The sequence below is a fragment of the Crassostrea angulata genome, chromosome 7 (genome assembly GCF_025612915.1).
Source record: "Crassostrea angulata isolate pt1a10 chromosome 7, ASM2561291v2, whole genome shotgun sequence".
In the NCBI taxonomy this organism is placed as follows: Eukaryota; Metazoa; Mollusca; class Bivalvia; order Ostreida; family Ostreidae; genus Magallana; species Magallana angulata.
Window position 1 is genome coordinate 34,054,139 of NC_069117.1, and position 255,386 is coordinate 34,309,524.

Sequence of the window (255,386 nt, forward strand, 5' to 3'; positions counted from 1 at the left end):
TGAAGCAAACAACTAGTAGCTGGGGGTGGCAGATGAGGAAACAAAGCTTAAGATATTTAACAGAGTTTTCCAAAGGAAATATTTGGGGAATCGTTTCCAAAATGATGTTGCAAGTTATATTTTCTCAAGTTGAATGTTTCTTTTTGGTAGATGCACAAAGTAATTGAATTGAATTAAATTAAAGTGAATAAATTACGTAATTTTGTTAAGATGTTCTTGATGGCTTGAAATATGCGAAAACCAATAGATTGACACTGAGCACTGAAAGTCTATTGTTTGTATTAGATTGGATTGCCTGTCTTTCATTCTAAACGCTGCCGCTTACTGAGTTATGACCAATGTTATTCAGGTGAGCGATGTGGCTACTGGGCCTCTTGTTTCTTCCGTTGATCAAAGGTTCCCACTCGCAGATGCTGGAACATTTGATCTACTTAACAGATTTCCACAGGTGGCAGGTGACCAGGGTAATAGGGAACATCTTAAATTTAATCAGTGATTAAAGTGAGAATGGGATAAAGGTATACAAAAATATGCTTTTTTTGGTGATCATGCGAGTTATGAAGGTAGCGATCATTGCAGACAAAAATTGATTAACCCGCTAACGCGGGTTATGTATTTTTTCTGCAATGTCGCCACCTTCATATCCCGCATGAATCATCAAAGAAAGCATTTTATTGTTTAAACGGAGGGAGTATATTTGGACAATAAAATGCTTTCTTTGGTGATTCATTTGAAATATGAAGGTAACGACACTGTAGAAAAAATACAGCGGGCTATGTAAATTTTTTCTGCAACGATCGCTACCTTCATAACTCGTATGAATCATCAAAGAAAGCATTTTATTATTTATATTAACATCTTTCTTTTAGCTAATTAATAAATTGATTATGAAAAGTAAGTAAAATTCACTAAATTACTGTTAATGTACATGTAAATAAGTACGTTAGCTAGAAGAAACAGCCAAATCGTCTCCTGTGAGACTTTGAGTTTGACATCATCTTGATTATTTCGTGCAGTTTGTGATTTTTCTTAGGTCTCTGTATGTCTCGACCAATCGATAAAGAGGGCGTGCCAATTTCAGTCCTGTCAGTTTCTTGTCAGCTTCAGCCGCTTTAATCGATAAACGGGGCGTGTAGATTTCTGTCTGGCTGTTTCTATAGAGCTATGAATTAACTATGTATTCGTAAGAAATAGAGGGAATAATACTTGATAGATGTAAATATTTGTGTATATTGGACAGTGAGGGAGTTTTAAAAAAAAACAAAAACAAACAAAACATTACCAGACTTTCCCCTTTTTAATAAAAGCCATCAACACCAGGTGTGTGTTTATCAGGTCCTTGTTGGCTGTACGATGTATATACTTCAAAGGATGAAAGCCATTCAACACTCACTTCAGATTCAGATTTTTTTTAATGACCAAGAACTTAAGTTGTTAAAAATAGAACATATTTTGAAATAACACCTACTTGACTGAAGATATATCAGTACTAGAAAGGTGAATTGTTGCCATTATATCAAAGCTATCCATTCCAGTTTATAATGAAACATCAAAGATTTAATCTGACGATTTTCTCGGATCTAGTTTTATATACACAAAATGTTCAATGACATCTTTATGATTGCAATCATTACATTATAACGCGCATTTTACAAAAAATCAAATCGATGACATTAAGGTCTATTCCCGAAAGAAGCAAATTTGTTGTAATGTTACAAATTGTAAATTTTGTATTAACACTCAGGAAATTCCAAATTTACGATATGACTTATGAATAAAAAGTGTTTCTTTATAAAACAATTTACTACCTTTCACGTCGAAAATGGTTTAGACTGTTTTAGTTCTAACTTTTGCTGGTCTAATTTGAAATAAAAGTTCATAGCAGATAAATAATTGTAAAATTCTGTCGATAATTATTTTCAATATTCTGTAAAATGCAGCTCTCAGAGAGAGAGAGAGAGAGAGAGAGAGAGAGAGAGAGAGAGAGAGAGAGAGACAGAGAGAGAGAGAGAGAGACAGAGAGAGAGGGGTGAATCACAATTACAATCACAAAATTATAAATCCTTGCTGTTGAAGTTCGTGATAATACTGACGGAATAGTCAGCAAATACTTCTTTCGTGCATCCGTTCGCTTTATTCACGAGGGTAGGACTAATGTACTAACAGAGCTATGATATAATTCTGTGCTTAAATTGTTAAATCGAACTAAAACTTATAAACTTTATACAGGGTCTCATAGAGAAGAGATATAAATTAATGGTGATGCCTCTTTATTTTCCGAAAAGAAGCTTGAAACCCACAACGTTTTGGGTTTGTCATTACACATTCACTGTGTTTTATGTGATCTAATTTCTATGGTGTTCCGATGGGGCCACTTCGACCTTCGCACTTTCGCCTTTAGGTCGAGATGCGAGAGTGCGAAGTTGCGACGGCGAAAGTGCGAAGGTGCGACGGCGAAGGAGCGAAAGTGCGAAGATGCGACGGCGAAAGTGCGAAGTTGCGAAGGCGAAGAAGCGATACTACTATCGTACCTTCGCCATCGCAACTTCGCACTCTCGCCTTCGCATCTTCGCACTTTCGCCTTCGCCTTTTTATATTTGTGGAGCTCTCTATCGTTTAAAGACAATTTTAGCTGTATAAAAGGACATCTAAGGCAGACGATTAACTTTTTAGAATTTATTTTCAACAGCCTGCGCAGATCCATAACTTTTTCTAGGGGGGGGGGGGGGGTGGATAATTATGTTCCGAGACATATTTTGGAGATTTTATTATATATAATTAATAAAATTAAATTTTCCGGGGGAATGAAATCCGGACCCTCTCCCCCTTTACTGCATGTGTGAAGTTATTTATATTGAATTCTCCGGGGGGGGGGGGGGGACCCCCTCTCCCCCTTTAGATCCATACATCAGCAAGCAGTGTCGCATAATGAAATTAAAATGTTACTGTGTTTGATCCACGGTAAACAGACAGCTGGTAAGTGACAGGAGTCTGGAAGTGCATATGTATGCATTATGGCGGACATTACATTTTTTATAATGTATATAATGATTAGGCATAGCCAGCACTGGTAAACACATATATATATATGTCACATATACACATTAAAATATTTATAAACATTCATAGTAAGCACAATGGCCTAGCGCATGCGTACCAATGATATCATGGATTAATCGGAAAACCTTGGCGAGTACGGTGCCTGCATCAAATTTTATGTAATCGACCGAGACTTTCTGAATGCTACCAAAAAGGCGAAGGCGAAAGTGCGAAGATGCGAAGGCGAGAGTGCGAAGTTGCGACGGCGAAGGAGCGATAGTAGTATCGCTCCTTCGCCGTCGCACCTTCGCACTTTCGCCGTCGCACCTTCGCGCTTCGCCGTCGCATCTTCGCACTTTCGCTCCTTCGCCGTCGCACTCTCGCACTTTCGCCTTCGCAACTTCGCACTCTCGCATCTTCGACCTAAAGGCGAAAGTGCGAAGTTCGAAGTGGCCCCATCGGAACACCATAAATTTCCCTGTCTTACGGCCCCAAGACTGTTTACAAAGAGGTTAAAATTTTCTTCCGGGTTCGGATTTGTCAGTTGCGATGCACTACATTTGGATTTATATCTCTCTGTTATAACTCCTCTAGATTTTCATTAATTGATCAACCTACTGCTGTTACCCGTTTCACACTACCGTGAATTTTAACAAGACTTTGTTGTTGTTGTTTTTTTTTTAATGAAACTGGATATACAAGTTCACTCGGCATTTAACAGGGGTAAGTACACAAGTTTGTCTCTGTGTTTTTATCAGTCTCGCTTGCTAACGACATGTCATTCGGAAAGACAACTGATGTAATCAAATCGAAAGAGACGGCTCTCAAAATGAATTTTGATTTGTTCCATATATATTCTCAAACTTGTTAAATATACTAGCTTACATGTATCACATGACTTCTTCCTAATACTTAAATGACCTACATAACAATCGCCGTATGGGATATGAATATTCAAAGTTTGTTGTAGACATTTAACACGGGTTTATCAGCTAACCCCTTCCATTTGTTTCAATCGAATGTGGTATGACGTTGACAATCGATCAAACGGGAGTGGGTGGGTGGGTGTCAGGTATGTGCATTCCCACCCCCCTTTTCATATTGATATTCTTATATATGTTGAATAGGAAGTACTTCTGAGGCTAATTTTTATCTTTGATGTCTATTTTATTTTATTTTATCGTGATAAAAGTGAAGTACAAGATGACTGGAAGACTGTCGGATTTCCTAGCAACTGATAAATCCGTCGTTGTGTAGATGTTCAAGTACATCTATATATGTCTTATAATATACAATTATTTAATGCTTGAGCAGTCAATAGACCAGAATATTTTTCCCGAGGTGCAGGGAACAGCTCAGGATGATCTATTGCCCGAGGCCAACGGCCGAGGGCAATAGATCATACTGAGCTGTTCCCTGCACCAAGGGGAAAAAATCTTGTCTATTGACTGTTCAAGCATTAAATAATTGTTTTATTACCTAATTCCTTATTTAGTTTTCGGGGTTTACAATTTGCATATTGCAGATGGTTTTCGTGCCATTATGCAATATACTCAGATTTTTTTTTCATCTTTTACATGCACAAAACCTGTTGCATGCATTACAACATCTCAATTTAGTAATAGTTTACACAAAGAAGGGGGAGTCTTCAACCCATTAGATTTGAAATAGTCTTTTACCTTATATAAAGCTTTAAAACTGTTGATTTTTTGATACTCCATTTTGATAACATTAATTTGGTTTCACCAAGTACTAAAACAGCGTCTATGTAAAGGAATATACATTCCCTGAGAACTATCGAAAGGATGTAACATCAACATACCCACGTTCTGAAATACGTTGCCGGTCCAATAGATCGCAGTCTATTGACCGGCGGTCCAATAGATCGAATTCTATTGACCGGCGGTCTAATAGATCGCAGTCTATTGACCGGCAGTTCAAAATAGACGCAAATATTTAATTTGTAATAAAACAACAAAATCCATTTGATTAGGTAATAATATATATAGTCACTTGAATACAAAGGATCAATGAAAATGGAAAACTTCTGTATTTCGTTTGCAGTTTTTTATTATTGAGGTTTCTCGAGAGGTTTTTCTTTGCCCTGAATGACAGAATGACACAACCATGATTTGTTTATTTCCTATTTTAAGTTTACACAAATGGAACGTAAGAATATATATAGGAGTACTTGAATGAATCTGCTAACCAAACTATATGTATGAGTCTTTCTTGTAGACTAATTTATTTAATAAAATGTATGTAATATAGTCATAAAAAGAACCAGATTTTATGAAGGTGGTCTTATGTAATACCGTAAAAAGAAGGCCCCAAAAGGTACCGAAATATATAAAAAAAATCACCCGTGGTTAAGATCAACTGTATTAATCATATTATACAGTTTATGAAGGGATATACAAACACCGTTCAAACCCCTTCTGTTAACACTCGAGCCTGGTCATATCTATTACATATTTTTCATAAATGCAGTGCATTAAATTCAAGGACACTCCTATTTCAATGGAGGAACAGATAGTACTTGTCGTCCCGGCATACGTATTTCGTAAAATAAGGAAACTGACATTGCTTCCTTCCGACCAATTGACAGGGCCAGCAAAATAATTGTGAGGGACTCATTATCTACAGTCGCAATGGTTAACATACCACTCGCGATGTGTACATAATCATTTATATATAGTGTCAAATTCTAATAATCATACTTTTTGAAACAAGACGTACATTTAACATACCGGTAGATCAGATCGTATCGTATGGTTTTAGCGATATCAATTACATGTACATGTATACGTGGTATTGAATTGTCTGTGTCTTAAATTATAGACATCAGTCTGACCTAAAGGAATCGTCATCGGTTTTTCCCATTACATTGCTATATTTATTTCCAACGGCATCAAACATCCTGTCATGTCTAGAATATATAATATAGTGAACATCATAATGCATATAGATAAATTATAGTCATGTAATGAAAATCAGTAACTGAAACAAGAAGGTATACTAAAAGCGGCTGATTTCAATGCTTATATAATGAAAATTCATTAAACATTGAAATACTACCTCTTCGGTACTTATAAAAGTAGAACTATTTTTTTATATTTTGGGTGCGTACTAAAAATACAATGAATTTATTTAGGAATGTTATGGAATGTACTATCACTTTTATTTTCATAAGATTAATTATGTTATAAATTATATCCTCAATCCTTTTAGAGGGTCTAAATCTGTATTGCCTATTTCCAATCTATTTGTGTTTACCAAATATGTTTATCAAATTGAAAAACATCATCAGGAAATTCATGTCGATTAATCTTGACCTTTATACCTATTTTTGCAGAGTCATGTTCTGAACTATGGCAGCCCTAGCGATGAGTGGAGCACCTCCGCCATTACCCAGCAGGGACGGGCGACCTCCCTCCAACACCCTCCCCCGTAGGGCCTCGGCACACGCTCCCTCCCGTACACAATCACAGATCTCGTCCCCCAGGCATCGTCGACCGTCTGAAGATGAACTCCCTCCCCCACCCCCACGGAGCAGAAATGACCCCCTCCCACCGGTTCCCCCATCGATTCAAAGTTTGCCCCGACAGGACGATTTGCCGCCACCCCCACCCAGGGGTAAACAAGACCCGCTTCCGCCCCCACCCCCGTCCATTGGGACTCTGCCCCATCCTAGGGGAAACCAACAGAAACAAAGTTCTCAATATACATCACAAACTTTACCCAGAAACGCTCGAAGTGACACAAATCTTCAGTCCACAGCAGAGAAGGCGGCCCCGCGACTCCCACCCCGGCGGAACGCGTCCCTCCACGGCGGTCACGCCCCTAGTGTGCATAACCACGTGACAAATGGCTCCATCCCACAACGCATATTAGAGAATTTTGGTATGTACTTTGTTTTAGAGACCTTTATGTTTATAGAGAAAAATCGAATTATTGTAAACAGATATAATAATTTACCTTTTTAGCTCACCTGAGCTGAAAGCTCAAGTGAACTTTTCTGATCACTTTTTGTTCGTCGCCCGTCTTTCCGTCTGTCTGTCTGTCCGTCCGTCCGTCCGTCCGTCCGTCTGTAAACTTTTCACATTTTAAACTTCTTCTCTAAAACCGCTTCGCCAATTTCAACCAAATTTGGCACAAAGCATCCCTATAGAAAGGTGATTATAAATTGCAGAAATGAAAGACCGATCTTCATTTAAAACGGAGAAAACCTCGAAACCGTAGAAAAAGGGGGTGCATTTTAAAAAATCTTCTTCTCAAGAACTATTGAGTCAAATTCAACGTAATTTTGCAAAAATAATCCATATGGAAAGGAAAACATAAATTGCAAAAATTATTGGCGAACTCTGTTTCAATTTTGAGTAATTAACGAAAATAAAAAATAAAGAGATAATCGCTGTCAATCAGTTTATAAATTCGGGTTTCGAAAACGAAAGTTCATTCTGTAAGGCAGCCAAGTTTGAATGTTGACGCATGGCAAACGAGTCAAACTGACAAAGATGTATTTGCTTGTTGTGCAACAGTTTACATGCAAAGGGATACTTGAAACGTGCTAAATATATTTGGGCCAATTTCGTGAAGTCAATTGAGATTCAATCTTTCGACCTTTTCACTCATGACCGTGGTTTTACGTTGTTTTGAATTTCGTTTATGCTTTTTAACTTGAGAGGAAATATTGCCTGTATTTTGGGATTTTTATGTATCGAATCAAATATAGACTTCGGTAAATCAGGCAGTTAATATTTAACCTGCGCAAAATTTGCATAATCTGATGCACAAACAGCATATCATATTATAAATACTATACATTTTATTGGTAATTCGGTATGATCTCTACGTTATGGTTGATTATAATGCAACGTGTTTTGTTAAGATGCTCTGCATTTTCAGTCTAAACGGAGATTGTTTTTGCTGTTAGAAATATATAGGTATATGTATATTATGAAAAATAAATTGTGCTCTTTCTTTGTTTTAGTGTATGTTTCTTCTGTTTTAATTGTTTATTTACAATTTTCTTTTTACTATTCATTTTCAGCTGAGTCAAGTTTCGAATTATAAGCAAGATACAGAGCTTTGGTCCCAGAACTGAGGCCATGCTTTTGTTCATTCTGAATAGGAAATACCAAATTTAAAAATCTTAAGTTGAATGTAATTAACTCTTGTGAACAAAATATTGACTCAAACCAAGCAGAATTGTGAGTTCTGTATCTCGCTTATAATTCTACGATTGACGCTGAAATTTTGATTTATCACTAGAAATGTCTCTAAATAAAAATTAAAAGGATGATATACTATAACAACTTTTTGGGGCCCTCTTCTTATACGATGACTCTACACCAACTTTGATTGTTTTTCAGACACAATTAAATTAAAATTACCTCTTTAAAACAGTTTAAAATATTACTGTTACGGGGATAAATCTATTATCGCTATTCTTAAGAAAAAATTACAGCGGAAAATCATCTTGATTTGTAGCCATTTTTTAACGTTATTCTTTAACATATTACATGACAACATTTTTCATTCGAGTGTATTCATCGATCAAGTGAGTAAGGTTATAAAACGTAGCACGAGTTCACGCCTAGTAAACAACAATCGTTTATAATGTGGAAGACCAATTAAATATTTGAATGTTTTTAATTTGAGCACATTGAGGTACAATTTTCCTCTTTCACATATAGGAATCTTTTTTAATAAAATACAATAACTAGCTAGTACAATGTAGTTGAAGATGAATATGTACCTTTGTGCATATGCACATATATAATTTGATCGTTTTATAAAGTGAGGGGGCAGAACTAAAATATAGAGAATTGGAAGTTAAGAGTGTACCCCTACCAAAATTTTGTTTTCTATCTTGCATAGGATCTAATTTTTGGTAAAAATGGTATTTCATAAGGGTATAATGTCATAGATTAAGTGTAGGAAAATAAGTGTAAAATTTGGATACAGTTTATTTTATGGTATTTTTTTTCTACCGATGCACAATATCCTTTGAACACCCATATAAAGCCATTGTTGCTCAGGTGAGCGATGTGGCCCTATGGGCCTCTTGTTTTACGATACTAATATTTGTACATTACTACATACTGCTTATTTTTACGATCAATTTGAACTCTTTCTTTCATAAAATTTTAAGCGATGGTTTCCTCTGAAGGTAATAATTATAAGTCAGCTTGAAAGCTTAAAACAAAACGCAAAAAGCAGCTTTAATTCTTGGTTAAAAGATGCAAAATCTTTTAAGGGGAAACTTACAACTTTCTTGTGTTTGTGATCAACATGCACTAGCTTTGTTGCAGCCTATAAATGAATACCCCTTTTATGCGCTTTTAAAGAAAAGGACGAAATATGATAAGGGCCTAAAATGGCCCCCTTAAATGAACATCATCATTTTACTATCATTCTTTGTTTTCTTAGTACAGATATGTATGTGATGTGTTAACATAATATTCATTTTGGTTCAAGTGCCCACAATTTAGAAATACGACATTGTAAAGACAACCTTTTCCCGCCATTTTTGCATTTTTAGCGTAAAACAGCTTGTTTTCAAGCAGTTTTTCCTTCCGAAAACATAGAGCGCATTCTTGAACAAATAAAATATTTTAATCAGAGATGTATCTAGCCAAGACTAATATGTGACAAAAAAGTTTTCCTTGTTCAAGCATGCGCTCTATATTTCCCATTCGTAAATAGATAAGAAAAATGTCAATTTTTGGCTGATTTTGATTGAATTATAGAAATGGCGTCACTTCTGACGTCATATACTGCCAGTGAGTGCAAATAAATCAAATAAATAGATGAAAAATATATTTTATATCAACTCTTCTAAAAAATTAGTTAACATTCTATTGTATCCGAAACACTTAAAAAATGGCGAATTATGGGGGCCAAATTTAACTTTTATCATATATAGTTCTTTCGAATAATTTTTATCGCCAGCAATAACGTATAGAAGTACATTGTATTTCTTTTTCATTTAAAGTCATTTTCCTTGGAGGGGAGTGGGTTTTTACTGTCTTTTGTATTTATGATATATTTTTTTAAAAGATTTAATATGTTATTGTCCTCCGTGAATAAAATTCCACCGTGTTTGCTTTTCACCCACTGTCTTTGCCTTTATTTCTATGTAGCTTTAGCCAATTTTTTGTGTATACTGTGTGTTGCATGCATTTGATTGAGGGAAATATTAATTTCAACTCTTAATTTGTAATGTTGTGTATATGGTGCCTCTAACACAACCAAAATTCAATATTTTGATCGCTGTTTTGACCCATAATTCACATTTTACATAAAACTTTGATATCGGTTTTGAAAAAATGCACTCAATAAATCTTTTGAAAATAAGCATAATGTAAGCGCTGAATCTGATATCTGAACGTGCAGTCTTGTTTCTTTGACCTGGGGACAGGGAAAATAACACAGATTAAATTCTGATTAAATAATTAGAAAATTAGTCTGAATATTGTGAGGTGATCAAATTCCTTTATTGTATATATCAATCTCTCGTATCACGTGCTTGAGTCTTTACTTTAATATTTCAGATCTCGAGTCCCGGTTTCCGTTCCACGATGTTAACGAGCTTCCCCCACCCCCAGAATTCAAAGACGTCAAGAAGAAGTATTCCAGCCAGGGTAACAATATATAGTTTTTATACCTAACTCAGAAAAAAAAGACTAGCAGTGAGTCATACTTGTGTTTCATGACGCCCATTCCAACATTGATTTACAAATCATAGCACTATAAACGATTTTTTTTCACGGTGAAACTGTGCAGAACTGTAGCTCTACAAGAAATTCGGGTTGACAGGCCGTAGAGCTACTGTTCCATCCGTACAAAAAACTGTGTATTAGTTGCGCAGAGCTACAGTTCTGCAGCTAGGTGAAACATTAAAGGTAAATCATAATTTAGTGATAACTCATACGAAATATACTGCCTGGGATACCATGCTTTCATTGCAGGCAGAATCTACTGATTTACAATAGCATTATACATACAATGTAGGTACACCGATCTATATTTGGTCTTTAGATCAACCATTTGATGCATGGTGATTTTTAATTCCATATTTCCCACTAAAAACCGATAAAATTCATTTGTTTACAATGCAAAAAACGACCCTTCATTTTGTGTTGACTTAAGACCACTGATGAATAATGTACTGTATAAAAACCACGTAGCTGTCCGACTTTCTACATTCTGTGAACGATTTGTCTCTTTTTTGCCCTATCTTTCACATATTTAAGGAATAAGGAATCATTCTTTGAGTATTATGAGGTGATAATTTCGAAGGGCTAATGATAGATTTGACCACGCTCCGAGCGAAATTATCACCTCATAATATTCAAAGAATGATTCCTTATTACTTTTATTTATATTATTTCCAATTTGCACACTTTAAAACATTATTTTAAAACGCGGCGCAGCCAATACCGTTTTCGATTAAGCTTACAGCTATAAGTTTTATAAAGTTATTGGGTTTATGGTTCAAAATTGAGTTGTATTATTTGTTATCACAGATATAAAGTTATTAACTGACAGCACGATTTCTTAACAATGTCAATGTCAAGGCTAAGAAACTTGCGAAGAACGTAACAATTGAATAGCCTCGACATTGTGAATACTATGTGCAAAGATTTATATTTTACCGTTAAAGGCGACCTTTTTATATTCTTTTAACACATTTCATTTTCTGAATCATCTTAGAACATAAAATGACCAGATTTGAATCAATCCATCTTTTGCTGTTTCATTATAGCACTTTTAACATAACCATATCAATAAAATAAAATGAATCGTATTTGAGACACGGACGTTTGTTTTGCTTCCATGTACGATGTTCATTGCAGTTGCTGAATATGAAAATTTCCGTTGCTTTATTCATGTCAATGCAGTTAAACTTTTTTCAGTTAAAAATAAAAAAAATGAACAAAATGCAAATGAGGACGATCTATTTCCCTATGTATTACATAATTTGACAAATTTTACAAAACTCGCGGAAATTTTTTTTTATTTATCCAATTATATAACTATTCATTTGTACCTGTATAATTTTGAATTTTTTTACAGAATTTGAAAGGCACAGAAGAAGAGGTGCCCCAAATCCCAACAACTGAACTTGATCCTAACCGAGAACAGACATTCATTCTCTTCACCCATGTTGACAGGAAAAACAGTTACACTGCAAAACATGTGATCAGATTTAAAACGAAAGTGAAAATCACATGTACAGCCATTAGTATGTCAATTTTATACGGAGTTTAGCATTGTGTAAAAACAGTTGTAAAAATGTGACGTGGTTTTATATTTTATTTTATGTTAAGAATGGCTCAAAAGGTATGTGCTTCTCAAATTATTATGTTGTAGAATTACGCTATGCTTGACATTACAAGTTTACTACGTACGAGCTGTGAGTATCAGTGCGTTACTAAACTAAACAATGCTGATTTGAATGTAATTTGGTATTTTTCCCTTTTATGACAATATTTAATAAATTAAAAACTATATTCAGAAGGTCAAATACCTCAGTTTTACTTGGTATTGTTACGTGAAAAAAAAATGAATTTGACCCTAATTCATTTTGGTTGTAAAATACGATGACAGAATCTTCACTACATGGCAAATATTAGAAATGATTGAGTTTAAATATGACGAATTTAGGCTTCAGCAGGTATTAAATCACTTACGTAATCAAATAGTGTTTTTGTAAAGTCATAACTAATGTTATGTAGTAAAATTTCAAAGTTCAGGGAAAAAACCTTTATTTGATCATAATTGACACAAAATTTGAATTTGATAGAAGTATTAGTTATTGTACATGTATATATATAAACAAATTACTGGTATGATAACCATACACACGCGCGCGCATATACACAAGAATGAATAAAATCACATTTTCACAACATATTATTCTTGGGCAATTTTCACTTGCTACTTCCCCGAGCCCGAATTCTGTCGAAGTCGACAATATTCCTGAAGCCTGTAAAGACAAAAATATGCTCTATATTCCTTGAATTAAGACACACATCGTTTTCAATATTATTACCTTTTAGTCTTTTGAAAATAAAGCCCAATGCTTCCCCTGTTTTGGGGATTTGATTCCTATACATGTATTTACCTGAGTGCATTTATCTTAATGAATCCTCCTGCATCTGTTGGCTCATAATCGCCTTGTACATCCATGCTATCAACGAAAACCAATTAAGGAATTAGGAATCATTCTTTGAGTATATATTATGAGGTGATTAAATACGGTCAAAATTTATGATAGATTTTTTCATCTCCGACCGTATTTGACGCCTCATAATATTAAATTTATGAAAGTTTCAACAGTTGTGCGATTTAATATTTGAATAGTCGTTGATGCAATGTATTGGACTATACAATAAAAATCGAATTGTAATGTATAGAACAGTGAACACTGCTGTAAACATATTATATTGTGTGTATCAAATGCATTTAATTATAAATATGTCGGACAGGGATGCAGTTTTAGCGGAGAATCTGATATTCAGCAACGATTCAGGTCTTTTCCCTACGAAAGCCCATTTTCTTAGGTAAAAAAAATTCTGATATTCAGCAACGATTTAGGTCTTTTCCCTACGAAAGCCCATTTTCTTATGTAAAAAATTTATTTATCGTGAACAAACGTGAAACTTTGGCAAATAAATGGGAAACTTTCGCGAATTAAACCGTAACCTTGGCGACTTAACGCAAAACTTTCGCGAATAAACCCGTAATTTTCGCGACTAAATGCGAAAATTTTGCAATATAACGCGTAATTTTTGCGAATTAACGCGAAACTTTAGTGTTGTTTCATACAAGAACCATGAATTAGAACAATGAGTGAAAAAACACAATTTCCGTTTTACTTTGATTTGTAAATATGAAGCGAATTAAAATAATATTATGTACTGTTATAATAATAAGAAATATAATGTTAAAGAATTAAACCAGTGACCATATAATTTGTGTTTATTCATAGCCAATTTTAAAAAAAGATTAAAGGATATTTAAACTGATAATGTTGGAAATGCGCTTAATGTCACCGTATCGTAAACAAAATGCAAAAGTTTCGCGTTTATTAGCGACAATTTTGCGTTTCTTTGCAAAATTTATGCGTTAAATAGCGAAAGTTACGTGTTTATTCGCAACATTTTTCGTGTTTTTTTGCAAAAATCACGAGTTATATCGCGAAAGCTACGCGTTTATTCGCAAAAGAAATAATTATAACTTAAGAAAATGAGCTCAATGGGCTTTCATATTTCCACGATTTAAATGCAATAAAACAAAAATGTTTTATATTAAACTGCTTTCAATCGAAAGACAATCTGAGCAACTTCTATTTCGTTTTATTACTTGTATCATTTGTTAAGTTTTCTAACCATAAAATTCACCCGCCATATTGGTTTCAGTGCTGCACCTAACAACACATGCCCCTGACTCGGTGTAGAAAAATGTATAATTCACAACAGCGTACACGGTGTACACAAGCGCGCCCATATATTCCATTGTCTGACCTGACGAGCTCTGCATTGTACAACGACAGCGGCGACTCTCGCCCCAAGATGTACACTCCTCCTTTATACAGCTTGACAGTGACGCTACCAGTCACGTGGTCCTGGCTCTTCTGGATACAGGAGCGTGTAAACTCGCACTCAGGACTAAACCAAAACCCTGTTGAATATTTAATATTGACATAAATAAAATGGTACATGTATGTATTTACACATAACACTCTGGAAGATCTTAGCAAAATATATGGGTCACTTAGGTCAGGAATTGATATAAGAAGTCATATATATATACACTGGCATATAGAAGGCGCTGTAGCCGAATTTAAAGCAAAATGGTATACTGTATACAGGGAAATATTCGCCCCTGTTTTATTTTTGCCCTTTCACCCTAGCTGTCAGCGGGTGAATTATTCCAATGTCCAATTATCTCTCTGTTTCTGGTCGAATTCAAGACGGGCGAAATTGTATGCAAGTGAAGAAGGGCGAAAAATACACGGGGCGAAAATAACCCTGTATACAGTAATTTTGAATTGTGTCTGCGAAGAATATCTCCTTATTAGAGATGTCGGATCTCTCATAAGAAGATTAAATGAAATTAGATTTCACTACCTTTCAAATTCATGATCAGTACCTTTGTAAACTTGTTCTGAAAAGGTGATATCCAGATTTCGTTTTATCTTCCGTACTTCCTGAAGTATACAAGAGGTCCATATAATAGCAAACAAAAATTCAGGTAAATCAATTTAGTACATTTTTTTCATTTCCTGTAAAACTGATCATTCATTGAACTGACCTTGTCGAGTGTGAAGAGTTCGATGTCGACATGGGCCGCCAAAAGGATGGTTCCCCCGGGGGTCTCGTATAAACCTACAATATTATAGGTGGTGGAGCATGAGTATTATATATATACAGTCTTGCTGGCTGCTGTACATTACTAGGACTCAAGCATACATATGTTACAGTCATAATACAGTAAATACAGTCATACTAAAGATAACGAAAGATTTCTTAAGGAATGCAATGTACGAGTATATCATGCGACTTTGGTTCTAGTCATGGTACTGTACATATATACACATGTTTATGAAATTTATATATATACAGTTATATGCCGATTTATGAATACATGTACAGTAAAACACGCTTATAACGAAGTCCCAGGGACGGACAATTTTACTTCGTTATAAGCGTAATTCGCTATATCCGTCAAGTTTACAACATGAAATAAAGTCACGGGGAATGAAAATCACTTCGCTGTAAGCGTCAATTCATTATAAGCGTGTTCGCTATAACCGTGTTTTACTGTATATTGATATAGCTTACCTCTCGATTTCATTCCAATAAATCGGTTTTCTACAATATCAATTCGCCCTATGGCATGCTTTCCTCTTTTAGAAAAAAAAGAATATGTATACATGCAGATATAGTAATAGTTCTTCGACTTTCTCGATGCATTGATTTATATCTTGCTGGACGACTCACCCTAGTTCATTCATGTAAGAGAAAATTCCCAGGGGGTCAGTCTTTGTGGTGTTGTCCCCCAGATTCTTAACACTAACAGGCAAACCTGAAAATAAAACGCCAAAATTTATTTCAGTCCTTCCCCTCTCTCTCTCTCTCTCTCTCTCTCTCTCTCTCTCTCTCTCTCTCTCTCTCTCTCTCTCTCTCTCTCTGTATAGTACCACTTTTGAATGAAATGACAATTTTCTCAGCTTGCTCGGGAGCTTGCTCTGGGTCCACGGTCATTTGGTAGATCCCGGGAGGGGCGTGGGTCGCTGGGTCCTCCAGTACCCCCGACTCGTAACTAAATGAAGAAAATTCGGATACAAACCCAAAGTACTGCAAATGCTGAAACGTGCAAACTACAGACACGTTTATCAATATGTAACAAAAACTGAATTACACGGTAATCTAATGAAGTCCAAGATGGAGGGGGGGGGGTAACTTGGGCTAACTTAAATGTTACAATTTTGTGTTTTTAAGATTTAGAAACATTTGAGCATCAATGGTTTGCCCCCTAGACATACAGGGGTATCACATTGATGTGACAGAAAAGTGAGCCTACGTTCAGACATTTATTCATATTCCTGTGTTGTACAGGACACATGTGTTTATCAACTCTATCGACGACTTTACTAGATTACTACACCGTTCATACCACTGGCTCCAAGCCCTTAACCTTCCTTACGATACAAATGGGCCATCCAGATATAGAGCTGTCTAAACAACTTCATTTCCCCTGTGTTCTTTATTGGGAGCACTTAGAAATATTAAGACTTGACATACGATCGCGTACTGGCCTCATATAGTGGTGATGTGCCTCACTAGGAAATACTAACTTGCACTTTAATATTATTTGTTTTTTTATAAAAGAAAATTAAAATGTATAAATTTTGCTAGATGCTTAGATAACTGCAGACATAGTGGTGCTTCATTTCTGTTGCAGATATGTTACTGATTTGCCAATAAACCAAAATGTAATGCGCTAAAATTTATCAAATATACAGACCATATACAGTATATTTGTTTTGTATTCATAAATCAATGATAGAAATACAATTAAAAAACATTATCTCATTCTCTTGGTCAGTATATAAGCTTTTTTTCTGCAAAGAATAAAACCACGCAACTGGGTGAAGGTTTGCAGAATTTTAAGTGAAAGATGTAATATTAAAAATAACATTTGTAAAAATAAAGAACTAAAATAGGGGAAAAGGAAATTGCTTGATAGGAAGTCACAGCTAAAGACTTTATTTAAGATTTGTTAGTTCGAGGTCAAAAAATAGTTGAAATTGTTTGCCAAAAAGTGTATCAAGCATAAATTTTATTGTAGTTATAAACGAGTCTTGTGAATACCTTATGTGCATCAAGTTGGCGTCCATACTCCATGGAGCTTTGGGGGTCACAGGCAAATCAATCCCATGCTCCTACAAAACCCTGACTTATGAATCAAACAGTCATTACATTAATTAATTTGTTAGGCATTCACTCTTTTGGTTTAAATGACGTTCATTCGTGCATACATGCATATTCATGAAAAAATTTTGTTGTTGTGAATGAAAATTTTATAGGTTGGGGCAAAATACCATGCACACAATTTTAATTATTTTTAAGAGGGGGGGGGGGTTGTTCAGCGACTAAAACAAACCTACCTGTGCATATTTGAATAAATCAGCGCGACCTTGGAAACGTTTGTAAAACTCGGGCAGCCTCCATGGTGAAATGACCTGATAAAATTAATGTTAGCTTGATTGCAGTTTTTAGAAATGCCTGTAATGTAAATCCAACAATTTACTGGAATTAACTTAGACTACCTTGATAGTTGGGTGCAAAGCATAAGCCCCCAGTTCAAACCGGATCTGGTCATTGCCCTTGCCCGTGGCACCGTGGGCTACAAACTGCGCCTTCTCCCCCACCGCAACCTTGATCATGGCCCTGAAAATACATGTATGCTAAAACATTTTGGAAATGTCTTTTTAAGGAGGAATGGAAGGTCATGACCATTTTTAGACTGTATTAACCTCCTGTATATGCATGAAGAGCTTTGTGTAAAGATGTAGAAATATTTTAAACTTTCAAATCTAAAATATCTGGGATTTTTTTTCTTTAATGATTTTAAAATACAAATGTAGTTTATAGCCCAAAATATCATGTTTAAAATTTCTGAGGTAGATCTGATGGTTAGTTTATTGACCACCCATCCTCTTCAATACATAGTACATGTATATGTTACTAACTTTATACAGCCTATAAGAGAGAGATTCCCGCATACTTTTTTTTAATTTTTAACCAAGTAAAACCCTAAAGTGATAGGAGGGGCACCTCAAAACATAATTTATGGACTTTTGTTCATTCTAGTTAATTAACGTAGTTTAGGCATAAAGGTACCGGTATCTATGAACATTAGAATATTACTTTAAAAAAGGAAACAGTAAACTTAAGACAGACTGTAGTATTCAAAATGGACATTTTAATTTTTTACCTCGCAATGCACGGTCTGGCCAGGGCGGTGCCCAGTAGATACCTATCCTCGTAGGCTGCGTTAGCCTGTATGCCAGGCCAGATGAATTCCTCCACGAATTCAGATTTCACATCAGGAATTATCATCTGAACAAACGTATATAACAGTAAAATGTATAAATTAAAATAAGTACCGGTATTTCTACTTGAACTCAAGGTAGACAATTTCAGCAGCAGCTATTTTGTCTAAAGTTCAAGCACTTTAATTGAATCAATATTTCTTGAAATAAAACCATTTTTCTTGTAATTAATTCAAAAATCGATTTATCTATCATTCAATATTTACCTTCTTGGCGCCAAGTTTTAATGCCTTTTCTTTTGCAGCATCGAAATCATCATCCTGTCCAATGTTAGCCTGTGTGAAAATTCATCATAAACCTTCTAGACTTGATACATTTTCATGTTTCATTAGTATCAATTCAGCCTTCAGCCTCTAGTATGAAAATAAACTGCTTACGCAGAATGCGATGACGTCATATCCCTGTTCTATGAGCCAGACGAGAATGCAGGACGTATCCAACCCTCCACTGTACGCAAGCACGACCCTCTTGGATTCGGACATGGTGCTCTAGTGTAGTTTATCTATTCACAAAGGTGCATTAAAGATATGATCCTCTCTGTTTCTTCACGAATTCGAACAATCTCTCAGAACCTTGTCTCTAGACGCATCACTTGTGATAAACAGAACTTCTAGTCTAGAATATGAATAATCTATATGTCCAAGTTACGATACGATAGACAGGAACACACTAAATGCAAAGCCACGGTAATAGTTTATTATGTTGTCCAGAAACTGCAAAATCCTTTAAGTTTTAGAAAAGCATAGTATACAGACATAGTCACTGTGACCCTTTATCAGCTGTGGCAAGGTATGCAGTATTACATGTACATACGCTGTATATCCGTTCGCTCCGTCAAATAAACAAGCGTGTCAGGGCAGCTGGCGACAGTCAGAGGCAGATTGTGTGAACTGTTTTTTTTCTAAACATTCTCGATATAGTCCTTCGCGAGGCAAAATCTTAATCCATAATCGATTTCAGAAAAAATTGCAATGAGGAATCGAGATTTGCGATAGTGCAAATAACCCAAGCAAATTTTCACATTATAAGCAAATTAAGCTATGTGTGTGTGTGTGTGTGTGTGTGTGTGTGTGTGTGTGTGTGTGTGTGTGTGTGTGTGTGTGTGTGTGAGTGAGAGAGAGAGAGAGAGAGAGAGAGAGAGAGAGAGAATCAGTCAGTCAGTCTTACCTTTCCGATGCCAGGTATTGAAGTGCTTCACAAATCGAGTTGTGATCCGAACAGCCGACGTCGCGATTAACAGCCCGTCGTAATTTACAGAATCGATATCATATTGGAATTACGGAACCCAAAGAGCAAATTGTGGACCAGATTTGTATGTTCAACGGAACTTAAAAACCTAATCAGCAGCAAGAACAAATACCAGATATAATTTCTCCAGCAGCCCTCTTGTTTGGTCTACGCTTGATAACTAATTCAATTTCTCGATGACGTCGAAGATCTGTCAGGTTACGTGATTCCGAAGTTCTGCAATTTTATGTGGTCTTGTAAAAAGAGCACTTCATCAATAAAAGAGATCAACATATCTCTGTATCTCTGTCTCATTCAAACCTGGGAATAAAGTGAAATACATGCATTATCATTTAATTATCATTCAAAGGTGACCCATTCAATAGATTGAAAGACTCTAAGTCAAATGACTTCAACAATGGTGTTGTTAAAGATGCTCTTATTTACTTCCATTTTCCGTTGTTGCTTGTTTTCACAGTGTTGTACAACACACAAAGTTTGTTTACTTTATGTAACTTCTTGTTAGGTAAAACTAGAAATGTATATAGACTTTCAACAGGCGGCAATTTATATATAACTTTTAAGTATGCATGCCGACGTGATGTGGCACAGACTCTCGCATAAATCACTGGTGTACTGACTAAATACCAGAATTAACCAAGCTGTACGATAATCTCAAAGCAATGTGTCCGTGCATGAATTCAAGGTATCACACCGGTAATTGTTTTCACTATATAGCACTATAGAGGGGAAAAAATTCCTAAAAATCAGTTTGTATTCCTCATGACAAAATATTCGGAGGAAATGTTATTTGTTACCTATCTCATCAGCTAACACCATAAAAAGGGCAAGCGATACTGCATTTTCTCAAAATATCTAGCTCCAAACAGGTCTACCCTCAAAACCACGTGTTTTCCATTTGTATGTAAACAGACTGCACACTCTGCTGCATGTGCCCTGAAAGAAGTAGTCCCTGTGAAAAAAGATCATCACCTAACAAAATACATGAAATATCCTACTCAGTGGTACAAAAAATTTTAAAACTGAGTAAAGGAAAATGTAAAAATGCAGTCAAGGAAAAAAATAATTCTAAAGTATATATAGAACTACAAGGTAATCTTCATCGTTTATACGTGTGCTTACAAAAGTATAAAAATAATGTTTATATTGTTATTTTACACTCTGTTCATGATCAGTCTCTGTTAGACTACAATTAAACGGTTGATCGCCAATATAGTTATCTACAGTGAACTTAACTGTTATGTACTTGCGGAAGTTGCCTTAAATGAACATCGAAAGAGATACCGGGTATATATAGAAAAAATGCTCTCTTGAGTGTTTCTTGTGCAAAGAATGAAAAGAGGGTTTTTAAAAAAAAAATGAGGATAGGGGTGGGTTAAGCATGTAAAATCTTTGTCAAGAAAATGTTTGTTACCAAGTTCCAACCCAGTATGCATAACCTTTCTTGATTTTTTATTATTTCTTTGATAACTTGGACACAGGCGTCTGACGTTATGAATATTTCTTTTAATAATAGAATTATTCCATGTACTTTTAATATAACAGTATACAGTGGATGATTTTATTATCAAAAGAAATAGAGATGTATTTTTAACGTCAGGAGCCTGTGATCTTTGCTGGCTTACAGTACAACCATAAGCTGTTGACAGTACGCTGTTGACAATTCAACAATAAAATGCAAAGAAAGCATCTCATTATTTATATCAACATCTTTCTTTTAACTTATTAATAAATTGATTACGAAAAGTAAGTAAAATTTAATTAATGTTTATGTGCATAAGTACGTTAGCTAAAAGAAACAGCCAAATCGTCTCCTATGAGACTGAGAGTCTGACATCATCATGATGACTATTTCGTGCAGTCCGTGATATTTCTTTGGTCGCTGTAGGTTTTGACCAATCGATAAACAGGGCGTGTCAATTTCAGTCCTGTTACTTTCTCGTCAGTTTTAGCCGCTGTAGATTTCGACCAATCGATAAACAGGGCGTGTCAATTTCAGTCTTGTCACTTTCTCGTCAGTTTCAGCCGCTGTAGATTTCGACCAATCGATAAACGCGGCGTGTAGATTTCAGTCTGGCTGTTTCTATATGCTATGAACAGCGACAGCTGTAGTAATGGCACCAAACAGTTGGACATCGGACATGGAAATCCAAATTCAATAATAATCGGTCGCTAAAGCAAGTTATGGATTTATTTTTGCAATGTCCGGATATCCAGTGTGAACCCCAGAAGAAAAGATTTTATATATTTTCCATTTATGGAAGACATTTCTTAATTTTCCTTATCCACATAGGACGCGTCCTGATCGATTACACGACTTACGTACTTTGTAACTATGAATAATTTAAGGAAGCTGAGTGGTTAATTATACACCTTTCAGATCTATCTCCAAATAACGTGTTTTTTTCTAAGTCTAATACCATTACCTCATAATAAAAAATCAAACTATATTAACTTCGAATTTTTTAAATCATTACCAGTTCCTAATATAGATAACGACTAACTGAAGGGCTGTAGCCAAGTATGAAGATTGGGCCCTAACTTAGCCATCCTTCTTTAACATTGATTTTTTAACCACAAAGAAAGCATTTAAATGTAGTTGCAAACAATTTACTGGCCATATTTAATGTGAATGTTTATGTCCCTATCATGCTTTTTCGTGCCTTATGCACTTTGCTTGGTGAATCCCAAGCTTAAAAAAACTGACTTAGTTAATATACAATATACAACGCCATCTTGGGTGTCTTTTCCTGTAGTTCGCAATGGGTATAGCTTCAGTATACTGACCAGCAGGTCCCTAGTTTGAATAAGTCGGAAACTTTCGTTTCATGAATAGAGATAGCTGAATTTTCCTTAAAATCTAAACCTTTTTTCTATCAGTATCAAATTGATCGCATGCTAGAATTCCAGGTATGCAAGGAATGTAGAAGTTAGGGCTTGTATGCAAAACTTTTCCCAAAGGTGTCAAGGACCCCCAAAAGGGTTGAATGGTCAAAGCCGTTTTAAAACTATATTAAAGTCCTTAAAACACAGAGTTTTGTATGAAAATAAAGGAAAATATAAAATTTTTATCTTAAATACATGTACTTTGGAATTTTTTTTCATTGAATAGTTTCAATGAAGGCTAAAGGAATCATGTCTAAAATTTTAAGGCAGATTTTACCAAAAATTCAAAACTTAGGTGGATGACTTTAGATTTCATTGCGCGTGTTTTTGAGCTATCTAGTAAAATACAGTTTAATTATAACTTTTAAGATTTTTTTCGATTCCATTTTTGAAATTGGACACAATACTCGAGTACTATTAAGATTTTTTTCGATTCCATTTTTGAAATTGGACACAATACTCGAGTACTATCGAGTACTATCGTTGTTCCGTAAGTGAGCATCGCCACAGTACTTTTATGACGTTATGATAAAATGAAGCTTTGTAGGGGTACGTATAAATAAGAAATAACATTAAAGAAACATAGGTAATTTAAAGATTACAGAGATCACCAAGACGAGGAAACAACTTTATGAGAGGTCCTGTAACACAAAAAGCGGTGCAGACAAATTGAATAGCGCGCGTTAGCGGTGCAGACAAATTGAATAGCGCGCGTTAGCGGTGCAGACAAATTGAATACCGCGCGTTAGCGGTGCAGACAAAATAATTTGTCTGCGCTTGGTGTGTTACAGGACCGACGACATCCAAAAAATAAGCATTCAGTGTTTATATTTTCATACTGATGTCTATTTGTATGAAATATTGTATCGCCGCGCTATAAGGCCATTATTTGCGCTCTTAGTCAGGGATATGAAACAGTCATATTAACATGCTAGTAAGTTAAATCAACTATGCAAGTTGTAATAAGCAAGTACTTTTATTTACATGAACGTGATCTGCTCCAAAAAACTTAACCTCATCTAGCATCTGAAAGCTTTGGCTTAGATTTAGCATCCAAGCCTGTGGAGTGCATCAGTGTCACAAGATGCATCATCTATCCGAATTTGGTAAAGATTAAGCCCACAATTACTATGATTCATCTATCAAAGGGCACCGGCTCCAAAAAAAACTTTAATCTGCTAAAAAAACCTTTCCCCTCATCCAGCACCCGAAACCTATGGCTCAGATTCAGCATTCAAGTCTATTAAATGCGTCAGTATCATAAGATGCAACATCCACGAAAGTTTGGTGAAGATAGAAAATGGAATAACTCAGCTATGGTTATCAAAGTGCATCTGCTCCAAAAACTTTAAACCTCCCTAAAAACCTTAACCTCCACCAGCATCTGAAATTCATGGTCCCGTGCATATTCAGCATCCAAGTCTTTTTAAGTTCACATCAAGTAAGTCCAGATGCACTATGCAAGTTTGGTGAAGATAGGACAAGTAATAGTAATAACTTGGATACAGAACCTGCTCCAAAAACTTTAACGAAGTCTGGATGCCGATGCTGGGAGAATCTATTGAACCAATCTACATTTGTAATACTCCAAATATATATAGCAAAATTTTGTGCATTTTTGATATTTTGAGTACGGTTTACATATAAGACAGAAACTGGTATTACTTATCACATGTTACAATTTAAGCAAAATCGCTATTGCAGTATTTTTCTGCAGAAAATGACAACTTCCTATATATTTCTATAGAAAATGTACCTGTATTATTATATCGCCCCTAAAAAGAACCGCAAGGTAAATTTTCTTGAAACTTCACAAATATATTAAATTTGATGTATATTACATATGGTTTAAAAATAAAAAAGCTTTCCTAAGGTAGTTTTTATGCAAAAATAACCCGACTTGGGTTACTTAATTTTACAAGTTGTCAGTGGTAAACTGGTTCACAGTGACTGATTTTTAGTCTATATAGAGTTGGTTTAAAGTAAATACATGTACTGGTATAAAAGGCTTGACTTCTTGTGAAGAAGTATGGTTGACACTAAAACACTGGCTTACAATGGTGGCACATGTGTTACATAGTGTGTCAGTGTAAATCAAATAAAACTGTAAAAAGTTTGATGATTTGGTTTTAATAATTTAATTGATTTACAGATATACAATAAAGTTTTCATCATTTAAAACAATTTTTGAAAAGCAATTTTTGTTCATCAGATAAATGAACATATTTGTCAACATCTAATATTTAACACGGTACACACTTGCCTTTATACAAAAATAAAAAAAATGTCAATACTCTCAATATCATAAAGTATGTGTCCATGAACACATACACACTATCTGAGCTGGTAGCAAATCAAACAACATGAAAGCATGAGTGGAACACAATGTTATTGTTTGAATTCACCAGTCATCTTCATCACTGCTGTCTTCGTCATCTCTACCTTTGATGGTTTTGGATGTTTTACTGAACCCTAGGATTCCCCCCTTCTTTTTCTCCCCAAACTCTGGTGGGTTCACCAGGTCTCCCTGGTAGTTGATTGCCCCTGCACGTCCCAATCTCCATTCCATCATCTCCGTGGGGAAATCATCCACCCCGCCTAGCTCATCAAAGCCCACTATATAGTCTGTTGTCTTGCCATCAATGGCAATACATAGTGTAGGTAAGACAACAATTCGGAGTCTCTCTACTAAAAACGGACATTTCTCTGCATTGATCTTCACGAACTTGGTCTCCACGTTCTTGGGTGCCAGAATTTCTAAGTGTTTGTCAATAATTTTACACCTGAATGTACTATCCCTGTAAAAATGACACACAAGTTTCTTGCTTCTTTTGCTCTCCTCAAAGAAATCCTTTTCTGATGCAATTTCATAATATTTACCATGACCCTTGGCCATCAGTTCTTGCTTCTGTTTCTGGGCATTCTTCATGGCATCTAGCCTCCTTTGGCGAAGTTTTTCGTAATCATCATCTTCCATACGGTCTAACTTTTCAATCTCTGCATCCAGTTGCTGTTCCACAACCCTTGTTGCTTCAAGAAGATGCTGTTCCAAGGCATTTTGTGCCATTTTATTTTTTCAAATCCTAAGATTGAAAATAATATTTTAGTAATTTGTCGAGTGTTGTCATACAAACTTATGTAGAACTGAAGAAGGCATAATCTGTTGTCAGATACATAAATAACATATTATAATTATATGTTATTTATGTCTGATCTGCTGTTGTCAATGAAAATTAAGACACATTTTAAATATTAGCAATACTGTACTGTAGCCTATATAGCAATCAATGTTTTGAACATTTGGAATAAGCCTATCTACAGCAGCGTACATTCATATCAGTGAAATATTGTTTGACAAATGACAGAGGAATTTCTGGTTATAACAATAGAAAATTGAAGAATTCGCCAAAACAGATTTAAATGAATCAATAGAGTGAATACACATTATTCATTCCATACCTTTTCCTGTTTGGCTTTTTTACAGAGTATACGTAAAATATTAATATGCGACCAACTGAGACACAAGAATTCGTTCCGTTATATTTCTTATCAAATGTCGGAATAAAAACTAATACGTCATTGGGCAATCACACACACTTCCGGGAAAATTGACTAATCAAAACTCACTTAACATACACACATATCTCGTGGCTACAATAAACAAAAGCACGTTGAAATGCGTCCAAACAAGAACATGTGTCTTCACTGTTGACACTGTTGTCAAGACAGTGACCTCTTTTATATGTAGAATACATGGCCGAGAAAAATCTAGAAAACGTTTGCGTAGAAATAAAAAAAAAAAATGCTTTGAAAAAAAATAGTCCGAAATACTTTACGTTTTCTCGATCTTGGCCTTTTATTAGTGTTAAACGATTTTGATATTTTACTTTCCAGGAAAGTAAAATATCAAAACCGTTAACAAGGTTTAACAGTTATTACAGTGGCGTAGCTGCCGTTAGGCACTTAAGGCACGTGCCTACACATGATTTTAAGACAAAAAATTAAAAATGTTAAAATGTCACATTTAAAAAAAAAATATAAAAAAAAAGCCAAAGCAAATATCTTTCTTTTTCCTATTTTAAAACTCTGATTGTTTGAGGTCACAAATATGTGACATCGATGATGCTAATTATTGCGCAGTCAATCCGGCAGTGAAAAACATGTCGGGCAATAGCAAGAACACTGGATGAAATGTTTAAAATCATATTCATAGATCGAGGCATATTGCGATCTCAACTATCATTGACAAATTTGCGGCTAATAAAAATCGACGCCTTAAAATAACTTCGTGTAACATAATGTACGACTTAAAAAAAAAAAACAAAGCAATATATCTGTTTTCTTATTATTATCAAAATTTAAAGTAACCATTACAACTGTTTTTGAATCATGACATTCAATTACAAAGTCTTAATGTTTTCCCTTTATCGCAAATCTTACACGGGTGTATTCGCTGCGAGTGATAAACTGATGCGTTGAGTGACGACACTATCGGGATTGCGAGTTGCAGTTATATAAACAAGCATTTTCATTGGCCGTTTTAGTACCCGCCCACCCATACCTGCTGACGTGGTATTTGTGTCGTTTCTGCAATTGACTAAGAGTTCTCACAATAATCGCATCTTCTTTTTTGGTGTAAACAATTGTCAAAAACACGCTGTTAAAACAGGTTCAATCCCCAATTCATTTTTAAATATAATACATACTTCATCGAAAAATTCAGATCCTTTTAGCTGTTAAACGCATCAATTTAAGATGAAGCTATATTTATTTTGTTGTAGCTTATTCCAAAGAATTCACAACAGATACTGACAATAAATATTACATAGCCTATGTTGCATTTTGTTGAAATTTGACTGATTAATATGACACACTTAGAACTACAAGTGTGCATGTGTTTTCAAACACCAAAAAATTGAATTTTACGGCATGTAAACGTGTTCAATTTTGTGCTGATCTGTGATCAACATTATTTTGTAACTCACTTAGTCTGTATAAATATTCATTTTATTATATGTTTTTCGATATTCATCACACAATATTTACTTCTGATGTTGACACTGACACGCTAATCGACCTCGGATTGTATTATTCACGTGCAGATCGAGTCGCCATTTTACAGTTTTCAATGTATATAAACAAACCACACGTCTTCATTTTGCGGAGCTGTTGACGATGTTTCAAAGATTTCAGTACATATTTATTGTAAATAAAACAGTGAAGACATATGCTGTAAACCGTCTAATGGATTTCACGGCGTGTCCACCCGTGGATCTACATTTTGCAACAAGTTTTTTATGAGGAAAAACAGTTCAACTCATGCGATTTTCCATATACAGTATATGGTTCATTATGAACGCTAACGTAAAATTTATTTGTTCACTAAACAGTTTCTGGCGATTTTTTTTCACAATGAACTGAATGACATTATTCGTAAGCGAAGTACAATCTTATTCTGTGACTGATAATCTATATGCGCCGATCCCTGCTTTTAGGGAACTTTTTCTTTTTCTCTTCATTAATATTTTACACATGTACGTGAACATCTCCCCGTTTGTTATCAAATAACTCTGTACGTAAATTTTAACTTGCTAGTACAACTTTATGAGATGTTTTCTTTCTCCGGCATATCTTTCCACGTGTTAGCATCATGTTCTCAACATGCATTTGATAAATGGGCGGGTCCATATAAATGCACCAATCAGAATCTTTATTTCAAATCACAATTGAAATACACACCGATTAGAAAGTGTCATCACTCAACGCAATGCTACATCGGTCGTAGCGAATACTTTCATGTAAGATTTGCGATAATAGTAAACTAAACTATAGAGACAGATAATAGCTTTAGTGTAAGAAGATGGGTGGATAAGGCGTGTAAAATATCTATGCACGGACGGAAAAGATACCAAAAAATTTAAATATCAATAAGTCTGATATTTTAAAAAAAAAAATTTAAAACAATAAATATTTAACATATCGTCGGTTTTTAAGCTTTAAATATGTTCAATACTTGGAATATGTTGACTCAAACAGGCGTATACGTATATCAAAACTTCCAATAGTGTCATTTTTTTTTTACAACTTCAAGGTCTTTTTTATTATAATTATAGTGAGTCTCTGCTCCATATTTTTCTCATACTCATAGACTAATTAAAGTTTTATGAAAAAAACAAACCGATTTCAATCAACAAAAACCTGGAGAGATGACCCACTAAACAATAAAAATACCATTTTGTATCTCAACAATTGAACGTTTGAAAAAAATAATTCAAGTCCGTAAATTCGTGGCCAAAGTTCAAGGCACGCGTAATATTTAAACAATCTACTTTGTTGTGTATGAAATGGCTCAGAAGTTAGAGCACCAGACATTAGCTAACCTTCTATAAGTAGGGTTTTTATGTTGTGGGTTCGATTCCACCAAAATTTAAAGTAATATCGCTATCGCTTGTTAAACATAATAAAAACTGAATTTATTTAGAAATTGTGCTTTTGCAAACTTGTATTATGATAAATTTGAATTGATTTAATTGATAAAATAAATTCAAAATTGTATTTTACGAAGAAACCGAATGGGTATTTGCCTTATCTTATTTCCCCGTTTCTTCCCGCCATTCACTTTGATAACGCTTAAAAAAAGACTGCTGGTGAAAACAATGTTGGATTGTATTAATAAATGTTTTTTGCCTTTTTACTACGAAAAAAATCTTTAAAAAAAACTCAAAATTTTATGTACGAAAAGTGCCTAAAATTTGTTCCTGTGTGTTCTATAAAACATGAAATTCAATTTCTGTCGGGGGGCTTCGCCCCCCTGAACCCCCTACCAGGGCGCTGCCCTGGACCCGCTCGGGGGCCTTCGGCGGCCCCCAGACCCCTCGCCGTATTTATTGCCTATACTTCGTTCTAGCTCTAGCTACGCCACTGGTTAAAAGAGCCAGGAAAACGTCAACGAAATACATGTATCTGATCTTTTCCTGTTTTTTTTAAAAAGTAAAATATCAAAATCGTTAAAGAAAAGCCAGGAAAACGTCATATATTTCGGACTATATACATGTATAGGGCCTATTGAGAGCGTAAAAATGATCTTTACGTGATATAGTAAATTACATTATACTGGGTGAACACTTAGAAGTTTTGTTGAGCGCAAAATTCATCTTTAACTTGTCTGAATAACGGCTAGCAACCCCATAAAATGACCTTTTTTAATCCAGCAATTTTATTATAAATCTAGTAATATGATTAGTAATAATGATTATATTGTTGTAATTTCCATTTGGGTTGTCATTTGTGTGATTCGACACGCCCAAATTAAGTCATATTAAAAAAAAATAAACCCTTCAAGATTAACGATAACCTTCCCTGATACATATATAACAAGTGAAAAGCTGTCAATGTGACAGCAAACCTGGTTTACTTTTATGTGAACTGAATCCATAATCCATGTCAACCTGATCCCGTGAAATGGAGTACCCTACATGCAATATTTTGCCAAAAAAGGACTAAGTTCAAAAGCTGGTATTTTTTTCATAAATAATCAGAAATCAAAATCATAGCACTAGCACACCTCTGATATATGTACAATTAATCTGCAAAAGAACAACTTCCTATCTTGAAAACTGTAGGAGGAGTTATCTGTACAATGAGGGTACCCTATATGCAATATTTTGCCAAAAAATGACTAAGTTCAAACACTGGTATTTTTTTTGGATAAATTACTAGTAATCAAAATCCTAGCAATATGCACACCTCTGATATATGTACAATTGATCTGCAAAAGAACAACTTCCTTTCTTGAAAACTGTAGGAGGAGTTATCCGTACAATAAGGGTACCCTTTTGGCAGCCGCCCACCCACCTGCCATTTTCACCATTTTAATAACTGGATTTTTCCACTGGAAAACCTGGTTAAAAATCTAAAAAGTGCATTTAATCTAAATTTATTGGCATAATGTATGTTTTACGCAAATTCATTTTCGACAACAACATGTAAAACATGTCAGTCATCAAATTGTTATACATGTATACCTAAACTGGATTTTAGAGACTTAATCAATCTTTGGCCCTTTACCAGTTTACCATCAAGCACTTTGTATGTGATGTATGAGCCAGTTAGGGACAAATGAACAAAGATGAATGACTAGAAAACTTTAAAATGATATGGAATCTTGTTCTCTTGTCCTTGTTGGAGAATACAGGTCTGGTATGACCTTGACCTTTTATCTAAAAACTTGGTTCAAGGTCACAGCACAGCACTCTGTGGGTAAATTAAAAACAAACTTTTGCCGAAAAGATAAAAAATATGCTCTGGACAAGTAATGCCAGACTGCTAGATGGGCTAACTGACTAAAGGAATATTTATCACTTTAGGTATGTAGCCCACAAACCAATGCCCTAGTTATTACTGAGCAAAACATTTGTAAGTATAGAGTCAAACTTTCAATTACAAGCATCTTGGTCTAATTAATGTTCAGCAGCATAAAATGTATATAAATTACAACTTCTGTACTCTTGTGCTGACTGTGCTTTTTGGAATAGGAGGCCCAGCAAAAAGAATATTTTTAAAATTTGCATTGTAAAGATTTATTATAATGTATATCCTAATCAAGTCTGATTGAGTAATGGCAAGGCTGCTCTCCAGCCTTGCCGGAGTTTTACAGCGAGTTTGTGTACAATGTCCAGATACCGAGGGTCTGAAGCCAAATTGTGATGGTCTTCTGAATCTGTGACTTGAGAATACAGTTCTCTGGCATACACATTATTCCAGTTGACGGTAAAATTATTTGGGTAAAACTGAATCCACTCTGTGTATCTGTGACTGTCAGTTCTGATGGAGTACCCCATGACTCTACTGTCCACTGCTCGTGGCTGGTCACTGTCTGCCTCAGGCTGTAGACTTGGACGAGGGTATTGACTAAACACAGCAGATTTCCAGTTCTTAATAACAGTATGAGGTGATGTAGCATTTTTTATCAAAGGCACAAAACTACAGCCCTCTGTACAGATCGTAATGTTAAAAGACGTCTGTGGACAGGTCTTCAGAATTGGAAGTCCCGCAAGTTCCACAAGAGATGGGAAAATGTCCACAAGTTCAACGAGACCATCCGAGATCTTGTATTGGTTGTATTTGACCATAGTTCTATCCGGCCAGTCTTTATCTGAGGAAGAATATTTCAGAGTACCAGAAAGAGGTTTCCCAGTCACTCCTGGAACAGACACTAACAAAGGCACCCTAGTGGTCACTTCAAAGTTACTGAATTTGGACCATTCCTGATTTTCACCAAGGGCCCAACCTGCATAAAGAATTTTAATTGACACAAATGCATTTATATAGAATAAAAGCAGAGAATTCACAATGAGGATTGAGTTTGACGTTATACACATGCTGTTATACTTATTCACTTATACCATGATCTCCCGTCAATAAAGTGATGGTGTTTCCAGACAAGCCTTTCTTTTCTAATGCAGCAAACACTTCCCCCAGAAGATTATCTACATAGCTAACAGAGGCATAGTAACTCTGAATCATCAGTTTCTGAAACACAAATTTTGAACTCTTTTAGCAGAGCGCATCTCAGTATTTTTAATAATGAGACCAATTAGTACATAAAAGTTAAAAACTCAAACAAGTGAAAAGCTGTCAATGAGACAGCAAACCGGGTTTTCTTTTATGTGAACTGTATCCATAATCCATGTCAACTCGTATCCAGTGAAATGGAGTACGTACCCTATATGCAATATTTTGCCAAAAAATTACGAAGTTCAAAAGCTGGTATTTTTTTCATAAATTATCAGAAATCAAAATCCTAGCAATATGCACACCTCTGATATATGTACAATTGTTCTGCAAAAGAACAACTTCCTATCTTGAGAATTGTAGGAGGAATTATCCGTACAATGATATATGCAATATTTGGCTAAAATATGACTAAGTTCAAAAGCTGGTATTTTTTTGATAAATTATTGGAAATCCAAATCCTAGCAATATGCACACCTCTGATATATGTACAATTGTTCTGCAAAAGAACAACTTCCTATCTTGAGAATTGTAGGAGGAGTTATCCGTACAATGAGGGTACCCTATATGCAATATTTTGCCAAAAAATGACTAAGTTCAAAAGCTGGTATTTTTTTCATAAATTATCGGAAATCAAAATCCTAGCAATTGCACACCTCTGATATATGTACAATTGATCTGCAAAAGAACAACTTCTTATCTTGAAAACTGTAGGAGAAGTTATCCGTACAATGAGGCCTTTTGGCAGCTGCCCGCCTGCCATTTTCACCATTTTAATAACTGGATTTTTCCGTTGGAAAACCCGGTTAAAAAAAAATGTTAAAAATTACAAGGCATATTAATGAGAAATTTTTACTCTGAAAATTTCATCATCATTCATAAGTTATATTAAAAATATAATAATCATTTTAAATCTATACAAAACTTCAACAAGCATTCTGAGAGTATTGCATAAGCAATACACGTCCCCTACCGGTTGGGTTTGTGGAAATTGTGAAAACAATGCACTGTTATGCAGAATATCGAACCCGAACATTAAAAAATTGGAATATAAAAAATTAATTTTCTCGAAAATATGTCAACCAGACGCTACAAAAGTGTAAACTTGATCTGTAGTTTGACATTTTGAAGCTGTTCAGCAAATTTCATATTATTCCTCAAACGCATAAAGAAACAAGAGGCCCATGGGCCACATCGCTCACCTGAGGAACAATGGGTATTATAAAGTCAGCTTAATGAAGTCATAATACAAACAATCTGGACAATGTACAATAATACATGTAGATCCTGTAAAAATAAAATCCATTTTTCCCCCTGGATATTCTTATGTTTATAATCATTAGTCCCTTTTCTAACAGGATGATTTTATAGTCATATCACATGTTGAGTATTGCAGTCCTCAAAAAGATCCTTTACAATTGTTAATATATGGGATATTAAGCTACATCAAACTCTGAACCTTCTTGTGAGGCCGAAGAATTGTCCTGGAGCCAAAGTCTTAACAATTATAAAGAATCATCTGGCTGATTAGTTTCTGAGAAGAAGATTTTTAAAGATTTACTCTATATATTCCTTTGTAAAACTTTAACACCCCTCCCCCAATGTGGCCTCACCCTACCCACAGGGATCATGAATTTCATAACTTTGAATTTACACTGCCTGAGGATGCTTCCACATGAGTTTCAGCTTTCCTGGCTGATTAGTTTCTGAGAAGAAGATTTTAAAAGATTTACTCTATATATTCCTATGTAAAACTTCGACCCCCCCCCCCCATTGTGGCCCCACCCTACCCCCGGGGGTCATGAATTTCACAACTTTGAATCTACACTACCTGAGGATGCTTCAACACAAGTTTCAGCTTTCCTGGGTGATTAGTTTCTGAGAAGAAGATTTTAAAAGATTTACTCTATATATTTCTATGTAAAACTTTAACACCCCCCCCCCCCGAATGTGGCCTCAACCTACCCCAGGGATCATGATTTTCACAACTTTGAATCTACACTGCCTGAGGATGCTTCCACACAAGTTTCAGCTTGCCTGGCTGATTAGTTTCTAAGAAGAAGAATTTTAAAGATTTACTCTATATATTCCTATGTAAAACTTCGACCCTCCATTGTGCCCCACCCTACCCTCAGGGATCATGATTTTCACAACTTTGAATCTGCACTACCTGAGGATGCTTCCACATAAGTTTCAGCTTTCCTGGCTGATTAGTTTCTGAGAAGAAGATTTTAAAGATTCACTCTATATATAAATTCCTATGTAAAACTTCGACCCCCCCATTGTGGCCCCACCCTACCCCTGGGGGTCATGATTTTCACAACTTTGAATCTACACTACTTGAGGATGCTTCCACACAAGTTTCAGCTTTCCTGGCTGATTAGTTTCTGAGAAGAAGATTTTTAAAGATTTACTCTATATATTCCTATGTAAAACTTCGACCCCCCCCCCCCCCATTGTGGCCCCACCCTACCCCCGGGGGTCATGAATTTCACAACTTTGAATCTACACTACCTGAGGATGCTTCAACACAAGTTTCAGCTTTCCTGGCTGATTAGTTTCTGAGAAGAAGATTTTAAAAGATTTACTCTATATATTTCTATGTAAAACTTTAACACCCCCCCCCCCCCCCCCCGAATGTGGCCTCAACCTACCCCAGGGATCATGATTTTCACAACTTTGAATCTACACTGCCTGAGGATGCTTCCACACAAGTTTCAGCTTGCCTGGCTGATTAGTTTCTAAGAAGAAGAATTTTAAAGATTTACTCTATATATTCCTATGTAAAACTTCGACCCTCCATTGTGCCCCACCCTACCCTCAGGGATCATGATTTTCACAACTTTGAATCTGCACTACCTGAGGATGCTTCCACATAAGTTTCAGCTTTCCTGGCTGATTAGTTTCTGAGAAGAAGATTTTAAAGATTCACTCTATATATAAATTCCTATGTAAAACTTCGACCCCCCATTGTGGCCCCACCCTACCCCTGGGGGTCATGATTTTCACAACTTTGAATCTACACTACTTGAGGATGCTTCCACACAAGTTTCAGCTTTCCTGGCTGATTAGTTTCTGAGAAGAAGATTTTTAAAGATTTACTCTATATATTCCTATGTAAAACTTCGACCCCCCATTGTGGCCCCAGCCTACCCCTGGGGGTCATGAATTTCACAACTTTGAATCTACACTACCTGAGAATGCTTCCACGCAAGTCTCAGCTTTCCTGGCTGATTAGTTTCTGAGAAGAAGATTTTTAAAGATTTACTCTATATATTCCTATGTAAAACTTCGACCCCCCATTGTGGCCCCATTCACATCCAGGGGTCATGAATTTCACAACTTTGAATCTACACTACCTGAGGATGCTTCCACATGAGTTTCAGCTTTCCTGGCTGATAAATTTCTGAGAAGAAGATTTTTAAAGATTTACTCTATATATTCCTATGTAAAACTTCGACCCCCCATTGTGGCCCCGCCCTACCCCTGGGGGTCATGATTTTCACAACTTTGAATCTATACTACCTGAGGATGCTTCCACACAAGTTTCAGCTTTCCTGGCTGATTAGTTTCTGAGAAGAAGATTTTAAAAGATTTACTCTATATATTCCTATGTAAAACTTCGACCCCCCATTGTGGCCCCAGCCTACCCCTGGGGGTCATGAATTTCACAACTTTGAATCTGCACTACCTGAGGATGCTTCCACTCAAGTTTCAGCTTTCCTGGCTGATTAGTTTCTGAGAAGAAGATTTTAAAAGATTTACTCTATATATTCCTATGTAAAACTTTGACCCTTCATTGTGGCCCCACCCTACCCCCGGGGGTCATGAATTTCACAACTTTGAATCTACACTACCTGAGGATGCTTCCACACAAGTTTCAGCTTTCTTGGCTTTCTGGTTCTTGAGAAGAAGATTTTTGAAAATTTCTCGAAATTTTTCATTAATTTCTAATTATCTCCCCGTGAAAACAAGTGTGGCCCTTAATTTTCACAACTTTGAATCCCCTTTGCCTAAGGATGATTTGTGCCAAGTTTGGTTGAAATTGGCCTAGTAGTTCTTGAGAAGATGTTGAAAATGTGAAAAGTTTACGGACAGACGGACAGACAGACAGACGGACAGACAGACAGACGGACAACAGACAAAATGTGATCAGAATAGCTCACTTGAGCTTTCAGCTCAGGTGAGCTAAAAAAGTGTGGAAAACTGAAGTGGGACAGACAGACGGACGGACGGACAGACAGACGGACTGACGGACGCAGAGGAAAGCTATAGTCCCCTCCGGTGAAAACCGGTAGGGGACTAATAATAATTTTCTTATCAAGAACTTCAATATTACAATTTGTAACATACTTGTCTGCCAAAAGGCCCTTATATATTGAAGATGCTTAATTTTAACATGTAAATAACAATAACAATTGTGGAACTGGTATATGACCATTCAATAATCATGTGGAAGTTGTCAGTTATCTGAAAGTGCTCTGAAACAGGACCATATAGAAAATCTTTGGTTACCTGAAAGTGCTCTGGAATAGGACCAAATGGAAAGCTGACATTGAGACTCTTGACGTCGTCTCTTTCTCTCAGGTCTGTCCAGGGATTCCAGGCTACAGATGGTAATCCCCGAGGTTTGGTATGAAACTTTGCAAGCTTGATTTCATCAAGAGGATAGAGCTCTGAGAAAAAAAAACCCCAACAGAATTACCCTGAGTTAAGTATCAATTAGAAAGGATTAATTCAGATAATCAATAAAATCAACTCCCGTCAGCTCATCAGAACATGTACTTTGATTCTTAACATTGTTAATTTAATACCTACTCAGATACTCCTGAGGAAATTTAAATGGGATATGTGGTTTGTGGTAACCCAATGCCAGAAAAAATGGCTGACTTTCATTGGACAGTTTTTCAATAAACTTCACAGCATGCTGGGTAGACTGGATATCTGGCAGGGTGTGCTCTGGTTGAGTGGACACATTGACTGGACAAACAACATTCATTTGTAGCTTGCCTCCTGCGCCAGGACAAACCTATCATAACAAAGCTAGTGAAACTTTGCTACCATCAGCAGCTAATTAAAGGTCTTTGTTTATAACTTTTGGAAGTGTAATAGTACCAATAATTAACTGAGTACAACGTACAATTCACTGACCTTTTTCATTTTGTACTGCTGAGTGGACGGTAAGTAGGGGGGCACTGACCAGCTGTAGGGATAATCTGTTGTCTTTCCAGAAACTATTCCTGTAGATCATCATTTATCACAGTGAAATCAATTATTGAATTCAATCCTATTTGATTATCTGTGATGAGCATTGCTCTTATTAATAAAAAAAAAGTCTGTTTATCATAGCTAGTGTTATATCAGCAAAGCCTCCAGTATTCTATATTCAGACGTTGGGACCAATCTTTTATATTTACATTTTCCAGTGTCTTTGCCTGTGATAACACTACGTATTGATTTTGTACTATAAAATCCATAACTTCAAATGACGTATAATTGAGGCGCCAGCGGGGTTTGCTTATTTATATTTAAATATCATTTAATCGTATAATGGCATAAAATTATATAAATATAAGTAATAAGGAATCATTCTTTGAATATTATGAGGTGATAATTACTGTCGGGGCGTGATCAAATCCAATAAAGCCTGAACAAAAAATGGTACTGGGCCACTTCCAACTGGAGGTGCCATTCGCAGATTGATTTAAAATATTTGTGAGTCAAATCAAATGTTTAAATTTTAACTCAAATTTAATAAATAATAATAACAACCGTAACTATAATTCATGGAATCCACAATTTACTACATAATTAATATATAAAATTATTTTTATGGGTTCATATATCCCTTAAACAGAACATATTTTATCGAACTGTCAAGATTTGTTTTGCAATTTAAAATTCCGCAAGAATGTAGAGTCTATTACCAATCTTTATCAGTGTGATTATTAAAATTTGAAGTAGAATTCTATTTTTAGCAATATTGGTGAACTACATTTATATTATATAAATCAAAAATTGAGCAGAGAATGCTGCTTCCTGATGGAGGCTACATAATGTCTCATTTCCATGACTTTTCCTGGCAAGTAAAATGTCAAAACCATTAAAATAAGCCAGTATGCACAAAAACGTTAGATAATTTAGACTAGGATCAGGGTAGAATAAACTTTTCAGTATTTAGTAATGTAGATAAAAGGGGGAACGAAAAACTAATCACATACAGAAAGAAAATAAAGCTGGATTTGAAATTGAACCTAATAATTCTTCTGCAATAGTCAGGAGTACATGAACTTAGTACTGCTAAGCTACCACACTGTTGCACAATGTATCACAACATGACTCCCTTGTAATCCGTGTATTACCTGGGTGAAATATTTTCCCAAAGGACTCTGTGTGATAGCCATGCTCCTTAAAATACTGTGGAAGTGTTGTGTAGTTGCCAGCCGACTTTCGCCAGTAATAATGTACATCCCAAAGTTTTGTGGTGTCTGGCCGACGACTTGTTAAAAAGGAGGTCCTGCTGGGTCCACATAGAGCTTGCTAGTCAAACAAAATATCAGTACATGTATATTAAATTCAGTCTTGTTGAAGAATTGTAGAAAGCATTTTAAATGCCATACTAAATAAATGAAAACCATATGGAAAAGTTTTTTTGGGGTTGATTTAATTTATTGCAATAACTATAAGTTGACATATGAGAATTCAAACTAATTAAATGCTCAAAACTATATTCTTTAAATTCCCTTCATGACTTTTAAAGTGCTTTCTGATTGGCTGAAAATATTTAATTCATTTTATATCTTATAGAGAGTTGTCTAAATCACAATAAAGTAACATCAAAAACGTATCAACTCGCCTGTGGTTAAGCACAATTTATTGTCATATTCATGGTTTATAAAGTGTAAATTGCCCAAATTCAGTTTTATATTATAACACATATAAATTAATTGGTAGCTATTTTTACTCCTTAAGAAAATTTCAGAGTAAAGTCTACCTGTGTGTATGCCCTGTTAAAGACTACCGAGTTCCTAGCCAAGTTATCCATGTTCGGAGCAATAATCAACTGGTTTCCATAACTCCTCATAATAGGCCGAAAATCGTCCAATACGATGAATAATATATTTGGTCTTCCTGCAATACCGAATATCACTAAATAAATCATATATTGTAATCTGTTAAAAAAGACACAAACATGTAATTTACGTTACATCTAAGTTAAAAACTTGAAAGTTCTTGATGTTCTTTAGAAAAATAATTCTGACAGTTGCAATGATTTATATGTAAGAACAACAACTCTATTTTATTATATATTTGGATTAGGAGTCTGAAATGCATAGTGTGTATTCCATTTGATGGGCAATTGATTACCGATATTATCCCTGTACTCCACTACTAAAGAATACTAGAACAGTAACCAACAGCAATGGATTTGCAAATTCACTAACGTTACACTGCTTTCTTGATTAATGCAGGCAGGAATTTCGTGAAACGCGGGTTTAAATCATGCCACCTTAACTAACAATGCAACTAAGGTGTAACTCTAAGGTGGAAGTTCGATGATTTTATCAAATAGTTAATAAGAAATACCATATTACCACCAAATTTAAAAAAAGTATACATATAACACTTCTGAATAATATATTACCGCAGCATGTAAACTTTAGGACCAGCACTTGCACGAGAAGGAAAACTGTCTGACGGCCGCCCGCGCACCACTGTGTCCACATCTTTTATTTTCTGTACAATGTGGTCAGGTTTCCATCCTCATACTATATCATAAGTATTGTTTTTGCGTCTGCGCCCATCTCCATACGAGTATTTTTTTTGCGTCTGCACACAAGTCCAAATCTTCTACTTTCAGTTTAGCTCAGTTTTTAATTAATGCGTATATATTATTAGAATATAAACATGCGGGCATAATAAATCCGAATAAACCCAAGTAGGTATAACGTTATGTAACATATTTTTTAGTGTAATTACAAATAAATTTTAATTATATAATTATATATTTTTGTTCAGGAGACGAATCTAAACAATATCTCATATACTATAAAATCAAAGTATTGAAAGTACTGCAAGCTGGGCTTTTCAATTCACTTTTTACTCTGTCCAGAGTTTTTGCTTCCACCACATTTTGCTGAATATCTCGATAATCATAAATACCTTTGTGCTCAAACTACGTTCATCCACTAATATGAAAAATGTCCAGATTATCTGTTTTCGGTTTCAATACACATTCCAAAATAAAAAGTCTGCGGGGATTTTGCATTGCATCAGCCATTTATGAGCCCAGATGATAACTTCGAAAAATTGTGCAAAGTATCCCGAGCGCTCCAAACGGAGGAAAGATGTAAACATTTCCCATTATAAATCTCCGTAAGAAATTTGTTTTTGTTCTTGTGAACATTTATGAGTGAAAAATGATAATTGCACAATGAAGATATCTTGGATAAATTCCCTTTTTTCAATTTCACATGTATTTCTTTTACAGGTATGTGTATTTTTATTAAAAATCATGAGCATTAGAACCGGGGGGCTAGGGGGGCTTAGCCCCCCTCCCCCACTTTTCTTGCAAAATTAGACCTATCCATCAGGCACATAGCATCAGGGAAGGGCCAGCCCCCCCCACACTTTTTCTCGCAGCAAACATAATTTTTTCTAAATTTACTATTAAAAATTCTTTATTTTTACTTCTTCTTTTTCTTTTCTTGTGGAGTTATGTCCCCCCCCCCCCCCCCAAAAAAAAACAAGATTAGGATTTTGAAGATTTCAAGATTTCTGTTTCTGATGATTATTCTCGCCATATCGGAATTATGATACATCATTTGTCAACAACTACTCCTATCAAACATGTTTGAGTGAGGTCAGACCAGGCATTGATAATGGAGATCAGGCCCCGGGGCCATAAAACTTAGACGAGCTTACTTATGATCTAAGTCTCACTTTTACAAAAGGAACATATAGTGGAAAAGTGAGACTGAGATCAAAAGTGAGCTCGTCTAAGTTTTATGGCCCCGGGGCCAGGCTCTGGTATTACATTCTAGTTATCTAGATAAATGCAGGTACTTGAAAGTCATACTTGTAAAATCAAAAGATCTAGATTTTGCTCTTTTTAAAAATATCAAAAAAATTAACAAACAGTTTTCTTACTCTATATTTGTATACAACTTCTGTCCAGTTCAAAGTACCAGTACCATAGTAAAAAGCATAAATTTTATTCATAAGCAAAATATTCTAATGAAAGAAACATAGTGTAACGCTCGGAACGCTTGCCTTGTGTTGAGAACAAAACGATGTAAAGTTTATAATTTATTCAACCATAAATAACATGACACAAATACATGTAACAACGCCGTTCAAAAAGAAAATCAGACAAGTCTCAACCCTTGGGACGATAGCAAAATCGGTACCATTACCGACACAAAATTATATCCTATACGTAAAATCCCCCGACCAAAATAAAACTTAAAGGCTCTCGATAAAATACGAATTAATATCTCCGCTACTAGTTACAACTACTAGTATACAGCGAAAATATTCCTTAACTCTCTATAAATCGAAATAACTAGTACTGAACTAGTAAATATGAATTAAACTAGCGCTATAACTAGTAATAATAATTAATTAAACCCTATTACTATAAATGTACTTCAGTCACTTAGATACTGAAATAGTACGCACCTTATAATATGCTGCAAAATTTGTGTGTACTTCCCGACACACAACAAAAAGGAGAGAGCACCCGTTTCTCAGTGTCCAGGGTATTTATAGAGTGCTAAAAGCAGACGACAAATTACAACCAATAAGATAAGTTAATCCCATCCCGTTAACAAGATTATCCAATCACAGTTAATCCCCATCCCGTAAAAGAATCTCGGTCTCGTATCAATTAACGTGAAAATATTACAGTACAGTAAATAAGTAAAACAATTTAAAGTTAATTATTAAACACAAAAATTTAAGTATTGTATAATCGATATAAACAAGTAAATTAAATTTATCCGCCAAAAGGTACTTCGTTACAAAAATAGAATACGGAACTATGGGTAATTCCGAGAAAGATGAAGAAGAAAAATGGCGGCAACGTAAACAACCAAGGCATGTGTGGGAAAAACAAAGAACTACAGGAAGTGCACTGCCTGTCGTGACAAACTACTTCAAGTTGGAGATGATTCCCGACGGGCAAAGGTACTAATAAGAAAGATTATTTATTTATATGAAAATATTTAGGCCCTAAATAACAAATGCATAATAACACAGGTCAAGTGCTACGTCACACTCGTCACCGGAATCATACCGATACACAGGCAAAACACTAAGACATCGAAAGCATTCACACATAATTAAAATAAACGGAATCAGGGCACCATAATGTTACAATAGTATGACTGACAAACAATTTTGCAATGCACATTGACAATAAAACAGCAAATAATAATCAACATTAAAAATGTTTATTTCAATTAAACGATAATTCAAAAAGTTCAGATTAAATTGTATGGCTACAAAAATTAATGAAACATCCATTTCTAAAATATGTATATAATTGAGGGGTATGGGATAAGGAAAATGCTATTTTCATCAGAAAGTAATACATGCAAAAAAGTTAAGGTACCTATAAATTTTGCTATAGTAGTAAACTGGGGTAGTACATGTACAACAAGAGGCCCATGGTCCAAATTGCTCACCCGAGCAACAATAGGCATGATAAAAACAGCTTAATGGAGTCATAATACTTAATCAATTAAGCTTTCAGCTTAGGTGGGCTAAAAATCTTTAAAAAAAACTTCCCACCTAATTCAGGTGAGCTAAAAATCTTTAAAAAAACATCCCACTTGATTTATTCAGTTTGCCTGTTAGATGCCCAGTAGTGAAAAAGAAATACTAGTACTGTGGTTTCATTAATATTCAAGGGTATCAATTTTCGTGGATAAGGTGAAAATCACAGTTTCAAGGATATGTAAATTCGTGGCCAGTGACCCTATCAATACAAAATGTTAATAGAAATTGCACTTCAATGAACATTTAACTTCATGGATCAACTTAACAGTGAAATCCACAAGAATTTGTATTCAACCAATATTGATGAAACCACAGTATTACATCCTACATAATAGTTTCTCTAATAGATATCTTGTAGAAGAATTTTTTTTCCACTATACAATAAATTTGTCAATGTTCAATGGGGGATTGGGATCATAATATATTTCAGTTTCAAAAGAAGTTTTTAACCAGGTTTTCCAAAGGAAAATCAGGTTATTGAAAATGGTGAGCGGGTGGCTTATAAAAGGGTACCCTTTATTGTACAGATAAATCCTCCTACAGTTTTCAAGATAGGAAGTTGTTGTTTTGAAGATCAATTGTAAATATTTACATTCTACTTTGTTTTTCATTAAATTTTGTTATCTTTAAATGCCTCTAAATGTAACAACTAATCACTGGGTACTCAAAGGCTAAAATGACGAGTTTTATTGTGATGTCACAAACGTTGAACGTTGTAAACTGCAACGTCACAAGCGAAAATCAAAGGTCGCACTTGTGGGTGTTACTGTGGCTCTTCCATTAAAATTAACTTACCCTTAGGATAAGGTCTAACGCGCATTACTCAATTTGTATGCATGCACACTCCGCTGCAGTTATGAGACTGTATACTTAAAAAAATCATGATTCAATGCTATAATATATCAGAAGTGTGCACATTGCTAGGATTTTGATTTCTGATAATTTATGTAAAAAATACCAGCTGTTGAACTTTGTCATTTTTTGGCATATAAGGTACCTCTATTGTACCTCTATTGTACAGATAACTACCCTAACAGTTTTCAAGATAGGAAATTGCTGTTTTTGAAGATCAATTGTACATATATCAGAGGTGTGCATATTGCTAGGATTTAATTTTTGATACTTTATGAAAAAAATACCAGCTGTATTATTAGTAGCTGACATTGATACAGTAAAACAAGGTTATTACAAAGTGCCAGGGATGGGTGATTTTGCTTTATCATAAGCGTAATTCATTATATTCGTCAAGTTCACAACATAATTATAATATAGTCACGGGGAATGAAAATCACTTCGCTGTAAGCGTCAATTCATTATAAGTGTGTTCATTATAACTGTGTTTTACTGTATTGATATTTATTAGGTCTGACATCATTTAGGTTAACGAGTTTTAAATAATTTTATATCATTATATAATAGTCAGATCTAATCAAAATTGTTTTTAAAATTATCTTTTTATAGCACTGCATCAAAATAAAATAAATTTGTGCTTGTAAACCCTGATTGACAATATTACCCGTTATATCATGCAATTCTTTAAGGAGGCTAGTAGGTGGATAACGTTGCCCATCATTTCTACCTTATGTTTTTTAAAGATATAATTTCTATTTGTAATAATTGTATGAAGTAAAGAAAAATTCTATGTAGCTTTTTAGAAAATATGAATACAATGTACTGTAGAAGCAGAAATATTCGTTGAGAATTAAATTTTGTTATTTTCGTTGGCAGCATAAATCAACAAAATTAAATCCATGACAAATTTTTAACCAAATTATTTAATGAATACAAAGAGATTACGATATGACGAAATTAAATGCCAACAGAATTTTATTTGGTTAAAAAACCCCAGAAATTTTGACCCAACGAAAATATGTGCTTCTACAGTATGTTCCTTTATCTTTATACAGTGAGAGCTCTTCTTCCTAAGGAGATCAACAAAGTCTGAAAATAACCACAGCCATCCAGCCCTTTTAAATCTGCACTTAGCTAAAGAAAAGTTTGCTAAAAAAAAACTAAACATATAAATTCTAACATAAGAAGTATCCTTATAACAGTCTAAAGACAGTTGTTTAACATTTCAAGTTATATCCATCCAATAATATTTAAAAGTGTGGTATAAAAAGTAATTTTTTAAGTATTGACTGTTCAAGAGTTCTAATTCTCTCTGTTGTATGTGATAAGATATTCGGGGTAGCACTGGTTCTTTTCATACACCACAAACTCCCGGAACAACCCACCAGACTGCTGCTTCACCCCCACCACGGAGTCGTAGGGCTGGTGAGATTGGTTAGTACAGCTATCTCTCCGGCAGTGATAACAAGGAGGAAGCTTGTACTTGTTGGGTTTCTCGGTTAGGTACATGTGCCCAAGCAAGAAACGCATCAGAAACATCCTTCCCTCTGTCCCTCTTTTGTCCTTGTCATCTGCAATATGCATTATTCAAAAGTCAATTAAATGCTTACATCAAAGATGAACAAGCTACCATATGTACTGGCTAGTTTACCAGATTTTTACAAAGTGAATATGATCATATAAAGTAATGCTATACCCTCAAACGATTTTAAGATTATCCTTTTTGTTAGGCTTAACTAAATATCACAATCAATTCCAAAAAAAATTAAATTGATCAACATATATTTACATTTTCCAGTGTCTTTGCCTGTGATAACACTACATATCAATTTTGCACTATTTAACCCAGAACTTCAAATGACGCCAAATTGAGGCGCCAGCAGGGTTTGCTTATTTATATGGCTTAAAATTATATAAAAATAAGTAATAAGGAATCATTCTTTGAATATTATTAGGTGATGATTTCGGTCGGGGCATGATCAAATCTATCATAAAGCCCTTCCGGCTTTATTGGATTTGATCACACCCCGACCAAAATTATCACCTCATAATACTAAAAGAATGATTCCTTATTCCTTAAATATACACACACACAAGCATGCATGCACACAAACACAAACACATACAAGAGACCTGCAGTTATACCTAACATTAACATTTGCTATTTATTCTAATTTCCATACTGCTATACATTTTGTCCATGAAATTAAAATTAAACTTTCTCAAGTCTCCTCATAGTAGGTTTATATTTTAGCAGACAAAATCAAATTTACAAAAATGATGATGAGGTTTACCTCACATACCATAATGATTAAGGCTCAGTTAATTCAATTAAGTCTCAGTTGATTCAATTAAGAACTGAATCAAATGATAAAACCATTATCGCTGAATTTTTAATCAATACGCATCTTCACTAGCAAAGGGTTTATGATCTGTTCTTCACTCTTGGAGACGAACAGATTGTAAACATTTGGCTAGCAAAGATGACCAATGTGATAACTTGTCAATCTTTAAATCATAATATTTTTTTTTGAACTTCTCTGCAGGTAGCTTCATTTTTGTAGCCTACATTAAACACCCTTAAATCATTTAAACAATAAAATGCTAGCTTCCTCAGGTGATTCATGCAAGATATGAAGCTGGCAACATTGCAGAAAAATTACATAGCCTGCATTAGTTAGCGGGTTATGTAAATTTTTTCTGCAATGATTGCTACCTTTATAACCCATGTGAATCACTAAAAGCATTTTGTTGTTTATATTTACATCTCTCTTTTAACAGATTAATAAATTGATTGTAAAATTCACTAAATTACTGTGAATGCATGTACATCAGTATGTTGGCTAAAAGAAACAGCCAAATTGTCTCCTATGGAAATTTGAGTCTGACAATATCATGATTATTTCATGCAGTCCGTGATTTTTCTAAGGTCGCTGTAGGTTTCAACTAATCGATAAACGGGACACGTAGATTTCAGTCTATCTGTTTCTATTGAGCTATGAATTAAGTAATATAAGTTTCCGTCAGAAATAGAGGAAATCATACCTGGTAAATGTAAATATGTCATAATATAATTTCACAAAACCTGTATGATTGATCTTGATAATTATTCAATACTCAATAAAACACACACCTGCATACTGATCAGCTTTTGTTGAGCTTTCACAACCATATATGCCACGACCAAACATCCCCTCATCACTTCCTAACTTAGGGTCAACCCCTTTAGATATGATATTTGCAACATATTCCTTCTTTGTGCCATGAAATAAATACACTTCATTCAGTTCTGGAATTATATCCTTCATCAGCCTTTTACTAATATTTTTTTCTGTTGTTATTTCTCCTTTACTTGTTACATTTTGTATTCCTTCACGTCTTGGAATTTTTTCAAGTTTTTTCGGGAAACTTCTCTTATCATTCAGGCTGTTTTTCAACATTTCACAACGTTTTATATTGTAAATTTTAAACAAATCCAAGTTTTCAATGATCTCCACTTTCTTCACACGTAATCTTTTATGGTTGAGATTTCTAGCATCAGCTCCCGCTCCCACTAATTCGGGTTTGAATGTGTCCTCCACCAGTTTGCAGATTGCTTTAAAAGTTTTGGGATCCACCTCATAACGTTTTTCTGTGGAGCCTTTGATAAAGCCTGTTACGATATCAAGAAAACTTTTCCCATTCTGAAAGAATTTCCAATACTCTGGAACTGGATTTTCCTCCAACAGATGTTTCCAGTAACTGGAGGTGCCCCGTTGATGACGGTTTTCTCTGCGTCTCCTTGGACTGACAGCTGAACTAGCTGAGGATAATATGCTACCTATCTCTGTGGCTGTTTTACTGACACTGTTTGGGGTTCCTTTCAGGACAACGCAATGTTTATCTATGCCAAAACATTCACATAAATGATCAAAGATATTTTCACATGAAATCAAGTAATATATTTCAATTAAAAGCTCTCTTTTTATTTCTGTGCACTGAATTCTGAATCAAAATATTTGCAAAACATGCACAATACCAATATGTACCGTAATTACTGACAAAGGAAGTTAAAAAAATTATGCAAATAATTTTGCTAGAATTACACAAAGATTTTACAATTAAGAAATACAAGAGATGAATAGCCCTGTCTATCATACTGTGGAATCATTAGATTTCGTGGTGGCTCAATTTTCGTACCTCGCATCCATGAATTAACATCCTCCACGAATTAATAAATTAGGGTAATAAAGTCATATACCAGTATCCTTTGTAGGTTTAAGAGAATACATGAAATTACATCCCCACGAACCTGTAAAATTTAAGCAATCCACGAAAATTGGCCCCCACAAAATTTATAATGGTTCCACAGTATTGTACCCATAACTACATCTAGACACTGTTTACCAACCAGAGTATAAGCAACTATAATCAGTTTTAAATGTTTACTACAGGCAAATTTTGTTTTAGAAATGCATCTCAATAATTATTTATGATAAAATTCTTCCTAAAAATGAAGTTTTAAAAGTGAACATTTTATTTTTTTTTTTTTTCAACCTTCCATCCTTATTAATAAGACCCTTTTCTGATTTCCAGCCTTAAGCTAGATTTCACATAATCTTTAAGAGCTTAGAGTAGTAATATAAAAGTGCTTAGAATTTTTGAAATAAAACTGACTCAACAGTCTAGAAAATGTGAAAAACTAATGACAAAATGTAGAACAGACATGTCACAAATTCGGCTTTGGCATGATTAAACGCTAATGTGGACTAGCTGCCATTATACTACGTGTACCTACCTTTATCTAGGGAAACAAATACTCCATGTTTCTGACCAACAGCATACACTCTTTTCTTATCCTCCTTGGATAACTCTCCAGTCTTAATATCCTTAATAATATGTTCATGTAAATATTTTTCTTTTATCATATGTGAGAGTTCACTTCTCCGAGAGAGCCCCTCTTCTTTAGATATTGCATATATTTCAATTTTTGGCACCAGAATGGTTTGGTGTGCAGTATCAGGTCTCCTCCCCCGGTCCTGACCCCCCAGTCTTTGTCCAGTCATTGGAGTGGTGGGAAGATTCACTTCGAGATCAGGTGTGGAATAACTTCTGCTTATACCTAGTTAATCAATTGATAAATTTTGAATTATTAAATCAGTACAATAAAATGTTAAAGAATATTATAATACCTCAATATGATAATTCTACACAACGCTTCATCTGATTGGTCTAGAAAGTCACGTGACAGGGTGAAATTTTTCATTTCAATGGTATGAAAAAGCCAATATAAGCATACATTGTACACAAATATGATTAAAATACTTAATGATTTTAATTCTCTTTTATAGAGATAAAAATAAATCCATTAAAATACATGTACATAGAATTTATGAAGGAAAATGGAGAATATAAGATAGAAAATCAAACATTCATGAAGTTATAATTGCTTACAACAAGTCAAAAAACAATTCTATCTAACGTAGAACTTGACATATTTTGTATAATTATATGTTGTTCTGCATGATAAAAAGTTTGTTAACTGAATGTTCAGGAAATATGAAAATTTATTCCCCAAGAAAAATCGAATGTACCTTGAGCGATGTCCACTGGAAATATGATTTTTCTTGAGGAATAAAATTAATATTTCCCTCATCATCTTGCAATAAATTTATAAAATGCAATTTTAAGTGTTCTATTCAATTTAGATTTTCAATCCATATTTCAACAAATTGTAAAAAACCCTAAATGTATGGATAATTTCTTATGACTTGAAATACATGTATGCCATTCAACTGTCACTGTACCAATGTGGTACTCAACCTTTTGCACACATTTATTTTCTCCGTATAACAGTAATTCTGACGCCACTAGCATCATACCATGTATGAAACTTATAAATACTATATATACAAAAATAGGACCCCCTTTGTTTGTTACCTTTATTTCATGCAAGCCATCCAATGATACATGTATCTGGTGACGTACAACTTAATATGAAAGAGCACTGACCGGAGGTACATGTATATACTGTAAATTCCTTATTTTACACGAGTACTTAAATCCGCCATATAACTGTTTTCTATCAAATCGCTAGGATAAAAAAATCTCGAATGCCGAATTTTTATCATAGTTTCTCGCAATTAAAATATATCCGAAAAATAAAAGTGAGAATTTAAAATTCACGAGATGTGCTTCACGCGATTTTACGCGGATATTAATTCCTCGCGTTTATTTAGGAATCTACAGTATAACACTTATCTCCATAACACACCTGGAGTCTGTGAAAGACGTTGTTTGAAAATCTTAAAGTTCTTATTGTCATATACAGCAAATGAAATCTGGAAAAAAGTTTAAATGAATTATGTTAGATGTACAAAGAAAGTAGTGACTAGGCTGTTTTATATTACATGGGCTCACCTATCTCTGACCCTACTAGAGCCACTCTCAAATTGAGAACAGAGTACGTGTGCACATTTAAAAGAGCTGTTCATGATATTTAAATTTAAAATATCATAATTTAATAAAAATACTGGTAAAATCAATGTATACAATCAAATTAAAATCAAAAGTTCAAATTTCAATTGTTGAAAAAGCTCTGCAACAATCTAAATGTACTTTATTACAAAATTTTTATGAACAATCTTAATGGCAACTAGCGCACCTTCCACTTGTTGCCCTGTTCAGCCATTGAGATACTCTCCTTGATGAGAACGTCTGCCACACGATCCGCCGGATACCCCAACAGATGGCCTACTCCTAAGCTGGGAAAGGCTATGTCATGATCACCATAAAGTTCACACAGTATGAAACAGCTTTGAACTATTTTTTGTAGTTCCTGTGAGGTGCAAAAATTGTGCTTTCGATTAATATATAATAACATTCTTCACCCAATTACTCATCTTTGCTAGCCAAGGGTTTTCAGTCCACTTCCAAAACCCTTGGCTAGTGAAGATGCCAATTACCATGCCAGTGGCGTAGCTACCATGTATGCTTATATGCCTGAGCATGCACATCATTTGGGGGAAAAAAGGAAGAAACTCAGTAAAAAAAATAAAGAAAGAAAGAAAAATTCATACTTAGTTATTCCATCAACCCGTTTCTGTCACCCGGTCCTATTTTTACGCACTGAGTGGGTCAAAACAAACGTCAAAAGTTTTTTCTTATTTTAGCTTTTAATAAGTTTTTTGATTTCATTTTATGCCTAAACTATAACAAAACAATTTTAACTGCCTAAAAATATGCTGTGATGATATTTAGTGTTACAAATCGCCAGAACTCATGAGCTTCCGGGGCCTTCGCCCCCTGGGCGCCCACAAGCATTCACCCTCCTGCCATTTTAAGCATGCACTTCGTTTCTGGTCTAGCTACACCACTGCATGCTAACATCTTATTTGTTAAGAGAGATACAGGCTTTTACTGTATACAGAGAAATATTTGCCCCCATTTTATGTTCGTTCATTTCACTCTTGTTTTCTGTGGGCAAATTTAAGACTTGGTGAATTCCAAAGTATCAAATTATCTCTATATTTACACAATTGTGTCTTGGCAAATTCAAGATGGAACGAATCCATTAGCAAGTGTTAAAAGGTGAAAACATGGGGTGTATTAGGGGTGTAAATGAGTTGTCAAAATTTTGACTATTTCCATAATTTGTCAAATGCAGTTGGACCAATAATTGAATGATAATAAATATTTGAGTAGCAATACTTATGTAATGAGATCAAACAGATATTGAAATTGGCAAGGCAGATCCTTGCAGCCCCAGCAAAAATATTTTTCTTCCAACATGGCTGATCAAATTAATATTTTCCTGAAGATTAACTGTACTATTAATGATATCTGTCTCGATCCATTCATTAATTTACGAATCTCTAAATTAATGTGGTAAACTATAAATATCAGGTAGGTTGTTTTATTGAAATTTATACATCATGAAAAACATTAAATAATTAATGTAAATAATAATAAATACAAAATATTATGCTAATTTTGGGACTTTATGTACCCGGCTGATTATGGAAACGAGCTAAAGTGAAAACACCACAAAATGAATAGAGATGAACATAAGGAATAAGGAATCATTCTTTGAGTATTATGAGGTGATAATTTTGGTCAGGGTGTGATCAAATCCAATAAAGCCTGAAGGGCTTTATCATAATGATAGATTTGATCACACCCCGACCAAAATTATCATCTAATAATATTCAAAGAATGATTCCTTATTACTTATATTTATATAATTTTAAACCATCGTATGATTATATAATTAAATATAAATAAGCAAACACTGCTGGCGCCTCGATTTGGCATCATTTGTATTATGGGTTATAAAGTACAAAATCGATACGTAGTGTTATCACAGGCAAAGACACTGGAAAATGTAAAAATATGAAAATAAGACCATAGGATGTTGACATTATAATTAATTGAAAAAAGCTCAAAGAAAGGTTGTCATTATCCACAAAATGCTTTGTGCAAATGTTAATTTTCTTAATACCTTTACCTTTAAACCATAAAATTGATAGGGGTCATAAAAAAGGCTCAAAAGATTTGCAATATCAAATATTTCATTTAAAAAAAAAAGGAAAGACTTTTTAAAGATATCACTTGGATATTAAAGTGTTATATTCGGACAAAATGTAGAAATTTATGATCTTGTATATTTGACCTGAAAATAATAGGGTCCGCTTTTGACTTTTTGAATTAATATCGAGTTGTGAAATCAAATTACCGGGTACATTTCCCAGAAACAATGGCATCACACACAGACAGAACAACACAGAGATAAACAGGTTAATTCTTATCAACTGACATGCTAAATTCATTCTACCAACTTTCAGGGAAACAGGAGCACAAGAATTAAGCTTTCCACAGTGATAATGAGTGCTTTACCTTCGAAGGAAAGTCCCCTTGATATTCTGGAAGGGCCACATGAAGGACAAACTGACAGTCGAGATCCCCGCTGGACTGGGTCACTGTCACACTCTCACCCACATATAATTTTCTCAAATACTGAAAGTCAAACATGAAAAAAAGTCAAAACAGCTAGTTTATTCAAACTAAAATCAAAGTCTTCCTCAGAAACATACATTGTGCATAATTTGACCTCTTAATCTAGATTTGTGAATATCCAACTGAAAGAAACTGTCTATAAACTGTCTCCAACACATTTTACTTTCCCACTTAAGGTGGCTCAACACAACAATATTTTATGTGATGAATCCATAAAGCATCCAATTTCAAGTATGATCTCAGAGACTGACATTGCTTTTAATTTTCTATATTAATTTTATAAATTCTTTTTTTTTTTCAGAGAATTTGGAAAAATTGTTTTGGATGCAAAACAGCTATTTGAGAGCTTAAAATTTGGTCTCAATTTATGCATTATATAATTATCTTAATATAATTTTATATCAAAAAAGGGATTATAAAATGTCATGATAAAACATTAAAACTATCTAACACATTTTATACAACTAAGAAAACATACCCGATACATATCTTCTCCACCCTTTTCCATGAACCTTCTAAATACAACACCCTTTGATGACAAGCCTGATTTTTTATCAAAAAAGTTTACTAAACACTTTGCCTGAAAAAAAAAAAAATATTTAGAAAATATCCTTCATTAAAACACTACTTTTCTTAATTATATAATTAATCTTAAAAAGAGAGAGCATATTTTAACCTTCACCAAGTAGGTGGTAAATCGCTTTATTTTCAATAATTATGTTTTGGTTTTTTAAAAATAAAATTACGTACCTGTGTAAATACATTGTATTATATCTAAAATGTTTAGCTGTTAATTTTGTAAAATGTCAAAATAAATTTTTATGAAAATGTTTCTAGGTTTACAAATTTTTTCCTGAAGAAATCAAATTGTATGTATCATAGGTCTCCTTAATTTATTTCACAAGGACATGCACTCAGCAAAATATTGGACCTTATTGGAATATGTTAAACTGTGAGTATTCAAATTGAATAAAACAGGCACCACACCTTATGCTGTGTAATGTCTTTATTGACCACATGGATCGTTGTTTTTCGGATGGTCACCTGGTCTGCATCTCTCTGCTGACCATAGTCCTCTGGTGGAGGAAACTGCGGAAGTGATGACTGTCTGTGTTCATCAAAGCTAAAAAAATCAAGCTTGAATCAAAGAATAGACAATCTGAGAATGCATAGGGCTAAATATCTTGAAGTTTTATACTATTTTTCTGTTCTTACTTTGGGAAGGTGGCAAATTAAAATCACCAATGACGTCATAATAATATGGATTATAAAATCAGACATAAAAGAAGGACCATGGTACATATTATACATCCTTACTTTTTCAAGTTTTGACAACCACAAACAGACAGTAAGTCAGTGTTGTGTACCAAGACTCAAAATCATACTTCAATGAGTGAAATGTTAAAGAATCATTGAATTTCTCTATTTGTTTATATAATGTTCGCCAACTTGGAGTTGCTAATCAGGATTTAACCAGTCTATAAATATCTTTGTACTTAACAAACCATTGTAATGACCAAGTACCGCTACTGCAAAACGAGCTGGGTCAAAAGAAATACTGTATACAGACTAACATTGAAATGTTCGCTTCCATTTAATTTTGGTTGCTTCGCCCTTATTGTCATTGAGCGAATTTAAGACTGGGAAATTCCAATGTAGGTTCTGTAAATTTATCTCTCTATATAAACACAACAGTGTCTTCACGCATTCAAGACAGGGCAAAACTGTTTGTAAGTGTAGAAGGAGCTAAAATAACGATGTATACAGTATAGGAGACTGCATTCTGAGAATATTCACAATCTGAAAAGTCAATCATCAACAGATGCACTATATGACATGAGTTGCAAAACATAAATATGAACATATTAAAGCATCTGTTCCATAATAACCCCACAATAACCCCACATTCGATGAATCTCGATGCATAACAGATATGTACGGGTTTCATACGTATTATGCTTGAACATAGTTTTCATGTTTAAGTGTCAGTATGTAAGAGCAAAATGTGCCCTTATAAATGACCTTTTCCTTCTCTTGAAGAGTTGCTCCCCTTTGCTTTTAATTTATGAAAATTAATTTAAAAAATATATATATACATGTATTATAAAATTTATTTTCAATAATTTTTGTATTCCTAATGATGAAATGCATCTTTCCACAGAGGCATTATTGAATAAGTGATATTCTTATTATTTATGTTTTTATTTTAAAAAATGAACTTGTCCCCATATATAGACATTAATGCAATCTTCATTAATTAATTATTGCTTAATTAATAATAATTTTGAAAATTTCTCTCAGTAAATCTTTTTCTACTTTAAAATGCTTTAAATTAATATCAGCGTATTTTAAAATACATGATTGCAGATATTCAAGGTTAGAAAAATTAGGTCCTAATATGGATCGGATACCTTAATAAGTCTTGCATTATGTGCCCATGGAATTCTAGAGAATAAGCTTCTAAATGAAAAATTGAATTGAATGTCAAAGAGTAGTGAAATTTCTCATGCAATGCATTTTCAATGATATTTTACCAGTGATCAGATGAGGATATAAAATGTTTGACTCTTTCACTGCTTTTCTCAACCATGATTCCACAAGCTAGAGAGCCTTCTGCCTTAGCTATAAACTCACGCTCACGCTGTAAACCATGTGACATCAATGCAACATCTGATTCTGTAAATATGACATCATACAAGTATCCGAATGAGTCGTGGTTAAATGGCCAAAACATAGAATGGAAAACAGAGCGGAAAATGGAAAACACAAAAATTTATGTACCGGTAATATCATTTACTTGAAAATGTGTTATGCTAGAAACGATATATTTTATGGGATTTTAAATACCTTTCAAAATATTATCCATATCATTTCATTTACTGAGGAAATGGATGATTTCCTTAAAATCAATAGTACATGCATTATCCATAAGTCTCATCTTTTTGGATTATATGTAGAAGTTGCAGAAATATATAACCATGCAACCGCTTAGGCAAACATAAAAAATTAACTTTCACTGTTCCATACTATCTTAAATAATAAGAACGATAAAGCATTATTGAGATCAAAAGCACAAATGTCATCTATGATTATCTTTATGAGGTTTTGCTGTATCATCCGTTTTGCTTACTTTAATTGTATCAATAACATTGAAGATGTCTTGTTATATGTCTCCTTTCGTTTAGTCATGTTGTTTTGGTATTCAACACTAAATGTTCAATGTGGATGAGAGAAAATCATATTCGTGTAAAATCCCCAGCCAGTTTCAAAGTTATAATTAACACAACCAAACACTTGCACCAACTGTGCTACACTGTGAGGCCAGCAATACAATAGAAGGGAAATAATTAAAAAGTTATAGCTAATTTACTCTTATGTGTGTTCATTTCATTTTCCATTTTGTAATCTACTAAACCAAATTGAAGCAATATGCTATATAGTTGATAAACATTCATAAGAATATCAATGAATAGAACGTACATCAATATGTTAATACTAATTTGTTAAATATGAACAAATGATACAAATTAGAATGTTTTTGTCTAATTTGTATCCTTTTTAAGCTATATATATAATTTTATATTTTCCGCTTTCCTTTCTGTTTTCCGACTGTTTTCCGTTCCGCGTTTTTGCAACACCCTGGTTAAATGGTATATATGGTGTCGATGTGCAAGCAGTGAATTTTTAAATTTGCTCCCAGAAACAGTCTTGTGATTAATTTATGAAAAATGGCAGTCAACTGTGTTCCTCTCACCTTCTTTACTTATCTTGAACAAATCAAAACTCCCAGTCCACATTTCATTCCTCAACTGCTGCAGTTGTTGGAGGTATTTTTTTCCAAATGATTCACTTCCAACTATCTCTATCAGTAAGCACTCATTTTCTTCAAAAATATCGAAACTATCACCATCTCTCCTATCTTTCCTGTAAATTAACAAAATATCAATACATGTAATAATTATTGCATAAAATAAAAGAGATCCATCGTCCATTTAACAGATTTTGGTTTTGGCATGGCACATACTGTTTTTTTTACTCATAGCATTTGTTAAATGATATTTAGGGGAATATCTTTATAATGTATTGAATTCCTGGGAAGTGCTAAAAAGGTGTCATTCAATGTACAGCTGTAGGTTAAATATAAAGAAATAATCAAGATAATAAATGTACTTCAAAAGTTAGAACTTACAAATATTCACTCTGTAGTTTTGTAACCTTTTTTGAAAGGTTTGAGTTCTTATTGTAGCATCTTGTTTGCCCTTTGTCGAATCTGAATTTTAAAGTGACTTTTTCTGTAACTTCCTGTTTCTGACTTTCATAACTTTTCTCACTAGACTTTTGTCTTAGGTCCCATGGCAACTTTTTCTTATCATATTTGTCATTCCAATGCTTTGTTCCTTTGTCTGGGTTCCAATATGGCTTTGGTTGTTGGGGTTGTCCACCCTTTTCTGCAAGACACTGTGGGTTCACCTGTAACTGTTTTTTACTTTCCCAATACTGTGGTGCCCTGCCCGGTTCTCCATTTTTGTTCACATTTTCTAGTGAAGGATGTTGCTGAGTCTCCCCTTGTTTAGTAATCATAATTGTTCCTAGGCTTTGTCTATTCTTTTCTACTAGATGCTCTGGTTCTAATTGTAACTCTTTTCCTTTTTCACTTTCCCCATACTTTGGTCCTTTAACAAGTTCTTCCTTTTCGTTTGCATTTTTCAGTGTAGGAAGTTGCTGAGTGCCCGCTTGCTTCGTAATTACCAACATTTCTGGGCTTTCTGTTCTGTGGCAGTTTTCCTGGTGGCCATTTTCTTCCTCCTCTTCATCAGAATTAAGATCAATAAGTATCAAGTTTGGTTTTGCCATCCTTTGAGCCTTCAATATATATAAAAAAAAACTTGTCAATTCATCTTACAATGAATATTTGACCTTATGACATTGTTATGTACTATTTAACCCTTCAACAAGAGGGCCATGGGCCCTAAAAGTCACCTGATTATAAATTAATACAGTCATGTAATAAAGATCAAAAGAAAATTGCACTCTAGCTGTCTGACCATATATACTTCTCTATATGTTGAATTTTTGTGAGTAGTAAATAAAGCAAGAGTTACAGGTTTCCCTTTTAATTGCACCCTGCTTATAATCTTGCAAAGAACTGCGAACGCTTACTCCCGTTTCCTGCCTACATTTTACATCCAATTATTTCGGAATTTCTTTCAGGTATTCAAAAACTAAGTTTTCTACTAAAAAGTATAATCAAATCCTAATCAATTTATATCAAAACAAAATTTGTAATCAAAACTATTTATTTTTAAACAAAAGTTTTGCTAACGCGGGGTCTCAAAAAAATTCATTGAAATCGGTCTCTATGAGTGAGGAAAATTTTATTTAGCGGCCAAAATGTGCATAAAAACTTAAAAATAACATATTTACGAAATGTATTAAAGTAAAATGCTCAATGATAGTACTGTGCCACAGTATACTATGGTTTCACTGATATTTATTGAATACTTACCAGTACTACCTGTAAATTTCAAGAAATTTGTTGTTGAGTTACTCCACAAAATTAAATCTTCATTGAAGTGCAATTTCTAAGAACATGTATTCATAACTAGAATTATTGGCTTCTAACTCATGTATCCTTGAAACTGTGATTTTCACTATAAATCCACAAAAATTAATGCCCGGCATTATTGAAACCACAGTATATTCATTAAATGAGTTCTTGGACAACGATGTATGAATTTTTTGGCCTTAGATAGTTTTTCAGTCTCAAGCAACAGTTGGTCCTCAAGAATGACAAATTCTGACCAATTTATGCCCGTTATAGCTGTCAATTTTCTCAGAAAAATTCTAATAAGGAAGTCCTAGAGACATGAACGTTTATAGTTCCTAAAATACAACCAACATTCTTTATCTAAGGAATGAATTCAATAGCTGCCCAATTTATTTGTGTATAACCTAGGCTTAGAGTTTACACTTTATGATTCAGGAAGCTATGATAACGATTGAACTTAATTTTCTGCAATTGATTGTAGAAAAAAACAACGAATAGACCTTTAAAATGGTACTAAATTTTACATATTTCAAACAACATCATGAAGATACATTTTTGAAGTCTTAAAAATAATAAACACTACGAGGTAGCAAATTATTTTTAAGATATAATCTTATCTTTTTTTTCAGCTATTAATCAGAAAGCACGTGCATAACAAACAATTGAATTATAGAATTTCCTTATATCAAAATTCCTTATTTTTGCAAATTTAACTGTATCATATATTGTATTCTGTCCAAAGATGTTTATGCAGTACATTTTCTTAATTTATTTGATATTTATAAATACCTTTTGGTTCAAACGATGTTCATATAATAGTATAACAAAATCTTAAGATTTCTCCTTTGAAACACCTCCTGCAGCTTGTCAGGTCTTAATATATGGCTAAAAAATAAAAAGTATATATGGGGATTTTGCATTGCAAAAGACATGAAAGTACCTGAATGATATCAAACATTGAAAACTTGTGCAATATGTATTCCGAGTGACTTCCAAATGGAGATAAGATGTCAACATTTACCATTATAAATCTCTGTAACTTTTACAAGTGAAAAACGATAATGAGTTCAATGGAGATATCTTGGATATCTTCCCTTTTATTGATTTCAATTGCACTTCTTTCACAGGTATGTTTATTTTCATTAAAATTATTATATAAAAAATCATATTTAATTATTTTTATTAATACATAGTAGATTGGATATTGTAGTGTGGGTTAACACAATATCCTATAATATCATATAACACAAAATTTTTACATTATATTTAAATTTTATACGATACAATATTTATCAATAGACTATAACTGTAAAACATGCTTAATATAACAAAGTGCTGGAGATTGGCAATTTTGCTGCGGTATAAAAGTAATTTGTTATATCCAATAGCTTCACAGTATGATTAAAACCCACACAGTATGCAAATCACTTCACTATAAATGTCAATTCATTTAACTGATAATGGAGATCAGGCTCTGTATCTGAAGCTAGCCTTATATTTCAAATCGAAAGTTACATGAACCATGAAAGTTATATCAGGACAGCATTTTTTCTGACATTCAAACCTTCATTTAACGACCGTACTCCAAAATCTTAACAAGCTCATGCATCAAGATAATCAAGATCAAGCTCTGTATCTGAAGCTACCACATCTATTTACACATCCATAGTTATATTAACTGCAGTATTGACGTATTGACTAAGTATGAACAGAATTTTTCTTCATTTTATAGCCAACTCCAAGACTCAACACAATTTGAGTTGTTCCAAAATCTTAAACCTGCCTATAAGCATCTAGATAATCAAGATCACTCTCTGTATCTAAAGCTACCTTTGTGATTTATTTATATTGTTAAATCAACAATCAAAACAAAAATCTTAACCTCCTCCAGCAGGTTCAGATTCACGCCTGTGTTGTGCATCGGTATCATAAAATGCACTGGCCTGCTCAAAAACTTTAAACTAGCTCTAAAATCCTTAACCTTATCCAGCATCCTAAACCTATGGCTCAGATTCAGCATGCAAGCCTGTTAAGTGCGTAAGTATTATGAGATGCACCATCCATGCAAGTTTGATGAAGTTGAGATCAATCAGTAGTGACCTAAATATTGCCATCACATATGGCATCTGCTTCAAAAACTTTAACCTGCTCAAAATCTATGGCTCAGATTCAGCATTTACTAGACAAGCCTTTCAAGTGCAGAAGCCACACTATTCCTTGCAAGTTTGGTGAAGATAGGACCAGTTTTAACAGTAGTAACTAATATATGGCTATCAAAGAGCACCTAAGTTCCTTTTTCAGCATCTTTCATTTGTGGCAAAAATTTAGCATCCAAGTCTTTTAAGTCCATTAGCATGTCCAGAATTACACCATCCATGCAAGTTTGGTCAAGATAGGAAAAGTATTTACTTAGATACAGGACCTGCTCAAAAACTTTATCCAGGTCCCAATGCCGATGCTGATGCCAGGGTTATAGCATAAGCTTCCCCATGCGCGGATCTAGAGGGGGGTCGGGGGGGTCCCGACCCCCCCTGGAAAATGAAAATTTATTAAATTTACATAGTAAAATTATCGCGAAAATATGCCTCGGACCCCCCCTGGCAAACACAATTATCCTTCGGACCCCCCCTGGAAAAATTTTCTGGATCCGCGCATGTTCCCCCCTCCTCGACTTTGTCTCAGTGAGCTGAAAAGGATTTCTCATGGTTTGGGATGGTTTATTTCTCAGGTTTATTCAATTATTTAACAAAAAGTCTTAGGAAAACTTGACAGACATCTCATGGTTTGTCATATGGCATATGATTTCTTTATCCAACTCATTGAGTGATTTCTATCCCAAAGCATGAGGATAGAAAACTCAGAACTCATGTGATAAAAATCATATCTCATCACAAAGCAAGAGAGATCCTACATGTATGTCAAGTTTTCCAAAAACATTGTGTTAAATAAACCTACACAATTACTGTTATTTAAAGCTGAATAAGTGATTTTCATTCCCCATGACTATACACCGGTAATTTGGTGTAAACTTGACGGATATAACGAATTACACTTATAACGAAGTAAAATCACTTGTCCCTGGCACTTTGTTATAACCATGTTTTACTGGAATTACAGTCAAGTCGTACCCAACCCGACTCGCACCCAAACCAACTCGTACTCAAATGGTCAGGTCGTACCCAAAACTATGTGGTTCACTCGAGTCCTAGTCCTAGATCTCAGTGTATTTGAATACGGGCGGATCAATATTTATTATAAGAAAATAAAATGAATGGCTTTTATTCGTATGTTGTTATGTTTTGTATATTATCGATAACATTAATATGCGAATTGTATAACAAATTTAAAAGAATTTGTTATAAAAATCTAGTATACTATAGTTCTGTACTTGAATGCGGACGGATCAAAGAATGATTATTAGCAGGTTAACTATCATCAATTAAAAATAAAATTAATTGCTTTATGTGATTTCGTTCAACCGATCAACCAATGAGTTTGTCAGCACAAAATAAACATGCTGCTCATAATTAAGAAGAAACGCACATTTTCATCACTTTTGAAAGATCAACATGGTTCATAACATATGAATAAAAACTATTGTATTTTATTTTCTTAGTATAAATATATTTTTCCCGTGGGTGCGAGTTGACTAGTGAAGTCGTACTCAAATATTTGGGTACGAGTTGGTTTGGGTGCGAGTTGGGTTGGGTACGACTTGACTTGATTCCTTTTACTGTATATTGTACATCATGCATGCATCCAGAAAAAATTTCTGGAGGTGGGAGTTGTTCCAAAATGCTCATATAAATGATTGTCCATGTCCATGTTGTATGATACATGCATGTGCACGACTGGTATATAAAAAGGCAAAAAGCGTTTAAATATCTTATTCAATCTACTGGTATTTTGTACAGTTATTTAAACAATAAAATGCTTTCTTTCGTGATTCATTCCGGATATGAAGGTGGTGACATTACAGAAAAAATACATAACCCGCCTTGGCTATGGCATGCTAAACTCACAAAAATGAGATAATCATAGTTTCACAGCTGATAAACTAGGTTTAAGGGTTGGAAACCATAGTTTACAGACAGAAAACTGTAGTTAACATCATTAATCTATATTTCACATCTGTAAACCATAGTCAACGCGATCATCTATGTTTCAGATGTGTAAAACTATAATAAACACTGAAAACAACAATTAGCGATTACAAAACATGATTTATCTGATAATAATTCACAACTGTGAAACTATGATTAACAACTCTAAACTATAGTTAACGAATGTAAATTGTAGTTTACAGATAAACTTAGATTATCATTCGTTAACAATATAGATTACAGCTGTGAAATATAGTTTTACAGATGAAAACTACAGTCAACGAATCGTTAACTATAGTTTGTGGTTCCTAAACTATAGTTACCTGTTGTTAAACCTAATTTATCAAATGTGAAACTATGTTTAGCTCATTTTTGTTGATTTGGCGTGCCATAGTTGTAGGGTAACGTAAATTTTTTCTGCAATGATTGCTACCTTCATAACCCGCATGAATCATCAAAGAAAGTCGTTGTAGGTTACGACCAATCGATAAACAGGGCATGTTGATTTCAGTTCTGTCAGTTTCAGCTGCTGTATATTTTGACCAATCGATAAATTGGGCGTGTAGATTTCAGTTTGGCTGTTTTTATTTAAACAATAAAATGCATTCTTTGGTGATTCATTCGGGATATGAAGGTAGCAAAATTTTCTGCAATGATCGCTACCTTCATAACCCATAAAAATCATCAAAGAAAACATTTCATTGTTTATATATATTAACAGATTTCTTTTAACTATAATTAATAAGTTGGTTATGAAAAGTTTGCAAAATTCACTAAATTACTGTTAGTTTACATAAGTACGTTAGCTAAAAGAAACAGCCAAACTGTCTCCTGTAAGACTTGGGGTCTGACATTGTCATGATTATTTCGTGCAGTCCGTGATTTTTCTTAGAACGCTGTAGGTTTCGACCAATCAATAAACTGGGCGAGTCAATTTCAGTCCTCTCTGTTTCTTGTCTGTTTCAGCCACTGTAGATTTCGACCAATCGATAAATGGGGCGTGTTAGATTTCAGTATGTACTTCTATAGAGCTATGAATTAGCTATAAGTTTCCATAAGAAATAGAGGAAATAATACTTCAGTTGGTAGATGTAAATATAGATCTATGAATTGACTCTAAGTTTCCGTAAGAAGTAGAGGGAATCTTACTCGGTAGAGTAAGAGTCTAGGTCAATTAAGTCACTTCAGAGATTGTATCAGTGTATGTCATTACCATGATTGTGCTGATCTAAAGGGGGTGGGGGGTAAGGGGGTCCCGACCTTTCAAACCCCTCTCGAAATATAAAATTTCATAAATTTACAAAGTAAAAGGGGGTGGGGATGTATCTACACATACTATAGATAGGGAATATATCATAAATTATATAAATTTCTCTCTTCCCTAATCTCTGACAGCGATATATTCCTCGAGACTGAAAAGTTTTCAGGCTGAGATTCTCTCCCCATACATTTAACGGCTTTAGAACCATTTTAACAAGAGCTTGGGCTTTGGGTAGTTGTGTCAAACAGTAATGTGACGTATGCCTGTCTATATCATTGTAGGCCACTCAGCCATTGCTCTTTGTTCAAAATCAACAAGATTTGTCTGGCTTTTGAGCTAATATCGGTGTATATTTCGCTTGAAACCAGCGTCATTTTAACTTGTTTTGACGCAAGAAAAAGATAGTTACACCCTACTGAAAGTCCAAGGCCTTGTTAAAATGGTTCTAATATTGACATGTGGATCGTCATTCAAGACAAAGGCGCTGGAAGTTATTGTCAATATATTGTCAGCTGATTATATTGCACATAAATTATGATTCAAGAGATTCTGCCTAACCAGATAGACCTACAAAGACAAAACACCGCAACAGAAATTCGGGAATTAAACAAATGAAGAAAATTATTATAAAAATTACCTTTGTGGCATTCCTTGGACAGAACTTTTCACTTCTTTCACTTTCTTTTCTAATTCGCGGATTTACCACACAAAGTTAAATATAGCTCGAGTACTTCGCAGGTAAATCAAAGTACTGAATGTACTCAAATCCAGGAAGAATTTCTTTTAAGTGGGATCCTTTTTTTAAATGCTATCATCCTGTCTGTTATTATACGTTACACGTGCATTTGAAGGGAAGAAGAAGTGGCCCTATTGTTCTTACTCTTACTTAAGGTCTTTCGATTGTCGTGTGACGTCATTGTGAGCATTCCGGAATATTTTACCGTTATAGGTTATAATAATAGTGTTATGTGATGCATAGTTTTGCCAATATTTCTTGATTTATACTTGTGTTTAACATATTTTAAGCTATGTAAAGTGAAATGACACCAATGTTTTACAATTCATAGAGAGTGGTTTGAGTTGAAATCGCTGAATTCAATGAAAAACTGATAAAACCGTATATAGGCAAACTTGACAGAGACCACAATTCATAATTTTTTACCAGGCAAGGTAAACATTTCTTTGCAGATTTTGATAGGATATATAATGAATTACAAATGTACCAATTTTCAGTGAGTTTGAACCATTATTTCAAAAGTTATAGACGTTTTATGTTGCTAAACTGTACTTATTCATGGTTGAAAAATCGTATCAAAATGCACTGTAAATGTGATAGCTTTCATACTGGCAATTTTTAAATGGCCTTAAAGTGTTAAAATACTTAAAATAAAGGATTGCGATTAATTTTTTTTAAAAAATGCTTTATTATATCGAAATTAGTTAAAATAAATGTGATGTTTGATAAGAGAGCAGTCGTTGCTATAACTGTCCTGATAGTGTACCTGTGTTAGCTCCTACAACATGAACAAAATATTTGCAACATACCAATATTTGACTTCAATTTGATTGTTTGCATATTAATCATCAAATTTAAACAAAAATTACACAGATTAAACCATAAAAACATCGAGGGTGGAGAAACCTTAACGAGGCCGAGTACAGAACGAGTACGCACGCTTTCGCGCAGCGTCGTTTCATTTGTATTGTGACGTCATCTTTTTGCTTTGTTGACGCCATGGCGTGATAGCTTCAACTGCAGATATTCAGCGAAATTTGTTGAAAATAGCTCGTTTGATGCGTAAAATTGATATTATATTGTGGAATAAACATAAACGTCTCGAAGTATAAGCTATATTTGGGCTCGGGTTGAAAACGTGAAGAGGGTTCAGCAAGCCTAGCCCTCTGTCGCGTTTTCTTAACCCGCCTAAATATAGCTTAATTCATATATTTCAAAACAGTAACCATGTATTTTATTTTAATGACCTTTAATGTGTGATGTTATATATTTATTTAAAACTAAAATATGACTGAATGTTTTAATAATATTATAAAGATCACCATTTTCGTCTTTGTCAAATAAAAAATAGCCATTATCTGACAAGCTGGAAAATTGGGCATACAAAAAACAACTTTGATAAGACCCCTGGAACAAACCAGGAGGTAAAAGGTTTTTTTTATTTGACCATTTGATGCCTGTTAGCAATAACTTTAATATGTAGAATAGAAAAAGAAATCCCTAGGGCAGAAGTTTGCAAAATTGATACATTTCAAGCAAAATCCCATAGGGTCCTATGTTAAAAATTAATAAACTTTGAGATGACCCCTTAAACAAATGGTGTGGTAAATGTTTTATTTTTTTATCTTAAAATAATAATTATATCAGTAGAAATTCATGGAAACAATTTCATTCAAAAATCTAGGGCAGAAAAAATTAGACCCGGCCTCGTTAATAAAATTTTACCTGAACTTTTTTTCTTTTTTGTCATTTTCACCATTAATTAATTAAGCTTCCTATGTACAGTGTTAAGTTTATATAGACTAATATCAATTTTGAAGTATTAACTCGGTCCATTATATTTAATTTGTTTACTGTTAACAAATAATATGATTAGAAAAATTGTCATAATTTTAAAAATGTGTAATATGGGGCTTTTTTGTTACACATAAAATTGTGTTATACAAATAAGAAGGTCACGTTTTTTATATCCAATATTTAAACGTTAAATATCTCAATGTTTTAATTCAATTTGCATTTGATTTTGTATAAATTTACTTTTAGTTTACCATATTTCCTAATAAAGTAACATGCTATCCTAATTTCAATGCCGATTCTTTATCATTATATCCGCGGCCCTGGTAAGAACATACACTACATATAAATGTAGTACTAGTGTGTTCTATACATGTGGGAGTTGAGAGAGAGATAGAGAGAGAGAGAGAGAGAGAGAGAGAGAGAGAGAGAGAGAGAGAGAGAGAGAGAGAGAGAGATTGCATTGGTTTTGAAATAAAAGTTACTAATACTAGTAGTTTTAAATAAATTAAATTAATTAATAGTAAATTAATTTCGCGTAAAAATCAACTCTCTCTCTCTCTCTCTCTTGATTTATCAGGGGGGAAAACCAATAGCCATCGATTGCGATTTACATGGGCTGACAGGGGTGCACAAGGGATGACAGGGAAAGCAGAGTGGATAACTGGGAAAGACGGGATTTTAATAAGGACTGGGTTTTTCAGAACCAGTAATGTCAGTAGAAAGTAATTTATCACATTTTTTGTCTCGTTGTTTCACACATACGTGTGCAGGTTTGGATAAAAATCTTGTCTACTCAAGCTTCAATGTAAATGGATAGGGTTCATTTCCAGAATTATATTAATTCACAAAAACAAATAACTGTTATTTTCTGATAAACACGTTTGGCTTCTGTAAAAGCACTTCAAGCTTACCGCTATCACATGTAAAAGGAAACACAGCGCATTGATTTAGTTTGTAAAATGCGCGGACTCAAAATCATTTCAAAAGAGTAGGAATGTTGTTAACATTTCCGGGGGTGGGGGTGGTCTGAGCCATATTTATGCAAATTAAAGAAATTAGATTTTTCCATGGAGAGTGCAAGGGAGGGGACCAAATCCCCGACCCCCTATAAATCCGCAAATGGGTAATATGTGTAGATTGAATGCTAATATCTACCGGTAGGTGCTGTTATGGGTAATCAAGTTTATTGATGTTTAGCTCAAGAGTGTCAATTTTTTTTACTGACTTTTCGTTTCAAAATAATAATCAAAACTCAAGCTAACAACATAAATATTACAAATTCCGCCAAATTCTTTTTTTCAAAATACAAGGCTCAATTTCTCCTTCACTTATAAAAATGAGATTTTCATTCAAGAAAAATGTTATTTATAAGTTTAAGAATCATTGAATTCTATATTATAATTAAAAATACGTTAGTATATACAATTTCACACCTTTAAGCTCTAGCGGGAGTAACAACAATATAATGGTATCAGTACTTATCAGTGCTTGTCAGTACTACTCTAAGTTTTTTCAGTACCGTCAGTAAAAAGTGTCAGTATGTCTCTATGTTTATCAAGACTGTCTAAGTTTGTCAGTACTTTTTTTAAGTTAATCAGTACAGTCGGTACATTGTCAGTAAATGTCTAAGTTTATCAGTAAAACATAGGAATGTCGGTACTTTTATGACATAAGTGGGTGTAATTGTGTATATTTTTCATACCTTGGTTAACTGAAATTTAAAATAGTTCTATTTCATATTTAAAACATTTTCGTTATGCAATCCTTTGTTATTTTAAACTATTATATAGCATAAAGTACTTGAAGATTTGAAAACAAATCCAAAAAGTTACCTGTAAGTGTCCAATAAGTTTAAAAAACTGTCCATTATTTTAAAGAATGGACAGTGAAATCTGCCCAGTAAAAAATAATGGATAGTAATTGTAAACTTATTGGACAGATACAGGGGACTTGTAATAAAACAAATACCATGCAAAGCCATACATCTGAGAACAAAATGAAATTTAATTAAGCATGCTTTGAAATATAATAATCCAAATGAATTGACACAACTCTGTAAAATAATTCAAATGCACTGGTACATGAGTGGAAAATAATCCAAATGCAGTTGTATACATGTATACATGTGTGGAATCAGGAAAATCCAGATTTGACTTTGCCTCCGTTTTCTTAGATAAACCACTCCGTATTAAGTCATCCAAATCCTGCTGATTCAGAGGTTTTAAAAACCTATTATTGCTCCCTACCTCTTGACTGGCGTTAATCATATCTTCATCAGAGATATCAGAAAAGACACAGTTCTGAATTAAATCAAAATCTGGCCCAGCCTCCATATCTAAAATGTCACTTAGAACACCATCCGTGTTTGGATGATTTTCATAATCATCCTTGCATTTTGACCGAGTTATTTTTAGAAAATGCTTTCTCCATCAGAGGAAGACATCTCGATACTAAAACACAAGTTGTGTGAATGAATGAAAAATCATGCATTTCAAGTTATACCTAAAAAGTCACCAAGAAGACAATAGAAACAGAATTCTACTCAGGTCTGCGTTTTTGTTAGGGGTGGTTATAAATAGCTCTATTTTCATTGTCTACTGGTGTACCTGTTGAAGTCCATTCTTAAAACAAAAGAGGAGAATGTTTTAAGTCGAATATAAGCCTAAAACTGTCCATTCTGTGAGAAAAAGAACCGATCTCGGCCCTCCGGGCCTCGATCACAGTTCTTTCTCTCACAGAATGGACAGTTTTTGGCTTATATCCTTTACATATATTAGAATATATATATAGATATATTTCCATTCCAATCGCAACTTCTCGGGCCTTTCCCGGTAGGCTCGGAAAAACACCTCGAATGTATTACAATTACCGGATATTAGAATTTTATACAAAATGGAGTTGCTGAACTCATTACCTCATTAAAATAAGTATCGGCTAGACAGCCTTTTAAGTCGCTTCTGTGTTATATTTTAAGGTATACCATTTACTTTATTGAAGTCTAGCTTACATCTCAACAGATCGTAAAATGTGTTGCATTTATATCAAGTTTTATAAAAAGGGGGGTTGTCATGGACGCATATGTAATACGAGCCTGCAGGAAAGGCCCGAGAAGTTGCGATTGGTTTCCATTCTTGTTTATGGAGTCTCCTACAATCTCGTATGCATAATACGGATCATAGATTTAGATGAACTAGATTCAAAGTACAGTTTCTTTAATTTAGTATCTTTTGATGAAGTATTGCCATTTTGATTAATTCAATAGCAAAACTATGACGATACTATTTTTTCATATTCCTAAACATGTACACTATACACAGTATACACTATAACAAAAATTACAAGGTATGCACACATATATGCATATGTGTATAATTGCACGCATAAATTACAGAAATAATATCCAAAATAATTATTTAATCCCCATGCATTTCCATATCATTCAATAGATTACATGAATTATCTTTTACTGGACATGATTGAGAGGGTGGCCATCTCAAAAGCCCCGCTTAAATAAAGGAAATTAACATGTAAAGCATTTTAGAGCACTTTGCTTAGACTTAAACCTCTGACTTCGAAATTTATTCTTATATTATTGCACATTCTTAGAACAACAAACACTTTAAGTATGTATACATATACCGGTAAAACTGATAATTTAAATACAACAATATGGCAGGTTCATACATCTCTAGTGTTACAATATCAGAAAAACTAAAAATTCCTATCAAATACTAGTTTTATCCCATGTTATCGGTGTCTGATCGCCAAACATGAATTTTACATAAATTATATAACTATTCTGCTAATGCTTTCATATCAATCCAACAAAAAATATGGTCCTTTTTCGCTTCGATTTTATGTACAATTAAAATCTCTTCCCCTATTTTTTGCTCATTTCTGGCATAAATATGAAATATTTCAGAGTTGTGGTATGACAAGATTGTGTAAACTTTGTGTACTATAAAAACCTGTCCCAAGATATCCTCGCAGCTCATTTAGCTTATTATTTGATGAATATTAATACCTTTGGTCTTAAACAATGTTCGTTAAAAACTGAAAAATTGCAAAATTACATAACACCCCCCCCCCCCCCCCCCAATTTGGTCCAAAGCTACCCCCCCTCCCCAAATGATCATAATTTTGACAAACTCAAATCTACAATATCTGAGGATGCTTTCACAAAATTTATCTTTAGCTTTTCTGACCATATGGGTTTTGAGAAGATTTTCAAAAAAATTATCTCTATATATTCCTTAAAAAAATTCGACCCCAGATGGTGACTCAACCAAAAGCCTCGGATATCACGATTTGATCTTGTAAACTTGTATCTTCACTACCTAAGGATGCATCTACACAAGTTACAGGTTTTTCTTTTTGGACAATTAGATTTAGAAACGACTTTAAAACAATTTTAGCAAATTTACAACAATTAATTCTTTATTATCTCCCCTAAAAAGAGGACGTAACCCTTTATTTAAAAAAACTTGAATTCCTTTTACCTTGGGATGCTTTGTGACAAGTTTGGTTAAAATCAGTTTAGCGGTCCTGGAAAAGTCAAAAGAGAGTAAAATGTTTCCAGACAACAAGTCATCAGCATAGCTCACGTAAGCTTTAAGCTCAGGCGATCAAACCAGATTGGGGTCTGCATTAAGTATAAGAATTTTGACTTTCAGATCTGTAAATCCATGTTTCTGCAGAAAATTATACATTTGCTTTATATCTTTCTTAACGCCATCAATTTCTTTCTTTCAAAGGTTTTGAAAAATTGATTTCTCTGTAACCCCCCAACCCCTTGAATTTGTTGTCACTCTATGTGTTACCTTATGAACAAATTTAAAATATTCTCTTTTGAATCAATTTCACAAAAGAAAAACTTCTACTTGCTTCAAAACATTCTCCCCTCTCCATATCTTTGAATCTCTTCCCTAAAAACAACAACATGTTGTATATTTGTACATTCACTTAATTGATAATAAAAACCAGAACACAAATGGTAAATGGTACAATTTATACTGGATTAAGCATTAAACCAATCACTGACAAATATTATGATATAAATTATAATAAATAAAGTTCAAACAAGTTTCGAACAGTTTATAATGATTATCTCAGACATCTGATATAAATTATAATAAATAAAGTTCAAACAAATTTCCAACAGTTTATAATGATTATCTCAGACCTCAGGCATCCACTATACTGCAGTGTCTGAGCTTTGACTTTACTTGATGTCACACAAAGCAGCAACTCCTCTCAGTATCCAGTGATCAGGACTCAGATTGGTCTTTAACACAATAAAAGTAATGTATGTCAGATCTGTACGGTGGGGCTTTTTGTACACTGGACACTGATATAAACGGGGATCTTTTGGAGCTGTGGAGTTGATAGCGTACATGTGTACAACAGGCATAGGTGTGAATAGAACTTTGGGTGGTGGTTCACACAGACGGCAGTTACGTTTGTCCCATCCTGCTCCATCCAAGTACAGCCCATACACATACACTCCCTCCTATAACATAACAAGTAATATCTAATCAGTCAGAGCAACATAATGTGTCAAACTATGTCAGTATAAAAATAGTGCCTGTTTGGGTGGGTAGCAGTTGAAATTGACACCCTGAGATAACCATTGTCAACCGACGCGAAGCGCATGTAAGAATTCATTTTATTATACTTTCATGTTAAATACTGAAATCTGATTGGTTTAGACGCAGTTGGTAACCCGTTATATTACCCTCAGCATTAGCAACACACTTAGCAACGGGTAACACAACGAATTGTTACATGCGCATAAATTATGCGCGTACGGTTCGCTGTAGAATTCACTTCATTTCTATATTAAAAGCAGTAAAATTTCTTTAAAATTAAGACATTCAGTATGATAAAATAAATAGTGCCTGTTTGGGAGGGTAACTGTTGAAATTAACCCCCTTCGAAAACCATTGTCAACCTCCGCTTCGCGTCAGTTGACAATGGTTTTCTCGGGGTGTCAATTTCAACAGTTACCTTCCAAACAGGCACTATTTATACAGTGTTACCCATTGCCAAGTGTGTTGCTAACTCTATCAGGGTAATAGACTAAGAACGGATTATCAACTGCGTATAAACCAATCAGATTTCAGTATTTAGCATGAAAGTATAATACATGTAATACAAATATATTCAGTACAAACAGAATCAATAAAGAAAATTGGAGGATTTGGCAAATACGCTTTAGGATCTTTGTTAAGACAAATTTAAACCATTAAAAAAAATTACCATTTTAATAATTAAACCTTGCTGGTTAAAATTTCCAAGATATAGATACTGGATTTTAGGTTGTGATTTTGTAGAGGTTATGAAAAACAATTTTGACAGGACCTAATAATTAAACATAGGTAATCATAGATTACTAAGCTCACCGAGACGGAGCATCACCCTTATGAGACATCACCTTCATAAGACCACCTTTATCATTTTATATGAAAATCATACTTTATGATCTTGGATATTCATGGATTCTGTTTTGACAAAATATCGTATATCATCTGATAAATTTTTTTATGATAATCATATGTTAATATGTTAATCAATACAATGATATAAAATAAAATATTGCATCATGTCATATTTCTAATATAATATATATCATATAACAAATAAAATACCGTAATAAACAATAATGAGATTTGATATTATAACGTATGATATGACATTGTATTGTGTTATACCTTATTGTATTTGATCACATAATACAATATCATAAAATATAATACAATATAGTATCATATTACAATATCATATTACATAATACATCATAACACTGAAACATGATATTATATTGTATAATATCGAATGATATTGTATTGAATGAAACTGAAACATATTTGATACATTATATGATATTATATCATATAATACAATATAATTTGATTCCAACATTGTATCTTATCAAATGATACAATATTATGTGATATGGTAAAATATTATAAAATACATTATTATATTATACATATTGCATCATATGACACAATAAAATATATTACAATATCATATAATACAATTTCATGTGATATGATTATATATCATATAAACCAATATCATATCATACAATATCGTATGATACAATATTATATAATATAACAATATCATATAATACAATTTCATGTGATATAATTCTATATTACTGAAACCAATATCATATTATACAATATTGTATGATACAATATTATAGAATATACAATATTGTATCATAGGATACAATATAATATTTTGCAATATCTTATGTAATTGTATCATGTGATAAAATAATAAATTAAAAATACAATATAATCTTATACAATATTGTATCATAATATACAATACTATACATAACAATATCATGATACATAATCATATCATAAAATATCAAAAAATTTGATACAATATCATATCGTATCGTATAACTTTTTATAATATAACATATGATATCATATTGTATCATATCAAACAATATTGTTTCATATCATACAATACTTTATCATAGGAATCATGTTATATCATTTATCAACAAACACATCTATCTATCGAGCTGGTTTGAGTGAGGTAGGAGATTTCTTTAGCATCCTTGATAATGGAGATCAAGCTCTGCTTCTGAAGCAACCTCTGCATTTAATTTATAATAAAGTTAAATCAACTATGCAAGCTATCATCTATAAAACATGTGACCTGTTCCAAAAAACTAAACCTCATCCAGCATCCGAAACCTATGGCTCAGATTCAGCATTCAAGCCCATCAGGTGCATTTGTATCATAAGACGCATCATCCATGCAATTTTGGTGAAGTTTGGACCAGTAATAACTAAGATATCATCATCAGAGGGCACTAGCAATTAAAACCTTAACTTCCTCCAGCATCCGCAACCTATGGCTCAGATTCAGCATCCATGCCTGTCAGGTGCATCTGTATCATAAGACACTCCATCCATTCAAATTTGGTGAAGTTAGGACCAGTAATAACTAAGATTTATTTTTTAGCATCCTTGATAATGGAGATCAAGCTCTGCATCTGAAGCTACCTCTGCGATTCATTCATATTACAGTTAAATCAACTATGCAAGTTTGAAATAGTACTATCATCTATTAAACATGTGACCTGTTCCTAAAAACTTAACTTTATCCAGCATCCGAAACCAGACTATGCATTCAAGCCTGTCAGGTGCATCAGTATCATAAGACACACCATCCATGGAAGTCTGGTGAAGTAAGGACAAGTAATAACTAAGATATCATCATCAGAGGGCACCTGTTTCAAAAACTTTATCTAACCAGCTCTTAAAACCTTAACCTCCTCCAGCATCCGAAACCTATTGCTCAGATTCAGCATTCAAGCTTGTCAGGTGCATCAGTATCATAAGACGCACCATCCATACAAGTTTGGTGAAGTTAGGACCAGTAGTAACTAAGATATAATCATCAGAGGGCACCTGCAACAAAAACTTAACCAGCTCTAAAAACCTTAACCTCTTCCAGCATCCGAAACCTATTGCTCAGATTCAGCATTCAAGCTTGTCAGGTGCATCAGTATCATAAGACGCACCATCCATACAAGTTTGGTGAAGTTAGGACCAGTAGTAACTAAGATTAATCATCAGAGGGCACTTGCAACAAAAACTTTAACCAGCTCTAAAAACCTTAACCTCTTCGAGCATCCGAAACCTAATAGTTTCAGATTCAGCATTCAAGCTTGTCAGGTGCATCAGTATCATAAGACGCATCATCCATACAAGTTTGGTGAAGTTAGGACCAGTAGTAACTTAGATATTGCTATCAATGGGCACCCGCAACAAAAACTTTAACCTGCTCCAAAAACCTTAACCTCCTCCAGCATCCGAAACCTATAGCTCAGATTCAGCACTCAAGCCTGTCTGGTGCATCAGTATCATAAGGCACACCATCCATGCAAGTTTGGTGAAGTACAGACCAGCAGTAACTAAGATACTGCTATCAAAGGGCACCTGCAACAAAAACTTTAACCTGGTCCAACAACCTTAACCTCCTCCAGCATCTGAAATTTAGGACCCAGATTCAGCATCCAAGTCTTTCAAGTCCATAAGTAGGTCCAGATGCATCATCCATGCAAGTTTGTTGAAGATAGGACAAGTAGTAGCTTAGATACAGGACCTGCAACAAAAACTTTAACCAGGTCCGGACGCCGACGCCGAGGGTATAGCATAAGCTCTCCTTGACTTCGTCTCGGTGAGCTAAAAATTGTACTGATACATTTATCAATTCTCACAAGTACATGTATCATGCTCTTCTTATTTACAATAGGTTTTCGAAGCAACTTGCAAATTAGCTTTGAGACTTTTTACTATATAGCAAAGTAAATTAACAGGTCCCTTAAACTTCACTTTATCAGAATTTTAGTTACCTTAATTAAGCAAAGGGTTTCGAAACACTTTAAAAGAAATTCAGTTTCAATAAAAGACCAAAAACCTAGTTAATATAACTCTATGATATCATATCTTTGATTTCATATGTGTTGCATGCATTTCTCCCACCAAACCATTCAAAAGAGGCCCACTGACCATTTTGTTTTTATGAGCAACAGTATCTTTTGACCTATAGGTATATATTACCCTTACTATTTCAAATATTGCATTTCTTATCAATTTCACACAGTTATGAACATAAAAAACATCATCTTTTCATGCCTCTTTAAACATGTTTGCTTCCTGTTCAATTTTACAAGATTTTTAACTATAAATTGGACCCCCTCCCCTTCTTCTTAAAATGGCTGTAATGAATATTTTCCCCTTATCGTAATGCCTTTCAGGTAAAAAGAAATTACATAAAAAATAAAATCCATTGCAATGGTAACAAGGGATATAACTAGAAAAATTGAAATTAGGTGAAAAATTTTCTTTAATCCAAAATAATATGTTTGATAAACATACCGCTGGGGGTGCAGAGATGTCCTCCTTTACAGCTTTAATGACTTCATTGTGTAAGGTGACTGAATCAAGTGCCCAGCCTTTGTGTGCTCTTGTTACTTCTTGCCTCATTGCAGTCAAAAATCCTTAAAGAAAATATTTTTTAAAATATCAAATACAGTTTATTGTCTTTATGCTAGCCCCCCCCCCCCCCTTTCAAGTATTTAACAATGCAGTATAGTCAAGGAATATATTTTGTTATTTTGCAGTACAGTCAAGGAATATCTTTTGGGGTTTTTTCCCTCAATTTTTTGTCATTTGCTCTCCTTAAAAGTTTATTAACATACAATGTGATTGTCCATTCAGATATACATATTAAAAATAAAACATATTAAAAATTTCCTGCAAAGATTTGCAAACATTCATCTTTTCCCAGAGGTTAAAATGATTGCCTTGACTTTCAAGAAAAAAAATTTTGATTCCAACCTTGTGGGTTAAAGAATCCTGTCATCCAAAATGAATCTGGTCTTCCTACAAAAACCCAGGAATAGAATTGATCATTTCTTTCCAAGAGCTCTGTGAACCAAAATCCTAATGTTGATGACTGCCATGATATTTTTCTCCACAATGTGGGAACTTTGGCATCAAACATGTTGTCCAGAGCATCTCTTAGGTTCTGCAAGGAGACAACCAGATACAAGTTAAACCACCAATAACTTGTCCACAAATATCAAAATCTCACATTACTGAAGATTTATAAATAGAGACAATTGAAATAATACCTCAGACATAATAATGGTACCATCAATAGCAAGCTTAAGGTCTGTCAAAGTTATTCGTACAGTGGAAATGACACGCTGCATTCTGTCAATTTCTTGCTTCAGGAAAATATTTAGAGGATGCAGATTGCCATACTTTTTCAGCCTATCTCTGACCTAAAACAAAACACAATTTTTACAAAATTTCAGCTAACACCACAACAGCATTCAATTTTTATGCAAAAGCCTGCATGATTAAGGTGCTTCATCTCTTCTAGTGGTATTTGCAAAAGAACATCCTTAACAATAAACTTACCAAGTAACTTTCTAAACACAATTTAGTATAAAGTCATCTTGTATCATCAACATGTCTAATTTTTTTTTATAATTTGGGTGTACCTCATGTGGCAGGTAATCAGCTGGGAGTTTGGACAGCATGTCTGTGGCCAATTTGTACACTACACTCTCTCGTGTCTCTCCACCACCCCCACCACTGTCCTTGGGTTGAATGCTCATTATAGTATCTAGGATATCTTTAGATAAATTGGTCTGATATCTAAAGATTGACAAAAATAAATGAGAATCACATATTTATATAATCACATCTTGAAAGTTCTTGTTTGACAATTTGAAAAATCTCCTTCAAATTAACAATCTATAAATTATACATTATTGCTGATGTTTGAATTCAGAGCAGTTAAACTTACCGGTAAAATTCCACTATATGTTGCAATGAAACTAATGATGGAGTTGACTTTATAGAAACAAGTTTTGATTATAATGAGTTCTCATTTGTATTCATTGAAAATTAAATACTTGTACTGCTAGTCACTCTTCCAGGTACTACATGTACTAAAAACTAATATCTATAGATTAACGTACGTGATATCAGCATTGGGATGTAGCCCAAATGCTTCTGGGGAATCCACTAATGGCAAATTCTCAATGAAGGTCATCACATCAGTTAGAAGTTTCATGTTTGGTATTTTGTATCCAACATAGAACTGGAAGCTGGGTTGGAACATGAAATCTCCAAACCAAACCTGAACAATAAACAAATGTCAATTCACTAAAAAAAATTGTTTTCATGGACATCAAACTAAATCTAAGGTATGATTATGGAAAAAGAGTCTGAATACATACAGATTAGGGCTGGGACGATACTGTACTGAGCCGATTCGGTAAATATCACGATACATGAGATGCGATACGATACATATCACGATACATTGCAATTAAATGAAAACATGAATAAAAGTTTAAAATTTATTCAACCTGCCGATGTATTATCGCATGTCCAAAGTTATTTTGTTATATTCATAATGAGCGTTGCACAATTTACAAATTACTTTAGTCTCGTGTACACTAGTTTTTTATAAACAAGTACTCCAAAAGTTTTCCACACTCCATATTTAGCTTCCTAACAGTTTTGACAACTTTACGAGGTTTTCAGCCATCTTTGTACTTTCATATTAGGCGCGCGGACTAAAAATAGCCGATATATGAAGCTCGGATATTTTTGAAATATAAAAAAAGTTCGGTAAGGTATCGTTGTATTAATGGTATATGCATCGATCCAAATATCATCAAAATAAATACCGCGATGCACCGCTGCATCGGTGGATCGTCCCATCCCTAATACAGATCTTAATACATTTAGTTGACTCCAGATATATATACATGTACGATATAGATCTGTGATAGTTATTTGATATGCTTATATCAAAACTTCACAAAAAAACCCAAAAGTTCATTTTGCCTGGTTGATGCTCAGAAGTAAAGCTTTAATGCATGTTCACTATTCTGTTCTGTATTACATCAGAACCCACCATTTTCCCAAATTTTGGAAAGGGCTTCCTTGTTCATCAAAACAAGTGCTTAGTTTGCTAAATGCCAAGAAGTATATCTATAAGACAATCTTTAGAAATAGTTAAGATTTCACTCAAAACACAACTCCTTGGAGGATTGGGAAGGGTTTAGAATAATGAATTTTACAAATTTTTTCTTCCCATACATATGCCATTACATCAAAATATACAGTTGAAAATGGCAACAGTGTTTCAGAGAATTTAACAAGTTAGAATGTCTAAAATCTACAATGACTGACAAACACTGATGAGCATCTGAATGACTTAAGTGACCTCAATATGTGAACCGAACATCTATACACCAGAGTTGACAAAAGATACCAAATGGTACCTTATAATTCAGGTAATATTGCAAATTCTTACCCTTGCAAAAGTATTAAGCAGTCGTTTGTCATAATCATCAGTGACTCTACCTCCATACTGCACTTCACCGAGCATGTATCGAACTGTTGTCCAAGAAATTCCCTGGATAGATGAAAAATTCAATGCTTGATTACATTGTTTCAGTTCAGAGTACAAACATTATCTCTTTGAATCTCATGATGTGTGTTAAGGTGGTATGGGACACCTCCATACTGTGACGTATTTCCAATTGAAATAAACAATAACCTCAAGTATAATTATAAAAAAAATTTCTTTTCTCTAAATTAATATCTAGCAGCCTGGTGCAATTGGTTAGAGTGTTAACTAAAAACCTGTAAGTCGTGAATTTAAATTTTACTGGGGCTTTTCAATTTTTAACTTATTTTTTCATCAAGTATTGTGAAATTTGATATTTCTAAAACAGTAAAAGTATTTTGATTTATTGTAACCACATTAATATCGACAGGTGTCCCATACCACCTTAAAAACCCTTGGACAAAAAGAGTTCTTGCTTTCAACAATCTTTTTAAAATATAAAATGAAAATCTTGAACACATGATACACATACCCTCTTTACATCCAAATCATCCAAATGATTCTGCACAAACTGCACACTAGCAGTCCAGTCTGAAGAATTGAATTCATATGGAATATTCCATCCAAGTGGACCAAATTTTCTTCTTTCCTGAAACAAAATATTTTTTTGGTGTTCTAAAGATTTCCATTCACTTCATATTAAGTGCATCTTTTAATAAAATCAAGTAACATTAAGAACACTCCCTGGGCATATGCAGAACATGTATCCCCGTCCTTGCAATAAGAATTATTTTCAAATCAGGAACATTAAACATGCCCACAAGTTTCCTCTATTGACTAAAATATACTTAAAAATTAATTAATTTATTCATTAAAAAATAAAGTTTGAGTTTTCCTTAGGTTGCAGGGATAAACTCCAAGGTCAATTGAGAATTTTTTTTTTTGAAATAACAATGGTGTAATTAAACATGGAGCCAAGTCTTATATATTTCAAACATTTCAAACCATCCAAGAACAAGAACGATCTTTTCTATACTAACAATTTAGAATTTCCACATTTCCTCTGCAGTATTTCCTTTATGATAGTGAGACTAACAAGGTCAATTATACAGACAACAAAGGTGTTGGAAATGGTTTACATGAGAATTGATTGCAGACTATTGACCATATTGACACATAGGCAATAGTCATTTTATTAGACTGTCTATAGGAAAAGTGGGTATACAAGAGACTTTATGATGTACATGTTAACAATAATTATACACTCAATTTCTTCTTCTTAAATTTAAAGTACAAATACATGTAATATAATGTGAAATTCTAATTGATTTGTTGAATTGTATTTCTCTGGTAATGTTGCAGTAACAAACATCAAAAGTTAAATTAATTTTCTCTTAGACTAAAAATGGCATATTTTGATTTACCTGTACAACAGTGTGAAGGAAAGATACACCAAAAAGCATTGGTCTCCACTGAACCATGTTGCTGACATCAAGGAAATCCTGGGTGATGCCTGCATATGTCCTCTTTAATCCTGCTTTAATTCCTTGGGGTGGTTCATTTGTGAATTTGATAGAAGTCTACATAATTGAAAAAGTACATAAAAGTTAATTAGACATCATCAAGACGGTGAATATCTCAAATGACCCAGCTTATATTTCCCATTCATAAAAATATAAGAAAAATGTCAATTTTTGACTAATTTTGATTGAATTTTAGAAATACATGTAGCATCACTTCTGACATCATATACTGCCAGTGAGTGCAAATAAATCAAATAAATAGGTGAAAAATATATTTTACATCAACTCTTCTAACATTTTATTGTACCTGTAACACTTAAAAATGCAAATCATGGGGGCCAAATTCAACTCATATCATATATAGTTCTTTGCAATCGAGATTTTTAAAAAGTAATTGATGTACATATGATAAAAATGTATTCAAAGCTTTTAAAATCTCAGGTCATAAGCAATCTTTGCATGAAGTAAGAACTTCCAATGTTTCAATGTTTATGGAACGGACACAAATTTTGCAGACAGACGGACGGACCAACGGACAAGGCGATACCTATATACCGCCCCCCCCCCCCCCCCCAAAAAAATTTATTTTGCGGAGGGTATAATGACTTGATTGATATAATAACTCCAATTCTTTGATTATTGTTAAATAATGTCTTCTTTATTACCAAGTCGTACGAATGATCGATCTGTTTTTAACAGTTCTGTGTAAAGCAATAGTGTTTAACCGGATAGGGTACAAAAAGTGAAGTTTTAAATCCAATCATAACACGACATGTTTGTGAAACACTTCTGCTCCCCTCCCTTTGAGACCTTTGCGAAGAAAATGAACGGAAACTGCAATTAATTGGAACTGGAACTCTGTCAAAAATTGCTTGATTGTTTTTAAAATCAAACCTGACCTAGATATTTATATGATAAATCTTTATGCCAAATTTCATGTCAGTAGGTGCAACCACTGCGGTGAAAATGAAGGAAACTGTAAATAACTGTAATTTTTCGAAGTCCAATGGGGCATAACTTTGTCAAAATTGTTCGATCGTACTTAGAATTAAACCTAATCTAGATATATGATAAATCTGTATACAAAATTTCATTTCAGTAAGTGCAACTTCTGCAAAGAAAATGAACGGTAACTGATGAAGGACTGACTGACTTACCGACAGCAAAGCAATATGCCCTCCCTTCTTTGAAGAAGGGCATGATCATTGCTCAAATAAAACTGAAGTCCGACATGAGATAGGCACATGTTGAACAAACATTGGCCACCTTACAAAGTTAACAGGTGGCTGGTTACTAATGGCAAATTAGGGTTAACTTTAGTCAACATAAGTAAAATAATTAGATCAGAGGCAATCAGCCATATGAAATAAATGATGCAATCACATTTATCAGCGAAACAATACTTGCCTGCAAAAGACTAATTGGAAATCCTGCATGTTCCTCTGTTGTAATCCAAACTCGGAAAGCCTCATGAATCTGAGGAGTATCAGTTATGGTATCCAGCAGTTCATTCATGTAATCCAGACCCAAATGACAATTCTGTAACAGTGCCCAGCCACCCTACAAACAGTGTCAACTCAAATTCTGATTCATGAAAGTCCTTTTTTTTTTTAATCTCAGGGTTTCATAACAATAAATGTAGTTCATTCTAAAAGTAATATCTCCTTCACTTCAATATTTAATGACTCTTCCACTTTTTAAGTAACTAATATTCCCTAAATCAAAAATGCACATCAAGTCATATGTGCTTTTCATGACCAATGATATTTGATGAAAATAATATTATTTGTAAGAAACTAGAATAATTGGCACCATTTATATTTTAACACATATGGTCTAACAACCAACAAACATTAGCAAAGAACACATGATCTTCTAATAGGGCATACCAATTGCCTACACCTTGCAGATATTGAATTACAGATAGTTTTACATGTTGAGAAAAACAAATTTGGAGTATTCACTCAAAACGCATGCTTGAGTACAGTAATTTACAGCAATGTCAACAGATATGAATAAACAACCAATTCAAAGTAACCAAGATGTAAACAAAGAACAAAAACAATTAGGCCGTGTTATCTTACAGTGTGCATGAACTGAGATATTAACTTTCTAGCATGGACCTCTTGTCCTTGGCCCATTGATATAGCTCTGAAATCTTTGTGAAAAAATCAGATTTAATGTACAATAATTTTAACTGTTATGTATGTGATACTGGTAGGTAGTATCAGGTAAATCTTGCTAATGTATATACTAACTTTTCATTAAGTAATGTTTCAGATATGTGTATACCTAAATGGCATTTCTTTGACAAAGACTCAATTTGATTGGTTGGGTCCGATCCCATTGAGAGGAGACATATAAGAGGTGTTCTGGTATCACTTTCTTCCCAAGTCTGGGTCAAGTTAAGAATGACTGACTCTGCATATCTTGGGCCCATAGAGTCAGCAATGTACTTTCTGGCTTGTGGTATAGCTCTGTCTGGACACCAAGATCTAGAAACAAAGTTCTATGTAAGAGCACTGTCAAGCAGAACATTCCCCTTTACAACAAGTAATGTATTTAATAGTGATCATCAGACAGACAGACTGTTTATTTTTAAATTCATATGTACTATCATATTAAACATCACGAAACAATAATAATTTTAATGGTACCTAATCAGCAAAAGCCTGCGGTAAGCATCAAGTGAGGTATGATAACCATCTGGGATATGCTCCTCTTCAGGGGCATCTGTATCATACCAATTTTTCCAAGCTTTTTCATTTCGAGATACCTTTAACAGTCAAACCATGATTCATTAATAAAGATGGTCAGAAGTTGGTATAGTGTACTACTATTGGTATTGCAGGTATATATATAATAAAAATCAATTATGGATCGTAATTAAAGAGTCAATACCCTCTGATATGCATTTTTGATAATAATATGGTATTATACACTTGTTTTTAATGAATTTAAGGCTTTAAAAATTTCTTATAAAGTCTTGTAAAACCTGATTAAGAATTTCTGAAAACTGCGACAGTCCACTAAGCTGAACCAAGTTTAACCATGTCATATCCGATATCCACCTTGAAGGTTTTTGCATGACGGCATTCAAGTCAAGTGCTGCTCCACCTGTTAATAGCAGAGAATTAACATAATTCATGGTTAAAAAACAAATTGAAACAAGAGGCCCATGGGCCACATTGCTCATCTGAGCAACAAAAGCCGTAACTATGATCAAATCGGCACTACAGTATAAAATTCAAAATATTTTGACAAGTAAGTACAGTAGATCTTGCACAAAAAGTTTCCCTTATTGTAGGACACAATAGCATAGACAGACAGATGGATGTGCAGAAAGACAAATGGACAAGGTGAATCCTATACACCTGTCCAAACTTTGTTTGCAGAGGGTATAAAAAGGAAAGGAATCAGCTTTAATGCTGAAAGGTTATATGAGTTATTCACTTTTCATTGCTAACTTGCATATTCAGTCTGATGCTAGCGAATGTTGATAAAATATCATCTAACAGTGTCTAAAATAAACAAGAGGCCCATGGGCCACATCGCTCACCTGAACAGCAGTTCCTTGTAACATTACATTTCGTAGCATATGCTTTTTCTATTTTAAACATTGAACCCCTTTCTGGGGACCCAGTAATGGTCCGAGGTTTATGGTTGGCTTGAACAACATAAATAGTAACATAGGAATGAAAATGTGTAGCACTGCGGTGGGACCGCACGTACACAACCTGAAAAACTGAACGTAGAAGAGTTCCACTTCAAGAGGAATAACTCTCAGACTGTACAGAACATTAAGAAAGTTAACTCTTGGTTCCACTACATTAGAGTTTACACAATTTGAGGATCCTTGCATAGTAATCTCACAAACTGTAGCATTATAGTTCTCGAGAAGAACTTTTTAAAAACATTTTCAATATATCTTTCTATGTAAAACTTTGAACCCCTTTTGGGGCCACAGTATTAGTCCAGTGCTAAAGTTCTAATTATTTGGAATCTACATTATTTAAGGATGATTGCATAGTTATCTCACAAGCTGAAGCATTATAGTTCCCTAGAAAAAGATTTTTCAACATTTTCCCTCTATATTTCTACGCTAAACTTTGAACACCTCTTGGGGCCCCAGTATTAGATTGAGGTCACGGCTTTTATAATTTCGAATCTACACTATCTGAGGGTGCTTACGTAGTTATCTGACAAATTGATGCATTGTAGTTCTCGAAAAGAAGATTTTTAAACATTTTCCAAATATACCGGTACTTCTACATTTAACTTTAAACCCATCTTGGGTCCCTAGTATTAGTCCAGGGGTCACTAATTTAAAACTGTCGAACCTTCATTATCCAAGGTTGTACGCATGATAGTAATCTCACAAATTGAAGCATTGTAGTTCTTGAGAAGAAGATTTTTTAACCTGTTACCTTTATATTTCTATAATAAACTTTGACCCCATCTTGGGGCCCCATTATTGGTCCGGGGGTCACGATTTTACGAATTATGAATCTACATAAGCGAAGGATGCATGCATAGATATTCCACTAACTAAAACATTGTAGTTCTTGAGAAGAAAATTTTTAAACTTTTCCTTTGTTTTTTAAAATGTTTAAATTTTGAACCCCTCTTGCTGCCCATCAATTGTCCGGGAGTTACAATTTTTTGAATCTACATTATTTAAGGATGTACATGTATGCATAGTAATATCCCAAACAGTTGCACGATGGTTCTTGAGAAGATTTTAAAACATTTTCCTATATATGTTAAAATCTAAACCCCTCCTGGGGCCCCACTTTTGTTCGGGGGTCACGATTTTTTCAATCTTCACTATATATACAACCTTTTGTGTATGTATTGGCATTTTTGGAGAAGTGGTTCTTGAGAAGAAAATTTTTAAACATTTTTCATATGTAGTTCTATGTTAAACTTTGAACCCCGCCTGGGGCCCCAGTTTTGGTCCGAGGGTCACGATTTTTACAATTTAGAATCTTCATTATACATACAAGCTTTTGTGTAAATATTGGCATTTCTGGTGCAGTGGTTCTTGAGAAGAAGATTTTTTAAACATTTTCCTATGTATTTCTATGTTAAACTTTGAACCCCGCCTGGGGCCCCAGTTTTGGTCCGAGGGTCACGATTTTTACAATTTAGAATCTTCACTATATATACAAGCTTTTGTGTAAATATTGGCATTTCTGGTGCAGTGGTTCTTGAGAAGAAGATTTTTAAAGACATGCACCCTATACTCACTGTTTCGCAATTATCTCCCTTTTGAAAAGGGCTGTGCCCTTTATTTTAACAATTTATAATCCCCTTTCCATAAGGATGCTTTGTACCAAATTTGGTTAAATTTGGCCCAGTGGTTTTTGAGAAGAAGTTGAAAATGTGAAAAGTTTACAGACGGACGGACAGACAGACAGACAGACGGACGGACGGACGGACGGACGACGGACAACGGGTGATCAGAAAAGCTCACTTGAACCTTCGGTTCAGGTGAGCTAAAAACCTGGAGACCTTTGAACCTTAAAGTTAATGGGGAATTTTGGCTATCCTGCATACAGAACCATTTTATAGACTTGTACACTAAAGGTTTTTAAGATACTGTCTGTAAACACATTGTTATAGGTAACAAGATGATATTTACTTGAATTTCAATGAATAATTGTTAGATTAGATTTTCTCTGCAATACAGAGGAAGGTAAAAAAACCTACAAACTTGCCTTTGATAAATGTCTGAAATTCTTCTGGTTTCACCTTTCCTTGTTGCATATCAATTTTCAAGGTCATGAGCAATGTGAACAGAAACTTGTGCGACTCGTACAGACCTCTGCAAGTGTATCTGAATACTTCGAAAGTTAGATACTCAATGATGTTGCCAATTCTTTTAGCAGGCACTGGACTTTTCTCCGACCTGATGGATGCGAAAGGGATACATGAACATCAAAAATACATGCTAGTGTTCTTAGTAGGAAATAATAATTATCAAAAGAGCAAAATGCATCATGCAACATTGCTACCTGAAAATTAGCCCAAATGTAAGTAAAACAGAATGCATGCATAATTATTAGTTTGAAGAAGACAGATCAACAATCACTGCAATATGGCCAACAAAGGGCATCTGCTACAAAACCAGTAACTCGTGACAGTTTATCTACCTGCCTTGTCATTGATAAATCAAACAGTCCCAAAAACTGCTTCAGAGAAGTTTGGTACATTCTGTTTACCATACTCAAGTCACAAATTAGAAAGTAAAGGATGCTGCCTCGTGTTGCAACTACAAGAGAGAATGGTATCATCAGAAAGTCAATGAATATGATTGTATACAGATGATATGCTTAATGCAAATCAAATATATAAAATTTGATACAAAAATCCTTCAGCTCTGTTAACATCAATGATTGGAATACCTGGTCTAAATTCCTCACGAGCTTCATTGATTTTGATTTCTGTCTCAGCTGCAACACTTAACTTTTCACTGACCTCCGCTGCAGTTACTTTTGTTACTGACAACACTTCAATCAGGGATTCATCATCAACAAGTGATCCCTGCAAATGCATACAAAATAATACTTCTGCACAAGCTAAACTCATTCATGGATGTTTTCATGAACAATAAGAATGAAAAGCGCACAGATTATAAGAACAAAACATATAGTTAATTTGTACTCATTTCATCCCAAATATATGAAGAGGAAGATATCTGTGAGCCACTGCTGTTCAGTGATACCCCCACTCTGATGCATGTGAATATACAAAATAAGCAAGCTGACAATTACGAGGGCTCAATGGTCATGGCCATTTTAAAACTTTTTTGAACTCCTTTAGAATACCCAAACTTTAAAGGTTAGATATATCAATTTTTCTTTACTAAATGATAGTTTACTGCTAAACTAACCATATCTAAAATAAAATTGAGGTAGATCTGATGGCTAATTTGTTGACCATCAATCCTTCTTCACAGGAAGTTGACTTCAATCCAGTTAAAAAATGAATCCTACCATATGACATGCCTTAACGAAGAATGTGTTTAAATTCTAAGCATCTGTGATTGATAGCTGCTAAGAAATCTTTGACGAAAATTGTCATTGAACAGGAAATTGATGCCTGATTGGTCAAAAAATAATTCCCACTATATAACATATCTTAACTTGCACGAAGAGAATGTTGAAAGGACGAGTGCACTTATGGGCCCCGGTAAAAAGTGAAAAAATAAAGAATCAAATTAAGCATATTTTTCCCCCTAACATTATCTATTGATATCTATTCCATAAGAATTAACAAGTTTTAGCGCTGAATTTATTGTTTATAAAAAGCACGAAGCTTTAAAACATAGTAGGGGTCAGCAGACATTCTTGATTTTGTATAGTAAATCGAGGACAGGCATTCATTTTAAAGCCTTTGTTTACTGTCAACCTAACAGAGTACAAACGTGTGGAAAAGACAAAATACGCATTATACATTTAGAAAACTCCTGTGAAAGTAAGAAGTTTGTACTCGGTCAGGCTGGTACCTAAAAAATGAAAAACGTATGAAAATTTCAAGGTTTTTCCTATAGCAAGCGAAAGCTATTACCTGCGTGACCCATGTTTGAACTCACGCGTGGAATAAATTATTTCAAACAATCACGTGGTTTCTATCCAGGTAAACGTTTGTCAAATGTGCTCACTGTAAAACATTGACACATTTTAGATCGCTTTCCATCATCTTTGTATGGTCAGGAATGTTTGTTTGTCACTATGGAAATATGCAACTTCAAAGCTTCATTCAATTTTTTTTCAGACGTAAAATAATACATAAAGTATAATTCAGCAAACGTGCCACTCGATCCACCAACAGAGCAATGTTGATTTAAATGTATCCTCCCACTAATTTAAGGTAATGATCCATACGTCACAAAACAACGTCTGACGTAATTCACGCGTTATTACGTCTTTTCCGTGCCCGATCTAATCGAGACCTAACGCTAAAAGGTGTACATGTGTTTCAAAACAAAAAAATCAAGCTGACCTAGAAATTAATTCAAAACAAATCTATTAAAAATCCTGAAAACTGCAATCAATTAGCCTATTACTCAGCGAAATGAGAAATTGACTGGGTTGTGTCGATTGAGTACTCGTTTTGAAAATACATACCGCTTACTTTTGTCCTGCATAAACATCAATTCATTACAAGGTTGAACTTATTCCAATTCTTTGAACGTTAATCCCTGAAGATGCATAAACATCCTGACCGAGATCTATATTCCAGTGCATAAGGGAGATAAATACACAAGGGGAAATAATTTGACTTATTTCATCTATATTCTATATTCGCTTAGCAACGAGCATAGATATATTTTCCCACAAAAAATGTTTTTAGAATTAAAATCATGCGCTTAAGAAAAGTTATTTCATTTTAAGAACAGTCTTTAAAACCAGTAAAAAAAAGTTGAATAGAGGTTTTGTCTTACAGGCATATATCAGGTAGTTAGCATTATCCAAGCGTGGGACTGCAATTTCTAAATACCGATCTCGATCCATAATACTTACCGATATCCAAAGATACAATCTTTTGCGGACTAGATAATACAGATTGATCAACAGTTTGTTTAAATCATGTTTTCCCTTACCAAAATGAATTGTTTGCGGCAAACTTGCAGCAAACTTGCCGCAAATTTTCAGCAAACTGATTAGTTTACCAGAAAACTTTAGAACTTGTTTGCCGATCTTTGCCAGTAGTAGCGAACTTCTGGTAAACCTCTTATATTTTGCCAAAAGTTTACCAGACACCCAATTATGTTTGCAGCTTCTTCGCCAGAAGTGGCAAACTTTTGGCACACACCTAAAAATTTGCCAGAAGTTTATCACAAACATTTCTTCTTTTTTCTCTGTTTGTTTTACTTCGTGAGCTTGCCAAAGCTTTACCAGAAATAAGACTTATACAATTTCATATACACATTCAGCACAAATTTAAGACTGTCAATTATAATGAATTGCTTTTATAATTTGTGTAAAGAGAAAAAATAAATCTAATTAATATTTTTGGATTTAAGTTTTATTCTAAGATAGTCTCGATAAAAATATTATTACGAAAATAAGATCAACTTTAATCGCATGATGCTTCATAATGAACCCCCCCCCCCCAGACCCCACGTATTACGTGAACACCAACCTGTCTGTTCTTTTGTTATGCTATATTCTTTTTTCCTACGTTCAAATATCAGTCAACTTGGATTTGACTATATAAACCGCTTGATGTTGAATCATGTAGATTGAAGAGTTTTCCGTAACGTTATGCTGTTCAGTGTTTGTTTCTACTTTTACTTTTGTTTCAATGTTAAGCTACGCGCGCGCTGATTGGTCGATCAATAGCTAGCCGCCAATTTTCACATTCGATGCTGCCATGTTGTCTGCCATCACCGAGATGGTAAAGTGAATGAAAATAAGGGAATAAGGCTGTGCACAAGGTAAAAGAAACATTGTCAATGGAGTGTTTACTTTTGGAAAATCCACGGCTAAACGGAGGACGAATATAAGTGAATGAATCGAGTCTCAACACCCATGGCTACTGCATGCACCATCTGCATGATCATGAGCACGTTTTTGAAAAAGTAAGTGAAGTAATGAAAACATATTCGTTGAATGGCAGTTTAAACAGTTATTGGAATTTAAAACGAAAGACTGTGATCTTTTATAATGAGTTTAACAGTATAAGGCCGTCCCTATGACAATGCGGGGTGTCGAATCGAGCAAAACGCTCGTTATTGACATCGTTGTGATGCATGAACAAATGATTAAAATTTATTTAAACAACGCCAAATTTAGGAAATTATCATTACATAGTGTAAAAGTACATTTTATATGATTTACATTTTTATTACTTAAATAAAGAATTCATGTTCTACTCGCATAGTCAGAGTTAGAGTAGGCCTAGTGCAAATTTGTAGCTTTATATAGATTTATAGATTGAGTAAGTATATGATAGGCTAACTTGTTTTAATCTGAAAACAATTGTGCTTATATGAAATCCATTTATCTTCCCAATAGGTGTCTGCCCTGGTGACTGGGTTACACAGACCTAAAGAAAACCTTGCCAAAAAAACACCCCACTGATTTTATGATCAAATGATGCAACCAAAAAAGAGTGAAGACAGAATTTGTGTAAGACTTACGTAGAAAAGCATATAAACAACAGTGCTTAAGTCTGACCATTCCATTGTGGGCATTATTGTGATATTCGGCTATTTGTGTGATATTGTTTATGTGTGAAATTAAATCGGAGAGCACGTACAGGAGACTGTCATAAAAAAGACATCTAGAATGCCTTAAAGAATCCGTGATTAATTGTAACATGACCAGTGACCGTGCAGGGCTTAATTGTGAACTACCGGTAAAAGTATCGACCTAATTTCCGAAAAATATGGTATATGGTTTGAACTTCGCTCATTGTGAACTTTTGACAAGTCCATCTGTGCATGCATGTTGTGATCAAACTGCATTCAAGTTTATCGATCTGCAACAACAAATCATCACCTATCGGTTGAGTACCATTTGTCAAATTTCAATATGGTTTGTTCATCAGTTTTGTGTTTATTTTTGAAAGAACTATATATGATAAGAGTTAAATTTGGCCCCCATAATTCGCCATTTTTTAAGTGTTTTGGGTACAATAAAATGTTAACTAATTTTTTAGAAGAGTTGATATAAAATATATTTCTCATCTATATATTTGATTTATTTCCACTCACTGGCAGTATATGACGTCAGAAGTGACGCCATTTCTATAATTCAATCAAAATCAGCCAAAAATTGACATTTTTGTTATCTATTTACGAATGGGAAATATAGAGCGCATGCTTGAACAAGGAAAATTTTTTTGTCACTTATCAGTCTTGGCTAGATACATCTCTGATTAAAATATTTTATTTGTTCAAGAATGCGCTCTATGTTTTCGGAAGGAAAAACTGCTTGAAAACAAGCTGTTTTACGCTAAAAATGCAAAAATGGTGGGAAAAGGTTGTCTTTACAATGTCATATTTCTAAATTGTGGGCACTTGAACCAAAATGAATATTATGTAAACACATCACATACATATCTGTACTAAGAAAACAAAGAATGATAGTAAAATGATGATGTTCATTTTAGGGGGCCATTTTAGGCCCTTATCATATATAGTCCTTTATAAAATGTGTAAAATTTTAAGTTAATTACTTGTGTCCTTTATCTCTAATTTTGCTGCAACTGTTTAAGTTAAACAACATCTTTGTCAATCACCAGTAGAAGTTATTTGTTAATTGATTGAAAAGCATAGTACATGTATTAGTAACTCATTATTAAATGATTATTAGTGTTTATTAATTGTTTTTCTTATGTTGTAATATCTTAAAGTTGCTATGTCTATCTGTAAGCTTGCGGCAAATTTGCCGCAAACAGTTTGCCGGAAGCTAATTTGCATACGAATTCTGAACTTGCTGCAAATTTGCCGCAAACAGTTTGCCAGAAGCTAATTTGCATACGAATTCTGAACTTGCCGCAACTTTGCCGCAAACAGTTTGCCAGAAGCTAATTTGCATACGAATTCTGAACTTGCCGCAACTTTGCAGCAAACAGTTTGCCAGAAGCTAATTTGCATACGAATTCTGAACTTGCCGCAAATTTGCTGCAACTGTTTGTCGCAAATTTGCAGCAACCTCTCTGCAAATTTGCGGCAACTGTTTGCCAGAGGCCTTATATTTTGGTAAGGGTTCTATTTAACAATAATCTAAACATTTATTTTAGAGTGATGAAATAATAAACCTATGCACAATTTAATTTTTACGGATCTTTTTTCAAAATATATATTTTAATGATTTTTACCCAAAATACCCCCATTGTGATCCTGAAAAGGCCGATCCCTTGGGTAATTTTATTTCCAATTGTTTAAGGGCGTTAATGTGTAAATAATATCAAAATTTTAGAGAATTCTGTACGTAAATAAAATTATGAGCTTAAATTCTCTTTGAAAATTTATTTCATTTTATCTCATTTGTATGCAGATTTATCTATTTTTGATAAATAAGCAAGTGTAACATAAAAATTTTTGTTTTGAAATAATAATTCCTTTATTTTACATAGGATATAAGTCAAAAAATTATTTTGTGAAATTCTAATTTCAGGCTTAGGCTTATATTCTTTATGTATGAAAAAGCGCCATTTTCCGCAATCGGTTCTATTTTTAGCAACGACCCTAGCTTTTATAATACCGATGGACCACCCAACAGGATAAAATTTGATGAGAACATATCCTCAGATACATGTTTGAAAAATATGAAAAAATTCTGTACGCATTTTATTTATCTAGTGGGGTATGGACCATTACCTTAAATAGACACAATTCAAGTAAGTTCGGTTCGATTAAACAAGAGGCCCAGGGGCCACATCGCTCACCTGAGCAACAATTGCCTTAATTCTGATCAAATTAGCATTACAGTATCAAAATATCTTGACAACTGAGTACAGTAGATCTTGCTAAAAAAAATTTGAAAATCTGCCAATTTTTATCAACCTCTTATTTTTTTTCGTAAATACCAAGCCCCTTTTGTTGTTGTACCTGTAAGAGGATTTTTCTCTATTCCTATATCCCCCCCCCCCCCCCAGGGAATCATGGTTTCACCAGACTTAAATCTGCATAACCTTTGCTTTCACACTAAGTACTGAGTTTTGAACCGAACACTTTCCCAGAATAGTTTTAAAGATTTTCTCTTTATATTCCTATGTAAACATTCAAACCGCCATCACGGTCCCGCCCTACCACTAGGGACTGTGATTTTGCAAACTTGAATTTACACTACCCGAGGATGCCTCTACACAAGTTTAAACCCTTTCTGGCCAAAAATTCTTTAAAAAGAAGATTTTTAAAGATTTTCTCTATATATTCCTAAGTAAAAATTCATCCCCCTTTGTGGCCTCACCCTACCACTGGACTATTAATTAAACAAACTTGAATCTATATGATCTGAGGATGCTTCCACTCAAATTTGGGCTTTCCTGGCCTAATAGTTTTGAGAAGAAGACTTTTAAAGTTTTTCTCTATCTATAAAAATTCATCCCCCATTGTGACCCCGCCCTACCCCCAGGGACCATGATTTGAACAAACTTGAATCTACACATCCTAAGGATGGTTACATGCCAATTTGAGATTTCTTGGCCAAATATTTTTGAGAAGAAGATTTTTAAAAGGTATTCCTATATAAAACTTGATCCCCCAATTGTGGCCCCACCCTACCCCCCGGGGACCATGATTTGAACAAACTTGAATCTACACTATCTGAGGATGCTTCCACTCAAATTTGAGCTTTCCTGGCCTAATAGTTTTTGAGAAGAAGATTTTTTAAGATTTTCTCAATATATTCCTATGTAAAACTTGATCCCCCAATTGTGGCCCCACCCTACCCATGGGATCTATGATTTGAACAAACTTGAATCTACACTCCATGAGGATGCTTCCATTTTAATTTGAGCTTTCCTGGCCTAATAGTTTTTGATAAGAAGATTTTTAAAGATTTTCTCTATATATTCCTATGTAAAACTTGATCTCCCAATTGTGGCCCCACCCTACCCATGGGAACTATGATTTGAACAAACTTGAATCTACACTCCCTGAGGATGCTTCCATTTTAATTTGAGCTTTCCTGGCCTAATAGTTTTTGAGAAGAAGATTTTTAAAGATTTTCTCTATATATTCCTATGTAAAACTTGATCTCCCAATTGTGGCCCCACCCTACCCCCGGGGATCATGATTTGAACACACTTGAATTTACACTACCTGAGGATGCTTCCATTTCAATTAGAGCTTTTCTGGCCTAATAGTTTTTGAGATTTTTGAAGATTTTCTCTATATATTCTTATGTAAAACATGATCCCCCTATTGTGGCCCCACCCAACCCCCGGGGACCATGATTTGAACAAACTTGAATCTACACTCCCTGAGGATGCTTCCATTTTAATTTGAGCTTTCCTGGCCTAATAGTTTTTGAGAAGAAGACTTTGGCTCAGGTGAGCTAAAAAAGGTTAAGTTTACAATACAATAAGTTGTTAAAATGGGTTTCTGGAAGAAGAGACTTTGAAAATTTTCTTAATAAATATTGACAATTTTTTTACTTTTTTAATCTTCAGTTTTTAAGATCTGTGTACAAACATAGAATTGTGAGCAAATCTCTGTATCTTGCTTATAATTCGAAGCTTAACACTCAAATATGGTTAGTAAATAGAAATTGTAAACAATTAAAACACAAGAAACATGCACTATAACAAATAAAGAACACAATTTATTTTTTCGAAATGAATCATATATATACATGTACATGTATATACCTACATATTTCCGACAGCAATATCAAACTCTATTTAAACTGAATAAACTCGAGAAAATGCCGAGCATCTCAATAAAACCTATTGCATTAATCTACCATTACGCAAAATATAATGCCGAATTACCGATAGAATGTATTGTATTTCAGTACTTTTTTGATACATCAGATTTTGCTTAATTTGCGCAGGTAAACAGTTAACTGTTTGATTTACCGAAGTCTCTGTTTGATTTGATACGTAAAAATCACGAAATACAGACGATAGTTCCCAGGTTACAAAGCATAAATAATGAAAACGAAACGAAAATCAGAACAAGCTAACACCAACGTCATGTGTGAAAACTGTCAACGCATTGAAATATTTAGCCTCAATTTACTTCACAAAATCGGCACCAATATATTTTGCATGTTTCAAAAATTTCCCTTCATTCGCAAACTGTTGCACAACAAGCAAATTCATCATAGTCAGATCGACCCTTTTTCGTATAATGTCATGGCTGCTTTAAACAAAGAACCTCGTTTTAGATATATGGAATACGAGTCTTGGTAAAATGGGTACGCAAACCCGGGCCGTGGCAAAAAAAAAAGCCGGGGCAGATCGGCAATTGTCAATTCCAAATACGCATTATTTTGCAGCAATATTTACAGCAAATACAAATATACTGGTCCATCAAATATCCTGAAATTTTAATGAGATTGGCAGATTAATAACTGCCAATCTTTTGTTTTGCCCAGGCCAAGTCTTGTCTACCCATTTTACCGGATGCCGAATCCGAAGCTATTAAACTGATTGAAACACGCCTTTCCTTTATTATTATTTTCGTAATAACTCAGATTTGAAACAGAATTAGACCTTAATTTTTGCAATTTATATTTTCCTTCCCATAAGGATAATTTATGCTTAACTACGTTGAATTGGAATCAGTAGTTCCTGAGAAGAAGATTTTTTAAAATGCACCCCCTTTTTCTACAGTTTCAAGGTTTTCTCGGCTTTGAATACAGATCGGACTTTTATTTCTGCAATTTATATTTGCCCTCCCATAAGGATGCTTTGTGCCAAATTTGGTTGAAATTGGATAAGCGGTTTTAGAGAAGAAGTTCAAAATGTAAAAAGTTTACAGACGGACAGACAGACGGATGGACAGACGGACGGACGGACAAAAAGTGATCAGAATAGCTCACTTGAGCTTTCAGCTCAGGTGAGCTAAAAATGAATCCCACCATATGGCATATGCCTTAAAAAGAGTATGTTAAAATCTCAAGCATCTGTGATGAAAATTTTGCAGAGAAATCTGAGAAAACATTTTGTTTGAAGCTTCAAATAAACAAAGTCATAATTAAGCAGAAAGTTGACATCTGAATTAGTACAAAAATGAATTTGACCATATGTCATACCTAAACAAAGAGTGTAATTAAACTTCAAGCAAATTCAATTAATAGTTGCTGAGGAATCAGTGACAAAAGTTTTTTACAGACAGACAGAAAATTAAATTAATACAGATGGACAGACAGTAACACAAGGATAAAACTTCCTCTTAAAAACCAAAACCTTAAAAATTTCTTCCGATCTTCATATAACTTAATTACCCACCTTGGTACTTGTCAATTTGTATAAGAGATTGTCTTCCAGTTCTTGCATTTTCCTTTTGTTGGTGTTGACATCTAACATCAATTTTGCTCGGTCAGCTTCCAGTTCCTAAAGTATCAATTTACATATCAGTCATAAAACAGCTAATATTTATACGTATTTAATGTATATAGGGTCATTTTTGACAAGTTAGTTTCACTCTATCAGTCTTGCAAACGGCTTCATCCCATCTTAATTTGCCTAGATTCAGTTGTGTTAAAAGAGATACAGCAAAACTCATTGAAAGCAAATTTCAAGGGACTCTAGAAAAAACTTCATTATTGCTGTAATTCATTATACATTTATAGCGAATTCATAAGATATTTAATCATTATAGAATAATCAGCTGACAGCAATTCAAACTATCGTAAGTTATAAACCAAATTTTACCATCATTTACGAAAAATGTCAATATGACCTTTTCACTTCAATTGATAAACAAGTGAAAAGCTGTCAATGTGACAGCAAACCGGGTTTTCTTTTATGTGAACTGTATCCATAATCTATGTCAACCCGTATCCAGTGAAATGGAGTACCCTATTTGCAACATTTTGCCAAAAAATGACTAAGTTCAAAAGCTAGTATTTTTTCATAAACAATCAGAAATCAAAATCCTAGCAATATGCACACCTCTGATATGTGCAATTAATCTGCAAAAGAACAACTTCCTATCTTGAGAATTGTAGGCGGAGACATTTACTGGGCTTCTGCGGCTAAACATACAGTGCTAGAAACTTTGCTAGGAAATCTCTTCTAGGGATTGGATTTAGACTCCACTAAATCATTGTCTTAACTATTATATTTTTCTGTAATTAATTATGCTCCCTTTCAAGTTTATATTCAATTTAAAACTTACATTCTTTTCTTTCAGAATTACAAGTCCAAGTAGTTGATCCTCCAAACCTTTCATGGTGACAGTGAAGTCAATAATAGATGTCCTAGCACTCACCTACATAGAAAAACACAATCCATTAGCTGACTTTCCTTTGTTTTCAACTTATTGAAAAAAAACTGAAAAATTCATACTAATCCAAAGACAAACCTACTTGTACTCATGTCTAGAACAGGTACATGGTCTTTGATTTATACTGAATATAGGAATTACTTTATTTTAAACATAAATAATGCTGTAAATATGACATTTCCATTTTAAAAGCAATAATAGTGATGGCCTATTTAGCCAAGGCCACTTCTCTCAATATATCACAGACATGGCATGACTATTATAGATAAGAATGCTTTATACCGTAATCCGGTGAATATAATACGCAGTAGTGTACAATACGCACCCCCCACTTTGGGCCTGAAAATGGTGAAAAAAAGCTTGTTGGGATGTATAATACGCATCAAAAAAATTGACCAAACGGTAATCCTGAGTATCAACAAAGCAGTTATACTTTGTATGCACGCTCAACTTCATCGCGGGAATACGCTACCGGAAATAAGAAAAACACAATATTTTCTTAGACAAGGATTTATTTTAACTAATACATCGCGGTAATATCTTTATTTCATAATCAATGTTTTAAATAGACCTGTATTAAATATTCTACCGTAAATAAAATCAACCACTTTTAAAAAGCGTTTTATAATTGTTTAGTCATTACAACCTCTGTGTAGTGAAAAACGGGCCGTGTACAGGTATACTGTAGAGATAACGGACCTAATTAAATTCTTAAATGATGCCGATCAAAGTGATCAATTAGAGGCCTGGAACATATTAAAACATGTGCACAAATAGTTGTGTTGTGTATAGTACACATAGCCTACGGGGAGTGTCTGAGATACCCAAGGTGTCAAGTGTTAGCGGAGGGGGAGCACAACAATGGCTTCAATTAACGGAATAGGTTATAGAATTATTTATAATCATAATTATTTGCAATAAATCAATTAGCATTACATGAAAATAGTTAAAGATGTGTAAGCTGTTTTCAAAGATCAGTTACAAATAACACGTGGCCATCCAAGCCCGCATTCTATTAATAACAGCTATAATGGCGGCTTACACGGAGATAAAGAATAGGCAGTTCAAATTAATTTTTAAAGGCCATTTTGAAACAGTTTATTTATTAACAGACTTTAAGTATACATTTACTTTAATTACACGCTATGGCAATCATTTCCTAAGAGTTTAATAATAATATAAATGTGATAATTAAGTAATATTACGATGAATAGCGGGGTATCGGTCCTGTCTGTGAACAGCATAGGTAATGCGGTAGTATGATACTCCGTGCTTCTGCTAGGGAAAAAATATGTCCAAAGCCTATAGGGATGTATAATACGCACCCCTTTCTCACAATAAAAAATCCTAGAAAAAAAGTGCGTATTATATTCACCGGATTACGGTACATGCATTTCTGAATTGTTATGATTTGAAGCTTCTAATGATATCATGTACATGGATAAATGTCTTCAATACCTCTGTGAAATAAATCATATCCAATATTCATGTGATTTCTTACCGCATTTGGAAAAGCATTTTGCATTTTTGACTAGAAATTAGGAAAAATCACAGAATAAACACTAAATTTCACAGAGAGAGTTCTGTTTTCAACTTACTTCAGGTGTGTAAGCTGGATTTGCCAGCTTTGTTGTCATGTACAGGTAAAAGCCTTTCATGATATCACATTCTTTATCTCCAACTTTGACCTGTGAAAATTGTTCACTTATTTATTCGATTCATTGTTATATAATAAAGATAGATTCTATATATCAACATTTCAAACACAGATTTATGGTGATAGACTAACAGTATATTTACAAAAAACAAGAGATGTTTGTGAAACACTTATGCCCCCCTCCCTTGGAGACCTCTATGAAGAAAATGAATGGAAACTGCAAAATATTGGAATTTTTTAAGTCCAAGGGACATTACTCTATATCGAAAGTTGCTTGATCGTACCCAAAACTAAACTTGACCCAGATATCACATCACTTCATCCTTTTTTCTGAATTCATCATTTTAGTTCCTAATGAAAATTGATGCACACGAAACAAACAGGTTACCTTGAATGTAGAACCTGATTTGATAAAATTTTTCTCCAACACATTGTCTAAAGCTGGATCCAAGTCCTCTTCTATATCCTCAATTAGGAGGGGTCGCCCAAGTGACAAGGCATCTTCCAAATGAGCACGAAAGTACTTATGATTCAATGAAGTCACCTAAAATAAAGTTAAGTACTACATCAATTAAACAATCAAAATTGTACCTAAAACATTCTATGACTACATAAATTTAGGAATGAATTTAATAGTAAACTAATCCGAGCTCATACAAATAGAATATACCTAAAGGTATAGAAAGGACTAAATTGGGTATTGTAAAATATCTACCCTCCATTTTAACCAATTTTTACATAGCATTGTATCCAAATAAAATCTTCATCAAACATTATACAGAGGATGTCCATCACATTAATCTTGATATTAGTCATCATTTATCGAAACACCCATATTTTGCTCCAAAATATTATAGTAATCATCAAAATAAGACATATATGACACTACTACTTATGCTACATCTTCATAATGTAATTTCTACATTGTAACATCACTGCATGGGGTGATAACCTTTAATATATTTATTTTCAATATGATTTCAACTACCGTATTTTTCAGGGCATACGCCGATGTGGGGCATAAGCCGAATTGCTCATTTTTAGACAAAATTCAGAAAAAATCCTTAGACTGGCCGATTTGGGGGATTGACCGAATTTCAATCGAAGATTACTATAGTGAAAGTATGACCGCTGATTAAGAAAGCCATTGCCGGTATAAACACTCTCAGGAATATCAATATAGAAAGTTAAAAGAGTAATTATAATTATTTAATTAGCTTAAACGAATATATTTTTAGCAATTTTAAAAAATAAAACAATCTGGCTCAATCACGTCTGTGTTTTGTGGATGATTGATCTCTTCCGTATTTGTCGGTATAGTTCACATAGTATAATTTTATTGCAACACCTACCCCCATGAACTTGTTTAATATACTATGTATACTATGTTTCTAAACATTTTGTATTTTATTGATAACAGCTACATTTAATTTTCATTTGATCAAGTTATACTTTGAAAGCTATACGTAAAATACTGGGTATGGCGTCCATTATCTCAAACACGTGGTTTCATTTTCAAATAGAGTTATCTCCCGTAATCGTTAATAATGAGAAATGGAAATACCCTGAAAAATATTTAAATTATGTTTTTTTCTTTGAATTACTTAAGAAGTGACTTGTCGTTTTGCGAGAAAGTTGTATTCCTAACAAACACAGTTAATGCAACAAAGTGTAACGGTTGGTCTGAGGTATACACTACGCTATCATTTATTGTGCCCGCAGGCTGTGTCTAACAGGTCTAGGCAACCTCCGTTTTTGGAGGATAGCTCAATTTCAAGATGGCTGCTGATTTTTACCATATATGGAAAGTCACTTTGCATTGTGGGTGAAATTATCCTCCATTTTTGGAGGATAGCATGGGTATATTTCAAAGGCTTCGTGCATATCTTTAATGAGAAAATGCAAGCACCAGACCATATGGGAATGAAAGTTAAGGGAATAAACTAATGATTGTATGCGGCGATTTGAAATTCTATGTATAGTATTTTCACAATATGCTTTGAAAGTGTGTACTTCCTGTGTTCAGTTTTACAAATGACATAGACTATTTACATGTTTCATTTAATAAAAATCACAAAAAAATGATGTTTATTACTCATTAAAACATTAATGAGTTCATTCACGTTTAGAGACACACAATAGATATCTTGATCTGCTATATTGTACATGTACAAAGTAAATGTTTGCATATACCTTAGGAACTTTGTAGCTCTTATTCTAATTAATTCACATGTTATTAAGTATCATTTAAATTTAACCCCTTCACACAAAAAGACATTGTTGAATTTTATTAATCAAAATGATACCATTTATAGATATCAATTATCCAGAATATTGAAAAAAAATGTGAGAGTCTTCACATAAGATTTTTTTCTTTAAAATCAGCCCTGCAATTATTTAAACTTAAATATTTATTAAATATTATCAATAATTATAATTATTAATAGCTAAATAAGGTGATATTTTTATGGTATAATAATTATATTTCATTCATAGTTAACTCCCTTTTTAAATCAGAGTTAATTGCCCTTCATCTGAAAAGATCCACCAGGGGGCGCATACATCTATCCTCCAAAAACGGAGGATATAATCTATCCTCCAAAAACGGAGGTTGCCTAGACCTGTCTAAGACACGGGTTTCACACCTTTGTATACACACGACACCAGAATACCGTTATTTCAACTAACAGGAGATTAATTGTACCGAATAAAGTATTTGATTTATTCTACACCCAAGACCACTGATTCCTACAAACGCTGCCATGAAAGAATCACAAAAATGCACTGAATGCACTGATTTCAGCTTCACCTTATTGCCGGTTGATTTGAATTATGATATACGGTGTCCAATCTTTTGATGTCATTCTTAAATATCTATTCTTAATTTCACTTTTCACTTTAAAACAAAACTGCACACATTCATAAAACCGGGGATTGCAATATTCGTTATATCACAGTCTTCCGTAATATTACTTTCTACACGGTTTCGTTTTCTTTTTTTAGTATGCAACAATAGTTTCCTCGTTTCATACACGAGCGATTTTGGATTAGTTTATATAATGAAACATGGATATGGAAAAAAGACATTCTTTTGATTTTGGATTGTAAAGAAAATATAGCGAATATTTTATTGAATCGTAATGAAAATATCGCGTAAATTTTATTATTTATTATGTTACATATTAACGAAAATTATCAACGAGACAACTATCGAACAATAGTTTAAATGGATGAAAAAAACAACCTCTCATATTAAATGATGGATAAAAGCAGTGGATTTGGGATTTTACTGTCTGATTTTTTAACTTTGGGACTACGATAAGCCGATATGGGGGATAGGCCGAATCTCGCGCATCGGTGAAAAAAAATACCGGCGTATGCCCCGAAAAATACGGTATATATTCTCAATCTTATTTTTTAAAATCCTAAAATTTTAGTTTGGGGGCCAAAAATGCATAATATAGTGAGTACTCCTTTTGTCATCAAAACTGACAGTAAATTGTACAAATAACCTAAATACTAATTATTTTGACATTCAAGTACTGAACAGAATTTTTTTTTTACCTGCAGATCATGATCTTTCTCTCTGTTCCTTATCCAGGATTTTCCTTGACCTTGGGGGTCAATCAATAGTGGATATCTTGTGGCTTTAGTTGTGATGATACCATTTTGAATAGACAGCTCATCATTTGGTAGACCTTGAATGTTCCATTCTCCAATCTGTTGAAAAAGATTAATATTACATATCCCAAGATATTTTTTGTTTTATTCAATTCTTAAAAATTTCCAACCTTGTAATGAATCAATTCCAGATAAATAACATAACTTACAGTAGCATTGTCCACAAGCATGGATATCAAATTCAAATCACTGGTAAATGGTATCTTTCTTTGACCCAATTCTTTTTGCCAGTTAGAAATTAACTTATTTCTGAATTCTTGATTGAATGGTCCTGAGTAGGACAAGAAACCAGTGCAAAGCAAAATGTCTCCAACAAGTCTGTAAAAGATTGAACAATGATTTTTATTTCCAACAGGAATACACAATATCAAAACTGCACAATTTGATTTTAAAAAATGCATAATCTGTGTAACAGACTTATAAATTTTAAATGGCTTTCAACTTAAAAGGACTATTAATTAAAAAAAACTAGCACGTTAGGTCAATAAATTGTTGCCATTAGGTACATCTGATGTTTGGAACTAAATTTTGTAAATTTTCAGTGGAATACTTGACAGATCTGTCTTTAGCTCTGAGCATTATAATTGGTACACTACCGATCAATCTGGGACTTGAACTGTTTGCTTTGCTCAGTCCATCGTATCTTTTCACCACCCAGTCCACCAATCAGAGCAGAAGCTGCCTGCATTCTCCTTCTACATGACTCTGCATCTTCTAGTAGAGCCTAAACCATAAGAACAACCCACTCAACTATAACATGCACCTTGCACAAAGTAATAAAGACAAATAAATGAACCAAAAGAAAATCTTCAATAATCTTGCACCTGTTTCTCAGCCATAGCGGCATCATACATTGCTTGGACCTTGTCAAGTTCGGCCTGTTTCTCATCTAGTTGTGCTTGGGCTCCAGATAACTCTTTAGAGGCCACTTGAAATCTTGCTGCTTGTTTGGCTAAATTAGCCTAAATTTAATTTAAAACATTTAAAATGCACTTGCAGTAAAATATAATGAATTTACAACAAAGTTGTATAGACATTAAAAACTGAACTTAATTAAATAATAACTTAATTGACATTAAAACAAGTCATAATCAAATAAACATCTAGCAGATTCTTATAAAAGTTATAAAACTTTACAGAATAAACAATTAATGAACAAGTTTATATCCAATAACTGCTTACAGGAAAATCAGTTTCATTCTCAAAAATTTTCATTAATCAGCTATTAAACATTAAGCTTGTTTAAATTAAAATTCCTAGCATTTCTTTATAAGCATATTTTATTGTAGCATGATTATCTCATGGGTAACATCAAAAGTTTAAGGTAACATAGTGGGTCAAAATAGGTATTTCACATTTTTAATAGGACAACGGAAATTAAAGAAAGATCATTTATTTGAAATTTATATATATATAACGTATAGATATCATACATTCTAATTCATTTACTATCAGCGCACAAGCTGTCACAAATTCATTTAAAATTACACGTTAACAAACCAGGTTGTTTGGACATTGATTTGTTTGGAGATTTCAGTGATTATGATTGCTGTCTAAAATAGGGGAAAAAGGGAATGATAGTGAAACACAAAGCATCTGGACAAATAAGCCGAGTATGGTTGTAGCGAACACCCTTATAATGAATACCGTAATGTCGCGTGTATAACACGCACTTTTTTTCAGCCAAAATTTGATCAAAAGTGGGGGGTGCGTGTTATACATAGGACCAAAATTGTACCCCATTTTTTCAAGCCGTGATTCTTGATACCACGGGAGTAGTGACTGCCGATATAACGTGTTATGCAAATTGAATGAGTGTATACTAAATTTAATGCATCAGAAATACCTTATTCTTAATTTTTTTCCCCATGTATTGAAATAGTTATCCTCTCTTAACACTATTTCTTCGACAAACAAGTTTAAATATCGCCAGTGTATTCACCATTACGTAAGCAGCCACCTGTTGACTCGGCGCGTGGTCAATGTTTGTTTAACAATTTCCGGTGTCAGAAGCATGCACCTCTCTCGTGTCGGACTTCACAGGGTGTTTTCAAGTGCATGTAGATAAGCAATTATTCTGATTTTATTAAACTTAATTACTTTGTGTCCCGTTATGCAGTTAAACGTTATTGCTTTACATAGACACTGCTAAAATTACATCGATCATTTGTACGACTTGATAATGACGATATACGACATACGTACGTTTCTTCACAATGTTTATTTAAACAACAATCATAGGGTTTGACTATAATTAATCAATTAAATAATTTCTGGTTTATGTCTGCAAACATTATTACTTTTAAGCACTAAGCTCGGTTGCCGTTCTTCTCTACGTATGATGATCTTCTACTTCTCCGATGTTGTAAGAAACTCTTTACGAAGTGTCAAATGATATTTGATACCGCCCATGTAAATCGTACCGTCCTTTTTAATTAAAAAATGTAAATCGTACCGTCCTTTTTAATTAAAAGTGTAAGAACTTTGACTCTAATATCACTTAGGCCATGTTCCGATCACGAAATTACAGTAATTACGCTTGGGTTAAAAAATCATCATTAAACATCGATAGTTATTTGGGAAAATGGCGGCCGTCGATTTTCATCGTCTGTGCTATGTTCCGATCTCAAAATTAAAGAAATTGCGCATGGATTATAAAATTAATATGAAACATCGATAGTTTGGGGGAAAATGGCGGCCGTTGATTTTACCATTTTTTGGGTGCGTGTTATACATAGGACCTGCTGTTTTTTCGCCATTTTTTGGTCAACTTTGGGGGTGCGTATTATACACGAGTGCGTATTATACACGAAACATTACGGTAGACACGTATGGCGAAGTGATTTACATTCCCTGATACTTTATTACATATTGTAGACTTGACGGATATAATGAATTACGCTTTTAGCCTTTTAACGTACTAGCAAAATCCCCTTTTCCTGGCACTTCGTTAAAAGCGTGTTTAACTGTAAATCTTTATTATCTATTTTCCAATTTCTCCACAAATTAACATCGAGTCTCCCTTTTCTAGTTTCAGTTTTTGATTGTTTTCTATTTATTCCTATGCAAAATTGCCCACCCCCCCCCATCCCCCTTTGTGGCCTCATTCTATCCCTGGGGATCATGATTTGAACAAACTTGAATCAAAACTACCCAAGAATGTTTTCAGACAAGTTCCAGCTTTTCTGGACAAGTGGTTTTTGAGAATTTTTTTAATATTTTGCTTTCATTTCAGTTGAACAAAAAAGAATCCTCTGCACTTTGCATGATCATAAAGTGGATGGAAAATTGATTGTCTTTGTGTTGGGCCAAAACAGTAAATCAAATATTTGCTTTTTAACTGAATTTATCAACTTTTCATGCGAGAAATAAAATATGTGGAAAATCATATCAAAGAATTTGTTTTCTGTAAATTAGTGGTTTGTTTTAATTATGCTGATCACCCTCTATTCTATTTAAACACATTTGAAACTGTATCTGTACATGCATCTAATGCATATTCAATCAATCTACAACTTTCCATTCTATAACTTATTTTTAAGATATGACTCATAAAGCATGGTTATTTTTGACAAAATAAATCCATGCACAAAATGATGACATTTTTGTAAGGAAAATTTACTCTAATCTTCCAAATCTCATAAATTTCATATGAAGCCATACCTTTAGAGGCAAAACCTCTTTGTTAATTCCATAGAAGAAAGCCATGGCAGTGGACCAAGACAGCAAACCTGCAACACTCCCACAAACTTTCTTTGCAGATTCAAAAGTGTAATCTTCCATGCTCAAGTACGGTTGAAGGAGTTCCACTGTTTCTTCATTTATTGTGTCTTTTGGAAAGGTTTGCAAGGAGTTTAAAAATCCTGATCCACTCATTAACTTAATAAAAACAAGATTTAACTTGAATTATAAGACTAAAGATGGATTTTCTAATAATGACACTTTGATAGAATAGTAGCAAATTTTATGTCAATTTTTTTTCACTAAGTCTGCAACTCTGCTGTCAGACTATCGTTTCCAGAAGATGATTTCATAAATTTTGAAAGAAATGTCATATCTCTTAGATCAATTGTAGCTATAGGGAAAATACCTTGAGAGACTCTCCCCATGACGGTTTTGGGCATGGTCTATCAGGATCTTGTGTAACAGGATCCAATCTCTTTTGGAAAAGAAGTAATGCACAGTCCATGATTCTCATGATCAAATGTGGGGGCTTTCCTAGTTTCTTCACTGTGGCAATATCAGCTGGTTTTATAGTCTAAATTAAAAAAAAAACCCAGATAAAAGCAACTCTTCATGCAAAAAGTTAAATAACAATAAAAGAAGTATAGACTTTTTTACTTGTATATAATATCCTCTGCTAATACAGATGAAGCTGCTTACATAAACATCAAGTTTACAAAAGTATTTCTGCAAGTTAATACATACAGCAAAGCTTAAATATACCAATATTGAGACATAAAACAATTTAACAGATTTACCTTTATTTTAAACTAATTGTGACATAACGTCATGAAGGCCCCTGCAGGATGCCAAACTTTAACATGCCAAATTTAGTATAACATTGTTTGATTACAGTAGAGGTTATAAATCCATGAAAATTACTAATTTTCTTTTAAGTTTAAGATCGAGACATAACTCTGTAAAAAATCACCAGACTTGAACAAGATTTGAACTTGACCTGTATTTCCTAATAAATTAACCGTATATAAAATACTAACTTTATATATCTGCATCACTTCATAAGTTAAAGAGCGTAAAAAACTAAGAATTTCCAATTTTTTCATAATTCAAGAGGCATAACTGTGTCAACAAGAGGCCCATGGGCCACATTGCTCACCTGAGAAACAATAGGTATGATAAAATCAGCTTAATGGAGTCATAATACAAATAATCTGGACAATGTACAATAATACATGTAGATCCTGTATAAATAAAATCCATTTCCCCCCCTGGATATTCTTATGTTTATAATCATTAGTCCCTTTTCTAACAGGATGATTTTATAGTCATATCACATGTTGAGTATTGCAGTTCTCAAAAAGATCCTGAACAATTGTTTATATATGGCATATAAAGCTACATCAAATTCTGAACCTTCTTGTGAGGCCGAAGAATTGTCCTGGAGACAAAGTCTTAACAATTATAAAGAATCATCTGGCTGATTAGTTTCTGAGAAGAAGATTTTTAAAGATTTACTTCATATATTCCTATGTAAACCCCCCCCCCCCAAGTGGCCCCACCCTACCCCCAAGGATCAGGATTTTCACAACTTGGAATCTACACTACCTGAGGATACTTCCATACAAGTTTCAGCTTTTCTGGCTGATTAGTTTCTGAGAAGAGGATTTTTAAAAATTTACTCTATATATTCCTATGTAAAACTTCGACCTCCACTGTGGCCCCTCCCTACCCTTGGGGTCATGATTTTCACAACTTGGAATCTATACTTCCTGAGGATGCTTCATCACATGTTTCAGCTTTCCTGGCTGATTAGTTTCTGAGAAGATATTACAAGATTTACTCTATATATTCCTATGTAAAACTTCAACCTCCATTGTGGCCCCACCCTACCCCTGGGGGTCTTGATTTTCACAACTTTGAATCTACACTACCTGAGGATGCTTCCACACAAGTTTCAGCTTTTCTGGCTGATTAGTTTCTGAGAAGAAGATTTTTAAAGATTTACTCTATATATTCCTATGTTAAACTTCGACCCCCATTGTGGCCCCACCCTACCCTCGGGGTCATGATTTTCACAACTTGGAATCTACACTACCTGAGGATGCTTCCACACAAGTTTCAGCTTTCCTGGCTGATTAGTTTCTGAGAAGGAGATTTTTAAAGATTTACTCTATATATTCTAATGCAAAACTTCGAGACCCTTGTGGCCCCAACCTAGCCCCGGGGGTCATGATTTTCACAACTTTGAATCTACACTTCCTGAGGATGCTTCGATACAAGTTTTAGCTTTCCTGGCTGATTAGTTTCTGAGAAGAAGATTTTTAAAGATTTACGCTATATAATCCTATGTACAAACTTTGAGCCCCCATTGTGGCCCCACCCTACTCCCAGGGGTCATAAATTTCACAACTTTGAATTTACACTACCTGAGGATGCTTCTACACAAGTTTCAGCTTTCCTGGCTTTATGGTTCTTGAGAAGAAGAATTTTGAAAATTTCTCAAATTTTTTCATTAATTTCTAATTATCTCCCCTTGAAAATGGGTGTGACCCTTAATTTTCACAACTTTGAATCCCCTTAGCCTAATAATGATTTGTGCCAAGTTTGGTTGAAATTGGCCCAGTAGTTCTTGAGAAGTTTTGAAAAAGTGAAAAGTTTATGGACAGACAGACGGATGACAGACAAAGTGTGATCAGAATAGCTCACTTGAGCTTTCAGCTCAGGTGAGCTAACAAGAGGCCCATGGGCCACATTGCTCACCTGAGAAACAATAGGTATGATAAAATCAGCTTAATGGAGTCATAATACAAATAATCTGGACAATGTACAATAATACATGTAGATCCTGTATAAATAAAATCCATTTCCCCCCCTGGATATTCTTATGTTTATAATCATTAGTCCCTTTTCTAACAGGATGATTTTATAGTCATATCACATGTTGAGTACTGCAGTTCTCAAAAAGATCCTGAACAATTGTTTATATATGGGATATAAATGTACATAAACTCTGAACCTTCTTGTGAGGCCGAAGAATAAATTGTCCTGGGGCCAAAGTCTTAACAATTATAGAGAATCATCTGGCTGATTAGTTTCTGGGAAGAAGATTTTTTAAGATTTACCATATATATTCCTTTGTGGCCTCACCCTACCCTCAGGAGTCATGATTTTCACAACTAATAATCTACACTACCTGATGATGCTTTCACACAAGTGTCAGCTTTCCTGGCTGATTAGTTTCTGAGAAGAAGATTTTTAAAGATTTACTCTATATATTCCTATGTAAAACTTCGACCTCCATTGTGGCCCCACCCTACCCCCGGGGGTTATGATTTTCACAACTTGGAATCTACACTACCTGAGGATGCTTTCACACAAGTGTCAGCTTTCCTGGCTGATTAGTTTCTGAGAAGAAGATTTTTAAAGATTTACTCTATATATTCCTATGTAAAACTTCGACCTCCACTGTGGCCCCTCCCTACCCTTGGGGTCATGATTTTCACAACTTGGAATCTATACTTCCTGAGGATGCTTCATCACATGTTTCAGCTTTCCTGGCTGATTAGTTTCTGAGAAGATATTACAAGATTTACTCTATATATTCCTATGTAAAACTTCAACCTCCATTGTGGCCCCACCCTACCCCTGGGGGTCTTGATTTTCACAACTTTGAATCTACACTACCTGAGGATGCTTCCACACAAGTTTCAGCTTTTCTGGCTGATTAGTTTCTGAGAAGAAGATTTTTAAAGATTTACTCTATATATTCCTATGTTAAACTTCGACCCCCATTGTGGCCCCACCCTACCCTCGGGGTCATGATTTTCACAACTTGGAATCTACACTACCTGAGGATGCTTCCACACAAGTGTCAGCTTTCCTGGCTGATTAGTTTCTGAGAAGGAGATTTTTAAAGATTTACTCTATATATTCTAATGCAAAACTTCGAGACCCTTGTGGCCCCAACCTAGCCCCGGGGGTCATGATTTTCACAACTTTGAATCTACACTACCTGAGGATGCTTCGATACAAGTTTTAGCTTTCTTGGCTGATTAGTTTCTGAGAAGAAGATTTTTAAAGATTTACGCTATATAATCCTATGTACAAACTTTGAGCCCCCATTGTGGCCCCACCCTACTCCCAGGGGTCATAAATTTCACAACTTTGAATTTACAATACCTGAGGATGCTTCTACACAAGTTTCAGCTTTCCTGGCTTTATGGTTCTTGAGAAGAAGAATTTTGAAAATTTCTCAAATTTTTTCATTAATTTCTGATTATCTCCCCTTGAAAATGGGTGTGACCCTTAATTTTCACAACTTTGAATCCCCTTAGCCTAATAATGATTTGTGCCAAGTTTGGTTGAAATTGGCCCAGTAGTTCTTGAGAAGTTTTGAAAAAGTGAAAAGTTTATGGACAGACAGACGGATGACAGACAAAATGTGATCAGAATAGCTCACTTGAGCTTTCAGCTCAGGTGAGCTAACAAGAGACCCATGGGCCACATCGCTCACCTGAGAAACAAAAGGTATGATAAAATCAGCTTAATGGAGTCATATTACAAACTATCTGGACAATGTACAATAATACATGTTGATCCTGTATAAATAAAATCCATTTTTCCCCTGGATATTCTTATGTTTATAATCATTAGTCCCTTTTCTAACAGGATGATTTTATAGTCATATCATATGTTGAGTACTGCAGTTCTCAAAAAGATCCTGAACAATTGTTTATATATGGGATATAAATGTACATACACTCTGAACCTTCTTGTGAGGCCGAAGAATAAATTGTCCTGGGGCCAAAGTCTTAACAATTATAAAGAATCATCTGGCTGATTAGTTTCTGGGAAGAAGATTTTTTAAAATTTACCATATATATTCCTTTGTGGCCTCACCCTACCCTCGGGAGTCATGATTTTCACAACTAATAATCTACACTACCTGATGATGCTTTCACACAAGTGTCAGCTTTCCTGGCTGATTAGTTTCTGAGAAGAAGATTTTTAAAGATTTACTCTATATATTCCTATGTAAAACTTCGACCTCCATTGTGGCCCCACCCTACCCCCGGGGGTTATGATTTTCACAACTTGGAATCTACACTACCTGAGGATGCTTCCACACAAGTTTCAGCTTTCCTGGCTGATTAGTTTCTGAGAAGAAGATTTTTAAAGATTTACTCTATATATTCCTATGTAAAACTTCAAGCCCCTTGTGGCCCAAACCTACCCCCGGGGGTCATGCACAGGATGAATGACCATCTTTAAGTCCTCCTTAAAGATAGCTTAAAGATGTTTAAAGGTAGCTTAAAGACGATCTTTAAGCCACCTTTAAGCTTTATGTGTTGCTTAAAGGTGGCTTAAAGAAAGCGTAAAGATGGCTTAAAGACAGCTTAAAGACTATCTTTAAGCCACCTTTAAAGACAACTTAAAGGTCCTTAATGTCCAAACTTCTTTAAGCCACCTTTAAGCTACCTTTAAGCCACCTTTAGGCCATTAAACATTTTTTAATTCAATAGTGTGCTTAATTTCCAACAAAATGTATTAACTTTATGAAAGAAAAGGCATTAAAACGGTTTTGTTCTAGAAAGAAAAATGAAAAAAAAAACACAAAAAAAACCGCCCACAGCGAGAATTGAACCCGGGACCCTTAGTTTACTAACATCACCACACTTTCTCTGCGCCACGGCAACTTACATATATATGAGCGTTTTTATATCCTATATATCAGTGGATATTGAATCACTGTATTGAATGTGTTTACTTGAAAAGATTTTGACAAACCATTCAGTTTGTAACAATCAATTATATCTAATTTATAAATTACATGCATGCATGTATTTAGAATGAAATACGGAACTTGGTCTTCAGTGAACAAAAATATAATATACCTAAATGAAAACCGTTAGGCTCACTATAGTAGGCTTTCTTAGTTAATAAATTTAAACCGAGTAGATATACGTTCATCTAATTTATAGCTATAAAAATGTAAGAAAGAAAATGAAATCATTTCTTTTATTAAATGCATTGATACTATTAGGGTATTTGTTCAATTTCCCGCAATTTCCCGGTTTTCATGATCGTGGCGCCGTTCCAATATGTTTAAATATTTACATGTAATTGTATGTACATGATTTTTAAACTATCAATTCTATAACAAGCAAAATTACCAATTACCGGTGACGTATTTACTGCATATGGCAATTGCAAATGACTTGTACATACAATTGTATGATGTGCCCGGCCGGGTATATTTGACATATTTACCCTTATACATACATTTAAATAATCAACCCCTATTTATGATCACCGGTACATTAATTAATTAGCCTCAAGATTTTACTCTTACATACATGTATCATTAATTTGTAGACGTAACATCTTTGAAACCCAGAGCTAGGAAATAATACTTTGAAAATGAATTACAAATGTAAATTAACTTTTATTCACTAGACTTATCGTATACTCGTACATACTAAGATTCAATGCCTTTAGAAACCCTGACGTGCACCTGGGCACACGACACACCTGTTGTGTATATCTTGTATCTTCTGTGTTAGTTCCAGGGGTTTTCTTAAGTTGGACAAACAATAGACTTTAATTAGATATACACAAACATGCACCTGGGCACACGACACAACTGTTGTGTATATCTTGTATATTCTGTGTTAGTTCCAGGGGTTTTCTTAAGTTGGACAAACAATAGACTCTAGTTAGATATACACAAACGAACAAAACTATGTCTAGACAAACAAAGCAGTAATATCCTGCCCAATATAACAAAAGCAGTTGAGAGTCTTTTCATCTTTAACATGTATCTAGCAGATCTAGAGTTAGAAATAATGAAAATTGAAAAAAAAAAAAATACAAACCTTAAACTGATTATCAAATTAAATCATGCATTTTTGGTTCATTATCTTTATTTTTTCACCGATTAATTTATAATAGGAAACAAACATACTTTAATTAGTTTTATGCACATATTAAGATACAGAGACTGCGCTCATCCCTACAATAATTTTGAACCCCCCCCCCCCCAAAAAAATTATAAAGAATTTTATAACGGCAATCTGTGTCCATCGGAGCGGTGCTGATGATAGCAATCTGTGTTTAATGGAGCGACGATTAAAACCGCCTGGAACACCACCCCCCCTTCCTTGGAAATTATATTATCACTCGGATGACCCCTTCCCATCTCTATAAAAGAGCTTTTGCATTTAATATATGTTTTTAATGTTCAGCTTGATCAATATTGACTTAAAGGCCACTTAAAGACAGTGTAAAGGCAGTGTAAAGAGAGCGTAAATGCCACTTAAAGATGCTTAAAGGTGGCTTAAAGAAGTTTGGACATTAAGGACCTATAAGCACTTGCTTAAAGGCGGCTTAAAGGTTGTATAGCCTTAAAGCTCCTTTAAGTCTCCTTTAGGCCACCTTTAAGGACTTGCTTAAAGATGGTTTTTCGCCCTGTGATGATTTTCACAACTTTGAATCTACACTACCTGAGGATGCTTTCACACAAGTGTCAGCTTTCCTGGCTGATTAGTTTCTGAGAAGAAGATTTTTAAAGATTTACTCTATATATTCCTATGTAAAACTTCGATCCCCCATTGTGGCCCCACCCTACCCCCAGGGATCATGATTTTCACAACTTTGAATCTACACTACCTGATGATGCTTCCACACAAGTTTCAGCTTTCCTGGCTGATTAGTTTCTGAGAAGAAGATTTTTAAAGATTTACGCTATATATTCCTATGTAAAACTTCGACCCCCCATTGTGGCCCCACCCTACCCCCAGGGGTCATGATTTTCACAAATTAGAATCTACACTACCTGAGGATGCTTCCACACAAGTTTCAGCTTTCCTGGTCTTATGGTTCATGAGAAGAAGAGTTTAAAAGATTTACTCTATATATTCCTATGTAAAACTTCGACCCCCCATTGTGGCCCCATCCTACCCCCGGGGGTCATGATTTTCACAAATTAGAATCTACACTACCTGAGGATGCTTCCATACAAGTTTCAGCTTTCCTGGTCTTATGGTTCATGAGAAGAAGATTTTTAAAGATTTACTCTATATATTCCTATGTTAAATTTGTGGCCCCACCCTACCCATTGGGGGTCATGATTTTCTCAAATTAGAATCTACACTACCTGAGGATGCTTCCACACAAGTTTCAGCTTTCCTGGTCTTATGGTTCATGAGAAGAAGATTTTAAAAGATTTACTCTGTATATTCCTATGTAAAACTTCGACCCCCCATTGTGGCCCCACCCTACCCCCAGGGGTCATTATTTTCACAAATTAGAATCTACACTATATGATGATGCTCCCACAAAAGTTTCCGCTTTCCTGGTCTTATGGTTCATGAGAAGAAGATTTTTGAAAATTTCTCGAAAATTTTCATAAATTCCTAATTATCTCCCTTTGCAAAAGGGCTTGATCCTTAATTTTCACAAATTTAAATCCCCTTAGGCTATGGATGCTTTGTGCCAAGTTTGGTTGAAATTGGCCCAGTGGTTCTTGAGAAGATGTTGTAAATGTGAAAAGTTTACAGACAGACGGACAGACAGACAGACAGACAGACGACAGACAAAATGTGATCAGAATAGCTCACTTGAGCTTTCAGCTCAGCTGAGCTAAAAATTATTGGACCAAAACCAAATTCAAACTTGACCTGTATTATTTAGTAAATAACCTACATATGAAATATCAGCTTTATACATAAGCATCCCTTCAAAAGTTAAAGAGCAGAAACTGAGAAATTCTTATTTTTTTTTTCAAATTTCAGGGGGCATAACTCTGTCAAAAATCATCAGAGCAGAACCAAATTCAAAATCAACCTGTTTTTTTTTTTGTTTTTTTTTTTTTACATGTATATGACACATCCATATATCAAATTTAAGTTCAATGTATGCAGCGGTTGTTGAGATAATGATTGGAAAGTGAATAATGATAGAATGACAGAAGGATGGAATGATGGAATAACGGAATGACAGAACAGGGTAACACTATATGCCACCAGCCATAAAATGTCTAATAAAAACAAACATATTATTTTAATACCTAACAATTTGCATTTTGTAGTAATCAAAATTCCAAAATAAAGCAAGAGATTTTTCTTAACCTTCAAAGCATCTTCAGCTTCTTGAAGAGCTGGTTTGGCTGCTTCAAGCTTGAGTTCAGCTATCTTTTTATCCTCTTCAATTTCATCAACAATCTTCTGGGCTCTGTCCTTTACCTTTTGAACTTCACTTTTAACTTTTTCTGCTGCAGTTGCACTCACTGTGACTTCAGCTAACACCTAATACATAGTTTCACCATTTACTTCATCTCAAGAACATTTTAAAAAAAATCTTAAACATGTAATTCAAAATATAAAGATGTTTATTTTTCTTTCAGTTATGCACTTTAAAAATAATTACAAATGTTTGGTACTCAAGTGGCAGAATCATGGTAATAAAGGACTATGTGCGGTATCGTCAAATATCTGCCCCCGATTTTAATCATTTTTTAAAAAGTATCGTATAAAAATAAAATCTTCACAAATCATTGTATAGAGGATGCCTATAACTTCAATAATGAATTTAGTCATCATTGCTCATTCGCTGTGTATCTATGACGTCACCTAAATGGCCAAATTCCCGCAAATTTGCAATCAAATGAAAATATTCTCATTTTTGCTCTATATTATGCATTCGGAAGTATAGAGCGCAGGTCTGCTCAAGTGCGATTTTAACATATGTTTTTCTTCAGATTGTTATGCACATTATACTAAAATATGGTACTTGAGCAAGCCTGCGCTCGATGTTTCCCAGTCGAAAAACCATCGGAAAACACCCATATTTCGCTACAAAACATCAATTTATCAAAATAATGTAATCTTCATGACGTCATTTCTACATTATGACGTCACTTTGATGATAACCTTTTACACCTGTATTTCCAATATGATTTTAACTATATTTCACCTTATTTTTAAAGCTCTTTCTAAAACTTTGATTTTGGGGGCAAAAAATGCATAAAACCGCACATAGTCCTTTGGCTATACATCTACTGGTAGAAAAATAAACACAAGGAAAGCTGTCAATGTGACACCAGGGCTGCGTTCAAGATCGTAGCAGCTAGTCTAGCCACTAGGTCATAGATATCTAGGTCTATTGAATGAACCGCTAGGTTTCAGATTCGAAGATGAAAATATTCAACTTAAGACTTATTATATCGAGATAATTTGTTAATTTCAAGCGGAAATATAAATGTTAGAATTCATTATAACTTAAAGGATGAACAAAATATTACTAAATAAATAGGTTTCATGTTTGTTACAAAGTGGTAACTATGGTGGCCATCTTGAATTTGATGCCTAGCATAAATATTTAAGCTACAAATATCTACGTAGCAGCTAGTCAAGCTTACAGCTTACTATTCAACTACGTAACCCTACGTAGCAGCTTAGATCTTGAATGCAGCCCTGGATTTCTTTGATAGTCTAGATCATCCAGACACTTGACAATCTAGCTCAATTTGTATGGCAAATCTCATGTGATAAACACTACTTAAGGATAATCCTAACCCATAATAATCATGGTCAGAATTTTGTTTCACTTCAAATTTTACAATTACGGTATCAAAAAAACAAAGTAATATGCTAATCTCTATGGTGAATAGCTGTCATTATTCTCATAAATTCACAAAATACCAGAAAATAAATATATACATTTTGCATATATGTACAATTAAACTGCAAACCAAAAATGTTCTTATCTTGAAAACTGTAGGAAGAGTTATCTGGATAAATGGGGTACTCTATATGCAACATCTTGTTAAACCAAGAGGCCTACAAGCACTGACAGTCACCTGAGTGCCACAGCCCTTAGAGAGACCAGTCAGAGATTCTCACGTTTGTACATTAAACTTTATTTTGCAGACTAAACCTTTATCTGAGACTACGCTGACTGTTACCCCCTCTTTTTATTATTTGACATTTTAAACATCAAATCAAATGGGGTGGGAGTGGAGGAATGGGTTTTGAAGAGTCGGAGGAATCTCTGATTACCTCTACCCTAGCTAGCTCCAGGAGACAAAAATAGATATTGTTAACTTGGTAAATAGAGACCTGCAAGCCTTTAATGGTCAATTTTTAAAAATAATATTCAGTTTTATTCGTAATGCTCAAAAGCAAACAATGCTCAGGAAATTGATGATTTCCTAAAATAGATCAATTTAGGAAGGGGACATTATGGAAAAACTAAAAATGCATTTAGTTTATCTTTCCCAACAAAATTTAAATGTAAGATTTAACACATTTTCATTATATGGCCATATTGGCCCCACCTAGGGCCTGAACCCCTGAACCAGGGGTCATGAATTTTACAATTTTGGTGGCAAGCTTAAAGAATATCCCAATTATGCATTAAGTTTATCTTCACTAATGTGGAAGTAGAGAAAAAGATTTTTTTAAAATTTAATACATTTTCACTATATGGCCATATTGGCCCCTTCCAATGACCTGAACCCCTGACCAGGAGACATGAGATAAAAATGACAACACAGCTGCTGGTATTTTTCGCATAAATTATCAGAAATCAAAATACAATTAATAGCATTTAATACATATGTACAATTGATCTGCCAAAAAAATGTCCCATCTTGAAAACTGCAGAAGGTATCAAGACAAAAGGAGAACCCTTTTGGCAGCAGCCGACCACCATTTTAACCAATTCAATAACCAGGTTTTTCCAATGGAAAATTGGGTTCAAAAGTAACAAATGTTTACAATAATGGATTATAATATTTTATCGGAGTAACCAAACAGTTCTACTGATTAACTTATGATAAAAAAAATCATTTAAATATATAGAGTTCACATATGACTGTGAAATCCATTACGTTGCCTGGGATCTAACATCCAACAATACCTGGGATCAGGAACTAAACCAAACCTTATGATTTGTTCTGTGCTATTGGTTTGATGTTATTAATTTGTGATTTTGGATAAACTTACTTTGTCTGCCTTTACATTAGCAACAGCCAACTCCTTTTCCTTAACAGCTAATTCTTTTGAAAGTTTGTCAACAGAGGCACTTGCTTCTATAAGTTTTTCTAAACCTGTGTTCATTCTGCTAGCCATTTCATTTATCTCTGAATGCTTTCTACTATACAGGGTTTTGTATCCATCCAAAAAGGACAGGTATGACTTTGGTGTCACATGGGTTTGTCTTCTAAATCTGAAAAACAATATAAATATTTACTGGTATGTTTTCTTTTGACTATTAGACATCAATTATACGTCCCTTACAATGTTATCAGATTGTTTCAAGGTGAATGTGCAAAAATAAAGTTTTTCATTAGATTTTACTGCTGCTGAATGCACAAGATTGAAGATTCCAGTCTAAAACCAGAATCTCAAACTTTTTATCAACAAATTCCAATTTACCTTTGGAAATATTCGACACACACAGAAGCCACATCATCATGGACAACTCCCATGGTGTTGACAACCTGTTCTTTGATTTCTTTATTGCAGACAATTGGGTAGGTATTAAGGAAATGGCCAGACACAGCTATCAAAGCGTCTTTGGGCCATCGGCTGAACCAATCCATTGTGCAACCAGATATTAGTCCAGGGAATTTTAAGGCCCTTGTTCTGAACTTCTCTCCAACCTTTTGAAGAAGAAAGTTTTCATTATATCACTGGTACCATTTCATAACTAACTTATGTGTTAGCATTTATGACCTTTAGTGACTGTGATTTTTTGAAAACAAAATTCCTAGCTGTCACAGCATATGTTATTATTTTCTTGCAAACTATTCTTCGAAATAAAGGAAAATTAAACAATAACTGTGTAAAGTATTTATCTTTAAAAAAATACATCATCATACATGTATTACAATTGATACCATTTAATCTTTTTGAGATCAAGCTTGACAATTTTAGAAGTTAAAGTGATGCACCAAATTAAAATATATATTTCAAGTAAAAAAAATTAACTTATATACACACCGGGGAAAAGCAGAGAACTGTGTGCAAGTTTTTTCTTGCTCTGGAAATGAAAAAGTCGTAAAGGTTTTCAAATGTGGGGGGACATCTTGGTAGCTCTTTCTTCATGACAGCAATCAATTCCTGGGTAATTTCATCAAGTTCATCTTTGGCAAACAAGTTTGACACCTGTTGAAAATATGCTTCATGAGATTTTTTCACATATGCTTCATAAGATTTTCCAAATACTATAATATGGCTTAGATCTAATATGGTTCATATAATTATGTAGGATTTGCTTACTTCTCCTGAGCTCAAAATATTGTTAAGGTACTCTAGGAAAGCTTCATCCTTGATTTCATTGTCAGTAAAGATAAAGGTGATCCCTTTCCCTTCACAGCCTGCAACCCGGTACATGAATTTCAAGTCATCCATCAGATTGCTCACATTGTAAGTTCTGCAAAAACAATATCGCATTTTATTTATAAAAAAAATATTATTAAAATCATCAAAGCAATTAACTAATCTCTAAAAATAATTAAAAAGCATTGAAATGATTAAAACTTTATGATGAAATCAAAATAGTCTCTTGTCCCAATGTTACCTAATTAACAAACATGTATAAAGAATAAACATGTACCTTGAGAGTGTAATCTGGAATATTCTGTAGCCAGCAATAAATGAGGCCAGGCGTGTTAGGGACTGCTTCCCAGATCCTCCTACTCCCACAAGTAAAGCATTTCCTCTTGGTGTACCAATGATTCGAGATATCTGTTGGTAAAATTTTTCAATGAGGATTTTCAGGCATACACATCTCAAGCAGCTTATTCAATGTTTTGAAATCACCTGATATATAACTCACTGTATATCAAGTGCTTGTTGAGCTGCTTTTTAGTAACAAGGCTATTCAAAGCTTAATCTATACCTAATGTCATTCCCACATATAACCAGAAATTTTTGTTTTGAAATATTTTCTTCAACTTTAAGACTGCAACTAACTAACAACCTCTGTTGTAGCTGCTTACACACTCTCACATCCCAAGTGATCAACAAGGATCAAAAGGGAGTGATTAATTGGAAGAACTTATTACTCAGCTCCAAAAGACAGAATGACATCACATGGAATGTTTTCATTACTGACAGGACAGATAATTTAACAGGTAGTCTACATCTATCTTGAGCATATCACAATTTTTGTATACTTGAAAATTTTGTTTGTATAAATCAATCACCTTCTAGATTTTTTTTTATCAAATTTAATGTAAAATTATTGCCCAGCCTATAACAAAAAGGCCAGTTGGCTACATTACTAACCTGAGGGACAGTTTTTAAATGTACATACAGCTTACTCCACTTATATTGAAATCGCTTATTTTGAAATTCCGCTTATTTTGAAATTCCGCTTATTTTGAAATTCCACTTATTTTGAAATAGAAATAAATCCCCAGTTTTTGCCTCTCATATTCTTTGCATTGATTTAATGGATATAATGAAATCGTTTATTTTGAAATATCACTTATATTGAAGCCACTGATCGGTCCCCAAAGGTGATAATTAGTTGTTTTTATAACGGTTATATTGAAGTACTCCCTGGCGGCTGTCGTCACGGTTGGTGACAGTAATTATGCCAGACTGATATACAAAGGTGTGAATAAAGTTCTCATCATGTGTGTTTTTATACTTCTATTAAAAAATAAAATGTAAAAACTGTTGAATTCAATACGGATGTATTGAGGCTAGACGTAATATGGAAACCATACAGAAAAGAAATACCTTATCTACGGACGCTAAGTACAAACTAGTTTTGGCTATTGATGAAAGGACAAAGCCTAAATTCGAAATAGCTAAGGATTTTGAGATTATCGCGTGTACACTTACGATGATATACAAGCAGCGTTCAGCAATATTTGAAGCATTTGAGTCTGGGGATTTTTCTCTAAAACGTTAAAGAATGTGATCAGAGATTATGATGAGGTTTAAGATAGTAACAAATGAAACTTACAAATCTTTCGGATATAATTTTAATCAAACTTTCAAGGACTAATGTTCCATGTAATATGTTCATTGTAATGGATTAATGATGACCAAATAATTTGTTCGGGTTTGGTTTTCTATGCTTACATCGGGATTGAACTTTCAAAAATGGCGGCTTCACGTCAGTCAATTTCGCTTATATTGAAATACATATATATTGAAATAATTTGCATGGTCCCCTGAATTTCAATATATCCGGAGTAGGCTGTACATGTAATTGAGTTCTATAATTTCTTTTTACTTTAACATCAGAACTCAGGGAAAGGCGTTAGAGGAGAACATTTAAAAAATTATTTTTTAATTAAAGCGTTTTGAGAAATAGCTGTTGTCTTAGAGTATAATAAACTTACTATTGTCAGTAAAAAGGCCCGCTTTTCATTGCAAGCAACTTAACTTGGGATATAACCTCATTCATACATCAATATATAAACATAAATATAAGCATACTACAATAATAGAACCATGAACTATGGTTTTCTTTCCCTCATTATATAAGCAATCTGATCTGTTCCATTTCTCCCTCTTTTTCTACATCTATAATGTAACTGTCTCTCTTTTTCGCTACACTTATCAAGTAATTATGTAACTATTAAATTTTCTCAAAGTGGTTACATTAGCTTCCGACAGGGCCAAATGACCAGATACATGTATATTCATGAGAGCTTTTGATGTTTAGGACTTCTCCTTACCTTTATCAGATGCACCATAGCATCTTTAAAGAAGACAAGATCCATGTGAGCACCTCTGACTAGCTCATTGTACTGCTCCATGAAGGTTAACAGTTTTTCATTCAAAAACTCATATGAAGGTATCTGTAAGTTTGGTAACAAAAAACAGAATTTGTTCATCAAAATTTTTAAGATCAAAGTGAAAAAAGTCAACCTGTAATACACTGAATTCATAACATCAAACAGCTCAAGTGTTTGTACCTGTTCATAAATTTTTGGGGCATCTAACACAGCATCATCAGCTTCTTCCCCTGTGGGTTCTGGTGCATCCCGCAGAAAGTCAACAAAGTAAGGCTCCTCATGACACTTATCAACCAGTGTCTCATCAATATCACGGATAACGGAATTCAAACTCTTTTCAAACCAAGCTTTGTCCTCTGCATTTGTAAATCTGACAAGAAAATCTTTAAAATAAATAACACTGAATAAATAAATAAAATAATCAGTTGCACAAGCTTTTTTCTGGGTTCTTTGTTATAAAAGTTAAATTTTGCATAGATTTGTTAAGAATTTTGAAGGATATTCCACAAAACTTAGCTATATCTGGGATTTTGCTACATCCATTTTCATACTAAACAAGTTTTACTCTATTCCCATGATTTATCGGAATCAAATACAAATTAGTTTAGACAGATCATACTGTGTGGCTAAAGCCATAGTCCATATCTTTATTTTATGCTACGTGTATTACATGTATTTCTGCATGAAAGCAATACTTGCAAGATTATAATAAATGACTGCAAGCTTAACTTTTCTAATTGCATTTTTTGTCAAGGCTTGTATAAGGTTGTTCACCTATAAGAATTGGCATTATTTACATTGCTTAAATATCCTACATTCATAGTTGTTTCTATCTACACACCTGTCAGAAATCACTCTTGTGCATTCATGTTTGAAGAGTGCCAGTATCATCAACTGCTCATGACATTCCTCTCCTTTGATCTTGAGCATTCCTTCCCAGATACGAGATAGATCTCTTAAGTTGAAAATATAATGAAACTTCGCTGGTGTTGGCAACATCTTAACCTAAACAGACAAGGAAAAACACATAAGTGACATTGAAATGCATGTATAATCTTAGATGGTCATTCCTGGGTCAATTTATTAAAAGCTTAAAGATGAATACATATAAGAGTATTATCTATAAGAACCTTTGTCATCTGCCAAAGAGTTCGAGTAGCTGGAACAATTTTTTTCACTATTTCACACACTTCTGGATCAAATCGACTTGGACAGAAATATCCACATCCAATGATTCCTGTAGGAAAATGATAATTAAAAAACGGACAAAATACCTTCCAAATTGGTAACATAAGAGAAAAACAGATTTTAAGTTATAACTTTAGAACGTCATCATAAACTCTTTAAACAAGCACACACTTGATAAATAATTTTCCCTCAAGTTGTTTGACAATATAAACAGTCTTAATGCAAACCTTATCCTCTGTTGCCTGTAGTTACTTATCTTGGTTAAGTTATGATCAATAAGAGCTGAATATGAACTTACCAAAGATTTTGTCAATTGAATTGTTGGATGGAAGAGTACAGTTGAAGATGGAAAACTGTCGTTTAAGCCTCTGTGGAATATCATTTCTTCCTCCTCCTGGATGAATCATGGCAGAAATGAATTGCATGTCCACAATTGAGATGAAATCTCCAGGTCTGTCTAGGCTGTACATGCCATGCATCTCCATCATTTGTCGAGTAATTTCATTTGTGATCTAAGATTTGATAAGTGAAATAATTACTGTATAAAAAAAGGAATCACGTACCATTTATTGCACACACACATATTCAAAGGTGACAGATATGTTTACTCATATTTTATATATTGAATAGGGATATGTATACAATATTTGTAATCTTGACCGAATAAGGGAATTATCTTTTTTAAATTCAACCTGATCCCCCCACTCGTTGATGACAGGCATGTTCACGTCATCAATGAAGACCGTCATTCTTCTGCCTCCAGGAGGTCCATATGTACTGCCCATCCTCTTATCAACATAACTTTCTATTGTCCTCTGTGAAAAAAAAATCATATGCATTCAAACAGAAATTTTAAAATAATTAATTTTAATCTACCAGTCCTAGCTTTTAAAAATTACCTATATAAATGCTAAGGAAATCAAATATTTAGAACTCTCAAGTTATCTAAAATATTTTGAAAAAATCTTATTTTAACACAGAGTATTCACATTTGAAAAAATATATATAGTACCTGAAACATAGAAGGTGTTGAAGCAGAAGAAAAGTTGAAACTTTTACTAAGATGACTCTCTGGGTTATACTGGGCCATATAACCTTTGATCATCACAGTCTTTGCTGTTCCTTGCTCTCCTATCAGCAAAACAGCCTAAACAATCAAAACTATGTGTCTAGTGAATTTCATTTGATAACAACTTTGGGAACATCCAAAGCTAAGAATATATGTTTTGATGCAGGAGAGTCTATAAAATATGTACATACTTTGTTCTGTTTTGCAATTATATCAATCAAGAAACTTGTTCGAACATTGTCAACATTTGGAACTAAAATGGATGAAAATTCTGGAACAACATCCGAGGGGTAGATGTACTCATCAACCCTCAACGACCAGTGCTGCCATTCCCCTGTAAAAGACAATGTTTGTTTACATTTTTAAAGAACTGGGTACGCTAAGCGTAACATATCGGCCCTGTCGAAATGTGAAAAATCAAACACATGATATCTTTAATATGTTCGCCGGAATAATTCATGTACGACACCCCCTGTATGAAAATAACTTCCGTTTGCTAAATTTCACGTGCGTTTGCATGGTAATTGTAAACTCCGAAACCGGACAACTTTTACGGATTTTGTAAAATATATAGGTTTTTGTAATGTTTGATCTGAAATTTCTACAAGGCCGCATTCGAGTACATACACCAAAATTTAAGAATAGCACAATATTAGACTGCTTATTAACATGAAAACGGAAAAAATTATGTACAAGACTGCGGCCACTTCGTTTTTTAATATTTTCTATTTTCAAGATGAACAAAAAAATGGATGTTTTCATTGGCCAGCTAAGACGTAAGATGAGTTTCTTGATTATGACCATGCCTTAATAAATACTTAAATGTAAAATCGACTTAAGTTGATAATAAACTTAAATTAATGAAAAATAAAACGGTTCCATCGAGAAATTGGAGTATTTTAATTAGTTTATTAGTCCTTAGACACAGTGTATTCGAATTACTCACAATTACATACCGTGAATTGCAGATAAAATGGTCAACGTTGTTGTGTAGTAAAAACAGCTATACAATATTGATTTCATGATAAATATAAGAAGAAATATCATTTTGAAAAGCCTAAACATTTCTTATAATTTGCTATTTAATGAGTATGAAGTAATCTGTGTGCCTTTGTACTCTATATAAATGACGTAGCAAGTGTAAACAAATGACGTCATTAAGAAGCTCTGAGAGAGAGAGAGAGACAGAGAGAGAGAAAAAAAAGAGAGGTTGTACAGATACGTTTTTAAAGAGTTTCAAAACAGTTTTAATATCGAATCAGAAGTCAGATTCAAGACTTGGTATTTGTGTAGATCTATATACATTGTATTTGGTACAAAGTTATATTAAATATATAAGTAAATCAAACACTGAACGTTTGTCGATCCTGTTGAAGTAATTTAAAAATCAAACTTAAAAACTATTTTCACAAGAAAAAGTAATAGTGATCATATTCCTATGTGCATGCATTTTAAGTGCCCAGTATATTTACTAGTACATGGATGTCATTAGTCTCTGTAATGGAACTGTCTAGGGGTTTGTCGCGTATATATATTATATAATATTTACATTTTTCAGTGTGAAACCTGAAAATTATACAAATATGACTAAAAAGAAATCATTCTTTGAATATCATAAGGTGATTATTACGGTCGAGTCATGATTAAATCTATCATAAAGCCCTTCGGGCTTTATCAAATTTGATTACACGACCAAAAGTATCACCTCATAATATTCAAAGTACTTAAAAAACAACAAATCCTGGCAGGGTACTATAGACCCGGACGCGGCTAACCCGGACGGGTGATAATCAAAGGGGGAAAAACTCCATCCGACAAGTAAATACAAATAGGGGAAGTATGTGGATAAAGCAATAACAGTTCAGATTAAAACATTGTCAAATGTATATTCATATCGCTGGAATATTTACTGGAGGAATTTAATCGCCGAACAGGCGTGTGTCCCGATTTTTGATCAATTGGTCGATTTCATTCATCTTGAAAAGACATAACTCGCGTGTCTTACTAAATGTACTTTAATCAATTAGTAATCAAGTGTGCATAGTGTTTCTTCGATAAATTTCTTCTAAAACATTCAATCTAAAGTATAATTTATACCAGGCTTTGACCCGTGCGTGCACGGGTTGACATTGCATATGATATCGGATATTTACCATATAGATACATCGACACACCATATTGTTGACATTTACATAACCCAGCTTTAAGCCTTAAAATATGCTATTAATTTCACTACACTCTGCTTAGTTAGAATAATTTAACTGTGTTTCGAGACAGGCCTTCACCACACTTAAAGCTAAGCTTCCTGTATACCCGTAATGTAGCAAAAAATTGCAGAATCGCTCCGAAACGAATTTGGAGAAAATTAATGAAGCTGCATTACTTTCTTATACTTTCATCTAAAAAATTTCATTGGAATTCAACACTTTTTCATCAATGTTTTTTACTCCCTTCAATATTTACACACCATATTGACATTCGGAACTCTGGGGATTTTTTGCGCAAGATTGTAAAAGTTAAGATGATTTCCGGATTTTTGTTAGGAATTCTCGTTGATTATTAATAAGCGAAGCTTGATTGAGAAAAAATAAAAACAAATTGGTAATCTTCAGGCACAAATGTTGTTTGAAATATATAAAACAAATCACAGTACTCTTCCGATTTCTCGAACAGGGTATTAAAGCCCAAAAATTCGAGTCTATTATTTTAATATAGTAGTGTAGATAGTTGTTACAAAACATATGTAAATAAAAAATCATTTGACCCCCTTCCAATGGGTTTATTCAAAGCATCGGAGATCTCATCCTTTGAGTGTTAGGTAATTTTAAAACCAGGACTTCGCGCGATAACTTCATATGAATTGATAATTTTTGCGTGCCGATAAGTGGACGGGATCAAGAGAATAAAGCTTTTTGCAGCTTTATAAATATTTGAAAAACAAAATACTTTCTTATGGTTGGAAATGACAAAAAGTCCTTTGATTTTCCATCTTAATATAACAAATACAATTTAACTGCTTTATCTTTCAAGCTTACATGCAATTATTTGATACATGTACATTTCAAAATAATTCGAAAAAATGAAATAAATTAATTTTAAATAATAGACACGTATATGCTCAAGCTATAGATCGAAGAAAAAGACTGAATTTTCTATTTAAATCTGCAAGTTCCGTTTATGAATTTATGAACAACAGCGAAAATTAAAACTCATGTCATTAGATACGGTTGCCCTTGAATTATTTTGTTTAGTCGAGTAAGCTTTTTGTCAACACTGGAGAAATAGTATGTCACATGCTCAAAACAAGGATGGCAAGCTTAAGCACATGGTATTGCTGTTTTCATTTTCCTGTCTTATCATCTTAAAGAGAGGACAAGAAACGGCGAAGACGTTGTGGGCAAGTTTTTAAGATTATAGGAGTTGACACTGCTGCAGATTTCTATTAAACCAGCGATGAATCGGGAGCGGTCAAAAATTGCCCTCTAAATTATGTAATCATGTAGTTTTTAATTTTTACCTCGGCTAAAAAGCTCTTCGGTAACTTTGTAAGAAAGATGTTCACATGCATTAAACATTTAAATTGATTTGTTTATTATCATGCTTTTAGATAGAAAAAAATAATAAACTACATTGATTTTAAATACATTTTGCCCATCGTCTCAGTTTGTACATTTATCTTTTAAACTGGGCGTTGACGGAGATGCAAGCGAAACTTGTGCAACACGACCTCTGGTGAGAGAATGCAAACTATTATGATGATGATGTATAAATTTATATAGCATGAAACATAATTAATTTCTTACTGCAAAAGGCAAATAAATAATGTATAAAATATGTCTTAATTTACATTATATACCAGCACATCCTTTCTGTAATTATTATTTGAAGAACGTTATCAATACATTTCATGACGTCATGACGTTATTGGTTAACTGAATAGCTATAAACAATGCTATGTTTAGATAACTATTATATGGAAACCGTACGAGATATTTTAAAAAATCAAACTGTTTTGAAACCGGTTAATTCCCCAAATATTTCACTTAAAATTTCATTAATTTTGAAAACAGGGCCGATTTTGGTGTTTACCGTACCCAGTTCTTTGTATGCATGGTTGTAGTACAATGGGAAAGACTCATCTCACACTACCATGGTCATGCATTTTTTAAAAAAATTATATATCAATGGATTCTAAATATATATATTAACATTTTTTAAAAATATTTTACACCCCTACAATAATTTCTTCATAATTCTTCAAATAGAGCATTAAACATGGTATCATGGTTATGATATCATTACCTATATACAAATTACAGTATGCCAATGCTGGGACAAAAAAACTTATTATGGTGTACACTAATACACACCCCTATCTCATTAAAATATTCCAGGAAAAAGTTTATATTTATAAATATAAGCCTATTACTGGTACTCTAAAACCTCCATAAAAGGCAATAAATTAATAACTTTGTGTGCAAATATTTAATCACACTGCGATTAATAATGGTCATATACCATGATCATCCACAACATATTCAAATATAGTCTCTCCTTCCTTAATGGGAGGTAAATCCAGAGCACTTTGATGTTTTGCAAGGAATTCTTCCATTTTTGCACGATCATCCAGCTCCAGCAATGCACCCAAACTCCACATCAGGGCAAAAATGAACAGTTTCTCAAGGTGAAAAGCAGGAAGAGTGCCTTTGTCATCCTTCTTTGGGATCAATCCCTCAAGTAAATTGCAAGCCTTCAAAAATCAACATATTTTTCATAAAATTAAATTGCAATATTTTTTTTTCTTCATCAGTCATACTTATTTCTCATTTTACTGTAGTTACATTTTACCTGCACAATTTGGTTGCACTGCAAGGTCTCCATTTTTGGTGACAAGGTTGTGTTGATGTAGTGATACAGATCATCAAATATTTTGTCAAAAAGAGTCAACAAAAATTCACTTTCCTGGGAATTTCTTGTCAGCAGCCAACCCTTAAAACAATGGCAAAATATCATTTTACTACAGATTTAACTGGTTTCATCAATATTCAGTGAAAGCCATTTTTTTTTGTTGAGCAACATACGAAGTTCATTGGGGTAAAATATGTCAATGATGCAATACTCATGCAGTAAAACCATTCACCACAAATATATACATATTGTAGTAGTTGGGGCAATGTGGACTAAGGACATTGGCCTGGGTATCTCACTGGTAGAGCTCCTGACTAGAGTTGCAGGGGTCCAAGGCTCAATTCCAAGTTCAGCCACATATGTTTTCAATTTAGCTTTGAATGCATATTTTTCCTATTACACACCAAAGCTGTGCAGACAGACTGAATACTGTGCATTAGCACAGTATGATGATTTGTCTGCACATCCAACACAAAGCATTCAATGCTTATATCTACATATATCTATACTTATAAATTAAGACATTTTGCCAAGTGCCTTCACCAAAGTAACTGTTTACACCTTTGGTATTTCAACATATGTGATATGACATCCATAAGCTAAAAATGAATTTTACCTTATAAGTAATTTTTCTAAAATTAATAAAAACTTACTTTCATTTTTGATAAACCAGCCCGAAATAGCAAAAATGAAGGTAAAGTGATGAACAAGCTTTCACGATTTCAAGTCAGTGCGAATTTGCATCAAAATACATGCTTGCAATGAAATAATATTGAATGATTACGTAAAGAGTGGATTTATTTGCTGAGCACTTAGAGTATGCATGGAAGTTAAGATTTGACACCTCTTTATCCTGGAATATTTATTTAATACAACAAATCTGTTTTGTTGAGAAATTTGAATGCTTTTCATTGATAAAACATCCTGCATGATAGGTATCCAGCTGCCTGAATTGATTACCATCGGTGCCTTGTTGGATACCAATACCAACTTCAAGTTTATTATTTCATGAAAGCATGGCATTTCAATAAAATGCAGCTCAAAGGGCTAGTGCAAACATCGTATTTTGATAAAGAGTGTGCAGTTGGGGCGAGGAGCAGTCTGACAGAAAATGTTGACAAACAACAATAAAAAAATAAAATTATATCACTTCACACTTTTGTTTTGTGATTTAAATATTATCAAATGTTTTTGTTGTAGGAAAACTCGCGGATCGTATTTGTAAACTCCCGTACTGATATCTTATATTTGATTAAGCGGAAGTGATGCATACTTGCTATAAGGGAAGATAACTCTTTCAGTAACGATAGCTCTGGTTAATGGGAAGACCAAATTGAATTTAGGTAATGTAGAAAATATCTCAGTCGTCCCTTGACATGTGAGTGGAAAATATTTATAACCTTTCGGTGCATACAATTACAAATTTATTATAACCTTCAGATAAATTGTAAGTTTGGCTTCTTAAAATGGTTCAACAATCATTTTAAAAGTGTTTAAATTGTACCTGGCAAGTAAAATATGTCCATGTGTAAAGGACGCTAAACAATTATTCGATCCTGTTTTTTTTTTTTGTTGGGCTTGGTGAATACTGTGGAATCATTTAATTTCGTGGGGGCCAATTTTCGTGGAGTATGGGTTTTTTGCTTATTCGTGGGGATGTAATTTCGTGGATGCGTCGGTTTCCAGTTTCAGTAACGCTAGCATCTCTTCTTAAATTTGTTTTCGTTGAGGTTGTAACTTCATGGGAAAGGGCTACCAACGAATACCACAAAAATTGAGCCACCACGAATTCTAATGATTCCACAGTACATGTATTGTACTTCTAAGTAGCTTAATCCCTGTATTGATAAAAAAAAAAAAACGGCATTATTTATCTAGTTATAAAGACGAATTGATACAGATATATCAAACTGAGTGTTATTAAGCGAAGAAAACTTCATCACCTTTGAGTGTAAAGCCATAGCCAAACACATTGAAAAAAGTTATATTTCATTGGACGATGCAGTAAAGTAATTATCAATTGTAGTATTTTGGAATTTCCTAATCCATATTTAGGCCAATATAGAAAAAATCAAATGTTGTATTCCCCTTATACAATAGGTCATATGCAGGTGAATATATATAAAGTGCAATTTTTTCTAGACTGTTAAATATCAGAGTGCTAGAAATTAATCAATCAAATAATAAAAGCGCTTAAAAACTGTCCATAAATAGGAAGTAGTTCTGTCAAATGAATCTAAAGTGATAAGACAATGAAAATGTAACCATTATGGACTTACCATCAAAATTGGTCTCCAATCTAGTGCTGAAGAACTCATGTACACCATACCATTTCTGGACACAGTGGCTGGTGAAGCATTGTCAATGTTGTGGACTTCAAACACAACTTTACAGGCAGGAGACATTGGGATACGATCACCATTGGCCAGAGTCAGGGTTTTATTGTCATCAAGAACAGAGTTCAAGTTTTCAATCCAAATTGCATCTACAGGTCCATCTAATACAATCCATATATTTTCTCCTAAAAAAGATACAGTTTATTGTTGTTTCAGTTTTGGAGAATAAGATTTTCAAAGATTTTTCTTTATTTACTCCAATTCAAAAATTCACACTCATACATACACACAACTAATTGAAGCCCTCTCCTCCTTACACCAGGGCATCATGATTTGAACAAACTTGAATCTACACTACCAGAGAGTGATTCAACACAAGTATTAGCTTCTCTGTCAAATGGCATTTTAAAAGAAGACTTTCAAAGATTTTTCTCAATTTATTCCTATGTAAAATTTTTATAACCATTGTTGTCCTACCTTATCCCAATTGTTCACCATTTGAACAAACTTGAACAACCTGATAATGCTACAACCTAGCTGCACAAATGTAGCCCACTTTGATTTTTATATCAGATGTTTACCCCCCCCCCCCCCCCCCCCCAAAAAAAAAATTTTTTTAATTAAAACATCAGGAGAGGGCTACATTATTGCAGCTGGCTACAACAGAATAACAGCTTCCTTTGATAATTTGATTTCCCCTTACCTACTGATCACTGAGGATCATGATTTAACAAAACTTAAATCTACATTACTAGAAGATAAATTGATAGATATTTCTGGCCAATAGGCTTTTGAGTAAATAATTTTTAAAGATGTTTTTTAATAATAATAATTATAAATAATTGCAAGTTTTTATATAGCGCTTTTAAAATTGGCGAACCATTTCTCTAAGCGCTTTACAATTATTACCCCAGCAGACCTTAAAGCATTCCAGAGCCTTCGCAGTGCGGCAGCTGTTAAGGCGCTCAAACACTCACATTCCGACAATATCTTTCACTGTCTATAGCCAGGTACCCATTTTACACTTGGGTGGAGTGAGGAAATACATGTAAAGTGTCTTTCCCAAGGACACAACGTCGACTTGCCGCGGCCAAGATTCGAACCCACAATCTTTCGGTCATGAGTCCTGCACCTTAACATAGTATATTACAAAATGTTGGGGATCAAGATTTGAAAAACTTGAATCTACACTACTTGAGGATCCTCTCTGTGTATATTTCTATGTAAAATTAGGAATTTACATGCTATTCTATCTAACCATGATATAGTTTTCATGCTATCTGCCCATGGAGAATAGCTATCTGAATAGCAGTCTTTTTTGGCTCGGGAAATAGTTGCCGTTTTGGAGGACAATGAATTTGCATACATCCTCATTAAGGCAGTAAGTATGTATCTATTTTAACCCTCCTTTTTTCTTTAAAACCAACATAAGTAAACATAAATGAAACCTTTTTTGGCTTTTAGTGTTCTCCTCCAGAGAGTAGAGAAGATTCCATCTGTCCAATCATTTGTAGCCACATCCAGTCGACCAAACATCTGGGGAGCAGTAATAGCTTTTGGATTCATTCTCATTTCTCTGTGTGGTGCTCCACATTCAGTCATAGCCTTCATCAGCACATGAATACAGCAAGTTTTTCCAGCACCACTGGGCCCTAGTGTCATCATTCCATGTCGCACTCTTTGGGTTTCATATAGCTTGTACATTATGGAAGAAAAAAGTATATTTTTGAATTGCATGTTGTGGTTTTCTGGAACTAATCTTTCCGAAGCTTTTCAAAAAACATTTTAGTGCAAGAATCACAAAGCAAAGACATAGAAATAAGAATGCCGCAAATACTGTTTTTTTTTTTTTAAATACTTGCACACTTACCTGTACAATTTTCAGGTTCCAGGATGGATGATTAATCAGAACAGCATTTTCTACCTGTTTGGCAATGGCTACCTGCAGTTCTGCATAGGTAGCACTGTCCAACACAATTCCAGGAAACAGATCAGCTATCAAGCTCATAAACAGTGGCTCATCTTCATCGACCTGACAGAAGGTAAAATTTTTTACATACACATAAAGATTAAAAAAACCAAAAAGTCAAGTTAAAGATAATGACAGTCTGCAGATTTCAATTTGACCAGATAAGGAAGGAAAAGATTGGTGCACAAAATGACCACTGATGTCTTTTTATTCAAAAAGTAAGAAATGATTACCAGCTTGGATAAATTCATGTCCCTCAAAACTCTCATCACAATTGTGTTTTCTGTATCATTGGGGCGAGCTCTCTTATTGGCTCCCAAAGTTCTCAGTACTGACAATATATTCCTCAACCCAAAGTCATAATGAACCTACCAAAAGAAAATCGTAAATCCTTGGACGTACATGTACTGATGAAACAATTCAGTCATTTATATTTACCAGCCATATAATACATGTACATGCATTGCAGAATAATACTGTACAATCAGTAATGATTTTTTAAAAAAATAAACCAACTACTGCACTCACTTGCTTTGACAATTGTTCTTCACACAGTTTGTAAAGAGTATAAAATTTTTGGGCTAAAAGAACATTTTCCAAAAACCCACAGCTAGCAAGTTTGACCCGCATGATAATCTGTCTGTCTGGGACCATCATGGCCACTGTTCTGAACTGAACTTTCAAATTTTCAGGCAGTTCTTGTCTACCTGCATATCCAGGATTCTGCAAGGAATTGAGTAAATATTACTCTAAATGCACTGAATGCACAAAAACATCACAAAGGATAGATTATATGATTTATGGAACCCACCATTGTGAGGAATATTCCAAATTCTGGATTTAATTCAACTATATCTCCATCAGTGAAGATGAACTCCCGTTTCCTGTCTTTCTTAGCATTAAGGACAATATAGATTTGTTGAGCTGCTACAGATAAGACAGGTAATTCAATTCTGTTGAACTCATCAAAGCATCCCCAGGAACCAGACTGAGCTAAACCTTTGATTCAAACAATAAGATATGGGTGAACCAATGCTTACTAGAAATACCCCCGCTTAGATGCGAGTATACAAAATAAGCAAAGTCGACGCTTAACTGGAAGTTGATGTCCAATTGGTACAAATATAAATCCCACCAAAAGCAAATATCTGCAACTATTAATTGCTGCGAAATCTTTGACAGACATTTGTTTGAAAATTTAGACTAAAAATTAACAGTCATTCTTTTACAGGAAGTTGACGTCTGATTGGTACAAAAATAAATCCACAATGTGACTTGCCTAAACATAGACTATGTTAAAATTTCAAGCATATGCAATTAATAGTTGCTAAGAAATCTTTGAAGAAAACTTGTTTAACCATTACGGCTAAAAAATAAACAAAAGTTGCCATTTAGCAGAAAGTTGATGTCCTTTTGGTCAAAAAATAAATCCCACCATATAGCATGCCTTAACAAAGAGTGTGTTAAAATTTCAAACATCTGTGGTAAACAGTTACTGTGAAAAATTTGACAGAATTTTTTTTTACAGACGAACAGACAGACACGAGGGTAAAACAGTATAACCCCTCTCCTTCCGAGTTGGGGAATAAAAAAGATGAAAATTTTGGTTATAGTTGCATTTGAGAAGCTAAAAAATTAAGATGACAGAAGGCAACAGACATATGGATCATAAAAGGTCAGATTCCAGTGACCTATTATTGCAGAAAACTTTTTTTGTTTTATAGGGCGTCTAATACTCGAGTTACTGGAATTATCATTTGAACAGAAAACAACTGAACTGACTTAAAATTTGGTCATCATGAAGAAAATCCAATGAGCCAGAACAAATCAATATGAAATATTCATGGAGTCTTATTTTTCAAATTAGCTCTACCTTTGTATATTCTGCCAAGTCCTCTGAAGTCCATTTGATCTGAACAGTTGAAGACCACCACATACTTGCCCAGAGCTTTGCCCATGTCTTTGGTGGTTTCGGTTTTGCCCGTTCCTGCTGGTCCAGCTGGAGCTCCTCCCATGGACATCCCTAAAGCCTGGGCAAGGGTAATGTAGCACCTGTTTCACAAAATGTATATCTATATGTAGACTTTTAGTGATTTCAATACTGATCTATAACAGACCTGTTAGAAAGGACTAATATCCTGCCTTCTCTTTCTAAACTAAATGTTGTGTTGATAATTATGTGACCTTGACATAATGACATCAAGTCAGGGTCATGACACACCCTCAGTTCATATTATTTGTGCCCAATAAAAGCTGCTGGTATGTATCCTATGACCCAAACACAAAAGTGGGATGATGGATGTCAGGATTCTCTTAAAATTGGGGACATAAATGATAACCTCCTAGAGGCCTTACCTATCTGTGAGTGGGGTGATGACAAGTCTGTCAGTACAACCAAGAAACTCATTCTGATAAATGAAATCCACATCTGTTATCTGAACAATGCACTGATCTGTGTCCTCCTTGAAATAAAACCTTGCTTGTTTCAACCACTCAAAATCTGTGGGGGATTTTATATGCATCCTAGTCTGAAAAAAAGAAATTATAAATCAATTCAAATTGCAGGCATTGATTGATGCAAGGACAATACCTCCTTTTAATTATCATTCATGCTTTAGCAAAATTTAGGAAGATATATATTATCTATAAGATAATCTTAAAAACCAACATTCTAATCAAAATGTATATGGAACTATACCAAGTCATCAAAGATGTCTCTCTGATGCACATGAATGGTAACAAGTGTTTCATATTTCACTCTTTCCATTTTTGTCAAGTCATGTGTTGTTTGTTCAATCAAGCGGTTCAACATGTCAAGGAATCTTTGATTTGTAGTGGGCATAATTTTCTTGTCTCCTCTTGTATGCTGCAAAGCATATTCTGCATCCTTTGTCCAAACCATTTGGATTCCAAGAAGTCCAACCTAGACAAATTATAAGAATGAGAATTACTTTAGACATAGGATTATCTTCTATTTATTGCTTTTTATAAATCTGCCTTCACAGAATTAAAATGACCAGATTCATACTTCATGATCATCTTTCAAGGGCCTTTCAAAAATTACTTTTTCTTACTGCATATACTGTAAAGTATCTTGTGTATATGTATACAATACACACTCGTGTAAAATCATGGACTGTATTATTGTTCACAGTGCAAAAAGTATGAAGGACGCAACATCAAAAATCACATAGAAGTCCATACACAAAAATCTTTAACCAATTGTAGAAAGTGTCCGATACATTCCTGGGACGTGTTCAACAGAGTTTCCCTATACCTGCAACACAAATTTTGGCAAGCACTCTCTCTCTGTTGAACACACCTCTAAAGTCATACCTGTTTAGTCATACACCAATCAAGCTCTGTTTTCCTGAACACTATAATAAATTTGATAAAGATGCATGGCTCCATGCAGACACTTTGCAATTTTTTGCTCAGGAGAGCTAAAATCACTAGTGAGGGTAAATAGAAAAGGAAGCATAGTTTACATTCATGTTTCTAGCTTGAGGAAGGGTACAAACAAGGAATAAATGGTATGTGCTAAGACAATTGAAGCTTTACATGTCTGCAAAGGAAGGATAATGTTAAAGTCTTAATTTTGTTTCAAAGCAATAACAAGTTTTACCTGTGCAGGAAAATTTGCTAAGAATCCCATTAACTCAAACTCTGGGGTGATAATGTTTCTCCAAGCATCACGTATAACTCCATGAAGGGATTTCTGTTGTTCCTTGAGCAGGTCTCCTATCCATACTTCAACATTTCCTTTAGCAATGACAGCTGATTCCAGCTTTAAAATAAATAATCAAATACATGGAAATCAGCATCTTTCCAATTTTATTTAAAACCAGTTTCAAACAACTACTCATCTTCATCAATAAATACCATAATCTTTTCTCCCTCTCTCGATAAAACGGAAAGAATCCTGTCATAGTCTTTTTCATGAAACTCTACTTCATTGACATTTTCAAAAATGCCTAAAAGGTGAGACTGAAACAGAGAAATTTAAAATATTACCCGTAATATTATGGCACATTTTCAAACATTAAATCAGTAACACAAATATTAATGCTAAACTATAAAAAAAGTTTTAAGAATCAAATGTATACCACTTTTAAAATTCATGTTCTTCATTTATGGCAGCATTAAGATAATGAGCAACGATGTTATTGCTATCAAATGATTCATGGCTTTCTCCCTTTAATCATAAAATTTCATTTCTGTCTTGGTTTTACTTGTCCAAAGACTTAAAATTCTTCATGCAAACTATCAGCTTACCTGGATGGTATGAGAATCACTAGCCTGACCAAGAATTTCTAAAAGAGCTGGATCAGATATGAAGAAAAATCTTGGAAAAACAAGTCTTTTCTTTTCTAGGTAGCTGTAATAGGACATTCATTATATCAAATGTATACAATACTAACAATACAACAATACAAAAAGCTCATAAGTCTAGTTTTAAAAAAGTCTAGTTTTAAAAAAACCCCAGTATTAACTGTTAAAAAATATTTTGAAATCTACATTGTTTGAAAAAGGAAGGACCTACCCTGTCAGTGATTTCTGGCACAACTCCAGTTGTTCAAGCAGATGTGGAAGAAGCTGGCCAAGGGTTTCATCTCCAACACAACAATGAACTACATTTGTACACTCATGAGCACGCTGCATTATCTTCACCCAAGACTTGTCAATGTTTTGAAACCTTTTTGCTTCCTGAAGAAATCAAAAAGATCAATTTCGTACATATACTTAATCAATTTCACACATATACTCATTAAATTAATATTTGGATCGGCCGGCCCCACAATTGTTAATGAACTTTTAGGTAAAAATGATAAGTAGTCTCAAAGTTCTTCTAAAAAGAGAGAGATAATGAGGTACATTGCTATAAAAATATATTAGCTAAGGTTTGGCAGGTTTGGGACAAAATCAGAATGCATATTTTAAGTACATTACCTGAGGAAGTTGTTTGGCAATATCCCCTCCAACAAATACTGCCTCTAAATACACCCATAAATTCTGTACAATGAGCCAGTTCTCAAGAATGTCAGTTGTATTTGACAGTTTTGCTACCCACTCCTGAATTGTCTTCTTGAAAGGAGCATTATATCTGGAACAAAACCAACAAACATTTTCAACTTTCTGCTACACTTTGCACAAGTAATCTCAAAATCTAAGGTAAATTCCTAATCAATTAATGGAGGACTCCCATCTAAAATATAAAGGTTACACTTTCAACTGCATATGTTGTTATAACCTAAAGTGACAATAGCATGTTTATGTTTAAAACTAAACTATCCAAAACTTCTCAAAAAATGTCTCTTAGAGACCCTAAAAAACAGCATGGTCAGTATTTTCCATATACCTGTTACTGAGCAGGGAGCTCAGAACCATTAAGCTGTCCTCCAGAAATGTTATAATTTCTGATGTTTCGCCCCCTTTCAGCAGGAGTTCTCCTCTGGCTTTGAAATTGGAGAAACTGAGAATCCTCCCTGTCCAGTCATTAACCACCTGAGTCAACTTGGCCTCTATGTCCTTCTCTTTCACAGCAGAAATACACACATCCTGAAATCAAAATATCATATTTATGCTTTCTATGGTAAGGATGGTGATCAATTGCAGAATTGCAAATTGTTTAACTTCAATTCATTCTGAACGATTAACCGGTTACTCATATCAAAATAAGGAGATTTTTTACAGGTTTTTATCATTTTTAATAATTGTTGTTAAGTGTAAGTAACACAGAAAGAACAATAGGAATATTCTGTTTATGTGTAAATTAAGATATAATATCAAAATCAAATCTCACAATAATTATTAAAAACTAGAGACGAGCTCGTTGCAAGCAACGATTAGGTCTTCCGTCGTAGCTGCGTCATTCTTGTGACGTAATATAAAAATTGATACCTGACCATGGTGCAATATTAGATGTATAAACACTGTGTAAAAGAAACAAAGTACATGTATATAAGCAAATACAGATCTTTAAAAGTTGTCTGAAGTTTGATTCGCCGCATGTTGTTTTTTTGCATGTGCATTTTATTTTGAGAAACTTATCGAATCATCATAATTGACTCAATATACACAGAATATGGACGACGATTATAATCACACAGTGGGTATGCCCGGTATGAACGTAAAAAGACCAAACATTTTACTCGCATTTTTTATCGAAAGCAAGGGCCAATGAATCTTTTAGAATGTATGCGGAGATCCTGGAAATTTTACAGGGGGTTCTGAAGAATAATTTTGTTTTTTGAGGGGGGGGGAGGGGGCATGCGCAGATAAGAAAAATTTTCCTGGGGTGGGGGTTGAGTGTCTGACGGTTATTTGAGTTTGCCTGGGGATGTCCGAGGCATATTTTTGTAATTTTATATTGTACATGTAATGGAAAGAAATTTTGCGGGGGTTGGGGTGGGGTCTGGAACCCTCACCCTACTCTTCTTGATTCGCGCATGGGGAAGGCCGATGCCGGTAATTTGACGGTAATTTTAACCATTTTTATTTAATTAATCATAATCAAAATTATCGGAATTCCAATATTACCTTTAAACGCAGTTAAAACTTAAAATACAAACCATTTAGTCTTGGTGAGTATTCGGCCAACATGCGTCCGCGTACGAAAGAAATGGCAATATTCAAGAAATTTGGATGGACGATCTGGGTCCTAGGTCGTCCATCCGATTCTTTTTCAGACTAAGAGCTACAGAACTGCACTTAGAGAATATCAAACTGATTATGTTTATTTATTTTGTCTCAAAGAATCAGTTTTTTAAATAAAGTTTTATCTTAAAAAAAAGAAATCGGGCACAATTTTCAATGTTAGCATTTTACAATTTAAAGGTCTAATCAAATTTTGAATGAAGTTTCAAGATACTACTCTTCGTTGTTTTATACGAAATATTGCGTGGAAAAAAGATTTACATCGCATATATATTATAGAACTAATTTCTTCTCTTTTTTATTTACATCAAAATAAATCCAAGAAAAAATCTAAATATTTTTTTTCCTTTATATGTGTTAATGAAAACGTTGATCAGCAAGGGCCGGTTCTATGTCGTGCAAGCACCTACTTAATAGATTGTTACACGGATCTACCACGATGACAAATATCGAAAAGGCAATATTGTGGGTGAAGGATGAAAGTGTAGTTTGTTTTTTAGGTTTATTTTTGATAATTTATTTATCTGGATCAATTTGGTCTGTTGGTTTGTTTTGTTTATTGGAAAGGGGAATAAAGAAAATGAGTAATTTCCGATATGAAGTCAAGCATATATTTTCATATTATCATTGACTTAAAACATGTTGGAAAAAAGAAATATTGCATTAAGCAGTTAGTTATTATGCGCAGATTATGCATTCCTCTATGGTTTTCACAATTGCATGTATCAGTTACTACACGTATTTGCTTACGGAGAAATACATCTCCAAAGAGATGATATAGTTATCAGTTAAGTTCCAGATTGTCTTCTGCACATGCAAGCACGTGTGTAATCCTGATTTAAAAATAGGTATAATGTCCGGGGAGGGGGGGGGGTCATCGCAACAAAACTGTGTATAAGCGTACTAGAGTGTACATTGTTAATTAATAATTGATGTTGAATTGTTATTAACAAACAAAATCATAAATTTATAATAACAAACACTAAAATGCCAGGGAGTTCTGCTGGACGCGATTTCATTTGTCTTCAATTAATAGGGTGTAGGGATGCCCGCCTACTTAATACATATGCTCACGCGTCAACAGATTAAAAATGACTGTATTTGGGATTTATAAATCGCTCTAAAACATTCGATCTGATATATCGTTGTTAACAATTCAAAACTTTGAACGATTAAATTTGTTTTTATACCTAGAACCCCGACCCTCACGGAAAAATCCATTCAGATCAATGGAAATTTCATTTACAAGACTCCGCGCCAGAATCAGGATGTCTCATTCATTAATTTTTTCGTAGTTATTTTGGACGAGTCCAAAATAGGAATTTTGAGACACATCATACAATGTGAACATATGCCATGAATGCAGTTTACATTGCGTCTATTTTCTTATTTTGAGAGTCCTTTTTATCATGTTTATCATGGCTTGAAAATGACGGAAGGCCCTTGAATGTTGTTATCTTTATGCAGGCACGTAGCATCCTTTTTGAAAGTGGGGGGGGGGGGGCAGACTCATCCAAAAAATCTTGACAAGCAAAAAAAAACAAAAAACTCCCAATTTCAATCCTAATTTCCTTATTTTTATATAAATTTTTTACATCCTTGATAATTCAATTTTTTATAAGCAAATTTTAAAAAAATTAGTTGCTGTGAGAAAAAGTGGGGGGGGGGGGGGACCCACAAGCTTGAATTGATAATTGCCTGAGGATGCATCTTTAATGTGTCAACATTTATATTCATAATTGATGAAAACGTTATATGGGATGTAATAAGCACAATGAGCAAGAGTGTTCAATTAAAAGGGCATTTCACATTGCACGTGTGTAATCCTGATTTAAAAATAGATTGCCATATTTGAAAGGTCAAAAAAAAAAGAGGGAGGTGTCATCGCAAGATGATACACATTGTCTAAGTAGTACAATGTAAGTAATAGTTGGTGTTGGATTATCATCATTAACAAAGAATCATCAGTTTGGATTAATTAAAACAAATATAAATTCATATAATTGGAATATTTACTGGAGGGGCTACGTACAAGTAATTCGCCGAAGTGGGGTACGTGTGACCCGATTTTCGATCAATTGGGCGATTTCATTCATCTGGAAAAGGGTTTCACTCGGTGTACAAATGTAAATGTACATCTAACAATTGCTAGTCAATTAAGTGTGTATGTTAATTCGATAGATTTCTTCTAAAACATTCAATCCAAAGTATAATATATGTAGTTATTAGTTGACACCCTCCCAGTGGATCTATGCCGATGGATCTATCTGAGATCTCAGCTGTTGCGTGAATGGTAAAGAAAGACTTCGCGCCATAATACGTCTCATTCATAATTTTGGCTCGCCGATTAGTGGGCGAGTCCAAGTTAGGCCAGAGCACATGATGTGTAGATGGTCTTACCCACTCTATTTTCTTAACTAGTCATATAATAAATAGAGATATCATGGATCTTTCACTTTTGTCGGAGCATGTAATAAATGGAACCAAAAAATAAAGTAATTCTAATTGAATTAAATTGAAGTTAAAATGTAAATACCCCCTCCCACCTACGGATTAGGATTTTCAAAATTCCCCATTTTTTAAATTCCTTGTCAAGATTTTTTTTTGATGAAGCTGCCCACCTAAACCCCCCCCCCCCCCACACACACACACACTTTCAAATAACGATGCTACATGTACGTGTTTGAATATCCTTTCCTATATGGTTAGAAATAACAAAATGTCTTTGATTTTGCATCTAATATATAACAAATTCAATTTTCAATTTGGCTGTTTGAGATTATTCGATACATGTACATTCCTAAAATGATTTAAAATAATGAAATGATTTAATTTCCAGTGATATACAGGTACATGCACTCGATCGAAGAAAAAGATTGAAATTGCTTCTAAACTCTGCACGTTCAGTTAATAATTTATGATCCGCAGCGAAAATTAAATTTCATTTCTTATAAGATAGTCTAATTGATACATGCATGCTTCCATTGAATAAATTTGGGTAGTCAGGCAAGCTTTTTGGAAAGCTATTGCTATGAAAAATTTCGGATGGTACTCAATTTTTCCAGAAGGAGAGCTACATATATGCAGCTAAGGTAACTAATAATGCTTCCGATGAAATACTTTGTTTAGTAATGCAAGGTTTTAAGAGAGCAATACTTATTTGTTTAAAAAATAACACCCTAATACTTCGCATTTCATTCGCTGTTTGTAGAACAAGCAGAACCAGTATCAGTTCGATCCCTATCGTATGTACATTGTTCGAATTTAATAGCCCTTGCATTGGATTGCTTTGCATGTACAAAATATCTTTTAAAAATTCAACACTGAAAGTGTTTATCTATATGGCTATTAATCTATATGTACATGTACACATAGCGTACACATGTGATTCAAAATACCCCAAACGGAAAAATTAACTTATTGAGTCTACATTTTATAGAATTTGCAAAAAATACATTGCGGGTCTGAATGTTTGTTAATGTGTCAATCTATCAATATACAGTTTGTTAATTATTTTCGATTGCTAAGGCTACATCGTTTTTGATGAACTTTGAACAACATTTTTTCCATGCCATTATTTCCACGGAAGATAGCGAGTACAATTATAAAGCACAATTTATTTAATTATCTCTTTAATATTGTGTACTAGTATGTAATAAATTATTTATAAATTGCTGCCGAAGGTTGTTTGGTATTTTCGTTTGTAGATGCATTGCAAGTAAAAAACGTGAAACGCGGGGCAAGTCATAATTAATACATGTATCCCTAATAACCGTTACTTAAAAATAGCGGCTTTGGATTCAAATATTATCGTATACGAATATTAAGTTCACTTTTTAAAATCATCTCCACGATGATAATATTATATCCATCGGAAATCAGTATTTTGTTTTGCTTTAAAAGAAATGTTCTATCGGGAGCAATCCCGCGTTCGTTTAAATTGCCAGCGTACATTTGTCATGTCAGTAATACACATTGTGCTTTATATGACGGCCGTGTATACGTACTGTAGAAAAGTTGAGTTTAATTACCATGCATTCGAACCATTTAATTAACACATCTCCCAGTACTGAAACAATTCAAAATGTCTCTGTTACAGTAACACAGTGGGGCGTTAAACATGTGTACGTCCAGCTCTACAAGCATATGCACTGTCGTCAAGGCGACGGCCTGAATACAGCTAGCGACTCTTCTATCGATCGGTTACCTGAGTCTCGTAATGCATCTAAATATAGAAAGGGGCACAGTTATGAAACAAACAACAAAAATAAGGTCAAAGACGTTCATCTTTATGAAATGAATATGTACATATGAATAAAAACATTTGGGAATTTTATGTAGAATTATTTTTGCGCGCTGCATGTATCAGTTAGTGCATTACAAAAAGCCCTTTCATAACCTCCTAAACGTGCGCACCCCCACAAAAATGGACCGAACTGACAACAATTGTTTCTGCAAATACTGGCTATAAATTACGAAAACATTAAATTGAATACCACGGAAGGATTCAAAATTAATTTCTTTACAACTTTGCTTCAATAATGCATTAGAAATTTTTATTCCTTTACAAGTTATTGACAAGAAACTTTTGACGCATCTAACTCCTTAATTATAGGGGCCAGCCCCTTTTTCTGTATACCGAATGAAAGGTCTTGGTAAGACCAAGATCTTTTAAAATACATGTTATAACAAATTTTTATCAGGTAGGAAACTAACACGGAAAATACGCGATTTTTTTTGAATTTTTTTCTTGCCTTTGTTTCAACATCTATACCACCCCTTTTATTTGCATTTAAATAATAAATAAATTATATCTCGCACAAATTCAATGTATTAGCTTCCAAACCAGCCCATCTTTGAGACTCTGCCAGCCATCGTTATAGCTAAACCCCCCTGGACAAAAGAAGTCGTTAAATTTTACTAAAAGGGGAATAACTCAAAACCGAATGGGGATTTTCCTCAACTAAAATATGCAACGACAACATCACGCGGCATGTTATCAGTCCTGAAAATTTCAAAACAATCGGTGAACAAACGAGCGAGATATTAAGGATCAAAGTTGGCGTCTAGAAGAAAAAAAAAAATAATAAGAAATTTGAAATTTTTTCAGAATAATAGTAAGGTCTTCCGTTGGAAACGGAAGACCTTAAATAGCGTTGGTGCAATTTTGCAATCAGTTCAACTTCTCAAAGTGATGTCTGCCAATGTTATAGATCTTGGTTTGAAATTATTATTCTTTCAGATAGTAGTTAAGGTCTTCCGTTTCCAACGGAAGACCTTTCTATTATTGTGCGGGTTAAGATTTTTTCTTATTTTTCTTTTTTTTTTTTGTTTCCTAGACGCAAACTTTGAGGCTTCATATCTTGCTTATTTCTGAACGGTTTTTGCTCAAATTTTCAGGGCTAATGTACTTTACAAAACACTATCTTAAGCAATTCATAAAATTTAGAATTCACTTTCCGTGAAAGAGTTATTCCCCCTTTTAAATTTTTTTTAGGGCCTTTTGTTTCCAGACAAAGGCTCCGAGACTATGATAGCAGGGAATGGGAATCGAACGCATTTGAATAGCAGAGACATTGTAGTGGTGCACATCGGTTTTTGTTTTTAGATTACGTTTTTTTATTTAGGAAAGGGTAGGGGGTCAAAAAACAGGATTCAAAAAAGTGCAAAAATCTATACATGTTTTCCTTTATATCTTTTAAACGAAAAATATTTTGTTAAGACATGTAGAATAAAAGTTGTGCAAAATATCAAGGGCTTTCATTTGACACCAATAAAAAAGGGCTGGCCCCTTAAATTAAGGGCCAATGGCCCCTAGAAAATTTTGCTTAATAACTCAAAAACGGTTAGGATTTTGATATGGCTGTCGCTAGAAAAGTTGTTTGTTGGGATCTCATAAAGGTCGTTACAATGTTATTTTGTATGAGATTTGTGTAGTATGAGTGTAAAAAGCTTTACATGTTAACATGTACCTGTTTTCTTTTGACAAGTTAACGAAAGTCTTTGCGCGTACAACTGGCATAAAGTTACCGCAAAAAATGTATGCTGATGTATACAAACGGCATTAATTCATAAGAATTTTTTTTTTAGAATACGTGCTTTATTTTAGGAGTTTAAGTCATTGTTGTTAAGTTCTTATAATGCACAATCCTTAAAAAACGGGATTTGGAAAACAAATCATTGTTTTTCTTTTCTAGTAAACCACAAAATATGGAATTAAAAAAAAGCTATGCATTACATTTTAGTTATTAACTCCATGCATTTAAAATCCCTTGAATCAGTGCTGTGTGTGTGTACCATTACGTAAGCTCTCCCTCGCCCGCAGTCGAGAAAATCGGTCACCATGGTCGCGGCTGGACTACCTAGCGATCAGCGGTTATCTAATACACGAGAGTTGCGTCTCTCTTAAATGAGTTTATTTATCCGCAAACTCAAGAATTGTTTTCGTTTTGATTAGACATATTTTTTTATGGATTTAACGATTGGGTGTCAATTAAGAAATCGTTCAGTTAATTAATAAAGGAATGTCATTTTCAATCTAAAGCAATAATAGACATAGATCAATTGTGGGTTTTAAGTTTAAAATAAATAACTTCTATTTGATAGAGTAAGGTCATTATACTGCAATCTTTTCAAAGCCTCCTGGGTTCTAAGCTGTGCGGGTCTGTGCGTTTTACCTTACGTAATCTATCGTTCGCCCACGGTCGAGGATCTCAGCCACGGCTGCACTACATAGCGGTTATTTAATACACAAGATTCGCACACCGAGACGCACACTTCCATGCATATGAACGTGTTTGAGTTAATATAGCCGTAAATACAAGAACTGTTTTAATTTTATGTTATCAAAGTTTGTCCATTTTGTATTTATTTACTTAAATTTGAGTGTAAATGAATATTAATGAACGATATTACTCCAAATCGGAAACATCGTCAGACATAAATTAATGGTTGGTTTGTTTATGTAAAATATTTTATAAACTGTACAAATAATGCTTTAAATCAACAACAACAACCCCTAAATATGAAACATTTAAATGATGATCATCCATCGCACATGGCGGTCGGTTCGTGATCTTCTACATGTACCTTATCACGCGTTCATGTTTCATATTTTGCACGGACACAGCTATATTTTATTATGTTTTCAACTGTTAAATTGGTTTAAGGTGAAAAGATAAATTTATTTTACCTGTACAGTTGATTAAGCATTGATGTATACGATAGCGTACAAGGTAGTTTAAAAATCAAATCAAATTATAATCATAGTTCCATGTTACATGTTTGCGGTAGGTGCTAGCACGATAAAAGAATATCCTGAGTTGAGGCATTCGATGATTATTTAAAAGAATATTCACATGAGTTTTAAACAACTTTAGATTAGTGCTATCGGTCACATATTAATCACTTCTGTAGTTTTTGTACATGCATGTTCGTTTCATTGTGGAAGCAAACTCATTGCTGCCCCCCCCCCCCCTCCCTCCTCCTGCCCCGCTGACAGGAGCTCGCGCTGTATTTTTTTTTTTTTTTTTTGATTGGCGAAACGATATCAAGATCTGTCGAAAATCATTTTTGGTGGCTTCTTCTTATGTGTAACATTTTGTTTCACTTTCCCACCCATTTGTTTATTCGGTCAGTCTGTGTTAATTCAATCGCCACGTGCGACCCTTACATGTACATGTATAACGGCGTACATTGTATAGATTATCATGATCTATTTGAATTAAGTACCATACGTAAAGATTCCCATAATAATAAATTGCATGACTGTGTACATTGTAGGCAAATCCCTGTGAGTTAATTACTTTTAAGACCTCTTGTTTTCCGTTCACAGTGGTTTAAATAATTAAAATAATTACTTGTAAAAATATCTATAATCGGGATCCCAAAGAACTTACTTCCCGCAATTCATAGAAATGATCAGTATGTTTTCTTTCTATGTTTACATTTAAAGTAGTCCGAGTATCGCACTACGTCATAATACGGATTTTACAATATTGGTTCGACTTTAACAAAGCGTTTTAGAAACCCGGTATTGATTTTGCTCTACATCGCTGTTTTAAACAATGGCAATAATAAGCAATTAGAACGGTAATATTATTATTATTGATGAGATATGGCTTAAATAAATATTTATACTCTATTTTGTATGTTCAGTTCTAATTTTCCCAAAATTGGTAATTATTTTTAGGAAAAACGGACGTCTGGCAAATTTCATAATTGTCAATAATTTTCGCAAGGGGGTACACCCGCCTGAGAGGTGATAACAACCAAACTCGCATGTAAACATACATATTTTCTTTTGTATATGTATTGCTAGAATGTATATTTATCATTTAAAGCTAAGCTTTTAATGATTGAGCCCATTTAGTGCCGAGTATAGGACTACCTTAATTTTGTTCAAATAATTAATAAATTTTCTATCATTTAAATTGTGTGCTTCATCAAATACTGATTCCGACTACCTTGAAGTCATTAATTTTTCCATTGGCTATTGACAAAAAAAGAGACGCTTGACCATCCAAAGAAAACAAATACACAGAGTTTGATTATCAGGTTCAGCCAGGTGCAGGTCTCACCCGATGTCCGAGGTTATGTGTGCCGCTTGTTCAAAGCCGAATGGTCTTAGTAAGAGTTATCGAATCGGATGTAAAAAAATAAAAAAATACATGCTTATCAAAACATGCTCGTGTAACTTAAAGTTGATTAAGGCTTGTTCCAACAGAAATCATGTTTTGCTAATTGTATTTAATATTTTTTTATGTATAGCGAATTTTAATATTGTACAGTCATTTTACCAGTAATGAATCAGTAAGCGGTTTCGTCGTGCATGCAACTATTGTTATCGGAATTCCAAATAATTTTTTTTTATGTTTAAATCGCGTTTCTTTGTCCTTCTAAACTGTAGTATCAAACTTCCGAAAATATAAAGGAAGTAATTTCAACACCCCCTCCATTTTCCTAGTTTCGAATTCGTTTCCCAGTATCGAACTAGAACTGTCCTAATGGGACTAATACCCCCGCTAGGCTAATTTCAAATGGGACAAATAATTGAATTGAATAATAAAGGTTTGGAACACACACCAAAAAAAATTTCTAGAATTGTAAAAAAAAAAAAATTAGTTAACAAAGAAAAATTAAAATCAAAATTGTCAGAATTTCACTGTAAATACATATCTATAACAGTAATACATTTACAAATGTATGTATTTGATGATATATTTTTTTAATTTAATCGATTTAAAGAAAAACCAACAAAATGACAATAACCCTTCCCTTTGCAGTGAATAAAAATACCGGTAGCCAAGCAATGCTCTTCTGTTGATAAAACTTTCAATATCTTTCTAATAAGAGTCTTGACAGATGCAATTAGTTGTGTCAAATTTTCCTCACTTTCTCCTATGGCACAATGGAACTCCATATCAGAAAATTGATCCCATAGGACTATGATTTTCTTTGATGAACTTGTTAAATTCAATAAACTCCCAAAACATTACCATAATTACCATACTATGTAAAAATATGTAAAAAAAGAAAATTTAATATTACAAACAATTTTAAAATTTCCAAAACACTACAATCATATCAGTAATTTTGAATTTCATTTAAATTAATGCCCAATAGGGTCACTTCATCAATTTACTTGACAAATAAATTTAAACAACCTCTAAAAATAGTTTAACTTCTTAAATTAATCATTATATTATTTATTTCCTTATAATGATAGACCTTTTGGTTTACATGAAACAGTTTTAAAATAGCCCCAAAACCATCACCCACTTTACAGATTATCAATTTCCCCATAACACATGCTCCATCTGAACCATGGCTCAGATAATGGCTCCCTTGGGACAAATGAATTCAGCCACACTTGTCTTTGATGTTCCTATTAGTTCCTAAGAATTTATCATTGACAAACAAAAACTTTGCATTGTCAGTTGATAGCATACTTATAAAAAATATTTTTTTTTTTATTAATTAAGACATAAAGACAAAAACTCCATCTGGATGTATTTATATAAATATATTTTAGAGTGTTTTCTATTAATTAATTAATAAAATCTGTAAGGATTACCTCCCTTACTTTTCAACATTAGTACAATATATAGAATAAGGAAAATGAAAACTGTCATAAAATCATTAAATCTTGTCTGATCTTAAAAAAAATTGCAGGTGCACATCTTCAGATGGTGTTCAACATATGTGCAAATTTTCAAACTGTTCCATGCAGTAATAAAAAATTCTATAGGGGGGACAAAGTTGCGTCTACAGACAGACAGACAGACGGACGGACAGACAGGGTGAAACCAATATACCCCCCTAAACTTCGTTTGCGGGGGTATAATTAACCGCCCTTTATCACTTCTGACCGAATATTTTGAGGCGAATTAATTTCAAAAATATACTAGAGGTACATGTTAATGGAGTATAAATGAAGAAAGAAAAACAATTGTGGGAATATGTCATTTAAACAAATAATATGATCGTTATTTTTATCGTACCGTTTTCCCGTCAAATTAAAACTGGACTTGAACAGTTTTCATTTGCGTTACTTTATAATATTGAATTTTCATAAAAACACTTTATAATAGTAATTGATGATAAGTAGTTGCCATTTTCCTTTGTTTTTCCCATATATCTATCAATATATGCAGCCAAATAATACTTCTGTCGCAATGAACCGAAACTAGGAAAACTACACGTGGTTCTATTTGAAGTCGTAATTTCATTCAAAGCTCCATTATTATTTGATATGATGCATATCTTTTTAAATGAATTATATTTACTAATTATCCACTAAATAGGGATCAATAACAAACTTATTTTCAAAGTTAGGCTTAATAGTTTTCACACTTTCGGTTTTTTTCTGCTTTGAACTTCCGGCAGCTCATATCTGGGTCACATTTTTAATTTGTAAACAATTCGGTAAATAATCGTGCAAATGGCAAGCAACTTCACGCACTGATAGAATATTTATTTCTGTTTTATAATTACCTAGCTAGGATTTTTTAAAACCTCAACTTGGTCTTCCACTAGTAATTTTTCTAAAAATTATTTGATACTGGCAAATATTCGTTGTAAAAATATAAGTATATCATTTCCTCTAGATTTTTTTTCATCTTGAAACAAATTGTCAGAGAGTTCCGAATGAAATCTGATTAACGTTTCACAATGTTCTCGCACGCTTTGCTCGAAACGATTTACACGCTTTGTCCGAAACTCTGCAGGCTTTGTCCGAAACGCTAAATGGTTAACAGGAAACGTTTCTTGCACGTAAGTCGCACGCTTTTTAGGTGTAGTAGTACGTTTTAGGGTGTGTAAATTTTGTCAGCACGCAACTTTTCTAAATTGTACATTGTTTTCACAAATTTAGAAATATTTAGATAAAGAAGTTATCTTAGAGAAAAGGTTACGTGTTTTGTAAACGGGTTCGGTTTCAAAAAAAAACCACAATTCCTGACATGACCCATGAGTACATACTGTCTACAACAATGCTTGCTACCCTCTGAAAATTTAATTCGCCATTAAATATCTCATTTTTTAAATAATGTTTGTTACGATTACATAAACTGTGTGCGACAAATGCGGTAGTTTTCCTAAAACATTTTCTTATTTTCTTTTTCAATACACGTTTTATATGCAGGCTTTCAATCACAACACGTTTTTATAACAAAAGCAGAACTGAAAGTTTAGTAATTATAATCGTTTGACACCACATCACATATATTTTCAACTCGCAGCAACAACGGAAGACCTACTCGTGGCTTTGCCACGAACTCTGCTCTAGTTATATATATATGTTTCTGCTAAAATTTACAATTGCATTTTCTATGTAATAAATTGATAATGAAAATCAAAGTACTGACAGGAGTTGATTTTATTGGTTATTTTTATCTTAAAATCAACGATATGTTATTTTGCTTGGTAAGTAGTTTATAATCTGTATTAGAAATATACACATTTTTACATGAATTCTCTGACTTTTTCGACAAGAATTTTGAGAAAACCTCTGATGAATCATGTTGTATAATATTTTAAAAATAGAATTAATTCCATCAAACTATGTATCGGTATTCAAAATATTTCAAAAATTGTATGGATCCAACCAATAATAAACTCTACTATAGTTCAACCAGATGCTCGGTTGTCTCCGTTATAATTCAGACAAATAAGAGATACCGGGTCACATGATAGCTTGATGATGCGACCTCTAAATATAGACTGACTCTCTGCTTGTTGAAGATATACAGAGACAGCCGATGGTTGAATGAGCTAGACCATAATGAACTCTGGCATAGGAATACATACGACTGCTAAAAAATTTCTAAATTGTTCCTACTATTTAAAATCTCACTATTTTCAAGGTATTTATAATTCCTTAAAAAAAAAATGCTTCAGCATACATTACATCGAATTTATCGATTATTTTCAAGAACTAAGTCTTTTCAGCAGTGATTTATGCTTGGGTCCAAACACTGAAACACTGTTTCAGTTTCAGTTTGCCAGAGTAACTGCATAGGAGAGTTGATTAAAATCAACTCCCAACAAGTGAAAAGCTGTCAATGTGACAGCAAACCGGGTTTTCTTTTATGTGAACTGTATCCATAATCCATGTCAACCCATATCCAATGAAATGGTGTACCCTATATGCAATATTTTGCCAAAAAATGACTAAGTTCAAAAGCTGGTATTTTTTTCATAAATTATCGGAAATCAAAATCCTAGCAATATGCACACCTCTGATATATGTACAATTGATCTGCAAAAGAACAACTTCCTATCTTGAAAACTGTAGGAGGAGTTATCCTTACAATGAGGGTACCCTATATGCAATATTTTGCCAAAAAATGACTAAGTTCAAAAGCTGGTATTTTTTTCATGAATTATCGGAAATCAAAATCCTAGCAATATGTACACCTCTGATATATGTACAATTGATCTGCAAAAGAACAACTTCCTATCTTGAAAACTGTAGGAGGAGTTATCCGTACAATGAGGGTACCCTATATGCAATATTTGGCCAAAAAAATGACTAAGTTCAAAAGCTGGTATTTTTTCATGAATTATCAGAAATCAAAATCCTAGCAATATGCATACCTCTGATATATGTACAATTGATCTGCAAAAGAACAACTTCCTATCTTGAAAACTGTAGGAGGATTTATCCGTACAATGAGGGTACCCTATATGCAATATTTGACCAAAAAATGACTAAGTTCAAACGCTGGTATTTTTTTCATAAAATATCAGAAATCAAAATCCTAGCAATATGCACACCTCCTATATATGTACAACTGATCTGCGAAAGAACAACTTCCTATCTTGAAAACTGTAGGAGGAGTGATCCGTACAATGAGGGTACCCTATATGCAATATTTGGCCAAAAAATGACTAAATTCAAAAGCTGGTATTTTTTTCATAAATTATCAGAAATCAAAATCCTAACAATATGCACACCTCTGATATATGTACAATTGATCTGCAAAGAACAACTTCCTATCTTGAAAACTGTAGGAGGATTTATCCGTACAATGAGGGTACCATATATGCAATATTTTGCCAAAAAATGACTAAGTTCAAACGCTGGTATTTTTTTCATAAAATATCAGAAATCAAAATCCTAGCAATATGCACACCTCCTATATATGTACAACTGATCTGCAAAAGAACAACTTCCTATCTTGAAAACTGTAGGAGGAGTTATCCGTACAATGAGGGTACCATATATGCAATATTTGGCCAAAAAATGACTAAGTTCAAAAGCTGGTATTTTTTTCATAAATTATCAGAAATCAAAATCCTAACAATATGCACACCTCTGATATATGTAAGAACAACTTCTTATCTTGAAAACTGTAGGAGGAGATATCCGTACAATGAGGGTACCATATATGCAATATTTGGCCAAAAAAATGACTAAGTTCAAAAGCTGGTATTTTTTCATGAATTATCAGAAATCAAAATCCTAGCAATATGCACACCTCTGATATATGTACAATTGATCTGCAAAAGAACAACTTCCTATCTTGAAACCTGTAGGAGGATTTATCCGTACAATGAGGGTACCCTTTTGGCAGCCATCCGCCCGCCCACCATTTTCACCATTTTAATAACCGGATTTTTCCTTCGGAAAACCCGGTTAAAAATTAAAATAAACACTTGAACATAGGTACAATAATGCTAATTGTAACTGTACTTAACAGTGATATTCATAGTATTGCTCATTAATGATTTATGAAAAGCTGAATAGACAAGTCACTGACATGTTGTTTTAACAGTCATTAAAATTACACCTACTAACCAAATTTCGTCCAAGAGCTCAGTATCCAATGTAAGTTGTAACTTATTGCATACTTCAGTGCAAAATCATGACTTAGCTGTTGCAGCTATGTATGTCATTGTATCATTGTTACGGCTATGTATGGGTCATTGTAACATTTGAATAAGGCGGAGCATCAATCAAGCGGGCAAATAGTAAGCATAAATATATTATAGTGTGTTTGAAATGTTTATTCACTCCTTTTTTAATTGATACCAAAGACAGCAATCTAAAAACCCTCTTTTGAGCTTGAGACCGAAAAATACATTAACTAAAATTTAGATTTTGGTGAGTTTTGATACTTTTTTAATTTTTGATCACAATGTCACATAAAGGTGTGTAAACAACATACCCCAGCTATATAATTCAAGACAATTAATGCCTTATTACAAATGTAAGGAAGTAAAAAAAGAAATTGAAATTAAAAGACCTCAATGTTTAAAAAAATGGGTGAGGCAATAATATGTAGAAAACCTTTACTTTCATTCCTTTTCAAATTATAGGGGTCAATTTTGGACGTTTAGTTGATTCATTCTTTTAGCTTAATTCTTTAACACATACCTCAATATCTTCTTTGTATTTCAACAGAGGAGCTTTCATTATGTCTCTGAGACTGAAATTTTCGGAATCAAGGTCAAAAGTATGGCCTGTAAGCTTAGCAATTCTGTCCCAGTGGCGTTCCTTCATAGCTTTGTTGGCCATTAATTCCAAGAGGGGACAGGATTCACTGAAATCATCTATCTTTTTCTTCAAGTCTTGATAGGCTTGCCACTCTTTCAATGCCTTAGGAAGCCTGCGGCATCTTTATATAAACACAAATTAAAGAATCAAAGTTTATAAGCAATAAATTAGGAGCCCAGCACAAATTAGCCCAACTACCAGGTACATATACCATGCACTTGTCCCTGTAATAAGTTTAATTACCTATATGATAAATTAAAATCAGAAAGATTTAACCTTTAGGTTTTTTTAATATTCAAAGTTTGTTCTCAACTTAGGCCAATTAATCCCCCCCCCCTTTGGAAACTCTTGCAAACAAAAATCTGATATATTGTAAAAGCTGGACACAATTGCTGTCTGAATTCTAATTTGATTCCAGACTGATGAGGCCAAAATTAATTAAATTTGGGTTACAACACCCCTTCCCTGTGATGCATATTAGCTAATCAGGTTGATATATATAGTCCTAGGCAAAACAGTGGCAAGATACCACCAACAAACTTACTGATGGATGGGAAATAATTTAGCCCATATACCATATAATACAAGTATCCACAATGCATGGTAATGTAATTCATGATAACATATTTGCAAAACATCAGGAATATATTACTTGTTTTGCATGTCACTGAGTTCACTGTTGATTTTTTCGATATCCACCTCAGTCCATAAGATTTCAAAGTAGCCATTGATGACCGTCATCACACTGGAGTACAATCCATATAGTTTTTGTAGAAGCCCTAGTTCTTTTTTGATTCTCATTAGCCCTGGATACTCTGTCACAGGAAGTCCAAAGAGCTGTTCTCCAACAGAGTAGATTCCATATTTGTTGTATAACTCATCAAACTGAGCCTGAAATATGATTTGACGTGAAATAATTTTCATCTGCGGTATATGGTAGCAAGCAAGTTTTCATATATCGAGTTGTTATGGAATACATCCTTCAAATACCTGGTACACAGTCAGTCTGTCATTAGCTTCTGTTGGAGAAATTCCTTCAGACATTGGCCCTTCCTAAAATCAACCAAAGCACAATATAAATAAGCTTCTCAATGACTCTTAATTTAACATTGCCAATTCATTTATTTTAATGCGTCATTGTTTGGTTCAGAAAGACACTATATAAATACCCAAAAAACATGTAAAGGAAAAAGCTTAAAAATACTATCATCTCCTTCTTTCACTCCCCTTAGCATCATTACTTACAGTATCATAGCTTGTTCCAAAATCAGTAACATCTTTCTGGAAAACTTCCACAGAAGTCAGAAGTTCAGATTTGAACCCTGGTTGCACTCGCACTAATTCATCTTGTACCTTGTTCTGTAAACAACAAATTACATCTTGTGTAAATCTGTTATCTACTGTATAAAAGGTTATTTTAATCCCTTTTCACTTGCAAATGGTTTCGCCCGTCTTACATTTGTCCAGGCAAACTTGTATTTTAAGAGAGATTATTTGAAACACTTGAATTTGCCCACTCTTAAATTCGCCTGCTGACGACGGGGATGAAAGAAAACAAGGTCAAATTTTGCCCTGTATACAGTATTGTTGTATAACTGATATGATTTGAAAGTCAATTTTCATTGCAAATAATCTATACAGGTGACTCTTGATGGCTTAAAGTCCATGGGACTGAGAAAAAACTTTTGAAAAAATCCCTTTTTGAGGGATCAAAAGTTCAAGTTTTCAAGAGTTTGGAATTTTCTGGTTTTACCAGATGTTATGATTTAGCTGTTTATTTCAGTGCTAACTGTATGCATGTGCTTGAACAACATTTTAATATTCAGATCTGAATGCTTTTAAAACTAAATAGAAACAAATATTGAATAAAGTCATGATTACTATTTATTCATGCATCATATTAAGACTAGATTGTTTAGTACATGTACTACTAAAGATAACTGAGTATCACACACTGTACAATTCCTTCTCCAGCTGTATGAACTTGTTTAGGAATAATCGTTACAGCACCCGAAACATTATTTTTTACAATCCTATCCCATCGTATTGTGTATCAATCCTATCCTATTGTGCGTGTATACTGTTCTATCGTGCGTTAATGCTATCCTATCGTGCGTTAATCCTATCAGGTTTATCGTTCAATTTTAACAGATTTTTTTTTCGTTTATCCTATCGTGTAAATCGCCTCGTGCCTTTTCATAAGCAAGTAAATTTATTTTAATGTTGAAAGTCGTTCAGAGCACAGTATTCGAACTTTATCGAACAAGAAATGTAAAATCCTATCCAATACTCTATTATGATAATAATTTCCTAATTCTTTAGATCAAAATGGGTGCCGGTCAATCTGTTCCCAAACAAAACCCTCCCGGTCAATCCGTCCCTTGGTTTTTGGCTTATCCGTCCCCAATGTTTGGTCAATCCGCCCCCAAATTTTTGTTCGTTATCTGCCCCCAAGTTTGGTCAATCTGTCCCCAAGGTTTTGTTTTCATTTTCACATACTTATTAATGTGTTTCTATTTCACATATTTTTTGTTGCCATTTATTTTTTTCAGAATATACATGTACATTGAATGTGTTCCATAACTTAATTAGAATAATGTGAGATTTATGTAGAATATTCAGGGTTTTTTTAATATCAGAGTAGTGTTTTGTTTTTTACTGTCTCTGTATTCCAAACTTTGACAAAATACGAATCGTGTTTCATAATCAATGTACAGTATTTACCTTGAATATAGAGGAGCGTACCGTAATGTCGCGTGTATAACACACACTTTTTTTCAGCCAAAATTGGTTAAAAGTGGGGTGCGTGTTGTACATAGGACTAAAATTTTACCCCATTTTTTCAAACTGTATTTCTTGATAACACGGTAGTAGTGACTGTTGATATTTTGCGTATTATGCAAGTTGTATGAGTGTATTCTAAATTTACTGCATCAGAAATACCTTATTTACAGTTTTATTTCCATGTATTGAAATATTTATCCTCTCTCAACACTGTTTCTTGCATCTAACAAGTTTAAATATCGCCAGTGTAATTCGCCATTATGTAAGCAGCCACCTGTTGACTCGGCGCGTGGTCAGTGTTTGTTTAACAATTTCCGGTGTCAGAAGCATGCACCTGTCTTGTGTCGGACTTCACAGGGTGTTTTAAAGTGCATAAAGATTAGCAATTATTCTGATTTTATTAAACTTGATTACTTCATGTCCAGTTATTCAGTTAAACAATATTGCTTTACATAGACTCGGATAAAAATACATTGATCATTTGTACTTAATAATGACGATATACGACATACATACGTTTCTTCACAATGTTTATTTAACAACAATCAAAGGGTTTGACTATAACTAATCAACTAAATCATTTCTTTTGATGTTGATTTGGTTTATATCTGCAAATATTATTACTTTTAAGCACTAAGTTGGGTTGCTGTTCTTCTATGTATGAGGATCTTCAACTTCCTGGATGTTGTATAAGAAACTCTTAACGAAGTTTCAAATGATATTTGGTACCGCCCATGTAAATCATGCTGTCTTTTTTAAGTAAAATTGTAAGAACTTTGACTCTAATATCGCTTGGGCCACGTTCCGATCAGGAAATTACAGTAATTGCGCTTGGGTTATAAAATTATCATTAAACATCGATAGTTATTTGGAAAGATGGCGGCCGTCGATTTTCATTATCTGTACTATTTTCCGATCACAATTTTATAGAAATTACGCATGGATTATAAAATTTTCATGAAACATTGATAGCTTTGGGGGAAATGGCGAACGTTGATTTCGCCATTTTTTGGGTGCGTGTTATACATAGGACCTGCCGTTTTTTCGCCACTTTTTGGTATACTTTGGGGGGTGCGTATTATACACGAGTGCGTATTATACACGAAACATTACGGTATATTTAATTAATTTTGTTTATTTTTTAATAAAATTCTTCCAATCTTCAACGAGATGGGCCAAATTCATAATAATCGCTAAATACCAAGGGTGGTCATAGTTTTCACACACTAATAAAGACTGTGCAGACCGCAGGTGATGCTAATTGTCAAAACAACAGGTAGGTATATATAACTACATGAGATGGTGTCATAAATTTAGATATGAAGATTTTCACAGCATACACGTCTAGTCAAGGTATTGCCATGATTGCAGAGACATACTAGTACATAACATACGAATACATTAGTATATACGTCCCTGGGTATTGCCATGTTTTAAATTTTGAATTTACTGGGTGGATGTAAATACAAAATTACCAACATGACAATTAGAGGCCCTAAGATGATGAGAATCTTATTTGTCGAAAAAGATTTTTTTTTACACTTTCAATTGACTCTAAAAATGCAGTTAATTTTAATATAAATTATAATGTGTGGTTATCATAATTTCAATATACTGTAGAACCAGCGATACAGGCCCTACCCACTACCATATCAAAGATACCATCTTGTACTTTTTCAATGAAACAGCGGAATCCCTTGGACCCATTGAGCAAGTGGCCCAGAATGAAGAAGAGTAAAGCATTTAAAAACTATTCATACAGAAATACATGTTCTATTGATTGCAAAATCCTATGGATTATTAAGACATTTTTGGGTTTTTTTTTTAGATCAATTGCCGAAGTGGAACTGATGGAAGTGACCGTCAGTCGGCCCATCACGTATCAAATAGAAGATCATAGAACGAACCGAAGAAAGCGAAAATTGTCAGACAGCAGAGGTTTCACTTACACAGTGAAAGTAAGATATAAATATATAGTTTTCATCTGACACTAAAAAAACCGTTTGCTTTACACAGAAGATTGATATATGTAATATATTTTTTCAGTGTCTACGGAAAAACAACACCATCACAGATTGGTGTTGCAGTGTAAGATCTAAAGCCCATCGATGTCCAGCAACTGTTGTGCAGAACAGCGATAACTTTAGAAATGGGCCAAGTGCTCACAACCATCAAGCAAAACCGGGAATTGGCACCGCAGTAAATATCATGGCGGAGGTAGGAACAATATGAACAATATGAGTTAATGATGATAAGAATATGCGTGCGTGCGTTATTCCTAATCTATCGTGCGTGAATCCTATCATATCGTTTATCTTGTACAAAATAATGTTGCGGGTACTGTATAATGACAAAGATGATGATTTACATAATTTCTGCAGATTTGTAATTCATTAAGCTTTGACTCAAAATTATCGTCTAGTCTCAATTAACGGTAATTTGTCCTTTTTACTGCGTCTCCAATTCATCATAAGACAGCTGGTATTACTATTATAGATAAGGTAACAGTTTGATCAATCATAGATCAATTATCACCTTCCAGGACAAGAGTCCCCTGAAGAAACATTCTGTTACATCAGCTCATGCGTCTCATGCCTGGAGCCATTTAAATGACCAAGTATCAGTGTTAATTAGGTAACGCTTGCATATACACAGCAACTTTGAGGTATCGAGAGTAAAACGGGACTGCAGTTCGATGGAACATGAGATTTCGAGAGATCAAGAATTTGAGAAATCAAAAGTAAATTTGCTTAGTTAGGCTGTTTAAAACTAGAGGTACTGTGAGCAAGCTCACAATTGATACCCCCCGCTAAGAAAAATCATAACTCATGTATTTTTTTCTATTATAGAAAATATTGAATGAATCTATTTCATCGTCCATTTTCTATTAATAACAACTGCTCTATTTTTTAAAACTGTTAATGCTTATATGAGTACACAAACCAATTTCTATTCTTTTAATTCCATTTTAGTTCAAGTTAACTGTTAATGCATGAGGACATTTGCATCCTTATGTTAACAAACATGACTCGAATCAAACGAAATTCCAATTTTGAATTATTGGTATACTGAGCCCGATTTTTTTTTAACAATGACCTTGAACTTCCTCAATTGACCTTTGGTCAAGGTCATGACATACTCTCAGGTTATAAGCATTCTAGATGTGAATTAAGAACTTCCAATATTTGTCCATTAGAAAGATATGGACTGGACACGAGTTTTATACTTTTCTTCAAGTGACCTTGGCCTTGCCCAAATGACCTTGGGTCAAGGTCATGACAAACCCTTATCTTATAAGCAATCTTTGTGTGAACTGAGAACTTCCAATGTTTCTCCAGAAGAAAGATATGGACCGGACAAGAATTTTGCACTTTTTTCTGCCATTGACCTTGACCTTGTCCAAATGACCTTGGGTCAAGGTCATGACACACCCTTAGGTCATAAGCAATCTTTGTGTGAAGTAGGAACTTCCAATGTTTCTCCATTAAAAAGATATTAACCGGACACGAATTTTGTAATTTATTCTGTCAGTGACCTTGACCTTGCCCGAATAACCTTGGGTTAAGGTCATGACACACCCTTAGGTCATTAGCAATCTTTGTGTGAAGTTAAAACTTCTAATGTTTCTCCATAAGAAAGATATGGACCGGACACGAATTTTGCACTTTTTCTGTTGGTGACCTTGACCTTGCCCGAATGACCTTGGTTCAAGGTCATGACACACCCTTAGGTCATAAGCATTCTTTGTGTGAAGTAAGAACTTATAATGTTTCTCCATAAGAAAGATATGGACCGGACACGAATTTTGCAATTTTTCTGCCAGTGACCTTGACCTTGACCGAATGACCTTGGTTCAAGGTCATGACACACCCTTAGGTCATAAGCAATCTTTGTGTGAAGTAAGAACTTCTAATGTTTCTCCATAAGAAAGATATGGACCGGACACGAATCGAACAGACAGACGGACAGACGGACGGACGGACGGACGGACGGACAGACGGACGGACGGACAAGGTGATTCCTATATACCCCCCCAAACTTCGTTTGCGGGGGGTATAATTAATTCTACGTTTAACGTAACCCGCGCGCGTAGTTTTCGGCGAAATTGTCGTTTTGAAAAAACAAACAAATCCGGATTTGAAAAAGTCGTTCCGGTTTGGGTTTTCATTTAGCGACTGAATTCTACATCCTGTATGAGAGAAAAACATGCTCAAAGATAGCATTGAGGTATTCAGTTTTCACAATACGAAGAACATGAAAGTCTACGCCACTACCAAAGTAAAAAACCAACAATAATAGATCAGACAAACACATGATCGAAGTTGACAGTAAAAATCTTATTTGAGATTGTTTAATGTCCGTTGTCAAGTCACAGAGCCTGAACCATGTTAAACCAACTTCCACCCAAAAAGACAAAAACGAGGTTTGTTGTATATATTTATTTAAGTGATCCATCAACAACTGAAATAACTACCTATCTTATTTAATAAAAACTCAGAATGTGTACGGTTAAGTTATTTTTGCATTTTTTTAAGAAGGGAGAAGCTTAAGCAATTTCTTACCACCCCTGTACTGAAAAGATATAAAAAGAGTTTAAAAAATTATACCTTTCTCCACAGACTTCAATATTAGCCTCAAGATGTGATAAATTTGTTCCTTTTTAATTTTTGTTCAATTTCAAAGGTGAATGACCCTATAAAATCATACAAAGATTTCAGTGTTCGAACTACCAATATTTGGTTTTAAATATAATGATTGTGGATGTAATACCTTGAAGTGAATTCGAAGCAATGCATTAAGTCAGCATAATTTACTGATTTAGATAAGAGTTTTGACATGATAATGACTGCAAATCCCTTTCATTTGAAATGTATCTACATTTTAAATAACATGTTCAGGAATAACAATTCATTCATTCACAATGTATAATAGGAAGAAACAAACAGGTGGCCCAGCTAAAGTGGAAGAATGGAGAGAAGTGGAATACACTTGTAGGGTGGCAGTTATTTCAAGAACCCTGTCATGAGTTCTTAAAAGTAGGTACAGTGAATCTTACAACACAACTCTGATATGTTAAATTTTAAAATGTTTCATTATGAAAATGTATGAAATAATATCATTATTTTGATTGTAGATAATCTGTGAATCACATGTGTTGTGCAACATTTTCCCTGAAAAGAAAAAGTTTTCCCTTCGGTTGCTATGTTGATGTAAATCCATTGGATGTACCACTTGATGTGCTTGCAAGTCACTCCACATCTCGTCCAGTATACATGATGTACCCACAGAAAGGATATAAACATAAATTACACAAAAGTACCGGTATATGCTTTGAAAATGCAAAAATTAACATGGACTGCTTCTTACCATATGTATTATATGACAGTGTTGATATATTGATAACTGAATGGGTGACTTTCAATAAATACACATTTGTTTGAAATTTTTGTTTGTTTAATTTTTTCCTCCCTCCCTCGTAGGTTTAAATTTTCATGTTACGTTAAACGTAGAATTAATTTTAAACAGCCTTATATAGAGAAGGAAATCGAGAATGGAGACCCACTTGGAGCGATCAAGAACTTTGAACGATCAAAGAGCCATCAAGAAATACCTGCACAATTACTTTAACTACTAAAACATAAAAATTACATCATACCGACTGCGACTAAACACCATTGAGATGGTGACCATCTCAAAGGGCCAGCTTAAATAAAGGACAATGGGATGAAAAGAATTTCAAAGAATTTTGTTGTGACCTTTACCTATAACTTAGAAATTTTTATAGCTGGCACAGAACTTCTCATCCTATCTCATTACCCCTTACATACAGGCATTTTTGTTAAACCTGAGAAAGATTAGACAAATAAGAAATACATCCTTTACTCAAAAGCTCTCTTTATGTCAAGTATGAGTCAAATAAGGCTAACTGGAAAGTACTTATACTCTGAAAAAAGATTGCTGCATGGTCTGATATGACCTCGACCTACAAACTTCAATCAAGGTCACTGCACACCCGCTAATCATAGATACTCTGTGAGTTAAGTATGAGCCAGAGTGGACCAAGGAGGGAGAAGATATGCACTGGACAAGGATTTTATATATAATTCTTTTATGACCTTAACCTTAGACCTAGAAACATAGTTCAAGGTCACTGCACACTCTTTACTCAAAGGCACTCTGTGGGTGAGCAAGATTGGGCCAAGAGAGAAGATAAACAGTAAAACTCGTTTAGTACGAACACAGATATAGCGAATTTTCGGATATAGGAACTTTTTTGGAATCCCCGGTAAAATCTTAACAAATCTATGCAAAATTTTACGGCTATAATGAATTCGGATATAATGAATTTACGGATGTAGTAAACTGATTTTGAGTCCCGTAGAGATGAAATGTAACAAAATATAACACCTTTATAACAAATTTTTTACAGTTTAAAAAAGTTTGCACTTTCAATTAATAAAATAGTTTGAATGAATTTATTTTCATATAATTATTCAATTCACAATTGGATTATTATAGGTATCAAAGTAATGAATTTTTATTTTAAGCCTCAATTAGCGAAATTTATAGTTTGGTGAAAGAAAACAAATATATTGTGAATTCGCTATAGATATTATTGCGAATTCGTTATACAGATATAACGAAGTAATTCCGTTGGACCCTAGGACTTTGCTATAACCAAGTTTTATTGTACTCCGGACAAGTGATCTTGGACGGACAGACAGATGGAAGGATGGAAATTAAGACGGATGGACAGACTGATCACTTTAGGGCAACCACAGAGCGATACCCTAATAAATCAAAATTGAATTTATAAGAACATGCAAATCTATGGAAAAAAATCTTTGAAACTCTATTTCTTGACTTACTGCACTTGTTAACAATTTTTGGAAGGAATAGCGTAAAGAGTCCACCATGTCTGTTTCCTCTTTTTTGACAACAACTTCAAAATCATTCAGCATAGCATAGGATTCCTAATTGAAAAATTTAATGGTAGATATAAGACTCAACAAAAATAGAAGATTATCTCCCATAATAAAGTACAGATATCATATCCAGTGAGTCAATTGTTAGTTTTAATCTATCTCTCATCAAATATTAAATCCCCAAATACATTGTCAATTTCACTTTTATGTGCTAGCTATGAGTTGTTTTATGAAAACAAACACTTTATCCAAATATTGCAATGTAAACTGCATGCAAAAACACAAACATACATGCACTAAGTTCTAGAATTAAAAATATTCAATACAACTACATGTAATAAATTACTTAAAAAAAACAACCAACAGCCTTAACTACAATATGACAACTCTAATCATTTAGGTTAATTTTGGGAGCAATATTATGTTTTGAGTTAAAATATAAGGAGGTGATTTTTTTTTAACAAATACTGTAAACCAACTTTTATTCGCGTGCGAGAAATTTTCGTGAGGTTCACGAGAGCCTTGTCATCGTGAATATTTCTAGCCGCGAACCAGTCTTTACCGTATGGTTGTTATAACAAAATACGGGTCTGGATAAGGCTTGGTCGCAAACATTTGTCGTCGCCAACCAGTTTATTTGAAGTAAATTGCGAAATAATGTCGCCGCAAAAAAATGTTGGTTTACAGCATCTGTTATTCACCAGCAATTTATCTGAAAGGGAGAGCATTATCTTTTTTCAATTGTTTGAAGTCAATCAATTTAAAATCCTGCATACAGACAATACCTCAATTGGGCCCAGTTGCATATCAAGAGCGATCTGGTTTTCTCTGATATCATTGAGGGCAGACATTGCCTCTCGAACATCCTCTAGATCCCGAATTGGTCTAGCAAGTCTTTTGGTGTAGTCATCCACAAAATTCAAAACTCCTTCCATTTTCGCTCTGTACTGCTGGTTAAGTTCTTTCCCAAACATCAATTTCCAGGCTTTAATTTCAACTCTCAATGCAAATTTTAAAGGATCTAAAAGAAAATTGCATCATCTGATAAGCACAAAATGTCACTTTGAGGTGAAATATCTGTTTACCAATAAGTTGTGAAATGACTGAATTACCAGTGAACAATTCAATAGGTCCAACAATTTCAGAAGTCTGGATATCATCAATGTTGTTCTCGAGATTTTTGAACATCAAGCATTTTGCTTTGAATTCAGAAAGAATGGGTTCCTCCACCATGAATTCCTGTAAAACATACACATAATATCGTCTTCTTATTTGCAATACTTCTGCTTCTTACATTAATTTCCCTGTTTACCACATATCTGAACATACCTGACCTTAATTCTTGCTGTACACAAGGTCAGTCACATAGGAGACAGCTTGGACTTTCTCTTTTTAGGTTTTAACTTTTTAGGTGAACAAACAAGTCATGTAGTGAACCATTTTGCTTTCAATCAAACAAACCAATTTGACCTTAACTTTATATAAAACTTAACTGACCATTTACCTTTGGCCTTCCATGACCCTAAAAGGTCATCATGTGCCCTATTCTTAATCTTGTTAAGTTCAGAAGTTTGACAGAAAATTAAAGATTTTAAAAGGAGAGCAAAAAGAAAGACAGAATGAAACCCATCTTCCAATTCGCACCATATGCATGATGTGGTAAATTATGCAATGATACTTCACCTTAACAGCTTCCACTCTATCTTGCTTCCACAAGAAAGAGTAATCTGAGTATCGCTGCAGTGCATCTGTCACTTCTGGTTTAAGTGTACTGAGAGCAGACGACATCATCATCACATACTTGGACACATCTTTATTGTCCACTATGCTTTTGTGGTAGTGTTTTAGTGGTACATCAATGTGCTTGATCAGGTTGTGCATATCTACAGCAATTTAACCACAATCAATATATAAAATCTGCATAGATGATATAACTACTGTAGATTCCTTATTTTACTCGAGTACTTAATTCCGAGATTCAACTGTTTTCCATCAAATTGCGAGAACAAAAAATTGCGAATGTTGAATTTTTATCATAGATTTATGTAATTTACATATCTCCAAAAAATAAAAGCGAGATTTTAAAATTTGTGAGATGAGCTTCTTGCGATTTTAAGCGGATATTAATTTCTTGCATTTAATTAGAAATCTTCAGTATGTTATGCAGTTCACCATATACAAAAGGAAGCAATTATTTGGGCTACTATACTTCTATTCAAATTTTCCATTTCATCTTTAATAATTTGTCTTTATTTATAAGCTCCTATCAAAACCTTTTATTCAGTCTGTATTTAGTGCATTTTGCTGTTAAAGAAGTTTGCATCTGAGGTTTTTGAATCCACCAGGCAAAGAAAACAGTCACAATAAAGTCATAGTGTTGTAAAATATATAACTAAATAGAAGGGTATTATGTATATTCATCTCAATCAAACATATCGATGTTCCAGACATCTCTTTCGTTTGGGACGATGATATTGTTTAAGTCACTTTCGTATGGAAAGTGCCTAACGGACGTCAAATTACAGAGTTCTCTGGCTGCTTTATTTAGCAAATATAAGCAAACTGTCAGAAACTTTCTGAGATGGGCTCCACTCAAGCAAATGAGTCTTTGAATATGACTATTGCCTCAAAAGCACCAAAATGTTGCCATTTCAGTGGATCAGCCAGCCTGAATAACCATGTGGACATGGATATGTTACTAAAGTAAGAAATTTATAAATGATGATTTATTAATTTATGGCCATAAAATAAACCAATTTTCTGTGTCAAACAAAAAAGAAATGAAATATGTAAATTCAGAATTTGTTTTAGCTGACCCTGATCATCTTATTGGTTAATAATTTAAAGTATATTAAATAAAACTATTTAGGTGAACTCAAAGAATTGACTGGCTCCTGGTGTGTACACAAAGAAGATACATTTTCTACGAGATCTTTAACGTTTGAAGAGGTAAACCTTTGCCTGTACCCAGCAAGCCAAAAAGAAAAGTATTGAACTAAAAGCTCGCAAGTAAGCATTTAAAATCATAGTGATTCAGCCAACATTTTTGTGTACTTTCTATCTAATATGTGTTTAAAATATTTTCTAAGATTATAGAGCAATACTTGTCTAGAAAAGGAGGGAACAACCTACTTATCAGAAGTTGATCTCTATGCAACAGACTCAAAGGATCTGAAAATTCCTCTTTGCCACAGTCCAACAAAGGAGCCTGTGAAGTACAATCCAGAGTCACATATTCCTGTGCTTTTTGACTTGGAAACAACAGGCTTGGGTAATTTAAGATTTTTTATGCACTTTCTTTTACAAATTGTAAGAGATTTGAATACAATGTAGCATTACTTTCGATAACAGGTTTTTTCCCCCCAGAGTGCCACCCATTTGAAAAGAATAATAATGATTTAATATTTGTATTGCTCACTTTCAAAGTTTTCACATCAAGTCTAAACAGAAGGTATCTTTCACACTGAAAGGTTAAGCTTGTGTATATGCTATATTTTTATTTTTGATTGTTTTTTCATAAATATGACAAAAAGACAGCACACTTCATGTATTGTTTGGTATGAAATACACATTTTACTTTCGAATTACAGGGAGATATTCACATATCACCCAGATTGATGCCATGAGAGGAGATGATAAGTTCAGCTGCTTTGTGTTTCCAAAAGATAAAATATCAGCTGAGGCTTCATGAATAACTGGGATAAGTCTAAGAAATGGCAGTTAAGCTGTTTCACCATAGCAAAGAAGTGGAAGGGAAAACCATTCAAGGTGCTTTGGACAGTTTTCTAACTTTTCTTTGTAAATGTCAGAAGAAAGTATTGCTTGTTGGTCACAATATCCAGTTATTTGACTGTCTGGTTTTATTCAATGCATTGAACTCATGTGGCAAAATGGAAGATTTTTCCAAAGTAGTCGTCAAGCTGTTCAAGCTTAAGAAACCTGGCCTCCCATCATATCGGCAAGGTTTCATGTGCAAAACCTTAGCAAACACCGAATATGATGCACATGAATCAAGGTATGATGTCAAAGTTCTTGATGTGCTCTTTGGGTATTAGTTTTGAAAGCACTGATGCAAAGGTCTCATCTCTTGCATTTAACTCTGCCAAAAGTTCCTACGATTATTTCAAACTCCAGCCCTTGATTAACCAGAAAATTATCTGTCGGGATGGGAAGGAAAATAGCAGGAAGTGGACTAAATTATGAGAATCCTCATCTGCCAGGCTTTCAAAATGGACCTCACAGACGGAAAATCCAAATTATGTAAAGAACATGGAGGTCTTGTGCATGACACCAAAAGCAAAAAGATTATTGACAAAATTGTTGATTGATTTCTTTGTAAATCTGAATGAGATTTCATGTTTCATATTTTAAGCACTGAATGCTTAATTTTGGATGTTGTCGGTCCTACAACACACCAAGGGGTGCAGACAAATTGAATACTGCGCCTTTGCCCAGTATGATAATTATTGGGAAAAGAGTTATCTTTAATTAATAAGAGTTTTTGAAATTTGACTTGAACAAAGAAAATTCCAAGAAAAATCTAAATTTGTGGCAATATTTGTTCCTTGCAGTCTGTTTAAATAAACTTAACCCCATTGGCATAAATAATACTAAAACAGTTATTTAGGACTTACCTTGACCAAATCCATGCAGCATGGTGGGTGAGTTTCTCCTAGATTCATGATGGATTACAGTGCCATGCTGTTTTTCCCTATCTTGTCCCCACTGGTAAACTCCTTTGCTGATATCCAACACTAACTGTGTTGCTTTGTTCAAGGCAGTCTGTATATCTTCCAAGCTTGGCTGCATTACCTTAAATGTTTTTAAAAAAATTAGTGAAGACTTTAGCAATTAGTTATTACTGTAGATCTACATTACCATTCAAATTGAACAAACTAACAATAATCTTTTGTTTTTAATGTTCTTTTACTTACCACATTGGGAATGGCAAGAGTGATATCTGCTATAAAGAAGGGCATTCTACTGCCATCATTGATTCCTCCCATATTTTCATCAAAATGCAGTATGGAAGATCTCCTACCCCTACAAATACATGCTTCATAAATGTGCAATGCTAACAATTCACAATATGAATAAAAATTTTTGAAATCTCCAAAATCTTAATAAATGTTTAGACTGCATAGAAGTATACCATATACATACTATAAAGATCAAACATTAAATTGAAATAATTTTCAGATAAACATTTATCTTCCCATAGAGAAGATGGAAGATATAAAATGCACAAGGAAATTCATGACATTGGAGCTTCACATACAGTAAAACTCGGTTATAGTGAAGTCCTAGGGACCAATGGATTTACTTTGTTATATCCTGAATAATTCCTTAATTCATTATATCCGTATAACGAATTTGTAATAATAAGTATAGTGAATTCACAATATACATGGTTTTTTTAACCAGTGGACAATTTTGCTAATTGAAGCTTAGAATGAAAATACCGTATATACTCGCCTATAAGTATTGTTCGCCTATAAGTCCGTGGCCATTTTTCAGGTTTATTTACAAGATTTTGCCATTGATCCTCTTATAAGTCGGGTATTTTTTTCTGGATAATCAGTCTACAGATTGTCAATCAAATAAGCACATTTTATCAAGCATAACTATATTTTAGATAAAAAAAATATTGGTGTTTGACCCCTTTTTTATCATTTCTAGATGCAATGCATTTTAAAAGTGTTGTGTTCAGTTAAGACATATATCGATCCTGGATGATTAACTTTCGATTTTGGACGCCATTTTTTTTTTTATTGATACACTAATAGAAACCTTGGTGTAAGCTTTAAAAATATTTAAAATACTATTAAAAATAAAATGATAGTGATTTTGATCCTCTGTTGACTGATTAAGATGATATGGCCCCTTTTAAAAGTGGTGTGTTAGCTTGTGTTGTTTTAGGTGACATGCCACCTACAGCCACCAATATAGCTATTATCACCTCAGGTGTAATTAATTATGAATAATTATAAAACGATCTTTATTTTGTTAAACAGACCAGCAATTATTTTTGTGTTTAATTTTTAAGTATTGAACAGAAAATGCTGTTCTGTAATCCCACTAGATTGCTTTTAGACGCCATGTTTTTTAATAGCTTTCTGTAAACAGAGTTATCTTTCTTGAAGTTTGTAACTTACGATTTTGAACGCCATTATATTTTTTAAACACACATTACAATTTGATTATAGATCAAAAACTATTTTAAATGCTACTTGAAATAAAATGACAGTGATTTTATCCCGTACTGACTGATTAGGGTTGGTAATTAGCCTCATAAACTCAGTGTTGGCTTGTTTTAAGTACAGTTATACCTACACCTATTATCACCTCGGGTGTAAATAACTGCCTGTTTAAATTAAAAATACTATCAAATAAACCTTGTTCATATTTTAAGAAATACAGTTGAAACTTTCAATGTATTTATTAAGTGTTATCTTTTAGTAATTAAAAAATAAAAATGTCAAGTATAGGGATCGCAAGTCAAAAGTTGGAAACAAAATGGCACCAAAAACGAAGTTTTACTCAGTGGAAAAATTATCTGATTGTATGTCATGCCTATAAGTCGGACCCCTACTTTTTATTCAAATTTCTACTCCCAAAATACCGACTTCTAAGCGAGTATATACGGTACATTCTTTTGATACTTTTAATAATCGGATTGTAAATTGAATAATTTATGTGAAAATAAATTCCTTCAAAATATTATATTAAATGGTAGTGTAAACTTTTTAAAACTGTAAAGAAATTTGTTATAAAAGTATTAAGTTTTGTTATATTTCACCTTTACAGGACTCAAAATTAGTTCGCTATATCCGTAAATTTGTTATATCCGAATTTGTTATAACCATTAAATTTTGCAAAGATTTGTTAAAAATTTTACCGGGGATTAAAAAAAATTATGAGATTTTGCTATCTTTCTTTGTTATCTTTTTTGTTTTCAACTTCACATCATTAAGTTTTTTTATCATTTCACTAAAATTATGAAATAAAATGAAAACAGGAGATGTTTGTGATACACTTGGCTCGATCATACCCAAGAGACAATTTGACCTAGATTTCTTACGATGATTCTGCATACCAAATTTCATTTCAATATGTGAAACCTCTGCAAATAAAAATGGAAACTGTTTGTGGACCAACTGATCGAACTACAGACAGCAGCAAAGCATTAGGCCCTCTCGTATTCGAAGGTGTGCATATCTAATATTGCATATGTTTTTATGATAAATACAAATACTTAATACCACTTTTCACTTCTATTTTGGAAAAAGGCTATTTATCTAATGTCCCTAAATATAATAAAATCAAATTCTGAAATTGTTAATTGAGAAAAATGAACAATTTTACCCAGAGAAAAATCTCCTCCTCATTACATCCAAGGAATGCCTTGTGGCCTTCAAGAGAGACTCTACTAATCTTTGATTGAAGAACTCTATCAGCTCATCGCAAGCTTCCCTGATCTGTTGTTCATCACTAATATCATTTTCTTCACTCACTGGAGCAGCATCAGACTCTGTTATACTTGATAGTTTGGTTGAGACAGCTAAAAGACAATGCAAACATATCCATTTGTTTTCTTTTAACATTCTGTTAATTAAATTTATAGTTTATATAAATATGCTTCTAATTATCAACTATTAATAACTATCAAAAATGTTTTAAAGAACTCTTTTCCAATATAGTTTTCTTGAACTTACATATTGTTTCACTTCTGTCGGTGCTAGCTTCACTTTCCAACAACATGCCTTGTTCTATCTGGGCTCGATGTAAAAATATTCTGACTAATTCTTTGACTGCATCCTCAACCACTTGGCTCATCTTGTTTATATCCACGGCCATTTGATCAGTATATGCCTTCAATATAATTTTCAATGCCAACGTTATTACAGGCATTCAAAATATCGGCAATTATTATTCCAGAAATTGAATTTAAAGGAGATGGGCAAGTGTTATTGAAGTTCATTTGTGGAAAACTTCTATAAAAGGAGGTTAAATTCTGCATTATGTTAATTATTAAGTTATGAATACATTGTACCTCCATTTTTTGTAGAAATTCTGTCACACCCCATGGATTTCTCTCTGGCAAATCACACAGCAGGGTTTCACTGATCTCTTTTAGCATGTAGTCAATTCTGGTTGTCTTGATATCACTGATCTGATATAATGCAAAAACTAAAATACTTGTAACATATGCAAATTTTATACCCTGAAAATACTAAAGAAATGAGAATTATTTGGGCTTTGGCAGTCCCTGAGTATTATCAGATGGAAGCATTGGACAAAAAATTAACCTGAATCAAACCTATCAAACTTTTACTTAAATGAAATTACCAAACCTGTTTCACAATAATTTTCAGCTCTGCCAATGCTTCTTTTACTTGGGTGAAGTAGATGGGTAAGCTTAAAGAAGTCCACGTGTGGGAAATAAGGCCTGGCCGGATTGCACTGTCAACCTAAAAGAAATACCAAATTATTAAAAAAAATTATCTGTATATACAAAATCATAATTCATGTATGTATATGGAACAGCAACCTCCAACCAATCTAACACAACAATCCTGAATTGCAAACAGTTTTTTTTTGTATATTTTTTCATTTTTCAAAAAAAAACAAAAGTATAAAGCTTTCCATAAGTAAGCCATGTACAAGAAGCCCATGGGCCACATCACTCACCTGAACAACAGTTCATTTTATTGTTTTATTTTAGTTTTTAAATAATTTCCCAATATATTTTAAAGTTAAATATTGAACTCATCTTGGGGCCCCAGTATTAGTTTAGGGTCACAATTTAAACAATTTAGAATCTAACCTTTCTAAGAATGCTTGCAAAGTAATTGAAGCACTGTAGTTCTTCAGAATAAGATTTTTAAACATTTTTGCGATATATTTCTATGCCAAATTTTAAACCCTTCATGAGCCCCCTAAGTATTAGTCCAGTGGTGATTATTTCAAGAAGTTAAAATCTACATTATTTGAGGATTCTTGCATCGTAATCTCACAAACTGTAGCATTGTAGTTTTTGAGAAGGAGACTTCTAAACATTTTCCCTATGTATTTCTATGTCAAATGTTTAAACCCTCTTGGGGCCCCAGTATTATTCCAGGAAATATGATTTTAACAATATTTGAGGATGCTTGCAAAGCTATCACACAAATTTAGGCATTGTTGTTCTTGAGAAGAAGATTTTTAAACATTGCCCCTTTATATTTTTATGTTACTTTAAACCCAGTATTAGTGCTGGGGTTACAATTTTAACATTTTAGAATCTTCACTATATATACAGGCTTTGGTTAAAATATTGGCATTTCTGGTGCAATTGTTCTTGAGAAGACTTTAAAGACACCCTATTTTCACTGTTTTTTCAATTATCTCCCTTTTAATTAGGGCTGTGCCCTTTATCCTAACAATTAGAGTCCCCTTACCATAATGATCGATGCTTTGTACCAAGTTTGGTTAAATTGTGCCCAATGGTTCCAGAGAAGAAGTCAAAAACTTGAAAAGTTTACAGATGGATAGACAGACAGATGGATGATGGGTGATCAGAAAAACTCACTTAAACCATCGGTTCAGGTGAACTCATAAAATCCATAGGAGTTTTCTTCCCTTTTGAACCACATTAAAGACGTGTATTTGAGGTATCTACCTGTATATCAATCTTGACTTAACTATGGCAGACAAAACCTATAACGCGTTCCAAAATCAAAACAGAAAATCTTTTTGTCTGTTTTGCACGTTTTACCTCATAAAAGCACAAATATAAGCCAATCAAGACAATTTAAGCTTTATTTTCCGCATAACACTTAGAGGACACACGTAACAAGAAACTCTTCAGAGAAATTTACCCCCCAAAACTAACCAAGCATCTCTCTACTTTGGATTCAAAATTTAAACAGGGTGTTAGTAGAATATACAAGTAAAAGACAATTTCTGTAGCAATTATTGGTGAAAATAAAGCTGTGTGGCATATCCTAAAAATATACAGTATATCTTTTAAATGCTAGATACAATAAAATTGTTATTTTTCTACAGAGTAAATTTACCCCCAAATACAATGCAGTTTTTGTACATGTAAGTCTTAGTAAAATTCGACAATGGAATATCTGCTACTCTGTTCGGGTAAATTTATCCCCAAGATAAAACATCGTCTTTACAAACTTGCAGTCTTAAAATCTATACAGGTATAACTGTTGCAAGTATTTGGGGGTATATTACCCAAAATACTAAATGACATTTTTAGAAAGTCGAACCCTAACAAATAAACAGAAAATGACTGTGTTACAATTCTTTGGGGGTTAATTTCCTCCAACACAAGATGACATCTATACAAAGTCGAAGCCATAAAAATATACAAAACTATACAGAAAAAGCTGTGTTGCTATTCTTTGGGGTAAATTTCCTCCAACGCAAGATGACATCTTTACAGATTCAAAGCCATATAATTAAACATAGTATGACTGCGTGTGTTGCAATATTTGGGGGTAAATTTCCTCCAAAACAAAATGACATCTTTACAAAGTCAAAGACCTAATAAGAAACAAAAAAAGTCGAACCCTAACAAATAAACAGAAAATGACTGTGTTACAATTCTTTGAGGGTAAATTTCCCCCAACACAAGACAACATTTTGACAATCTCGAAGCCTTACCCCCAAAAAATGACTCTGTTACAATTCTTTGGGTGTAAATTTCCCCCCAACAGAAGAAAATATCTGAACAATCTCAAAGCCATACAAATAAACAAAAAATGACGTTGTTGCAATTTTCGGGGGTACATTTCCTCCAACTCAAGATGACATCTATACAAAGTCGAAACCATAAAAATATACAAAACTATTCAGAAAAAGCTGTGTTGCTATTCTTTGGGATAAATTTCCTCCAACACAAGATGACATCTTTACAGAGTCGAAGCCATAAAAATATACAGAGATAAGCTGTGCTGCTATTCTTTAGGGTAAATTTCCTCCAACGCAAGATGACATCTTTACAGAGTCAAAGCCATATAATTAAACATAATATGACTGCGTGTGTTGCAATATTTGGGGGTAAATTTCCTCCAAAACAAAATGACATCTTTACAAAGTCAAAGACCTAATAAGAAACAAAAAATGTCTGTGTTTCAATTCTTTGGGGGTAAATTTCCTCCAAAACAAAATGACATCTTTACAAAGTCAAAGACCTAATAAGAAACAAAAAATGTCTGTGTTTCAATTCTTTGGGGGTAAATTTCCTCCAAACACAAAATGACATCTTTACAAAGTCAAAGCCATAGAAATAAACAAAAAAATTACTCTGCTGCAATTCATTGGGGGGTAAATTTTCCCCCAACACAAGATGCCATCTTTACAGAGTCGAACCCCCCCCCCCCCCCAATAAAAATTCAGAAAATGACTGTGTTGCAATTCTTTTTTTTTTTTTTGTGGGGGGGGGGGGGGGGGTAAAAATCCCTCCAACACAAGACGACGTTTTTACAAATCGAAGTCTTAGAAATAAACAAAAAATAACTGTGTTGCATTGTTGGGGGATTAATTTACCCCCCAACACAAGACGTCATTTTTACAAAGTTAAAACCTTATAAACTATATACAGATCATGATTGTTTTGCAGTTTTATGGGGTAAATTTACCCCAACACAAGACATCGTAATTTTTAACTTTAATGTATACAATACGCATCCATGTACATCTTTTAGAATTTTTGGGTATATTCACTCTCAACTCTCGACACATAGTTTAAACAATACAAGAAATGTATTATTGACTAAATAAAATGATATTCATAACATCAGTTAAACTACATGTACGTTGACGATGTTATGTAACAATTCACAATCAAGATCAAAATATTATTTAGTAAATGAAGATAAAGTTGCAAACAAATGAGACCTGATTAAAAAATATCCACTGGAAAACTAAAACAATTCAATGAAACTATTTTAATAAAGAAATCATTCTAGAATGATAGACATATATGTTTTATTATTAATTGAAGTAGTGATGCTTAATATCATGAACTTGAGTATCATTTTCTGTCCGCTTTCTCAGTGTATTAGGTTTTGGACTTTAGTCTTCAGTTTCTAGAAAAGGAAAGACAAACATGAAATTAATCACCTTAAGTTGCTTTTGACAACTAAGTGGGGTAATGTCATATAATCGTTTCAAATTGTGTAACGTTCATTAGTAGGGAGGCGTATCGGGGCCTACACTTGTTGTTTTTCAACTTATAAATTGTCTTTCTTTTTATTGTATTGTAAACACATAAAGTATTGTGACCTCCTATTTATAAATGCAAATGAATTGAATTGTATCATGTAATTTCTATATAATTTAAATCACCTTATTGAATTTTACCAGTTTTATTGCTACCTGCTTTTTCAACTTTAAAAGACATTAAGATAGAAAATTAGACAAAGAACAATAAAATAAATGCTTTATAGCCATGTTGATATCAATATGCTTTCATTTTTAGGGAACGCATTGCGAAAATATTATCGAAAGAACTTTGCAGGCGCAGGAGTTCTGAAAGTGACGTCACTGAATTCTGAATATAGCTGTAACGACACATGTAGAATGACATTGACACTTTGATATAAATCAGAAACAAAGTGCAGAAATTACTTTATAATGATTGAAATTAGCATAAGTATTTTTAATCGTAGTTAGAGGACTGCTGCATAAACTTTATTTAAGCAGTTCTTTATGATCTTCTATGCATGTTTGGGTTATTCTGCAATAAACACGTGATATGAGTTTTGAGACAGATACCTGTGATTGAACATTAAAACTACATGGGCCTCTTTACTTACACGTATTATATTAACCACCTCATCGATGGGAAACGGTTGTAACAACTTGATTATTCAATCATGGTCATAATTTGGGGGTAGGACTGTTCATGTCTACCACCCCTAACTACGATTACAAATGCAGATATTTGGATGTTTGACATTAAAAGAAATGTCTGAATTTTAGAGTTTAAAGGGGCATAGTCACGATTTTGGTCAAAAATTTTTTTTTTTCGATTTTAACGTTTACAATGCTTCAGCGAGGCATTTGTAATAGGCAACCAAAATTTGAGCGTCATTTGTTGAGTTATAAGCGAGTTACAGAGTTTATAATTCTTCGCTATGTAAACAAAGCGTTTATTTACATTTTGAATGTTGAAGTGAAAATTCCAGTTTTAGACTCAACTGAAAGTGTTAATCGCTAGGAACTGTTTATATATGCTTAAGATGAATAAGCTTAAAAAATGCCCCTCAGCTTAAAAAAGATTTGTTACTGGTATATTTAACCTATGTAAACAAAAAAAGGACACGAGCCTTGTTTACATGACGAAGAATTGTATGCTCTGTATCTTGCTTAAAACTCATCGACTGGCACCCAAATTTAATTTGATAAAGAAGAAATACGTCTTTAAAGCATTGTAAATAATAAAAAGACAGAAAAAATAAAATTTGACCAAAATCGTGACCATGCCCCTTTAAATTCCTTCATTGTGGATTGAATTTCATGGAGCCAATATTTGTAATTTGCTATTTTTTAAAAATAGGTTAATGGTAACATTTCGTGGAATTAATTATATTATAAATAATGAATATAATAATACTATTATTCATAAATGGTTGTGGATTTAAATTCATGGTTGACGAAAATTAGCATTAACGAAATCCATGAAAATTGAGATTACACGAATTCCAATGATTCCACAAATGTCAGTCTACAGCTAGATTCAGAGGTGACGCACCATCAGCACTCCCGCCCCCGCGAAATTTTATTCGATAACATCATTTTTTACCATATGTTTCCAAGAAATGAAAACACATTTCTGTTAATATGCTTAATATTATACACATACATTTACATTGTTCTATGTCAACATTTCTTTCTCGATATATCTAAAACTCATTATTTTTAACTCCTTATTTTGTTAAATCGATATAGCAAGAATACAGATCAATTACAATAAGATGATTTAAATTATGTTAGCTCATCTCAATACAATGGAAAATATTTGCATAATTAAAACGACATAATAGTTTATATGTTGATAAGACGATAAAAAGTATGACAATGTACATAAGTTATAACACAACAAGTGTAGGCCCCGATACGCTTCCGTACATAAGCTGCAATGACATACATGTACATGTAAAATATTCCCGTCAAATGACAAATGACCTCTTTTTTTGCGGGGTGGGGGGGGGGGGGGGTCACTGTAAATATAAATCGTGTACTGCCTATAAGAATATCGTTATTTCAAAATATATGTATAAAGGTTTGAATTTCCAATACTCCTGTCAATAGAAACTGCAATTCTAATAAATCATGCGCGACCCGCCATGACTGCTTTAAACTTGCTCGTGTATTTTTATATTGATTTATGAAGGGTTAATTTGAGTATGAACATCATCCCGATAGGTGCATCATATCTAAAGAATTTTAACTTAGCTTTCAAATCCCTCAATAAAAAAAATGCACCAGTATGAATCCAAATACATCCTATTCTTTAGTTTTCCTAAAAACGTACACATTCTCATATATATCATCTGGTGATGCACGAACCGCGAGGGTTTAATATTAGTTATCGGACAGCGTACATCTGTAATAATTTTGTTACCGATGACAGATATTACAACAATTAATAAACTCATATGTGTTTCTGAGTGTGTGTACTACATGTATAAGATTCCCCGATTTTTCAATACTAAAAAAAAAGTATGTTGTATACGTTGAAAAAGTATACAATCTAGGGATTTACTTACAGAGGCCTTCGATTAAAGTTATGTGTTTGACAATTTTTTTTTCTATTGTTTTGTTTTATCTATTTCATCTACGGTTTTTAGAAAAATCAACATGTAGGTTGGATTTCAATAAAGTTCAAATGACTTATCTTTGTTATCGCCTTATTTGCCCGTACGGCATGATTGACACAATATACCAAAACGTCCTCGTTATCCACTACATAGGCCTAAATGATCAACGAGGTGTTCCGAAAACATGCATAGATATAGGATAAGTCTTGAGAAACAATAAAATCCGCGAAAACATTTCTCAAGTTCGAATTTCTTCTATAATCAAAATGAGCTTGTGCCATTAGCACGTTCACAGGACGCACAGTTCTTAACCGTGGTATGTTCATGAGTTTGAGAAGACGGGGCTATAATTTTGTCATTTTCGCAAGCAAATTTTAGCACCTATTTAATTTTTGTAGAATCCTGTCTGAAGAATGAGTAGAACAATTAGTCTTTTTCATATTTTGATTAAATTTTAGGTACAGTGCATCTCTTGCGCGGATCTGGAAGCCCCACCCCCTCCACCCGTTCCGGGACCAGCACTGAAAAAAGAATTTAACTTTTTAACATGACCCCCCCCCCCCCACCCGTCATTTACCTTCACAAAGAATTGGTTATTTATAAGTGCGTTATTTATGGTAGAGTAATACAAATATTTAAGATTATACTCCTTAATTAAGCGTTTTCGATATCCTCCTCTATATTCACCATTTTAGAGTACGTGAAGAGTATACAATGTCTTTTCGATTATGAGTTCATTGAAGAACAACGCACAAAATGAACTATTTATCATATACTTACCATTTATGTGTACAAACATGCCATGATCTTGTTATAAAGATTATCCCATGCGAATCGGCTGACCGCATTTTGAGGCATTAAGATATACTAGTACCACATTTGTGCAGCTAGGGTTTCCTAAAGTTGAACCAAAGAAAGTCTGAGCGTATACCCCGAATATTCCAGCAAAGTTCGTCATTCTTAAATAAAAATAAATATTTTATCAAATACGTAATGGTATTATGTAAAATGGCATAAGTATGACTGTTGTTGATTAGTATCATGGTAGACTTACTTGTACTATTCTGGATATGGCGCAATTGTATATTGATAAAAAGATGAATCGACATTACAGAAGATGCTCTTGATCATGGGGGACCGATATCAATTCCGCCAGAAATAAAGCTGACAAAACAATGCAAAAGGAGTCTTCATAAATTTGCCGTCGCGTTTTATCTCTTTGTCTCATTGTCGGGGATTTCAAAGTGACGAGTAGGAATTAAACACAATTTATGGCCAGCAATGTCGGTGCTGGCACTGACCGCTATGTTCAGAGATCCCTTGGGTGTCATAGCAATTTATCGGTCAGATGAATGCCTGTCTGTGGTTTTTCCGTTAATCGTGTTTTCAAACGTGCTGTTCAATTTGAAAAGAAGAATTCCACAGATGAAAGCCGCGCTCGATCAGCAAGTAACACCTGAAGTATCGGACTTTGCACATAGAATCGAAGTTCAAACACGCTTATAGTCTGATGATATGACTAATTTGTTATAAACATATATCTCTATCTCAATAAGCCAGAACATGATGGATACGTGAAACATAGCAGTTATTATACAATCTCGATTATTAATTTAATAAATGTTTATAATACATGTACGAAAAAACATGTTTATTAATGTCTGACACAATTGTCAATAGCATTCCCTAAACTTGTACTTGAGCAGTAAATGAATTAAACAGAAATATGTGAAACAGGAAGACGGTTGCAAATATACGGGTTTTTTCATTCATCCAACACAGTTGTTCTTAGATATCGTTTGATATGTCCTAGGTGTATTTTAAAATTTGACATAGCAATCACAGTGATAGCTGCATGTTTTAATAAACTTCTAAAATATGAAGTTCATTTTGATATTATTGCAAAATAGAAAAAAGTAGGTTGCAACGTTGACAATTATAATTATTAGTTATTATTTAAATCAGTTGTAACCGGTAGATAATATCGATTTACAGATATGATTTAATCGTAACTTGTCTGTTCTAGCCTAAATAAAAACAGTCTCCAGCAGTAACAACATAGAACGTGCGTCTATGCTTAATAGAAAAGGTCACATAAGAAACAAGAAATAACTCAGACTAAATGCGAGAAGCTATATTATAATAATGTAATGTTTTGCTATTTTTTGTCTCGTTGAAGCTTTATTTCGATTCGAAGTAGTTTAAAATTTTGATATTCTATCGATTGTTTGTTAAATAAAGGTCTCAATAGTTAGATATGACAAAAAGTGGTAAAAGTGTATCTGCTTAAAAGATGGAACAAGCAATCGTCGTCCCACTGAACTTGATGTGACTTGTTGAATGTGTGCGCTACATCATCCGCCACTAGAACAGATGCATCCTATTCGGATAAATTTTGAAAAAGGTTTACCTTTTTACTATGGTTTACATGTAAACCCTGTTAACGGTATTATGTCACATAGCTTTCGATTCTCAGAAACATTAACCCCCCCAACCCCCCAACCCCCCCCCCCCCCCAAAAAAAAAAGGTGGCTCAACATATTCGATAAGACGTGGTCAAAACACGGATACTGTCACAGGCATGAAGTGTTATGTAAATATTTAGACGCATATACACAGGGGATAACTGATTTTTAATATACCTCTCTGAATTTTGTGTGTGTGTGAGAGAGAGAGAGAGAGAGAGAGAGAGAGAGAGAGAGAGAGAGAGAGAGAGAGAGAGAGAGAGAGAGAGAGAAGTTTACAGATCTGTATCATGTTGGAGATTTTCCTTGGGAACTTTAAAATTTTCTGGCACACTTGCATTTCAAAAGTAAATAATGTTTTAAAGTATATCATTCATAGTACTACTCTTTTACCTCAATAGTTAATATAGTCTCGGGATATTCAAGAAAATTGACAGTATTGCCAGAATTTCATTCATACCGAGGAAAAAAAAATTGCTGTCACATTCCAGTAGAATATGGGATGCATATATCTCTAGAAAAACTTTTTGGTGATGTCCAAAATCATATTCATAGTTCTATTCACAAAGTTTGTGTTTCTTTCGGACTAATTACCGAGTTTATTTCCAATGTATGATATGGCACCGGAACGTTCAGTATTCTCTTATTCTCAAATTTCAAATTTCTTACAACCATATATTTATCTTAGATTTATTAGTTTTATGAAAACGCTATCATGCGATCTTATGACATATTTTGTTTCAGGCTGATAAATGTATATTCATTGTCGTAATTCTCTGTACACACTGCACATGCAGGCCAAAATTACACAAAATCAACAACACTTTCTATCAGGGTATATGTTTCTCATATTGTTCCCCTGACATATCTTGATTTATGCATAGTAACTACATTTTGTCATATTGCAAGCGTTTATTCATAATTCTACTACAGTTATTGCCGAGATCAAAGAGATGCCGCGGACATTATTCTCCAATATACCATGAACATCATCAGTAAATTATCAGATCAGAAATACCTATTTGTCTCGCACTGATCATGAAAGTACAAATTCAAACCGTAATTTTTTTTTAAAACCATGTCAATTTCACGTGTTAGTTCTAGTCAAAAGGATGTGTATTGCCTCAAATGTTTATTTTTAAGAGATCAATGCGGCTGTTCCTAGGACCTCCGTAACGCATTTTCACTGCATGTTTTTACATAAAATATATCACGTGTAGTAGTAATAATCGTATTAAATTGCCCTTAAAATATTAGGAACATGATTCAAAGATATTTTAAAAATAAGTGAAGAGTATTAAAAATCCAAAGAAAACGTCTGTCGTCTGCATGTGATTCCTTTGATCAATACACATGTAAACATTACTAACAAAACCGTTGGGGTTACACGGAACAGCCGTCAAAATGACCTAGATCGTCTCTCTATAGAAGAAACGATCTGTAGAAATACTGGGCTGTTAGTAGAATAGAAATAAAGTTCTTGTTATCGTGAATGTTGCAGGATAACCTCCTCGGTCTCGAAATGTTGTTTGAAATAGAAAAGCCTCGGCTAACGCCTCGGCTTTTATATTTCAAAACAACATTTCTCGACCTCGGAGGTTATTCTGCAACATTCACGAAAACTCGTACTTTATTTCTTAAACATGTTAAAAGGATAATCTGCACATAAATGTTATTGCACCATCAAAAATAACAGCCAGTCTCGCATTAGCTTTAATACTGACAGTGTGTCACCTATCTAGATTTGATTCGTTAACATAGCTCGAGTATTCGTACTGTGTAACGATTGCTCTTTTACACATTCGTGAAATATAATTTTTTTAGTTTTTGGTGTATATGTGAATAAACGTTGATGCATTAAGTTTTAAAAACATTTGAAAACAGATTTGTGTGAAGTCAATGTTATTTGATGTGCCCATCAGACTTTGAAGTCTTCAATTGTCATTTATAAGAAGAGCCAGGATGAAAAACCATTATCTGCATTGCAAATAAATTACGGCGGAGATGCAATATATTATTAGTCTCCTACCGGTTTCACCGGTTAACATCTTTTTCAAAACTATTATAATAGTTTTGAAAAAGATGTATGCTTCGAAGTTCGAAGCTTTCATAGAATAATTACAAACCGGTAGGGGACGTGTATTGCCTCTGCAATGCTCTCAGAATGCTGGTTTATTATATTACATTATTTAGGGGGGGGGCATCTGTAGTGGAACAGATGATGGACAAAATGGAGAGAGACAGACAGGCCGAAGCCAGACGGACCGACATTTAATTGCAGCTGCTATGAAATCATATCTCAGTTGACGCTAAGCAAATAAACATGTACATGTATCGTAAATTGCACCTGTAACGCTGGCTATTAAAATTGGTAGAAATACTCGTACAAAATTATGTTGCTTGTGCAAAGTTTACAAACGAGGATTGCCTCTAATGACATTATATTATTTGGAGCATTAAGATTCATAATAAATCTCTGTTACAGTTATTCAAACTGATTATGATATTTCAATCAGTGTACTACATATATATATATAATATTGTATTCCATCGTTCTAAATCTGATTTCTGCATGAGCTCTCTTCGTCGCAGTAATGTCCAATCATATTGTGACTTACTGATATTCATTTGTTTTCTCTAATTCGCTGTTGATACACGTCACGCTGATACAGTGTTGCGCTACAATAACGCACGACTTCAAAAGTAGAACTTATTCTGAGTTCATCGTAGATTGAGTCGTATCTACTACTTTACCTCAATGCAGAAAATCGCCAAAAGCTGCGAGTTTCTGAGCAATCGTTGCTACAGTATGGCTTTAACTTGCATTGCACTTCTTCACATATATGTATTCGCAATACATCTTCTACATTCGCATCCGCACAATCTGATTAAAATCCGTTTTAATCAAATTGACATCGCAAGACTTCGTAGTACTAGAGTTTACATATATTACACCGAGTATCCTACAAGTTGCTAAGAGTGTTCATTGGGTATCTGTAATACATAGAGATGAAGCGAGATTTGATTCGATTACGATGGTGTGACCGAGTAATTGATAAAAACAAGGTTTTTTGTTAGTGGAAAAAACGAATCGGATGGCAAGTGATTTGCTGCGTTTTTTTTCTATTGAATTTAATGTACAACTGGTAGTCATTGCAAATCTTCTAATATCATACACACACATAGTATTTTTACTTCCCTGTGTTCTGAAATGTATTCTTTATTAATTATCTTTTTTCAGTAATTGAATTAAATATTACAGTTACATTTATTTCATGATGGTGATAATTATATTATTCAACAATAAAGATTATAACAATAGGACCCCCCCCTCCAAGAAAAAATTGTATTTCCCAAAGGGCATCGATGGAAAGAAATGAGATTTCTCAAGGAGAATTGTTCTTTTTTAAACTTTGGAATGGAATGTCCAGAGGTTTTCAAAGCGGTGAAACATGTTACTAGTATTTATTCCGCGGGATATACGACCTTCTGCTGGTCACCCGTCAGATGACTTTCTAAGTTATCCAGATGACGCATTATATAGAAATATCACACGGGGGTATAATGATAATGCTTGTTTCATGACTGTCAAAACAAAACAACAATAACACACATTATTCTGATCTGCCTGCTCGTTATGAGAACAAAAGAGTACCACGCGGCAGTTAAATTATTAGAGCACTATAAGTCAAAATCCCCTGAGTAACATTTTTTGGGGGAAAATGATTATGATTACAGTTTGAGGAGGGCGAGTTGTTATTCATGGATAACACAGGACACCTTAATCCACAAATCAAATCTGCAAATTATTTGCATCCCTTTAAACGTCTTTAAATTTATATTAATATCTTTTTTTCGATTATTTTATAAATATTATACCGATCACATTTTTAATCTGGTGTCGTTAAATTTGCTATTTCCGGTCAGTAATTATAAGTACAAATTTGCAATTACCACTAAATCAACTGTCATACTACATGTATTAATATAATCGTTGCCCTGTTTGATAATGTGTACTTTTCGTACAAAAATTCAATTAGTTAAAGAGAGAGAGAGAGAGAGAGAGAGAGAGATTTAAAACACTTGCAATATTACCGCATACTCCTAGTTGTAAACGCGCACGCATCATTAATTATTTGTACATGTAAGAGAGAGAGAGAGAGAGAGAGAGAGAGAGAGAGAGAGAGAGAGACATTTAAAACACTTCCAATATTACCGCATACTCCTAGTTGTAAACGCGCATCATTAACTATTTGTACATGTAAGAGAGAGAGAGAGAGAGAGAGAGAGAGAGAGAGAGAGAGAGAGAGAGAGAGAGAGAGAGCCTTTATATATAGTAATGTTCAACACTGGCCATATTACTGCATGCTCGTAGTTCTCAACGCGCATAAAGTATTTGTACATGGGAGAGTAAGAATCTCTAACATGCTCGGAAAAGGGGGTAGGGGACTCCATATTAGAAACCCCCTTTTAAATATGTAGATTTTGGAAAAAATGTTTTCAGCGAGAATATAGTGCTTGTGTGTAAGGGGGGGGGGTCCAGCCCCTCCCCCCCCCCTTCCGGCTGATGCTGATATGTGCCTATGATGTGCATGTTTTAGTCTGTACATGTAAATGAAAGAATAATATAAATGTGTACATGTAGTCTTTGTTAATGATTCAGATTGAAAGAACAAGTCGAAAACTTTAGTTGCTAGTATTAAGCAGTGTTTTTGAATTTTTCTTTCAATAGATTGTCTCTTACATTGCAGTGCACAAAATTTAAACGTCTTTCTTAGACTGAAATTGACACATACACAATGCTGCAGTAGGTAGTTATTTCGTCTGTAAAATTCAGTTTGGTTTCCTGTATTGTGATATACACAAGGCTTGTTCTTTAGTTACTTGTCAAACCAAAGGAGGGTATCTTAAAACCATTGATCTATAATTTTTTGTTTTTTTTCAATTGGTATACCTCTGTCAATTAAAAGAACTCTCGAATTGACATTCCACATCTTAATTTCAAAACAGAGATACTAATATAAAAAAATATCCAATACAGAGTCACCTAATCGCTAATCTACTTTTTGAAGCTAGATAATCGTAATCTAACAAAACTTTGTAGCGAATTTACTTCGTAAAATTTGTGTTTTTATTGCATGTAACTAAATGCATGAATTTTTTTTATCCACATGTCACGTTGTGAAATTCAATCTTTTGGAGTATTTTCAATTATTTTGTAAATTAATTTTTCGGACTTTGTGTTAATTGCTACTAAAACTTTTCATCTATTTCGACAACTGTTTTAAAGACGTTATAAATTCAGCGCAGCATTAATCCCACCTGAGGCACACTCAGTGATGGACAGCTAATCTTTTAATTGACTTCTGTTTATGTTTATCGAAACTTCTTTCATCTTATTATCCTTTTATGTACATGCTGCTAAAATGTCACGAATCACTCAATAGCTGTTCTTTAATTGATTTTCTTACTTCTGTACATATTATGTTAATCCTTCAAAGTGTTATTACATTGTTCATTTGATTATAATAATTCTGAATTGTAAATTAAAGGCAGTTAGAACCAGACCCTCAGTGCTGATGCATACCAAACTCACATAAAAGTATATTTCACGTAAAGTCTATATAAAAGTCTGAAAACTAAAGCGTGTTGGCTTGTTGGAGGTTTCATGAGGCTGGTTCCAACAACAAGAGAATAAGCTCAAGGTTGGCCCAGAATTAGTCATGTACGGGAAAGAGCGCCCCGTAATAAACATCTTATTTCAAAATTGTAAAATACTTCAAACATTGCTTCGGGTACCTGTCTCACTACATGTAACAACATGTTGTGTTAAAATTGTTGATATTGTTTGTTACTTTCTACAATAAATTTTTACTTATTGATTTATATAACGAACGTTTTCAGTTGAAGCAATTCGTGACAATTTCAGAACTCTAATATATTTTCAATATTGCCTCGGGCACCTGCTCATGGCATGCATTAAACTCATGTGTGTATATCTTGTATATTCTGTGTTAGTTCCAGTGTTTGTCTGATCGTTAGCAAAATTAATATAATTGTCTTTTATCTACCTACTCATATATAGCAAGATATCTGTGCGTAGAACGTAAATCGCCACGACTTCTCCTGTTATAAATATAGATCTTTCTTTCAAGATTTGAAAAAAAAAACTGTGTCTCAGATTTATCGCAAGTTGGCCTGGCGAAAATTTCGACTTTAAAATTTTGTAATTGTAATTTGTAAGAAATTGTAGTGTAAATCGGGACAATGTGACAGGGCCTAAGAATGGTTTTCGTAAAGGCAACAATTTATTCAAAGCATCGTAGGAGTCTTTGCAAAAATACACGTTTATAATTCTTTAAATGCGTGATTAGCGACCAATGAAGAAAGACAGATTTAGAATGTTATAATGTATATACATCTTAAAGAAGTTATACATTGTATTTGCCTTTAAGATTTCGAGTTAATGTGATTATACCTGACATGCGGTAAACGGCGCATCTTAATTATGCGCTTACAAGTTTAAAAAATGTCATGATATTTTAATTTCTTTCAAGTCACAAAGTTCTAATAGGTCAAAACCCATGGTCAGTCATGGTGTGTAACAGTAAATTTCAGTTTCATTCAAAACTTTTTACCCTCTGCATGCTTCTTTTTATAGGTATGTCTCTTTTGAATATAATTTAAGATGAAACACCTTTGACGAATACAAATGCATCCATTCCAAATATATAATATCCACATGTACACAATGACATGCAGTTAAACACCCAAAAGTATACAGTTAATTGGGGTTTTCACAACTTGGTTGCAAAACATGTAACATAACAGCCATGTTTGGTATCAGATACCAGATTTAGTTGCAAAATATGTTTATAATATGGTTTATATGATAGGTTGTTGGTACATGTATCATAGAAAGATTATGTAGCTCGAAAAACAAACTGTATCACAAAATATTTCTATCTTTAGAATAGATATTGATAGAGGTTGTCACAACCACTTTCAGTACCTAATTTACATACTAGTATAGCAAAAAACATGTAGGACCCCCCTCCCGAAAAAAAAAATGATATTCTCAACGAATTAGCTCCTATTATTTTTCTACAGGGAGTATATAGGAGGCCGGTTACATTAATCAAATCACAAATTAGCTATTACTGTACATTATATATCGTCTTTAAATTTTGAATAAAGTTGATATATATTGCTGATGATGATTGTAGGGTCATTTCATATCCTGATGTTTTATACATTGCATAGCGATACATCAGAAGTGCGAAGACAATGACCGTGAATGAATCCCAAAATCAGTGTACGTCGTTGCAAGTTTTAGGAAAAGTTAATCTGTATTTTATCAATGCCGTGAAGCATATAATTCAGACCCACCGCTGTGGGAATTATCTCTCATGAGAATGGTGATAAAATGCGATCTGCAAGCTTACAGAAAAGTCGGCCAAATTGTTTTGGAGGAAGTATACAGTGAAGTGGAACAGCGATAAAGGTATCTATTTAAAACTTTATGTTGTACTTTCAGAATACCTCGCATAATAGAAAACATTTAAAACTTGAAATAAGGGAATCCACCCCATTCATACATGTATATCTTTATTTTATATTAAACTGTCATTATGCAATGTACATGAACTCGAGGGCTTGATTTTGTTTCAACAAAAACATGGCCCATTATTCCAAGTTTGAGAATTCAAATCCGTGTTTTTATTAATAAATTATTATAAATTGAATTTATTTAAAATATACTTATAATTTTTGAGATATACCAGTCCTTGTTAATCTAAACAGTGACATTCAAAAACTACTTTTAAATTTATATATGCACCGTGGTTATCCCACCAAAAGCACCCCATCACCTCGGATAAGAATTTTTAGGATAAGCGAAAATGGGTTTTAAATTAATTCTAGACACCCACTTGCACACATTCAACGTGAAAGTTGTAGATGTATTGATAAGCACCGTGGGGAGGGGGAGCGGGGGGGGGGGTGCGTAGTATTCCTTTTACTTTCAGTTTCATTTTTTATATGTTAATTTTTTTTTTAAAATGTCTGCTGGGTGCCCACCCCCCTCCCCCACAGTGCCTTATTGAAACAAAAACACCGATGTAGCCTGATATTTGTGTACAAACAGCGTAACTGAATATTATCTAAAATACTTCTCACCCTTGTTCCCGCTTTAAGGTTATTACTATACATGTACATGTATGTGCGCACTTGTTAAAACAGCGGATGTTAAATTCGGAGGAACTTTTAATTGAAACTCGAACTAGAACAAAACCGTTGTCAGTTTGATTAAAAGCTTGCAGGTAAATTATTTTAAAGCGCTCGTTAGAAAATATAATAAATCTTACATCATAACAAATAAATATTTCTAAGCGTTGTTTACGCTTTCGGAATAACGCTTTATAAGATCTAAACGGCTGCAAAAATGTAACCGCTCCCCCACTTATTTTGTAAATGACGAACGGTATCTATTTATATATGTCTACCCTCTGTACTATTGATTTTATAGCATAGAGGGTAAAGATACATAAATAGATATCACTCTTCATTTACAAAATTAGCTGGGGAGCGCCTATGCAGCCGTTTAGTTTTCAAAGCTGTAAAAATACTTCGATATGGCAGCTATTTTCTTCAGCTTTCAATAAACAAAGAATGAAGGATATTATTCTAGAAAAAAACCTGTTAATATATTTATTATTTGAGATATGAGGAAAAAGCTGGAGATAGTGTGTATACCCTTATATAATAAACGAAAAAAAGACAAGTCCACCTTGATATGAATAATTTTGAATAATTTTAAAGTAAGATAATAAACAACCGGCCGCGGAAATTCAAATCATCATACATTTGAATACAATTTGATACATCGATCCAACATACACAACGCACATTAATTTGTTGCAGTTTCAAATAAATAATTATGCTTAGAATTTCGAATAGTTTTAATCAAATGATTCTTTGTATGTTTGTCAACTTGTATAGAGCCCCATCCAACCCCCCCCCCCCCCCCCCCCCCCATCCCCATATCGATTTGCCACAAATCTTTGAAAATAAGTGTTTTCAACAGAAAAAAGTTAATAAGCAATAAAAAAAAATCAAGTCATGTGAAATTATTAAATCTTATATTCTGATTGTGTTCTATAAAAGTAACTAAATCTAAAACAAAATATACAATATTTCTTTTCCTCAGATACAAATACAAACTATCCACTATTATAGTCAATTTTTATCTTAATTATTCATCAGGTACATGTAGCTGAATAAACAATGGATTGGTTTGAAGTGGGGAACACATGTTACTTCGGATAAAATGAGACCCAACCTTTGTGTATCAGGACCAGTTATAAAGACTATATGTTGAACACCTACATGTATATCAGACATGGAATATTCATGAGATACTGACTGGATGTGTTGGAAGGATTTATTGGCAACAACTTTCGTGAAAACATATCAGCGCGTCAGGGTGGATATTTTTCGAGGAATTTGAATAGGAAGACAATATAAGTTTATATAGGCATCAAACGTTACTCTCGAGAGATCTTATTCTATACGCTATATATTTTCCCAAGTGTCGCAAAAAAGTACGATTGTGAAAGCTTGGCGTGTAGGTCTTTAAATCCTCACAGGAACCAATGTACCCGAAATGCCAGAAATTACATAAAGGCTTCCTAGCTAAATTTTGATTAATAATGCGATCATCCCTCCAAATTATCGTTAAACAGAATATGTAGCTTTTTAGCGATTAAAGAAAATAAATAAATACTACACTTATTCAAAGTATAGTTAAAGCATTCCAAAACAGTCTTTGATAAGACGACCAGTGTAAATAAGTTGACTGTCCGCATTGTCATGAGACTGCATGAAAGAATTGCAGCAAAGTCATTTTTTGTTTATTTCTAATGCTTCGACTTTGTAAAGATGTCGTCTTGTGTTGGGAGAAATTTACCCCCAAAGAATTGCAACACACACATTTTTTTGTTTATTATTGTCCTAAAATTTGTAAAGATGTCGTCTTATATTGGGGGAAATTTACCCCCAAAGCAATTACAACACAATCATTCTCTGTTTTTATCGCTTCGACTTTCTAAAGATGTCGTCTTGTGTTGGAGGAAATTTACTCCAAAGAATTGTAAGACAGAAACTTTTTTACGGCTTTGAGTTTGTACAGAAGCGTCTTGTGTTGGAGGAAATTTACTCCAAAGAATTATAACACGGACATTTTTTTAAGGCTCTGACTTTGTAAAGATGCGGTCTTGTGTTGGAGGAAATTTACTCCAAAGAATTGTAAGGCTTTAACTTTGTAAAGATGCGGTCTTGTGTTGGAGGAAATTTACTCCAAAGAATTGTAACACAAAAACTTTTTTAAGGCTTTGACTTTGTAAAGATGCGGTCTTGTGTTGGAGGAAATTTACTCCAAAGAATTTTAACACAGAATTTTTTTTAAGGCTTTGATTTTGTAAAGATGCGTCTTGTGCTGCAGGAAATTTACTCCAAAGAATTGTAACACGGACATTTTTTTAAGGCTCTGACTTTGTAAAGATGCGGTCTTGTGTTGGAGGAAATTTACTCCAAAGAATTGAAACACAGTCTTTTTTAGGATTTTAATTTACGGCTTTGACTTTGTAAAGATGCGTCTTGTGTTGGAGGAAATTTACTCCAAAGAATTGTAACACAGAACTTTTTTTGTAAGGCATTGTCTTTGTAAAGATGCGTCTTGTGTTGGAGGATATTTACTCCAAGGAATTGTAACACAGTCATTTTTTTGTTTATCATTAAGTCTTCAAATTTGTAAGGTTGATGTCTTGTGTTGGAGGAAATTTACCCCAATGAATTTCAACACAGTTATTTTCTGTTTATTTGTAAACTTAAGGCTTTGAGATCGTATAGATGTCGTGTTGTGGGAAATTTACCCCAAAGATATTGCAACACAGTCACTTTCTGTATATCTATATCGCGTCGACTTTGTATTGATGTCGTCTTGTTCTGGGGGAAATTTACCCCCAAAGAATTGCAACAGATATGCATACCTGTATAGATTTTAAGGTTGAAAATTTGTAAAGACGATGTTTTATCTTGGGGGTAAATTTGCCCGAACAGTGTAACATATAATCCATTGTCGAACTTTACTCAGATTAATCGCTTGCATAAACTGCATTGTATTTGGGGGTAAATTTACTTTGTAAAAAACGATTAGATTTTTTTCTTGAAAATAACAATTTATTGTAAATAGAATTTAAATATATTCTGTATAATTTTTAGGATATGTCAAAGCTTCACTTTCACCAGTAACTGTTTTTGCATTTGTCTTTGACTGTTTATTCTCCTAATATCCCCCTTAAAAATTCTTAATTTCATATTATTTATACAGAGAAGCTTGGTTAGTTTTTGGGGGTAAATTTCTATTCTGAAGAGTTTCTTGATTTCTTGTTACGTGTTATGATGTGTTATGCGGAAAATAAAGCTTAAACTGTCTTGATTTGCTTATATTTGTGCTTTTATGAGGTAAAACGTTCAAAACAGACAAAAAGATTTTCTGTTTTTATTTTGGAACGCGTTCTATATAGTTACTAGCTGAAAAGATTTTTTACCCACAATACAGAGTAATGAGCCAAAAGATTAATTCCCCATAATACAGTGAGGTATATCTTATATATATATATAAACTAACACATGAAATTCATTACTTCTATACTTACTCTTTTAAGAGATGGTCCAAGAAGAGCAAGAAATATAGGTGGGATTCCCATTCGTAAATCTTTATCTTCATCCAACAAAAGCTGGAAAGTAGATGCATTCTCAAACAGTATTTACTAATCAAAAACATACATCAATTTCAAATAATGTAACTTAATAAGCAAGGTTATGTTGATTGCCCTGACACTGTAAAGAAAATTGTTTCTTACATGAAGCTATGATCTCCCTCTCTTATTGATTACATTCCCAGTCTTTGATATTAGATTTACTCCAAGTTTATATATACATCAAATATTTGGACAGTTCAGTAGTCATGGTTCATTAAAATTATTTTTATGTACAAACTCTGACGGCATCTTTTCAATAGTAATTACTATTTATATTAAGATATCTTGAGAAATTTATCTAACAAAAGTCTTTGTAAGGTAATCATGCACTTAAAATAATCTCTAAATCTTGACAAATAAGACCTTGAGCTTGAATTTTTATTTTTTATTTTGTTACTTACTATATACAGGGTTGTTTTTGACCCTGTAATATTTGCCCTTCTACACTTGCAAACAGATTCGCCCCATCTTAAATTCACCCAGAAACAGTTGTGATTAAGGTGGAAGGCTACATCGTCAAAACATGTCTGACTTCCGTTCGAAACGCCATTGTGTTCCGGATTGATAACATTATGTCGTGGTACAAAATAGCTATACACCGTTTAATTGAACTCTTCTAACCAAGGAGGTGAGATAGGAATGAAATCACCAAAACGCTTAGAAAATATGTCAATTTTTTTCCTGTTTAAAGCTTTTAACTAACATTGATTATCAGCTGTTTTGCAGGTGTCATAACAGTATTTCACTGAAGGTTCACGTCAAAACATGGCTGAGCCAAAATAATTCCCGAATTTTCCTTTGAATCCGGGGCGGTTCCGCTCGAGACAGGAGCTGATTTTTTTTATGAGATGAAAAACAATGTGTAAGAGGTCTAACTATCCCAGTTTTGTAATAATGCGAGGTCATTTGAATTTTTGATGCGCGTTGTTTCTGGAGGGGGGTGAAAAGTCCCGGGCTTGATTTTCAAGCACATGTGTAACTTCGATGTAAACAAAGTCGCACGCCTTGCTGGATGCACGTGTGTATTTTGCTAGAAACTTGTAAATGAAGCGTTGTTTAAAAAGATGTCAAGAGGATTTTTTCCAGAAGTTCGTTTTGAATTTTTAATCTGTATGTAAAGTTGTGCAATTTTGGTAAGAATATATAGTAGAATTTAATACTGTAGTGCAACCTGCAGGAAAACGGGCTTGCAATGTTAAAAATTGTTTTACCTGTGTTTTAGGTGTTAAATCAGTGTGTTTAGACGAAAAATGACAAACAATGGGGTTTTGTAGCCAGCAGCACGCTTATTTTGCTTTTAATGATGCATACAAAATTAGCCCAGATTTCCTCTGAAATGTTCTACTGCCTCAAAACAATGAGCCATTTATAGTAGATCGGACCGTCTAAACTGTCCGGAAAATTTTTAGCAGATCAAATACGATGTAGTATTCATCGTCGTAAACAACAAAATATTCTACGGGGTGTGAATATCAAATAAAATCGGTTGTTTAGGCCCTTGTGTTGCAGTAAGAAATGCTCAATTTATGTCCAAAATTGAGAAATATTGATACGAAAGCGGAAAAAAGCTGAGATGTATCACTCATGTTAGTTAGATTAGAACAATACCGTGCTATTTTGGACAAAGGTTCTCACCATTTTCATAAATTGTATGAAATAATGACGTTTTCTCTACCCCACCCCCCAGAGGCAGGGTCATTGAATTTTTGGCCGACATAATTTCTGGGGTCCACATGATATTAATTAATTTGCGTCATTTTATACATTTTCATACATCACTTGTCAATTTAAAACCAAAAAATCACTGAATATCAAAACACCGTGTAAATGCATACAGTATAACTTTGATCATATTTTCATAAATCAGTGGCCACCGTGTACACCGTGGTGTTAAAAAATCGCTCATGACTTTCTGAAATGAGTAGATATCTTCATAATTTTTTTTTAGTCACACAACACAATGAGTATTAATCAATTTATTAATGTTGATTTTGCGATAACAAAAAATGAGTTATATTGCAGGTGTCATAACAGTATTTCACTGAAGGTTCACGTCAAAACATGGCTGAGCCAAAATAATTCCCGAATTTTCCTTTGAATCCGGGGCGGTTCCGCTCGAGACAGGAGCTGATTTTTTTTATGAGATGAAAAACAATGTGTAAGAGGTCTAACTATCCCAGTTTTGTAATAATGCGAGGTCATTTGAATTTTTGATGCGCGTTGTTTCTGGAGGGGGGTGAAAAGTCCCGGGCTTGATTTTCAAGCACATGTGTAACTTCGATGTAAACAAAGTCGCACGCCTTGCTGGATGCACGTGTGTATTTTGCTAGAAACTTGTAAATGAAGCGTTGTTTAAAAAGATGTCAAGAGGATTTTTTCCAGAAGTTCGTTTTGAATTTTTAATCTGTATGTAAAGTTGTGCAATTTTGGTAAGAATATATAGTAGAATTTAATACTGTAGTGCAACCTGCACGGAAAACGTGGAATCTAAATAATATATCGTTTCCCTGCTCTGCTGCTATTGGCAACACATTTTTGTCATGTCATCTGCAACAGACGATCATACATATGTGGCGGATTATCAATATAGGTAAGCAGATGTCAAATTTTCATTTAAACTATATATGTATGATGAATATAAAACGAAAGTACCGTAGTACGCTCTCTTGAATTGATCCTAACTTCCCAAATTTAAAAACATTTGCAGTAAAAGACTTTCACTGAAACTTTGACATTAAACTAATGTATTTTGATTAAAATAGATACAACTAGGTAGCAGTAGCAGTGGAAGCCCGGATTTGCAAGCCAAATGAGGGAAAGACAGAATTCTGAAAAGGAGCATGTTTTTCATTTCCACACATGCATGTGTATCACTATGGACATCTAATGTATGTATTTATATGCTTATGGTTGTTGTTTATAATTGCTATTGTATATAAAAAAGTAAAAGGCAATTTATCATATAATTAACTACTAATATTTTGTTCTGAAGAGTTAAATATATATATAAATGCATTCATCAATAATATGATTTTTCAGCTTCAAACATTATCATAAGCACTACTTATCTTATATCTACATATTTAACATAAACTTGTTCCTTTTTTAATTTTTCTTCGTGATTTTTATTAATTAAAAAATTGATCCACAGATATTTGAGACCACGTAAAATAAAGAAAGACAACTCTTAAACAGGATCTTTCATACCAAGATTTTTGCAATAATTAAGTATTTCCTTTAATTTTTCAATTTCATTCAATTCTTTTCTTCATCCCATTCACCATCGAATATTGTTTATATTCACAGGTTTTTGTGGGATTTTGTCCAGCAGTTTGCCTTAAAAGAATTTTTTTATATTTTAGTTTCATATTTATGTGGATTCCAATAAAAATCATACAAACTTTATTCATGATTTTTTTGTTTTTCATTTCTAAACTTAATAACATTTCACTTTCATAAGAATTTTAAAACAGGAATGTTTAAAAATTTGATTAATAAGGGGTTATCTGGAACCAGACTGATATTTTAAAAAACATTTCTAGAAAATAGTGTATTGTATTTTGAGGTATATTATTGTTGAATACTGTGCCTAGTATTGGTAACAAATGCATGCAACAAAAATCTCCTACACTTATTTGGTGTAGAGATCCACCTTAAGACTGATAATTTAAGACATTGGAATTCGATCAGTCTTTTGGGATAGGGGCAAAATAAAACATGGGAGAGTATTTCCCCATACACAGTATCTATTCTTATAAAATTGAAAAATTGATTCCATCTCCATGACATTAACACCACCTCAAAAGGTAACAACACAGCAAGATTCTGTATACAGGGTTATTATTAGCACCGATTTGGTTGACTTATTTCCAATGGCATTGTATTCAATTCTATCAGCTACATCATGCATGAGCAATATCCATACCAAAAACACAAACTTTTTTATTGGTGGGTTCAGCTTACAGCTGATTGCATGGCTGCTGGTTCAGACTAAATTATGTACAGACAGAACAACAACTTATCAGAGAATGAAAACATAGGTAATCACAGATTACAAAGCTCACCGAGACGAGACATCACCCTTATGAGACTTCACCTTTATGAGACCACCTTTATCATATTAAATGAAAATCATACTTTATGATCTTGGATATTCATGGATTCTGTTTTGACACAATATCGTATATCATCTGTTAAAAAATTGTATGACAATCATATGTTCATATGTAAATCAATACAATAATATAAAATTAAATATTGCATCCTATCATATTTACAACATATATCATATAATACAATAAAATACCATAATAAACAAAGATGAGATATGATATTGTTACGTATCATATGACATTGTATTGTGTTATACGTTATTGTATTTGATCACATAATACAATATCATAATATATAAAACAATATAGTATTATATTACAATATCATATTACATAATAACGTTGAAACATATGATATTTTATTGTATAATATAGTATGATATTGTATGATGCTGTATCATTTTTGAAACATAATATGATATTGTATCATATGATCCAATATAATTTGATACAACATTGTATCATATCAAATGATACAATATTATGTGATAAAGTAAAATATATAATACAACATTATACATATTGTATCATATGATACAATAATATATTGTACAATATCATACAATACATTTCATGTGATGTGACTATATATCATATTATAAACCAATATCATATTATACAATATCGTATGATACGATATTATATAATATTACAGTATCATATTATACAATTTCATGTGTCTATATAACAGAAACTTATATTGTATTATACAATATCGTATGATACAATATTATAGAATATACAATATTGTATCATAGGATACAATATTATATTTTGCAATATCTTATGTAATAGTATCATGTGATAAAATAATAAATTAATAATACAATATAATATTATACAATATTGTATCATAATATACAATACTATACATAACGAAATCATGTTACAATATCATAACATAAAATAAATATCAAAAAAATTGATACAATATCATATTGAATTATATAACTTTTTATAATATTACATATGATATCATATTGTATCATATTAAACAATATTGTTTCATACCATACAATACTATATCATAGGAATCATGTTATATCATTTATCAACAAACACATCTATCTATCGAGCAGGTTTGAGTGAGGTAGGAGATTTCTATAGCATCCTTGATAATGGAGATCAGGCTCTGCATCTGAAGCAACCTCTGCCTTTCATTTATAATATAGTTAAATCAACTATGCAAGCTATCATCTATAAAACATGTGACCTGTTCCAAAAAAACTAAACCTCATCCAGCATCCGAAACCTATGGCTCAGATTCAGCATTCAAGCCAGTCAGGTGCATCAGTATACATAAGACGCATCTCCATGCAAGTTTGGTGAAGTTCAGACCAGTAATAACTAAGATATCATCATCAGAGGGCACTAGCAATTAAAACCTAAACCTGCTCCAGCATCCGCAACCTATGGCTCAGATTCAACATCCATGCCTGTCATGTGCATCTGTATCATAAGACACACCATCCATTCAAGTTTTGTGAAGTTAGGACCTGTAATAACTAAGATATATTTTTTAACATCCTTGATAATGGAGATCAAGCTCTGCATCTGAAGCTTCCTCTGTGATTCATTCATATTACAGTTTAATTAACTATGCAAGTTTGAAATAGTACTATTATCTATTAAACATGTGACCTGTTCCAAAAAACTTAACCATATCCAGCATCTGAAACCTATGGCTCAGACTCAGCATTCAAGCCCGTCAGGTGCATCAGTATCATAAGACGCACCATCCATGGAAGTCTGGTGTAGTTAGGACAAGTAACGACTAAGATAAAATTATCAGAGGGCACCTGTTTCAAAAACTTTAACCAGCTCTAAAAACCTTAACCTCCTCCAGCATCCAAAACCTATAGCTCAGATTCAGCATTCAAGCCTGCCTGGTGCATCAGTATCATAAGACACACCATCAATGCAAGTTTGGTGTAGTACGGACCAGCAGTAACTTAGATATTGCTATCAAAGGGCACCTGCAACAAAAACTTTAACCTGCCCCAAAAACCTTAACCTCCTCCAGCATCCGAAACCTATTGCTCAGATTCAGCACTCAAGCCTGTCTTGTGCATCAGTATCATAAGACACATCATCCATGCAAGTTTGGTGAAGTACGGACCTGCAGTAACTTAGATATTGCTATCAAAGGGCACCTGCAACAAAAACTTTAACCTGGTCCAACAACCATAACCTCCTCCAGCATCTGAAATTTAGGACTCAGATTCAGCATCCAAGTCTTTCAAGTCCATAAGTAGGTCCAGATGCATCATCCATGCAAGTTTGGTGAAGATAGGACAAGTAATAGCTTAGATACAGGACCTGCAACAAAAACTTTAACCAGGTCCGGACGCCGACGCCGACGCCGAGGGTATAGCATAAGCTCCCCCTGACTTCGTCTTGGTGAGCTAAAAATCACCAGGTTACTCATGACTATCTAAATTATGGTATTTTTCCAAAAAGTATACTTGTGACAAAACATACATAGGGTAACTATAGCTGTAGTTCTTTGTAGAAAAGGGTAAGTAAATATAAAGCTACAATGCATACCATACAAACGAAAAAAAAATTTTGGCACAAAAAATATGCTAGTTAGTTTAGAAAGATTAAAATTAATAACACATTTTGTCTGCATTATGCAGTATAACAGTGTAGTAAGTGCCATATCAAAATATCTTAAATCTTTTCTAACAAAAAATTCATACCAAGGGTTTATTACTCCATACATTCCAATATATTATAAATCTTTGTTGTTGCATAATAAATGTACTAATGTAGTGTATAGACAATTAAACTCTTGTAATGTAATTCCTACTTCCATATCCAAGTGGGAATCAGAGTTAGTTCAATATGGAGCCAACATATGTGTTAATGATGCTTTTAATGTATGCTTTAAAACAACCAAAGACACTCAGCTACAATGGTTACAATTTAGATTACTTCATAGAATTCTACCTGTGAATCATTACTTAAAGAAAATTAAGGTGGTGTCCTCTGACTGTTGCTCATTTTGTAAACATGAAGTTGAGACAATTCAGCATGTCTTCATAAACTGTGAAAAAGTATCCACAATATGGAGCAACCTAAGCTTAACCTTGCATATTTACCATGCAACGTCCTTAAGACTTGGTTTTAATGTAGTTAATATTTTGTTTGGTGAACTTCCAATGTCTAAAAACAACAAAGTTATTAATTTAATTATTCTATGTTCGAAACAATATTTGTTTACTTGTTTAAAAAAAGGCAAACTGACATGCCTTTCTGGACTTTTATCTTATTTATTTAACAAATACAAGGTTGAAAAATGTATAGCTTGTAAAAATTTTGAAATGCAAAAATTTGTCAATACCTGGCAACCCTGGTATTCTATCTTTGACACTATGATTCAATCTTAGTCATGTTATTTGTCTTAACACTTTGTTCATTAATTACCAATTTATGTGCTTTCATCCGTTCTAATATTCTTACTCTTTTATATTTACCATATGATTTTTTTGTTTTTGTTTTTCTTTTGTTTTTTTTTTTTTTTGGTTTAATTCTTTTGTTATTTTTTCAATTTAAGCAGCCTCTACCAATTAGATTGAGTGTGAGAGAGTGAGCATGCGTGAAAGAATATTTAAAAAACTGTATTGAATTTATTTATTATGTTTCTTGAGAGTAAAAAAAAAAAAAAAAAAAAAAAAAAAAAAACATTTTGTGCAAACAATACTTTAAAAAAATTATTCATACAGTTTACAACTGTTAATAATTGTCACTTTACTTGCCAAAACTCTCTCCTATTAAACAACCTTTAGGCTTACTCGGAGAGCAGATCAAAGGCTGTCATTTTAATACAAAAACAAACAAGTGAAACCATGCAAAGGTATGGAGCTGATGATCTATGGTTCACAGACCAGTAAAGTAACGAAATCTGTTGTAAAATCTTTGGGGTTATATGAATATATATATTTACACCGAATGTGGTAGGGTAACAGAAGAAGAAAGGAATCGGACACTTGCCTAGCAAAGACCCACATGTACATACCCTCTTGCACTTTTTACATCTGTCTCAAATTCTTTCATATTATCGTTCAATTCCTTTATTGACTGTCGATTGCCAATCGAAAGGTATAGAAATCGAGGAATTTGTATCTATCACTTCGACTGATAAGTTAGTAGGTAATACATGTACACTATACATTTTAAGTACTTACATGAAATGAACGCAGAGCAAATGCAACTTTTAAATTAAATTTTGGTAAACGCCGTACTCTGGACCTTAGCTTGAGACTATGGTTTAACGCCCACTTACAGACAAAGAGAGAGAGAGAGTTTTGCAAAGAATTTAAACATAGGGGCTAACCGATATTGGGGGAAAATGAACTGTTCTGAGAAATCATTCAGCTTTGGCATTGCACATAAGCGTGTACAGGTAACTCCACCTAAGAAAAGGAGTTGACCAATCATAAAATTTTCACACCAGTGGAGTGTATTGTTTTTGCTTGACGAAGCTGACAGAATTGATTGTGACACTATCAGAAAAAGTCAACCAAACCGGTTTTGATTATATTTTCGTCCTATGTTATATTTGCCCAACTATACTTGCAAATGGTCTCCCTCCATCTTAAATTCATCAAGACATAGAAAAAGATACCCTTTTGAATTAACACAGTTATTTAAAAACTGTTTTGAATTCTTAAATTCACCTGTTGAAAGAAGCAAGAATGAAATGTATTTTTCTGTATACAGTAATGTAATTAAAGACATTCAAAGCAGTACAGATCTTTTAATTTTATAATCAAATTTGTTTCTATACATAAGGAAATCATACAGGTGCCATACCTTCATTTGAGAAAAATGACCTTTCAATTTGTCTTTGGAATGTACAAGAACCTTGGCTGCTTCTGGGATTTCCAGATTCAATTTTATCATGTACTCAGATTCTTTTATGACTTCAAAGATGTAAGGATCAAAATTCACTAGTAACATTCCTGATGTAGTCTGGGGATATCTCGCTAACACAGGTACTTGCAAGTCTGCAAAAGAAGTTCCTTGATCACAGTTGAATCTAACATTATCTAATCTTTAGTCTGGATTTAATTTCAAAGTGTTGTTCAACTTCTTAAATTGTTGCTAATTCTTCATACTTATTAAAATATACAAATGCCTTGCCTTTAGTTTTACAACTGTATAAATGATTTTCAAATTAAACAAAAGTCCCAGCAAATTAAACAAAAGGCCCAGTGATAGCTCACCTGTTCAATATTGGCCTACTGAATTTAAATATAACTTGAAAATAGACACACTATTCAATATTTTCTCTAATATCAGCATGCTGGTATATAAACCCTTTACATCTGTTACACTTAGTTGCATCATGGACCTCTTAGCTAACGTGTAGTTGAATCCTTCTCTGTGTCTTGAAGACAGAATAATACCAGTGCCAATGTGTAGTATTTCTTGCTTTATATTTGATTCTGCATTTTTCATTTCCTTGTTTTGTGTGCTTTTTCTGTTGGTAGGTCATGCAAGGACCAGTAATATTGATGTCACTTTTCTTCTTGCTTACAATAGTTGCATATATAAATATTTGATAGTTTTCATGTGACCATGTAGCAATAGCGATGCAAGATGTACATCCATACGTCCATACAGGTACAGGCCTGCATGTATAACAAAAAATTCTGTGAAGAGGCATGTGGCTTGTATATAGACTAACAGGAGTTGTAGGAATAGTGGCAAACAAGAATCATAGTCGACAAAGCCATTGGACAATTGGTGTTTTGACATTGAATGGTGAAACCAACTACTAGCTTACTTTGGTTCGGTTACAAGACATGAAAAATATCCTGGCGGCAGTGACCAAACAATTGCACATCTATTTGACATGTAGCTTTAATAATGATTGAATACAAAACCATCTAACTTCATCCTATGTAAATTGGGCAAGAAATTTTTAAAAACACTGCACAATTTCATTGTGAAAAGCATTGGTAGGATACATTTTAGACTGCCTAAAGTTAATTTTACATTTAAATACTAAAACTAGAAAGGAGGCAATAAAATTAAAACAAACAAAATGCCTCCCCTACTCACTTCCACATTTCATATCATTCAAAACAAAAAATGCAATTTGAAGGTTCTTAGAATTTTTGGAGTAGTTACACTTTGAAATTATGTTTAAGTTAAAGTACAACTTTGCCCTTTGAAACTACGTCACTTTGTTGTGTTCAGAGCAGAATAAAATGGCAGCTTTAAGATTTTCTCAAACCTCCGCAGACGAAAGAGGAAAAAACATATAAATTAAATAGCAACAAAACATTGAAAGTAAATAGGGGTGCAGCGAGGATTTTCAAAGACTTTTTGAAAGGTTAAAATGCGAATTTTGAAAAAGTTTGAGAAAGTTAAAATTGGACAAATTGAAAGGCAACAAGACAACTTTAACAGAGATTTGTGTAGATCATTGCTTCTTCTAAAATAAATGTGTTATTGGTAAGTCCTTGGGAAAACAAAACACTAAATATTAGGTTTTTTATGACTGACTAGTCAGAAATACTATTATATCCACTATGACTTGGTTTCGTCTCGTCGTACTCTAGGAGACTGATCAACCCGATATATTTCTGAAGTCAGTCAGTAACATGTCAAGCGCATGCTCTATTGATAAGATTATACAAACTACTTTTAAAGTTTTACTTCTCTTATGGCCCTAATTGTTTATTTTGGTAACTGAGCTGATTTTAAATGATAAATGCTACTTCTTTTTGATTTAGATCTTCCTAAGTTAATATATATACTTAATTTAAAATAGTCTCCCGAATTTGATAATCATCAGGTTGTTTATTAGACTACTACACATTTTCAAACACAAAAGCCAAGCTCTATGACATAAACAAATAATTCTAACAAGTTTTCTCTCAATTAAGAGTTAGTGATCAGAAAATTGTTTATGAAAGAAGAACTTATCTGGAATGTATGATTTATGTAGTCACCTACAAAATTCCTGTGTATGTGTACAATATAATTTAACTTACATCTTGTTGCTACATCAACAGAGTCTTTCCAAGCAAGGTGATAGAGAATTTCATACTCCAAAAGAAGCTTTGCAATTCTGTTGTATTTCTTGATGATTCTTCGAGCATCATCTGTTTTCATGCACGTAGTTTGCTCCTGCACATCAGTACAATATAGAAATGCGAAAAGCTTTATAACAACAGTTAAAAACTGTAAAAGGATTAATATGAATTAAAAGATAAAAAAAAGTCAATCTACCCCTTATTTGGTCTCAAGGAAAAAAATCTCATATCTTTTAATAACTTGTAAATAATTAAAACTCACGGCAAATATCATCATTGGTTCTTGTATTTTCTCTGCTAGCTGTCTAACCCACATGATTTTTCCAGAAATAGGTGGCACATTGCGTACAATTGGAGGGTCATCCTTGTGCTTGGTGTACAGCTAAAAACAGATCCAAATAAATGACATTAAAGGGTACCTGCAGTGCCGGTCAATTTTTGATATAATGGAGATCTATGTGTAAAAACATCATCCTGAAAATTTTACATCGATCGCATAAGTAGTTTTCGAGATATTCGGGGAAAACCCGATTTCACACCTGAACGAGTTTTGAATCAAGCCGTTTTGGCGCGAGATGAACTGTGACGTCACGGGGTCAACGCCGCTGTATGAGAAACAGGAATATCGTAGGAAAACTGTTCGTTTTCTTGCATTGTTTAATCGATATATGAATATTTTTTTCTGTTATTTTGTTTCCGTATCAACCCTGGATGACTAATTATACTGTCGTTTGAGTTTAACCCGTATTTTATCGAACAAAAATGCCGAATTTGGACAATTGTTTGCTTCATGAATTTCGTCAAATGTGTAACACATTTTACATATAAATGCACACCATATGTAGCAAAATGACAATTAATCAAAGCATTATTGTTATACGAAACATATTTTGTTAATATTGTCATTCTTTCGAATGATTTCTCAGTGACATTATTAACAGATTATAATAATAATATTGATGATACATAATGATATTTCGTAAAAGGTAACTCAGGGTCTATTCCTCGTATAAGGCATAACATTACAAATGATGTCGCCCGATTATTCAATAATATTGATATCGGACCAATAACAATCAAAATAGTATGCATTCTTTAACAAACAAACACGGGATTATAAACGGATCAAGGCGAAAGTCCAAGATGGCTGCATACATGATTATGTCTGTCTCGTATTCTTTTAAAAATACGATAATGGAATTTAATTTTACATTTATTTACATCCTTTGTCAAAATGTTCCAGTTTATTTAGATTTCATAATGATTCGTTGTCAGTATTACAATTTAAGCTATACGGAGTTATAAAGCGTTTAATTGCTGACCATAGCGCTCGAAAAAAAGTTGCACTTTATTAAATAACAAATTATAAATCCGAAATAATTACTTGATCACATAAAAAAGGTTTCAATTGCAGAATTGTAAATTTTTGTCATTATTTAAGTGATAAGATAAGTAACAATAAAGGCATTTACTTTGAACATTAGTTTTACTATTCAATAGTATCATGCATGCTTCTTTAATCACTGATTGTCGGACTATACACATGTTTTAGCTGACGAATGCTTGATTTTACACAGTCTAATTTATTTTTCTGTTTTATCTTTTAACAATTGAGTAGCTAATTATACACAAATCAATTTACCAGTCTAGAGGTGTGAAACCCTCTCTTTGTTCACCAGACTCGTGTACCTTGTGTATACATATCCCAGATACACGTGTGTCTGGAGCAGTGGCTTCGTTAGTTTACCTGTTTACCTGTGTCATTATCTCGGATCACTCGTGTGTGAAAGGATATTATGTAATCAATAAAATGAATAATGAACATAAATTTGCCCATGTAAGCGTTTTAAGATATCGTATTCATCGGTAAAAAGGCGACGAGAATAACAAATTTTAAAATCGTTTAAAAAGAAATCAGATTGTAATAAAATAATAACAGATACAAATTTCTAGATCTACAATACTTAAATTAACAAAATACGTCAAAACATCAGACCTATATCAATCATTTTGGCTGAAAAATCGAATTTAATTTGTATAGCTTTGTAAGGAAATTTCCGTCGTGTTGACCTCGTGACGTCACTTCCGCTGAAGCCTCGTTATCGCCTAATTCTGTTTTCTCTTGATTAGATTTCCCAAAGCAGGTAAAAATAGCCATGCACTTTGAAGGGGCGTAACTTCATTATTTTTGCACCGATTTCGATGCGGTTTTTTGCATTAAATTTTGGTAAATAAACTCTTTAACATATGTTTCACATCGGCTGGGCTGCAGGTACCCTTTAACATTTTAGTAAGAAAAAATAAAACAAAAAAAATTAATAAAATCACACACTAAAACTTTAATGTTACCTTTTATACAGAAAGACTTTATATAATTAGTGCCTGTTTGGGAGGGTAACAGTTGAAATTGACACCCCGAGAAAACCATTGTCAACCAACACGATCGAAGCGGAGTTAATTGACAATGGTTTTTGAGGGGTCTCCATCTCAACTGTTATCCTTCCAAACAGGCACTATTTATTTATTATACTGAATGGCTTACTTTTATAGAAATTATTACTGCTTATATATAGAAATGGCGTGAATTCTATGGCAAACTGTACACGCATAAAATATGCGCATGTAACAATTTGTTGTGTTACCTGTTGCCAAGTGTGTTGCTGACGCTAAGGGTAATAGAATGGATTATCAACTGCGTATAAACCAATCAGATTTCAGTATTTAACATGAAAGTATAATAATATAATTTGACTGTCTGCTTAGATGTATAAATATGCAGGTGCAATAAAACCAAACTTGCAGGCCAAGAGGTTACACTGTGAATAATAACTGATCAACAAGATGAAATATTTTCAAACCTTTTTTATATCCTCCAGCTCTTGTTCAAATTGCAGTAAAATTGCCTTGTATTTATGCTGTACATTCAAACGAGGGATGTTCAATTTCTCAAATCTGAAAAAATACACCATCAAACAAATGTATAGCCAATTAACGATTATATATATATTTACATGTAAATATCTATATCTTCAAATGGCATAACATCTGTGGTGTGAAACTCTCATTGCCCAATGCTGGCTTCTACCGATTTTTAGATGTTGGGTCAGCACAAATCTTCACTGTGTATTATGATTATATCTTTATTTAACATTCAAAAGATCGGTTTCCTAATATTTTTTTCATACAAGAAGGATAACTCAATTTTTGTCAACCTTGTAATAACCAATAAATGACAAAAACTTAATGGCGAGAAGCACCTATAGACCAGCAAATACTTATATCATTCTTTTACACGTAGACAATCTTTATTGTTCAGAAAATAAACATACACTGTATTATATAAAATGTGCAAAATCAAGGTTCTGAAGAAAGTTTTATACTCATACATGTATATTTTCAATCATATCTTTAATTACCGCTTGATGCTGTGTTATTTTCTTTTCTTTTTTCATGTACTATGTGTTCAAAGTGGCATATAGGCCCAACGGGCCGGGTGTTAAATCTATGCTGACTGTTGTTAATATGACACTTGGAAATGTATACACATGTCACTATAAATAAATAAATTACTTACCTACTTACAGTAATTCATCGATAAGATTAATTACCAGTATAGTAATTAATCTCAACCAAACCACTATTTGTAATTGAAAACAACCTACAATTAACAGCAAATATCTCACTGTCAAGAACTCAATATAAGACCAAGAAACTATCTAAAAAGGAGGAACTGATTTGATAAACCTAACAATAAGTCTCTTTCAACTGAATACTTAGTATTATCATAATTTTTTAAATAATGTCAAAGTTGATAGGGGTTTCCATTTGAACAATTGTTTATATTTCGATCCCTTATTATCTCACATTGTTTAAGGGCCAATTAAATCTCTTATTTCAAAATCAATGAAAGCTCTTGAGCCAAAGAGACTTTAAGACAAATTAGACAATTATTAATCACAATTTACTTCGTATTCTTGAGATTAGAGCCTTTCATTTATAGAATTAATATTTTAAATTTATGTTCACTTTATTCTGCAACATAGTTTCTATATACCGGTAATATTGCTCTGAATGATTTACCATACTGTCCATACTAACCCTACCATCAGAAAAACATTGTTATAATTCCGAACTGTAGTTCATACTGAATTTATCAATTAAATAGAAGTTTTTAATCAATGATTACTGTATATTTCTTATTAAACACAATCGATGAATTAAACCTGCATAAGACTGCGAAAAGCAACCATAGTGGATTTTAAAATCTCATTTTCATTTTTAACAGGATTTGATTTCCAATTGGTACAAAAATAAAATACCACGATATAGCAGGCAAATTAAATACTGTGTGATAAAATTTCAATCATCTGCGATAAATAGTTGCTGAGAAATCTTTGACGAAAATTTGTTTGAGAATTTAGGCTAAGAATAAACAAAGTCATCATTTAACAGAAAGTTGACATCCGATTGGTACATGTACAAAAATATATCCCATGATATGGCAGCCTAAACAAATAGTGTGTTAAAATTTCAAGCATCTGCAATAATAATAGTTGCTGCAAAAAATGAGACAGAAATTTTTGTTACGGACAGACAGAAGGACAGACGGATAGATGGAAAGACAGACACACAAGGGTAAAACAGTATACCCCCTTCACCTTCGGAGCGGGGTAAAATTACCAGGTAAATAAAAACTAGACAATTCCTGAATATCATAAGATACTGTGGAATCATTAAAATTCGTGGGGGGCAATTTTCGTGGATTGCTTAAATTTTACAGGTTCGTGGGGAGGTATTTTCGTATATTTTCTTATACCTACAAAAGGGAATATGACTTTAAAGCCCTAGCTATTTTATTAATTCGGGGAGGATGTTAATTCGTGGATGAGAGGTAACCACGAATTCCACGAAAATTGAGCCACCACGAAATCTAATGATTCCACAGTAACTTTCCTTTCCAGAGTATGATAATTTCAAGCTGTTATACAATTTATCAATAAGATTTTTACTTTTGTGCAAACTGTTTAATAACCAGGTTGCCCAAACTCCTGGGTAGAAATGGAAAGATGACAAGCATGAATTTTGAGCCCGAAAATTACCTATTCAAAAGTTGCAAGGCTTGGAAAGCTGACGGTGTTTTTTGGAAGCACACATCCATGAAATTTTGAATATTGACCTACAAAAGACAAAATATTTCATTATTTAAAATATATTTTGACTGCGTATGATAATTAAAGGCAAATTATCTCCAGTAATGGTCAGGGTCATGAAAACCCTCAGGTCATAGGCAACCTTTGTACCCTGCATGAACCTCAGATAGTTTCTTCTCACAAAAGTTATGGACCAGACATGAAAGTCATATTGATGATGATCAATGTCCAAAGATCATTATCATGACACACAATACATGAAAGTCAGATGGACAAACTAACTTAACAATCATTACATCCTCCTCTAAATTTATCCATTATAGCCTGTCCCAAGTTATTAATTCCATCACTTTTTGATGATTTTTAATAAAAACACACTTACCTGTGAAAGCAATAATGTTGAAATTGATAAAAGGGAAAATATCCAAGATATCCTCATTCATTTGATAAATTATCATTTTTCACTCATAAAAGTTCACAGGAATGGAAACAAATTTCTTATGGAGATTTATAATCGGAAATGTTGAGATCTTAAAATTTTCATAATTCGGAACTCCCTCGGAATAACTCGCACAATTTTTCAACGTTATCATACGGGCTATTACATGGCAGATTCAATGCAAACTCCCCATAGAGTTTTTAGTTTAGGTTGTGTATGGAACACTGAAGCGGTATAGGGGCGTTTCAAAACAAATGATCTGGACATTTTTCCATTTTTCATAATAGTGGGTGAACCACTGAATGTAGTTTGAACACAAAGGAATTTATGATCCCTATCAAAATATCAAGCAAAAAGTGGTGGAAGCAAAAACTCTGGACCTAGTATAAAAAAAGTGTTGGTGGGGGTGGGGGGGGGGGGGGTGGGTAATAAAAATTACTGTGTCATTCTGAAATCCTTCAGCTTTAAAAAATATTGACATCAAGAAAACATACAGTATATTTTACCTCTAAATCTCTCATTTGTCTGAGAAAATCCTCAAAATCACCATCAAAGTCAGTTTTTCTTTGGTCCAAAATATCATATGGTTTTTTCTTGATGCTTCCATATATTTGTCCAAACCTTGATGCAAATGCATCCATGCCTTCAATTTTGCAATCAGATAGGGAGGAAAATGACTCAATGTAATTCAACAAGGAGATGATCTACAAAGCGTTGATTAATTAATGACACATATATGCAAGTATCAAACTATTTAGTCTAAATTTAAATCAAAAAATTTCCTCCTACCCAGCAAAATAGATATAAAAATTTTCACAAAAATCCCTTTAGTTCAGAGAAACTAATGAAAATTGGATCATACCTTGTCAAGCCTTCGACAAAAGGTCTCAAACTTTCCAAAAATGTACATTTCAGAAAACTCAAATGGCTTTTCTCCAGGTGTTGCTTCTATTTTCTCCTTTGTCCTCTGAAAAATGGCTTGGTAGTTTTTGTACAAGGATACACAATGCTGAAGTTTTTCTATCAGTGGCTGTCTAGGTTGTTCCCATAGTCTTGTCATTCCATCTCCATTGATATAGGTCTTGCAGGCTGTCACCATCTGGTTTGTGACCTGAAATTCAGATTGAATTCAAAGAAAAGTTAGTTCTAAACAATTTAATTAATAGGGATGGGACGATCCACAGATGCACAGGTGCATCAAGGTATTTATTTTGACGATATTTGGATCGATACATTTACCATTAATACAATGATACCTACACAAACTTTATTTTTATTTTCCAAAAATATCCAAGCTTCATACATCGGCTATTTTTAGTCCGCGCGCCTAATATGAAAGTACAAAGATGGGGGAAAACCTCGTAAAGTTGTCAAAACTGTTAAGAAGCTAAATTTGGAGTGTGGAAAACTTTTGGATTACTTGTTTATATAAAAGTAGTGTATTCGAGACTAAAGTAATTTGTATATTGTGCAAAGCTCATTTTAAATGTAATAAAAAAAATTTGGACATGCAGTAATACATCGACAGATTGAATTAATTTTAAACCCTTATTCATGTTTTCATTTAGTTGCAATGTACCGTGATATGTATCATATCTCATCTCATGTATCGTGATATGTACCAACTCGGCTAGGTACAGTATCGTCCCAGCCCTAAATTAAATAACATTTCATTTTCTATGTAACATGGTACATGCAATCCCAAATGGACAAGGTGATTATAATAATAATAATAATAATTTTCTTTATCTATACAAGACAGCTTACAAAAACTAGTTCACATTGTGGCCCTGAAAACGTATTTACAGACAGCAACTATAGACAGTGTATATAATTATATATGCTGATTCCTATATATCCCCAAACCTTTGTTTAAATTAAATCTAACATTATATTGATTTTATAGAGCACAGATAAACTTACCTTAATAAAAAGGGATGTCATTCTTTCTGATGTGTTGTAGTATCTGGATATACTATGTATCATTCTGATGGCATTAATTAGACCAGGCAAACAATCAATCATTGAAATCTGGTTCAAAAGACAACATCAACAGTTATTTGAAGATAAGTAAAATGCATTTTTCTTCTTTATATATATTATTCAGTACAATCTGATTTTTACTTACTGGATCACAGTGGTACAATGGTTCACAGTACTTTTCAAGCGTATACAGAAATTTCACATTGTCTTTTGCTTCATTGGCATTGTCTGTAATTCTTTTGTCAAGATCCCTCCATTTCTAATAATTTAACAATTGAATATAATTAAAGACAAATTTTGAAATCACTTTAACCAATATCGTTACCCACGATCTTTACATACCGCTTCAAGGAAAAGATGATATCCAATGCAATCAGAGATTATTAATTTATTGATAAAAATCAGAGTTAAGAAGGTGATCCTTAAAATTCTTACCCTTAAAACCTTTGACCGTGCTACATTCAAGATATTGATGACTATTCTACACTCATGACTCTTAATTTGCTCCAGCAGTGCATTAAATCTGGCCATAAGCTGTCTCCAATGCTCCAATTCTGCTAAGGGACCTGTATCATCAGCTTCTTTCCTCATTTGATCACTCTCAGCTAAAATCTTTCAATACAAAATACTACATACATATTTTAGATCTATATTTCAGCAACTGAATTATATTTATCAATAACCATAAAGTATCATGTTAAGTTCTCAATAATCTTTGATACCTCCTTCTCACAAAAGTATTGAATGAAAAATCCTTGCATTTTTAATACAGTAATGGGGAATAAACTTGTTAAAACTTTTTTGGGGGTTTGGAATGATTAATAAATATTCAGTTACATTGTAAAGAAACAAATTCTTTAATATATTAGTATTTTGGATGAAAGAGATCTTTAAAGTAAAGTTTGCGGTTAAAGGGAGATAAATCACAGATTTTTATTGTAACATAACACTAAATACCCTTTATTTCAGATATGACGTCAAGATTTATATGACTTAATAATTGATTTCCTTTTTCTTATTTCGTGGGGTTTTGTAATTTAAAATGAAAAGTAACAGGTCACAAGCATTTTATCAATTTCCACAAAAACGAAGTCCACAACATGTGGTTTTAAATAGTATTTTAGGAACACCAAATTACTCTTATACAAGGATAAGTTTTTCCTGAAATCAGTGGACTTGGAAAGGTTTCACAAATTAGATATTTTTGTTTAAATCATAGCAGTCAAAAATTTAGACCTTTCTTGCATTATATTTATATTTTTTATACATAGGCATCCATGACAACCCCCATTTTAAAACTTGAAATCAACACTATCCATTTTACGATCTGATAATATGTTGGCTAAACTTTATTAAAGTCAATGATATACCCTAAAAGTGAAGTGACACACAAGGTTATCTAGCCAATACTTGACTTAATACAAAGTGACTCCATTTAGACTGCAGGCAATGCCTGTCTGATATAGCAATCTTTCGTCAATAGAGACAGAGAACCAGTCTACGACTCAATGTTGTATAAAATTCTAACATATGGTTATAATACATTTGAGCATTGTCGGAAACCCACAGTCGGTCTCGCTTCTTTTACCTCGAGGTAAGAGAAGCGAGACCGACCGTGGGTTTCTGATGATGACATTTGAGGTGCTTTTCAGAGACTTCCGAGAGATTGTAGTTTTGTTAACAAAAGTTTGCAAACATTTACATCCTGCTCGTAATGAGGTTAAGTCTTGAATTGGTCATTTTTATATTACCAGTCGTTCTGACCGATTAAATAAGAAAAATTACCAGATATTTAAAATATTTACCAGTTTTGCCAGTGAGACTGGCTGATTTCACATTCTCTGTAATATTGATCTACAAGGTTTCTGTCAAGTCTTCTATTATTTGGCACAGTTTCAGCTATGTAAAATATTGAAACAATTAACACTTGTTTTTCTTTCTTTTTGGTAGACATAATTTACCTGCTCAATTTGCTTGCACCATGTTGATGCTAAGTCTTCCATATCTGCCACAATATCTGGATTGGATGATATTGGAATACAATCCGAGACAGTTTTTATCTCTTTCAGATTGACCTTTTCACTTGTATTTTTGGCCAAACGAACTCCTTCTCCTGAATTAGCTTGAGCACCTTTTGAAGATAGATACATATTATCAAACAAATACTAATGTTTCAATATATAAGAACTAGTATTAAATCAATCAAAATTTGAAAAACATAAACAAATTAAAAATGGAAAATATAGTTATTTAAAAAATTTGTATAATTTGTAAAAGAAAACTTACTCCTTAGATACATTAGAAAATTGTCAAAATTGTCAATGAAGTGTTTTTTTGTCTTCCTTCCTTGGGGAGATTCTTCCAACTCTCCCCATCTGGAGTATGCTTTCATTGCTGGCAAATACACACTAGCCAACACAGATTCAAATGCAGACAACATTCCTGAGTTTTGATTCATATCTAGGTATCCAAAGAAGATTTCCTAAAATTGAATATCAAATTTCATGTGTTTTCAAATAACAATTTAAACACCCATTATTCTAAGTTAAAATAGATTCTCAATGTAATTTCAATTTCAAATTAAAGACAAATGAAAAGCTGTCAATGTGACAGCAAATCAGGTTTTCATTTATGTGAACTGTATCCATAATCCATGTCAACCCGTATCCAGTGAAATGGAGTACCCTATATGCAATATTTTGCCAAAAAATGACTAAGTTCAAAAGCTGGGTTTTTTTTCAAAAATTATTGGATATCAAAATCTTAGCAATATGCACACCTCTGATATATGTACAATTGATCTGCAAAAGAACAACGAACTTCCTATCTTGAAAACTGTAAGAGTAGTTATCTGTACAATGAGGGTACACTATATGCAATATTTTGCCAAAAAATGACTAAGTTCAAAAGATGGTATTTTTTTCAAAAATTATTGGATATCAAAATCTTAGCAATATGCACACCTCTGATATATGTACAATTGATCTGCAAAAGAACAACTTCCTATCTTGAAAACTGTAGGAGGAGTTACCGGGTATCCGTACAATGAGGGTACCCTTTTGGCAGCCGCCCGCCCGCCCACCCGCCAGAAAGTTTGTGACAAAACAATAAATCAACCCTTTAGAAAAACCCTTTTGAAATAAGATACAATTAACGTACCGATTCCATGTTTTTGCTGGTGATGTTAATGTCTGTGTTAGTTCTCAGGAAATACACACAGGACCCCCTTAGTTTGTCTCCAGTCCCACTGGTCACCAACACTCTCATCATCACGGTGCCTTTAGCTACTCCATGAATTGTTCGACCACAATCTGCATCAATTCAAAATATCAGTCACTTTCTGGAGCTATTGTAATATAGTTAAAATGTATTTTTTTGTATCCATGTTATCAACAAAATTTGTCTTTACAGTGTTTGACAACTCAATTTTAATGACTTTTTTTTATAAACAAAGAGCAAAATTGAATACATCTGCAAACTACATGTAGAATACAAGTAAAGTTTAGATTAAAAAAATTTATAATGTACATATTCTTGGATTGAAGAACTGCTTTTATTTGAGATTGAATTGATCAACATTTCTTATTGTTATACCCCTGTAAAACAGTTACTATATAACTCTATACGAAAAAAAGTCCAGCATTTTGACTGTTGGACTGGAACTGTTAGATTGGAACTGTTAAAATCGACTGTTAAAAAAGACTGTTGACTGGTGACGTCACATTCCGCGAAAACGAGTTATCTTTCCTGTCGTTTGGTATACAAACATGGCTGCCGCTGCTCGGTTTGGCGAAGCTTCAGAAGAGGAAATAAGATCAAGTTTGGAAAGTAGAGACAGTAAGAATACCAAAAATGTTGTAAAAACTGCAGAAAATATACTGAATGATTATCTATCAACGCTTGACCTGTCCCTACATCTTTTAAAAGATAAATCATGTGAAGAAATCGTGGAAGTTCTCAGGAAGTTTTATTGCGCTGCGAGGAAGAAAGACGGCTCCATGTATGCAAAAAAGTCGATGATTTCCATAAGGTATGGATTACAGAAATCGTTCGAAAAATCGCACGAAGTTGACATCATTAACGACGCTAGATTTAAACCAGCAAACGACATTTTCTTCGCCGCCATGGTCCAAATAAAGAAGGAGGGTGTTGGAGAGGTGCAGCATAAGAAGTAATAAGCGAACAAGACCTGGAAATTTTGTACAAAAACGGTGTGTTTAGTTGTGACAGTCCTAAGTCCCTTCAACAGAAAGTTTTCTTTGAAATAATGTTGTACTTTTGCAACCGAGGAAGAGAAAATCTTCGTGGAATGAAAAAGAGTGACTATGTAATCCGGAAGGACCATGACAGCAGGAGGTATGTCGCATGCACCACTGCAAAGCTAACAAAGAATCATAGAGGTCTGAATTGTAATGATGATGACCAGGATGGAGGAAGGATGTATGAGCAACCCGGTGAGTGCATATAAGCCCTTAATTGTCTATTCATATTTGCTAAGAATTCATGTCAAGTTTATATATAACAAAATAAATGTGTGCATAATTAAAACTTTTTTTTTCTATTTAATTTATCCTAAAATGTATTACACACATATATATTTAGATGATATATATACAAAATGACAATGCAAATACATGTATTAAAAATTGTGATTCTGTTTAATATTTTGTAGGAAATTCCAATTGTCCAGTTATGAGTTTTGAGAAGTATATCGCCAAGCTAAATGCAGACTGCGACTCTCTATGGCAACGTCCAAAGACAAGCATTGATGATCATTCACCTGTTTGGTATGACAATATGGTTGTTGGAAAGAATGTCTTAGGAAGTATGATGCAGAGGATTAGCAAAGATGCAGGACTTACATGTGTGTATACTAATCATTGCATACGAGCCACCTGCATAACCATGCTGGATGAATGTGGCTACGAGTCTCGACACATTATTGGTATTTCTAAACATAAATCAGAAAGCAGCTTAAAACATTATTCCTCCAAATTAAGCAATTCCAAAAAACGCAATATGTCAGATGCCTTAACAACAAAATTATCCGTATGCAAGTCCGCGCCAATTCAACATACACCCCTTCAACAAATTGAGAACAATTTAATGCCAGATTTAGCCTCAAATGTGCAAGAACTCCAGGACATTGTCGATGTTGATGACAGAGATTTAGCTGCCATTCTTGACAACCCCATGTTTGGAAATCTTCATGAAACTGGAATCAGCATTCCTAATGTTAAAACAGCTAAATCTGTTTTTTCTTTCCATGGCTGCAACATTACAATACACAATAACTAAATTGTATGCATAACTTGCTGTATGTATGAAAAAAGTGCCTGTAGGAATCTTTTGGGTGTTTGATGTTACATGTATTTAATTTTATTAAAGTTTGCTGTTGAAGTTATTTGTTTACAAAATGTTAGCTACAAATGTTTTTAATGTACTCAATTTTTTTAAAACTTGTGCAATTTTTTAAAATGTCTGTGATCATAATTTAATTTCATGTACATTTTTTGTAGTTTTATTTTAAAGTTGTTAACTATTGTTTAACTGTTTATTAATTCTGCTTTTACTTCAAGCTTATAAACACATTTTAAATATCTTCACACATTGCAAATGTGATAATTTTAATCAGATGTACTGTGATATTTTTTTTTATAATAATTTACCTGATTATTCAACAATTGAACTATTATTTATTCATTATATGTTCCATATAAGTGTTCAAATAAAATCTTGTTAATATTAGTGAGATGAGTGTTTCTTTTTATTAAATATATATAATGATAAATTAGTTATAACATACTTATATAAGTAGGGATATAACTAAACCGTTGTTAATTGTGTCTCAGGTAACAGTTGAACAATTTATTCTTTGCTCCATATCAAGTGTTTAAGTAAAATCCTGTTAAATTTCAATGAGATCAGTGATTTTTTAATTAAAATAGGAGGGGTATAACAAAACAGTTGTTGACTGTGTCTCGGGCAACAGTTGAACTGTTGGACCGGCTCGCAAACTGTTGCCCTCGGCCTTCAGCCTTGGGCAACAGTTTGCGAGCCGGTCCAACAGATCAACTGTTGCCCTCGACCCCAGTCAACAACTGTATACTGCCTACCTGATACTGCATTGGATATAGCTCTTAGACAATGATTGTAAGTGCATTATGTTCATAGCTAAGGACCCTCGAGTTACACTACTAAATGCATTTTATTTAGTGCCATAATAAACATCTCACTATATTCAGATTATCTAATTAAGATCAGCAAAGTTAATAAATATCTCCTTAAAAAAAGTGAACTACCCGGTACTTGGTTATTTCTTCACAAAGCATTTGACATTTTTCATCATCAATCAGGTTTGGCATCATCAAATCACTGTTATTACTATAACTTAAAATTAAGTACAAACTAAGCTTACCATCTATGCTAGGCATCACAGACTCTTGGTAGTAAAACTTCAAACTTCTAACTCCATCTTTGTCTAGGAAGCTACTAAACAGCTGCATGTGCTGTTTTAACAAATTAAAGTTAGTAATATGTGTTACATCTACAGATCTCTATGTCTGCCAGGTATGCAAGTGTTTGAAGAAACTATCCAGCCACAAAATGGCAACAATAAATAATCTACTTTGAATTGTTTGTGTTTCACCCACAACTGACAACTAAAGATATGAAAGCAACATCAAATGTTTTAAAGCCAATAACTATTTACTCACTCTCTCTGAATCTAAAATGAATTCTTCCACAGCACTCTGATCCAATCCAATGTGGTTGGCCACTAACTTGATTATATACTTGTGTGCAGCAGTCATGCACATTCTTCTCACTTCTCTTTGGTCTTTGGCTTTTTGCTAAATAAAATTATGACCTTCATTTTATTTTTTTCTTTCCTACAGTTGTCTGCATGACATGAAAGCCCATGAGTATTCATTTTATTCTGGTCCAAGAACAACTAAAACTACCATGTAAATGTATAAACATACACTGATTGCTTAAAAACTACAACTTGAAAGATGATGGGTGGAATAAGATGGCAAAAATGCCCATTAGATTGATCATAAACTACAATTTCAATTTAGTTTTTTCCCATTAAAATCTATTTTGATGATATAGTACAAATCTACAATAGCACAAATCTTATCTATAGTCAGTTTGAATAGTTTCATTAATAAAAAAAAAAAAAAGAACAAGAGGCCCAATGGGCCACATCGCTCACCTGAGCAACACAGGCCTTATATGGGTGTTCAAAGGATATTGTGCCATATGGACCCTCGGTAGATTAACCAAAAATGAATATCCGAATTTTACATTCATTTTTGCATATACTTTATCTTTGACCTTTATATGATTCCATTTTTACCGAAAATAAGATTATATGCAATATAAATAACTAAAAACATTGAATAATTCCATTGGCCTTCTCCATTATAAACGATTGTCGTTTACCAGGCATGAATTCATTTTGTATGACATTTCATATCCTTACTAACTTGACTGATGAATAAACATAACTGAAAAATGTTGTTACATATGTTAAAGAGCTATAATTCAAAGCAATGTATTGGCAGGCATGTCGCTCTATTGTACCAAGGCCCATCCATTATTTTCATCTTTATTAAAAAACAACAAATGTTTACAAAGATGATTTTCCGCTGCAATTATTTTTTAAGAACAACGCTTATGCTTTTATCTTTATTTATATAATAATGTGTCAGGACTATGGAAACTGTTTCAGGAACGCCGTTTTCATTTGTGTTCTAAAAACTATCAAAAATTTGTGTAGATTTTATGCAATTCATCGTTTAAGAAGGAACACCAGAAAGAAATTACAGAATATCATCCTTTAAGCAAGACATTTCTATTGATCAACCAAAATTTCAGCGTCAATCATAGAATTATAAGCAAGATACATAGCTTGGTTTGAGTCATGTTTTTGTTCACATGAGTTTATTACATTCAACTTAAGATTTTTTAACTTGGTACTTCCTATTCAGCATAGCTAAATTTAAAATATAAACGAACTCACTTGAACTAAAGCATAACCTCAGCTTTGTGTACAAACATAGAGTAGCATTGTGCACAAAGCTCTGTATTTTGCTTATAACTCGAAGCTTGACAGATTAGTGAATAGAAATTTGTAAACAATTAAAACAAGAGAAAAATGCACTAAAACAAAGAAAAAACAATTTATTTCTCATCATTTATATACTTATGTATTTCTAGCACCAAGAATAATCTCTGTTTAGATCGAAATTGCAGAGCATTTTAATAAAACATGTTGCATTAATCAATCATTACTTAGAGATCGTACCGAATAACATGTACCAACATAATGAATATTATTTTATATGTTGTTAGTGTATCAGATTTCGCGCATGTACATGTAAACAATCAGCTGTCTGATTTACCGGTCTACACGTAATAATTTTAAATTCTAAAATAAAGACGATGGTTCCTCTCAAGTCAAAACAAAAAAGAAACTATAGTCTATAAACACGCTAAACGAAAATCAAAACAAGCTGAAACCGTTACAAATGAAAATGTAAACGCATTGAAATATTTATCCTCAATTTACTTCACATAAACAGCACAAATATATTTTGGATGTTTCAAATATTCCCTTCGCACGTAAACTGTGACACAACAAGCAAATTCATTTCAGTTCAAGATGGTTGCCTCTAACATAGACTGGTTTTCGATATAAGAAACATCGAGCCCGAAGTTAAACTGATTGACCCCCATTCTCTGTCTTATTATTTTCGTAAAGTACTCAAGTTTGAAACAGAATTAGCCCTTAATTTTTGCAATTTATATTTTCCTTCCCCTAAGGACGATTTATGCTAAATTACGTTGAAATTGACTCAGTAGTTCTTGAGAAGAAGATTTTTAAAAATGCACCCCCCTTTTTCTACAGTTTCGAGGTTTTCTCCGCTTTGAATACAGATCGGTCTTTCATTTTTGCAAATTAAATCTGCCTTCCCATAAGGATGCTTTGTGCCAAATTTGGTTGAAATTGGCCAAACGGTTTTGGAGAAGAAGTTCAAAATGTAAAAAGTTTACAGACGGACAGACGGATGGACGGACGACGGACAAAATGTGATCGGAATAGCTCACTTGAGCTTTCAGCTCAGGTGAGATAAAGAAAAAAACGCCTGGAGTTTTTGGTGTTATCAAATCCTCAACCTAAAATGCCTCGATCTACAAGGTTACCTGGTCTGGTGTTCTAACCGCTGAGCCATTTCAAAGCTGTTATTTTATGCTAAAGCCACAAATCATGGCAAATTTACGGACTTATATATCAGTTTTTTAAAATGTTCCAATTGTTGGGATACAAAATGATATTTCTAAGGGTCATCACTGCAATTTTAGAAAATGGTTTGTTTTCAATTAGACCTTATTTTGACAATGACAAAAATATGCAGCACATGCAGACCCACTCTATGAAAAAAAGTTCTAGAAATGGCACTACCGGGTATTTAAAAAATTTGGTATGCATACACCAGTTCAAAACCAATATATCACAGGTATTGAACCTGCAGTATGAAATCATAATTTTAAAGTATTATTATATGGCGAATTTCAGTTTCTTTTATCGCCTCCTACCTGTCTCTCTTTGATAGTTTCTGTAGTCAGCACACTGCTCACTGTGCTTCGCCTCCTGCCTCCCGGTACTGGTTTTGCAGCGGTGGGATTGGCATAGATGACACTTTCTCTTCGTTCATAAAACAAGTCATTTGTACTGGGGGACTGTGGATCAGGTCCACCTCCCGCAGAATGCTTTGCAAAGGACATTTTGTTTTTAGCTTATCTGAAATGCACAAAGTAACTTCCAGCTTTTCAAATTATATAATAATATTGATGATTGATTTATAATGATTAAATATTTACATTTTTCAGTATCTTAACTGTAAAAACAACAAATTTCATTTTTTATAGTTTATCAAAATTTAAAACAATATAAAAATAGATCACATGTACCAGGAATTCTCTTCTGAAAACATATACACCTTGTATTTCTTCAAGATGTAGCATACAGGCTATTTGAGAGCTTGATAGATCATGATAACAATTACATTAAATAATTATGCAATGTGTCCTGAGTATCATACATCTGAATGATTTCCCATTACAAATTGTTCCTTTGAGTTCTGATAAAAAGATGAGGTGTCAATACAGAATTGCATCATATTTTTTCTTTCATCAATGCCATATCAACTTCCCCTCAAGTTACGTACAGCTTTTCTGGCAAATTGGACTTTGAGAATAAGTTTTTTAAAAGATTTTCTCTATATATTCCTACATAAACACCCCCTTCCCCAAATCATGGACCACCCTTCCCCAAGGGATCATGATTTCAACAAACTTGAATATACAGCACCTAACAGCCTAAGGATGCTTCCACACAAGTTTCAGTTTTTCTAACTAAATGGTTTTTGTGAATTAAGATTTTTTAAAAATACCAACAAATTCTCAATTATCTCCCTTTTAAAGAAGACGTGGCCCTACGTTATAAATAACAAACTTGCATCTCATTTACCCAATAATGCTTTGAGACAACAGACAAGTTTGGTTGTCTTGAAATTGGCATTTGAGAAGATGAAAATGTGAAAAGTTTACACAACAACAATGAATGATGCCAACAGATAACGGACAATCTTTGATAAGAAAAGCTCACTTGAGCCTTTGGCAAAGGTGAGCAGGGGTGTGCAATTACAAAATTTGGCCACTAGCCCAGGGGCTAGTGGCAGTACCAAAGTTACTAGCCCAAGATTCAAAGTTACTAGCCAGACTATTTCGGACATGTCGACATTTCATTTTATAAAAAACCCTGTATGATACTAGTAATAATTATTAATATACGAAATATTTATTACTTGCATGTTTTCTGTGGTAGACTAGTTCAAAAATATTCAACTTCATTGATCTCTCACATTTTAGTTACAAAATTGGTTTGGGTACCGTTTATATAATAAAACCCAAACATAACATTGTGAATGTGAACAGACTCTATAAAATCACTGCAACTATGTATGTGTGCATGCATTTTATCCTGTTTAATTTCCATTTACAAAATACAACTATGCAATTAATTAAGTAATGGTAAATTTTAATTTAAAATTATGGAAAATGCACAAATAATAATATGCAAAATATGAATTTTTTTTTAATTCACCAAGCAGGTCACTTTAAAATGTGTTCATGAGAATAGTTAGTGCAGAAATTTATGATATCTCTGTAATGCATCTCTCTCTCTCTCTCTCTCACTCTCTCTCTCTCTCTCTCTGTAAAAAAAATTATATTTAAAAAAGCCAATGAATACATATTAAAGAAAAAGGAATAATTTTACAGTGATGTCACTTGAAACAGCTGCACAGGTAACTACGGAAGCCATGTGCAGTGAGGCGTGACTATCTCGTCTAGCCACTGGTCAGGTCAACACTGTCGGTAAAACTTCAAAGTGTGAAACTTACAGCAGAGTGTTTTTCTCAGAAGAATGTAGCACGAGAAAAAAATGCTTAAGAAATGTTTAGGCTATCATGACTTAAAAGGAGCAGATATCATGCCTCTGTGATAACAATGACGATACACTTTTCCTACTAGGACACTGCAAATTTACCGGCATATTTTGCCAACTCTGGTTATGATTTACTAGCCCGACGGGCTACCACAGTTAATGTTTTTGCTAGCCCGACCTCTAAAATCGGTAGCCCCGGGCGTCGGGCGATGGTAATTGCACACCCCTGAGTGAGATAAGAACTCATAATTTAACTCATAGAGTTAAAGTGAGTGGGTATAAATTGTGAAGAGTATTCATTTCGAAGTTGCCTCCCTTGGTCTAAAATACAGCTGTCTCTCTTTATTAAATGCGAAATCAATGAAAAGTGAAAATTATACAACTGTAACGTTCGACTAAAAAAATTACAGTAACGTTATGCAGATTAACGTTAACGTTACAGGTGACAGAATTTAGTGATTGTAATGGAGACGTTCTTGTACGTTGTTATGAATGCTTATCAATGGTTGTAGAATACGCTACATATAATTAATAAAGGGAATTTAGTAGCGCGGTAGGTGTGTTGCTTCTATAAAGTATAACGGAACATAACGTCACTCGTTAAAAAAATTCGTTTCGCGCTGTGGCCAGAAGTAACGTTAGGCCTACGGCAAACATTGATGTTGGCCATGCTTCTGAAATCAATTAGCTAAAGATTATATAATGCTGCAATGGCCCTTCGTCGTATTGAATTATTTTTGTTCAAATTTCAAATGTTCTAATAACGGACTCTATGTTAATTTCATTCAATGACAACTTACCATCTTACGGAAATGAACAGCGTCTATATCAACTTCTGCAACAATTCATACGCCATTTTTTAATACATAAAAAAAGAAAATATATATTTATCAGTAGATAAAAGAAACACTAGTCATTATGTAATTCCACTATTTATTGATTTAATCATGGTATATATCAAAGACTGGTTTAAGGGCATACATACTTTATCGCGCACTATATTTTGACCGTCTGTGAAGAGTCTCAGAGGCGGGAACTACAAATTCATACACAGTGCCTTTACGTTATTACTCCCATGAGAAAATGCACATAGACATTAAAACATAGAGAATATTATCTTATCAATTTCATTTAACAATAGCTAATGATATTGAGAACAAAAAAATTGAAATATAAAGATTAACTATATCGTAATCCAGTTAAAAGGTTTGAGACCTCAAAAATTTATTTTTATTTTTTAGGCATAGGCTAAACTGGTTTACTGGCGCATTTCAGGCACGTAGCATCGTTTTTGAAAGTGGGGGGGGGGGGGCAGACTCATCCAAAAATTCTTCACAAGCAAAAAAAAAATGACTTTTCTAAAATCTTCAAAATCCTTATCCGTAGGGGGGGGGGGGGGGGGGCTAGTCTAGAACTTCAATTTCACTCCTAACTACTGTTTTTTTAATACCAATTGCAAGTTTTTACCTACTCCCAAAAAAGTGGGAGGGGGGCGACTCCAAGATAATTCAAATTTTATATGCTAATTTTATGCAGACCCCCCCCCCCCCTGCCCCCCTGGTGTTACGTGCCTGCATTTTAAATGATTGACCAAAATATTGAATGTTAAAGTCAAGTTACAAGGTACGAGGTAAGAAATCATTGTAATGTAAACAAGGCTCGAGTCTTATGTTAAACATATACATTTGTAATGTTTAATATAATTAAACAAAACATATAATCTAGAGAATTACCATTTCTTAAAGAAAATGACTTGTAAAAAACAATTTAAACTAATTCAATATCTTCATAAATACTATCAACAAAAGAAAGTTATATTTTATTGAAACTTACACCAATACAACACAGATGTAAACAATGAGAATACTTAAGCATTGTTTACAAAACAAAAAATAATGAACTATGTATCTTGCTTATAACTTGGTATTTGACTTTCAAATTTTGACATAGCATTATTAACTTCTATATTTATCATTATGAACATTGAAAATGGAAAAATAAAATTTGAAAATTTAAAATCGAATCGTGTCTAAGTCCCTTTAATATACTACAGTATATATAGGCCCGACGCTTCAGTCTACTCAGTCTGTTGGAAACCTTTATTATAAGTATTAACTTTAAACAAATGCACATTATATATATACATTAACTTTTCATTTGGTAAATTCTTTAAATATTTTACTCACATTATAATGAGACAGAAGTGTCTACTCAATCTTGATTTTAAATTAAAACTTTAACGTTAAGTTAAGTAGTAGTAACGTTAAATGGTAATAATAAACAATATACGACGATTTCCATTTTACTTTGGGGCTATGGGATACTTAATTCAACATTACTGATAGGAGCTAACAATTTTTCTCTTGTTCAAAAATTCATTGAATCAGCATTAAAGGAGCATGGTCACGATTTTAGTCAAATTCTTTTTTTCTGTATTTATTATTTACGATGCTTTAGGAATGAATTTCCAATGACCAAATGAAATTGGAGTGTCAGTAGTGCAGTTATAAGCAAGATACAGGGCTCGCAATTATTTGTCATGTAAACAAGGCTCGTGCCCTGTTTTTGTTTATATTAGTTCAATATACCGGTAAAAGTTCTTTTTCTAGCTGATTTTTCTTGTTCTTGTTCAATTTAAGCATAAATAAACAGGTGTTTACGTTTACCACATTCATTTTCGGTCTAAAACTGGAGTTTTCACTTCAACGTTCAAAATGTAAACAAAAGCTTTGTTTACATAGCAAAGAATTGTAAGCTCTGTAACTCGCTTATAACTCAACATATAACACTTTAATTTTGGTTGCTTAATAAAAATGCCTTACTGAGGCATTATAAACATTAAAATCGGGAAAATAATTTTTGACCAAAATCGTGACCATGCCCCTTTAAATGATTCCTATAGGTATTAATAGCTGTGTTATATCAGTGTGTAATAAGTATATACATGTTTTTTTTTTAAATACATAACAACCACAGTGGCATCATATTCCAAATAGGCTAAAAGGCTATGCACAGCCTACAAGTCATTTTATCAAGGTGTATAATATATATATAAGTATATATCAGTATTCATGCTGTAATTCATCTTGATTACTGGACAAAATATGCTGTTTATAATGAAACTGTTAAAGCTATACATGTAATTTGCCACTTGGTACGGCGATATTAATTTCTGAATAATGGGAACATAAATTGATATGTAAACATTAAATTTATTACAGCCACTGGGCAAATAGCAAGATGACTCACTTCAAAGCAAAATATTCAAATAAGAATTTTCCTATGGGACGATTTTTCCCCCTTTTTTGTTGTACTACAAGAATATATATATATATTTAAACAATAAAATATGTAATTTTTTCCTGCAATGATCGCTACATTCATAACCCGCATGAATCATCAAAAAAAAGCATTTAATTGTTTATATTAACATCTCTCTTTAAACTAATTAATAAATTGAATATGAAAAAATAAGTAAAAATCACTAAATTACTGTTAACGTACATGTGTATAAGTACGTTAGCTAGAAGAAACAGTCAAATCGTCTCCTGTGAGACTTTGAGTCTGACATCATCATGATTACTTCGTGCAGTCCGTGATATTTTGTAGGTCGCTGAAGGTTTAGACCAATCGATAAACAGGGCGTGTCAACTTCAGACATGTCAAAATCTTCTCAGTTTCAGCCGCTGTAGATTTCGACCAATCGATAAACGGGGCATGTATATTTCAGTCTGGCTGTTTCTAGAGAGTTATGAATTAACTATAAGTTTTCGTAGGAAATAGAGGGAATAATACTTGGTAGATGTAAATATACTTATATAATTTCAGGGTTCAGTTTTTTAACGGGGGGGAGGGGGGGGGGCTTCCGTACCAACCTCATCTCCCTTCGCCGCTTTCGCCTTAGGTGAATCGCTGATTTGCATCAGCCTACACAGGAACAGAAGACGTCAGCAATGATTTGTCATGAAATAATAACAAAATATGTTTCCAGTCCTACATTGATATACTGTTCAACAATGAGTTAAAGACATTAGTAAAATTGATAAAAATTAATTAACAATTCACTTAACAGATTTAAAAAATGTTTTTTATTAAATAAATTAAAAGTGTTTAAAATAAATAAATAATAGTGCAAATAATTGAAGTAATCCCTCGTTATATCGTTCTTTTATTAAAGGAAACTGTGGTCATTTAAAAACAGAATATAGTTCTCCTATAATTAATTTCTTTTGGTCTCTCCCTCCAACTTCAATGTGCACCCCCAGCATTCGGGGGAGGGGGGGGGGGGGCTTTTTCATGTAATAGACAGTAATCAAGACTTTATTTGAAATTTACACATAGAAAATTGAATTTTGAAGGATTTAAAATTCTAAATTAGAGAAAAATAGATTTAGGTACTATGCACTACCCCTTTCGGATAAGTATGCCCCCTTTCAAAGCTACGTGCCTGCAATTTTAATGTTGTATAAAATATTATAATAATAAAATATATAGGAGATATATTCTTTAACTTGAGAAGTTGGAAATATAACGTCAGGTGCCCGTGATTGTGTCTAATAATTTTATAGATGAGTCCTCAGAAAATAGTATGTGTATTGCTTTCTGCAATTTTTCCTACATAATTTTCATTGAGAATTAAGATTGCTTTATATTTAGAAACATTTCTTCAGCATTTTAAACAAATTGAACAGATCTATATAACATTACATTTTCAATATTTCATGTATGCCATGTCTGAATTTGATAATGGACATTTTTTTCTGCCCTTCACTGAAGGGCAAAAAGAGTTTCATTATCATGCATACATGTATGCATTTTCTTCTTGCAATGATGGCTTCGGTCTCTCAATTTTTGTCTCCACACTTTTTTAATTTATATTTTTTTTTTATAATTTAATTTTTTTACTGAAATAATTAAATTTTTACATTACAAGTTACATTTACAAGTTATATATATATTTTACCTACAACAGCTAAGAAAAAAAACTCACCCCATCCCATTTGTTGCCTAAAGTTATAAATGACCCGAAGAAATGCGATATGTATAAACTTGAAAATTCTCCACTAACTTGCTTTTATGATAATCCACAAAAATTCATAAAATTAATTTTCTAACAAAGATTTTTTGGGGGTAAAATCTGAGACACATAACCTGTGCCACTGGTTGTTGACCCCTTTGGCCATTACGACCTACATGTAGCTCAAAGAAAGAGTAAATCTGTAACCTTGTGCAGGGATTTTGGGTTGGAGTTTGGGTAGTGAAGCTGGTGGTTGGTGGTGAAGATTACTGACTAATTCATTTTGGTTTCATATGGAGCTTAGTACAGTTTGCAATTTTTGAAATACTTTGCATCCTTCCCCAATCAAGAAAAAGCTGTACACACGTCAAGAAGAAACTGAACTGGCAATTGTTCAATGCTCAATATTGACGCGTTGCATTCTTGCTTCTATGAAAATTGGAATGGGATCCAAATCAAAATCTTTTCTGAATTATTTTCTTCTTTTCTTCTTAAAAAAACGCAACCAATACAATATAATAATCTGCCACGTATAATACACTAACACGTTAGTTTAAGTTTGGTCACAAGGACTTGGAGTGCTATTCAGGTGTACATACATCTTTCATTAGATTTACCGTTATGACCCCACAGAGTCATGAGCTCATAGTTCACCAGTACTCTTAATACTTATGATGTCTAAAACATCCCCTCAAACAACCCTGTCTGATGAATTGATCGGAAGAACTAATAGCCATGATAAAAGAGGTTAATCACGTGACGAGACAATTAACAGAAACAGATAGACGGACAAACAAAAAGCCGTGCTTGTTGGTACTCTTACTGAGTCTGTGTAAAACAGGTCCTAATTCATCGCGTACAATATCTAGAATATATCTAATCTAAAACAAATTCTTATTATAATACATCGTTTTTGTGAATGAGTTCACTCTGGTCTAGCCACTGTCTAGACAAGATGTATTAATCGTCGTTGCGTACAAATTCCGTTCAAATCGATGTTTACGCTCATTATCACAGCACCAACTTTCCAAGAGACGTGTACTATCTTTATCACATCAATACTGAGGTTTGAGTTATTTGGATTTTGTTGTTATTACACAGAATATTTTGGCATTTTGTCTGAATAGTATTTTTTTTTCGACAAATATATGGTTGGGGAAAAAAACGCGTTAACGTTACAAAAGACAAAGCGGGGACTCTGCTCTCGATGTCCTGCAAATTTCATTACATATAGACACATACAATGTACTTTTTTTTATTAAACTACATTTGTTCTCAGTACACGGAAAAGAGGAGGAGAAGTTTACTTCTGTAACAGTGAAAACTTATCCTGAACAAGCATATGGATTCGAAATTAACTCATTTCCTGTTATGAGGTACATGTTCATATTTTTCTGTATCGCTACACATACTGTATTCATTTATATCGAGGACTGTCTCTTACATCTGGTGGGGACAATATGTACAATGACTGTCCCTTACATCTGATGGGGACAATATGTACGATGACTGTCCCTTACATCTGATGGGTACAATATGTACAATGACTGTCCCTTACATCTGACGGTGACAATATGTACAATGACTGTCCCTGACATCTGATGGGGACAATATGTACGATGACTGTCCCTTACATCTGGTGGGTACAATATGTACGATGACTGTCCCTTACATCTGGTGGGGACAATATGTACAATGACTGTCCCTTACATCTGGTGGGTACAATATGTACAATGACTGTCCCTTACATCTGGTGGGTACAATATGTACAATGACTGTCCCTTACATCTGATGGGGACAATATGTACGATGACTGTCCCTTACATCTGGTGGGTACAATATGTACAATGACTGTCCCTTACATCTGGTGGGTACAATATGTACAATGACTGTCCCTTACATCTGGTGGGTACAATATGTACAATGACTGTCCCTTACATCTGGTGGGGACAATATGCACAGTCCGATTAATTGAAAACAAGGCATGTTTAAGATTGGTACAAGTTTAAATCTTAAATATATGGTTCGAAGCATGTTATGATAAACTGAATTTAATTGGTACACACAGTTAAGATTTTGTATAATATAAGTACTCAAAGTCATATAATAAAACTCATACCGTATATACTGGCCTTAAAAGATAACCCAGACTCCAACCATTGGATCAAGGTAACCAAATTCTGAGTCTGGCGCATATTTTTCCGTCAGCTACCTTGTCTAGTGAATGGAAATATACAGCATTGTGGATAAACGAAGACTTGTCAAAAGCGATCAAGTATGTGTCAACGGAAAGTGACTTAAAAAACGGACGACAGTATTAAAAAAAAGTAAAGGATGCATTTATACTGTCCATATCAACAGAACCACAGGTGACAAAATGACGTAATAACGAGATTCCACATGTATCTAAAAAATTCATACTATCTATTAATGTTAAAACCCTCACTGGAGAGCTTGTTTGTTTCCATATCACGTTGTCATTTATTGAAAATGGCGCAAAATATAGAACATTTATTTATTAACTATATACATCAAAAGTGGCTGGAATAACTGAAGAAAAAATCAAGAACTATAAAACAAAAGAGGTCTTCCAACCACAAAAATGCTATAACTAAAATTAACATATAATACAAAAACGAATTGCAATGGAAACAAAATTGGTGCATGAAAAGTCCTTATCTTTTTAATCCTTTTAATTTGGAAGAAAACAATATGACAATGCATCAGTTAAACCAAATAACAAGCATTAGAGTGGGTTTTATATAAAATGCAACATTTCCCACTGGACATATTAACAAGTTATTAGAAACCCAGTAAATATGTGTAGTATGCATGGAATGCAATCCTTCGGAACATTTTAGCCATACAGTCCAAAATCTCGTTCATGTAGTGTTACACAAATGATTTTTCAGTTCAAAGAAAATTAAAAATAATATCTTTTCAATCTATTTCACGGAAATGAATTTTTGCAGTCAATCTTCTAGATATGCCAAACAAGGACTCTTAAAAGTGCTTTTTTCGCATGTAGTTTCATTACCAAACCCACGCGATTTAACCTATTCATGTTCTAATGTGTTGCACTCAAACGAACATAAATTATTGACAATAATAACAAGCATGTGTTTTAGTGAAAGAAGCGCTAATCTGCCTACATTTATTAAAACGTACATCTACATAGTCCTTTACTTTACTTCTCTCTGCAATAAAGAAAAATACACATATATTATTCAGACAGAAGTTAAACATCGATTTTTATGTACAGTCCTTTTGCAATCTGTTTTGTCTACTTGCCACAAAACTTGGGTGGGGTGGGCGCGGATAGTGTTTCAAATGCTGCAAAGAATGGCCGAGTGAAACTTGTTATGGATACCTAAACTACAGGTTGTTTATTTAAATTGTAACCAATTGCTATGACTTTAAATATATCAGCAAAATATAGACACGTGTTCGTATAGCTAATTATTTCATAAACACGAGTTTCTATAGAAGGTAATGTGATATTGGGGCCATATAACTTTTTTTCCCCCTTAAAATAAGTCCTTATAGAGAAACACTTTTGCAAAACCTGTTCATTTGAAACTGAGCATGGTAAAGTTGGCCCAAGCTAGTACGCATGACATGCATGCATGTGTAGCACGGGTTACTATGGTGAACAAGTCATAGTCATTGGTTAGCAAGGCATCGAGGATCTATTTTTTGTTAAGGTAACATGGCCAATTTTATGGAAAGAGCTCAACTTCATAATTCAGCAATGAAATAGACAAAAGGATAGACAATAGGTGTGCTTAATTAAAAGCGAGTGTCAATTATAAATCTGAAAACTGCAAAATTGACGTATGAGCAAGTGTCCGCTAAACTAAATTGAGGTTAGAGTTATAATGGAAGCAAGAAAGAACGAAAACAAATCACTACTGAAATTGAACTACTAGTAAACATCCTGTTACTTTCGAGAAGACGTGGCCAACTTCCCTATTACCTCGGAACATGACATTTATAAAAATTTTCATAGGTTTGCTTAAATCAAAATTAATAATCCCTACAGTCCGCAACAAGTCTACAAGCTGGTTTATTTTTTCCCCCGTTGATTGCCGGATTTCTGCAGACTGATTAGAGGAATCGTCGTGGGGCCAAACTCATCCATCGCTTGCCGACAGACAGAGGGTCTGCGTGCACAAAAGAATTTATAATAAAGTCGTAACTTTTTTTCAATTTCATTAAATGACCCTTCTTGCACAAAATTCACACTGGAACATTTATCATAAATGATATAAACCTCTGTTGGTATATTTTGATAATACATGTATATAAGTGATTTTTTGTACATGTAGCCGATGAATAATTAGAATTTATGAAATTGGCCGTAAGCCGTAAGTTCATTTCTAAATGAAACGCGGCATTTGGATAATATATGTACAGCCAATAAAGGGCTTAACGACGAAAGACTTTCGACGCAGCCTTCTTGATTCCAATTCAAAATATTGCAACGTAAAAACAATCAAGGAATAAGACATTTTTTTCTCGCCAGCAATGATTTACATTTACTTGTTTTCTTGTATTCAGGATATCTATTTAATTATAGTCTAATTACCTCGAATACTATAGTCTGTCCTAAGTTATTGCTTCCATCATTTTTTGATGATTTTTAATAAAAATACACATACCCGTGAACGAAATACAGTTGAAATCGATAAAAAGGAATATGTCCAAGATGTCTTCACTGAACAATTATCATTTTTCACTCATAAAAGTTCACGTGTGAACGAAGACAAATTTCTTACGGAAATTTATAATGGGAAATGTTTACATCTTTTCTCCATTCGGAAGTACTTGGGATACCTCGCGCAATTTTTCAACGTTATTATCCGGGCTTATTAAGGGCTGATACAATGCAAAATCCCCGTAGACTTTCTATCTTTGGATGTGTATTGAAACCTGAAGCAATAGAGGGGGCGTTTCTAAACAGATAATCTTGACATTTTTCATATAAGTGGATGAACGTAGTTCTAGCACAAATGTATTTATTATTATCGAAATATCAAGCAAAAATTGGTGGAAGCAAAAGCTCGGGACAGAGTATTGTAATCAAAATTTGAAATAATACACAAAGACAAAAACTTATTTACTAGAGACAATGACTGAGTATTCATTCAATAACCTATGTCCAGCCGTGTTGGGTTGACATATGGAACTAATTGACGAAGATCAAAGCCTCTGAAAGATACATATACGGGAAGTCGTCCATTGCTAAACGCAGCCGAGATCAGAACTTCCCAAGAATATAGCCGCGATATTTCCGAGTCTTAGTGAGTTCACCCCTACGCACCGTCTAGCCGATATCCCGACAATTACATCATTCCTACACTAAACATCATCAATAGCATTCAAATACTTGCATATGCGTATGTGGATATAAAAAAAATACAATATATATGTATAGTGTTTCTGATTTGTACGTCTCAAAAATCTATAAAACCGTATGTACAGGTATCTGTAGATACAAGTAAGGATCCTTCAGCACAAGTACCAAAAAGGGACGTTTTTAATTGGACGTTGTATTATGATATTTTGATGACCTGGTATTTTGATCCTCCATTGTAAATCCTTCGATGTCATCACTTTAAAATTACGAGTAAATAATTGAGAGAAACGACTGGCATAATTACGTACTTACCCCGCCCAATCCTGTTCAAGATTATTGAGTATATTTTGGTAAATCCACTACCGGCGTTTTACATGATGCTTGCAGTTGGTGTAAGAGTCGAGGAAGTTTTCACTTTCCTATATATAATTGTCTTAAAAAGGCGATTCAATTGATTACACCTGGCGTTCGTAAGCTTGAAGAGGGGATTGAATGAAATGTCCACCAATCTTATCTTTTACATGCTATATGTACACCTACCAACCCGGAACACCCGCCCAAATCATCGAATCATATGAAAACTAAAACCAGTAAACAACAAACGGGAAAAAAATACATACATACGGATATATAAATCCACTTCAATAGATAATTTTTTTTTTTTATTCAAACTTTCATGTACAAGTTATTCACATCTTCTTATATATTTAGTTTACAGTGCATATGTTACATCAAAAGTTTAAAATTTATCAATTTAAACTTTGTTATAGTTAAGTTTAAATTGATAAATTTTAAACTTTTAATGTAACACATACACATCACATATTCACTTCATTTGAGATTTAGAATATAAGTATAATATAGACACAGTCACATACCGAAGATAAAAATGCACGTGTACAGACAAGTGTATACACCGACAGACAGACATATATATGCACAAACAATCTCGAAAACTTGCTTTTATCACCCATGAAAGTTTGAGTATTTTTAGTTATGAGGTGGGGGGGGGGGGGTGTGAAAGAGGGAGGAGAAAGAGAGGGGAACACTATCAAAAACTCATACATATGCAAGAGGATACATAAAAGTAGACTTTATATTTTTTGCCATTATTTGCTTACAATTTCCTTGCAGCTATTATAAACACATTTTATAACAAATCGCAAATAGTTTGCTAATACTTTTCATACTCAGCAAATTTACAATTCTTCAACAACAGTAGTTTCTCAATATGTATTCTGTCAGTGACAGTTCGTTTTAACATGAGCGTCGAGAGGTTTGGGACATTCTTATATTTACTGGCAGAAATAAATTGTGTTACTGTAAGAATCAATATGTTTTGAAGTCTATACATATTTCTGTTTTTGAATTTACCAAAAAGTATAGTTTTTTTTATCAAATGTCATTAAAAAATTAAACTTGCTTCTTAACCATTCTTCAAAGTAGAGCCATATTTCTTTGACATGAAAACAGTCCACAAATAAATGTTCTATAGTTTCTATATCTTGATTACAGAAAGAGCAGGCTGGCGAATCAATTATATTGAGTTTGAAAAGGTACTCATTTGTTGGCAAAATTCTATGTAAAATCTGGAATTGCAACCATTGAAATTTGGATTCTTTCGAGGTTTTAAATGGGAGTTCAAAAATATTATTCCATTCTATTTCTGTATAAGCAAATCCACTTTCTGTCCACTTGTTTACTGAATGAATTGATTCTTTTTTGTTATCGATGAGTACATAATACATATCCTTACATCCTTTGCTTTGTTTGTAAAAAATGCTGAGAGAATTTGGAATAAATGGTCCATATTCTACCTTATTATTATTTAAGGCTTTTAATCTTTCAAAAACTGCTCCTTTCAAACTCATATATTCTAGAAAATTGGTCTTAACATTTGAGTTTTCAAGAGTTTCAAGGCTTACAAAATTGCCTTCTTCTGTCATCAAATCTTTAATTTTATAACCACAGTTGAAATAATTCTTATTAAAAATTGATGAGTTATTAATTTTAATATTAGGATTAAACCATATATGTTCATTAAGTACTTTTATGTCATTTTGGCTATAGGACATAACAATTTCAACCCAATCTAATAAAACTTCTTTCCAAAACTTGTTACTTATCTTATTGCTAATATTGATAATAAAGTCTGAACCCTTTTCCCATAGGGTTTCTATTTTTAATCCTAATTCTGATTCAAAAAGTTTTACCCACTTTGTATTAGAGTGGATAAGTCTTCTTATCCATGTAGATTTCAATGCACAAACAAATTCCATATAGTCTATCATTTCTGTAATCTTGAATTGTAATGTTTTTCTTTACCTTATGGACCTTGCCTCCCCATAAAAAAATGTAAATTTTTCTCTCAAACTGTTGAAGGTATTCTACACTAGGTTTTGGTATAGTTAGGATTAAGTGGTTAAGTTTTGGTATTATCAGAGTTTTAATCACAATCAATCTTCCAACTGTTGTAAGATTTCTTAATTTCCATTGCTTTATCAAACGGGTTACTTCCAAAATTTTGATGGGTAATTTAGTTCTACCATTTCATTCAAATTAACAGAAAATTTAACACCAAGTAGATCAAAAGTGGGATTGTTCCAATCAAGCTTCCATCGCGAGTGGTGAAAAACTTCTTTTGAATCTATCCAATAGATAATTTGATTTGAAGCATGATTTAACGGCTTTTTTAAAAAAAAAAAAAAAAAGGGACGTTCAATGCACGATAAAATTTAAAATAAAGAGAAAAAGTATACATACTGCCAAATAAGACAAATATTTCTAACGAGACTGACTTTATCTGGGAATAATGCAAGTCAAAAGTTAGAAGAACAGCAATCGTTGTTCTTTACTCTAACCCAAAAATTGTTCTACACAGTCCCCATATTGTTGGTGCATGAAGTATAAACAAAATAGAGCAATTTTGTGTAAATTACTCCCACCGAGTAAAGACACAATGAAATTGACATTTAGGTAACTGAAGCGCAGCTGCGGTACATCGGCAAGTGAACACTTTATACATTTTGCAACGAAGAACGGTTTTCCTTTTTTACATAGATATCATATTTTGATATATTAAAAATGAAATAATTTGACCCAATCCTCAGCCTTTTTCTGACCTAGACCGGCAATGGAATGAATTAACTTAGAAAAAAATATGGCTCTATTACAATTTCATGCTATTCGGAAGAATAATTTCAAAGTTGTTTTCTATTTGATATCTGTGATGAACTTTGAATTACGTCTAGAAACTTATATATACACATAAAAGTTAACACATTGATGGCATTTTGATTCGTGAGAAGATTTTACAAACATCCAAAGCTATTTTCAATTTCTATTACTCAGTAATCATCTCCCCATCATTTACCTTCTACTAAAAATGCCCAGTGCTGTTTTTATTGTAATTGGTCCAGTGATTCTGTAGAAGAAAGTTAAAATATGAAAAGTTTAAAACAACGTTGACAGACAACAGACAAGAAGCGCTCTTGATTCTTTGGCTCTGGCCTTTGGGCTAAAAAACTTAGACGAACTCGCTTTTGCGCTCAGTCTTATTTTTACACTATAACTTCCTTTTATAAAGGTTAAACTTAGAGATCAAAAGTGAGCTTGTTATCGTTTTATTGCCACACAGGGACAGGTGTGCTTAAATGAGGCGAGTGATCACAATAAGCACCACACATGGTTAATCAATGATGTGATGCAAAAAATATTATACGGGTCATTATTTAATTTTCTAGCTTTTTTAATTTTAGCTGAAAATGTTTATTTTTTCGGTTACCATAAACAAAACGTAAACTATTTGTTTAATATCCTTTTTAAATGATGAAACTGAAGGTAGTGATATTATGATAATATCAAATGGATAGGTGTTCCCCTGTTTTACAGTTGAAGGTAAAATTAACCTATTCACATGGACAGCTGGTTTAATTCATGTATAGATTATCTCGTCTAATTGATATGAGATGTATGTCAATTAAAAACTCCCGTAAATTCTGTAAAAAATAAAAAAACAAACAAACAAACAACATCAAGGGTTTATAAAACTTTCCTTCAACTGCATACAATGTATATGAACTCAAGACCTAATTCATAACATACGACAGAATATTCTTAAATAAGGTATAATTAAAATGGATTCTCTATTTATTGAGTGCGTTGGAAATACGCTACATGAGTTATTTGTATTTCAATTTTCAGTAGAATTACAACGTTAAACAGATCCCTCACATTTGATTTTAAAGGATAAATATTAACTTTGTTAAAGTATTAAGCATCGTTTTTTTTTATATAATTTTTCATGTATGTTGTGTATAATTTGTATACATGTATATGATAAAGTTTATCGTCTTTTGTTATTAAATTACCGATTTCGATTCAACTATGTGTTTTAGTTCATCATTTTAAATAAAATAAAGCAGAAACATTCCGAGTGAAGGGTTGACAAAAAAGGAACTTCTTTAGTTTATGAGTTGTTCAACTGTTCAGATCTGTAGTTTTTCATTGCTAATGAAATCTTAAAATTTTCTCTTGCCACACACAAAATATTACGATGTCATAGATGTCGTTGAAGACCACTAATTTGTTCATAGATATTTAAACAAAATTGTTGTTTTATCTAACTTCTTTTTATTGCATATCTAATTTTTTTAATTGCATATCTAATTTCTTCATAGATATTTCAACAAAATTGCTGTTTTATCTAACTTTTTTTTTTTATTGTAAATGTATGTTAATAGAAAACATACAACAGCTCTTATAACTAATAATAATGAGCTTTTCACCTTAAAGTTTAATACACTTTCCGTCATATTTATCTTTTTTCTCCTCTATCCCTCAACCCTTATATAAGTCGCAGACGTCTTCATCGATCGAAGTAATCTCACCTGCGTCGACGTACACCTCACATCGCCTTGTTACTCAGTCGCGATGAAATAATCAAATTTTACGCATTTATTCAAAACCAGGAGAAATGTAACAGCAGATATACAGGTAAATTCATTCTATTCAAACAGAAGATGCACATAAAACAAGGAATAAAACCCAAGGTTTACGACAATGTAAGATATACTATACTTCTACTACATTTTAAGTTTCATGTGTGAATCGGTCGCAACGAAATCAAAGGAGTTTATATACATGAACTCTATTTATGAGTCATGTTCAGGTTTAAATATAATTTGAATATTAATGGTTACAAATGTCAATTCCAAATACTAAAAAAAATATAAAAAAATAACCATATCGATTAGACTTATGGTTAAACCAAATTTGTTAAGTAAATCTTTTTTTAAAAACATATACAACTGTACATTGTATCATTAACTTTTAAGCAGCAGTAACATTTTGCTAATCATGTTGTTTGTCAGACGATCACGTCCCCAAAGTAAGACTTTTATTAATAAAAATCATCTGAACTAAACCATTTTATCCAATATTTCGCGCATTTTAATAAATCCTGCATATAACGAAAAAAGGCGAGGTTTTTCATGTTTTACTCACGTATATAGTTAGTCTACTGGCGAGAACAGTTTTTACTTTCAACTGGTAAAGCATTCGACTTGTAAATACCATCTAAGATCCCCGATTTAAAGTTTTCAAGTCTACATTTTGGAACTATGTCCTTCTGACATTTTAATTTGTGCAATGAAAATATGCATAAAGTATTAAAAATTGATTTTAAATTGCCTAAATTAAAATATGTCAAAAGGACAATTATATGATTACAAATGTACACTCATTTCGAGTTATATATTTCATATCCAATTTTTAAAAATAAAGATACAATATCGGGTCACAGCGTTTAAAAGTATGAAAGGTAAGCATTGTCTTTGAAAAACTGTGCTTATTTAAGTTATTGTCATCTTTTTTATAGAGCTACCCAAGCAGTTTGGATAATGATTGCAAGATTCCATGGATATTCAGATACTGTACTTGCAACAGTCAACTGTACTTTTTGTTACATTTCATTTTTTTGCCAAAGTACAACCACCCCATACACAGACCCGCATTATTATACATGTATTGGTCATATAAAAGTTGAAACCATTTTGGATAATTTGTTTCTGCACAAGTTGAATCAAGTTGTTTGAATACTAGTAAGCCTAGTTTTTATATGCATTGTTTACTATTCTCACTGGTAAACACCCACTTTATATTGTCTTGGAAAATTGCCATTAAACATGTTCACAAAACAATAATCTTTGATGTTTTTTTTTAACTCCTAAACCATCGGAAATTAATTCTAGATATCAAATACATGTGCTATTAAATAAAAGAGCATAATTGTGCAATATAATCTATAACACCGTAGATGTGTCACAAAATATACAACATACACATACACAACATACAACAAATATACAACAACATTAACAATGCTGAATTTTTATCCATATACGCTTAAGGATACTAATAAGTTTCTATAAGTAAAAAAAAGCCCTTAGAATGACATAGTACGCGACCAGATTTGTATTTGTAAAACATTATTATGAAAATGGTTATACCGGTAATAGATATATTTAAACACAGTTCTTTCCATATTTTTGCTTACACATCAGAAAAATGACATTGGTTTGTAATTACTTTAAATTGACAAGTCATTTCTCTTATTAACAGAGGTAAACATCAGCAGTTTTCCAGCGATCAGGAAGTTTGTTTTCAGAAAGAGACTTGAATAAAACCAGACAAAATGTTTTGTAAACAAAAAACCTTAAAATTGACATTTTGTGACAGCTATATTAAGTTGAAGAATAGACAAATTGACAATTATTTCTGTTCCTCGATAATAATTTTTCCAATTTAGTGTTTTCACATAACGAATTCATTGAAATGAAAATATGTAAAAAGCGATGTATTGTATGCTTGATCCTGTGGTTAGTGGGCTGTACCTCTTGATAATGTCCGAACAGTACACACATGGGTATAGCATATGTAAAAACTACAGTTATTTTCAAGTGATGAAATAGTTAAAGATTTTAAAGCCTTTTACACACAAAGTCATAATACATATCCACTGCTACTGGTGAAATATCCTCATTTCTTCACTCTCTTATGACGAAAGATCATCGTATCTGAAACGTCATTCGAGTAGGCATCTACCTAACGATTGTGCCATTTTCTTAAAATAAAAGCTTTTAAGGAGGCATATTTGGTTGTTGTTTTTGTTTGTTTGTTTGTTTGTTTGAATTTTTGGGGTTTTTTTGTCTGTGTTTTTTTTTTTGCTTAAAACTACAATATCAAAACTCTTTATTTACAGACCAGATGTAATATATGCGAAGTTTCAAGAAAATCTACCATTTGGTTCTTTTTAGGAACATCTCAAAATACAGGAACATTTACTATAGGAATATATACGAAATTATTTTTTCAATATTAAGAAGCAGATTTAAAACATACTACAATAGCGATTTTCCTCAAATGGTTATACATGTATGTGCTTAGTGATATCATTTTCTACCTTGTTTGCAAAAGATACTAAATTTTACCTTTGCTTGTTTAAGTTATTGTCATCTTTTATGTAGACCTACCCAAGCTGTTTGGATTAGGATTGTAAGATTCCATGGATATTCAGATACAGTTCTTGCAACAGGGAACTATACTTTTTCTTACATTTCATTTTCTGCCAAAGTACAACCACCCCATACACAGACACGCATTATTATACATGTATTGGTCATATGAAAGTTAAAAAAAATATTGATAATTTGTTTCTGCACAAGTTGAATCAAGTTGTTTGAATACTAGTAAGCCTAGTTTTTATATGCATTGTTTACTAATCTCATTGGTAAACACCCACTTGATATTGTCTGGAAAAATTGCAAGTAAACATGTTCACAAAACAAAATCATTTTTTAAACTCCTAAACCATCGGAAAATAATTCTAGATATCAAATACATGTGCGATTAAGTAAAAGAGCATTGTGCAATATAAACTATAACACCACAGATAGGTCACAAAATATACAACATACACATCATACAACAAACATACAACATACAACAACACACAACAAACAACATACATGATGCTGCATATTCATCAATACGTTTAAGAATACTGATAAGTTTCTATAAGTAAAAACAAACCGTAGAATGACATAGTACGCGACCAGATTTATATTTGTAAAACATTATTATGAAAATAGTTATACCGGTAATAGATATATTTAAACACAGTTCTTTCCATATTTTTGCTTACACATCTGAAAAATGACATTGGTCTGTAATTACATAAAATTGACAAGTCATTTCTCTTATTAACAGAGGTAAACATCAGCAGTTTTTCAGCTATCAGGAAGTTTGTTTTCTGAAAGAGACTTAAATAAAACCAGACAAAATGTCTTGCAAACAAAAAACCTTGATATTGACATTTTGTGACAGCTATATTAAGTTGAAGAATAGACAAATTGACAATTATTTCCTGTTCCTCGATAATAATTTTTTCCAATTTAGTGTTTTCACATAACGAATTCATTGAAATGAAAATATGTAAAAAGCGATGTATTGTATGCTGGATCCTGTAGTTAGTGCGCTATACCTCTTGATAATGTCCAAACAGTACAAATACGGGAATAGTATATGTAAAAACTACAGTATTTTCATGTTAGAGATTTTAAAGCCTTTTACACACGAAGTTATATTAAATACAAAGTCCACTGCTACAATATCTTCATTTTATTGTTAGAATTCTTCGCTCTCTTATGATGAAAGATCATTGTATCTGAAACATCATTCGAGTAGGCAGTTTCTTAAAATGTTTTAAAATAGAAGCTTTTAATCATATTTGGTTGTTGTTTTTGTTTGTTTGTTTGAATTTTTGGGGGGTTTTTTTTGTCTGTGTTTTTTTTTTTTTGGTTGCGTAAAACTACAATATCAAAACTCTTTATTTACAGACCTGATGTTTCAAGAAAATCTATCATCTGGTTCTTTTTAGGGACATCTCAAAATACAGAAACATTTACAATAGGAATATATACGAAATTGTTATTTTTTGCACTATTAAGAGGCAGATTTAAAACATACTACAATAGCGATTTTCCTCAAATGGTTATATGTGCTTAGTGATATCGTTTTCTACCTTGTATGTAAAAGATACTAAATTTTACTATCTGGTTTTAAATGGGGTCATCTTAAAATATCACAATGCACCAAATTATGCTATATATTTGTAGTATTACAAATGTATATTGGTACAATAGAGTTACCAGTACAAGAAAAATAACCCTGAGAATAGCATACTTAGGTGTGAAGAGTTTCGAATGCGTACATTTTGTTTCGTTTTTTCTTATCAAAATTATTCCACGTTGTATGTCGTCGTCATCGTTGTTGTCGTCAACTTTTCACAATTTCATCATCTTCTCCAAAACCAGTGGGCCAATTTCAGCCAAACTTGGAACAAAGCATCATTTGGTGAAGAAGGGGTCAAAATTGTTCAAATAAAGGGCCACGCCCTCTTTAAAAGAGAAATAATTTAGAATATTTGAAACTTTGTCGGTATTTTCCAAAAATCTTCTCATAAAGCTTTTTGCCAGAAAAGTTGTGAAGAAGCATCAACTGATATTGTAGATTCAAGTTTGTTCATGTCATGATCGTCGAGGGCATGATGGGGCCACGAAGGAAGAGGTCAAAATTTTACATTGGAATGTATAAAAAAACCTGTTCACTTTTCAAACTTCTTCCTAAAAACCAGAACAGCTGAAACTTGTGTGGAAGCATCCTTAAGTATTGTAGATTCAAATTTGTTCAAATCAGGATCTCCGGGGATTACGTGGGGGCACAATGGGGGTGCAAGTGGTCAATTTTTTTTTATAAAGGAATTTATAGAGAAACAGATTTTAAATTCTTCTTCTCAAAAAACCACTCTGTCAGAAAAGCAGAAACTTGTATCAAAGCATTTTTAAGTATTGTAGATTTAATTAAGTTTGTTCGAATCATGATTCCCAATGGGTAGGGTTGAGCTACAATGGGTTTGGAAAAGGGGGGGGGGGGGTGAATGGGGAATTTTTATATTAGAATAAACGTAGAACAAGAGAAAAGCTGTCAATGTGACAGCAAACCGGGTTTTCTTTTGTATAAACAGTATTTAAAATCCATTTGTGAACCCTGAGATGAAAAACACAACCCATCCAGAGAAATGGGGTACCCTATATGCAATAATCTGCGTGAAAATGACTAAATTCAACAGCTGGTATAGTGGTATTTTTTTTTTCAAAAATGATCAAAAAATCAAAATCCAAGTTATATGCACAGCCCTTGATCGGCAAAACAACATTTTCCTATCTTGAAAACGGTAGGAGGAGTTATCAATAGGGGTACTCTATATGTAATACTCTTCTAAAAATTAACTAAGTTCAACAGCTGGTATTTTTTCTAGAAATTATCAAAAATCAAAATCCAAGTAATATGCACAGCTCTGATATATGTACAATTGATCTGCAAAATAACAACTTCTTATCTTAAAAACTGTAGGAGTTAACCATACAATAAGGGTACTCTTTTGGCAGCTGACAGCCCACCTACCCGTCCGTCATTTTCATCAATCCAATAACCGGATTTTTCCTTCGAAAACCCCGGTTAAAAACTTTAAAGTTGTCGAGATATTTGTATTTAATTCTCCAAAGACTACCCAAAAGCTTTGGCAAAGCTCACCAACCTGACAACGGAAAAATCTTTTTAAAATTGAGTTTTTCTTTAAAATTTTAAATATTTTTTTTTTATCTATATCTTGTTTATTGTGTTCAATCGAAACAATTTCGTAAAGGAATAAATACAATGTATTTTACCAGATTGCACAAAAACATGCGCATTGAAAACTCAGTCAGCCACCTTAATATAAAATAAAATCTATTTTATATCTAAATAGGGGCCAGATCACGCATAATCAACTATTTTCTTTTTATTTCCATACATGAATACATCTATTAAAAAACATTAGCGGCTTATGTTAATTTTTTTCTATAAAAATCGCAGCCTACAAAGCCCGCATGAATCACCGAAGAAAGCATTATATTGTTTATATTGACATCTTTCTTTCTTTTAGCAAATTAATGAATCGATAGTAAAAAGTAAGTAAAAGTATATTGTTTATGCTTATCAGTACGTTAGATAAAAGAAATATAGCCAAGTCGTCTTATATGGTAATTTGAGTCTGATATCATCATGTTCTTTTTCGTGCAGTCTGCAACTTTTCTTAGTTTGCTGAAGGTTTCGAACGATCGATAAACTGGTAAGAAATGGATCGTGTAGATTTTAGTCCTGTCATTTTTAGAGCTATAAATCACAATCGGTGTTCTTAAAAATAGAGGAGAAAATACTTCGTGGATGTTGACATATTTTTATAGATGAATAGGACCCATTCACGAATACCTTATAATATTAGCATTTTCTTTATTTTTCAGCTTTTTACGAGGAAACAGTTCTCGATCTTATTTTTAAATTTTCTATTGCAAAGCCAAATAAATAGGGGTTTTAAAAATTCTATGGTAAGCTTTTTGATTTTGATTTAGATAAAGAAATCGACGATTAAAATTTCTGTTTAGTAACCAACAATAAACAATATGAAAATAAACATTTCTCAAAAGTTTAAAAACGACAAAAGAAAAACCTAAGTTGTTTACATATCTCATAAAACCCCCTCAAATAAGCTTTAAAATGCATTTTTTTTCTATTATCATGGCAACTGGACCACATAGCCACGATCTAATTGTGTTAAGCTATCTTAATAATTAAATAACTAGTACATTATGATCGGTAAATTATGAATTGCAATTCTAGCAAAGAAATAAATTGAAACCACCCTCTTTTTACATGTGTAATACCCCAACGTTTATCTTACATTTGTTTTTCTTTTCTACTATTTTGGCAGAAATTTGCTGAATCCTATATTTGAAAAAAAGAGAATATTTGAAATGCATCGCATCATGAAATAAAAGCTTCCCATCTCAGGTTCCCGATAACATGATGCACTCACTCCACTGTATCCCAGTCTGTCCTCTCACACAGTCGCTACAAACTTTGTGCTGGCTGACCTGGCAAGCCTTTTATGCTACATCTGGCATTCCACATAGAATTGTATCGTCCATATACAGTAAAGGACTACATACATACCATTGTCACATTTTCATTAGAAATGAATGTACCTTGGTCAAAACAATAAAGTATATAACGTTGATTTTGATAAGTTAAAAAGATATTTACAGAACTAATACGAAATTACCATTGTTGTTTCTTGATTTTTTTATATGGTGATTAAATAATAAATGGAACTTTGTGTTATGTCAAACGTTGGGCCTGAAATGCCTATACATCTAGTACAACATTTAACACGATCCTCACATAGTTGTTCATGTTGAAATGTCGGATGAACAATTTCTTTTCCCGTCAAAATTGCAATTTTACTTTCACGTTACGCTTGCAGTTAGGCAATTCTTCACACACATTCGTCTTGTCTTTCGGTATCAGAAGTTGTGTGTGTCTTTAAGTCAGTTTAAGACCTTTACAACATATCTTTTTAAATATATATATATAACTATTTTTAATTAGAGGATAGATAAAGGCGTACATTTGGGCTACACAAGAAGCAAATGCGATCTGTGGATAGATGTGAGGTACTATCAGCGTGCCATAAGAAGGGTATGCTGCAATATGCTTTTGTTGTCACAAACGATTGTGTATATTTCATTACCACGGTAATGTTATATATTTTATATACAAATAATTCAAAAGAAAAAAATGTCGAAACGGATGAAAATTCACTTGTTCGAACGTAGCGCACATGAAGAGCATTAAGGTTAAAACTACATCCATTTGATGAATAAGATTCCAAAACAAGATTGAGATATATATCATTGACTGATAATTTGACAAACTTTTATTAAAGACATTTTCGTCAAATTTTATTTATTTTCAAAAGAATTCATAATTAAGCTTTGCCTAAAGGGAATGTTAACTCTTACATCACACCTTTGATTTAACTGACTTACTAGTACTCAAATTGAAGTTTTACCCTATGACATGTCATTTGTATTTTAGTGCTAATTTTTATTGTTTTCAATTCTTAATTGTAATGTATTATACATCATTGTCATCAGTCAGGAATTAGGTTTGGAATTGTTCCGATGTAATTTTTGGATTTCCAGAATTCACCCCACAAACCTAAAGTTCAAGCAAGGGCTGTTGTGAATCACTTAGGACCCCTCCCTTTGGAGACATCTTCGAAGAAAATGAACGGAAAATGCAAATAATTGGAATTCTTCTAAGTCAAAAGGGCATAACTTTGTCAAAAATTGCTCGATCGTACCCAAATCAAAGTTGATCTAGATATTCTTATAATATATCTTAATATCCCAAATTTCATTTCAGCATGTGCAATCTCTGCTTAGATAATGATCGGAAACTGTTGGTGGACCGACTGACCGACAGACGGACGGCAGAAAAGCAATATGCCCTCCCTTCTTCGAAGGGGGGGGGGGGGGGCTTAATAAAGTGCATTTTTTCCATTTAGAGCATTTTACTCTTATTGTCGCCGGACATACAGAAACACCCTATTTTCCCTAATGGTTTTTACCAAATATATATTTATTACAGATGCCAGTGAGGAACTTTTCAGGCTACTTGAGATCTTTGCGTCCGTGACGTGTCTTCATCGTGCAAACTCTTTATTCAGACACTGGACCTAACTGTCACTCAGAAAATACAGAATGGACAAATCTGGAAACCACGACAAACCCTAACACGTAAACAGTGATTTTATTTATATTCATAAAATTGTTAAACAGGTCTCCAAAACTTACCCTTTGTGGGTCATGTTTGGAAAAACCCCCAGATGAAAATACTAATTATAACATTATCAATACAAGTTTGCAAAAACCTATCACAAATTGTAGCTCTTGTGAAGAATGTTTTAAAGATATTTCCCTATACAGTTGTATTACTTGAGCAATTTTAATTTTACACTTAATTCAAATCATATTAATTGCAAAGGAGAATCACAAATTTTCTCCCAACATATTCGCACATGCAAATATTTAAATTTGCACAAACCTAGTGTACTGTTCCACAATTGTTATTGTTATTTACATGTTTAAATTAAGCATCTTCAATATATAAGGGCCTTTTGGCAGACACGTATGTTACAAAATTGTAATATTGAAGTTCTTGATAAGAAAATTATTATTGAATTTTTGCATATATTACTATCTAAAGTTTTATTTCCGTTGATTACGAATTGTACTTGATAGAATGTACTCCTATATTGAATACTGAATTTGTATTCCTCTTAGCGCTTTATTACTGATCAGAGGGTCGCAAGTTGATAACTTTATCAAGGGTTTTCCATAAAAGTAAAGATACATTGTTCCATTGATCTACAAAAAAAGATTTTTCTCATAACATTTTCCTTATTTGTATTTTGATTCCCTCCATAAGGAGTAATAGTTTGAACAATTTATTTACACTTTACAAATTTTATCATTTTACAATGCAATGGTTTTCCTGCGAACTCGCTAGACACCCAAAATATTTATAAAAAGTTATCACCAGGTTAAAAATGATGTGGCTCATTTAAATAAAATTGATTTCACTTTACCTAACAATTTTGGCTGGAATTATCCCGTGGTCTATAGAGAAGAAAGTCAAAATGTGGATAGTCTACGTGATCAGAAAAAACTTACCAGAATAATTGGTTCAGTGAGCTTAAAATTAAAGCTAAATTTTCTTCTCGAGCTGTATCTTACGTTATGTGGATAGAGATAACATACAATAAAATTAAAATATGAACAAATTTCATAATTTCTTTCTAAGTTATTGAAAACAATGTATATTTACCAAAATATCGATTTACATGTATAACCTTTAAATATGTTAAATGTTTAGAATATGTTGATTTAAACTGGCGTATGCGTGTCAAAACCTCCAAATAGTGTCATTTTTAGAACTTCAATGCCTTTTCTTTTATAGAGTGAGTCTGGGCTCCATAATTTTGTCATAAAAAAAGCTAAATTTTCTTCTCGAGCTGTATCTTACGTTAAATTCGAACCTCCCTTTCAGATCCCAAAGGTTTATAGTACAAATCTGATATTAAGCTTGTTTCAACAAAAAGCATACAAACTGTCTCATCATATCATTTAGAAGAAAAGGACACGGGCGTACATGGCGTTATTAATCCCCAACTTGGAGCAATAAAAAAGAAGTATTTTCAAATGTTGCTAATATATTTTTTTGGGTAGGGTACATTGTTTATAGTCAATAACGTACTTTCATTTTGTTAAAACACGAGGTTTATGTTACCAAATTAAGCCACACGACGTTTTATGTCTCAATATTGACCATTTATTGTGCTGCTAAATTGCAAAATTTTGGTATGAAAGGATCTGAACTCCATCCTAAAAGTACTCATACTTTTATTAAAAGGATACCTTTCATTCTTTTTTATTATCGACTGTGGAGTCTAGACCCATTATGAGTCAAAATTCGTAGTTTTCACAAAAACTTGTAACTTTCTTTAAAATTGTCAAGTCATTAAAGTTATATAACGGTATTCAAACAATTTTTCAACGTAGTTCAGTTTTATAGGCGGAGGGTTGTAGAAATTACCTTTCAGCTGAGAGGGTGTTCGAATCATGGTTGGCGTTTTCTTTTTAATTTTTGCGCTCTCACTTCCTTTTAGGTAAATAAACCACACTTCAAATTTTTCATACAGTATAATTTTTACGAAGTACTTAAAACTCTTCGGATAACGACCAAATTACATGCTAATGTTCTTGCCCAGTCCAAACAATAGCGCTAGTAGTCAAATATTGTTTGAGATCAAGTGTAATGTTAAAAAAATAAACATAGAAATGAAGGTATGGAGAAAAGTAAAAATATAAATGTATTTTTGTTGATGATCAGATATTATAAATGTACTGATACATAACTTCTAATGTATAATTTATCAATTAGGAATGTACATAAGTCGTTTAAATATCCTAGGTGCAAGGGATTTGGCAGGCATTGTATGAACTTTTTAAAAGTATTTTCTCTTTTTGTGATGAACTTTGAACCTCAATCACAGTCTTTTTGACCGCATCTTATGGTTTAAACAAGCTTGAACCTATCAGGTATAGGTTATCCAAAATTGATTTAATTGGCCATTTGGTTCTTGAGAAAAAAAATTATGAATAACCATTCCTATTTTTGTGAGAATATTTTTTTATATAGCCAACCGTAATTTTATCTATTAATTTCATTTTATCTAATAATTTCATTTGATATTGCCTGACTGTCTTTTAGCTCTTTACTCAAGGCTGCTTTGTCCCAAGTTTAGTGAAATTGCCTGGATGTTTAAGAGAAATAGGCTAGCGCGTGTAAAAAACAAATAAAAGACAGAACTTTTTTCACATCACTAATAAGGTGTTGAAAGATAAATATATTGGACACAGAATGATAGAAACACAAAACAATAAGACCATAATCCATTAAAGTTTTCATCCAACACTCATCAGTTACCGGAATTTTTATGTGAGACAAAGACAAACAAACAAAACAAGACTCAATAATCTATGTAAATTATTTTCTTACAGTCATCTACTGTTTTAAAAGTGTTTTACTTTTGGTCAATTGCATTTGCTACAGGAGTCAGCACTAGGAAGACTTTTGAGACATATATTCGGTAACGTCATATGTACAAAAGCAGTGATAAAAACCGTTTTATTTCGTAAGAAAAGCGGTCTCGGATTTATCAAGAATTCTTTTGAAAATACGATTTAGTGCTCAAGTTGACAAGAAAAGCGTCAAGACCCCAGAGAATGGTAGTTTGACGATATGCAGACTTTCCATATATACCTCTATTTTGACTTGTTCTAACCTTGTAAAAGAAAAATCTCCTAGAATTTTTCTGCAACGTGGATTTTATACAACATCGATTATCGTACAGGTGTCATTTTGACAATAACAAACTGTTATCGCTTCGCAGAAAATACGTTTCCTATCTTGGAAACATCTCCCCAGGTGCTGGACCTGTCACCACCTAAATAACTAAACGAGATTTTCTGGTAATCTTGTATGTCTGTGCAGCAATAGGACAACAGGCTAGACTATCTGTTTCTATTGAATGAGCAATAATGTAGGAACGATTACTCAAAATCATCAGAAGTGAGTAGCCACCAATATAAAACAACAGAAGTTGTAAAGAGCTGTATAATTTTCTGAATTTTTAATTAATGTATGGAAAAAATAACTAAGAAAACTCTGCAGAGGCCAAAATCATATATTGTTACTATTATGTGGTGCATTCTAGATAAACAAATGAAGACCCCCCCCCCCCCCCCCCCCCAAAAAAAAAGTTTGGTAATGCTATAAGCTTTTACAAATTAAAATTATTTTCTACTAAAATTACAAAAAATATCATGGTTTTTAAATTTCTGTTTGCCATATTTTTATGGGAAAAGCCGTTGAAAAGCCAATTGGAGCAAAATTAATTGAATTATTGTCGTCCTGTACAAAAATTGATCTGCTATATATTCCTCAGAAGAGAAATCTTTCTTATGCCAAAACAATGTTTTTTCAAGTCTTATTTATCATAAAAGTTTAAACTATACGCAGACTTATCATACATGCAGGTTTTTGCAGAAAAATAAAATTCTAAATAATACAGCTCATATTGCTTTAAACGATAAGGAAATTCAATTATTGATAAGTACTAATTCAATCATTGATAAGTACTAAATAAGTTTGACTCATATTGTGTCGTTGATCAGCTTTTTCCCCTGCACAGTAACACAGACTGCTAAGTAAGAGTACAAAACCTTCTATTTGATGTGGGATGTCTCCTGCAGATGCTGGGTCTATAAGTCACGACAATGTAGGTGGACTGTCTGACACGTGGTCGTGAAGTGTCTCTCTACACAAAAGACGGACCGATCCTCTCAACGTTCACTGCAACGTTTCAGTATACAGATCTAAGTATCAATCTAGATCAAGGCATCGGTCATAGCTTTGAAATGTTACCAGTGCTAAATCAATGTTGTAACACTACAGAGGGACGGATCTAGGATTTGAATTTAGAGGGGCTCCAGTTGTGGGCAGCGAGTCTGGGGCCGTATTGAGGCCCCAAGTGGGTCCAGGGCAAAGATCTGGTGGAGGCCCGAAGGCCGAAGCCCCCGAAAGCTCCTGGATATTAGACATTATGTAGAGTAAAAATGAAGTTTTTGAAGACTTTTGTGATATGTTTTCTCGTGATTATAACAAAATTACAAATTTTTAAAGGTTTGTAGATTCAAGGCCTTTAGTAATCCAGATGGAAGCATTTGCTTTGCAGAAATATGAGAAAGATGATGTAAATGAAATTTAAAAAAAAGATTATAGTGTCAGCTTGTATTATAAAAAACATGTAAGAGTCGATAAAAACACTAGCTAGTATAAATAATTACTCAAAGCCGGTTGGTCACATTTGAACTCACGGGGAGCGTGCCTAAAATTGGGTTTTCTATACGTTACACCAATAACCCACGGGTTTTCATCGCTGAAATCAGTCTAGTGTAGAGAAATCACAAGAGTTTCCAAAAAAGTTAATAATAAAAGCTCACAAATAGTTTTTTTTTTTTTTTTGGCAGAAGGAGTATTACTGAGTATTTATTTTGACAATTTTAGGAAGAGGGCGCCGGGTGCGCGCCCTTCTCCCCTTAAATCCACCACTGTAAAGGTATGAAAAAACACGTGTACACAGAAGTTTCGTAGATTTTAAGTACATAATTTATTAACTGCAACCATTTGAAATTACCTTTTTTCACAATATAACATAACTAATAATTAGCTAAAACTCATGAAGTACAGTACGTACTAAACTACTAAACCATGTCCTATGATAATGAATTATGTCTAGTTTGTGTCAAGATCAACAGTCTAATGAATAAGACACTTTGTCCAATGATGAGGTATCCTCCAAACAAATCCAAGGAATATGTAGCTTCGTCAAGCCTTTGGCAGAAAAGTTTCGTGGTGAATTCCGGTCAAAACGTCGTAAATATTCGATGTTTTCAGTTTGACACCCAAACTGATTATCTGCAGTACACAAACGTTTCCAATAAAAAGACTTTATATTTAACTTTATATTCATGGAGATTTTATAAATACATGTTTGGCAGAGCCAAGACACCAACATCATCACCAGCCCTAAAGGTTTGAGAAAAATGGTGAACACTAAACGAATAATTATGTTGCTGCATGTTCTAGATGCTGAAACCACACACATTTAGGTCAATGCAGGCATAATGAATTTTACTACTAAGGCTCCCAGGGTATCAAATGTGTCATAAGTAGATTTATCTGCTACGATTATGATTTGGAACTCTTTTGTTTGTAAAACTGCAGTACAAAAAGATCGTATGAGTTTTAAAAGGCGGAGAAATCATTATTCTTACTGACGGAAGAAAAAAAAATGAAATTTGGATGATAAAACATGTTTTCTGAAAGTAAAAAAGTAATTTTTTTGAACATATATTTGACTCAAAGGGTTTTTTTTTTTTTTAATCAAAAAGGGTTATTTTAAAAACAACAATCCACTCTTATATTTAATTTTAACATTCTGTTTCCCCTTAAAACACAACGATGTACACAATGGCGCAAAATTTATTTCTCCATCATTTCAGTAAAATAAAAAAAAATTAAAATACGTCAAATAGAAGCATTACAAAATGCCCCCTCCCCTCACTTAAATAAACAATACTTTAAACCAAAATGCATAACCTAAACTTTTAACATTAACACAGGTGGGAACCGAGGAGAGACACGTAACAATCACAAAAGTTTGACTATAAGCACCAAAATTAAATGTAAATCAGTTTCATTCTACACAATGAGAAATCAAAGTACTGAAGTACTAACGGGGTTTTGATTTTATCGATTTTGATATATTTTAAAATCAACGATATGTAATTTTGCATGGCAAGTAGTTTCTTAGCTGTATTTGATTTACGTTCAACCAGACGCTTGGCTGTCTACGTAAATCTCCGACCTGTAGAGAGACTTTCTGATTGTTGGAGATTTACGGAGACAGAAACAAGACTACATTGAACTCTGAAAACATACTACTAAAAGATATTCAAATTGTTCTACCATTTAAAATCTGACTATTTTAAGGTATTTACAAAATAAGTTTAATTCAAAAACAATGCTTCTGATTACCTTACATCGAATTTAACGATTATTTTCAACTACTAAGTCTTGTCAGCTGTGACGATTTGTACTAAGGTTTTCCAGAGTAACTGCATAGGAGAGTTGATTAAAATCA

At 33.5% G+C, this 255,386-nt stretch overlaps 7 protein-coding genes and 2 long non-coding RNA genes across 14 annotated transcripts; 4 read left to right on the forward strand and 5 right to left on the reverse strand.

Moving 5' to 3' along the window:
* The first annotated feature begins 3,525 nt into the window (after positions 1-3,525).
* LOC128155258 (WAS/WASL-interacting protein family member 3-like) lies at positions 3,526-12,574 on the forward strand. Of its 2 annotated transcripts, XM_052816878.1 has the most exons (5): positions 3,526-3,762; positions 6,395-6,942; positions 9,197-9,214; positions 10,599-10,688; positions 12,124-12,574. In XM_052816878.1, the coding sequence occupies exons 2-5, from the start codon at positions 6,411-6,413 to the stop codon at positions 12,168-12,170; spliced, it is 687 nt and encodes a 228-aa protein (XP_052672838.1). In that variant the 5' UTR covers positions 3,526-3,762; positions 6,395-6,410; the 3' UTR covers positions 12,171-12,574. The 2 variants fall into 2 exon arrangements, with proteins under 2 accessions (XP_052672838.1, XP_052672840.1); XM_052816880.1 differs by lacking the exon at positions 9,197-9,214 and having other exon boundaries at positions 3,528-3,762.
* A 146-nt stretch (positions 12,575-12,720) lies between these two features.
* Positions 12,721-19,183, reverse strand: LOC128155257 (argininosuccinate synthase-like). Its single transcript, XM_052816877.1, has 14 exons — positions 19,051-19,183; positions 18,880-18,948; positions 18,556-18,680; positions 17,888-18,008; positions 17,726-17,800; positions 17,430-17,500; positions 16,256-16,377; positions 16,056-16,140; positions 15,897-15,961; positions 15,367-15,440; positions 15,205-15,262; positions 14,577-14,733; positions 13,175-13,240; positions 12,721-13,036 (listed from the first exon to the last, which is right to left on the reverse strand). Exons 1-14 carry the CDS (start codon positions 19,153-19,155, stop codon positions 12,988-12,990), a joined length of 1,242 nt encoding a protein of 413 aa, XP_052672837.1. The 5' UTR covers positions 19,156-19,183; the 3' UTR covers positions 12,721-12,987.
* A 5,733-nt stretch (positions 19,184-24,916) lies between these two features.
* Positions 24,917-26,419, reverse strand: LOC128155158 (thioredoxin domain-containing protein 9-like). Its single transcript, XM_052816735.1, has 2 exons — positions 26,267-26,419; positions 24,917-25,890 (listed from the first exon to the last, which is right to left on the reverse strand). Exon 2 carries the CDS (start codon positions 25,872-25,874, stop codon positions 25,209-25,211), a length of 666 nt encoding a protein of 221 aa, XP_052672695.1. The 5' UTR covers positions 25,875-25,890; positions 26,267-26,419; the 3' UTR covers positions 24,917-25,208.
* Positions 26,420-29,759: 3,340 nt separating this feature from the next.
* Positions 29,760-40,198, reverse strand: LOC128156856 (iduronate 2-sulfatase-like). The gene is made up of 8 exons (XM_052819174.1): positions 39,966-40,198; positions 39,315-39,451; positions 38,683-38,860; positions 37,472-37,560; positions 37,139-37,349; positions 36,836-36,996; positions 32,212-32,338; positions 29,760-32,096 (listed from the first exon to the last, which is right to left on the reverse strand). Exons 1-8 carry the CDS (start codon positions 40,045-40,047, stop codon positions 31,408-31,410), a joined length of 1,674 nt encoding a protein of 557 aa, XP_052675134.1. The 5' UTR covers positions 40,048-40,198; the 3' UTR covers positions 29,760-31,407.
* Positions 40,199-44,105: 3,907 nt separating this feature from the next.
* On the reverse strand, positions 44,106-64,734 carry LOC128192908 (uncharacterized). 3 transcript variants are annotated; one of them, XM_052865958.1, is made up of 13 exons: positions 64,498-64,734; positions 59,286-59,381; positions 57,138-57,811; positions 56,703-56,872; positions 55,483-55,624; positions 53,936-54,071; positions 53,427-53,528; positions 52,829-52,948; positions 50,598-50,771; positions 50,208-50,274; positions 48,732-49,055; positions 47,088-47,837; positions 44,106-45,525 (listed from the first exon to the last, which is right to left on the reverse strand). In XM_052865958.1, exons 3-13 carry the CDS (start codon positions 57,800-57,802, stop codon positions 45,257-45,259), a joined length of 2,919 nt encoding a protein of 972 aa, XP_052721918.1. In that variant the 5' UTR covers positions 57,803-57,811; positions 59,286-59,381; positions 64,498-64,734; the 3' UTR covers positions 44,106-45,256. The 3 variants fall into 3 exon arrangements, with proteins under 3 accessions (XP_052721918.1, XP_052721920.1, XP_052721919.1); XM_052865960.1 differs by lacking the exon at positions 59,286-59,381; XM_052865959.1 differs by lacking the exons at positions 59,286-59,381; positions 64,498-64,734 and adding an exon at positions 58,455-58,886.
* A 6,652-nt stretch (positions 64,735-71,386) lies between these two features.
* LOC128155461 (dynein axonemal heavy chain 8-like) lies at positions 71,387-231,989 on the reverse strand. Of its 3 annotated transcripts, none has more exons than XM_052817170.1 (90): positions 231,875-231,989; positions 222,827-223,031; positions 219,940-220,074; positions 219,642-219,732; positions 216,383-216,534; positions 215,510-215,705; positions 215,185-215,354; positions 213,659-213,835; positions 213,369-213,482; positions 213,164-213,271; positions 212,103-212,351; positions 211,747-211,944; positions 210,751-210,827; positions 208,510-208,603; positions 205,914-206,033; positions 205,610-205,745; positions 203,418-203,611; positions 194,383-194,463; positions 173,730-173,846; positions 173,429-173,548; positions 173,091-173,247; positions 172,741-172,936; positions 170,310-170,418; positions 170,010-170,187; positions 167,059-167,258; positions 166,488-166,614; positions 166,161-166,396; positions 165,319-165,423; positions 156,911-157,024; positions 156,656-156,718; positions 156,318-156,556; positions 155,546-155,786; positions 139,367-139,566; positions 138,958-139,111; positions 138,551-138,714; positions 138,283-138,385; positions 137,890-137,994; positions 137,633-137,794; positions 136,706-136,930; positions 136,363-136,535; positions 135,881-136,059; positions 134,819-135,006; positions 134,536-134,730; positions 134,241-134,375; positions 133,909-134,070; positions 133,487-133,733; positions 131,982-132,223; positions 129,643-129,783; positions 129,313-129,544; positions 124,986-125,128; positions 124,738-124,872; positions 124,418-124,540; positions 124,024-124,237; positions 123,668-123,774; positions 123,379-123,542; positions 122,718-122,907; positions 122,478-122,600; positions 120,395-120,525; positions 120,058-120,211; positions 119,779-119,943; positions 119,212-119,438; positions 118,780-119,002; positions 115,903-116,079; positions 107,181-107,348; positions 106,754-106,969; positions 103,915-104,052; positions 103,687-103,814; positions 103,240-103,408; positions 102,974-103,129; positions 99,798-99,953; positions 99,351-99,440; positions 97,645-97,737; positions 96,753-96,857; positions 87,242-87,380; positions 86,994-87,108; positions 86,555-86,745; positions 83,830-83,951; positions 83,492-83,610; positions 83,127-83,329; positions 82,919-82,992; positions 82,242-82,394; positions 80,736-80,891; positions 79,844-79,960; positions 79,276-79,377; positions 77,927-78,087; positions 77,444-77,600; positions 77,069-77,221; positions 76,773-76,962; positions 76,311-76,432; positions 71,387-71,902 (listed from the first exon to the last, which is right to left on the reverse strand). In XM_052817170.1, exons 2-90 carry the CDS (start codon positions 223,013-223,015, stop codon positions 71,615-71,617), a joined length of 13,947 nt encoding a protein of 4,648 aa, XP_052673130.1. In that variant the 5' UTR covers positions 223,016-223,031; positions 231,875-231,989; the 3' UTR covers positions 71,387-71,614. The 3 variants fall into 3 exon arrangements, 2 of the variants coding, with proteins under 2 accessions (XP_052673130.1, XP_052673129.1); XM_052817169.1 differs by lacking the exon at positions 231,875-231,989 and adding an exon at positions 225,539-225,584; XR_008239603.1 differs by lacking the exons at positions 71,387-71,902; positions 76,311-76,432; positions 76,773-76,962; ... (5 more) ...; positions 82,919-82,992; positions 231,875-231,989 and adding an exon at positions 225,539-225,584 and having other exon boundaries at positions 80,759-80,891.
* LOC128155464 (uncharacterized) lies at positions 162,510-163,787 on the forward strand. Its single transcript, XR_008239605.1, has 3 exons — positions 162,510-162,872; positions 163,382-163,485; positions 163,584-163,787. It is a non-coding gene; the product is annotated as an uncharacterized LOC128155464 (long non-coding RNA).
* Positions 196,956-197,856, forward strand: LOC128155463 (uncharacterized). Its single transcript, XR_008239604.1, has 3 exons — positions 196,956-197,077; positions 197,250-197,375; positions 197,794-197,856. It is a non-coding gene; the product is annotated as an uncharacterized LOC128155463 (long non-coding RNA).
* Positions 217,404-218,807, forward strand: LOC128155462 (uncharacterized). Its single transcript, XM_052817171.1, has 2 exons — positions 217,404-217,677; positions 217,896-218,807. The coding sequence occupies exons 1-2, from the start codon at positions 217,491-217,493 to the stop codon at positions 218,519-218,521; spliced, it is 813 nt and encodes a 270-aa protein (XP_052673131.1). The 5' UTR covers positions 217,404-217,490; the 3' UTR covers positions 218,522-218,807.
* Positions 231,990-255,386: the final 23,397 nt, after the last annotated feature.

Excerpts from the sequence above, each read along its gene's own strand:
- LOC128155257 (XM_052816877.1), bottom strand. The coding sequence starts at position 19,155 with ATGTCCGAATCCAAGAGGGTCGTGCTTGCGTACAGTGGAGGGTTGGAT. Across the intron at positions 16,141-16,255 it reads TGTCATTTCATTCAAAAGTG|GTTTGCCTGTTAGTGTTAAG; the intron begins GTACTATACAGA and ends TTTTATTTTCAG. Across the intron at positions 14,734-15,204 it reads TTCAGAACAAGTTTACAAAG|GGTTTTGGTTTAGTCCTGAG; the intron begins GTACTGATCATG and ends AATATTCAACAG.
- LOC128155462 (XM_052817171.1), top strand. The coding sequence starts at position 217,491 with ATGTTGTACTTTTGCAACCGAGGAAGAGAAAATCTTCGTGGAATGAAA. Across the intron at positions 217,678-217,895 it reads AAGGATGTATGAGCAACCCG|GAAATTCCAATTGTCCAGTT; the intron begins GTGAGTGCATAT and ends AATATTTTGTAG.
- LOC128155461 (XM_052817170.1), bottom strand. The coding sequence starts at position 223,015 with ATGTCCTTTGCAAAGCATTCTGCGGGAGGTGGACCTGATCCACAGTCC. Across the intron at positions 87,109-87,241 it reads TCGTGAGGAATTTAGACCAG|TTGCAACACGAGGCAGCATC; the intron begins GTATTCCAATCA and ends TCTCTCTTGTAG. Across the intron at positions 77,222-77,443 it reads CTGATTACCTGCCACATGAG|GTCAGAGATAGGCTGAAAAA; the intron begins GTACACCCAAAT and ends GTTTTGTTTTAG.
- LOC128155158 (XM_052816735.1), bottom strand. The coding sequence starts at position 25,874 with ATGGCACAAAATGCCTTGGAACAGCATCTTCTTGAAGCAACAAGGGTT.
- LOC128156856 (XM_052819174.1), bottom strand. The coding sequence starts at position 40,047 with ATGTGGACACAGTGGTGCGCGGGCGGCCGTCAGACAGTTTTCCTTCTC. Across the intron at positions 37,561-38,682 it reads TGGGAAAATATTTCACCCAG|GAATAGTTTCTGGAAAGACA; the intron begins GTAATACACGGA and ends GATGATCTACAG. Across the intron at positions 37,350-37,471 it reads AGCAGTACAAAATGAAAAAG|GTTTGTCCTGGCGCAGGAGG; the intron begins GTCAGTGAATTG and ends TTGTTATGATAG.
- LOC128192908 (XM_052865960.1), bottom strand. The coding sequence starts at position 57,802 with ATGGCAAAACCAAACTTGATACTTATTGATCTTAATTCTGATGAAGAG. Across the intron at positions 50,275-50,597 it reads AACAGGGCAACAAGTGGAAG|ATTTCATTTGCTGTATATGA; the intron begins GTGCGCTAGTTG and ends ACTTTTTTCCAG. Across the intron at positions 49,056-50,207 it reads ACGTCTTTCACAGACTCCAG|GTATAAGCAGAAGTTATTCC; the intron begins GTGTGTTATGGA and ends TTGATTAACTAG.
- LOC128155258 (XM_052816878.1), top strand. The coding sequence starts at position 6,411 with ATGGCAGCCCTAGCGATGAGTGGAGCACCTCCGCCATTACCCAGCAGG. Across the intron at positions 10,689-12,123 it reads GAAGAAGTATTCCAGCCAGG|AATTTGAAAGGCACAGAAGA; the intron begins GTAACAATATAT and ends ATTTTTTTACAG.